At 42.4% G+C, this 288,358-nt stretch overlaps 1 protein-coding gene across 1 annotated transcript; it reads left to right on the top strand.

The window, feature by feature from the left end:
* The first annotated feature begins 110,682 nt into the window (after positions 1-110,682).
* LOC124556596 (melanocyte-stimulating hormone receptor-like) lies at positions 110,683-267,606 on the top strand. The gene is made up of 4 exons (XM_047130562.1): positions 110,683-110,760; positions 244,103-244,533; positions 257,790-257,990; positions 265,688-267,606. The coding sequence occupies exons 2-4, from the start codon at positions 244,109-244,111 to the stop codon at positions 266,127-266,129; spliced, it is 1,068 nt and encodes a 355-aa protein (XP_046986518.1). The 5' UTR covers positions 110,683-110,760; positions 244,103-244,108; the 3' UTR covers positions 266,130-267,606.
* Positions 267,607-288,358: the final 20,752 nt, after the last annotated feature.

Raw genomic sequence — 288,358 nt, 5'->3', positions numbered from 1 at the left:
GGGGCACACTAGCCCAACCTGGGTGTTATGAGTAGATGACTCCCAGTGGCTCATTAGCAAAACATAGGCTCACAGCCATGCACAAATAGGTGCCGATTTTCTAACGAGGGGGATTCAAGTGTGGCAGCTCTCCTGGACGGTAGGGCGCGTCACACCACTGGCTACACGCAGCAGCAGATGGTGTGCCAACGTTCCAGTCCACGGCGGGTCGCTGGTTCAACCCTCTGAGGCCAAAACAGGTTCCATAGCCAGCCAACGGCGGGCCACTCGATGGCTCGCCACCGTGGGCAGTCTTGTTGGCTCCCAACACGCACCGGAGACATTCCGAGGCGAGGGTCGGAGGTTTGACTGTCGGCTCGCAAGTGCTTGTTGTCCCCATGGTCTTAACCACAACGGTGAAGAAGCACCCGGCGGGCCACCATGCGGCTCCCAACGGGCGGCGCTGTGGCAACGTGGACCAAGACTACTGAGTCAGTTGCTGGCGCATCCTGACATCTTCTAAACACTGCAGCTGTACATTGCCGGCGTGCCACAGTACATTGCACGAGTCACTGAGGTAGTCCTCCCGCGCCAAGATGTTTTGCAGACATTGAAGTGGCGTCCTCAGCATCACAGGATCTAGTGACGCAGACAGAGAGGGATGCAGCACTGTAGCTGGGAGTAATAAAACACTTGAAGATAACGGCTAAGTTTTAATACGGCGCATCCTGACAGTTTCCATCCACATCCAACATTGCTCCAGCGCACGCCAACATCTATATTTGGTAGTCACGGCTACAGTATGAAAGATTTTAAATGATGTTACACGTAGTAGCAACACTGTAATCGCGTTCCTACTTCTGTTGCTAGAAGTTCCAATCGTGGCAGGGTTGGCATCTTAATAGCAGCATGTCCAGTCTTACTGCACGGTATATGAGTTAGGACGTCATTTCCTAAGTTTGTGTGAACAGAAAGAGCTGCTCCATATACGTTTTCAGACGCATCGCAGAATATAAGCACCCGACTGTCACTTCCATGAACTATGGCTGGGTTCAAGTGGCTCTGAGCACAATGGGACTTAACATTTGAGGTCATCGGTCCCCCTAGAACTTAGAACTACTTAAACCTAACTAATTTAACGAAATCACAAACACCCACGAAGTGACCATCGTGCTCCTACGTGCCAAGGCATGAGATCGCCCCACCAATCCCCGCTGCACCATGTGTCCTAGAATGACGATTTTCTAACAACAAAGAGGAGGTAAAAAAGGCCAAGCGGATCATAGATCCTAGCCGTACATTGCAAGAGCTGTTGTTTGGTGGTTGGCTCCTCTGATGACTTCCTGTCGCTAGGGTCTATACAGTCGTAATCATTCTTGGTAATCCAGCTCTTCAGGCTTCCAAACAATTTGAAGTTGTTCAGCATTGGTAGCCCATTTCGATAAGGGGGGGTTGATCGGTTTCATTAGGGCTCCAACTTCATGGCATATGGTGATCGCCAAATTGCCACTTAATACTGCGATCGCGAAATCCTACAAGTATGTGTTCCTGTTTATGAGAGGTGCCACGGTGGCAAATGAAGTCATACATTTCTCGTCGTGTTCGCTCAAATTTGAAGAGAGTAAAAATGAACTGCAAGTCAGGCCGAATGAGAACCTTGTGATGCAATATCCCACACTACTGGTCATTAAAATTGCTACACCACGAAGGTGACGTGCTACAGACGCGAAATTTAACCGTCAGGAAGAAGATGCTGTGATTTGCCAATGATTAGTTTTTCAGACCATTCACACATGGTTGGCGCCGGTCGCGACACCTGCATCGTGCTGACATAAGGAGAGTTTCCAACTGATTTATCATACACAAACAGCAGTTCACCGCAGTTGCCTGGTGAAACGTTGTTGTGATGCCTCGTGTAACGAGGAGAAATGCGTAACACCACGTTTCCGACTTTGATAAAGGTCGGATTGTAACCTATCGCGATTGCTGTTTATCGTATCGCGACATTGCTGTTCGTGTTGGTCGAGATCCAATGACTGTTAGCAGAATATGGAATCGGTGGGTTCAGGAGGGTAATACGGAACGCCATGCTGGATCCCAACGGCCTCGTGTCACTAGCAGTCGAGATGACAGACATCTTATCCGCATGGCTGCAACGGATCGTGCAGCCACGTCTCGATTCCTGAGTCAACAGATGGGGATGTTTGCAAGATAACAACCATCTGCATGAACAGTTCGACGACGTTTGCAGCAGTATGGACTATCAGCTCCGAGACCATGTCTGCGGTTACCCTTGATGCTGCATCACAGACAGGAGCACCTGCGAAAGTGTACTCAATGTCGAACCTGGGTGCAAGAATAACAAAACGTAATTTTTTCGGATGAATCCAGGTTCTGTTTACAGCATCATGATGGTCGCATCCGTGTATGGCGACATCGCGGTGAACGCACATTGTAAGCGTGTATTCGTCATCCCCATACTGGCGTATCACCCAGCGTGATGGTATGGGTTGCAATTGGTTACACGTCTCGGTCACCTCTTGTTCGCATTGACGGCATTTTGAACAGTGGACGTTTTATTTCAGATGTGTTTCGACCCGTGGCTCAACCCTTAATTCAATCCCTGCGAAACCCTACATTTCAGCAGGATAATGCACGACCGCATGTTTCAGCTCCTGTACGGGCCTTTCTCGACGCAGAAAGTGTTCGACTGCTGCCCTGTCCAACGCATTCTCCAGATCTCTCACCAACTGAAAAAGTCTGGTCAGTGGTGGCCCAGCATTTGGCTCGTCACAATACGCCAGTCACTACTCTTGATGAACTGTGGTATCGTGTTTCAGCTGCATAGGCAGCTATACCTGTATACGTCATCAAGCTCTGTTTGACTCAATGCCCAGGGGTATCAAGGCCGTTATTACGGCCAGAGGTGGTTGTTCTGGGTACTGATTTGTAGGGATCTATGCACCCAAATTGTGTGAATATGTAATCACATGTCATTTCTAGTATAATATATTTGTCCAATGAATACAAGTTTGACATCAGCATTTCTTCTTGATGTAGCAATTTTAATGGCCAGTAGTATATTATGTCGTCCTTCATCTGAAGATCAGCGTTTTGTTCCGGATAGTTCAACTAGGAGAGACAGCTCCATATTTTGCCTTATGTGTGGAATGTATGACGCAACCACCTATACATGAGAGAGTCACATGGTTCGATCAGTTCACTTAATTTATGATACATTTTATTTACTACTGCTCTCACAGCAGTAAAATAATCTTGTACTACAGTAACATACGTTCAGCCCAGCTTTGCGGTCGTGATGAGAAGTCAGAAAATAATTCTCACGCCTGATTAGCATCTGTAGTACCAGTTAAAGGCTGGCAGCAACATGACACGTATGATTTCAATATTTTTCTCACAGACTGCCGTCGGATTAAGACCCTGCCCGTGTGACACAAAGATTTCTTCCTGTTTTAACAAACTAAAAGACTTAAATAACACAGTATCCAAAATCGTCATGAAGAAACAGCAGTTTCAGAAACATTCATTGGAGAGTTAATTACAGATTCCCTTTTCCATTTTAATTTGAGATATGTTGGTAAAGTAATGAATATGAAACTGCTGAAACTCTCCACTCAAGAGGAAGAAGGTCAAATTGTTTCTCATTACACACAGTTATCAGTATAATTATCTTTATAATGTTCAAATGGTTCAAATGGCTCTGAGCACTATGGGACTCAACTGCTGTGGTCATCAGTCCCCTAGAACTTAGAACTACTTAAACCTAACAAACCTAAAGACATCACACACATCCATGCCCGAGGCAGGATTCGAACCTGCGACCGTAGCAGTCGCACGGTTCCGGACTGGGCGCCTAGAACCGCGAGACCACCGCGGCCGGCTCTTTTTAATGTACATCAAGTTAGTCTATAAGAGCCTCATTGTACATATTGTGTGGTAAATAAGTTATAGAGTATTTTGATTTTGAAATACAATAACTGAAGCAATATCGTCACAATAATGTTATAAAAATTTAAAGAAACACAAGAAGATCTACGGATGATAGACGCTTGCTGAAAGAAATGGTAGTTGACCCTCAACATAAACAAGTGCAACGTGTTGAGGTTAAATAGGATTAAAGACATAATATACGAATACAGAACAATCAGTGAAAGCATCCACATCAATAAAACATGTAGGGGTATGGGTACGGGGTGATTTTGAAGTTGAACGACCACATAAAAATAATCGCGGGGGAGGCAGAAGTCAGAGTGAAATTCATTAGAAAGATACTCAGGAAGTGTAATCCACCCCCAACTAAACCGTCATTTGACCGATTCTTGAATTTTGCTTGTTAGTCTGCAATCTGTGCAAGACAGGATTAATAGGGGAAATAGAAAAGATCCAAAGAAAAGCAGCGCCTTTCGATACAGATTCATTTAGTAAGAGTGAAACGGTGACGGAACGCTGCAGCAGAGGCGCTCAGCTTGAAAGAGTTGAAGTTGTGTGAGCGTAGGTTCTAGTATATTGCTTACTCTGGAAGAAGTGGAAATGGTATTCAAATTACCCTCTGTCACACACCGCCAGGTGTGTTACGTCTTATAGGTGTTGGTTATTTAGATGGTGTAAGAGCAAACGTTTTAGAGGCTTATGTCATTCATGATGTCATTCTCTGCACCTACATCTACATCTACATCTACATCTACATTTATACTCCGAAAGCCACCCAACGGTGTGTGGCGGAGGGCACTTTACATGCCACTGTCATTACCTCCATTTCCTGTTCCAGTCGCGTATGGTTCGCGGGAAGAACGACTGCCGGAAATCCTCCGTGCGCGCTCGAATCTCTCTAATTTTACATTCATGATCTCCCCGGGAGGTATAAGTAGGGGGAAGCAATATATTCGATACCTCATCCAGAAACGCACCCTCTCGAAACCTGGACAGCAAGCTAGCTAAACATCTCCGTAGCGCTATCACGCTTACCAAATAACCCCGTGACGAAACGCGCCGCTCTTCTCTGTCTCCTCCTTCAACCCGACCTGCTATGGATCCGACACTGACGAGCAATACTCAAGTATAGGTCGAACAAGTGTTTTGTAAGCCACCTCCTTTGTGGGTGGACTACATTTTCTAAGGACTCTCCCAATGAATCTCAACCTGGTACCCGCCTTACCAACAATTAATTTTGTATGATCATTCCACTTCAAATCGTTCCGCACGCATACTCCCAGATATTTTACAGAAGTAACTGCTACCAGTGTTTGTTCTACTATCATATAATCATACAATAAAGGATCCTTCTTTCTATGTATTCGCAATACATTATATTTGTCTATGTTAAGGGTCAGTTGCCACTCCCTGCACCCAGTGCCTATCCGCTGCAGATCTTCTTGCATTTCGCTGCAATTTTCTAATGCTGCAACATCTCTGTATACTACAGCATCATCCGCGAAAAGCCGCATGGAACTTCCGACACTATCTACTAGGTCATTTATATATATTGTGAAAAGCAATGGTCCCATAACACTCCCCTGTGGCACGCCAGAGGTTACCTTAACGTCTGTAGACGTCTCTCCATTGAGAACAACATGCTGTGTTCTGTTTGCTAATAACTCTTTAATCCAGCCACACAGCTGGTCTGATATTCCGTAGGCTCTTACTTTGTTTATCAGGCGACAGTGCGGAACTGTATCGAACGCCTTCCGGAAGTCAAGTAAAATAACATCTACCTGGGAAACCTGTATCTAATATTTTCTGGGCCTCATGAACAAATAAAGCGAGTTGGGTCTCACACGATCGCTGTTACCGGAATCCATGTTGATTCCTACAGAGTAGATTCTGGGTTTCCAGAAACGAGCAAAAAACATGTTCTAAAATTCTACAACAGATCGACGTCAGAGATATAGGTCTATAGTTTTGGGCTTCTGCTCGAAGACCCTTCTTGAAGACTGGGACTACCTGTGCTCTTTTCCAATCATTTGGAACCTTCCATTCCTCTAGAGACTTGCGGTACACGGCTGTTAGAAGGGGGGGCAAGCTCTTTCGCGTACTCTGTGTAGAAACGAATGGGTATCCCGTCGGGTCCAGTGGACTTCCTCTATTGAGTGATTCCAGATGCTTTTCTATTCCTTGGACACTTATTTCGATGTCAGCCATTTTTTCGTTAGTGCGAGGATTTAGAGAAGGAACTGCAGTGCGATCTTCCTCTGTGAAACAGATTTGTAAAAAGGTGTTTAGTATTTCAGCTTTACGCGTGTCATCTTCTGTTCCAATGCCATCATCATCCCGGAGTGTCTGGATATGCTGTTTCGAGTCACTTACTGATTTAACGTAAGACCATAACTTCCTAGGATTTTCTGTCAAGTCGGAACATAGAATTTTACTTTCGGATTCATTGAACGCTTCACGCATAGCCTTCCTTACGCAACTTTGACATCGTTTGCTTCTGTTTGTCTGAGAGGTTCTGGCTGCGTTTAAACTTGCAGTGAAGCTCTCTTTGATTTCGCAGTAGTTTCCTAACTTTGTTGTTGAGCCACGGTGGGTTTTTCCCGTTCCTCACAGTTTTACTCGGCACGTATCTGTCTAAAACGCATTTTACGATTGCCTGGAACTTTTCCCATAAACACTCAACATTGTCAGTGTCGGAACAGAAATTTTCGTTTTGATCTGTTAGGTAGTCTGAAATCTGCCTTCTATTACTCTTGCTAAACAGATAAATCATCCTCCCTTTTTTTTATATTCCTATTAACTTGCATATTTAGGGATGCCGCAACGGCCTTATGATCACTGATTCCCTGTTCTGCGCTTATAGAGTCGAAAAGTTCGGGTCTGTTTGTTATCAGTAGGTCCAAGATGTTATCTCCACGAGTCGGTTCTCTGTTTAATTGCTCGAGGTAATTTTCGGATAGTGCACTCAGTATAATATCACTCGATGCTCTGTCCCCACCACCCGTCGTAAAGATCTGAGTGTCCCAGTCTATATCTGGTAAATTGAAATCTCCACCTAAGACCATAACATGCCGAGAAAATGTATGTGAAATGTATTCCAGATTTTCTCTTAGTTGTTCAGCCACTAATGCTGCTGAGTCGGGAGGTCGGTAAAAGGAGCCAATTATTAACCTAGCTCGGTTGTTGAGTCTAACCTCCACCCATCATAATTCACAGGAAATATCCACTTGTATTTCACTACAGAATATACTACTACTAACAGCGACAAACACGCCACCACCGGTTGCATGCAATCTATCCTTTCTAAACACCGTCTGTGCCTTTGTAAATATTTCGGCTATAGCCACATAGGGCTGGGGTCCTCATTGCCAGCAACCTGGTTTCCTGGAGGACAATGCAGAAAGCACGTGTAAAGCGTAACAGTTGTTGTAGCTCAGCCAGGTGGTGGAAAAAATCGCCGCAATTCCATTGGAGGATGGTGTTGTCTTAAGTCTGGGAAGGCATGAAGCGATCAAGGAGGCAGTTTACGCCTCAGGATCACCTGCTGCCAGTGACTGAGTACCTGAGCATTCTACATCCATAGTGTCTCAAGGTCTGGAGAGATTTAGGTCCTCAGGGGATCCCAGAATCTCCACCTCATCCTCAGACAGAGAGCTTGTAGGTAACGGTGGTGTGGTTGCCAGTCAGATTCCTTTTTTGTTTGGGGTCTTTCTCTTCTTAGACTTCTCTCGGTGCTCCTTGGGTTTCTCTAGCTGGGAGGGCTTCACTGATACAGTCTCAGGGCCTGAGAGCATTCTTGAAGACATATGGCAAGCTGCGTGTGGATCCTTCAGACACTGGTGGACTTCCTGTTTCCCACTGGTAAGAATCTTGGAAGGAATTGAGCCAAGAGATCCCTTCCTAGCGAGAGGATCCGAAGAAGACTAATGCTTTTCTAGCTGAAAAGTGGAGACTAAGGTCCCCAATAGTTGGACAGCGTTGCTACCAAGGTAGGTGTTGTAGGAACAATAGAGATAGGACTACCCCACACCATCAAGTGGGTAGTCTTTTTCCACTGAGGGCCAACTATAAATGGTGGAAATGATGGGGCCATAACAGTTGTTGTAGTTGTGGCATATGATGATGTCATGCAAATAGGGTTGTGACTTTCAAATTTCCTCTTAGCCTCTGTGTAGGTCAGTTAGTCCAGGGTTTTCTATTCCATGATTTTCCTTTCTTTCTGGAGAATCCTGCTGTCCGGTGAGCAAGGGGAATGGTGTTCTCCACAATTGACATGGATAGGAGGCGGGGCACATGGTGCATTGGGATGTGATGGACATCCACAATCCCGACATATGACACTGAAAGTACAGCCGGAAGACATTTGCCGAACCTCCAGCACTTAAAGCACCACATCGGGGTAGGGATATATGGTTTGACATCACATGAGTATACCATCACCTTGACCATCTTATGTAATGTGTCACTATCAAAGTCCTAGATGAAGGCACTCGTGGAAATATGATTATCTTTTGGATCCTTATAGATTCACAGGTCGAAAAGAACACCTGATCGCTCTAAGTTGGCGGGCTGCTCGTCATCAGACTGCAAAAAAGGTCCCTGTGAAATGTAATACCCTGGACCATATTGAAGCTCTAGTGGGATGTGATGGAATCAGAAATATCCCTCAGCGTGTCACAGTCGAGTAATGCCTGCGACTGTACAGAAGATGCCGTTTGTATATGGACTGGCCCAGAGTGCATTTCGGACAGTCCCTCCATCACCCCAAACTTGTCCTCTAGATGCTCCACAAAAAGCTGTGGCTTTGTCGATAGGAAGGATTCCTGATCAGCTCTCGTACAAACTAGGTACTGGGGCGAATAAGGCTTGCTTCTATCTTTAGCCTGGCGATCCTCCCGTGGTCTGGCGAGGGTGGGGGTTGGAGGGGGGGACGATTTGGGGTCATATGGCCTTACACGGAATTGAGACCTTGAGCGATTATAAACTGCTGGTGTTTGACGCCAGCAAGAGATGACATAGTCCACTTCATGGTGGGTAGTCTGTCCTGATGCCACCCACTCTGACCAGGGGCCCTCCCCATGGGCACCAAACAGTCATAGCAAAGGCCACTTGGCAGGCTGGCCATTTCTGGAGTCCTAATTCCCCAACTAGAATGGCATATACTCCATGGCATTCATGAGGTGTTAATGGCGCAGGTATCAGCAGAGCGATCCCTGTGTAGTTAGGTGCTATACCCAACAGGGTACATGGCGACCCCACCACAATGGACTGGCTATCATGCTGGATATCAAGTGCAAACAAGTCCATTATCAAAGGCGGCGCAGAAAACGACACCGCACAGTGGATGGAGGAAAACGCACACAGGGAGGTGTCCTCGTCCAACGGTTGGAGAATAAGTTGAAGTGCAGATCCGCTACTATAAAGTACTCTAAAGGTATTGGCGCACGATGGACACGGTGCACCATGTAAGGCGACCTTACCCATCTGGCTCGCTGTTCCGAACAATTTTGAAAAATGGAGGTCAAACCATACAGGGGCCATCATAGAAAGGTTGAAAGGTTTCAGCCCCCTTTTAGTCACCTCTTACGACTAGCAGGAATACATCGAGCCTATTCTAACCTCCAGACCCACACGGGGGTGGGGGGACTAGTTTTTTGTCGGGGCTAACTACGTGTTGATGACAGAGGTTTCGGTAGACTATTCTAACACGTGACAGAAGGGCCACAGCCGAAAAATCACTTTCAGGTTTGGTGCTAGATAATAATAACCAAGCATCAGCCACACTACCCAGAAACACCTTTCCGTTATAGGTTACATGAGTCTCTCCCAATTCCAAGTCACATGGCTCAGAGATTATCATGGTTGCAGGAACTTCGCCTCAGGATTCTCGAAGCGTCGAAGAAGGCCACCTGAACTGGTGAACCGCAGTAGAAATTAGTACATTTTAGATGCAAGGAAACAACATGACGCATTCAACAGACCACCATTCTGGCAAATTATGGTGTAGGGGATGTTTACATGACATGAACTGGATAGCCAATAGAGCTACCGTCATCTCTTACGGGAACGTGCTGTCTAGTCAACTGTACCCGTTTGTTCGCCTAAAGCTTTGGACAGACGACCGACAATGTCAACAATATTTTACATTACCTCGTCGCTCACTAATTACGTCACAGTGATCTGAGGAGATTTTAACGGAAATAGGGTTTACTGAGCAAGTCTGTGACATCGACGAGCGAGCTGTACGCACCTTGCACACAACCCATATCTGTCTCCACAAGCTGTGAGAAGTCATCCATCGGGATAACTCCGCAAATCTTTCGGCGTTCCGTGGAATCTGTTCCACTGGGTGTTGCCGACATTATCTGAGCGAAATGGAAGTCTACACATCATTAAGTATTTATCTCCGATTTAGTTGGTAATGAGAGTATTTTGGCATCGTAAATCTTTAACACCATCAGCTGCTTAGTGACGTGTTCCAGAACACTTGAAAAATATGACACATCACTGTGTCGAAATATTGTGCTACGACAACGGTGAAATAAAAACGAAACGTTGTAGAGAATTATGAGAGAAAGCACTTTATAACCCACACAACACGGCTTTCAAGCAAGTTCATTAATAACGTGGACTTGGTACCTAGAAGACGACACAGTTACGTTTGCTACCTGTGAAGGCGATTTTTAATCTTCTATATTTTCTCTTCTTTAACTGATCTACGGTGATACATCCGCGAATAATTGTAAAGAATTTCGCTAACTCCTACATGGTGCCAAAGGTTCATTGTTTCTCCATGTGTACTACGCTCTGACCACACCAAACGTGTCGGTACTTCTACAACACACTTTATTTTTGATGCCGCACCATCCTTTGGGACTAGAGGTGATGCAGATTATGTATTCAATTATACGTAATAATTGTTTGTATCCAATAGACACGTTCTGATGTATGCTAATATGACCAGTTATATGTAGATTTCATATGACAGTGTTGGGCGGGATGTCTATTACCAGGGATGCTTGTGATGTCCCGTAATGATTCAGCTGCCTAAATCGAAAAGATTATCTTTATCCTCATCAATAACGCCGATTGTGAATGCTGTATGAAAAGTCTAGCAAGTGACCGCGATGAATGTAAATGTGTCGATGATGATTCGAGAGGAGTTCGTTGCAGTATAGCTTACTTATGGAGAGAACACTATCACTGGCATCATTTGCGAGTAGTTTGGTACAGAAATTAGTGTATAGTGCATGCAATGACTATGAGCTTTATGTCAGCACCTGCTGTAAATCGCCAGCACTGTGTGTATTTCAACCGACAAGCTGGAGCGAAGTGAGGCAGTTGCTGAGCCACTGGACGTGCATTCGGGAGGACCGGAGTTTTAATCCCAGCCGGTCTTCCAGATTCAACTTTTTGTGGTTTCCCTAAACCACTTAAGACAAATACTGGGCTGTTTCCTTCATTACCTCTTAACCAAGCCATTGGTCCGTCTCTAATGAAACCTTATGTTAATTCCTAATCTCGCATCTTTTTATGTGAACCGACAATCTAACCATAATTTTGTTTACGGTATCAGGTAGTAATAAACGGCTGAATTACTAACGTCTCCTTTTAGTTCTTCTAATATTACACGTATTTAAGCCAGCGATTTGGACGCCTGGAGGTGGTATGATGGGAAGTGAGTTGATTTAGAGATTTAGAGATCTGCTGAGGCCATCGGTCCCTAAGCTTACACACTACTTAATCTAACTTAAACTAACTGATACTAAGGACAACACACACACCCATGCCATAGGGAGGACTCTAATCTCCGACGGGGACAGCCACGCTGACCGTGACAAGGCGTCTCGGACCACTCGGCTACCCCGCGCAGCGTGAAATTGTTATACAACTTAACACTATCAGGCCCAGCGTTCGAGTCGCGCTGCACTAGGTCTATACGGGTGACGGATACGGGCGAGTCCAGGAACAAAGACGAGCAGCGTTGCCAGAAATGGGTATATCCCAAAGCTGGGAATTATGAGGACTGTTACTCGCACGACCTTTGTGTTGTTGTTGTTGCTGTTGTGGTCTTCAGTCCAGATGCTGGTTTGATGCAGATCTCCATGTTGCTCTATCCTGCGCAAGCCTCTTCATCTCCGAATAATTCCCGCAACCTACTTCCTTCTGATTCTGCTTAGTGTATTCATCTGTTACTCTCCCTCTACGATTTTTACCCTCAACACTTCCCTCCAATACTAAATTGGTGATCCTTTGATGGGTCAGAACGTCTTCTACCAAACAATCCCCTCTTCTAGTCAAGTTGTGCCACAAATTTCTCTTCTCCCCAATTCTGCTCAGTACCTCCTCATAAGCTACGTGATCTACCCATCTAATCTTCAGTATTCCTCTGTAGCACCACATTTCGAAAGCTTATATTCTCTTCTTGTCTAAACTATTAGTCGTCAATGTTTCACTTCCATACATGGCTACACTTCATAGAAATACTGTCAGAAACCACTTCATAACATTTGAATCTATATTCGATGTTAACAAGTCTCTTTTATTCAGAAACACTTTACTTGTCATAGCCAGTCTACATTTATATCCTCTCTACTTCGACCATCATCAGTTATTTATCTCATCAAACAGTAAAACTCATCTATTACTTTAAGTGACTCATTTCCTAACTTAAATCCCTCAGCGACACCTGATTTAATTTGACTACATGCCACTATTCTCGTTTTCCTCTTGTTAATCTTCAACTTATAACCTCATTTCAAGACACTGTCGATTCCGCTCAGCTGCACGCCCAGGTTTTTTGCCATGTCTGGCAGAATAACAATGTCGTTGACTAACCTCAAAGCTGTCTCCCTGAATTTTAATCCGTACTCCAAATTTTTCTTTTGTATCCGTTACTGTTTGCTCAGTGTACAGATCGAATAATATCGAGGATAGGCTACAGCTCTGTCTTACTCCCTTCTCAACCACTGCTTCACTTTCGTGCCCCTCAATTCTTATATCTGACACCTGGTTTCTGAAGATATTATCAATAGTCTTTCGCTTTCTGTATTTTACCCATGCCACCTGAAGAATATGAAAGAGTGTATTCCAGGCAACATTTTCAAAAGCTTTCTCTAAGCCTACAAATGCTAGAATCGTAGGTTTGTCTTTCCTTAACCTATCTTCTAAGAGAAGTCGTAGGGTCAGTATAGCCTCGCGTGTTCCAACATTTCTACGGAATCGAAACTGATCCTCACCGAGGTCGGCTTCTACCAGCTTTTCCATTCGTCAGTAAAGAATTCATGTTAGTATTTAGCAACTGTGACTTATTAAACTGGCAGTTTGGTAATTTTCACACCTGTCAACACCTGCTTTCTTCGGGATTGAAATTATTATATTGTTGTTTAAGTCTGAGGTTATTTCGCCTGTTTCATACATCTTGCTCACCAGATGGAAGAGTTTCGTCATGGCTGGCTCTGCCAAGGTTATCAGTAATTCAAATGGAATGTTGTCTACTCCCGGGGCCTTGTTTCGACATAGATATTTCAGTGCTCTATCAAATTCTTCACTCAGTATCGTATCTCCCATTTGATCTTCCTCTACGTTCTCTTCCATTTCCATTACATTGCCCTGAAGTACATCGCCCTTGTATAGACTCTATATATACACCTTCCACCTCACTGCTTTGCCTTCTTTGCTAAGAACCGATTTTCCACTGAGCTCTTGATATTCATACAGGTGGTTCTCTTTTCTCCAAAGGTCTCTTTAATTTTCTTGTAGGCAGTTTCTATCCTACCCCTAGTGAGATATGCTTCTACATCCTTACATTTGTCCTCTAGCCATTCCTGCTTCGCCATTTTGTACTTCCTGTCGATCTCATTTTTGAGACGTTTGTATTCCTTTTTGCCGGCTTCGTTTACTGCATTATTATATTTTCTCTTATCAGCAATTCGATTCAATATCTCTTCTTTTATCCAAGGATTTGTACTAGCCGTCGTCGTTTTACCTACACGATCTTCGGCTGCCTTCACTATTTCGTCTCTCAAAGCTACCCAGTCTTCTTCTACTGTATTTCTTTCACTTGATTTGTCAATCGTTCCCTAATGTTCTCTCTGAAATTCTCTACAACCTCTGGATCTTTCAGTTTATGCAGATCATATCTCCTTAAATTCCTGCCATTTTGCAGTTTCTTCAATTTTAATCTAGAGTTCATAACGAATACATTGTGGTCAGGGTCCACATCTGCCCCTGGAAATGTCTTACAATTTAAAACCTGGCTCCTAATTCTCTGTCTTAGCATCATACAGTCAATCTGAAACCTTCCATTGTCTCCAGATCTCTTCCACGTATACAAATTTCCTTCATGATTTTTGAACCAAGAGCTAGCTATGATTAAGTTATGACCTGAACAAAATTGTACCAGGCGGCTTCCTCATTCATTTCTTATCCCCAGTCCATTTTCACAAACGACTTTTCCTTTTCTTCCTCGTCCTATTATCGAGTTCCAGTCCCCCATTTCTATTAAATTTTGGTCTCCCTTAACTATCTGAATAATTTCTTTCATCACTTCATAAATTTTTTCAGCCTCTTCATCACCTGCGGAGCTACTTGGTATATAAACTTGTACTGTTGTGGTAGGCATGGGCTTCGTGCCTATCTTGGCTGCAATAATGCGTTCATTATGCTGTTCGTAGTAACCTACCTGCGTTCCTTTTTTTAAAATCATTATTAAACCATTCCTGAGTTACCCTTACTTCATTTTGTATTTATAACCCTGTATTCACCTGACCAGAAGTCTTGTACCTCCTGCTACCGATATTATCTATCTCTATCTAATTTTAACCCATCTAACTTTAACCTCTCCAAAGTCAGTGAAATCCTTCTGAGTTTGTGACAGAATCGTCAATATATAAGAATACCGACTGTTCGGTCACTATTGCAAGTGGCCTTCGTCAGGGTGTTTTTGTTTATAAATACTTGCAACAGTGACCGAAACGTCGGTAGTTTTGTATATTGACAATGCGCTCACAAACCCAAAAGAATTTTATTGACTGAGACAATGGCCGTGGAAGCTTACATATATATTTAACTTATCAATTTCCCTTTTAAAATTTTCTAACCTACCTGCCCGATTAAGGAATCTGACTTTCAACGCTCCGATCAGGAAAACGCCATTTTTATTTATCCTGATAACGACGTCCGCCTGAGTAGTTCCCGTCCGGAGATCCGAATGGGAGACTATTTTACCTCCGGAACATTTTACCCAAGAGGATGCGATCGCCATTTAACCGTACAGTAAACCTGCACGCCTTCGGCGAAAATTAGGACTGTAATTTCCCCTTACTTTCAGCCGTTCGCAGTACCAACACAGCTAAGCCGTTTTGGTTGATGTTACAAGGGCAGATGAGTCAGTCATCCGGACTGTTGCCCCTGCAACTACTGAAAAGGCTGCTACCCCTCTTCAAGAACCACACGTTGGTCTGCCTCTCGACAGATATCCCGCCGTTGTGGCTGCACCTACGGTACGGCTATCTGTATCGCTGAAGCCGTCAAACATCCCCACCAAGGGCAAGGTCCATGTTTCAGAAGACAATTCTCTAAGAAATGACGGAGTGTCAGGCAAGCTGAAAGATGGCATCTTACAGCTCTTCAAGACTCTATAAAAACTCACAGTTAAGTATTAAAGCCAATCTGAATACAATTGCGATCTCAGGAAAAAGAGGTCCATCCAGTGTCACAACAGTATTACAAAACCTTTAAAACTACAGGAATTAGAATACCTCACAGCTAATCATAGTTGTGTATTTATTTAATGAACAGATTACCAATAGGCCAGTGACTCTATTTAACTATTAATTACTATTTATAATACAAAATCATGGTATCTTAAGAAGTGGTCAGTTGCATGTGTTAGCTGACATCATCTTTGTGAACGGGTGCCAAAAGGCTCTTCTAACAAGGCATCCTAAATAATTTTTTTTAATCTATATTTAATGACAATCTGTTGTCATGTATCATGAGCACACTTGTGCAAGAATACTGGCTTATTTATTTATGGGCAAATATTTATTTGTAGGATTTGTAGCGAATTGACGCATGGTGCAGGGAATGGCAATTGAATCTCAATGTAGACAAGTTTAATGTGCTGCGAATACATAGAAAGATAGATCCCTTATCATTTAGCTACAAAATAGCAGGTCAGCAACTTGAAGCAGTTAATTACATAAATTAGCTGGGAGTACGCATTAGGAGTGGTTTAAAATGGAATGATCATATAAAGTTAACCGTCGGTAAAGCAGATGCCAGACTGAGATTCATTGGAAGAATCCTAAGGAAATGCAATCCGAAAACAAAGGAAGTAGGTTACAGTACGATTGTTCGCCCACTGCTTGAATACTGCTCAGCAGTGTGGGATCCGTACCAGATAGGTTTGATAGACGAGATAGAGAAGATCCAACTGAGAGCAGCGCGCTTCGTTACAGGATCATTTGGTAATCGCGAAAGCGTTACGGAGATGATAGATAAACTCCAGTGGAAGACGCTGCCAGGAGAGACGCTCAGTAGCTCGATACGGGCTTTTGTTAAAGTTTCGGGAACATACCTTCACCGAAGAGTCAAGCAGTATATTGCTCCCTCCCACGTATATCTCGCGAAGAGACCATGAGGATAAAGTCAGAGAGATTAGAGCCCACACAGAAGCATACCGACAATCCTTCTTTCCACGAACAATACGAGACTGAAATAGAAGGGAGAACCGATAGAAGTACTCAGGGTACCCTCCGCCACACACCGTAAGGTGGCTTGCGGAGTATGGATGTAGATGTAGATGTAATTGTACTGTGTATGGTTTGTGTGTCACCGAATGTTTACAATATTTGTTTATTAAATACTATTTTAATGTATTAGCTGAGTCCGGTAAGTGGTCGAGTTGAGTCAAATCATGTTTGTAGAACTGAAAAAAGATGTATTATGGTGGGGACAGCCTTCAGTCAATAGGAAAGCAGACAGCAGTGGAACACTACGGGGGTAAATTGGAGACTCGGTCTTTTACCAGTGAAGAGCATTAGAGAGCGATTCTGGACACTTTCACGCGAGTTCTGGAAGAATGCAAACTCGTCTGTGATAACAGGTGGTATTCGATCGTGGAAGTGTTTTAGTCTGGTAGTAACGGCATATACTTTGATTCATGTTGTGAGAGGTTTCAGTGTGCTCCGGAATCGGACTCTAACTTTTTCCTCTTGTTTTACTGAACTGAGAATGAACAGAGTATGAGATACCGTTCTTTAATTCTCGCTTGTCGGTTTGTGAATCCTGATGTTGAACTGCGAATTCTTTTGAGCTAATGAATATTTCGTATATTTTGATGACAAAATAGACTTAGTTTCCGCGTATTTTTGACAAAAATGTCGCTTTTTGAATGTTGTTACCAATCTCGAAATGCTCTTAACGTAGCTTCACTGCATTTTAGAAGAGTATTTCCGTATCTATTACACTTGATTATGGTAACACCACTTTCCGTTTGTTTGAGATGTCCTTTCTTGAATAAGCATTATTCCCCATTGTTCTCTGTCGTCTATGGACGTTAGGATAGAACCATTGTAATTACATTACTCACTTATCTTATATATCTGTGTATTGTATTAATCCGAAATTCTTGCCATTTTATAGACGATATGACTGCAGGATCACAGACAGGTTATTATTTACAGCGAATTAGTTGCGGTGCATGAAGCCAGACGTGCGCGGCTCGATCCTGTGACTACCTCGACTGTTCTTTTTAAACAGTGCCCTGCCTAGCCGAACTACCTACAGTGGGAAGGATATCGAGCAAATTCTCCAAAGGTTTCCTCGTATGGGATGCTGTTTGTAAGAGCAACTACAGTAGCAGTAAACGTTGGGTACCGTCGCACTCTCATGATACGTACATTTCAGTTCGATGGAAACTAACGTTTCCGTGGTCAGCTTACGGAGGAAGGAAGGAAAGAAGGAAGATTACATTATACTGTCTCGTTCACATTGCGATCAATAAAGACGGAGCACAAGCTCGGATTACGAAATGATGGGGAAGGAGATCGACAGTGTTGTTTTCAAACGGACCATCCCAGCATTTGCCTTGCCCGATTTAGGGAAATCACGTAAAACCTACATCTGCGAGGCCAGAATGGGATGCGAACCGTTGTCTTCCCGAAAGCGAGTTCATTATGATAATGGTAAGCTGTCATTTTAGATCAGAGAGTTACCTGTTCGACATTGGTACGGCAGATATCGGTACGGTCATATATCGTATACTTTGTGATCCAACCACATACCCGGCTGCGCTAACATGCCGCTTCCGGAACAAGGGGAGTTGAGCCAACAGCGGTTCAAATCCACCTTGCGGGTTATCGGCGAGGAATAGTGAGCCGACAGTGCTGGATGTGGTCGGGTTGGTATCTACTTCTCACCTCACACTTGGACACGGCATCTGCATAAGACGCAGACCAATGGAATACACAGATTCCTTCCCGTTGGGAGTGGTGGCGTCAGATAGGGCATCCAGCCACCGAATGTTGGCAAAACTGCTATAATCAATCCTGACTACGTAGAGCAAATGGAAAAAAAAACAACAGCAAAAGAAGAAGATCTTATTCAATGTACAGTGTAAATACGAATTTTATAAAAAATTACTGTGTAATTTGTTGAACATAGGAGGTTTTTAACGTACTCAGAAACCTTTCGAAGTGTGAAAGCAGAATCAGGATATTTTAACACTCTTTCACTTTCCAGGTTTCTAGCTGGGAATCTACTTAACTCCTGTTTGACTATATTTTCTGCCTAGTATAGGTACTGTCGAAGAACGGAGCGTCGTTCTATTGACGACGCAAAATTACTTAGTTTTCAGCAAAAGAGTTTACTGCTGGCCAGTATGGTCTTCTACATTCACGGTGCGTTCCTTGACGGCAATTAACCTCCTACGATTCACATCATATTCAGTTGCATGTAACATCTGTGCTCATACAATAGCCGCGAAGTTCTCGCAAGACCTGTCGGTATTGCCATCAGAGTAAAGTAGGTCTGAGGAAGCTATAAAGCTATACTTGCTAACGCATTCAGGTGCCATCAAGTTCTTTAATGGCTTTCAAATATATTCGTTTTCCGTTCCGGCGTAATTTGAATTTCATTTGAAAGCCCAGAACACTGTCCTGCCCAGGACTCAGCTACTTCTGAGTTTAAATTAACCACCTCAAGGGTTAAATCGCCTTACAAGTGTGTATTTGAGGTTACGTATTTTCAAAAACTCCCCTTCTCAGAGCATTACCGTAATTCCGAATAATGTAGTTTAAGTTCTTCAGAGATTCTGTGCCAGATGGCAGGCGAGAAGGCAATAAATACTTAGAGCGACATCCAGAACTGTTGCCTGGATTGTTCATGATGAATAAAATCCGCTGTAGTTGTAATTTCAATGTTGCTTTAGTTAGATAAAGACACGTACACTACACTATTTTCATAACACTAGTCCCGTCCTCAGGAGCCATTGTAGCAATTGATAAAGAGTAGGTAGGAGAGTAAACAAACTAAATTAACATATATTTTAACCCACCGTTAAGGTTGTAAACCAACCACAGGCTATACCTTAACTGCGTACGACAAAGCGTAGAAGTCACATGGGAACTTTAACAAATTTATCTACTTATATGAGAGAGCCTGTGCGGTTGAGGCTTGAAAAATGTGGGGTCAGCCGGTGAGACTCGAGGCAAACACGGTATGACCAAGTAAAGAAAATTAAATCCATAAATATCCATTCATTGACGAAAATAATACACTACTGGCCATTAAAATGGCTACACCACGAAGATGACCTGCTACAGACGCGAAATCTAATCGGCAGGAAGAAGATGCTGTGATATGCCAATGATTAGCTTTTCAGACCATTCACACAAGGTTGGCGCCGGTCGCGACACCTACAACATGCTGACATGAGGAAAGTTTCCAACCGATTTCTCATACACAAATAGCAGTTGTCCAGCGTTGCCTGGTGAAACGTTGTTGTGATGCCTCGTGTAAGGAGGAGAAATGCGTACCACAACGTTTCCGACTTTGATAAAGGTCGGATTGTAACCTATCGCGATTGCTATTTATAGTATCGCAACACTGCTGTTCGCGTTGGTCGAGATCCAATGACTGTTAGCAGAATAAAGAATCGGTGGTTCAGGAGGGTAATACGGAACACCTTGCTGAATCCCAACGGCCTCGAATCACTAGCAGTCGAGATGACAGGCATCATATCCGCATGGCTGTAACGGATCGTGCAGCCACGTCTCGATCCCTGAGTCAACAGATGCGGACCTTTGCAAGGCAACAACCATCTCCACGAAGAGTTCGACGACGTTTGCAGCAGCATGGACTATTAGCTCGGAGCCCATGGCTGCGGTTACACTTGACGCTGCATCACAGACAGGAGCGCCTGCGATGGTGTACTCAACGACGAACCGGGGTGCACGAATGGCAAAACGTCATTTTTTTCAGATGAATTCACGTTCTGTTTACATCTTCATGATGGTCGCATCCGTGTTCGGTGACATCGCGGTGAATGCACTTTGGAAGCGTGTATTCGTCATCGCCATACTGGCGTATCACCGAGCCTGATGGTATGGGGTGTCACTGGTTACACATCTCGATCAGCTCTTGTTCGCATTGTCGGCACTTTGAACAGTGGACGTTACTTTTCGGATATGTTACGACCCCTGGCTCTACCCTTCATACGACCCCTGCGGAACCCTACATTTCAGCAGGGTGATGCACGACCGCATGTTGCAGGTCTTGTACGGGCTTTTCTAGATACAGAAAATGTTCGACTGCTGCCCTGGCCAGCACATTCTCCCGATCCCTCACCAACTGAAAACGTCTGGTCAATGGTTGCCGAGCAACTGCATCGTCACAATACGCCAGTCACTCTTGATGAACTGTGGTATCGTGTTGAAGCTGCATGGGCAGCTGTACCTGTACACGCCATCCAAGCTCTGTTTGATTCAATGCCCAGGCGTATCAAGACCGTTATTACGGCCAGAGATAGTTGTCCTGGGTACTGATTTCTCAGGATCTATGCATCCAAATTGCGTTAAAATGTTATCACATGTCAGTTGCTTTATAATATATTTGTCCAATGAATACCCGTTTATCATCTGCATTTCTTCTTGGTGTAACAATTTTAAAGGCCAGTAGTGTATAACCAGACGATCTATTATGAACGAGCAGAGATGTGGCATTACCTAATGAGAGGGAAAATCAAGGCAAAAATGCCGTTACAAATAACCAAAATCTCAGCTGCCCGTATGCTAAAAGGAACTTACCAATATGCGCTCTGGCAGTCGAATACAAACAGCATGACCTGGCGAACTGACAGCCGTGCTGAACGGGATGCACTACAAGTGGACACACACCATTAAGTGGCTGCGGCATGAACTAGCACCGAAAGAAAGCGAACGGCACCGGGGGAATTCAGTTACCAACATCCACGGGTCACTGTCTCGCTGTTTCACAAAGGTACCCAATATCGATAAGCTATAACAATAGTACGAAAAGAAAGGCGTACGATTAAACTAAAACATGTGCAACATAATGTAAGACATGCATCCGGCAGGAAACATGTGCAACACAAAGTCGTAAATGTAGCTGTCAGGAAATAATAACGTAACAATAGTAAGAGATGAAATATTCGCCGGCTGGGATGGTCGAGCGGTTCTAGGCACTACAGTCTGGAACCGCTCGACCGCTACGGTCGCAGGTTCGAATCCTGCCTCGGGCATGGATGTGTGTGATGTTCGTAGGTTAGTTATGTTTAAGTAGTTCTAAGTTCTAGGGGACTGATGTCCTCAGAAGTTGAGTCCCATAGTGCTCAGAGCTATTTGAACGATTTCTTTGAAATAGGCGAAACACTAGTGCCAAATATAAAATAATGATGTAAAATATGTTAAACACACATACAGAATCCCAAAATATCATGAATTAAAAAGGATAAGGATGAAGATGTGGTGACCTGTCATAGTAGAACTGGTACACATAAAACCAAATATTGAGCACAGTTTGCTTGGTCATGGAGTGCACAGTCGTGCCACTCGTAATCCTAAGTCAGCGTTAGCACTGCATTTGGGACATATAAACCAAAGTTTCCATGGCATTAAAGAAGATCTACAAATTTTGCATATACAACCAAAAGGGTTGTTCCCCAACGTTCTGGAGGAGACGCAAATCATGAGATGGAAGTTGAATCATGAAGACAGTAGTCCTTATGAGCAAACTGAACTTAAACATAAAGGGATGCCCAGCAGGTACCCACAGGTTTTACAGTGGGCTCTAGTAAAGTGGTTTGTGGCATATGGTTATTTTCGTGTGTGCGTTACTTGTTGGATCTCGATAGCCAATCTTGCAGATTGTCTGTGTGGTCATTTAGGATTGGCCTCCTCGTTTGTCTGAGTCATTTTTCTTTGTTTTTCTTTATATAAGTTCATTAGTAATATGCAGTTCTTTAGGCATGAATGGGCTTTGTGTGGTGTCTACTAGTTTGCACTGACTTAACCATTAATTTGAATTTCGCATTCCATGATCATGCAAATTGTGCTCAGTCTCGTACATACAGTGCGAAGCGAAATTCGCACACTTGGGCTTCGGAACGCGGCTCCTCACATGCCAGCGATTAAAAAATGTTTGTCACAAAATTTCGTCCGGCCAGCAAATCTGGCAGCCAAAGGACGTTAAAGAGTGGCAATCTGGCAACACTGTAACCACAGGTGTGGTAACTATCTCTGTCAGCACATGTTATTCGTGCTGTGTAGTTGGTGTGGTAAACAGAGTTTCGTGTTAGCATGCAGGAGGCCGAGGGTTCGATCCTGAGTTAGGAGGCGTTGTTTTTATTTGCTACTTTCGTTCTGACATTTCATACTGTAATATATACCGTTTCTTAGGTCACACGTATCCTAAATTTACAACAATTCGTAACGGTGAACATAACAAATACGTGCTTAGACAAATGAGAAAGAGGTCGTTGAAATAAATGACCTGTCATAGGACAGAATAACTACAAAAACAATACCAATTTCGAGATGCTACAGATGATAACACAGTACAATAAGACAACATCTACTTGCCATTTATAGTACATGTAATATGAGCTCTCACATAATGTCTCCGTTCTTTCTAAAACACAGTAAATATTTAACCAATTTCTTCGTGAATAGTATATTTCGGATATAAACAAAGACAAAAACGAATAAACAAATTTAGAAGCATGCTGCTACCGTTTTTTCGTGTAACTGTGGAGAACATATGGCCTGATGCGATCGATAGTAATCGGCCCTTTGACTTCCAATACCTCATGTACTACTCAAGTCACATGCCTGTAATTTATACCAATTTAGGTTTACACTAATAGCTTTTTAAAGACACGTCGATTCACGAAATCGGACGAAGCGTTTGGATTTTGGAATTTGTTGCTGGGTGTTAGTCGTATAATTTACCGCCTGATACTAAACTTTAAACTAATAAGATATTAAAAATCTGATTACACCACCAGTATCGTCATGCAAATAATAGTAAAGTGCATGTTTCTTTTTGCGGTGTCATGATTCATCTGGCTACTATTAATGTCTTTACAAACTGTTAAATGTCTGCAACAATGTTTTCACAATGTCCGCCATTCTTGGCACACCTGGCATAGACATCTCCTTCATCGACACAAAGCACCATCCTCGTCACAGTGTCACCATGGAATTCCCAGCCACACGATCGGGCTGGACCCCTCTTGCCTCGGCCAACGTCCACTTCCAGGCGGTCGGCCTGCCGATCGGGCCACGCCCGGTGAGCGGTCCGTGAGGCCACGCCAACTCCGAACATAGAATATTTTCAGGCCGCCACAATTTGCCCGTCACCTAACACCTCCACTTATTAACATTCTGGCTTGCCAGGATGTTCCGAAGTAACGCCGTTCAGTTCATACAAGTACATAGAAAACAAATTTCAAAGAACAGAATTATGTGATTAAAACGGCAGGCCAATAGTGTTTACAAGATTTTTGTAGTTGTGTGGGGGCAGAATGAACTTCGAAATATGCTTAAACTAACACAAATTATGAACGAAACAGCTTATTAAATAAATGCCTGTATTTCAGTTATGCATAAACAATTTTTTGGGACAAGAAATAAAATTTTTAAAATGCACTTTCGCTTATGTGCGATTTTGTAAGTACTTTTTGTGCCACTCACACAGTGCTAAGGTGCCATCATGCACTAATTTTTTCTGTCGCACTACACACTTTCACATGGATTTTAGAGTGAGGTATTGATGAACTCACATCAGTCTTTTGACCAAGTGTCTCGCAGAAATTGTGTCTGCCTCTGAATTCCGAGCTCCCCCGTATATCGTGACAAATCTGTCTTACAACGAAAACCAAAACTAGAATCCCCTCAACAAACCATTTCCCAAAACCTACTAGGATCCTCGCTAAAGATTCCCTCCAGTGGAAAACGATACTATAGGAACAAAGTCACAAGTCAAATGGCTGAATCACAGTAAGCTCAAATTCGGTAAGTTCTGTGTAATTGACTTTAATCAATCCTTCCTACCTCCTCGCACCAAAAATTGCATGCACATACAAATACAGTTTTAATACGCTTCAAATTGACCACTAAATTCCTTGCCACATTCTTATAAAAAGCATGAATCAATAAATATTTTACTTATATTCACGAGGTCACTGACCTCCACACACCTTCAGTGCCCAAACGTCCCCCTTTTACGCACATACAGTGCCACAATAAACTAACAAATTACTAATGAATCCCCAAGTAAGACATATGAAATATCCCTCGAAAATTACTACCACTAATTATAAATTAGAACAGCTTTTCATTTCTCCCCTTTCTCTATACACTCTTGACTGCATTAATCAATTCCTTAAATCTATTATGCATATCGACTTCCTCACTCCAGCCCTACACAATTAAGCGAAGTATTGTATTTGCACAGGAAGCCAGTTCCTAAAATTACCTCCTTTACTAGATCACTCACTACAAAACATTTTATCTCAAATTTATTTTCTCCACATTTAAATTCTAAAAGTATTTGTTGTCTTATTGGCTCACTGATACCATCAACTGCCGTTTCAACGTGAACGCCAGTGACTGGGAAGATACTAGATTCCTAGTTTTGATTATGTTCATAAAATCTTCCGACACTGCTGACGCATTACTACCTGAATCTAGAAGTGCATCTACCATTTCTTTGCTCACTTTAATTTAAATAATTGGCTGTACATTTACCATTTCCTTTCGTTGTAAATATTTCTCCATTGATAAATCATTTTCTACATCTCGTCCCTTCTCTTCCAATTCTAGTGTACACACATCCTGTTCTATCCATCCCTCAATCTCAGGTTCATCCCAAAATAATTCATTAAATATTTCTTTCCCCCCAAATTCATTCCTTGCCTTTTCTAAACCTCTAGCAATTTTAAACTTCTCTCGTTTCCATATATGCAGTAGTAACGGCCGTAACGTTCTACCGTACCAATTACAATCAGTCGCACTAAAACCACACTCCTCCTTCATATACCAACTCGTACGAACTTCATTACACTAACTATCCCCATCCACACTATTTACTTCAGCCCTGTCTACATTTTCTATTAGTTCTTCCACACATTTCGCCGATTCACTACCCACAGCATGCACAGCTTTACTGTTTTTCCCCTCCAAAACATCAACACTTGCAGCTTCAACAGAACTATACATCAATTCACCGTTAAACATTTTATCTTCCTGAAATAATACATCGATGCCTAACCCATCATCACCAAAATATTCATCCCAATAATCGTATCTGCGGACACACCATTTAAATCACTACAAAAATTCACATCAGAAACCTTACTTTCCTCCGTTGACAAATTAACTTTACGTGAACCATTCACAAGTTTATCCTACGCCGCTACATCACACAAATTGCTGCTACCTTGTCGTACAATTTTGGGACTTCCAAACTTGCTACATTCCGCTGTGATCGGACAAAAATCAGCACACACTGCCATTTCTACACACTTTTCATCCCGATTAACCCCCGATTCTACTTTACATACATTCCCACATTCACTCTCTGAAAAACGTTTTAGATCCACTCATTCATCAGTAAGTTTCGTTTCGCCTTCATTTGTGACTAGAAACGCGTAAATTCCTTCCTCCGAAGTATCAATACCAGTAGCTTTTACATCATTACATAAATTACCATTACCCTTTTCCTTTAAACCGAAATCATCCACCTCCGCCGATACATTTTTAACTTCAACTGCTGGCGAGACCACTGCTAAGCCTCCCTTAGTAACATTGGCGCTCTCCGCCGATACACAAACACTCTCACTTGCAGCTAGCGAGACCAAAATTACGCCACCTTCACTAATATCGCCACTTTTCGCCAGATACTTGTTACTACAACACCTTCCTTACAGCAATTGCTACTATTTTCTAATACCTCTTCGGAACTCTCCACGCAATTTGCTTTCACAAAATTGATCTCCTCTTTAACTCCTTTCCGTTTATCACCATACACACGCTCATTCATTACGCATTCATCACTTACATCATTCCCCGCAAATTTATTCCCGTTACTTTTTCTTAAATCTCTTACAAATTTATGCTTCCGCCATTCGCGCCTGCTTTTATTGAAAGAGCCGCCTATATAGCCTTTCTCTTTAGCATACTCCACATTACACTATCAACATTTCTACCATTACCATTATCTCCAGGCCTTTTCATCGCCTGTTTAGAGCGCCATCCCCGGACCTAAGATGTGGCGAACATCAGTTTCCCGACCGGTTGTTCCGCGACTGCACTTCACGCGTATTTCTCCCGTCAATTCTGCGTTCTTTACTCGGATCCTGTTCACAGAAACTATCACTCCCGTTCTTTCATCGACTATTCTGCTCATTCCATCTACTATCTCCCTGAGAATTCCTTTTCTTCTGTCACGACTATTATTTTGGTGGTGATTATTTTGATTCCCATTTTGATGACTACCACCCGGTTTGCTCCGAGGTTAGAACTTCAAAGCCCTATCTAATTTTTCTACAAATTCTAGAAATTCGACCACGGTATCACATGGACTATGGACAAGATCCCACTGCAAATCTTCGGGTAATCGCCTTTTTAACGTGGTGATTTCCGTTGAAACCCGCAAAGGATTTTTCACATGCATAGGTTAGTCAAGTTCGCGTTAACAAAAATATCTCATTGTTCCGTTACCATGCCTGTAACTCAGCCTGTTTAAGAATTCATTTTGGATCCGCATCTATTCTGCCTCGCTCCAAAAGTTATTCAAAAAACACTTTTTGAACTCTTCGCAGGATTCGCATGAACTACATCTAACATATGCCCAAGACTGTGGGTCCCTCCAAATACCGTTTAACGTATTTTATTTTAGCTTACTCTGACATGCCTTAAACAAAAGCTTCCCTACACGCAGCCAAGATATTGACTGCGTGATATCTTCCATCGTCTGTGTAACATTTCACAGATCCGCTATTTGCCCAAGGGATGTTTATAACCGGTGTGGGCCGTTGGGAGGCTTAAGAATTTAAATCACTTTTTATCTGTTGCATTTGGTTTTTAAATTAATTTTCCCTAGTGATACTGGACTCTATTTTAACTCTAACTCTGTCCACTTTTTTCTCCCTCATCTACACGATTTGCAATGTCATTAATTGCTAAATTTACATCGCTTGCGCTTATATACAGTCGCCTTCCTTGTCCCCAACTTCTGTCTGTATCTTATTCATTTTTTCTCCAATATCGTCTTCCACTGATTCGATTTTATATTTTACTATTACAACTTTGTCTGTAATTTTCCCCATATACACTCGGACACATTTTAATTTATCATCAATTTCTTGTTCAAGGTTACCCAAAATTTTATTCAACTTCTTCTTTCACAGCGGGACCTATTTCTGTTCGCATTGTACCCATATCAGTCCGAATTGTATTCGCGACTGTTTGCAATGTGCCAATATCTGTTACAATTGTACTAATGTTATTTGGCATTCCCTGGATCATTTGCATTAGCTGAGACATCATATCTCCCCCACATTCATTCCCCTTGCCTGTATTCCTACTAGTTACACTTTCGCGCTGTGATTTCGGACTAACCGGCTCACTTCCATTTTCAGAATTACACATACGATGTGACTGTTTTATATTCGTGAAATCTAGAAGTGAAGTTTGAACTTTAGGGGGCGTTATCTCTCTATTTGTGGAGCCACTCATCTGATCTGAGATGGTTCCCTCTGCCATGGTGATGCCGTCGGTTGTAGTGGAAGTCGACATTGAAGACTACCCTGGAGTACTTGAAGAAGCTGCAGTCATACTGCTGCTTGTCTGTGTTCGCCACTCGAGACGTCGCCTGATCTAGTTCTAGCTGCTGCCGATTACCGTGTGTTCCAACATACTCCGATACCGCTTTTCGTTAAACGCGCTAACCGCTACTGTTTATTGCACTCAACATACTTAGACTCTGAGCCCCCACGGAAATTGCCATTAACGTGATAGATTAGGACCTCTATCGATAGCACGTGTTAGTTGTGAAAATTAGTGCGTAATTTTAATATTTCCAGGCACCTATTTGAGGAAAAAACCTATCTCACACTGTGTTTTGTGAGAGGTTCTTTGTACGGAAATCTCTGCCGGTTTTTCAAATGTTTTGTTTTACACTTCGCATAGTACGCTGAATAACAGAGGGCAAATGAATTACCACTTTGCAGGGCACAAATCCCTGATTAGCCCCCAATTGCCAGTTTTCAAATAATAAAATGCGATGGTGGTGATGTTGGGTGGCCCTCAATTACGTACCCTCTGACTCAGAGTTGCAATATTAAATGTTTTGGCTGGTTTCTTGTCAAGGAGCTGGGATACGTAATTGCCGCATTACAGACCAAATACTGCTGAGTCTACAGCATACGATAAGAATACGCACATTAATTGAATGTTTGAACGTTTCTATCACTCGGCAATTGCGAATTATGAATGTAACATATAAATTTATAAATGAAAGATAGCAATTAAATAAAATTTGCAGGTACTATCTTAGTGCCTTTAAATAATGAGTACAATAGTAGAAGTACTTTTGAGAATGTGTTATATTTCTGCAAAACACTTATTGGTGTCAATGATCCAGCAATTAAATAAAATTTAAGTTGAATAACAGGGGAATAATAGATTCCTACTTCACGTAATTAGTTATGAACAACAACATAGCTCGCGAGATATTCACTTGTGAACGCATACTATGGCTTCACTGCACAACCCACGGAAATCACACAAGAGCACACAGGTCGGCATTCCGAAATATTTCTATCTTCCGCGACCACGCGCAAACCGCTCCACACTCTCCAAGTCCCTCTCGCGACTGTCGCGTCCACTACTTACCGTGTCCTGTTCCTTACTCTTCCAAAGTCACTTCCATTCACTTTGGTAGTCGCCTCCTTAGTAACAAGTGCTGTGATTGGCTAGAGCGCTCCCTCCATGTCTCCAAACCAACGTACACTCACAAACTTATTGAAACACATTCGAAATACAGGATTTACATATAAATAACTTGAAACGAAATAAATACTCCTATGGCTGGACCATAAACACGACCTAACATAGATTATTAAATATATAAACAAATTAAATATACGTATATCAAAGGAATAGAACAAAAGGTAGGCTACCAGCCTAACGTCTCTGTGGTTTCTAAAACACAGTAAATATTTAACCAATCTCTTCATGAGTAGTGTATATCGGATATAAACAAAGACTTACACGAATAAACATATTTATAAGCATGCTGCTACCGTTTTTTCGTGTAACTGTGGAGTACCTATGGCCTAACGCGTTCGATAGTAATTGGCCACTTTGACCTCCAATAACTCATGTACTATTCAAGTATATGCCTATAATTTATACCAGTTTAGGTTCACACTAGTAGCTTTCTATAGACATGTCAATCGACGAAATCGGATAAAGCGGTGGGATTTTCTAAATTCGTTGCTGGCTGTTAGTTGTATAATTTACCGCCAGATACTAAACTTTAAACTAATAAAGATATTGAAAATCTGATTACACCATCACAATCGTCATGCAAATAATAGTAATGTACATGTTTCTTTTTGAGGTTACATGATTCGTCTGGCTACTATTAATTTCTAAATGAACTTTGAAATGTCTGACATGATGATTTCACGAAGACCGACAAATTTGGCACTCCTGGCATAGATGTCTCCTTCATCGACACAAAGCACCGTCCTCGTCACAGTGCCAACACGGAATTCCCAGCCATGCGATTGGGCTGGACCCCTCTTGCTTTGGCCAACGTCCGGCACCACGAGGTCGGCCTGCCGAGCGGCCCGCGCCCACCCAGCGGCCCGTGCGGCCACGCCAAATCCGAACTTAGAATATCTCCAGGGCGCCACAATTCGCCTGTCACCTCACAAGTTGTAGGAGAAAGAACTGTCTGTGACAGACTACTACCCAAAAAAGGGGAATTTTTTTATTGTGTTTAAGAATATGTGAATCTGAAGATTTTTAGGTAAAATGTTTGTAAAAGTCAAATTTGAAAACTTTTGTAAGGTCATAAAGCTTAGAGTTAAGACTTTTAGGGAATATAAGCATGTCAATGTATACGATTATGCTTGTAAAGTCAGGGATATGGTTGAGTTATAGATTATAAAGATTATTTGTTAGAAATGATCATATCTTCAATTAGGATTAATGTGAAAGATAGAGAACAGTGACGTTTATTATAAAAGGGGAGGATAATACTAAATGAAGTTCTCTTCAACTGCAATACATTCCATCATCATTTAAAATAATTTAGATGAACAAAAAGAAAACCCTATCAGTCTCCAGAAAGGAATATTTGAGATAATACAAATATATATACTCAAATTATTTGAATTTAGAATTAAAATTGAAATTAAAAACGTAGTCACCTATTTTGAAAGAAAAAGTTCCTTAGATAAGTTAAATAGAATTGTATAAAAAAATCAGAAAATTGGAGTCAAGTTTAAATTCTAAAAGAAAATAAAAAGAAAATTTCTCAAGAGGTCTAATCCGTAGACATCAAATCAGGTATAATATAAAATAATGAGACTGAATCGAACCACTGTTTAAGTTATACAAAATATTAAAACAGGAAGTTGGCCAGTAAATATGTCAATTGCTGTAGTCAGCAGTTGCAACTAATTTTGCACTGACTTCAATCAATTTCTCAACCATTGATCGACCCAGCACAAAACTGAATGCAGAAGGAGGGGGAATTGTAAAGTGGCAGAATAAATGAGGGTCAGATTCGCGCCTTATGTGAGAGCTTTATACATCGCAATGGGAAGGTGAATATGACACCTAATTTAAGTCGGCGGTAACGAGGAAATTTGCCTATCAAAATGTAATGCAAAAAGGAATGATACTCAATCGACAGTTCCTATAATGCATGTTTGAGCGGAATGTGAAACAAGTAGCGACAGGCGTTTTAGTTGGAATTCGGAGGGACAAGGGCAGAAGAGAGGCCACGCTACAGGGCGTACCACAGAAACCACTTAAAGGGGTGTCCCAGGTGGAAAGTCAACGACCGACCAGGTGACTCAGATGGGGAGAATGAGTATAACGGCCCATATGAGGGAGGACAGGACAGAAAGCTTTTAGTAGACTGCGTTTCGGAATTACAAATGGATACGAAAAAGACCACTGATGCATTTTCGATCATGTGTCCAACGACTGGTACACAAGTGAGAGCGTCAATGTATGTATTTAGGCATCTGGAACGGGCACAAAGCGTCCGAATGGCGGAAACACCCTAGTAAGGAGAAAAGAGCCAAAGTTTCGACACAGTTTAATGGTAGGGCCCTTGCGATTGGTAGAGAGAGTTGCCACAAAATAAGAGGAACGCTCTTATTGGTCAAAAAGTGCCATGACGCGAAGAACGAAAGAACCCAGGTGGGGAGACAGTTAGGCTCTGAGTAAGACAAGACAAAAATAATTGGTGACTCCCCTCTGAACTGGTGCCAAGTGCAGAATGGAGTGCATAACGCTCTGTACGACGCAGAGGAGTAATTTGTGTGAACACTGCGTTCACAGCGGCTGATATCCAGTTAGAAATTAGCTGTAGCATCGTTTAGCTCCAACTGTGGAGAAACGAACCAGCCAATTAGTTAATTGTTCTTGCAACAACTGAGAGGGCACTATAATATGTACGCTGCTCCAACATGCGCGTGTATGTCGCCATATTCTAAGACTAGGGATGACTACATGTTCGTGTAATCAGTTTTATAGGAATCTCAGTGGAAGAGAGCGGCGCAGCAGACGACAGCTCATCGCAGCTTAAGTAAGGTAAATACAACGTGCAGAGGCGTGAACTTGTTGGTTCACCAGCTTGCGTCCACTGTAAACTCGAGCGAAATTGGGTAATCTTTTCCTCAATTTGTCACATAACTAACCAACCACCATAGACTTGACTGTCAGCCTAAAAGTAGTACCGAACTTCGAACGAGAATCGGACGATTTTCGTACTACTGACCAACATCATAACGTAAGTGTAGGAACAATTTTGTAAAAAAACTTATATGTACACTTTAATATTGTCGTGCTTAGGATAATTTAACCTTTTGAGAGTTAATATTTAATATTATTGTGTTTAGGATTATTTCACTTTTTGATGTTGACGAGATTCATTATCCTGACAACTGTTTTCTGTTGTCACATTGAAAACTGTGTAAAAGCGTGTATTTTTGTGCTAATATTGCGACATTGAACATGTAATTTCAACTACACAGTTGTCTTCAATCCTAGAATAAGTAAACCAAAAAATATTGCATCTTATACAGGAAATAATCGAAAATATGGGGTTTTGTTCGAGTTTGACGTGGCAAACAAACTGATAATTTTTATCCAAATGCACTGTCGCAAACGATCTGGCAGCCATAGGAGGTAGCTCACCATTTATAAGAATACAGATGAATTGTGTGAGACCCATTCCAAACAGGACTAATATGGGGTGCAGATTGCATACAAAAAGGACAGTACGAATAGTCACAGGCTTGTCTCACTCGTGGGAGACCGTTCAGAGAAGCTGAAAAAATTTAAATAGTGAATGCTTGAAGACAGACGCCAAGTGTCCCGTAAAATCATGCTTACAAAGTTTCCAGGGCCAGCTTTAATGAAGTTTCTACAAATACTCTACAACACCCTACTTATCGCTCCAATAGCTTTCGCGAGGACAAGATTAAACCAAATTAAGGGGCACAGGGGTGTTTAGGCAATTATGCTTCCAGCGCTCCGTACGAGGATGGAACGCGAAGACGACCTAATCACTGGTGCAACTGGAGGTAATCTCTGGCATGTATTTCACAGTGGTTTGCAGAATACTGATGTAGCTGTAGGCTCGGAAATAGAGAATCGATAATTAAATAAGTTATTACATGTACTTTTAACGTTCCTAAGCATGCTATACGTGAATTTTGTCTATAGGAACTTAAATCGGAACCTTTGGAATAAAAGTAACGTTATTGTGGGGTATCCTATTCGGTAAATTTAAATAACCGTAATTTGAAAAAAAGACTTCAAAAATTCTGGTTCCACCTTCATACGTTGCGTGTACAGAATAAAAAAGTTTATAGCACCTACTCAGACACACAGACGTTCGTTTCTCCCTCAATATGCAGAAGGAATAGAACAGAAAATCGCTAATACTGGTAGGAAGTACCCTTTGCCACACATTGCACGTTGCCTTGTGGTGTATGCATGTAGAAACAGAAAAATATTAAGCGTATCTGTAAATCCAAGGAACACCAAAAATAGCATGTTGGTTTGATAGGCGGAAAAGTGTAAAATATAGAAATGAAATACCTGAATTAGCAGATGCTCACACAAAAAACATGTTATTTCGGAACTGTCATCATTCAGAGACTTAATAAACAATTATCAGGACCACAGAACGTCCTACATGCCCCTGCATAGCCGTTTCCCCGCAACGTTAGGGATTATAGCTGTTCAGTCATGCTTCACCTCCGCATATGCGATGTCTTAGCGCTTTCTATTTTGTTAACGCAGGGATATGAGAACCAAGGGGAAAGCTAAAAACATTATACGAAATACTGTATTGAACTGAATGTACTTAAATCAAATAAACGATTCCTATAAATTTATATTTAACTGAGAACTATGAATGAAAAAAGTGAACTTAAACGTTTAAATGTAAATGACAGTGCATGATATGAGTTCCTGCAACCGGTCAAATTCATCAAATGCTTCACTCCGTTCAATTATTGGTTTAGTGACCCTACTTAAAGTACATTTTAGTGTAAACTATTTTATTAAATTGCATTTCTCGATTTAGTTTAACAATTTAAGGGTTGATGATAGATTGTATAGTCCTGCTTGTATTCAGTAAGGTGCCACATAAATGAATGTAAATTCGCTTTGCTCTGAAATCGAAAGAGCTGTACCTTTACTTGGCCCAAGAAGGAATCTCCGACTGAAGTAGCCACTGGGTTCTTATCATTGCATCGTTTCCATTCTCAAAAAAGTCGGCTGTATACATGGCAGCCCACTACAGCATTCGTCATTCGGTATCATCTGGTAACAGCGACTCACACGGAATTTTTTGTTTCCGGTTTAGTATAGAAAGACATCAGATGGCTTCGCAGATATATTGGGCCTACTTTTTTAGCTGTTAAGATGTTTTTATCCAGTGTTTAAAGACACGAGATTAGTGACTGCGAGAGACACAGATATCGATATTCATTCAAAATACCACTTGATAAAACAGTTGAGCCACTATCAACATTTCTTAGTGTGGCAAACCTGAGGATGTACTTATCACCCAGCGCAATATATTTCAGCTTTGTCAAGTACTGTCGTCGTTCAGGGCCTTGGGGCGCTTGCAAGTAATTTTCCATATAAAGCAACATATGACACATATTGCTCAGTTCATCCTTCTTTGAGTCTGTATTTCATGCAGGATCATTTTTAGTACCATGCTGATGAAAGGTTGCATCAGACTGAAAAACTTAACTTTTTCCCTGTCATGTTCCTGGGCTCGTTTCAGGCTACCGCTGTCGTTTACAGACTCATTGTCGCAAACTGCAGTCACATGCTTTCCTTACACTCTCTATCGACTTCTACATGGCCCAAAACCGCTTTTAGCCGAGGCATATCCGAAAAGTAAGTGTACAAGATTTTTATATTTTTCTGAAAAAGTGCGTTCGAAAAACAATTATAGCGTTCGAAAAACAATTATAGGACATTGTTGACACACTAGTTGTTACTGTTCAGTGCAGGTGGTGAGCCGTGGCCTCTAATGCCTTCCTTGAGGAATCTCCCGCCAGCTCCTTCCTCCACTTCATAACCTCTTTCTGCACGTTCTCGTCCGCTCATGTGTGCTTTCAGGAAGTTGAACAGCTGATAATCTGAAGGTGCCAAGTCATGGGAAAACGGAGGATGGTTCAAAACACCCTCATCAAATGAGTCCAAGAGCGCCTTGGTGGCTAAGGCGGTGTCAGGACGGGCCTTGTAGTGCATTCCCCTCCTTTCCTTAAATATTCCTTTTGAGTTTTTTTAGGGTCTCACAATATCGTTGTACATTGATGCTCTCCTTCTGAGGTAGAAATTAGACGAAAATGTTGCCTTTAGGTCCCAAAACACTGAGACCATGATCAGTTTCCCCGAAGTTGCTGTTTTGTTCTCTTTTTTGTTGCGGAATTTGGAATTGCTGTTGACTCTATTTTTTTTCAGCTCTGTCGCATACTTTCCGGTATCCCAGCGATTTAGGAGTTCTGGGGAGTTGTGAAAACATCGCAAATATTTCCTCCAGTGTCAATGGGCGATCTTCACGAACAGTTTCATCGATTTTAGCACCAGTTCACTATAAAAACGAAGGTTATTTCATTTCTCTGCTCGTCATAAACGTTTGTTCTACCTCCACTATACTTCCTACATAACTTAAACACACTCGGTTTGTTCATAATAACTACGCAGTACCGAGCGAGGTGGCGCAGTGGTTAGACACTGGACTCGCATTCGGGAGGACGACGGTTCAATCCCGCGTCCGGCCATCCTGATTTAGGTTTTCCGTGATTTCCCTAAATCACTCCAGGCAAATGCCGGGATGGTTCCTCTGAAAGGGCACGGCTGACTTCCTTCCCCATTCTTCCCTAATCCGATGAGACCGATGACCACGCTGTCTGGTCTCCTTCCCCAAACCAACCAACTACGCAGTAAACCGTTTTGGTGCATGAAAAGATTTTGATAGGTGTTATTCCTTCCGCCAGTAGGAAGCCGATCACAGCACGTGGCTCGCATTTGGCGAGATTCCTTACCTACATCTTTCACGCAACTGGATACTACAACATGAGTTTTCGTAGTACCGTGTACTTGAGATTCTCTCTCTGCTCAGGGGATCCCTCATACCGCTTAGTGTTTCCATCCATCAAACAGGAAAAATCCCCACTCTGTTATGGTCACAGTACACCTAGTTTCTGAATATGCCTCGGATATAACTAGGTACTCAGTTCCTGTAGCTGAACATGATAACACTTAAAAATAGTTTATGTAGCAGCGGTTCGGCAACAGCACGAAGTAGAAACAAGAAACACATAACAATTGACAATTAACGTCATCTGCTTATCCACGTTGTATCTCAAAGCTTGCCGTACGTAAGAAATTATACACGACCTCGTTGCAAACACTTACGTATTTACTACGTTGAACGAAATGGTTGAAATGGCTCTAAGCACTACTTAAACGTAACTAACCTAAGTTCATCACACACATCCATGCTCGAGGCAGGATTCGAACCTGCGACCGTAGCAGCAGCGCGGTTCCCGACTGAAGCGCCTCGAACCGCTCAGCCACAGCGGCCGGCTACGATGAGCAGATGGATTATTCTTCCAGAGCGACTCATAAAAATTCTCGTCATACCAGTCTCTGAACCGTAATGAATGCTTAATTCTTGGATCACTGAAAAAGTCCTATGACATTTAGTTTTCTGTGGCTTGCAAAGTATTGATAAAAAGGGACTGAAACTTTGGCGTGGGAGAAATCCGCCATTTCTTGTTGATGGCTTCTCGTAGTGCCTCATGTAGCAGTGTCTGTGAAGGAAGTTCCACAAATACTTTATCGGTGATACATCGGCTGAACGTGAAGTCTGAGTATAGTCTTGATGACCTTGTGTATAATGTGACAGTCCAGGGGCCGTTATCTTTCTGGAATATTGCACCCCGTCAGTAATGCACGGAAGATTTACGTCTTTCGGTTTAATGTTCACAGTGCATAGTTGAATGATGAGAAACAAAGCACTGTGGTTCGTGTTTGGAAGATAATGAAACACACAAATGCTCCAACGATAATACTGCAGCATTTAGCTTGCGTGACGCTTCCGGATGCACTCTTACTGTATAAGGTTATTGTAATATAAATCGTAGAAAAAAACGACATGCCACTGTCACGCCTCTCTCTACATCTGTTGATACTACAATAGTGGGTGAGACGTAGACAAGGATTCTTGCAGGAGAGATATTCAAGTTTGTTTATATATTTGTTCTGAGTTTATTAATGCTGCTGCACCACCTGTTACTACCTACATCTATCTCTTAGGTTTCCTCAAGCTCTCACCAAGCATTGACTGCTGCCAGGATATCCGAAATGAAGTCAATGAACGTGGAGAATTAATATAAGGAAATTATTTATTTCTGAATTTAAAGGATTTTCAGCAACCTCCAAGCGTTAAATTTTTTAGTATACACGCTACTTGTGAAGCACATATTTTCTATCGAACAAATGCTCATAGCTCTTAAGGCATGCATTTTGGAACCCATGCGTAATGGGCATTTTTACTCGTTTTGGTCCACACAAATTCTCCCAAAATATGGAAAGCAGAGATCTTGCAGTAGAATGGATATACAGTATTTGACAGTATTGAAGATGAAGAAGTGCTCATAGCTCTTTAGACATGTATTTTAGAGACGGCATTTACTGACTTTTTTTTTCTTGTTTTGGTGGAAGGAACCTGTAAAGAGAAATTAGTTACATCCTGTATAGTATGAAAGCTTTCACGACCGGATGACATATGTTCTGGTAAACCTTCCGGGATGTAAGGTCGTGGTCCATGAAACTCTTCAGCTCCTAACGTTTCGTCCAGAGCTGCGCTGGACATCTTCAGAGGGGTGTTTCTCTTCCGGTGAGTCTTACATCCCGGAAGGTTTACCAGAAGATACATCCTGTATACTTGTTGTTACGTTCATTCCGAAGTGCTGTTTGATGTAGCTCTCCATATTTACGTATCCTTTACTAGTCCCTTCTTCTCTTCGTTACTGCTATAGCCTCTTAACGCCTTTCGAGGTGTCCTATGAAACGATTCCTTCTTTAAGTTAGTTTATACTTTAAATTTCTTTTCTCTCTGAAAACATTCAGTATCTACTCATTAGTATGTATCTATTTAAACTTCAGGATTTTTCTGGACAGCCACATATCAGAAACTTATATTTTCCTCTTTTGTGTACGGCTTATAGTCCAGGTTTTACAGCCATGTAAGGCTACATCCCAGACAGATATTTTTAAAAAGAATATTTTCTACACATAAATTTATATTCGATGTTAACTCATTTCGGAAGTGATTGTTTACCTAATGCTAGTCTGCTTTTTGTATCCCATTTCCTCTACCGTTACAGTTATTTTGCTGCCCATGCTGTAAAACTCGTCCACTTCTTTCAGTGCCTCGTCACCTAATTTAATTCCCATACCATCACGGGATTTAATTGGACTTCATCTCATTATCACTGTTTTACTTTTGTTGATGTTCATCCTATCTTCGCGACATTATAGATTCCGTTACTGTACTTATATTAATGTAAATGACCGAATTACAATATCATCGGTAAACACTAAAGTTTTTATTTTATCTCCATGAACTTCGCCGGCCGGAGTGGCCGAGCGGTTCTAGACACTACAGTCTGGAACCACGCTACCGTTACGGTCGCAGGTTCGAATCCTGCCTCGGCCATGGATGTGTGTGATGTCCTTAGGTTAGTTAGGTTTAAGTAGTTCTAAGTTCTAGGGGACTGATGACCTCAGCAGTTAAGTCCCATAGTTCTCAGAGCCATTTGAACCATTTTTAGCCATGAAATTCAATTCCTTTTCCAAATTTCTCCTTGATTCCTTTACTATTTGCTCAATGTATGGATTGAATATCATGAGGAATGGGATACTACTCTGTCTCTGTCTCTGTCGTTCTCTACTTATCTAATGCATTTCTCTCATGTTCTTCGACTCTTACAACTGCCGTCTGGTTTCTGTTCAAGTTTTCGGTAACCTTTCACTCACTGTATTTTATTTCTACCCAATTCACAATTTCAGAGAGTTTTAGATCGATTATCAAAACTTTGTCTATAGGGAATTCCAAAATAATGTATATATCCTTGAAAGCGAATATCTCTTTAATTAAAGCAGAAAAAACAAAAAAATTTGTGGTGTCAAATACATTAACGTGTTATACGCCTGAAATGACTACCTTCCACGTCATTGCATCCTCGATAAAGACGTAGAACATAGCGACATGCTAACTATACTGTTTATAATGGAATAGTATCGCAGGCTTGCTCAATTTACTCTCTTAGTTCATCCACTGTTTGTGGTTTTGCGGAGTACACTGTGTTCTTCACACACCTCAATGAAAGACGAATAAATGAGTTAAATCTGCTGATGGAGCTGGATGCTTTACAGTACTTCCTCTTCGTCCTATCCATCTCGAAGACAATATGCCATTGAGAAAAATCCCCCATACCAAAAAAAAAAAAAAAGAAAAATGGTGCAAATGGCTCTGAGCACTATGGGACTTAACTGCTGTGGTCATCAGAACTTAGAACTACTTAAACCTAACTAACCTAAGGACACCACACACATCCATGCCCGAGACAGGATTCGAACCTGCGACCGTAGCGGTCGCGCGGTTCCGGACTGTAGCGCCTAGAACCGCTCAGCCACTTCGGCCGGCTCCCCCATATCAACTTGAAAGTGAGATGACGCTCCATCCAGTTGAAATGATTAATGTTCATTGCCGAAAACCTCGTTAATACAGGGTGATCTCTTTTGCAGCATTTCTAGGACCTCTTCAAAGAAGTACGGTCTCATTAATCCTCTTGGCGCCAAACCAAACTGATGCTCTTGGTCGAGTAGTACGTCTTTCTTCACTTACTTTTTTGTTTTCATGCACGAAATTATGGTGATTAATCTTCCATTAAGTATACAAGTCGCTTTATTCGACTAAATAATAAGACCTTGCAAACGCTCATATTCTTCACGCATGTTTTTGAACCGCTCACAGATTTCCATTAACATATCGGGCTCATGCTCGCGCAGAACACGAAGAAGTGGTGAAACGTAAAACTTGTAACTCTCTGAGTACACAAAACTATGTGAATACTGATTCTGCTGATCCCAGTATCGAGAGCACTGCCTCACAGACTTTTCGGGAAATGAGTATACGCCTGAATCACTGTATCAACACTTCCGTTGTAGATTGAACGCCACTTCCTTCCACTTCGTCCTTTCTTCACATAATGCACCATTCCATCCACTTCAACCTTTTCTTGAAGTCCTTTATTTATCAACCATGAAGGTGGTGGTACTCTAAATGCAACTTTCCGACATCGTCGAAACTCAGTCACATTCTTTGTTTTCCAGAAACCCTTTAGCACCCACTTCGGTTCTTCGAACGATAATGCCGTGTTTAATTCCAGTCATGGAAGTGTTGATAAAATTTTCACTGCCTTCTGAATTATTACTCAGAACAAAAATACTTTCGTCTGTGTCAGTTAAAGAGTGATTCAGCTTCGAAGAGTGTATACGTTATTTTGGGACACCTTGTATGTCTGCAGATGTTTTGAGAATATGTTTGCCTCCTGTCGGTCATCCTTTAAGATAAATTGTAGTATCAGTATTGCTCCGGATTTTAGTACAGTTTTCCAATACGCTAACTAATCGTCGCCGAGTTCGACTTCTACCATTCTCTCCATTCTTCTGTAAATAATTTGTGTAGGTACTTTGCAGTCATATACTTACAATTGCATAGGGAACAGCATTGTTGCCTATTCTGTTACAACATACGTTCGTTTTCCTCAATTTTGTGGAAAAATATTTTGTCCTAACCAATACATTATGAAGTTTGGTTGCTTCTGTTAAAAAAAAAATGTTGCTTCCTAAATAATATCTTACTGTCTTTACAATTCTTGCATTTTTTAACTTTCGTCCAAAGCCACTGTATCGACCGCAACTTCCGAATACTGAATAACTATGCCAAGACGTAATAGTAAGGCTTGAGTGAGATTGTAGACGAACTTTTTTGTCGAAAATGGAAAAGAATGAAAGGTGATCTGGCCCCCTGAGAAGCACCCCGCTCACTTAACAGCGCTGCAAATCTTGCTAAGACTTGACATGCCGGAAACCTGTTTTAAACAGCCAGTAATGAGAATCCCCATCCAACTTATGTGCATACGGCGAGTGAGAGAGCTTACACACGCTGCCCTGATGCCGTTGACGGTTCGTCTCGTGCGGCTCAGGTCAAGTGTCTACTTGTAGTCCTTGGCAAGCGTGACGGATATCCCGAGGCGATACAGCCGAGCGTGTCGTTTCCTCAGTCGGCATGTTTAACGCTCCTCTGTTATGGTCCCAGTCACCAAATACTGTTCCTTGCAGTTTATTATTATGCACATGCTGGTAATCTGAAACAGATTTTGTTTCAATATGGGCGATGGGTTTTTGTTAAACAGTCGATCCACCAATGACCTTCAAGACAACAGACGAGCATTTGGGAGTATTGTCGTGTAAGTAACGAACAAACGTCTGGTATGTCAAGCTGTACACACTTTGATAAAGAGAAGAGGGAATAGACACTTATAAAAACAGATATATCACTTTTATTATTGTGTTGAAAATTCTGATAGTATTGAGATAATTATCAGGTCCCCATTGTAGATGAATGACTGTCATATTCTTTTCTTGATATTACTGTGCTTTTCTGTCAGGAAGGTCTAGTTGACGGAAGGTCATCGAATAAAACAGAAGTAAGATATGGTGTTCCCGAAGGATATTTTATGAGCCCTCCACTGTTCCTAAACAATATAAAGGATTTAGGTGATAATCTGATCAGTGCTCTTAAACTGTTTGCAGATGATGCTATCATCTACAGTCTAGTGAAGACATCAGAAGATCAAGACCAATTGGAAAATGATTTAGACAAGCTATCTGTGCGCTGCGAAAAGTGTGAATTAACCATAAAAAATGAAGAATGTGAGGTGATCCACATGAGGCCTAAAAGGAATCCTTAAAATTTCGGTGTCAGTTCAACTAAATTCTTAGGAATTAAAATTACGAATTAATTAAATTCTAACAATCACAAAGATAATATTGTGCGGAAGGCCAACCAAAGACAGTAATTTGTTGACAGAACATGCGTACTGCCTACACTACTCTTGTCCGTCCTCTGCTAGAGTACTGCTTTGCAGTATGGGATTTTTACCAGATATAACTAACGGAGGACATCGAAAATGTTCAAAGGAGGGCAACTCGATCTGAATTATCAAGAAATAGTGGAGAGCGTGTCACGGATATGATACGCGAGTTGGTATGGCAAGCTTTAAAACGAAGGCGTTTCTCATTGTGTAGAGCAAGGAATTTCAGTTTCCAACGTTCTCCTCCGAATGCGAATATATTTTGTGGACACCCACCTAAACAGAGATAAATGATCACTGTAGTAAAATAGAAATCAGAACTCGCATGGAAAGATTTAAGTTTTCTCACGGGCTGTTAGGAAAAGGAACGGCAGAGAAATAGTGTGAAAGTGTTTCGACGAACCCTCTTCCAGGAATTTACGTATTAACTCCAGAGTGGTTATGTAGATGTAGGTGTAATTGTGTAAACTGCAAATGAAGTGGAATGTGTATTCGGAAAAGCAAATAGCATGCACCAGTGTATGAATGTTTAGGGACATTCGCTCTGTTTAAAGGTCCCCCACTACGTTGTTACTACATTACGTATGATAATACATTTAAGTCTAGTTTACTTGCCACACGTAGCATGACTGACGTTTGGATTAGTCTCAACTAGAGTTTTAGGTTGTTAGAAGCGAATTAAAATTCTTCCATGGTGCGCAAATGTGCAGGCAGATGACACTTCCCCATGTAAATGGAAACGGGAGAATAATGTTACTGAACATGTTTTACATTGATAAAAAGAAAAGTGTACGGTCATATATGTATTAATTCTTAGTTGTTACCAAAACAGTTTCTTTACACCTATAATAAAAATGAATTATATAATCAGCGAAAATACATTGTCCAGTCACATTAATGTGACCACCTGCCTAGAACCTGAATATCCACCTTTACAACGCGGATTGCTGCGAGACGTGCACCAAGAGAGTCAGGGACGTTGTGGACATGGATGTGAAGCCATGCCGACACTAGTACCGCGGCCTGCTGTGCCTGATTTGCCGGTCGAGGATCCATGGCGCGAGAAACCCCATTGAGGTGGGTCTCACTGTTTCTCGACTGCGTTTTAGTCTGAGGAGTTTGGTGGCCAAGAGAGTATGGAGAGAGTATGGAGAGCTCATCCTGGTGCTCTTCGGACCATGCACTTGCACTGCCGACAGTGTGACATGTTACATTGTCCTGATTGTAGATGCCATGGTCTCAAGGAGAAACAAACTGCATGTTGAGAGGACCTGTCCTTCAAGGGGGGAATAAAAATTTTGTCGATCCACTGTGCGTTCTAGAATAAAGAGGTCAACCAGGAAATGCCACGAAAACATTCACCAGTCGATGAAGGTCCTTCCTGTGGTGTGGACTCTTCGGAGGATTGTTTCAGGGTGCTTGCTTTCAAACGTTTTTTTGGCGTACACGCCCAAGGCCAACCACTCGACGAAGAATAATAATGGAATTCATCCGAAAGGAGCACATTTCGTCACTAAGTTGACGTCCGGTTGTTGTACTGCCATGCAAATTTTAGCCTTCCTCGCCTGTGAACAGCAGTCAGCCTGGGTGCAAGAACCAGGTGTCTCCTCTGGAAGTCTATACTCAGCAACGTTGCCTTGAAGCGGAACTGTTACTTCCGCTCCGCCGGCCGGGGTGGCCGAGCGGGTCTAGGTGCTCAGTCTGGAACCACGCGACCGCTACGGTCGCAGGTTCGAATCCTGCCTCGGGCATGGATGTGTGTGATGTCCTTAGGTCAGTTAGGTTTAAGCAGTTCTAAGTTGTAGGTGACTGGTGACCTAAGAAGTTAAGTCCCATAGTGCTCAAAGCCATTTGAACCATTGGAACTTCCGCTCCATTTACTACTTTCATATGATCCTAACCTGATATCGTTAAATAGTATCCTAATGATCATGATCTTTTTATATTAATGCACTAAACCTGTTGCACAGAAAGAAGAATAAGTTTGTGCTTATTTACTACGTCACACTCATTTTCCTTGCATCCAGTTCAATCCCTTTGTGTTTACGTATGTATGAAGGTGTGATGAGAGAATGAGAGAGGAAAACTTACAGGTAACCGTAGACAGTGCGAATATACTAAGGTAGCACGAACCTATTGTAGGTGGGCAAATCCACCAAAAGAATTTAACGGAGTCGTCAGGTTAGGCGATGTCAGGTTGGTCACAACCCATGAGAACCTCTCCCCTCCATCGAGTATGAATGAGGAACCGTTGTCACTGTGGTTCCGCCGATGTCAGGTTGGTCACAACCCATGAGAACCTCCCCCCTCCATCGAGTATGAATGAGGAACCGTTGTCACTGTGGTTCCGCCGTACTGCAGTAGTTGAAAAGTGTGGAGAAGTGTGTGGACGTGCCGTAGAGGATCCTGAGGTAAAGATACAAATAAAGGCATTAGAATGTGCTGGTTAATGACAGAAAACGCTAGTAAGTTATCTTTCAGCTACAGTGAAAACAGGGAAAATGCAGGGGATTTTTTAATAGTTGTTATTTTCGTAGACAGGATGGTGAAAAGTTGCTTTAGTCGCACCCATCCAGATCAAATGGTTCAAATGGCTCTGAGCACAATGGGACCCAACTTCTGAGGTCATCAGTCCCCTAGAACTTAGAACTACTTAAAACTAACTAACCTAAGGACATCACAAACATCCATGCCCGAGGCAGGAGTCGAACCTGCGACCGTAGCGGTCACGTGGCTCCAGACTGTAGCGCCTAGAACCACTCGGCTACTCCGGCCGGCCTCATCCAGATCCAGTGTGAACCATCAGATAGGGACCAAACTGCAGAGGTCATCGGTCCCTAGACTTACACTTACTTAATTCACCTTAACCTAACTTACGCTAAGGACAAAACTCACAGCCATGCCCGAGGGAGGACTTGAAACCTTCGACGGGCGAACGGGGAGGCGGGAGGGGGGGGGGGGGGGGTGGTACGTAGCAAGACGACCCAAACCGTGCAGCTACCCCGCGCGGCGCAGATATCTGTCATTGTAGGTGGTAGTAGTAGTATAATAACCCCCTCTGTTGTGAATGTAATGGCACCGTCTGCGGTAGATGCTGATCTGATGCATATGATGGGTTTCCTGAGGATACTGCCAGTAACACGCCTAAAATAGAAATTTTCGTGGCTGCAGTCATTTACCCCTATGAAGTACTGAATAAGTCTCTGTATTGTCTGCGGTTCAGTTGCGTTTCTCGGTTAAGTGACGTACTTTCCTTTCAGTTTCTTTGCCCGTGGTGTTGAATTAAGAAATTCATATCCTCCACCAGGTTTGTGAAAAGGTGGTGAGGAAGTGTCCCGACAGGTTGTTAAAGTTGTTTCTCAGGTGAAGTCGATGATCCACGGTATTATATACTACTAAGAGCTATATAATTAAATTTTCAGTCATCTGGTGACTTTCAAAGCTGTCCTACTTGTTTCAGTGCTTTTGAAATTAAACTCTCCTCTTATCTGAACCCCGCCTGTCCACTGCTGGTAGCTGAGTTGTCGGCACGACTGAATGTCATTCTTAACGGCCCGGGTTTGATTCCCGGTTGGATCGGAGATTTTCTCCGCTCAGGGACTGGGTGTTGTGTTGTCCGTATCATCATCATTTCATCCCCATCGACACGCAAGTCGCCTAAGTGACGTCAACTCGAAAGACTTGCACCAGGAGAACGGTCTACCCGACGGGAGGCCCTAACCACACGGCATTTCCATTTGAACCCGCATTGCTGTGTTATCACAACTGAGTCTGATTCATACGGTAGCCTGTTAGGGCTGACTATTAAATAAGTTGGCAGGGCATGAAGATAGGGCTGCACCTGTTACAGTCGTTACGGTGTTCTCATAATAGCTATGACCATTCCCTTCCTTCACGTTTAAGAAATACGACTAGTTTTAACACAGCAGTTCATGAGCTACACTTCAGTCTAGAACCGTTTTAAATATTACAAAGTATCAGAATTTTATTTAAGAAAAGAACTGATGATCACCACGTACTAACAGTAACGAAGTAAAGGATTTACTTATCAAATGGGCAACTTTGTGATAGTCCACTTCACGATGATGATGTACTTGGTGAGAGTTATTAAAGTGCACGTTTATCTTTTTCTCTTTCATTCCATTTCAACTGGGAAATTACATTCCTGAATTCGTTTTCAACATATTATAACAGGATACATCATGTCAGCACAAGCGTGTATTTTAGATACGTTTATTTAAAAAAGCACTAGAGATTCACGAAGACATTAATTGTAAATTTTTACTGTTAAATGGCGGGGCAACGAAGTACTTTTATGCAGAGAGTCTTGAAAGAATGGTCAATATTCAGGTATATGACAGAAACGATCATTCGAAGCAAAAAACTCTAGTAACCATGCTTTCTAAAATGAATATTGTGGTATCGACGTTCGATACCACACTTGTTAGGGGTAGCAGTTATCGACGCCGGTCCGTACTAGCATCGCTGGACCCGTTAGCCTGACCAGCGCAGCGCCGCGGCTTACAACAAGTCTCTAGCGTATGCTCGGCCACTCTTGCTCGGGACGTCAAGTAGGAAAGCCTTCAGCTGATAGGAAGCAACCTCCAACAATGCGCTTAGTTAAAATATGGCCTATGTGATGCCTCTATAGCTCTATGTTTGTAATTATACTAGCCGGCCGGAGTGGTTCAAATAGTTCAAATGGCTCTAAGCACTATGGGACTTAACATCTGAGGTCATCAGTCCCCTAGAACTTAGAACTATTTAAACCAAACTAATCTAAGGACATCACACACATCCATGCCAGAGGCAGGATTCGAACCTGCGACCGTAGAGATCGCGCGGTCCCAGACTGAAGCGCCAAGAACCGTTCGGTCACCGCGATCTTCGGCCGGAGTGCCCAAGCGGTTCTAGGCACTACAGTCTGGAACCGCGCGACCGCTACGGTCGTAGGTTCGAATCCTGCCTCGGGCATGGATGTGTGTGATGTCCTTAGGTTAGTTAGGTTTAAATAGTTCTAAGTTCTAGGGAACTGATGGCCTCAGAAGTTAAGTCCCGTAGTGCTCAGAACCATTTTTTTTTTTTTTTTGTAATTATATTCCTCCCAACTATGAAGACCAGTTAAGTACAATATATTGCTATTTACCAACGACTTCTAATTATTTTAGTCTTTGTAGACCCAGACCATGCAACCATCTCCTTATCGACTTCACTGACAAATCTGCTATATATGCAGAGAAGAGATTTGTATGTTTCTATTTAGCACTGGCCACCGGTCATTCACATTGGTGACGATTCGTTCATCGTCATCATAACACATATTTTAAGACATATGAACACTTGTTCAGTAGAAGAGATGTTTGACAACAGCGAAAATAAACAAGTGCTAATAGCTCTTAAGTTATGCACTTTATATCCTATCCTTATTGGACTTTTGTCTTGGTTTTTGTCCATACTACCACATCTCAAAATAAGGAAAGCAATGAGGTTTCAATAGAAATGGTTTGTTTCACGGTATCGAACATGAAGAGCTCATAGCTCCTACCGTTATGTATTGTAGACGCCATGTTTACTTGACATTTTTGCTTCGAATGTTCGTTCCTGTCATATAACTGAATATTCCCAGAATGAGATTTTCACTCTGCAGCGGAGTGTGCGCTGATATGAAACTTCCTGGCAGGTTAAAACTGTGTGCCCGACCGAGACTCGAACTCGGGACCTTTGCCTTTCGCGGGCAAGCGCTCTACCATCTGAGCTACCGAAGCACGACTCACGCCCGGTGCTCACAGCTTTACTTCTGCCTGTATCTCGTCTCCTACCTTCCAAACTTTACAGAAGCTCTCCTGCTCGCAGATACTGTTGCCAATATCTCTGACTACCTCTCCTCATCCCCTCCCTAGTCACTCCACTACGCATTCCCGTTACCTTCGAGAAAAATTCGCAGGAACAACGAGTGTCGGGTAGCCTCCGCATCAGCTACAATTTCTCCGTCTTTCCCCCCAAGGTCGTTTCGCGAGAAGTATGTAGGAGGATGTAATATGTTGTGTCACTCTTCTTGGAACGCACGCTCTCATACTTTTAACAGTAGACTTCTCCGAACTGCACAGCGCCGCTCTTGCAGCGTTGCCACCGAAACTGAATGATTACGTACTTGGCGCCTCGCCATTAGCAGCCGAAGCATTGGCGAAGAGAGTCGATTTACTTGCATCTCCTTTATGTCTTCCATTAATCATAACTTTCGAGGGTCGCAAACTGACGAACAGGACTCAAGAATCAGTCGAAAGAGGGTTCCGTGAGGTACCGCCTTCGTAGGCGAAATACACTTTCTTCCGATTCCCCCACTGTGTCTAGGTGGCTATGTGGGGTTATATTTTATGTTTAAGAAAGTTGTATTACAACAAAGTGCTTCTACACAATGCACAGCCTTAGCTAGTGAAACACTAAAATCTGAGTTGCTGGTACCTTTCGAGGTGAAACATTTTCAATCCTCTGGAAACAACAATATTGCCAGCCCACCTAGAGAGACTCATAATTCCTTTCTTCACAACGAAAACATAACAACGGAAAGTTATTTCATGACCTGGGAGTCAATGCAGATTATCAGCCAATCAATGTAGACTTGATACGTGACAATTTTAATTAAGTTCGACGGTATTATATACAATCAGGCTACTTTCAAACAGATGCAAAACATAGGGTAATAGCCAGCCGCTGTGGCCGAGTGTTTCTGTGCGCTTTAGTCCGGAACAGCGCTGCTGCTACGGTCGCAGGTTCTAATCCTGCGTCGGGCATGGAAGTGTGTGATGTCCTTAGGTTAGTTAGATTTAAGTAGTTCTAAGTCTAGGGGACTGATGATCTCAGATGTTAAATCCTATAGTGCTTAGAGCCATTTTTGAACTTAGGGTAATAAGGTGGGGGATTGGGGAGGGAGCGCTTTTCTCATCCCTGGAATCCGATAAGGCACACGTGTCTTAGTGCGTGGGTACGCGTTTGGCGAAACTGGGATTCCCAACAATGGAGCTCTGTTGTATCTGCCAGCTCTGGACTTCACGTCAACAGCCGCCGTGTGTCACGGTGACGGAACTCTTAATGGCACAGGGAACGTGGATCTTCGAGTAACCACTCATATAACGTAAATGGTACAAACCTATAAATTTATACAGTCGATAGCGGGCTATCTCCGCTGGAACTGCCATGAAATGAGCGTGAGAAACTGCCTAAAACTACACACAGGCTGGTCTGTGCACCAGGCATTGTCGCTAACACGTCGTGCAGATTCGATCCGGGTCTGCCTGCTTTCCTGTCTCACAAGCTAGTGCGCTGAGTGTTATGCTAAACGAGCAGGTATTACTGGTATCCACAACATTCACAATTACAGCAAAGGCATTGTATGAAGTAGCGATTTTATAGATATGAACCCCATGGAACTTCTAGAAAAACTACAAAACGTCGGTGTAAACGAGGTGAAGAACGTACTTCAGCGGGTAACAGTGAATTAGAAAAAATGCTACCCTGATACACACATTTATGAGACCGACAGTACGTGAATATATACACGCTGGCTTCTTCAATCTTAGAATGGGCTAATATGTCCCAAATCCAATGCGTTGACAATGATAAAGATTTGGGAACACAGTCACAGCATGCACGGAAAAGAAAACCTGTGGTAGACGTGGTTTGGACACTCATCATCCAGACTCACCGTAGGCTATACCTCCATGTACGGTAAATTGCTTGGGCTGACGTCTTGTGTTCGTGAAAGGAATGCGTTGTCTATTTACAGTAACGTAAGATTCAGGAACAGCTACCATACATGGAGGCGAAAAACGACTTTCAAGACCACTCAGGCATCAGCGATCGCAACCTCGTTCTCTATCTTCATAAAGTAACCAGTCACCTCATTAAGGGCCTCAACGCAAACGCCCTGTGCAGATGCTTATAACGGTGCCTGTAAAGGCACTGCTTCAGTCGTTACCATGACTTACAAACCAGCGTTGAGTATCAAAGAATACCGGGTGTATTCCACTCAGAAGAAGAACGTCTTGAAATAAGACACTTCCATTTACTATTCCGCCACCCTCCCCTCTGTAGGGGACAACAATGAGCAGAACAAACAGACTTAATAACCAAGATTAAAAATCCTCGAATCGGTAGAGTTACAGTAACGTCTAACGAGAAAGAGCATCCGGCGACATACAGATGTGTTTGGACGCTCCACAAAGTCCATCAGGCCCTAGTCCAAACGTTTTCACCTCCCCTCCAAGGCTTCAGGAATCGTCGAGGGTAAAAATAGCTTCAGTTCTTAATTGTAATGTTAATGGTTAAAACGCACATTTAGAGGATTAAGAAATGCTATTAAGAAAAAAAGGTTTTGCAAGCGTTGGTAGGCCGCTGATAATCCTGTGCCATATGGATTTAGCCCTCACGGGAAGTATGACCTATGCAGTGAACAGGGAAAGAGTAGTGTGACTGTGTGCATCAGACAAAAATACCACTCTTCATCCATCACCCTTCTCTATGAGCTACAAGCGGTTGTAGCAGCAGTACACGCTCCATCTGGACTGATAATATGCTACGTGTATATCCCTGCGCAGGGAACTCTTGTCAGCACAGCACGTTCAGATCTTCTGAGACAACTCACCAGCCCATTTCTTTTTTAGGTATCATCAATACACACAATGTGCTGGGTGGCTCTTCTGCGATCAGCCCCAAGGGTTAAGTAACTGGAGCCTGCTACTGTCAGATCACATGGGAATGACGTAGTTCTCCACAGCAATAGGGTCTTTCTCGGCCATACGTGACACCCTACGCTCTTATACCCTCGTTGATACTGTTTAGTTCTGCATGGAAGTGAGCACTACTCTCATGTGGCTTCACCTGGCAGTGTCTAAAGCAGCCGAAAGAAGGCGGCCTAATTAGAAGATCAGCAGGGTGAATTCGTTGTGCACAGCTAAATGGCTGCATTCAAACACAATGTCAACATTCTAGACTGGGCGTATCACACGGCAAATACCAACCATGATGATTCCTCAATTCCTACATCTTCTAGCCACCGCACAAGAAATGTAATCCCTTGGTGGAACGAGGAATATCAGTTACCAACTAGGGAGTGGTAAGGTGAATAGTATAGAGTACAGAATGGGAAATATTGCAACCATCGATAACATTTTTGAAATGATTTTATTTTACCATTACTAGTTTCGCTCCGAGTCCATCGTCAGATCGTAGCGTTGACTTCTTTGCAAGTTTTACATTTGTGTCCCAAAAAATAATTAAGTTTTTGTGACTCAGAAGTCAATGATACCATCTGACGATCGACTCAGGCCCGAAAGTAGTTATAGTACAATAAAATCGTTTCCAAAACTTGTGGTTAGTTGTAGTATTTCCTACAGTGTATTTTACGAAAACAGCTGATGTGTTCTCTAACCAAAATGGATAAAATAATGAATGATGCAGGCTTGGGAATAGGCCAACAGGAGTGAATCTGACAGCCTTCCGGACTGCCATGGCTAAAACTAGGTAACTCATCAAGCAGAGGGAAAGGAAAGCTTTTATTTAGCTTAACAAGCCTCAGCCGCATCGAAACAGCAACGAATTTATGCGAGTCCATTACAAGGATATTACGGAATAAACGCCATATTAAATATCGGTGTCTTACAGGCAACACGTGTATACTGATATCTATCCAACGTTACGCCAACATAGAGAGGGGGCTATGTGGAGAAACGCCGATTGCACTTCCCATCTAACAAGTCCGAGCAATATAACTGCCCCTTCACAATGCGGAAACTACAGTCTGCGCTAAATGCTGCATATGGCACAGCTCCAGAACTCGATACGTTTCAGTACGAGAGGCTACATCACCTACGCTTGGAGTTATCTGTATGCACTTTTAATATTCACTGCACATTTTTGACATCTGCTGAAATGCAATTTTCGACTTTGTTATGATGATCTGGAAATGGGTCTCGGCCCGGAACTAGTCACCGGATGAACAAAAAGTAAAAATTAGCAACTGGGACCTGTTTTTCCGTTCCACTGAGCTTTGAGGCGAAAAAAGTCCACCTAAGCCTCTAAAGCAAAATGTAGGCGAAAGGCTATTGCCCAGATGTGTGGCGGAAAGTGACCATGACACCGCTTCTCATGCCTGGTAAAGACAGGTTGACTCCAGGTAGCTACAGGAGCGTCACGCTCACTAGCTGCATTTATGAATGACCCTTCAGCAGTTGATGCTACTACGCTTGTACAAGGTTAAAAAATCAGAGAATACATCAGCAGTTTCCAGCCTGGGGTTTGAAAATACCATTCTACGCTTGAAAATCTTTTCCAGTTAAGGAGATCAGTACATGAGTAATTTCGACGAAATAAGTTTAATTGGTATCTTCTTAGATCTGGGAAAAGCACCCAGAGATATAATATGGGCTCAGGCACATATATGAAGAGTTATTGGGTCTCTCCTCATATTGCTGTGGTCCTTCCTCTAAACTTACCAGAACCGGCATTCTGCATGTAATAAGGGCGGTTTTTGGGCCTCACCTTCGATCAGACATTAATATGACTTCCACACCGTCATGATATGATGTGTAGGTCGATGAATACACTAAACACGAACGTATTAATGAGAAAAACTGCGTGGCAGATTGGTTCAGCTCGTTCACGTATTGTGAAACTCCTGTCCACATTCGACTTGATTGTGGTTGAATAGTGTACTTCCTGTTTAAAGATAATGAATGCAATCTGTCATGCGGCAATTTTATTGACCAAAGGTGCCAACAGGACCAGTGACATATTCAGCCTCTGTGAGTACCTCGAGCATGTAGTGGTTTTTAGCGACGGATCGAAGCAGAAGTAAAATGTCTGGTATTCCACTACCTTCCCTCATTGCATCACGAGAACCCACTTACCAGGCCACTTTTCAGTGTAGTTGCAGAGCGGTGGGTTATCAAGAAAGCACTGGAACGGATGAGATTTCTAGATGGAGGGAAATTCCTTGTCTGCTCAGACTCTCTTAATGCTCTGTAGACTATTTAGCAAGTTTACCCAGCAGGTAACATAGTTCAAAAGGTCAGAGACTTTATTCTTCCTCTATAAAGGCCTAAAAAGAAGTGGAAATATCCAGGGTACCTGGAAATATTTCGATCGAACGAATCGTGGTAGCTGACGTAGCAGCGAAAGCATTCTGCCAGGTATACACAACAGTTCACTAAAACGTCCATCTACAGACTGTAGTGTCATGGGTAATAGAGATGGTGATGTCTGAGTGAGAGAGAGACACTGGTAGGACATATAACAAACTGTGGTCTGTCAAACCTACCATGACGCACATCCATCCAGCCTCGAAGGTGAGACAAAGCGATCCACTCTTGCTTTCGTAGCGGACGATATCCAACGATACATGCCACCTTCTGCAGCGCTAAGATTCAAAGGGATGTAGTTTTTGTCGAGTGACAATCATAGTGCATCTTTTTTTAACATCTTTTGTTTTATGTGCTAATAAAAGGAAAACCTTTGGCCTACCTAGGGACTTTTTTTTTTTTTTTTTTTTTTTTACAATGAAACGACGACACGAGAATTGTTGAATTTGGTGTGGTGTCAGAGGTTCTTCCCAGTTCGGTGGGTTTCAGTGTGTTTTTGGATGCTATAAACTGTTTCATAGTTACTTTTATTGAATTACAGTCGTAGCATACTGGCAAACGTATGTGCGACATTACAACATTTGTAGTGTAGCTACGTGGTCTTTCTTTTTAATTTTAACAATACTGCCTAGAGGCACTGTTATACAAGGGTAGGGCACTAATCGCCTCACAGTTCAGCGACTAAAAGGAAAGTAACAAAGTAACTAATGGTAACTGAAACGTGTGTAGAGAACTGAAAAAATAATTTTAATTTATGCTTTGAAAGTTTTCCTATGTGAGCTTTTCATACCGGCATATGAAATCGAAGAGATGGAGACCACTGAAAATCAGTAATCACACACGTAAACCGAGCGAGGTGGCGCAGTGGTTACACACTGGACTCGCATTCGGGAGGACGACGGTTCAATCCTGCGTCCGGCCATCCTGATTTAGGTTTTCCGTGATTTCCCTAAATCGCTCCAGGCAAATGCCGGGATGGTTGCTTTGAAAGGGCACGGCCGACTTCCTTCCCTAATCCGATGAGACCGATGACCTCACTGTCTGGTCTCCTTCCACAAAACAACCCCCCCCCCCCCCCCCCCTTAGCATCACCATCACACGTAAAACGGTCTACTGCCAAAGAGATGGAGACTACTGCTATATGATTGGATTGACGGAGATCCGAAATGTGAAATGATTTGGGTGAAGGTCACGGTTAAAGCAGGCTCAGACATGGTAATTGCATGTCTCTATAGGCCCCCGGGCTCAGCAGCTGTTGTGGCTGAGCACCTGAAGGATAATTTGGAAAACATTTCGAGTAGATTTCCCCACCATATTATAGTTCTGGGTGGAGATTTTAGTTTGCCGGATATAGACTGGGAGACTCAAACGTTAATAACGGGTGGCAGGGACAAAGAATCCAGTGAATTTTTTTTAAGTGCTTTATCTGAAAAGTACCGTGAGCTGTTAAACAGAGAACCGACTCGTGGCGACAACATATTAGACCCTCTCGTGACAAACAGGCCCGAACTATTTGAAACAGTTAATGCAGAACAGGGAATCTGCGATCATAAAGCGGTTACTGCATCGATGATCTCAGCCATAAATAGAAATATTAAGAAAGGTAGGAAGAATTTTCTGTTTAGCAAAAGTGACAAAAAGCAGATTACAGAGTACCTGACGGCTCAACACAAAAGTTTTGTTTCAAGTACAGATGGTGTTGAGGATCAGTGGACAAAGTTGAAAACCATCGTACAATATGCGTTAGATGAGTATGTACCAAGCAAGATCGTAAGAGATGGAAAGAGTCACCGTGGTACAACAACCGAGTTAGGAAACTGCTGCGGAAGCCAAGGGAACTTCACAGCAAACATAAACATAGCCAAAGACTTGCAGACAAACAAAAATTACGCGAAGCGAAATGTAGTGAGAGGAGGGCTATGCGAGAGGCATTCAATGAATTCGAAAGTAAAGTTCTATGTACTGACTTGGCAGAAAATCCTAAGAAATTTTGGTCTTATGTCAAAGCGGTAGGTGGATCAAAACAATATGCCCACACACTCTGTGACCAAAATGGTACTGAAACAGAGGATGACAGACTAAAGGCCGAAATACTAAATGTCTTTTTCCAAAGCTGTATCACAGAGGAAGACTGCACTGTAGTTCCTTCTCTAGATTGTCGCACAGATGACAAAATGATATATATCGAAATAGACGACAGAGGGATAGAGAAACAATAAAAATCGCTCAACAGTGGAAAGGCCGCGGGACCTGATGGGATACCAGTTCGATTTTACACAAAGTACGCGAAGGGACTTGCCCCCCTTCTTGCAGCGGTGTACCGTAGGTCTCTAGAAGAGCGTAGCGTTCCAAAGGATTGGAAAAGGGCACATGTCATCCCCGTTTTCAAGACGGGACGTCGAACAGATGTGCAGAACTATAGACCTATATCTCTAACGTCGATCAGTTGTAGAATTTTGGAATACGTATTATATTCGAGTATAATCACTTTTCTGGAGACTAGAAATCTACTCTGTAGGAATCAGCATGGGTTTCGAAAAAGACGGTCGTGTGAAACCCAGCTCGCGCTATTCGACCACGAGACTCAGAGGGCCATAGACACGGGTTCACAGGTAGTTACCGTGTTTCTTGACTTCCGCAAGGCGTTCGACACAGTTCCCCACAGTCGATTAATGAACAAAGTAAGAGCATATGGACTATCAGACCAATTGTGTGATTGGATTGAGGAGTTCCTAGATAACAGAATGCAGCATGTCATTCTCAATGGTGAGAAGTCTTCCGAAGTAAGAGTGATTTCAGGTGTGCCGCAGGGGAGTGTCATAGGACCGTTGCTATTCACAATATACATAAATGACCTTGTGGATGACATTGGAAGTTCACTAAGGATTTTTGCAGATGATGCTGTGGTGTATCGAGAGGTTGTAACAATGGAAAACTGTACTGAAATGCAGGAGGATCTGCAGCGAATTGACGCATGGTGCAGGGAATCTCAATGTAGACAAGTGTAATGTGCTGCGAATACATAGAAAGGTAGATCCCATATCATTTAGCTACAAAACAGCAGGTCAGCAACTGGAAGCAGTTAATTCCATAAATTATCTGGGAGTACGCATTAGGAGTGATTTAAAATGGAATGATCATATACAGTTGATCGTCCGTAAAGCAGATGCCAGACTGAGATTCATTGGAAGAATCCCGGGGAAATGCAATCCGAAAACAAAGGAAGTAGGTTATAGTACGCTTGTTCGCCCACTGCTTGAATACTGCTCAGTAGTGTGGGATCCGTACCAGACAGGGTTGATAGAAGAGATAGAGAAGATCCTACGGAGAGCTGCGCGCTTCGTTACAGGCTCATTTAGTAATCGCGAAAGCGTTACGGAGATGATAGATAAACTCCAGTTGAAGACTCTGCAGGAGAGACGCTCAGTAGCTCGATACGGGCTTTTGTTAAAGTTTCGAGAACATACCTTCACCGAAGAGTCAAGCATTATATTGCTCCCTCCTACGTATATCTCGCGAAGAGACCTTGAGGATAAAATCAGAGAGATTAGAGCCCACACAGAAGCATACCGACAATCCTTCTTTCCACGAACAATACGAGACTGGAATAGAGGGGAGAACCGATAGAGGTACTCAGGGTACTCTCCTCCACACACCGTCAGGTGGCTTGCGGAGTATGGATGTAGATGTAGATGTAGATGATCAATCAAAAACAATGACAAAGATCACATCTGACATTCTTTAACCCTGTAAAAATGAAGGAACTCACCCAAGCACGAACGTGAAACACGCTGGTAGATCCCATAAAAGATAACACATTTTTTCGTGACCGTTGCTTGTTATAGAATCGAAACCTGACTACTAAAATACCTTCCGTGACTATTTTAATTTGTTCTCGCTAGTAGACTCCCCGGCAATCATTATAACTGCGACACTGGCATCAGCAACTGGTACATGAAATGAAGAGTAGTGCTGTCCTTACATGTTCGTACTGGGACGTCCAATGAACTTCATTTAGACAATGACTCTAAATTAAGTCAATTTTTGACCTAGGCCATTAAAATAAAAGAGACAAGCCATACAGTTATTTAAGACGCTTTAAACGAAATAAACGTTTCAGTTGAATGACAACTGGGATTGTCATAGATACTAATACAGCTAACACTGACAGATCTTACATAATATTTACATATTCAATAGTTCAGCTTTAATGTTTACATGGAGTGATTTGACTTAGTGATTAATGTGAACAAATGCAAACAGTACATGAATGCTTCAACTACAAAATCTTAAAGTCCCCAGAACACGTGGAGGACCATGAGGTATCATTCAGCCACAGGTGGCAAACCACCGAAGTTGCTCAACGATCGATTCACTATTCTTAACTAACACACGTTTTCCTATAAACATTCTCTGTAAGAATGAAGTCCTCTTACGTCTCAAACATGCAAATCAATTATACAAAGACTGAGTGACACAGTACCCATTGATCACAGGACGCATAAAATCCGCTTTCACAAGACCTCTAAATCTGTAAAATATTTAAAACCGGCATTGGATTCAATACACGAATACTCAACTAGAACGAATATGGATTGCAGTACCCCTGGATTCAAGACGAAGACAACGTCAGTCTACACAGACAGCTCGGTAAAAGCTCTAAACCAGAATAACAGTGTCGGTTCTGGCGCAGATAGCAATCTTATGTCAAAGTTTTACCTACCCTCCCAGGGTTTCATTGCATACGGTACTTACACTGCGGGGTGACCTGATACCCTGCCCACCCCTCTGGGCCACTTGTGTCTGGTAACTTAAGGTAAAGGTACAATTTGATACGCCGATTAAGCATCTAGGACAACTGTGAGGCACGAAAATGGCGGGAAATGAAAGTTACCCATCCACTGCGGAGGTTGTGAAATAGAGATCTTAGACGAGGTTACCCTCCCCCACTGGCTTAGCCCAGTAGGATGGTTTGAAAAAGAAGGAAAATCCTGTCCCCATCTACATTGATCTAGATCCACAGGAATACATTGAAAAGGATGGAAACCCGCTTGCCCCTTGTTATTATTATTTCAATTACATGTGTTTCGTCATTCGGGATTGTTGCGCCGTAATGAGAGGACCATGTAGCGCCAGCAGCAGCGGACGTAAGTCACCGACTCTGGCCAGAGCAAAAAGAATATGAGGGTTGTTACATTCGAAAGTAAGTGTTAGTCCAAATATAACTCCAGTTATCAATCAGCTATAAATATTCTATCTGCTTTTTGGAAAGCAAAGACGATTTTTGGTTCGTATGCAAATGAATATTCATATATTAATATTATCTGCGTTTCTGGAAATACTTAACGATTTTTTCCCACAAACGATCACTTATTTATGAATGTACTCTATGATTTTAGCTCGGATTTTTTATTTTTACTTTCCAGCAGCGTAACGCTCCTCCAATGTGGGCCTAGTTGAAATGTTGACCAGCAGGCATATGTCTTGGAGAGCCCATTTTCTCCACTACCAGCACAGCAGCTGATACTTTAATTATGGATCAGAAAAGACAGCTGGCTTATGTACCCAAGCAGCAGCGTCATAGTAACCGGCTGACTGATATACAACAGCTGTTACTGGACACTGAGTTCCCATTACCAGCATCATCAGCACTACTCATCAGACAGCTACGATGACATAGTTCACCTATTCAGGTGATGTTATACACTGTAACATGCCATCTAAACTTGAGCGGCAGTAAACGTTTGGGTATAGGTTTCTCTTCAAATTGTGGGCTCAGCACAGCGTTAACGATCTAAAATCTCCATTTAGTGGTATGACTGTAATGCTTTCACACCATGAATGGCGTGTATTACGTCTGAACGTCTCAGATATATCTGTCTGTCAATGGTCAGACGCCTCCGGTGTTGCTAGATTACCAAACAGGATGTGCTGGCAACAACCTGAGAACAGATTTAACAGTCATAACTACTTGAATACTGAGGAGTGTACTTACATTTGGTTATCAATGTACAGAAAAAAATTATGCGTTCTAGCTCGACCATTCAAAGTGCTGTAATTGAGCGCCTCGTGTCTTGTTTCTTGGAATTTTAGGAAATCTATACCACACACATACACACACACACACACACACACACATACACACACACACACACACACACACACACACGTGCGCACGCGCGCGCGCGAATTGGACTTACCCGTCAGAACAATCTCAGAATCTCAGAGGACGTTTCTGCAATGAATTTCGAAATGTGTTGTGCACATATGCGAAGTACCTATGGCGCATAATTGGTGCCTGTTTATGTTAAAAAATTGCTCACATATTTGTGTATAAATTTATTCCCTACAGTGTTCGTTGCAATCACAAAAATTTTTTTACTAATGTCTCTAATCTGCAGTGTATTAACTTAACTGTCATATGAGGAATTTATTCCTGCATTATTAATGTGTGAACTCATAGCGCTTTTAAAACAATTGCATTCTCTATAAGCACTCCAATAGATGAACATCTCTCATAGCAATTTAGAATTTGTTATGACTTTCGATGATTTTCTCGTATTTTTCAATATGATTAGCCAAAGTCAAACGTAAATACTGGACTAAGCAATTACCACTCCGCAACCAACGAAATACAGCTACACAACAATTCTACGCGTAAATTGTCCCAGGATTATTACACAGCGTCTTAAAAATGTGTTTCATGTAAGCGCTCCAATGTATAACCAAATCGCATTGCCATTTACAATTTTTTACGTTTTTATCTGGCTTCTCTCCACGGTATCCCAAAGACACATGTAAATCTAAACTTAATGTTGAACAATCACCCCACTGAATTACTTAACCACTGCTAGGTATGAAGTCTATTAACAACTCGTTCCAGCATTATTGTTATTGTGCACCATCTTAGTGTGTTAGAAACAATTACATTTTCAGTAAGTACCCCAACATACGACCATCTGCCATGGTTATTTACAAGTTATTAGATTTTTGACTGATTTAGCTCCACAGTATTCCAAAGATGCACATGCAAATGACACTGCACAATTACCACAGTGCCATATTTGAACAAATAAATAAATAGCCCACATCAAGTAATCAGCACTGTGTGGTATTTCAACAAATACACTCATGTCCCATATTAAACAAATAACGCATTTTGACAAATACACACGAAGTCTACTAGAAACAGTATAGTAAGCCTGCCTTACAAGATTAGAACACTATAGGCCTGAGATATACTAATAAATAATGACAGAAAAATCCACGAACTCCCATGGCATCGCTAAATGTACAGTTTAAAGAATAACTACCACTACTGGCATTAATATGAACGGTAGAGGAAACGCACTTCGCTTACAACCAAACTAAGAGTAGACGACCAAATTTCGCTTGGTAATTGCTTTTAACAGAATCATGGCAGCATGAGATGTGGTCCTGTAATATTCTTGTATCTTCCCTATAACCGAAATAACACAGCCATGTATTTCCTTGAAGTGTTGTGCGCTGCGAAGACGCTCAATCCATCTGGTGGATGTGGTTCAGACTCTTGCTTCAGATACCTGTTAATGATTCAAGGACATTGTAGCGTCTGCTCTTTTGGTAGTCAGCACTAAGACAAACGAGGAGAGAAGTTGCCATGGTCGGTGCCAGGAATCCTAAATGATCTGTACATAACACTTCCTGATAACAGAACTCTTTAGTGCCCCCGACATGCAATTACTTTACCCACTATTACCACTCGCAGAACGCAGGCTGAATGTCGTCTTGCTATTACTCAGTACTGATGCTCTCGAAGTCTGCGACCGAACTGGGACCGAACAGCGGTGAGTGGCTGGTTAAATCAACATTGACAAGGGGCGCTGAACTCTGTCTTACTGGGGGTGGGGCGCGGCCCGCTCTTTCCATTAGCGAGCAGGTTACCGCCTTCCTGATGACGTTTCGCGGCTCTGCAGTGGTCGTTGGAAGTTGGGTGGTGTAGTGGGCAGGGAGCCGCAACACAAACCGACGCCCGAGCCCCTTGCCGCGCCCTGATATCCTTCCAGCGCTCCGAGTGGAACGTCGGTCGGAAAACCCCCCAAGAGGCTACGACCCTCTTCTTGAGCCGGTCTGGCAAAAAACGGAGGGGACGGCGAAGACGACACCGACGACGTCGCCGGGTCCACGGCGAGGGCTGTGACGAGCACCGGGAAGTTAAGCTGCTGCGGCGGCGAAGCCAATGGGTTCAGCTCCATCGGTTCGACAGGCGGTGCCGAAGAGGCAGCCGGGGGCGGCAGCGCTGGAAGCAAGATCCTGGTAGGATGAGAATCTGGCGACAGAATATCTGTGGAAGAATCTCGCAATCGACAAGTTCTAATGTGGTTCCGATGGAGGCGCAGCAACCCAGCAGGGCCTTGAATTAAATGCATGCAAGCGCCCCAATTTCGAAGAATCATTCCTCTCTCCCAGCGCCTGGTGCGACCAAAAATTTCGGAAAAAATAGAATCATTAGGCGCAAGGCGATACTTGCGGAGAATGGGATGCGCAGTGCGCTGCAGTGGGCGCAGCAACAGGAGCAGCGTGCAGTGGCGTCGGGCGTGTAGAAGCTTCGCTGGCGACAGGCCGTTGCAGGGCTGGGAGTAGTACGCTGCGATGAAGATCAGCAGCGCTTGCTCCTGTGTGTGGGAGGCAAGTAGTTCGATCATGCGTTGCTTGAACGTACGCACAAATACTTCAGTTTCTCTGTTCACCTGATGATGAAACAGAGCACTGGTAATGTGAGTGATACCATTGGCTGTACAAAACTATTCAAAGTCCTGAGACGTAATCTGTGATCCGTTGTCTGTAACCCACACTTCAGGCAAACCTTCAAAGATATATATATATATATATATATATATATATATATATATATATATATATATATATATATGACATAGTCTCAATGGTACTACCCGACGTAGTCGAGTTCATGGGGACACCGATCTGATGTTTGTTAAAAGAGTCCTCAACAATACGGCAATGAGTGTTCCAAAAGGGACCAGAGAGTCCATGTGCACTCATTGCCAGAACGATTGAGATTTTGGCCAAGCTGTAAACGTTTGCGGCGGGGCCGATAGAGTTCCAGCACAAGCGTGACACTGTGACATCATCTGATCAATGTGGGCGTCCATTCCCGACCAGGTGCTGTGCGGAAAGCTAACTGTTTGGTACTACAGTTCCCCAATGCCCTTGGTGGAGCAATCGAAACACATTTTTTGCAACACTGAAGGAATAATCACACGCGAATATCGAGAGTCATTTTGCAATAAAATTACACTGTGGTGGGCAAATAGCCTGTGCCGACGGGCAAAATATGGGCGCACGAAAGAATTCGGAATGTTTTTCACTGAACGAGGCCACGCTTTACGAATTTAGTGCGACTAAAAGTTCAATTCAGGGTCTGCTTTCGTGGCCTGTGCTATTTTACTATAGTACAAAGGTAAAGTTTGCAGAAGTTCAGTGTCCTGCGCATAGATCTGACAACAAGACGAGGCAGTAGCATCGAATTAAGAATCAAGACCAACAGGAAGGTGAGAAAGTGCATCAGCATTTGGAAGCTTCTACGTCGGCCGGTACAATATTACGTACTGTGACAATAACAAAGTCCATCGCTGCAGCCTCTGAAGTTTGTGGCGAAACAGGTTGGGACAGGTGAAACAAAGACTGAAGTGGCTTATGGTTCGTCGCTAGGTGAAACTCCAGAGCAAACAGATATTGGTGAAACTTCATCACGCCATAGATGATTGCCAGCGCTTCCTTCTCAGTTTGGGAATAGTTACAATGAGTCTTGGTCAAAAACCAGTAAGAAAAAGCAATCGGCCTTTCCTGTGAACCAAATCAGTGCGTGAGCACATTTCCGATTCTGTTCGAAGAAGCGTCTACTTCGAAAACCACATGCTTAGCGAGATCGAAACCAACAAGGCATCTGTAACTCAACAAGGCATTTTTAAGTTTCAGGAAAGCATCCCGACACTCCTTGGTCCAAACTAAAGGCATATTCTTCCGGCGCAAACGATGTAACGGAGCGGCGAATGGGCTTGTTTGGGTATAAACCGGATATAGTATGTTTTCCCGAAAACTGGCTGCTATTCTGTTACGTTACTCGGAGCAGGGAGATCGCGGATGGCCAGCAAATGTCTGAAAAACAGGCGCATTTGTCCAGGCGATTCTTCAAACCTGCAGCTGAAAGTACTTGAAAAAGTGTACGAAGTTTAATGATATGTCCCTCCGGCGTCCGTCCTGACATCACAATATCGTCCAAATAATTTGAAAAGAACGAAACTTTTGCAGTAAGCTGTTCCAAGTAGCGTTGGAATATGGCAGGCGCGGAATCGTTGGAAAAGAATAAGACCACAAAGACTGTCTGAGACTCTTCGCATAGAGGAATTCACAAATAGGAGTCGCGTGTCAATTTTCGAAAAACATCAGCTTGCAGCAAGGCTGTCCAGTAATTCCTCAGGCGAAACAATGGTAAGTGTTTTTGGATTCACAGCGGATTTAGTCAACGTAACGACAAAGTCTTCCAGGAGGCTTTGGTAAGATTACCAAGGGAGAAGTCCATTGACTTACCTGAATAGGAGCAACAACACCATTGTCTTGCCACTCTTTAAGTTCCTTTGCAGCTTTGTCTCTAAGCGCATAAGGGACAGGATGGCCCGGAAGAACTTAGGTTGCACTTTGGCTGTCATTGCCACGTGCGCCACAATATTATTTGGTCTGCCGACTCCTTCAGAAAATGAATCAGCAAAACTCCTCGATCAAATGAGTGACACTATGTTCTGGGTTGAAAACAGAAACAGGAAGTACATTGAAAACAAAGACCAAACAAATCCACTGAATCTAACCCAACAATATTTTCGTACTCTCGCGAAAGCAAACTTGTAAATGTCACTGTTCTGGTGTCACACCGTAATGTTGCAGGAAAACTACATGTAACAAGCAATGGAATGTCATGACGGTTAAACGTAAGAAGTTTCTTGCAAGATTTTGTCAACTGTGGCAAGCCTAACTGTTCAATAATGACACGGTTAAGCAATGTAACGGAATCGCCGGTGGCTAAATGAAGTTACACACAGTGTCCGGCCATTACTAAGTTCACAAAGAGCCAGTTTCACTGTCGTTGCACAGTATTTGGGTGCGGTAAATGCACATCCTGAATTTGGTCATTACTATACCAGTAGCTGCGTTAGAAAAAACTACACTCACTGAATGAGAGCGAATGTGAGTAAAGCTCTTTTTCTGTTGCAAGCATACAGCCTTAATGTGAACTTGCTTTCCACAAGTAAAGCAATTCGCGCCCTGAGAGGGGAAATTTTATCGTTTATGCTTGGAAAGCAGCGGGGCATGATTTCACAGCAAACATACGCGTTGACACTTCTTTATTCTGTCCATGGCGCGGTCGCTAGTTTGCGCCCTGTGGTCAGTCGCAAGGCCATACCTGTTTGTCACTTTGCATTTCACTGCAGCCGGGAGCTACCTCAAAGTTTTCCACAGCACTATCTGAGTCATGATGTTCAACAATTTGTATCACTGGTTACAAAATTGGATCAGAATGTTTCATAATTTGTTCATGAATCCTACTATTTGATACATTGTATGGAATTGCATCACGAATTATTGCGTCTCTATAGTACTGTCCACAGATACACTGAAAAAGGATCTGTTTCGTCAAAGCCTGAAGTTTGACTGACGGCATGTCTGTTCTGGCTTTTTTCGCAGTCGAAACAACTTCTAACGACCTGCAGCAACCTGTACCTGATGCTTGTAGTGCATAGTGAGAGCGGAAACTAAATCTTAAAAAACTAGCAACTCCAGCTTACTAGTTGGGAATAAGTTGTGAGCGAGACGATAAACTCCTGTGCTGACCACTGACAAGAAATAAGAAAGTTTCAGGGTACCTTGTACTTGACGTGTAACACAATGAGCGTTGAGCTGAGCGTACCACTCGTTCCAGCCTTCTTGCAGTTCATTGAAGCCGGCCAGTGTGGCCGAGCGGTTCTAGGTGCTACAGTCTTGAACCGCGCGACCGCTACGGTCGCAGGTTCGAATCCTGCCTCGGGCATGGATGTGTGTGATGTCCTTAGGTTAGTTAGGTTCAAGTAGTTTTAAGTTCTAGGGGAGTGATGACCTCAGAAGTTAAGTCCCATAGTGCTCAGAGCCATTTTTTGAGTTCATTGAAACCTTGGAACGCTGGAATGCACGGAGATGGTGCTGAAGATGTGGCTAGCTTTATATTTATTGTTATTGCAACAGAGGCTTGTGCGTTAATGAGCTGCTGGAGTGCGGTCATCAACTGCGACATTTGGTGGCTTATTTTTTCGTGAAAACTGTTAAAGACATGAAACATTAGTTGCAGATCTTGGTAACTCCCTTGAAATATTATGAGAATGTCATCAACGTAACTAGCATAAAAACAAATCATATTACCGAACACAGGATTATTTTTGAAAAAAATGTTCCTTCTAAAGCATTCACAAAGATGTCAGCTAAGATACCATCTAACGGGCAACCCGTGGCTAAGCCGAATGGTTGCTCATACTTTTGCCATTAAACTGAAAGTAATTATAATCGAGTACAACCAGCAGTAATGACATAAGTTCTGACAGTTGCGACTCACTTAAAGTTTTATGTTGTAGAATAATATTTTCTATAGTTTTAGGGGTGATATCTACCGTAACATTAGTACACAAACTTACAACGTTGAACGCTAGAGAGATGCTCCTTTCCTGTCTTGTTGGAATTTTACGTATTTTGATGATTGTTGTTGGCGGTTTTCAATGTGTATGTGTGGTTGAAATCATTCTGTTATGTTTTTTATTCATGACGACAGATGGTTTCGATTTACTACAATAATTTGTTCGTTTTCGCTATTATGTATCTTAGTGTTTAATTTGTGCGAGATTCTCGCGCATAAAACTAGTGCCCTTTGTCGTTGGATATGTTCCTCAGCACAAGCTTCACCTGCTTGACACTAGGACACAGGCAAATTGGTGTTCATATTTTCTATTGTAGGCAGGTGTTTTAAAGGGTTCTCATATGTTTTATGTACGAGGGCAGTTCAGTAAGTAATGCAACACTTTTTTTTCTGAAACAGGAGTTGTTTTATTCAGCATGGAAATACACCAGGTTATTCCCCAATCTTTTAGCTACACAACACTATTTTTCAACGTAATCTCCATTCAATGCTACGGCCTTACGCCACCTTGAAATGAGGGCCTGTATGCCTGCACGGTACCATTCCACTGGTCGATGTCGAAGCCAACGTCGTACTGCATCAATAACTTCTTCATCATCCGCGTAGTGCCTCCCACGGATTGCGTCCTTTATTGGGCCAAACATATGGAAATCCGACGGTGCGAGATCGGGGCTGTAGGGTGCATGAGGAAGAACAGTCCACTGAAGTTTTGTGAGCTCCTCTCTGGTGCGAAGACTTGTGTGAGGCCTTGCGTTGTCATGAAGAAGGAGAAGTTCGTTCAGATTTTTGTGCCTACGAACACGCTGAAGTCGTTTCTTCAATTTCTGAAGAGTAGCACAATACACTTCTGAGTTGATCGTTTGACAATGGGGAAGGACATCGAACAGAATAACCCCTTCAGCGTCCCAGAAGACTGTAACCATGACTTTACCGGCTGAGGGTATGGCTTTAAACTTTTCCTTGGTAGGGGAGTGGGTGTGGCGCCACTCCATTGATTGCCGTTTTGTTTCAGGTTCGAAGTGATGAACCCATGTTTCATCGCCTGTAACAATCTTTGACAAGAAACTGTCACCCTCAGCCACATGACAAGCAAGCAATTCCGCACAGATGATTCTCCTTTGCTCTTTATGGTGTTCGGTTAGACAACGAGGGACCCAGCGGGAACAAACCTTTGAATATCCCAACTGGTGAACAATTGTGACAGCACTACCAACAGAGATGTCAAGTTGAGCACTGAGTTGTTTGATGGTGATCCGTCGATCATCTCGAACGAGTGTGTTCGCACGCTCCGCCATTGCAGGAGTCACAGCTGTGCACGACCGGCCCGCACGCGGGAGATCAGACAGTCTTGCTTGACCTTGCGGCGATGATGACACACGCTTTGCCCAACGACTCACCGTGCTTTTGTCCACTGCCAGATCACCGTAGACATTCTGCAAGCGCCTATGAATATCTGAGATGCCCTGGTTTTCCGCCAAAAGAAACTCGACCACTGCCCGTTGTTTGCAACGCACATCCGTTACAGACGCCATTTTAACAGCTCCGTACAGCGCTGCCACCTGTCGGAAGTCAATGAAATTATACGAGACGAAGCGGGAATGTTTGAAAATATTCCACAAGATATTTCCGGTTTTTTGAAGCAAAATTGGCCGAGAAAAATAATGTGTTGCATTACTTATTGAACTGCCCTCGTATTAAGACAGAGGGTTTCATTTAGCACAACCTTTAAAATTTTATTTCGCTTGAGCATGTATCCCGGGTTTTATTGTGCGCGAGTGTCTCGCGCATACCGTTGAGTGCCCTCACTCAGTGAAACTGTCTGCCCTAGTGCTTCCACACCATCTTCACGCTAGTCCACAGGCTCAGTACTGATAGTATGCCGTGTTCGCATCGACCATTTCTTCATAATTATGCTGTACGGATGGAGGTGATATTTTAATTTTAACTACTGACGACGCCTTTGGGCACGATTGCTTTATTCATCGCCACTGTAGGATATGGTTTTAGTAAGTGACTAAAAGTTTTTGTGCTTGTAATATTTTGGTAAGTTTCATGGCTACTTATAGCTATAAGTGGTTGTTTTCTTTCTTGTGTCTCAGTGATGGTAAGTTTTCTTGCTAATGATGGTGTCTTCCTGTTCAGGTATATTTTTGCTTCTGATGAAGGTATCTTTATATATACCGAAACCGTCGTAAAGGATTTCAATAAATCTATATCTTGCAACTGTTTGGCTGTTATCGTTTACCGTGAATGTCTTATATCTTTTGTCTTGTTCATCATCATGTGAAGAAGGTAGTTACCATCGATTACATCAGCCATAACGCTTACTATTACAGCTTTCCAAAACGTAAGCGCTGATCACATATATGTTGAAATATTCAAGAACATACTTCCACTTCGAGAACTTTGAGGTTACCAGGGCTCCAACATTTTGACGACTATATTTACCAGAACTTGTCTTGTTAGTGAAAAATGCACACCACTTACAGAAGGTACTCTTTACGAGAGTATACCAACCAAAAATATTTCTCCATCCTTCTTAGGCTGAACTTACGAATTGGTAGTTTTGCACAGTGAGGAGGAATTTGTAATTAGTGTCGGGGGCAAAAATATTTCGAAAATAATATAGCTTCATGTGGTCATCAACGTTTTCGATATTTGGTAGCAAACAATCACTTAACTCTTACAGCTTGGTGTGGGTTGTCAGAGCTTGATGTATCAGTAGAGATGATGATTTCGTTTCAGAACCCGACAAACATGGTTTAGAATTAGCAATAATGCTTCTTTTGCATGAAAGCAGCGGCGGCAACTATGGTGAATCACCCATTTCGCAGACCTGAGATGACGTAGTTCCTTCTAGTCTTGGTGTTTTGTTGAAACAGTCCAAAATTCTTCCACGTTTTGTTGTGTGATGTGTTGACGTAGCTTTAAAAATCAAGATTTCACTATACTAGTAGCTTCCACAACACTTATTTTCGCAACACTGTCGTATCAACACTTTCACAATCAGTGACGTAGAAAATCGTGTACGAAGCGAACTACAACATCTCCAGGTGAGCGTATGCTCCGACGAGTGTCTACCACCTCCATATTTCGCATTGTTTCTGTATTGTGTTATCATGTAATGAAGCACATTCTTTAAATAAATAAGCTATAATGCTTGAAGAATATCTGATTCCCGTTAACCAGTCACAAAGTACAACCACACTAGGTGTCATGAAATTACAATTAAATCAATGCCATTAGCTGCTGACAGGCGTTGATAGACATCAACGGGGACAGTTGAAAATGTGGGCTCCGACCAGGACTCGAGCCTGTGATCCCCTGCTTACAAAGCAGACGCTCTATCCATCTTCTTTTTCTTTAATCTCATTTTGTTCGATATTGTTCGTTGCATTTGTTCGGTGCGGATATCCCATGACACGCGCTCAAGTTCAGTGTTCAGCCGTTGACTCAGTTTTTTATTACAGCTAACCTGACTGAACACGCTGAGCTTCCGTGCCGGCATCCATGTGAGGCACGCGAGGGCACAGAAGATAGTGCGACTGCAGGGAATTATCGCCAGCACGCTCCCCGTGAGACACGCATTCTCAACTTATAGTCCACACACTACATTCGTAGTGCCCCTGCCATTACACCCAATACTCGCGGCAGACAATCCATCGATTCCCGTAAGAGTTCAGGCAATTCGTGTGCATTCGCACTGAAGAAAGTCATCAGCTGGTTAGCCTTAACGAAATGAAAATGGCATCTGTTCTTCCGGACATGCCCGAAAGAACCGATGCCATCTTCATAACGCTAGTTATCAGTGATTGTCCTTTGTGTGGAGATTCATTCCGAATTAGTCTGTCACTGGCACCTTGTAGCATCACACAATCTGCTTCTTCACATAATGAAGCAGAGGTGTTATTAACCCATCTTTTCTATCCATAGTATTACGATATTGTGTGCAGGTGCCTAAGAAAAACATATCTATAATTTCGCATTTTGAGGGGAGCTTAAGCACTGAATACCCCCCACCCCCCACCCCCACCCCTCCTCCTTAAATACGCCACAGGTTTCCACTTAAAACAGATGCTACGCAGTACAAGGATAAACAGAAAGTAAATATGTAAACATGCATACCTTCTTCATCACTATTCAGTAAAATAATAATACGATGTAACATCATCTTCTGACTAGGAATATGAAACTACAGGTAGTGACAGATATTCCTCAGATGAAAACTACAGCGTCTCACCCTCACATTAATGAGCCAAAATCCTATTTATGGCATTTACAATGTCCTCTTCTGTTCTTAGAGGTTTAGACATAATGCATGTGTATATTGCAAGCGACATTTATGCAACTAACAGCGTATTTTGTGGAACAAAGCAGTAACTGCGTGAGATCTGTGTACACATTCAAAAGTGATTCAACTTCATCTCCATCCCCTCCACTGCTGGGGAACTGCAGCGTCATGAGGAAATGACGTAAATGTCAGTAATGGGATTATTGACCAAACACAGTCCAAAAATAAATGTGAAGTTATACGAGATATAAAATTACTATAACTGCTACAGCAGTGGGGTCGTAACTCACCCGTTCATGGTTCAAAGTCAATCTGGATTTTTCCAAAAAAAGTAAAATTAAGCGTGATAGTTAATTAAATTATTTGATAAAAAATCGTAGAAATTCACGAATATAGGCAATAATACAAATTAGTAACAAATGAAAGAATTAAGGGACGGGTCACAAGTGACAATGCAGTGGTTCTAGGGCACACTCAGATATCACACATCAATAATGCCGGTACTAGTTTCTTGTAGACTTGGTACACACCCATGTTTTATTTTTTGCGTTGCATTAATTTTTTAGAGTATTATTTACGAGCATCTTTGGTTAATGATACCGAGAAGTATGAGCAAATAGGTAAAAGGTGCAGCAAATGTAAACTGCCATGGTAGTTGGGGGTACAGTGAGCGTTACAGAAAATGATATTGTCTCCAACACACCATAATGTTAAAAGTTGTTCATGCAGATGTTAGTTTCTCATGTTGCAAGTTTAAATAATACACTGCAGACAGGAAACATTGATTTATTATCTCATTTTGTAATTTCAGCTAACATTGTAGGGAACACATGTATATACAAATACGTGCGTAATTCCTTAGCTACATTCAGTAGCAATGATGCACCATACATACTGCATACATGAGCGCAACGGTCGTTGAAATTCATAACGGAAACGTCCTTTGAGGTACTCTGGCAAGTGTGCTCTTTGGGAGGGGGGGGGGGGGGCATAGATATCCCTTAGTGTCGTCTCGTGGTCACTGTGGGCTTGTACCATGGAAAGCAAGGAGAGGATGTTGTTAGGTGGCCGGTCTCCTTTTTCTATAACGCAACTGCACACATGTATTAACAGAACTCTTTATTAACTAGATCAAGAAGTTACTTATCTTTGATCTAGTTGTTGTGGTACATGTGATATTCCATGTTAGCCTCACTGATGATGAAGTACACATCCCGTTATGCGCACTACTCTGGTCCCTGTATGCTGCCTGAGACCGAGACTCTGATTGTGACTGTAAGTGACTGGGCCGCAGCTGATGTACAACAATGACTCCGCCACACACCGTCAGGTGGCTTGCTGGTTATGGATGTAGATGTAGACTCTGTCACTGAGTGAGCCCTCCGGTCCGAGGGGGCGATCTAAATACTAGAAGTTGAGAGCGCGCTGGCTGCGCGTTTCTTGCGAATTTGTCTTTGGACTCTTTCCTCATAGTCTTGCTCGCTCCAGGGCCTACCATCGATCTTCTCGCAACCTCTTTGCTGGCCTGTGCGCTGGTGACAGCTTAGGCCAGCATACTAAAAATCCACATGCATACTCACAAAACCTGAATTCTCAGTCACAGCACACTGAATGGTTGAGCTAGCACACATTAAATTTAATGATGATGATTCTTGAGTGCATGTGCATTACTCAGTAATCTACTTGTTATATTGTTATAGATTTCAACTGTCATCTGGTTGCTGCCAGCATAACCGGTGTAGTAATCTCATAACAAATAAGGCATTTGATCATTGAACGTAGCATGTATAACACACGCCATTCATAGTGTGAAAGCATTATATTATTGCGGATTTTCAATCATTACCACTATGGTGAATCAACACTCTGAGGAGAAACCTACAGCCAAATATTTACTGCCACTCGAATTTAAATTTATGATATAGTGAATTACATCACCTTAATGGGTGAGATATGTCATGTCAGCGGTCCCACGAGCATTTCTGACGATACTGACAATGGGAACTTTTCAATGTCCAAGAACGATTGTTGTACATCAAACAGCTGCTCAGTGTGATCCGGCTGCTGGGGTACGTACGCCAGCTGTCTTTTCTGATCCCGTAATCAAGGTATCAGCTGCTGCGCCAGTGGTGCAGACAATAGAACCACGAACACATGCATACCCCGACCAACATTGCAGCTGGTGCCGCATCAGTGGAGCGTTGAGCTGTAGGATAAAGAAAATAAATATCCTAAGTAAAACCACATAGTACATCAATAAATAAATTATCATCTGTAGCATGAAAATCGTACTTCCAGAAACATATAGAATATTAATAAATGGATATTCCTTTGTAGAAGGATAAAAAATCGTTATTATATTAAAAAAACACATAGAATATTAATAACTGATTAATAATGAGAGATATGAACTGACTAAAGCTAGGTGTACACGTGAGATTTTATCACTCTCATAGAGCTTTTGCGAGTAACACGCGTCGTGTAAACAGCGCCAAAGGTCAGCTCGCAGCCAGTGTTCGAGAGTGGGGCAAGATCTAGACAATCGCGCCTGTGCATTGAGAGCTCCCGTGCAGGCGTAAACCTTGAACTCTCGAGAACTACTCGACGTAGGTCTCAGATAAGAAAAAATACGCCGGAATTGTCGCCAGAGTTGAGAATACTCGGAGAGTGTTGAGTAGCCATATTGTATCGCTAGAATTGTGCCGTAGTTCACAGTCTGTACACTACCACATCTTGATAATACATTTTGTCGTACTAATGCATATATTAAGAAAAATTTTCCATGAAACTGCGTGTTTGAGGAATAATATGTGACCGCGGCATGTTTCTGAGTGAATAAATCGCCCGTTTTACCTTCTAAACGAACAGTACGAAGAATTAGCCTGTTTATAAAACTGTGGACTCAAACAATGATACGTACCTAGTAACATACATACAATTTCAAAGATATATTATACTCCCTGAAGCACCAAAGAAACTGGTATAGGCATGCGTATTCAGATACAGAGATATGTAAAATGGCGCTACGTTCGGCAACGCCTGTATCAGATACAATGTTTCTGGCGCAGTTGTTCGATCGCTTACTGCTGCTACAATGGCAATGGCAGGTTATCAAGACTTAAGTGAGTTTGAACGTGGTGTTACAGTCGGCGCACGAACGATTGGACACAGTATCTATAAGGTAGCGATGAAGTGGGGATTTTCCCGTACGACCATATCACGAGTGTACCGTGAATGTCAGGAATCTGGAAAAAACATCATATCTCCGAATCGCTGTGGCCGGAAAAAGATCCTGCAAGAACGGGACCAACGACGGCTTAAGAGAATCGTTCAACGTGTCAGAGGTAAAACACTTCCGCAAACTGCTGCAAATTTCAGTGCTGGGCCATCAACAAGTGTCAGCGCGTGAACCATTCAACGAAACGTGATCGATATGGGCCTTCAGAGCCGAAGGCCTACTCGTGTACAATTGATGATTGCACGACACAAAGCCTTACGCCTTGCGTGTGCCCGTCAACATCGACAATGGACTGTTGACGATTTGAAACATTTCGCCAGGTCGGTCGAGTCTCGTTTCAAATTGTATGGAGCGGATGGACGTGGAGACAATTTCATGGATCCGTGGACCCTGCTTGTCAGCAGGGGACTATGAAACTGGTGGAGGCTCTGAAATGGTGTGGGGTGTTTGCAGTTGGAGTGATATGGAATCCCTGATATGTCGAGATACCACTCTGACAGGAGTCACGTACGTAAGCATCCTGTCTGATCATCTGCATCCATTCATGTTATTGTAAATTCCGACGGGCTTGTGTAATTCCAGCAGGACAATGAGATACCCCACACGTCCGGAATTTCCAGACATGAACATGATTGAGCATATCTGTGATGCCTTGCAACGTGCTGTTCACAAGAGACCTTCACCCCCTCGTACTCTTACATCTACATCTACATCCATTCTCCGCAAGCCACCTGACGGTGTGTGGCGGAGGGTACCCTGAGTACCTCTATCGGTTCTCCCTTCTATTCCAGTCTCGTATTGTTCGTGGAAAGAGGGATTGTCGGTATGCTTCTGTGTGGGCTCTAATCTCTCTGATTTTATCCTCATGGTCTCTGCGCGAGGTATACGTAGGAAGGAGCAATATACTGCTTGACTGTTCGGAGAAGGTATGTTCTCGAAACTTTAACAAAAGCCCGTACCGAGCTACTGAGCGTCTCTCCTGCAGAGTCTTCCACTGGAGTTTATCTATCATCTCCGTAACGCTTTCGCGATTACCAAATGATCCTGCAACGAAGCGCGCTGCTCTCCGTTGGATCTTCTCTATCTCTTCTATCAACCCTATCTGGTACGGATCCCATACTGCTGAGCAGTATTCAAGCAGTGGGCGAGCAAGTGTACTGTAACCTACTTCCTTTGTTTTCGGATTGCATTTCCTTAGGATTCTTCCAATGAATCTCAGTAAGGCTTCTGCTTTACCGACGATCAACTTTATATGATCATTCCATTTTAAATCACTCCTATGCGTACTCCCAGATAATTTATGGAATTAACTGCTTCCAGTTGTGACCTGCTATTTTGTAGCTAAATGATAAGGGATCTATCTTTCTATGTATTCGCAGCACATTACACTTGTCCACATTGAGACTGAATTGCCCTGCACCATGCGTCAATTCGCTGCAGATCCTCCTGCATTTCAGTACAATTTTCCATTGTTACAACCTCTCGATACACCACAGCATCATCTGCAAAAAGCCTTAGTGAACTTCCGATGTCATCCACAAGGTCATTTATGTATATTGTGAATAGCAACGGTCCTATGATACTCTCCTGCGGCACACCTGAAATCACTCTTACTTCGGATGACTTCTCTCCATTGAGAATGACATGCTGCGTTCTGTCATCTAGGAACTCTTCAATCCAATCATACAATTGGTCTGATAGTCCATATGCTCTTACTTTGTTCATTAAACGACTGTGCGGAACTGTATCGAACGCCTTGCGGAAGTCAAGAAACACGGCATCTACCTGTGAACCCGTGTCTATGGCCCTTACGGATTTATGGAAGGGCGTGCTGTATTCATGGTGTCAGTTCCCTGCAGCACTACTTCAGACATTAGTCGAGTCCCTGTCACGTCGTGCTGCGGCACTTCTGCATGCTCGCGGGGCAACTACACGATATTAGGCAGGTGTACCAGTTGTTTTGGTTCTTCAGTGTTGAGTTAAGACACGAAAATGAAAAGGCTGATGTCCCGGTAAATATGCACTATAAATTAATGTTAGCGATGTCTCGGCAAAAAAAGTTAATTAGGACAGCTGTCAGGAAGTGGACTCTGTTCGAAGCTGTGCATTCAGTTCCTTTGTACAAGGAAAGGCCTGCGTTACCAGATGTAAAGCCATTAGACTACAAGAAATGTGATAAGAAGAGAAGTTTGTTAGCAGAAATGGCTACAGATTGTAACACCTTCACAGAATCAATTTACCAGAATACTTATAATTCAAGGAATCAGGCAAAGTACACTCCTGGAAATTGAAATAAGAACACCGTGAATTCATTGTCCCAGGAAGGGGAAACTTTATTGACACATTCCTGGGGTCAGATACATCACATGATCACACTGACAGAACCACAGGCACATAGACACAGGCAACAGAGCATGCACAATGTCGGCACTAGTACAGTGTATATCCACCTTTCGCAGCAATGCAGGCTGCTATTCTCCCATGGAGACGATCGTAGAGATGCTGGATGTAGTCCTGTGGAACGGCTTGCCATGCCATTTCCACCTGGCGCCTCAGTTGGACCAGCGTTCGTGCTGGACGTGCAGACCGCGTGAGACGACGCTTCATCCAGTCCCAAACACGCTCAATGGGGGACAGATCCGGAGATCTTGCTGGCCAGGGTAGTTGACTTACACCTTCTAGAGCACGTTGGGTGGCACGGGATACATGCGGACGTGCATTGTCCTGTTGGAATAGCAAGTTCCCTTGCCGGTCTAGGAATGGTAGAACGATGGGTTCGATGACGGTTTGGATGTACCGTGCACTATTCAGTGTCCCCTCGACGATCACCAGTGGTGTACGGCCAGTGTAGGAGATCGCTCCCCACACCATGATGCCGGGTGTTGGCCCTGTGTGCCTCGGTCGTATGCAGTCCTGATTGTGGCGCTCACCTGCACGGCGCCAAACACGCATACGACCATCATTGGCACCAAGGCAGAAGCGACTCTCATCGCTGAAGACGACACGTTTCCATTCGTCCCTCCATTCACGCCTGTCGCGACACCACTGGAGGCGGGCTGCACGATGTTGGGGTGTGAGCGGAAGACGGCCTAACGGTGTGCGGGACCGTTGCCCAGCTTCATGGAGACGGTTGCGAATGGTCCTCGCCGATACCCCAGGAGCAACAGTGTCCCTAATTTGCTGGGAAGTGGCGCTGCGGTCCCCTACGGCACTGCGTAGGATCCTACGGTCTTGGCGTGCATCCGTGCGTCGCTGCGGTCCGGTCCCAGGTCGACGGGCACGTGCACCTTCCGCCGACCACTGGCGACAACATCGATGTACTGTGGAGACCTCACGCCCCACGTGTTGAGCAATTCGGCGGTACGTCCACCCGGCCTCCCGCATGCCCACTATACGCCCTCGCTCAAAGTCCGTCAACTGCACATACGGTTCACGTCCACGCTGTCGCGGCATGCTACCAGTGTTAAAGACTGCGATGGAGCTCCGTATGCCACGGCAAACTGGCTGACACTGACGGCGGCGGTGCACAAATGCTGCGCAGCTAGCGCCATTCGACGGCCAACACCGCGGTTCCTGGTGTGTCCGCTGTGCCGTGCGTGTGATCATTGCTTGTACAGCCCTCTCGCAGTGTCCGGAGCAAGTATGGTGGGTCTGACACACCGGTGTCAATGTGTTCTTTTTTCCATTTCCAGGAGTGTATTTTTGTAACATAGATTAACTCTCACAGAGAGACAAGCGATGTTATGTTTGAAAATAAAGTTTTGGAACTCGGAAAATTGACATTTAGCTTCAATTAATACTGATATATCTATATGTTTATATGATGTGGTATATTTCTTTGTTATATTATTATAATGGGTGTTGAAGAATAGACATGCAGGAATTTAGGGGTTTCCTAAGTCAATACAATTAAAAACATTTAGATAAATGTATTTATGGAAATGCTTCATTTATCAGCCACCTGGTATACTAGGCTTTTAAACGACTATGAGTATAAAGATGAAACTGCTGTAATGTTATTCTACCACAACTATTACTTTACCAAATGTTAAAGAGAACAAATGTAGTTGAGGTTAGAAATATTATTGTCATAAGTTGTTTGTCATTAACAGCCAGCCGCTGTGGTCGAGCGGTTCTAGTCGCTTTAGTCTGGAACCGCGCGACCGCTACGGTCGCAGGTTCGAATCCTGCCTCGGGTATGGATGTGTGTGATGTCCTTAGGTTAGTTAGGTTTAAGTAGTTCTAAGGTCTAGGGGACTGATGACCTCAGATGTTAAGTCCCATAGTGCTCACAGCCATTTGAACCATTTGTCATTAACAGTTCCTAGATTGGCTATTTCGGGTCCACTTATCAAGAGCGTCTCTTTTATCTCCACAGCTGCCATTCTCGTAAAATGTCGATGTTGTTGTGGATTTTCCATCACAAGCACTACAATTAGATTCTTGCAAGCGCCAAAATAATACCGCTACTTGAACCTCTCTCTTATCAAACACGAACACTCTCGTTTACCTTCCTTGCCAACAAAAGTATTACAAGTGCAGCCGCAATCAGCAAACACTTCCTTCACGCACAAAACTGCGACAAAAAAATCTTGCTAAGAGTGATCATGCAGATCTCACAGACACTCTCACCCTACTGTGTGTAAACGCTTTCGATATCTGATCAGCAAATATTTGCCGCTTGTGTTAACAGTACTGCGACTAGCATCTGAAAGTACGAAACAGTTTGAGAACAAAGTAAACTCTAACGTGCATCCCAGCACTAAAACCATTTTTTCGGATGTGACAGTCCTCTTCTTTTTATTCTGGCCATCGGCAGTGGCTGATCTCTGCTGCTGCTGTCGCTTCATAATACTCTCATTAAGGTGACGAAACACATGTAACTACGTAACTGAAATAATAACAAAAGTAGGCGAGGAGGTTTCAGGCCTTTTTAATGTTTTCCTGTAGATTTAAGTCAGTTTAGGTGAGTGGAACGGGATTCACGCCTTTCTTAAGCCATGCTGTTGACTTAAATCAGTTAGGGAACGGGACCTCGTCTAATCTGTCCCAGATCGTGCATAGTGAATGGGCAACCTTCATTTTCCCGTAATTTTATGTCACGTAATTACCCAAGAACCAACTTTTGACTACAGCGCATACAATGGTGTCCAAAATTAAAGCAACAAACCATTGTTTTCCCTTCCTGTGCCTGAGTATAGCCTTGACTCAGAGCTGTTACGACAGCTTGTCTGAAATCTGCTGAATATTCTTTAGACTTAGACTTTGCTGTAAGTAAAAGAAAATATTAGAATTAGATTCGCTTTATCTCCCCGTTCCAAAAATTATTTATGAAACCCTTAGAAACACTGTTTACGACGTCCATGCTTACCTGCACTCAGCAATAAATACAAGTAACCGAGGCGAGGTCAGGTTTTTTTTGGCCCCGTGTATAGGTAAACATGCCTACCAGCCTACTAGTTCAACTACAAAATATTTTTGAGTGATACTGCAGCAGCTATGCAGAGCTGAGGAAGTTGCTCAGGGTCGGCTAGCGTGGAGAGGTGCATTGAGCGAGACTTCGGACTGAAGACCATAACAGCAACAACAGTAACAGTACAATGCAATTGTTATACATTCTTTGTGGCAGGGCGAGTCACAAATCCTGAACGACGCCGTGACTCCTTTGGCATTACTTTCACGCACCTCGTGGGACAACATCTGATGACAGTGTTTAAAAATCACTGATGGGAACATGAGTGAATACGAATGATTGGCAGGATGCTTGCTCAGAGAGTATAAGGTTTACGGCGACTGCTCGTGGAGAACAGGAAATTTTCCTTTTGCTGTAGTCTAGCGTGAATTATCAGTAGTTACAACCTATTCATTACCTTGAGTCGTTCGTTTAACGGGAAACCGCAGACGCCAAAGACAACTTCCGTGAGCACAAACATGTTGATGGCAGTGGTGGCGTCGAATACAACGGATCGTAACAGTAGATAGGTGGACCACATTGTAACAGATTACTAAATGCTGGACAACCAGAACCTGTTGTCCATCTTACTTGCTGCGGGCACGGGAGACGGCGTATCGTAACCGTACCTATGCTTGCAACATGTAAAAGGTCATGGTTACCAAACAGCCGCCACTGAATGCCTGAAGTTTGAAAAATGTCGCGTACACTAGAAAGACAGTGTACTACAGTGCTCAGAAGCATTCGAACTACACGAATTGCGTTTCGCCTGATCTGCGTGCAACATACATCAACATCTACATCTACATCTACATCTATACTCCGAAAGTCACCCAACGGTGTGTGGCGGAGGGCACTTTACGTGCCACGGTCATTACCTCCCTTTTCTGTTCCAGTCGCGTATGGTTCGCGGGAAGAACGATTGTCTGAAAGCCTCCATACGCGCTCGAATCTCTCTAATTTTACATTCGTGATCTCCTCGGGAGGTATAAGTAGGGGGAAGCAATACATTCGATACCTAATCCAAAAACGCACCATCTCGAAACCTGGCGAGCAAGCTACACCGCGGTGCAGAGCGCCTTTCTTGCAGAGTCTGCCATTTCAGTTTGCTTAACATCTACGTAACGCTGTCACGGTTACCAAATAACCCTGTGACGGAACGCGCCGCTCTTCTTTGGATCTTCTCTATCTCCCCCGTCAACCCGATCTGGTACGGATCCCACACTGATGAGCAATACTCAAGTATAGGTCGAATGAGTGTTTTGTAAGCCACCTCCTTTGTTGATGGACTACATTTTCTAAGGACTCTCCCAATGAATCTCAACCTGGTACCCGCCTTACCAACAATTAATTTTATATTATCATTCCACCTCAAATCGTTCCGCACGCATACTCCCAGATATTTTACAGAAGTAACTGCTACCAGTGTTTGTTCCGCTATCATATAATCATACAATAAAGGATGCTTCTTTCTATGTATTCCCAATACATTACATTTGTCTACGTTAAGGGTCAGTTGCCACTCCCTGCACGAAGTGCCTATCCGCTGCAGATATTCCTGCATTTCGCTACAATTTTCTAATGCTGCAACTTCTCTGTGTACTACAGCATCATCCACGAAAAGCCGCATGGAAATTCCGACACTATCTACTAGGTCATTTATATATATTGTGAAAAAAATGGTCCCATAACACTCCCCTGTGGTACGCCAGAGGTTACTTTAACGTCTGTAGACGTCTCCCCATTGATAACCACGTGTTGTGTTCTGTTTGCTACAAACTCTTCAATCCAGGCACACAGCTGGTCTGATATTCCGTAGGCTCTTACTTTGTTTATCAGGCGACAGTGCGGAACTGTATCTAACGCCTTCCGGAAGTCAAGGAAAATAGCATCTACCTGAGAGCCTGTATCTGATATTTTCTGGGTCTCATGAACAAATAAAGCGAGTTGGGTCTCACACGATCGCTGTTTACGGAATCCATGTTGATTCGTACAGAGTAGATTCTGGGTTCCCTAAAACGACATGATACTCGAGCAAAAATCATGTTCTAAAATTCTACAACAGATCGACGTCAGATATATAGGTCTAAAGTTTTGCGCATCTGCTCGACGACCCTTCTTGAAGACTAAGACTACCTGTGCTCTTTCCAATCGTTTGGAACCTTCCGTTCCTCTAGAGACTTGCGGTACACGGCTGTTAGAAGGGGGGCGAGGTCTTTCGCGTACTCCGTGTAGAATCGAATTGGTATCCCGTCAGGTCCAGTGGACTTTCCTCTGTTGAGTGATTCCAGTTGCTTTTCTATACCTTGGACACTTATTTCGATGTCACCCATTTTTTCGTTTGTGCGAGGATTTAGAGAAGGAACTGCAGTGCGGTCTTCCTCTGTGAAACAGCTTTGGAAAAAGGTGTTTAGTATTTCAGCTTTACGCGTCTCATCCTCTGTTTCAATGCCATCATCATCCCAGAGTGTCTGGATATGCTGTTTCGAGCCACTTACTGATTTAACGTAAGACCAGAACTTCCTAGGATTTTCTGTCAAGTCGGTACGTAGAATTTTACTTTCGAATTCACTGAACGCTTCACGCATAGCCCTCCTTACGCTAACTTTGACATCGTTTGCTTCTGTTTGTCTGAGAGGTTTCGGCTGCGTTTACACTTGGAGTGAAGCTCCCTTTGCTTTCGCAGTAGTTTCCTAACTTTGTTGTTGAACCACGGTGAGTTTTCCCGTCCTTCACAGTTTTACTCGGCACGTACCTGTCTAAAACGCATTTTACGATTGCCTTGAACTTTTTCCATAAACACTCAACATTGTCAGTGTCGGAACAGAAATTTTCGTTTTGGTCTGTTAGGTAGTCTGAAATCTGCCTTCTATTACTCTTGCTAAACAGATAAACCTTCCTCCCTTTTTTTATATTCCTATTAACTTCCGTATTTAGGGATGCTGCAGGGGCCTTGTGATCACTGATTCCCTGTTCTGCACTTACAGAGTCGAAAAGTTTGGTTCTGTTTATTACAGTAGGTCCAAGATGTTATCTCCACGAGTCGGTTCTCTGTTTAATTGCTCGAGGTAATTTTCGGATAGTGCACTCAGTATAATGTCACTCGATGGTCTGTCCCTACCACCCGTCCTACACATTTGAGTGTCCAAGTCTATATCTGGTAAATTGAAATCTCCACCTAAGTTTAACGTATTGTTCTAGGAGGTCCTCCGACCCCTTTGCGATAGAGTCGGCTGATAGTACAAAATGCTAACCACAAGCGACCAAAAGAGAAAACTCCACTGTATGGTAATCAGATCAAAAGTAAGTTAACAGCACAATATTACACGTATTAGAAATAACTTTATTAAAGATGAGACAGTATTGACGCTTATAAACTCAGCTTTATTGCAGAAACCTGAATATAAAATGTATTACCAAATTCATTGAATCAGAACTAACTTTACTCCTCTGCTAGGGACTACCGGCCATCAGTGCCATACGATTATTTCATTTCACTAAATTTATCACATAAATCATTCTGTAATCATTAGTAAAAAAGAAACAAGATAAGTTCAGACAGTATCTAGATTCCTAAAGTTCTATGACAGTTCGAAATATTTTTGGTGTCTGAAAGATTTTCCCACCAACTGCTAAATGTCGTTCATGTGGCAGGTGAGTTTACATTAACTGGTTATTGAATTAACAAGTTTAATTAAATTCGATTAATACCTGCAAGAGCTATATGGGAACCTCAACATTAAAAGCGTACCTGCAATTTCAACCTATTCGTGATTCATGATAAGTTACTTGTGGACATTATATGACGTGACGAACTCTTTTTTCAGGTTTTTATTCAAATTCACCACCTACAGTCACTGCTTACTAACAAAGCGTTCGTGTCAGGCCGAGACTCGATCACGATAACAATCGTCATTGATTACAACTCATAAAAAGATGTGAAGTATCCGTTTTTCAGCCTGTGACAGTTAATAAACCTGAACATGAAAATAAATGAACATCTGTGTAGTGAACTGGGAATAACATCAAGACCTTTATCTTCCCGTTAAATAGCCATATATAATTTCATTTACCAGCAACAAAGTGTACACATGTTTATAACTGAAATGCCATGAAATACATTTCTGGGACGATAATTCGAACCGAGCAGCTAAATGGATAGTTAAGTACAATCACATGTTAAGTATCGAAATTTATCAACAGTAGCGACGGAACATGAAATGACGACACAAAGTAGTTTCTGAAAAATGATTCAAATGGCTCTGAGCACTATGGGACTTAACTTCTGAGATCATCAGTCCCCTAGAACTTAGAACTACTTAAACCAGCACCTAACGTTATTGCTGACAACACAAGAAGAGACTTTAAGAATGAAAACAATCTTCCACCAGTAGTTCGGTGTGCCCATGCTAGCCAGATCTTCAGTGGAACGATAAATATTTTTCTGCTGGCATAAGAAATCAGATACTTGCCTTTCGTGGAAAACTAGATCATTTTCCTATCTTGGCGAAAACAACGTAATGATGAAACGTTCCGAGACGGTTAAATATCGTGAGTGAGATCAGAACTGGAATACAATTTTAGCTCAAAAATTTCTCAAAGTCTCTAGTTCAAATAAAATAAGAGCTCTGTGGCCTTAAATGACTATTGGTTCATAAAATAAAATAAAATTTTTAGTGTAAGCGCGCTGATTGGAGACAGAGTTTCTGTTAGTCATGACTTCGATCTCTGTCATGGCCCAACCTAAACTGACTTTCGCCCAGCCGGCAGCAAATGGATGCAACTTTTGATGTGGATTCTGAACTACAATGCAACCTGACCATCTTTACTTGGCATCATCATATGTGAAGAAGTTCCGTTCGTACTTGTTAAGAATGGACGCTTGAAGGGTGAACTGAGCCCGTACCTTGCAGATATCAATCTAGAACCAATCCAATACACCATTGCAACACACATTTATATCCCTCATGAAACTGTTGTAACGGAAGATTCACAACAAAGTATGAAGGATCTGACCTCAAGGAAGTGTATTCCTAACTGTTCAGTTCAAATGGTTCAAATGGCTCTGAGCACTATGGCACTTAACATCCGAGGTCATCAGTCCCATAGACTTAGAACTACTGAAATCTGACTAACCTAAGCACATCACACACATCCATGCCCGAGGCAGGATTCGAACCTGCGACCATAGCAGTCACGCGGTTCCGGGCTGAAGCACGGCCACCGCGGCCGGCTGCATATAGTTCAACCATGCCTAGACGGTCAACACCACAGTTCGATCGCGTCCGTATTGTTACCTTGTGCCAGGACGAGATTTCAACAAGGGAATTGTTCAGGCATCTCGGAGTGCAGCAAAACGATGTTTTTTGGACATGGAGCAGATACAGAGAGAAAGACGCTGTCGATGACATGCCTCGCTTAGGTCGCCCAAGGGCTACTACTGCAATGGATGACCGTTGCCTTCGAATTATGCCTCGGAGGAAACCCGACAGAAACACCACCATGTGGAATAACGCTTTTCGTGCAGCTACAGGACGTCGTGTTACCACTTAAACTGTGCGCAATAAGCTGCATGATGTGCCACTTCTCTCCCGAAGTCCATGGCGAGGTCCATCTTTGCAACCACGACCCCATGCAACGCGGTAGAGATGGGCCCAGTAACATGCCGAATGAACCGCTCAGGATTGGCATCATGTTCTCTTCACCGATAAGTGTCGCACATGCCTTAATCTAGAAAATCGTCGGAGACGTCTTTGGAGGCAACCGGGTCAGGCTGGACGCCTTAGACACACTGTCCAGCGAATGCACCAGGGTGGAGAGTCCCTGCTGTTTCTGGGTGGCATTATGTGGGGCCGACAAACGCCGCTGGTAGTCACTGAAGATGCCGTAACGGCTGTACGATACGTGAATGACATCCTCCGACCGATAGTGCAACCATATCGGCAGCATACTGGCGAGGCATTCGTCTTCACTGACAACAATTCGCGTCCCTATTGTGCACATCTTGTGAAAGACTTCCTTCGGGATAATGACATCGCTCGACTAGAGTGCCCAGCATGTTCTCCAGACATGAACCCTATGGAACATGCCTGGGATAAACTGAAAAGGGCTGTTTAAGGACGACGTGACCCACCAACCACCCTGAGGAATCCACGCCGAATCGCCGTTGAGGAGTGGGACAAGCTGGACCAACAGTGCCTTGATGAACTTGTGGATAGTATGCCACGATGAATACAGGCATGCATCAGTGCAAGAGGACATGCCGTTGGGTATTAGAGGTAGCGGTGCATACAGCAGTCTGGACCACCACCTCTGAAGGTTTCGCTGTATGGTGGTACAACATGCAATGTGTGGTTTTCTTGAGCAATAAAAAGGGCAGAAATCATCTTTATGTTGATCTTTATTCCAATTTTCTGTACAGGTTCCGTAACTCTCGGAACCGAGGTGACGTCAAACTTATTTTGATGTGTGTACATCTAGACCAGGAGTAGTGCCATTGCGCAATAAACGGCGACAACAGCGAGAAACTATCGTATAGATCAGGTGGGGGCAAGTCTTGCATACCGCACGTACACGCGTACGTTACGCCACGTCATACAGACACAGCAACTGGACATTATTGTCTCAGAAATACTGTACCATTTCTTATCTCATGTGCTCGTTGCTCGTTTCTGTAGGTGTTGTCATTAAAATAGTACCGATCGCATTTCTCCATTTTCTACAATAAAGCAATATTTCAAAAAAGGCTTATATAAAAACTAAAAATTTTAACACTAATGCTACGGGTAATTGATATTCGGTTTCTTCGTATGGTTACCAGATAAAAATAAAAAAAACACCTGTTATAACCGAGACGAAAGAAATACAGAAGAATACTGGTTACTCAGAACTAAAGTATCGGTATCGTTTTAACCGGTCGGTTTTTCCCATCCCTAAGCTCCTCTGACTACTCAATGCATATTTTTGATATGCTCAATGCCTCCACAAATAATTCAATGGTATAATGTGTCACAGTGAAACCATCTCCAAAACCTGTATATGTACGGTTTTAACTGCTAATGAGTTACAGTTACTTTTTTACACTATGGTTAAAGAGAGCTTACAAATTAGACATGGTAAAGGGGCACAAGGTCTCTGTTAACTGGTTAATTACCAATAAGCATCCGACATGGAAGTTATTCAAGTCTCATATTAGTGGTATGTAGAGATGCTTCTTGTCATCACAGACACTACTTGTAGCCCTTTGGAAATTTTCACTATTTCAAACAACTTCTTTGTTCGATAAAAGCCACTGCAGTATTCATAGTTAAAAAGTAATTCAATTATGTATTTCATTATTACTGTTTTTTTCATTGAGCTGATATTGTTACAGGTGTGGTTTCGTAAATTATTTAGTGTTTTTTGGCTATTTTTAGAGTCTGTAGCCCGAAAACGGGCAGTTATTTAGTCCTTTATGTATATAGGGAATACTTTTCAGGTGAATATCGGACATCACCAATTATTAACTGACTACACAAAAACTAAAGAAATTGACGAAAACGTTGCTGGATTAGAGAAATCGTGATGTATTACTTTACTTGCTTGCAGTCAGCAATGTTGCTTGTTATACGCTAAAAGTGATGGTAATTGCCAGTTAAAAACCAGATGATGTTAATGTTTTTCGTTAAATGTCATGGTCATTCTCTGCAAATGGTTTGATCAAAGTTACCAATATCAAGTAGTACAAGAAACAAATGCAAAGTATCTACCATTTTGGTTGCAATAAACTCAAAATATAGCTTTCGACATGGTTCACATTTTCTAGGAAATAGTTTAAATTTAGTACCCACTTCAACAACGTAGAAACATATTACACTGTTGTAAACTACACATCTGACACAGCGACCTTATACGTAGTCGTCAGTCAGAAATTCTAGCTCTGTGGAACACCAGTTCCAGTATCTGATTTAACGAAAACTGTTTACAGCGTTTTCTCCAGCCGGGAAACAGGCAGTTCAGATGTATATGATTTTCTGAGGGACCAAACTGCTGAGGTCATCGGTCCCTAGACTTAAACACTACTTAAACTAATTTATGCTAAGGACAACACACACACACATGCCCGAGGGAGGACTCGAACCTCCGGCGGGAGGGGCCGCGCAATCCGTGACATCGCCCCTCTAACCGCCCGGCCACTCACCGGAGCCAGGCAGTTCATACACTGGGTCCATACCTACACTGTAATAGTAATTTAGAGATTTCGGATTGGAGATTAATTAATTTGGGGCTTCCAGCTCTGTATATCCCTGACCTAAACATTCCCTGTGTCGTTTCAGGCAGAGGTCAATGAAATATCATATTAACACCAGCAGTATGTTCGTACTGCCGGCTTCATTGTTCACTCACTTGATTTTGAAGTCACTGAGATAAAACCACATAACCTCTCAACGTGAAAGGTTTGATTTCGTCCTCCTTTCCTTTCAACCAGCGAAATGTGGGAAAATGCGGCCAGTAACCGATTAAAAAATATGGTTCAAATGGCTCTAAGCACTATGGGACGTATCACCTGAGGTCATCAGCCCCCTAGACATAAAACTACTTAAACCTAACTAACCTAAGGACGTCACACACATTCATCCCCGGGACAGGAATCGAACCTGCGACCGCAGCAGCAGTGCGGTTCCGGACTAAAGCGCCTAGAACCGCTCGGTCACAACGGCCTGTCGTAACCGATTCACAAACCGGTGTTCAGTCTTCTTAAGAATATCTGTTTTAACGTTCATTGTAGATGAAGGATATCAGTTTCTTGTAAAATTGGCTCAAGCAACAACTATCACCAATTTCCCGAACAAGGAAACTTTGTTGTGCAAACAGTAATGAGATTTAAAAACAAAGTCTCCACAGTCTGAGCGAGGTCGATCTTTTCATTTGATGGCACTGCCTAAGTATTTTACTAATACGTTTCTGCAGCTGTTTAAGTATTAGTTGAAGCAGTAGCTAAGGTACGGCCAGTTCAAACTGTAAAATACTTTTCAACAGAAAACTGAGTTCATCCTCAAACAAGACGTATTTATATGACGTAAATTTCTCGAGACTTTACGTCCTTGGTTTCCTGGAGCATGTCCCAATCACTAAAATATTCTGAATACTTTGAACACCACGATTGACGTTCTTCCCCTAAAATGATGACACTTACGACGTATTAAAATTTATAGAAGCGATAAGATTTGAATACACTGCCTACAGACTCGAAATTTACCAATGCCATTGAGGCAGTCGATTTCACTGACATTTCTGAATGGAATGATATGGTCTGTGAGGTCATACCTTTGGTTAATCACATCCAATAGCCGGGGAAACATAACATGGATCACTATGTGAATCTCAATTTTCCTTCTAAATATGTCTAAAAATGGTTCAAATGGCTCTGAGCACTATGGGACTCAACTGCTGTGGTCATAAGTCCCCTAGAACTTAGAACTACTTAAACCTAACTAACCTAAGGACATCACACACATCCATGCCCGAGGCAGGATTCGAACCTGCGACCGTCGCGGTCGTGCGGTTCCAGACTGTAGCGCCTTTAACCGCTCGGCCACTTCGGCCGGCTAAATATGTCTCTTCGTTATCATTTGAAACAGTCCACAGCCGATAAGACTGAACCGATTCCGTAAGTGGCCAACATGGCCGCCCCGTAGGATACGAAAATTGGTAGTGGAGATGTTATCATCTCCAAGAGCCATCGACCGTCGCGCCTGCTAGTAGTCAAGTGGTAATCGGGGCCTAAAAGGACAACAAAGTCGACTAACTGTATGGCATTTTGCTTGTATGTTAAAACGGTGTATGTAACGGAAGTCCAATCATAATTCCCCATTCTGACATCTCTAAAATGGCAGTCTACTATAAAAGTACTTTATTGACAGATTTCTGGGCTGAGTGTCAATTTCAGAACATTTTCGTGTTTGAGAGTCCTTCCCCACCACAGCAGGCGTCCGCTTTATACAGAATCAGTCGCAGCCTCCTCCTTATACACCGTAACCTCCAACGACACCTCGACGAGATAACACAGTAGCGTAATCGCTGGAAAATAAAAACCAATCCCACCAACTGCCAGGCGATGTATTTCGCCCCTAAAACCAAGCTCCCTGATCGTCAACTCACCAATGACGGCAGAGAATTAATCTGGAGGAAATCAGTACTTTACCTGAGCCTCGAAATAGTCCGACGCGTAACATTAAAAAGGCACCTCACGACCGCAGCAAACAAAGGCTGCGCACTCTTCTGTAGGTTATATCCCCTGCTGAAAGGGAACGGGTTAACCATTGAGTGCTTCTTCTTTTCTGGCGCCAGTTCATACTTCCGGTCCTCTTGTATGACTCGGAGGTATGGTCTATGGGGTCAGACAGCACTAACCCGACCGCATCGTCTCCAGAACAAAGTTTTCCGTATCATCTCAGGCGCTCGCAGATACGTCCCCAATACACACGTAAGAGACTTTTTAGGCCAACCCTCCATTTACACACTTGTTCAGGATTAATACACAAAATTTTATGAAACACCACAAACTTCGCCCCAATTTCTCATTCAAAATTTAGGACACTAACCACCAGAAGCTTCTCTCAAATGCCCAAAATTAATCCTTACACTACACGCCTCTTTAGGGACCAATAACACACACACATAAAACACTAAACACAAGCTTACACACTGAAGCCACGCACACAACCCCAATCCCTCATCTTCACGAAAACCCCTAGCGCATTCTGAAGTCAGATGGGCATAGACCGGTACCGCTACAAAAACAGCCAAAGCCTCGTCAGCGGACGCGGGTGCTGCCCCTTTTGCCAGCCCCCTAGCCGTCCATGTCTTCCCTCTGTGTTGCAGTGACTGATTCCGACCTCCGCCGTATGCTACTGCTCTCGGTTTGGCTATTATAAGACTCTTCATAGTAGCTGAGTGAGTTTGCTTGGTAAGAGACTGTCGAATACCGAATGAAAGCAACGCAGTGTGTCTTTGATGGAAACACAGACACATGCTCCCTAACTGAATTCTATGAATGAAGTTACGAACAACGCAAGTTTATTGAAACTGACGCAACAGGTATTCTGCTAAATTACATCAGAACTGCTTATTTTGGAGGTAACACATTTGGGGGGATTCAGAACATGGTTACTGCTGATGCAAATGTTCCAACATAGTGGTGAGGAATTTAGTCATGTAATACTAACATATGGCTTGACAATGTTTGCTTCGTGTAACCTGCCACCATGATCACAATGTACCAGAAAAGAAAACTGGACTATACACTTACTATAACTATCTAACAACCAGGATTTGTTATAGCGGAAGGTAAACGTAAACTGTGTGTCCCAGCGATAATTGAAAAATGAGGCAATTTGTCATAATTGTCTTCAGCTGCTAGAGACCATATTCATATTTGTACAGTTTGGCTTCATTCGAATCAGTCACATTTGTCACCTTTATGGCTGCCGTAACATTAAAATAGAAAAGGTCAATACATCTGCCGTTATAAAAAGAAATTAACAGAAAATCCAACTTACCCATACGTCAGGAAGCAATACTGTACTGCGCACTTTTGATGTTAGCGATCAAATGCCATATACAGGTAGCATTTCAAGACACTCGTCATAATGAAATATATGGCGGTGGAAGTAGCAACTTGTGAAACATTTCAATCGACATCGTATAGTAATCAAATTTCGTATTCACAAACAAAATTTATCTCGTCTGGTGCAGAAACGAAAATGAAGATGTGAAGAAGCTTTCAATTCTGCAATTTAATACGTACGTTCTTCATCTCCAGATTTACCATAGTTAAAAGCTATTGAGAGTGTTGTTTGCTACCATAACTATTGTTTGCGGTGGTGATACCCTACATGACGAACGAAACACAAACGACTGTCATTAATGATCCCTTACAGTCTTTACAAAACCTTTCTTGTGGAATAACACGATCTTTTCAAAGGATACACGCTTACAGCTATAAGGTAGTGAAGCGAGGCTGTGCGATGGCTTATTACGTAGAGCTTCTCTTAAGATTTCATTACTGAATTTCGTTCTGCCCATTTGCAAATCGCCAACGGCCTTGCCACAGTGGTTACACCGGTTCCCGTCAGATCATCGAAGTTAGGCGCTGTCGGGGTGGACTAGCACTTGGACGGGTGACCATCCGGTCTGTCGAGTGTTGTTGCAAAGCGGGGTGCACTCAGCCCTTGTGAGGCAAGCTGAGGAGTTACTTGATTCAGAACTAGCTGCTCCGGTCTCGTAAACTGACATACGGCCGGGGGAGAGGTGTGCTGACCACATGGCCCTCCATATCCGCAGCCAGTGACGCCTATGAGGTGAGGATGACACTGCGTCCGGTCGGTACCGTTGTGCCTTCATGGCCTGTTCGGGACGAGAGTTTTTTTTTTCATTTGCAAATCGAGTAAGGAAAACGAAAATACCTTAAATACTGCAACATTTCTGCAGAGAGACACTAGCCGACATCTAAGGTCTCAAAAGTATCAAAGGCCGATTGTGTTTCCGCTAATCCGCCAAGACACAGTTGCAGCATACATTCTCTCATTATTTCCATCGTGATCTTAGCTTCAACCAATGTATTTAATAGTTCAGTGTCGCGTCTTAAATGGGGTCATTCAGAATATTTTATCAGGTTGACATAAAGCATCAAATGAATGTAGACAGATACCTTAGCCCACACCCGGAACTAAGTGGAAGATCAGAGGGTTGGCAAACTTTTCATGCTGAATTGTCAATTCCATTCTTCACTAGTGTTCATATTCTAACTGTACGACTGGCTCTGAGGCTCCCGCATACTGCTCAGCCCTAAATTAAGTTGATAGGTGGTCACGCGCCTGGAGACTGCGAAGTGTCTGCAAGAATTTCCCACGGTGCTTCAATGCCATTTCAGTAGTTAGGCTACAAGACTGAACTACAGACAGCAATATCAATCTCGGTGATTACAGCAGCTGAAAGCTACATCAAAAATGAGGATAAAGAGAATTTTTTAGGCAGGCCTGCCAGGCAGCGGTGGTTACACCTGTTGGATACAGTGTTGATCGTACTATAAATTGACATGCTCATTCAAAAGACGCGTTTCAATTTTGCTACTAATTATCCTCAGCTGTAGCGCCTGAAAGTCACTATCTGAATTTGTCACGGTATTCAGACGGCCATAATTGACGTGAAACTACCATCTGTTTAAGGTAATGGTTGAAAAGTTTTGAAGATCATTACTTACAGTCGTACCGAAATGTGTGTAGACGTCGGTCTCGGGGAAGATCAGTTTTGGTTCCAGAGAAATGTAGGAGCAGCTAACTCTGAGGTGTATCATAAAGAACAGACTGAAGAAAGGCAGTCTACATTTATAGCACTTGTAATTTTAGAGAGTGTTTTTGACAATGTTGAATGCCACCCATTATATGAAACGGCGAAGATAGGAGGGGTAAATTACAGGAAATGAAATATATGTACACCTTGTACAGAAACCAGATTGCAGTTATAAGAAACAAAGGGTATGAAGTAGAAGCAGTAGCTGAGAAAGGACTACGGTAAGGTTTCAGCCTCTCCTCGATGTTATTCAATCTGTACACTGAGCAAGCAGTAAATACAAACAAGGAGAAATTTGCAAAGCGAGTTAAAGTTCAGGGAGAAGCTATAAAAACTTAGTGGTTTACCGCAGACACTGCAATTATGGCTGATACTGCATAGCAGTCGTAACATTCGCTAAACGGAATGAACTGTGTCTTGAAAAGAGATTATAAGACGAACATCAATAAAAATAAAATAATGGTAATGGAATGTAGTCGAATTAAATTAGGTAATAGTACGAGTATCACAGTAGGAAATGAGTCTCTAAATGTTGTAGAACAGTTTTACTATTTGGTAGCCCACATAACTGACGATCGAAGTAGAGAGGATATCAAATACAAATCGGCATTAGCAGAAAGAGTATTTCCGAAAAAGAGAAATTTCTCAATTTCGCATATAAATTTGAGTGTTATGAATTTCTTTTCGGAATGTGTTAGCCCGGAGAACAGCCTTGTGTGGAAGTGAAATATAGACGATACGCAGTTCATACAAAAGTAGAATAGAAGCTTTTGATATATGATGTTACAGAAGGACATTTAAAATTAGATGTGTCAATTTCAGGAAAAAGTAATTTGTGGTTCAACGTGATTAAAAGAAGGAAGCGGTTGACACGACATACTCAGGCATCAAGGAACAGTCAGTTTGGTAATGGAATAAGGCGTGGGAGGTGAAAACTGTAGAAGGGGGCCATGGCTGGAGCAGAGTGAGCTGGTTCAAATGGATGTAGACTAGCCTCGAGATCCTCGTCAAACTATTCTTCAGATTGCAGATCAAGACAACAACAACAGCTCAAGATGAAAGATCTATGTGATCAACGGGGCAGTGAAAGAATCTTAGAGTATAATATTTCTTCGGAAAGGTACAGCTTGTGGGAAATGAATGATTGAATATTGGAAAACAATGAAATTATTAGATTACTGGTTTCTGTTATTGATACCTGCAGAAAAGGTGTTACTTTACGAAGTCCGTCTCAAGATTTGGCTGCGTTGTCAACTCCAACATATTAAGACAAGCTTCTCCACTGCCTACGCAATTTATTCTCGCAGGGATCCTTCACACTGACCAAATGTCTTACATCTACATCTACTTCTAAATCTATGTGTCTACTCTGCTGTTCACATAAGTGCTTTTCAGAGGTTTCATCGAACCATTTGAGACTAAATCCGTACCATTCCACTGTCGAATAGCGTGCAGGAAATGCAACACTTAAATCTTCCCTTGCTAACTCTGATTTTTTTTATTTTTTACGATCGTATTTTCTGCCTATGTAGGATGGCGTCAACAAAATATTTTCTCGTTCGGAGGAGAAAGTTGGTGATTGAAATTTCGTAAAATGTTCTCGCCACAAATAAACATGCCTTTCGTTCTGACGATTGCTACCCCCAACTTCGGTGTAGTACTGAAGGCACCCACTCATATGTTTCGCGATAATACAAAACCAGCTGTACTTCTTTGAACTTCTTCAGTGTCAGTCGTGTCCGGCACGCATCCCACACGGCACGGAAGTACTCTAGAAAATAGTATCTCTAGCAGAACTGTTGCATCTTCTGTTCTGCAAATAAAACGCAGTCTTTTTTCTTCGCCTTCCCGACAAAGTTATATACGTCATAATTCTAGTTTAAGCTGTTCGTAATTGTAATCCATAGGTATTTAGTTGAACTGGCAGCCTTTAGGTCTGTATGATTTATCGTGCACCCGAAATTTAACCGATTTCTTTTAGTATTCATATGGATGATCCTACACTTTTCATTATCTGGAACCAACTACCACTTTTGACACCTTCTTGCCTAAATCATTTCGCAGTTGGTTTTGATCTTCTGATGACTTTACTTGGTGGTTAATGATAACATCATCTACAAACGATCTAAGAGACCTGCTCAAACCGTCTCATAAATCTTTTCTACAAATCAGGAAAAGTATAGGGCCTATAACACATCTTTGGCGAACGCCAAATGTCATTTCTGTTATATTCGACGATTTTTCGTCGATTAATACGTCTTGTGACCATTGTGACACGAAATCCTGAATCCAGTCGTACATCAAGACAATACTCCATAAGCACGCAGTTTCATTACAAGCCGCGTGTGAGAAACGATGTCAAAGACCTTCTGTAAATCTAGAAATATGGTATCAATGATCACCTGTCGATTGTTCAAAGTGCTTCGTGTGAATAGAAACCTAGTTGTGTTTCAAATGAATGATATTACCTGAATTCGTGCTGGCTATATATCAATATATCGTTTCCTTCGAGGTATTCACAATGTTCTCACTCACACCAAACGACGACAGAAACACGTGACAGGTAAAGTCTTAACCAAAATACACTTCCAGAGTACACTAATCACCGCTCTTCCGATAGGCAGTCAGATGAATAGTGCTTAAAGCGTTTCTCCGATGGGGAGCTATACTGCCTTTCGGAACACTTGGTGGTAGTGGTAAGTTCCTATGTGACCAATCAGCTGAGATCATCGGTACCTGTACTTACACACTACTTAATTTAATTTAAACTAACTTACACTAAGGACAACACACATACCCATGCGCGAGGGAGGACTCGAACCTCCAAAGGGGGGGGGGGGGGGGGAGTCGTGAAAACCGTGGCAGGACGCCCCTAGACCCAGCGGCTACCCCGCGCGGCTCGATGCACTTCGCACGTTTCTAGCCCTAAGGGGACTATATACCCAAGCATAGTAACTGAGGAAGAGACTGGCTTGTATATTGTCCATGAGACGAACGAATGCCATGTCTTTCGCAGAACACATGGTGTGGACCATTCACAGAATGATTCTTGGTTATTCAGCTAGCGACTGCTGTAGATGTTAACATTCAGATAAATACAGTTAGTCACGCGGGGTTGCCACGTGGTTTGAGACGTCCTGTCACGGTGCACGTGGCTCCCCCGTCGGAGGTTCGAGTCCTCCCTCGGGCATCGGTGTGTGTGTTGTCCATAGCGTAAGTTAGTTTAAGTTATATTAAATAGCTTGTAAGCCTAGGAACCGATGGCCTAAGCAGTTTGGTCCCGTAAGATCTTACCACAAATATACAAAAATACAGTTAATCCTCACGACTGTAAGAGTGAAGGACTTAGCGCATGTCTGTATAAGGGTTGGGTTGCTTTGGAGAAGGAGACCAGACAGCGAGGTCATCGGGCTCATCGGATTAGGGAAGGAAGGGGAAGGAAGTCTGCCGTGCCCTTTGAAAGGAACCATCCCGGCATTTGACTGGAGTGATTTAGGGCAATCACGGAAAACCTAAATCAGGATGGCCGGACGCGGGATTGAACCGTCGTGCTCCCGAATGCGAGTCCAGTGTTTAACTCTGTATAAGCTTCCGGTTCTCACACGACAAAACAGTTAGTAAATTTGATTGTTGTAGATGAAAGGGAGAACACTTCGTAATTCATTAACTATGCTTTTAGCATGTAAATTAAAATTAGTGTTTACAACAAAACACTTCTTTTCACACCTGCCTCTTAATTACACCCCGATGGAAATTATGATAGCTTTAAACGACGACTTTTAATTATAAAAACTGACGGCATTTAGTCGAAAAGTCGAAAGGCGGCTCTTGAATGAGCATGTCAATTTGTAGTGCGCTTAACCTGGAAGGAAATAGCTGTAGCCACTGCGACGTAACAGGCCTACCTAAATAAAACGCTCCCGCTCTTAATTGTACGTTGGCATTTCCATATTCGTTGAGATAGATATTCCTGTCTAAAATTTAGCCTTGTAGTCTAGTTGCTGAAACGGGATTGACACTGAGTCGGAAAATGGTGCACTGTCCTGGCGCCTGACTATCTATCAAATTAATTTCGGGCTGACCTGCAGCTGCTCTCCAGTAGGCGGGCTTCCCAGAGCCACTCGAGCATTTTGGATACGGAAACTAATATAAAATGGAACTGTAACATTGCCTGAAAAGCTTAGCAACACTGTGAGCTTCCACTTACTTCCCGATATATACAACGCTATCCGTCTACATACACTTCATACCTCCTTGTCATTTTCATGATATATTCTTAATGACTTCTATTTAAGATGTGACACTGACAAGTTAAATTTATTGTCTGAACCAAAGATAGATGATCGCCGCTTAAGCTACGACTGCTCTCTCTCTTCGCGTAGTGAGCCATATGTATTAGGCACAATGGAAGTATGTCAAAAGGAATGCTGCAGCTGTGTCTTGTTGGGTTAGCGGTAACACAGTCTGCTAGTGCTGCTTTGGAGGCTTTGGATGTCGGTTGGTATCTCACTGGAGAAAAGTTTTCATACATTTTTCTTTTCTTTTACTCAATTTTCAAGAAGACAGAACAAAATCTAGAGACAAAATTTTACGTGATTATCTTAAGAGAAGCTCTTCATCATAGGCCATCTCACGGCCTCGATTCAATGCCTTGCACTGCTGGCGCAAGTGTCTTCTTTGAAAATACCGATTTACTTCGTAAGAAAGTTTCTGAAAACACTTCAAGAGACCATTAATGACTGTGATTTGAGCTTTGTTCGTCATTTATGGATTCATCGTCCCAGGGAAAAGTTACAGAAGCAATGAACAGACTGAGTAGCATACCACTGTGGTAAATCTGGCGATGAAAACCGTATGAAACAGGAGTATTGACCATATCTTAGTATCTAAATTTCTCTTTGTGTATCAGGAGAGATAATTTTCTTCGTTACTTCAAAATTTGATTACTGTGTGATTTCGAAGAATTTACCAAATTTCCTTATGAATTTACACTGAAGTGACAGAGAAACTGGAATAGGAATGCGTATTCAAACACAGGCAGGTTATCAAGATTTAAGGGTAGCCGGAACGATCCAGCTCCTCCATGTTAATTTTAGTAAATAGAAGGAACATTTTTTCTAAAACCATTGAACATATAGGTCTGAAATTTGGACTACACGTTCAGTGAATATTTCTCTACAAATTCATAATGCCATGTTAAGAAATATTTATTGGTTTTTGTTTAACAATTTTTTTAATAGATGCTTATTTTTTCTGTAAAATTTTGCAGTTTTTCTTCTATGACTCTTGAATTATGCAGTACTTTTTTTACAATTTGTTACAAAAATGAAGGAAAAGAAGTAAACAATATTGTGTATAAATTTCATTGAGATACTTTTAGAAGTTTTTAAGATAATGTTCCTCAAAGATGAGAATTTTAAACTTACGGGAAATGGCTTGCTAAGTTTTTTTAGCACATTCCTGATCCATATGATGGATTATCAGCATCCTCTTCTTCTTCCAGTGTTAGTTTCATTTCCTCTGGTCTTTTCTTCCCTTTTGCAGCATTTTGTAGCCTTTTGTCTCTTCTTCCCGCAACTCTTAGTCTTTCTTCATCAATTAGGCGCATTGTGAAAATGGTGTTGTGTCCTGGTTGGAAACCTAAGCGTTTCGGTACATCACATTTCATAATGTTTCCTTCATTGTATGTTGCCACTGCATCATACACTCGAAAATGCAATATTTTTATCTGTACAAACACTCTTTTGGGAATCCTAAGTCAAATTAAATTATTTACACTCTCATTTGGATTTTGTGTTTTCCCATGTAAACACTTTTCCCATAAACTTGGCTGTGATAAATCTCTGAATATTGGCTTAATTACATCAATTACAGCATTTGGCAAACTGTTTTTATGGGAATATTCCTTTCCTGATTGGTACTTATGCCATGACCTGTGGGGCACAGTGCATGTTGAGGGTGCTCATTTGTTAATGCAGAATGAGAAAATAATGCCCATACTGCTCTCCTCATATACTCATTGCTTCTTGTATTTTGCCTAATTGCACACCCATAATACGTCTGCAATCTGTCAATTGCTTCATCTGTCAGTCTTCCTCTTCCTCCTAGGGCTTTACCATCACTAAGCTTCTGGGACCCTAATGTCTGCTTTAGTTCGCGAAAGCGAGCTCCCATGCGCTTCTGCACATGTCCAATGCACTCCTGTTTTTTAATGTGAATTTCATTGCCATAAGGTTTGAGTTCCTCTACAGTTTTATAACCCTTAGAATCACCATCTCCTAGATATTTAGTGTATCGTACATTATACCACTCCTGTGATCTGGAAAAAACTGCTTTCACTCCCTCTGCTTCCATCGCTCCACTCGTGCCGTAATAATTTGCTTCACAACTTTGACTATGTTCGTCATTGGTATTGCTCCTACATCTACAATCTTTTGAGAGAATAGCAACTTCAATTACTTTGCAACTGTCTCTATTCGTAGCTGTCACAACTCCATTTAGAGATTTATGATTTCTACGTTGCCATGACCCATTTAAAGCTACAGTTAAATCTCTACAATTCCCATTACCTGTCACAGCTTCTTTAACTGCTTTCTTCATTGTTGCTTGAGGAATATCTTCAGCAGAAGATCCCACCAATTCATTATAAAATCCAAACTTTGTTGGTGGTTTTGGAAAGTTCATAATTCCACATAACATTGTTCCTGCAGCACTGCCTTTGCCAATGCAATGCAAGCCATAGGCTAGCCTAACATTTATGTCATACACCCTCTTTCCACTATTACCACTACGAGGAATACTGTTATAATTAGAAAACGAAACTTCTGCATCACATTTGTTACACTTCAATAACATTTTACAAGCCAAACCAATGTGTGAAGTTATTTTCTATTCCAGTCCTCTTTCTTTGCAAACTTGGCATAATACGTAATGTTTCAAAATATTAGAGAGCAAGGAAATGTTAGTTATTTCATTCACATCATTACTGTCACTTTGCTGTCACAAAGTTTCTTGCTGGAAGAAGTTCTATCACATTCATCTGGAGTACTCAGTGAAGCAGTCTAAGCAGCATCTCCCTTCGAAACAACAAAAGATTTCTTCTTCCACACATTGTGCCTTTTCTTAAACACTCGATTGTTGAAACGGGGCATACTGATATCCACAAACCAAATACGTAAAACAGGTACGAGCAATGTTCGTCAAATCCGCGAAATTGAACAGCTAAACAACACAAAGCGAGCTCCACAAGTCAGCACACACGGTATAGCGTTTATGTGTACCGATATGTACAGTAACTTGTCACAGAGATAAAGCCATACAACGATGGAAAACAAAACACTGTCTAATTCAGCAAAGATACCATGCTTGCAGCCAGCGAGCGGCGCCGTCAGAGGTGACACACCAGGTCGCTACAACCGTTAACGCGGCGCGTCAATTTTGTAACGATAAAAAACACACTTAGAATTCACTTAGAAGGGTGAAACTTGATTTGTTTTATTCAGAAAACTACGAATAATATTACAATGAAGAAACCAAAAATATGTTAATTTTTTCATTTTCATCGTTCCCGTTTCCCTTAAGTGAGTTTGAACGTTGTGTTATAGTCTGCGCACGAGCGATGGGACACAGCATCTCCGAGGTAGCGATGAAGTGGGGATTTTCCCATACGACCATATGACGAGTGTACCGTGAATATCAGGAATCCGGTAAAACATCGCTGCGGCCGGAAAGAGATCCTGCAACAATTGGAGCAACGAAGACTGAAGAGAATCATTCGACGTGACAGAAGAGCAACCCTTTCGCAAGCTGCTGCAAATTTCAATGCTGGGCCATCAGGAACTGTTAGCGTGAGAACCATTCAACGAAACATCATCGATCTGGGCTTTCGGAGCCGAAGGCCTACTCGTATACCCTTGATGAATGCACCACAGGAAGCTTTACGGCTCGCCAGGACTAGTCAACACCAACACTGGACTGTTGATGACTGGAAACATACTGCCTGGTCAGAGAGTCTCATTTCAAATTGTTTCGAGCGGATGGACGTGTACGGGTATGGAAACAACCTCAAGAAACCATGGACCCCGAATTTCAGCAGGGGACTGTTCAAGCTAGTGGAGGCTCTGTAATGGTGTGGGGCGTGTGCAGTTGGAGTGATATGGGACCCCTGATACGTCTAGATTCCATTCTAACAGGTGATACGTAAGCAAGCATCCTGGCTGACCACTTGCACCCATTCGTGCCCATTGTGCATTCCGACGAACTCGGACAATTCCAGTAGGACAATGCGACGTCCGGAATTGCTATCGAGTGGCTCCAAGAACAGTTTTCTGAGTTTAAACACTTCCGCTGGTCACCAAACACACCAGTCATGCACAGAATTGATAATATGTTGAAAACCTTGCAACGTGCTGTACAGATGAAATCTCCACCCCCTCGTACTCTTACGTATTTATGGATAGCTCTGCAGGATTCATGGTATCAATTAACTCCAGCACCACTTCAGACCTTAGTTGAGTCCATGCCACGTCATGTTGCAACACTTCTTCATGGTTGTGGGAGCCCTACACACTATTAGGCAGGTTTATCAGTTTCTTGTGTCACTTCCACCACCATGGTTTCACATTATGACGAGTGTCCTGAAATGCCACCTGTATATGAAATCTGATAGTACGTATCTGACTGCAGAGTATATTATTTCTTCCTGACATTTGAGTCAGTTTTTTTTCAGTTACTTTTTCTTTATGAGGGAATATGTATTGTCCTTTTCTATTTTAGTGATATGGGACCAATCATGGCGATAAATATGACTGATTCTCATGAAGTCAACTAGTATAGACTTCAAGATGACCTCTAGCAGCCGAAAATGGTTATGACCACCTGGATCATTACTTAACTATGACTTTCTTTCTTTGATTTCTTTGGCTTGCGCCTTTTTTTCCCGCGGATACGCAGGGTCGGCATGGTTAATCGGATGTGGCAATGTTAATGTAAGAGGTGGCCGGATGCCCTTCCTGCCACCACCCCGTACTCCCTGGGACGGAATTAGTGTACCCCAACTGTCTGCAACTAGGATAATCCATGGAATAGGGCGGTAGTGTTCAGATGTCTGCGAGTCGTGTAACTGAGGCGGTATGTGGGGACCAGCCCGGTATTCACTTAGGGGGATGTGGAAAACCTCCTGAAAACCACATCCAGGCTGGCCGGCACACCGGCCATCGCCGTTAATCCGCCGGGCGGGTTCGATCCGGGGCCGACGCGCCTAACCGAGTCCAGGAAGCAGCGCGTTAGCGCTCTCGGCTAACCTGGCGGGTCATTACTCAACTATGACTTAAACAAGCAAATTACCTATACCTTTCATTATAAAAAACTTCTGTTGCAAGATATATGTCGTAAGTGCACAATTCAACCATATTTTCTGGTGCATTTTAATGATGGCGCTACATTATACGAATCAAAGATTCTCACGCCTTGCTGCATGAGCAATTGTTCAGTGAGAAAGTTTGCCACTACTGTGTCAAAACTTTATGACATTTGCATTAGCAGCAATTTAGTTCTCAACTGTTCACAAACAAGGCGTCTCCAAAATAAGTAGCTCCGATAACGTTTAGTAGGATTCATATTGCGTCAGTTTCAATAGTCTTGTATTGTTCATAACTGTTTCATGGAATACAGTGAGACAGACTGTTACCATTTTGATCGAAGACAAACTGCATTGCGCCGGCCGCTGTGGGCGAGCGGTTCTAGGCTCTTCAGTCTGGAACCGCACTGCTGCTACGGTCGCAAGTTCGAATCCTGCCTCGCGTACGATTGTGTGTGATGGCCTTAGGTTAGTTAGGTTTAAGTAGTTCTAAGTCTAGGAGACTGGTGGTCTCAGATGTTACGTCCCACAGTGCTTAGAGCCATTTGAACTATTTTTTGAACTGCATTGCATTCACTTTGTATATGGTTAGACTCTTTCCATGGAAACTTACACAGCTACTATGAATGGCCCTATACCAGCCAGAACCTAAACAGCAGCATACGCCGCAGATCTCAAGCAGGGAACATCTGGCCAGCAAGGGGGCGTGTGGCCGCAGACGATCACAAGCAGACATGAGAGTCTATGGGTTTAGCAGATGATAACACCTTCGCTACCAACTTCCGTATCCTATAGGGTGGCCAATTTGTGCTGAATGGCAGACAAAAATTTGTAAATTGTAAATTTGTGGTAAGTTCCTATGGGACCAAACTGCTAGGGTCTTCGGTCCCTAGACTTACACACTACTTAATCTGACTTAAACTAATTTACGCCAACGACAACACACACACACACACACACACACACACACACACACACATGCCCGAGGGAGGACTCGAACCTCCGACGTGCCAGACACAGAGCTATGAGAATTGTTATGTTGGCCACTTAAGGAATCGGTTCAGTCTTAATGGCTGTGGAGGCTGCCGGATGGCTTGGTGTTCTTTTCAGTGACGGTATTATATGCAATGTAAACGAAGAGGCTCACTTTAGAAATTTAGATTTACATAGTGGCTCATTTTCTGTTTCTCCGGTTATTTGACGTGATTAAATTAAGGTATGACCTCACAGACCGTATCATAGCATTCGAAAATAACAGTTGAACCGACTGCTACAATGACGTCGTGGTTAAATTCGTAAATTTCTAGCTTGTAGGTAGTGTGTTCTAATCCTTTCACTTCTACAAATTTTAATACTTTGTTAGTTTTGTGTATACTGCTTCCAATGCTTGCTGGAGGAAGGCAAGATGAAATAGTCCCCATTAATTTACGTGACATAAATAGTTGAGGAGGAACTCAGCCTTCGGTTGATAATTGTTTTGCAGTTTTAACAACCCTGTAGCCTTAGCTGTTGAACACACCGATTCAACTAATGCTTTCGACAGCTACAGAAACGCAAAGTGTGTTGTCTCCTAGGTAAATTACTTGTGCAGTGGTATCAGACGAAAAGATCTACCTGGCTCAGAATTTGCAGACTAGATTTTTAAACCTCTTACTGTTTGGGCAATGACCTTTTCTTCTTCGGAAAATTTACGGTAGTTGTTGCTTAAGATTTTCTTGCAAGAAACTAAACTCTTTCAGCTTCAACGAACGTTAAAACAAATGTTCTTAACAGTGCTAAACAGCAGTTTTTGAATCGGTTACTTGCCGCATTTTCCCACATTTCGCTGGTAGAAAGGAAAAATGTTGACTAACAAAAAAAAAAAAAAAAAAAAAAAAAACGTCTTCGAGAAAGAAAGAAGGATGGTATCAAACTTTTCGCACTGCAAGGTTATGTGATTTTATTTCAGTGATTACCAAATCTAGCGAACGAACAATGTAGATGGCAGTACGATTACACTGCTGGTGATATATGATATTTCACTAATTTGGGCCTAATCTGATGTAGGGCCAGCTTAGACCATACATATACAGAGCAGGAAGCCTCGACATTATTAAATTCGGAAATCTGAAAGCACGAAAGTACTTTAACGGAAGACATTAACATCGTCTGGCTTTTTAATTGGCATTTACCATAATTTATAGGTGTTTAGAGGTAACATCGCTGAGCCCAAGTTAATAAAGTCGTGCAACGTGATTTCTCTTGTCAAGTATGGTCTTCGTCTATTAATTTAGTTTCGTGTAATCAGTGAATAATTGGAGGTGTCAGATATTAACTTCAAAGGTATTCCCTACGTATGAAAAGAACTAAATAATTACCCGCTCTTCGGGAACAGCTTCTAAAAATAACTGAAAAACATTAAATGTTTTCTGCAAGCACACCTGTAACAGCAACAGCTGAATAAAAAAAGGTAACAGTATTATGATGGTAATAATTAAATAATCTGTTAACTACATAATGTACAGTGGAATTTATCGAACTAAGAAATTGTTTGAAATAGCAAAAATTTCAAAATGGTTCCGAATAGGGGCTATGATGGCAAGAAGCGTCTCTACATACCACTGATTTTATACTTGAATAACTTCTATGCGGAACCTTACTGATAATTAATCAGTTAACAGAGAACTTGTGTTTCTTTACTACCTAATCTGTAACTGTTTCCAGTCTTTGTATCAGAAATTAACTGTAACCGACTAGCCGTTGAAACCGCACACATGCAGATTTTGGCGGCTATTTCACTAGGTACAATATACAATTTAATTGTTAGATTTGTGAAGAAACTGACCATTTAGAAAACGTGCATTGAATAGCGAAGGAAAATGGTGAATGTCGACGGAGTCGAATAAATTTACAGCAGAACCAGAAAATGAAGGCACTGAACAGTCGGGAATACACTTCCAGGGAATCAGATCATTCATACATTGTTGTGCATCTTCCGTTATAACACACTAATGTAGGTTACAAATGTGTGTTGCAGTGTTGTGTTGAGTTGGTTCCAGACTGATATCTGCAAGGTATGGTCTCAATTGTCCCTCCAGCCGTTCATTCTTAATAGGCACAAAAGTAGCTCTTACACCTCTGGTAACGCCAGGAAAAGAAAGTCGGCTACATCGTAGTTCAGAATCCGCATTAAATATGATGTCAATTTGCTAAAAACTGGAACAAAGACAGTTTAGGTTGGGCCAACACAGAGGCAGAAGCTGCGACGAATAGAAAGTCTGTCTCCAGTATGTTGTTTTACATAGAAATTTTATTTTATTTTATCTTATTTTATGAGCCACAGGTCATGTTAGGTTACGGATCTCTTATTTTATTTTAACTTGTGACGTTGAACATATTGTTGGTGCTTTGCTTGAGTTTGGGTCTCCCTTTTCACGTTATTTGACCCTCTCAGGGCAGCAGAGTTACATCAATTCGTTATTTTCATCAAGATTTCTAGTTGCTCTAGGTCTTCGGGAGAGGCGCGTATCTTTGTTCGAATCCCGTTCCAGCACAAACATATTCACCACTTAATTTCAAGCACTAACTTGCTCACGCCGAACTACTGATAAAAACCGTTTTCCGTTTTAGCGTCTCTTTTTTTTTTTTTTTGTCACAAGTAACGATAGATGCTGGTTTCAAGTCACAGGCAGAGAATGAACTTCTAATCACAGTATTTCAGGTTCAGACTTTCATCATGTCATTTCAAGTACCAACACTCTACTCGAAGTTCCCGGTGAAAAATAATTATATCGCAAACCTCTCTTTGGTTGTACCCAACAACTACGGAACGAGATGATTTCGATGCCTAGTCAGTCGATAAATTTCCATCAAGTCATTAAAAGTTTAAACATGTTACTCTTAGCTGCTGGAGAAAGAGTAATTTGTTTATTAACATATCTTCGTTACGATGTTTGTAAGGTTGGAGTTACATTTGCACAAACATTTCGTCACGTTCTTTCAAATCGAGCATGCGCACATATGCCTAATAGTGAACAAACAACATCTATTCTTGGGTGTTCAAAAAAATGGCTCTGAGCACTATGGGACTCAACTGCTGAGGTCATTAGTCCCCTAGAACTTAGAACTAGTTAAACCTAACTAAACTAAGGACATCACAAACATCCATGCCCGAGGCAGGATTCGAACCTGCGACCGTAGCGGTCTTGCGGTTCCAGACTGCAACGCCCTTAACCGCACGGCCACTTCGGCCGGCTCTTGGGTGTTCAACGAGGGAGGAAAGTGACGAGCTGGAATCCCGCTCAAGCAAAGGTGGTGGTTACATTCGGTATCTAATATTTGATATTATTCAGTTAACAATCCTATTATGTACTGGGTTCGCATTCCCGTCACAAAATTTTAAATCAAGGAATTTAAAATTTAAACAAGTGGGCAGTTCGTTACTTCATCTACATCTACATCTACATGATTACTCTGCAATTCACATTTAAGATCTTGACAGAGGGTTCATCGAACCACAATCATACTATCTCTCTACCATTCCACTCCCAAACGGCGCGCGGGAAAAACGAACACCTAAACCTTTCTGTTTGAGCTCTGATTTCTCTTATTTTATTTTGATGGTCATTCCTACCTACGTAGGTTGGGCTCAACAAAATATTTTCCCATTCGGAAGAGAAAGTTGGTGACTGAAATTTCGCAAATAGATCTCGCCGCGACGAAAACCGTCTTTGCTTTAATGACTTCCATCCCAATTCGCGTATCATATCTGCCACACTCTCTCCCCTATTACGTGATAATACAAAAGGAGCTGCCCTTTTTTGCACCCTTTCGATGTCCTCCGTCAATCCCACCTGGTAAGGATCCCACACCGCGCAGCAATATTCTAACAGAGGACGAACGAGTGTAGTGTAAACTGTCTCTTTAGTGGACTTGTTGCATCTTCTAGGTGTCGTGCCAATGAAACGCAACCTTTGGCTTGCCTTCCCCACAATATTATCTACGTGGTCTTTCCAACTGAAGTTGATCGTAATTTAACACCCAGGTACTTAGTTGAATTGACAGCCTTGAGAATTGTACTATTTATCGAGTAATCGAATTCCAACGGATTTCTTTTGGAACTCATGTGGATCACCTCACACTGTTCGTTATTTAGCGTCAACTGCCACCTGCCACACCATACAGCAATCTTTTCTCAATCGCTTTGCAACTGATACTGGTCTTCGGATGACTTTACTAGACGGTAAATTACAGCATCATCTGCGAACAACCTAAGAGAACTGCTCAGATTGTCACCTAGGTCATTAATATAGACCAGGAACAGCAGAGGTCCCAGGACGCTTTCCTGGGGAACACCTGATATCACTTTACTTTTAGTCGATGATTTGCCGTCTATTACTACGAACTGCGACCTTCCTGACAAGAAATCAAGAATCCAGTCGCACAACTGAGACGATACCCCATAGGCACGCAGCTTGATTAGAAGTCGCTTGTGAGGAACGGTGTCAAAAGCTTTCCGGAAATCTAGAAATACGGAATCAACTTTAGATCCCCTGTCGATAGCGGCCATTACTTCGTGCGAATAAAGTGCTAGCTGCGTTGCACAAGAACGATGTTTTCTGAAACCATGCTGATTACGTATCAACAGATCGTTCCCTTCGAGGTGATTCATAATGTTTGAATATAGTATGTGCTCCAAAACTCTACTGCAAACCGACGTCAATGATATAGGTCTGTAGTTCGATGGATTACTCCTACTACCCTTCTTAAACACTGGTGCGACCTGCGCAATTTTCCTATCTGTAGGTACAGATCTATCTATGAGCGAGCGGTTGTATATGATTGCTAAGTAGGGAGCTATTGTATCAGCGTAATCTGAAAGGAACCTAATCGATATACAATCTGGACCTGAAGACTTGCCCGTATCAAGCGATTTGAGTTGCTTCGCAACCCCTAAAATATCTGCTTCTAAGAAACTCATGCTAGCAGCTGTTCGTGTTTCAAATTCTGGAATATTCCATTCTTCTTCCCTGGTGAAGGAATTTCGGAAAACTGCGTTCAATAACTCCGCTTAAGCGGCACAGTCGTCGGTAACAGTACCATCTTGATAGCATTCCGGTTTCAGTTAAGTTTTAATTTACTGCGAAGTTCAGATCTGGTAACTGATACTGATTTAATCCTTGATATTCCACGTCTTATTATGCCCAATCAGCAATGAAAATCATTGCCGTGATCGTGGCTTGTTCAGAAATGATAGGTTTTCTTAGCTACCAGTGACTACAGATGTTGTTTATGAATTCATATCCAGAACTAAAAAATGTTCTCATGCCATTTAAAGTTCAAACAGTTGCAAAAATTACATAAAAGGCACCATGAGTAGATGGAAATTATGGTGATACGCTTTTTTCCTGTTTTTACTTCTCATTCCAGTAACCAGATAATGCAAAACCACCCGCCATAGGAACGACGTTCAGCAAGTGGCAGCAAACGTTTCAGACAGCAAAAATTCTTCGTACTGTCATAGACCTTCGGGAGTCCGGATATTCTCTCAAGACTGTTTATTTCATTTTGATTATAGATCACAGAACGATTTCTATGATTAAGTAAATTTCAGATCCAAATGGGTATAGTAACAATTGTGAAGCAATAAAGCTGAGTTTACAAGCGTCAAGGATTGTCTCATCTCTAATAACGTGATTTCTAATGTTTGTAACACTGTGGTATTAATTTACATCTAGACTGAATACGATAAAGAGCAGTTTTCTCTACTGGTCGCCTGTGGAAACCATTTTGTGCAGTCAAAAGACTATACCGACAAGAGATCGGAAGACCTGCAAGAGGGCTACAGTGTGTGGGCTGCATGCAAGTCAGGAGAAACGCAATTCCGGTCGTTTGGATAGCTCTGAACATATGGTGGTGACCGCACACACGCCGTGTGGTGGGGACCCAAATTTCTACTGTCCGATGGCGAGTATCTGTTTGATCGTCCACAGATGGCCACTATTTTCAACCGAACAGTGCAACACCCAGATGTCAGAATTATGTTAGCGGCACTCCACAAACATCGCGGCAATTCCATTAAGAGATTTAGGAAAATAAAATAAATCCTCCGTGTGAACGTACGGAAGAGAATTGGAACCCCCTACGCCCACAATACGAATCCAGTGTCTTAATTAGTGAGCCCTTCCGATCGATACACGAAGCCACTGCTGTCAATCATACGTCTCGCGATATAACTTTACCCAATACTGTTACTTTCCCGATCAACTGTACAAGAAGTACGCGCCCAGTTGGTGGTTACTCTTACGAGAACACGTCAAGTGCCATAAACTTTGCTCAGTGGAAGATATACGACCATTTCTGAGAAAATAACCGGACGCTCAGAGCATCCAGTGAGCTAGTGACTAGCGTCATGTTTTTTTTCACTTTTGCGTCCAGTGTTGGAAACCCGATAATTGTTTTTATTTTATTTTTTCTATTATCTACCCACGTCCGTGGAAGTTTACTACATTACTGTTTCTTATAAAGTTAGGGAATACAAGAGCGCTACATTAACTGCAAAATTACGGCTGGGTGTCACAATGGGTGTTACATATTTTTTATATAAAATATATGTGTATATGGTATTTCTAGGGCTTACAGACTTTCAAAATTCTCCTATTCTCATGGTTATTCTTACGTTTATTGTTCAGGGAGATTTGCTGCGTTCCTTTGGCGGATACCGATCGTAGAAATATTGGAAAGAGAATTTCCGAACACGAACACGGCACGAAGGTAGGTTTGCCACAGATACACTTCTTCATAAGAATCTCACTCGGGGAAGAACCGTTCTCAACATTGCTGAAGATTTCACGCGTTGGAAATAAATTCGTGGCAAACCACGCATAACGGATCGTTTTTCCGAAAACTGGTACCTGCAGTTGATTATGTATCAAGCAAGATACACTAAAGGAATTACACCAAAAACAATTATAACCAATTTTTTCATTCATTTTTTTAAATTCATTCGCCAGACTCACAATTAATTGACGAATATGGACAACGTTATTTTAATATACGTTGGAAAGCATTCTTGTTGTTATCTTCTACGGACATGGATAGATAAATGAAAAACAAATATGAAAATAGTAATCGGGTTTTCAGCACGGGGTGCAGAAGTGTGAAGCCGTGACGCTAGCCCATGCACAAGCGCTTCGGTTGTACTAGTTGTTCGCTTAAAGGCACATACGCTACCTCAAAAGCTTTGATCGTCGTTTTCTCAAAAATCATCAAATAACTATTGGTAAACTGAGACATGTGTTTGCTTATTTTGAGCTCTCTTCCACTGAGCAGAGTTTCTGGGCTATCGGGTTATGGCACTTGCCGTGTTCTCCTCGTTAGTAGTAGGCAACCTCAGAGTACCGATATGCCTCACTGACTTTACGGACAACTTGTCGGAGTAGGCTAAATCGAGGTGAAGAAGGCCGCTCGAAGGTCTCATTAAAATGAAGGTCACGAAATGGGCACAAAACGTGACAGTCGACCCAGAAGTTGGGATGAAGGAATAAATACTGTTATTATGGTTAGTACATCTGTTGAAAGCCAGTGAACTTTCTGTGACAGTACACGTGGTCGGGGACTTCAATGCCCGTAGCTCGTTTGTAGGAGATGAGGACGCATAGTGAGTGCAGCGGCGGCAGCGGCAGCGGCGAGTGCTGACCTTGCGCGGCGGCGGCCCCCCCACCTCCGCAGCCGGCAGGCGCTCGCTGCGGCCTAGGCCAGTGCTCCGCCGCTGGCGCCGACGTTCGCAGCCGCAGCGCGGAGCCACCATGCACCTCCCACCAGCCACTGCACGCTCCCTGAACGTCGGCCGGTACGTATCAGCTGTCACTGCCACACGGCTCAACGCAATGCGCAGTTACCGGCGTTACTAGGCTAGATACCTAACCGTGCGACTAGACGCCAGTATTAATGCGGAAATGTGCCAAAAGAGTAGAGACCAATATGAGGTAAAATGAACGAACGTGTATATTTCTTGAAGAAGCATAGCAGAAGTATTGTGATAAAAGTTTACTGTTATTATGTGGAGAGAGAGAAGAATAAGGAAAATTGGCAATACACTGGAAATGATATAAATATGAGTCATATATTATCTTTCTACTGTAAAATGGGCAGAATTGTATCCTCTGATTTATGGAAAAAGCTGCAGCACAAAATGGGCTCGGAAGTAGCTCGCCAATGTGTCTGACGTGCAGCTGAGCCAGTGAGATAATAAACATTGTCACTGTGGACGTAGCAGCTATCTCGACTTCCAGTAATCTGTTTCTAAACAGTAATCATAATGAAGACTGTGTCAGACAGTCCTATTTTCGTACCATCATCTTGCATTGTCCCAGAAAAGTCGCAGAAAAGCTTGAATATATCTCAAGAGACGCATCTGCGGGAAAACTTCGGGTATCAAATGTTAGTGAATGATACCAAATCTCCGAAAGATATTCGTTCCTGCTCCCAGGAGGTTTAGAACATACTTAATTGTCTGTTCGAGATAGATTTGAAAAGGCCATTTTTCCATTGCACATTTACTGAAATCGCTAGTAGTAAACATTCAGCTCACTTTTCATGAAGCCGGCCGTGGTGGCCGTGCGGTTCTACGCGCTTCACTCCGGAACCGCGTGACTGCTGCGGTCGCAGGTTCGAATCCTGCCTTGGGCATGGATGTGTGTGATGTGCTTAGGTTAGTTAGGTTTAAGTAGTTCTAAGTTCTAGGGGACTGATGACCTAAGATGTTAAGTCCCATAGTGCTCAGAGCCATTTGAACCAATTTTGAACTTTTCATGAAAAACGTGGGAATAAATGCTCAGAATAATGGGTTGGGTTGTTTTGGGGAAGGAGACCAGACAGCGAGGTCATCGGTCTCATCAGATTAGGGAAGGACGGGGAAGGAATTCGGCCTTGTCCTTTGAAAGGAACCATCCCGGCATTTGCCTGGAGTGATTTAGGGAAATCACGGAAAACCTAAATCAGGATGGCCGGACGCGGGATTGAACCGTCGTCCTCCCGAATGCAAGTCCAGTGTCTAACCACTGCGACACCTCGCTCGGTCAGAATACTGAATAAAAATTGGTTACATACGTCACTTTATAATGGTTGTGTAACAAGCAATAAATTTGATCAGTAGTAGGAGAAAAAACATATTTACTAACCTAGCAAATGGGAACACACACCAGTGAATAGTTGAATCAGAAACACCCACTTAGTAGCCTTCATTGTTGACTTGAAGACAAGTTGTGGCACGACTTAACGATATACAGTAGTCGCTGATGAGTCACGGCCTCAAAGATCAATCCATAAAATTTTGGTCAGGTGACTTCGGGGTCCAAACACGGGTCCTCATATCCGTGGAGCGTTCTTCATACTCTTGTAACATAATTCCTCCGTGATGCATCGCTTCGCTGGACATACAGATCACCTATAGGGCGCTGGATGCACAGGATCCTACATCAGATTCGAACATAGTTTGCCGGTGAAAGACGATTGAAGGGCATTGTTTGACCACTCGCTGATGGACCACTCGCTCAAGAGGCATTCGACGTACTCTTTCCGTCCCACAAGGCGACTCCATTCCATGCGCCTTGACGTACGGTAACCACACGTACAAGTGTGGGGCAGTTCTATAGTTCACAAGTGGAGTATAGAGTGGCTTTGTATGCTTCGGCTGCTCACTTATTCTGTCGCCTAGCACTGAACACTTATCTTCCGTGATGTTTCCCCCGGCTATACTTGTCAGCTTCAACACACTGCCTGCCTAAGACACTGCGGCTGTCTTTTAAACAAATATTCGTGATACACACATTCAGTATTGGTGTGTCGAAATCCCGCTGCATGCTTGACCTAGAGACAAGATATTCGATGTGCGGATCTGGCTGTGCTGACATCGCACACCGTGCTTATCCTGTACTTGAATGTCAGGCGGACGGCCAGAAGAAGTTGTGACGACATCAGAGACACGTGGCACACCGAACTATTCCATTAGCTGCGGCAATACGAGCGCTCTCTCTCCACAGCAGTGGTTACGTCTAGTTCTACCGCTCACCAGAGGATTCGTCAGTGCCACATACTTTCATATTCAATATTAACATTACATGAAATGTGAAACCCTAGTTTCGCGCAAAAGTTTGAACTAAGAAAATAATGTTTTGAATGTGATCAAAGACAATTATGAACACTAATTGCTTGTAGTAAATCAGTCGAGACGACAGATCACTGATGTTACCATAATTCAACATACACACCAAATTCAGCAGCACACATGACTATACGTTTGAATAGTGAAAACGTCTCTATCGAACGTCACGCAACTGAACTTGATGCGAATAGACGAATACCAATCCCTTGTTTGATCAGATTACGGGTTGAAATTGAACTGTAACAGAATCCCTGAGGAATTCTGGGGTTGTCAACTGAAGTTTATAACTTTACGTACCATCGACTTGCATAAATAGACTGTGGCAATTCGCAGAAGAAAATAAACCAACTCAATTCATATTCTGGAAAATTTTCCGTAATAAATGGGTTAAAGCAACAATGCAAGAAAAGCGGCGGATCATATAGGAAACCAGTAGCGATTATCAATGAAAGGAACCAAAAACAGAACTCGTACTTATTCCCACACTATTTCTTTCAAAAATCACCCTCATAACTATGTCCTAGTGATCACCGTTCTGTCTCTGCCTACCACAAACACTCCAGTATCCCAGGAAACTCACTCACACACTTAGAGGCTGAATATTGGCAACTCTTTTGGAGTGCTGTTTTCTTAACTCTTGAGACCACTGCAGAGAATACGTTACTGAAGTGCTTTCTTTTGACCAACCTGGTAATAATACATGTTAATGCCATTTGTGATCTCACTCGCTTCTTAACTTTGATTGGCAGGGCAGCTAGTTTGAAAGTACTCTGGTAATGTTTATTTCGGAAAACTGGGAAGACGCTTTGCAAAACTGTATCTCGATTCTTAAGTAACTGGTTATCGTGAATTTCATGTACCACAACATTATATAAACCTTTCTGCACAGAGTAGAAAAGTTTTTTACTATCATTCACTTCCTAATACACTGTAAGCCGTGTACTGAACTTAACACCCCTAGCTTTCTAATGATCGTCGACACTGCTTCGTTCCAAAAGATTTTCCTCCTGTGTTGCGAGGTATAATATCAAAACAGAAATACCGTAAAAATTTTCGGAGGAATTAGCTCTACTTTGCTTTCCTTAGCGCATAGATGTAAATGATAATCCATATTTGTTCGTTTGATGGCTGGCGAGTTCATAATATGTGCTGTTTAGGTGTTGGCAGAAATATAAAATCACGTTCCAGGTTAGCGAACGCGCTCCATGACACATGACAGACATACAGAGCTCCATTTCCTTTCGCATTCGGGAGGACGACGGTTCAATCCCGTCTCTGGCCATCCTGATTTAGGTTTTCCGTGATTTCCCTAAATCGCTTCAGGCAAATGCCGGGATGGTTCCTTTGAAAGGGCACGGCCGATTTCCTTCCCCTTCCTTCCCTCACCCGAGCTTGCGCTCCGTCTCTAATGACCTCGTTGTCGACGGGACGTTAAACACTAATCTCCTCCTCCTCCTCCTCCATTTCCTTGTAGCTATTACCACGCACGAAGAGAGGAATTAAAAACTATCGTATCGGATGTTATTAATGAGGAATAAAAGTCAATTGTCGACTAAGAACCAAGACACGGTAACAAGGAATATTTTCATAATGATTTGATTAGCACGACAGAAGTTCTGAGCGAATCTATTATGCTACACTGGAAGGCGAGTGTACAACGGAATCGAAATTAATGTGCCTCAACGAAGCGTTACGGGATCTCTATTGTTTTCATATACGAAACGACTTATCAGATGGGGTCATGATTATCCTCAAATTGTTCAAAAATGTTCAAATGTGTGTGAAATCCTATGGTACTTAACTGCTAAGGTTATCAGTCCCTAAGCTAACACACTACTTAACCTAAATTACCCTAAGGACAAACACACACACCCATGCCCGACGGAGGACTCGAACCTCCACCGGGACCAGCCGGACAGTCCATGACTGCAGCGCCTGAGACCGCTCGGCTAATCCCGCGTGGCCTAAAATTGTTCGTTGACGAAACTATTTTCTATGAAGCAGTTTCCTCTCAAGATGTTTGTAAGTAAGTGCATAACGACTTTGAAAAAATTATCAGTTGGCACAACGAATGTCGACCCCCTTTAAATGTTGATAAACACAAGATAGTGCCCGCAACAAAGGGAGAAAACATGGCTGAATTCGATTACGGGCTCAGTAGTAAGCACCCGAATTTACAGAAAGGCGCTGCTAGAGTCGTGCATGTCAGTACAGCCTAAACGGAAGTGCAACGGGGGACAAGCTCAGGAAAGTTAAATAGATATCTTTGAGGTAAAAGCTGCGCTGTTTCAACAAAACCCACCTGTATGTCCGTAGTAACCTGGTATCCAAGGAACACACAGCAACAATTCTGTAGTAATTAGTGTGCGTACCGAGGGATATAGGATGCTATTTTTCTCTCGCATCGTACGCAAATGGAACAGAATGAAAAGTTGCTAGAATCGATTCTAAGTACCAGCCACCATGCTCAGTACACTGATTGCCAAGTACATATGTGAATTCAGTTGTAGATGAGGATACTCTCTGCGAAATTAAAATTAATAAGTACTGATGAGCCTTAACTGTATGAACAGCCTTTTTTCTTAGGAAAGAGATCGCCTGGTTCACGTTGAGGGGTGTGTATCCCAGTGCGAAATGTTTTCGGAATGCGGTAGGGTAAAACAGTATCGTCAGTGGACCCAATTTCGAAGGACTTTGAAAAGCTGCTGAATTAAGCGACTTTGAGGCACAGCAGGTCAGGATGTCTGGGCTCTGGCAACAAGCGTTATGGAAACGGCGAAGCTCTTCGGCTGTTTACGTCCTGCTAGCATTAGTATCTAGTGGAAGTGTACAAACGACAGTTCAAGCTGCAAGTTTGACCATGGTCGGCGATGGCTTGTTAGCACGGCAAAACAATTTCGACGACAAACTTCAAGAAAACTTTCAAATGTGTAAAGCTAGGTGATCTTCAGTGATTCTACCGGTATGTGTACTTTTATGTCCAAACGATGTCGTAAGTTACCATTGCAGTGGACACTAGAATGTTGTGAGGATCCAGCGGGAAAATGAAACACAGTGGACCTATCAGGTAAATCACGTTCCTGGGTACTTCACACTCGGTCTTGATCGTAATTTTTTTTTTTTTATGTATTGGAGTGAGTGACCGGTTTCGACTCTTTCATAGAGTCATCTTCAGACTCTGTAAAGATATATTGCGAAAGTAGTGTAGCTGTTATAATAAGCATATAAAAGACACATAAAAATAAGATAAATAATAATAAACTATACCCACAGCAGAGGATGGACACTGCCAGACGAGTTTTGTCGACCCTCGACGATTGTGTAACTGCTGACTGTATTTTTTCCCCTTTATTGTATTTCGATTCCCCCCGAAGGGGGCGGGCTGGCAGCAGCTTATTACGCTGCTCTGCAGCCTACAGGCTTTTTAAAACGATAGAAGAAGTTAAGAAACAATAAAAACAGGCGATAAAACGGTGACTTAAAGTGTAAAATGGCGGAAAATTGTGGAACATTAAAACATAAAGCAAAGGGTTGGCAAATCGAATAAAAGTCACAGGATGCAGACAGGTAACATAGTAGACAGACAATTAAAAAACATGGCGACAGTCTGGTTTCTGTTCGCAAGAGATATAAAATCACACCCAGCGACAGTATGATGGCCGTTTGCAACACTTCGGAAAAGACACAACACTGGACACTCACTGTAAACACTCCACTAAAATGTCGGCACAAAGGACACACCATAGAGTAGGGCTGATAGGGGGGGGGGGGGGAGGACCTGGACAGATGAGGGGGAAAACAAGGAGGGAGGAGAGGTAAAACGAAAGGGGGGGGGCAAAGGAGGGAGAGGACTCATAAGGGGGGGGGGGGGGCAGGTCATACGTGAGAGGGAATGTTAAAAGGCAGAGGAGGGAAATGCAAAAGGACTGAGGGGAGAGAAAGGGGGCTGAGAGAGGGTAGGTGGGGAAAAAAGTGGACGGAAGGGGGGGAGAGGGAGACCAAGAAAAGGATGGAGGAAAGGAGGGGGCTGAGGATCATAGTTGATAGGAGGGATAAATGGAGGGAGAGAGGGCATCATCCGGGAGAGGGAGTTGATGGAAGCTACCTAGCAAAAGGAAATGAAGGGTGTAGAGATGGAGGGTTGGGGGGACACAACAGTGAAGACGTGGCAGGGGGCGGGGATGGGAGAGGAGAGGAGCAACCAGGGGGTGAGGGGGATCAAGGCGGAGGGAGATGTGGAGTATGCGGATATGGTCGAGGAATAGGAGCAGATGGGGGAAAGGAATGAGGTCATAGATATTCCGCGTGGGGGACGGGAGGCGTATACGGAAGGCGAGACGGAGTGCATGACGCTCAAGGATCTGGAGGGACTTATAGAATGGGGGGGGGGGCAGATATCCAGGTGGGACTGGCATAACAGAGGATGGGACGGAGTAAGGATTTGTAGGTGTGGAGGTTGGTAGAGGAGTGCAACCCCCATGTCCGGCCAGAGAGGTGTTTGAGGAGTCGGAGGCGGTTGTGGGCATAGGATTGGATGGAGCAGAGATGAGGGATCCAGGTGAGGTGACGGTCAATGGTGAGGCCAAGGTAGGTTAGGTGGTTAGGGATGGGGTGAAGCGGACAGGACGGGCGCAGATGGTAAGGGGGATATCCAGGAGCCAGAAGGAGCGAATGGTACGACCTACAATGATTACCTGGGTCTTGGAAGGAAAGATTTTCAGGAGCCACTAGTTACACCATGCGGCAAACAGGGTGATTCTGGAGAAGGCATTGGGATCGCTGGAGGCTTGGAGTGAGGGCGAGGAATGCGGTGTCATCGGTAGATTGCAAGAGGTGTACTGGGGGGGGGGGGGCATATCTGCCGTGTACAGGAGGTAGAGCTGACTGCATTTTTTTTTCTTTATTGTTATTTTAACACCTGAACAATCAGGTAGGCAGGCAGCGGCATGCTACGCCGCTCTTCAGCCATAGTGCTGACAATAACAGTACAATAATGGAGAATTAAAATGAACAGAGTGATGGGCAAAAAATAGTGGTCACAGATACACAAAAAACACGGAGCCGTTCACACTCGACGATAACGACACTGAAAACACGTTGACACGGCGCACATAACACTGAGGAATCAGACGGCACAAGTGAACGTAGAAGCGTGACGGCGGACACTAAAAACACAAAACGACGGCACACACGCGAGACACTGATGGCGATGATCTCCAGCGCGTGAAAGTCCACGTAGCATGTGCGAGTCCGGGGACCTGCCAGGAGGGGAAGAAGGCTGTGGGGGGGGGGGGTGGAGAGGGGATAACAAAGATGCCAATGGCTGAGGAGATGGGAGGAGGAGTAGAGGGACAGGGGAGGGGAGGCCCAGGGGAGGAGTGGGGAGAAAGGGAGGAGGGAGGGAGGGTGCCCAAAGGAACAGACACAGGAAGAGGGAGGGAGGATCAAAGTTGGTAGGAGGGGTAGATGGAGGGGACGAGGACATCATCAGGGAGGGGAACTGACGGAAGCCACCTTGGGAGAGGGTAAGGAGGGTGGAGAGATGGAGACCAGGTGGGACATGGGAATACAGGCACGGCAGCGGGCGGGGATGGGAGAGGATGGGTGATACAAGCGGATGAACAGGATCGAGTATGCAGGAGGTGTACAGGATCCATATCCTTTCAAGGAAAAGGAGGAGGTGGGGGAAGGGGATGAGATCATAGAGGATCCGCGTGGGGGAGGGGAGACGGATGCCATAGGGGAGGCGTAGAGCATGGCGTTCAAGGATTTGGAGGGATTTATAAAAGGTAGGGGGTGGCAGAGATCCAGGCCGGATGGGCGTAACAAAGGATAGGGCGGATGAGGGATTTATAGGTTGGAGGATGGTGGAGGGGTCCAGACCCCACGTACGGCCGGAAAGGAGCTTCAGGAGACGGAGTCGGGAACGTGCCCTGGCTTGGATTGTCCGGAGATGGGGAGTCCAGGAGAGGCGACGGTCGAGGGTGACGCCAAGGTACTTAAGGGTGGGAGTGAGGGCGATAGGACGGCCGTAGATGGTGAGATAGTAATCAAGGAGGCGTAAGGAAGGGGTGGTTTTGCCTACAATGATCGCCTGGGTTTTGGAGGGATCTGACTGCATTGAGGGAACAGATATTAATAGGGCTGGACACACCCACCGTTCTGAGTATGACATCATATGAAGCCCATCAGAAAACACCATCATGATTAGATAACTTAATACATAACTATGAAGGAACAGTTAAAGTTATAATACCTCATAATGTCAATTATGGATCATTATTCGTCAGTGAATTTAATTTATACTATCAAAATGGTTCATTGGTATGAAATAGAGTATGCTGCCCTCTAAACTCAGAACTACAAATCTGCACCAAAGGTTGTCGTTGCCCCAACGCTGACGTGGATATTCGGGGGTTACCATGGAAATGGCGTCCTGTTCTGCTGTGGACATGCTGTCAAAGACTGTACTATGGGGAGTTACGTCGAATGTTACAGTTATGTGCCGTAGAAAAACGGTTAATTTTGCTCTCTTCTGATGTCAGCGCCATGAAAATAACCGTACTATGGCGGAACCATACTAATATTTCTACAACATTAGTGGAACGATGTTACTAAAGTGCATAAATAGTTGCCGTAGAAACGGTGTCCTAGCTCAGTGAGGCAGGCATCAGATGATCAGAGATTATAGTGTACTGCGAAAGGTATCGCAACGGTTGACATTTCGACCACGAAAACAGAGTTTCCATAGATAAATCGGCAGTTGTTATAGAAATAGCGTCTTATTTTCACTGGTGCTGTAATAAAGTTATAATTGGCGGAATTTGACGCCTTTGTCAATATAGCACAGTATTCGTCATTATGGCAAAATTATACGTCATAAAAGGATAACATTAATGGGTTATAATCAGCTTAAAAATCTCTTCGCAAGAAATTCTCTGTATGAGGTTATAGCATTGGCAATAGGATGCTGTAAAAGTGTACGGTGATTGATTGGAACAGGTGCCTGATACCGCTATGGCAAAGTAAAAAGCGTACATCAAAAAATGTTTATGTACGCTTTGTACTTTTCCATAGCGGTATCAGGCATCTGTTCCCACCAATCACCATACACTTTTACAGCATCCTGTTACCGATATTATAACCTGACATAGAGAATTTCTTGTGAAGAGATTACTAAGCTGATTGTAACCCTTTAATTTTATCCTTTTATGACGTATAATTTTGTCATAATGACGAATACTACGCTATATTGACAAAGGCGTCAAATTCCGCCAATAACAATTTTGTTACAGCACTATATATTGTCGCAGTGAAAATAAGACGCTATTTCTATAACAACTGCCGATTTATCTATGCAAACACTGTTTTCATGCTCCAAATGTCAGCCGTTGTGATATCATTCGCAGTACACAATAATCTCGCACGCCCGGTTGGCCGCGCGGTCTAAAGCACGGCTTTCCGGGCGGGAAAGAGCGCCTGGTCCCCGGCACGAATCCGCCCGGCGGATTTGTGTCGAGTTCCGGTGAACTGGCCAGTCTGTGGATGGTTTTTAGGCGGTTTTAGATCTGCCTTGGCGAATGCGTGCTGGTTCCCCTTATTCCGCCTCAGTTACACTATGTCGACGATTGCTGCGCAAACATGTTCTCCACGTACGCGTACACCACCGTTACTCTACCACGCAAACATAGGGGTTACACTCGTCTGGTGTGAGACGTTCCCTGCGGGGTCCACCGGGGACCGAACCGCACCATAACCCTGAGTTCGGTGAGGGGCGGCGGTAGGGTGAAGTGCACAGCGGTAGTCGTCGTGGGGTTGTGGACCAGTGCGGCTGCGGCGGGGACGGAGCCTCTCCGTCGTTTTTAGGTCCCCGGTTAACATACGATACAATACAATACAATACACAATTATCTCTGATCATCTGATGCCTGCCTCACCGAGCTAGGACGCCGTTTCTACGGCAACTATCGATGCACTTTAGTACAACGGTTCCGCTGTTGTTATAGAAATATTAGTGTGGTTCCGCCATAGTACAGTTATTTTCATAACGCTGACATCAGAAGAGAGCCAAATTAACCGGTTTTCTATGGCACATAACCGTAACATACTACGTAACTCCCCATAGCACAGTCTTCGACAGCACGTCCACAGCCGAACAGGACGCCATTTCCATGGTAACCCTTGATTATCCACGTCAACGCTGGGGCAGCGACAATCTTTGGTGCAGAGTTGTAGTTCTGACTTTAGAGGGCAGCATACACTATTTTATACCAATGCACCATTTTAATAGCATAATTTATATTAACTGACGAATAATGATCAATGTTTGACATTATGATGTATTATAACTTTAACTGTTCCTTCATAGTTATGTATTAAGTTATCTAATCATGAACGTGTTTTCTGATGGGCTTCATATGATATCATACTCAGCACGGTGGGTGTGTCCAGCCCTATTAATACCTGTTCGTCCGCAGCTCATAGTCGCGCGGTAGCGTTCTTGCTTCCCGCGCCCGGGTTCCCGGGTTCGATTCCCGGCGGGGTCAGGGATTTCCTCTGCTTCGTGATGACTGGGTGTTGTGTGTTGTCCTTAGGTTAGTTAGGTTTAAGTAGTTCTAAGTTCTAGGGGACTGATGACCATAGATGTTAAGTCCCATAGTGCTCAGAGCCATTTGACCCATTTGAATACCTGTTCCCTCAATATAGTCAGCAGTTACACATGCGTCGAGGGCTGACGAAACTCGTTTGGCAGTGTCCATCCCCCGCTCTGGATATAATTTATTACTATTTATCTAACTTTTATATATTATTATATATCTTTTATATGCTTATGATAACGTCTACACTACTTTGGCAGTATATATTTACAGATTCTGAAGATGACTCTACGAAAGACTCGAAACCGGTCTCTCATTCCGATAAATAAATAAAAAATTGCGATCAAGACTATTATAATTTTAACAAATTTTAAGATCGCTGAGTATGTTTTCAAAAATTCCAAAAACTTAACATCACACTCAGGTTGTTTCCGCACACAGCGTTTTCTACAAGAACGTCTACATGTAAGATGCACAGCCAGACTTAATAAGAGTGTGATGATCGCAATATTACGTTAAGGGTAACAGAAATCTGAAGGTCTCTGGAAACCGTTGTTGTTGCCGAAAACAATCTGAATGGTGTGAAACACATCCATTACTGCTCACAGTTTGCTTAACTATCGAAAATTGTCCTAAAAGGCAGTTATAGCTTTCATCAGATAAAACATATTAATTAAAATAAGTTGAACATAATGAACGGAGATGAAATCAATAAAATGACATCAGAGAAATCCGTCCAGAAACACTGGACCTTCATTGTAATGGTTACGTCGTGACAAATGAAAATGTGTGTCGGATCTCCTGCGTATCAGAAGCAGTCGCTATAACCATTCACTTGACAAGAGTGCCCTTCAGTTATTGCCGAAAATGACAACCAGAGGTCGTTGCACGGTGTCTGTGACAGTAGGACTACTAGCGGAACGTATTTGATGGAGCGACCCGGCTGTATCACGGACCAAGGGATGGGATACTAAATATAATGAAAAACTAATACCAGTAAATGACTACTTGCTCAGGTATAGGTGGCTGTAGCAGTCGAAAATAATAGCTGAGAAAAACCCTTTATATTTAAAATCTGAGTCGATCCTGAAAGATTGATATTGTCAAAGTGACTTTTTGCGACAACCTCTGATTCGAATTTGGTTTTGTAAAAATTTTTCATTTGTTACAATTCATTAATTATGACTGAATCTTTCTACAGTGATTTGAGTAACATAAAGACAAATCCCATTTGATATGAACACTATAGAATATGCCTGGGCTGCCATTTCTAAATTGACAAGCGATATTAATATCATCTGCGTTAATTATTCATGATTATATGGTTCCATCCTCCTCTTGCCACATATCAATGGCTTTGGCAGGGAAGATATTAAACCGTAGCTACTTTTGTGTCGACGAAAATGTCGTCTAGCCAACACTTTTCATTTATTTTTGACAAAAATCAGTAACTTACTTTAGACATATGCTTTATGAACATGACTGTTGCGTGGCCGGGAAAGGTCACGACAGAAAATGGGTTTCTGTGTTAGTGTCTAAAAGAGATAAAAGATAATTGTTTAATAAATACCAGTCACTTTCCTCTACGGACACGCTGATGTTTCCAGCAAGTTAGCAGAAGGAAGGAACTATTTTCGGGCTAATCACCGTATGTCTACATTAATTTTTAAAAATTTCCATTGCGTACGACAGTTTACTGCTGCGAATGCTGGTTGATCATTGTTTAGAAATGAACTCTCTCGAGGTGACTGCTGTCCAGGTAATGCTAATGGCATACGACGCCTACCCCGTCGTTGGCACGCTGTGAGTCTGCATTGGTGGTCTATTTTGAAGCACAGTAGTTAATTCTGATTCATTTTTATTCCATTTGTACTCGCGTACAATAAATTTACACAGATTTCCAATTCATATATTTCATTTCACCCTTTACCGTGGCCTCCTGTACTGTATTTTGTGTTGGCATTGAGATACACGCAGCCGCATCAGTTCAATATACATTGTGGAATTCTTGTGATGTCGCGTTATCGCAAGATACACCGCAATTACCATGACTTATGGAATAATCCTCGTACAACGGAGGGCTAATGGGTAGGTCTGAGAGACAAAATACACATTAATATAAGTCCCAGTAGAAATCCTTGAAAATACACTAGGTACTGAATGTAATTGACGATCGGATAGAATATAAAAATGTAACAAATGAAACTGGCTAAAGGAACACAAATATCTGAGAATGAGATTGACTGGATGTGCAAAACTGCTAGAGTAGCTGGAGCAGTAATGCAAAGTAGTAGAAACATCCATGAATAGCGGAAAGATAGGTGAAACATACTAAATTATTGAACTGACCTTCAGAGAAAGGGGAAGCACCTGTAGGATTATTAGGAACTCAGATAGCAAGCCAGTAGTAGGCAACGAAGGAAAGTTGAAATGCGAAGCGAGTATATAGGAGAGCTGTACAATCTCAACCAATTTTACATCATTGTAGAAGAGGAAGACAAAGTAGCTGAGGATGAAATGGGGGATGCGACATTGCGAGAAGAATTCGGCAAAGCACTAAAAGATCTAAGTGAAAAGAAGCCCTTCAGTGTACATGCCCTTCAGAATTATTGTGGCATTTGGGAGAGTGGGACATGATAAAAAATGCTCGATTTGATGAGCAAGTTATACTATCTGATCAAAACAATCTGGAGACCCATCAGTGGAAGCTAATATAGCATTTGTGGAAACTAATATAGGATTTGTCCATCCTTCACCATTTTGACGGCTTGGCCTTTGCTGCAGGCGCTTTCAACGAGGTTTGCCAATGTCTGTGAAGGCGTGTTAGCCCGTTCTTCCACAACAGCCGAAATCAGAGAAGGTAGCAACGTGGGACTCAAGCGTCTGGAGGGAAGTCGACGTTCTAACTCATCGCATGGGTCTTCTACTGTGCCCAGACCGGAACTCAGGGCAGACCGTTAATTTCAGGAATGTTATTATCCACAAATTACTACCGCACAGATTCTGCATTGGCATGCTGATATAAACAGTAATCGTCTCCGAAATATTCTTCAGTTCTACAGAATACACATTGCTGTACTATGTGTTGGTATCCTAGCGCATTTAGCGTTTTCTTAACCACAATAATGGGACAATACCTAACCACAAATAACATCACATGCCGTGATGTCTATACCTCAACTGCATCGTTGACACTACACATGTTGAAAAGCAAATTTTTCAGGCATTCGCGAATCCCAAAGCCTTCCGTCAGATTGTGACAGGGTAAAACGTGTTTCATCACACCAAATAATTCGTTGCCAAACATCTGTTGTCTAATAGTGTCGCTCTTTATACCCCCTCAAATGTCGCTTAGTATTCACTACAGAAAAGTGTGACTTATGAGGAACTGCTCGACCACTGAAACCCATTCTTTTTAGCTCCCTACCCACAGACCCTGTGATAAGTGAACTGCTGATAGTGCTTTGGAAATCTCTCTCTCTCTCTCTCTCTCTCTCTCTCTCTCTCTTTCTCTCTTCCTCTCTCACACACACACACACATGCACACACACACACGAGAAATGGTTCAAATGGCTCTGAGCACTATGGGACTTAACAGCCGTGGTCATCAGTCCCCTAGAACTTAGAACTACTTAAACCTAACTAACCTAAGGACATCACACACATCCATGCCCGAGGCAGGATTCGAACCTGCGACCGTAGCAGTCGCGCGGTTCCGGACTGCGCGCCTAGAACTGCGAGACCACCGCGGCCGGCACACACGAGAAAAATCACGTAAGATGTCAGACTTAAAACGTACAATAAAAGGAAAATTCAGGCGAAAGGAGTAAAAGAATAGAACTGGTAGCTGTTGGCTGAACGATCGCTGAATCAAGAAGAATTAGCGAGCCACTTCGCAAACACCGAAATTCCTTTCTGGCCTCTCATCTCAGTACAACATGCAATCAGAAAAAGTGTGGCTGCAGTGGTTTACTCAGCACAGACAGCACTGAGTGGGTTATCCTTTCTCCGGAGTAGGAAGAGATTGTCAGAGACGGGCCATTATATGCGTGTAAAAGGCAGGTCGTTGATGATATGGCATGCAGCGGTTATGAATAGGATGGCAGGCAAGTACATGAATGGCTATCTCTAGAGATAGGGAGCGAATCAAGAACTGTGGACGTAATTTTTTCTTAACTTCTTTCACAGCTCATGGAGTTTACTAGTATAAAGCAAAAATGAACATGTAAGAGCATGTGACGTATGAACACTATATCAGGAGCGAGCAGTGATAGACGACAGTAATGGCAATGAATCAAAGATATTTCGCATTCTTGATCACAACTTAATATTGTTGAAGAAGATTATCTGCTTGGCTCTCACACCAATCATTAGATGAAATTGAAAACAAAGCAAAAGTTTTTCGAAATTCTTGAAACAAAAAACAAACTTGCATTGCACATACACAGAAAAAGTGTCATTAAAAAACCTGCGGCTCAGAGGATGCGTAGTCTTAAGGTAAACAGTAGACCAGGATTCGTGATACTTCAGTAATGGATAAAAACTCCAAATATTGGTGCTTGTTTCGCTGGTGGAATGATCTGTAACAGAATGTACCATGCAAATATTTTCTGGGAGCAATTTAATTGCCGGAAAGGGCAATCAAACAAAAAATTCCTTTGTTTGTCAGGAACACAAAAACGTCAGTTTAGCAAACAGATACAAAATGTCGCTGCAGACTGTACAAATAAACACAAGCCGCTGTCCTTGCAACAACAGCAGGAGGCCCCAGTACGGCATACTTTCCGATCACCGTAATACAGGGATCAGTGGTGTATTCGTGAATGTTAATTTTCAGAAACTGAGGAGTACATCCAGCATTGCGCTAAGTGGCGTGATTTATTTCATAAAAAAGTTAAAATTTGTATCAGTAATGTAAAATGTGCCGGAATGCACAAAACGTAAGAAATAAAATGTCGGAAAAAGAAATACAAGTAGTATGAAGGGGAATGCTGTGCAAGGTGACGTCAGAAGTTGTCTCATTACACAGGGGGTCCATCAGCATGACTGTGCAGACAGCACAGTAGCCGTTGAAGTGGCAGAGGCGCAAACATGCCCCACAGAGTACCGGTGACAGCCGTCCAGTTTGATATCAGTAGGCGGTATGGATGTCATCGTGACCGCCAGCGACCATTCCAATTTATGGTTCACGAAGAGGACCGATAGGCCTTCGACTATTTGAAGGGGCAATTGTCTGGATTATTGACCTCACAACATCAGGCAACAAAGTCTTGGTGTGCCGCTGCTGTGAACAACTGAAAGCAATCATAAATAACGCCATTTCTTTTAACGAGGGCCTGCAGTTCTATTACACACTGATCAACCATAACATTATAACCACCGGCCTATTATTGATATAAACCCGTCCAGAAGATAGCAGCGTCACGTGTCGAGGAATAAGTCCTAGTCAGACACAAGCACGGTACATGCAGTATCAGTGGGTGTGCTGCCCGTATGTAGAATGCGGAAGGTGCGAAATCTATCTGAGTTTGATCGAGTGCAAATTGTGACCGCCCAGATGGCTCTGCACGTGCATTACGGAAACCTCACGACTTGTCGAGTGTTTGGGGTGTGCTTTGTGTCTTCAACACATGGCGAAACTAATGTGAAACCACGTCCAGACGTCGTAGGGTTGGGCAGCCATCCCTCATTACAGATGTCGGACCTCATAGGCTGAACAGACAGGCGGCGAATTGAGGCGGAACTAACATCAGACTTTAATGCTGGGCAGAGTACAAGTGTGTCTGAACACACAGTGCTGAGAACACTTCAAACGTTGGGCCTCTGTGGCCAACATCCCATGAATATGCCAATATTAACACCACGACATAGGCAACCACAACTGAAACTGGCGGCACGTAACCAAAAGCACTGGACGTTGGCGCAGTGGCAGAGCATCGCATGGTCTGATGGAGTCCGTTACCTTTTCCATCATGCCGATGGGAGGGCACGAATCAGTCGCCTTCCAGGAGAACAGCTTCTTAACACCTGTAACGGGATGGAGACAAGCTGGCTGCGGCTCCATTATGCTCACGAGGGCATCCCTGGGTCCCGTGGAGCTGAAGCAAGGAACCATGTCGCCGCAATGGTTTCGTACACTGGTTGCAGAAGACGTACACCCCTTCATCACTATCATGGTTCCCAAGGGCAGTGGCATTCTCCAGAAAGATGATGCCCCATTTCACAAGATCAGGAGTATGATGGAATGGTTCGAGCAACACAGTGACGAGTTTCGATTGATGTGCTGGCTCCCCCAACTCGCCAGATCTGAACCCGATCGATCACATCTGGGATGTGATTGAACATGGCGTCAGAGCTCATTGCCCTCCCCTCATTTCCCCCCCCCCCCTCGGAATTTACGGTATTTAGGTGACTCGTGTGTGCACATATGGTGCCAACTCCCTCCAGCGACCTACCAAGGCCTCATTGCTTCCATGTCACGAAGCGTCGCCCCTTTTAACCGTACCAAAGGTATACCTACCGGCTATTATATAGGTGGTCATAACGTTCTGACTGTTTAGTATATGGTTAAAAGATGATGCCATCCTATGTGTAAAATAATCAGTGGGATTAAGAAGTCCCACACTGGTCCATTTGGATCTCCTAGTGGAGCCTATTGAGGAGAATGTTCTCACCAGGGAAAACGAAACTGACATTCTACGGGTCGAAATGTGGACTGTTTCCTCCCTTAAACGTATAGGTATACTAGCGAATTAAAAAAAAGGAACTGAATAGGTTGAAAGTAGTTTTAGTGGGAAACACTGCAGTACGGTGGCAGGAAGAAAAGGCCATCTGGCAAGGTAAGTAAGAAGTTGTTAATACAAAACTGAAGAGCAGTAATGCAAGGAAAGGTCATAAAGAGCGTACTGAATGTATTATCGTAGCCAAGGTAGAGACGAAAGGAAATCCTACCACGGTGATAAAGTTTTATACGTCAGCTAGCTCCGCTGACGATGAAGAGAATAAAAAATATGAGATGTTGCTATGAAATAACGGGACATTTGCTGTAAAACATTTTAGTTCAAAAACGTACTTGTTTAGTTACCGTCACTCTCTACATACTCCCCTCCTGTTGGTCATTCATTTTTGGCGCATGCGTAGTTACTCTGTGACAGCTTCAGTCGCGTGATTTTCTAGCCACCCCTCGTATATATTGAGATAAAGAAACCTTACACATTGTTAATGACGACGAAAATTTACTTATGCTGTGGATCTTAAATTGGACATTAGGAAAACTAAAAGAATGAAAAATAGAGGGAGAATGGGAGAGCATTGACTGGGGGAAAGAAATGAGAGAGGGAAGAAAGCTGATAGAATTTAGCGCGTAGCATGACTAGTTTCAGAATCATGTAAAAAGGATGAATACGTAGAAGAGACTTAGAAACACTGAAAAGTGTCAGATTGAGTGTATAATGGTTTGACAGAGATTTCGAAGCAAGATTTTAAACTGTGAGACATTCCCGGGAGCATATGTTGTTTCTGACCATAATTTACTAACAGCAGTTAAGGGTATGGAAATTCGGAAAGGCAGAAAATTAAGGATGTCGGACGTGTATAAATTTAAAGAGCTGGACGTTGTAGGGAGTTTTAGAGGGAACGCACGGCAACGATTGGTTGAAACAGGAGGAAGGAATACAATAGAAATATGACGGGGAATTTATTGAGATGAAATAGACAATGCAACCGAGAATGAAAGGTATTAAGACAAGACCTGTGTGGAGACCTTGGATAATACCGGAAATATGGAACTTAACTGACGACTGAATAAAATGCAGAAATTTAGCCAACGAAGCTGACGAAAGGGAATGAAGGCGTCTAAAATTAGATTAGTAAAAGGGCAAAATGGATAAACAGGAATTACTAGACGACAAATGCAGCGCTGTAGATGGATGAAATTGTAGATATGCTACTGCAAGAAGAAACTGACACAGAACTGAAAGATCTGTGATTGACGTCACTGACTCAGATTTATTGAGACCCCTGGAACAGTCAGTCATGATGCAAATATTCAGTGTTATGTAAGAGGTACAATCGTAAGCAACAAGCAAAGTAAACTTTAGAATTGGCCAAGAGTGTAATGATTCCAGTTCCAAACAAAGCAGGTGGTGACAGGTGGGTGATATTACAGACTATCAGTTCATTAAGTTATAATTGCAAAATAGAGACAGAAATTATTCAGAGAACAATGGGGAAACTTCTTGATGGCGCCCTCGGGGAAGTGAGCTTGGGTTCCGCAAAATGTAGCAACACATTAGGAAATACTGACCCTATGACCTATCTTAGAACATAAGTCAAAGAAAGGCAAAAATTTGTAGATTCAGAGAAAACTTTCTACAATATTGTCTAGAATACACCACTTGAAAATTGAAGCTAGCAGAGATAAAATACATGGAGCGAAATTTGTATACAACTTGTTCAGACATAGAACTACAATTGTAACAGTCAAAGGACATGAAAGATAAGTAGCTGTCGAGAATGGCGTCACACAGGGCTCTAGCCTATCCCCGATGTTATGTAACCTTTACAATGAGCAAACAATAAAGGAAACGGAAGATAAACTTGGAGAGAGATTCAAAGTTAAGGGAGAAGAAATGAAAACTTTGAGGTAAACTGATTACATCGTAATTGTTTCAGAGACGGCAAAGGAGGAAATTGAAATAAGAACACCGTGAATTCATTGTCCCAGGAAGGGGAAACTTTATTGACACATTCCTGGGGTCAGATACATCACATGATCACACTGACAGAACAACAGGCACATAGACACAGGCAACAGAGCATGCACAATGTCGGCACTAGTACAGCGTATATCCACCTTTCGCAGCAATGCAGGCTGCTATTCTCCCATGGAGACGATCGTAGAGATGCTGGATGTAGTCCTGTGGAACGGCTTGCCATGCCATTTCCACCTGGCACCTCAGTTGGACTACCGTTCGTGCTGGACGTGCAGACCGCGTGAGACGACGCTTCATCCAGTCCCAAACATGCTCAATGGGGGACAGATTCCGAGATCTTGCTGGCCAGGGTAGTTGACTTACACCTTCTAGAGCACGTTGGGTGGCACGGGATACATGCGGACGTGCATTGTCCTGTTGGAACAGCAAGTTCCCTTGCCGGTCTAGGAATGGTAGAACGATGGGTTCGATGACGGTTTGGATGTACCGTGCACTATTCAGTGTCCCCTCGACGATCACCAGTGGTGTACGGCCAGTGTAGGAGATCGCTCCCCACACCATGATGCCGGGTGTTGGCCCTGTGTGCCTCGGTCGTATCCAGTCCTGATTGTGGCGCTCACCTGCACGGCGCCAAACACTCATACGACCATCATTGGCACCAAGGCAGAAGCGACTCTCATCGCTGAAGACGACACGTCTCCATTCGTCCCTCCATTCACGCCTGTCGCGACACCACTGGAGGCGGGCTGCACGATGTTGGGGCGTGAGCGGAAGACGGCCTAACGATGTGCGGGACCGTAGCCCAGCTTCATGGAGACGGTTGCGAATGGTCCTCGCCGATACCCCAGGAGCAACAGTGTCCCTAATTTGCTGGGAAGTGGCGGTGCGGTCCCCTACGGCACTGCGTAGGATCCTACGGTCTTGGCGTGCATCCGTGCGTCGCTGCGGTCCGGTACCAGGTCGACGGGCACGTGCACCTTCCGCCGACCACTGGCGACAACATCGATGTACTGTGGAGACCTCACGCCCCACGTGTTGAGCAATTCGGCGGTACGTCCACCCGGCCTCCCGCATTCCCACTATACGCCCTCGCTCAAAGTCCGTCAACTGCACATACGGTTCACGTCCACGCTGTCGCGGCATGCTACCAGTGTTAAAAACTGCGATGGAGCTCCGTATGCCACGGCAAACTGGCTGACACTGACGGCGGCGGTGCACAAATGCTGCGCAGCTAGCGCCATTCGACGGCCAACACCGCGGTTCCTGGTGTGTCCGCTGTGCCGTGCGTGTGATCATTGCTTGTACAGCCCTCTCGCAGTGTCCGGAGCAAGTGTGGTGGGTCTGACACACCGGTGTCAATGTGTTCTTTTTTCAATTTCCAGGAGTGTATTAGTCCTACAAAAAATAAAAAATAAAATAAACTTAACATTTTTGTAGGGAATTTAATGTAGCTAAATTCTGTACTGGAATACGTTTTCGCTAGAGGCCGTAGTTTTTAATTATTCAATAAATACATACAAAACGTGATGCACAAACGCATATTTCTTGAATAACTTGAAAACTTAGCCTCCAGCGAAATCATATCCCAGTAAGCCATTTAACTACGTTAAACTTCCTACAAAAGTCCTGTTCATTTTTTTCTGGGAAATATAGTTTGCACATAGTGAGCGAAAGAATATAAAATTATGATGCGTGATTTTGTAAGGTGTTGCGAGTTGCATGAAACCTAGCGGTAGGGGTCGCTGAATCATGCTGTGTGTGTAAACGAAAACTGAAAGAAAATAAGTAAAGAAACTGTGACATTCATTCACTAATAACTATAAGCTGAATGTAGGACAGTTTAGACGCTACACGTTGCAGTGGTTCACATTATTATCTTCAGATGTTTTTTAATTAAATAGCTCGTGCAAGTGAAGGCTACAGATGCCTTTCGACAACAGCAGACTTAGAGCAAGGCAAGTTATGTTGCGACTTTTGCTGATGATAAAATTGTGTTTTTAGAAAAGGCACTGTTAAAATCAGCAAAGCATGAATTCGTAAGAGTAAAATGTACTTATAACGGAAGTAGAGTCTAAGAAAGGCTGTGTACTGCTACTTGCGCCACGGGATCTCCACTGTGCGTTAATTTTACACTCTCACTTCGAAGACGTTATACATGTTAGAGATATTCTTGCTTACATTAAGTAAGTACAAAGATAATTGAAAAGTGCAATTGCTGGACCTTGGCTATTAGTTACCATAAATCACAGTTCAGTTGTTATATTAGACGGTTATGTAAGCTCCTCATACCTTGTGAATCTGACCAACTATGGGCCACATAGAATTTAAGGTTTCATGACATTTCCTTTCTTCTCTTCTCAGAACCTCTTAATTCTTTCTCTTCGGAAATGTAATGTATGGACCTCCTAGTTAATGGTTTCTCTTCAAATTATTTTAAAATGCTGTTGATTTTGCTTCTGAATTTTTTTCTGTTTTGGATAATCTCTAGTGTAATACCAGTTTCTTGTGCATTTCTTTCGACTTCTTCTGGCGTCCTAGAAGTGGACTGTGATGATGTGATACAATTGAAGAGCGTTTACCTCAGTCACTGTTCGTCTTTTCGTGCTAGGTTCCATAAAATCTCAACCGTAGTTTCTTCATTGTGTACGTTAACTTTCCGGTGGTCTTGTACAGCTTCCCATTTTTGTGATTCTTCCAAGTCCCATCGTGGCCTTCTGAGGTCCCATAGTTTTCCTGAGAATTTTCCTTCCCTTCATTTTAAGTTCTTCCAAAGGTCCCTTTTTATTTATAATAACACTGTAAATCATATACTCCATCTGGTTTTGTAGCTAAATTATAATGCCTCATTTTGGCCTTCTAGGACCTCGTTCGATTGTTGCCCCTGCCTGTGTCAGTTCGTAGGCAACCTCTAATTTTCTATCTCTTGCACTTTTCAACTACTTTTGTACTTAATATAAGCAAGAACATCTCTGACATGATTAACATCTTTCAAGTGACAGTGTAGATACAATGTACACTGGAGAGCATATGAAGCTCGTAGCAGTATGCAGCCTTTTCTCTATTCTACTTACCTTTAAGTACATTTTACTTTCACAAAATCATGTTTTTATCACTTTAACAGCTCCTTTTCTAAAAACATATTTTATTATCAGCAAAAGAAACATAAAATGCTTGCACTTAAGCGTCTGTGCTCTTCACTAGCACCAACTATGTAACTAAAAAATCTTAACCTGAAGATGACGGTGTGAACCATCGAAAATGACTGACGTAGAAACCTGTTTTGTTTTTATCTTTCAACATTCTCACCCTCATAATGCCGTCCTTTATCGACGAAATATTCAGTGACAATGAAAGAGTTTATGCCGATGCAATAATCGCGTTGCTTAGCTATCTCAAATGTGAAAGATTACACTAATCTATGCATATGTTCGAACGTGTAAAATATCTCTATAAGTTATGCACTCTACTGCAACATGACGAGTCAGTGCAAGCAATGAAAGCAATAAAGCTGTCGGAAGAAATCTGAAAATGTGGCCCGAACTCAGGACTTAAAGCATTGCTATTTACACTTTTAAGTCTACAATTGTGATCTGTTGAGCCAGTGTGAAGTTATATCTGGCAGATTTTGTTAGATGCTACAAGGTCCATTAATAATTTATGCTTATATGAGGTGGATGGAGCATCCCTATGGTAATCGTTATTTGTATCCAATTTTTGTGGTCTTATGCTTAAGAGCTGTCTGCCTTTGGTGCATATTTTATACTTATTTCAGCTGTATATATGTGTGCAGTTATTATTGATGGTTAGATAATAAGCAGTGGTCCAAAGACTTCTGTCTATGTCTCCGAGTTATCATCATATATTCGTCAATCTATTTAACAGGAAATGAACACGTATGAAAAATATCAGAACGTCAATATTTTGAAATGAATCTGAATTATACTAATAAATTCATCGGATAGTACTTTGATGCTATGACGTAATGATGTTTTCCTGCCACTGTGATAGAAAGTAGCAAATTGCATTTAAGTCACACTGCTGAAGAATTTAATCTCTGTGCAACTTCTAAGATGTCGTTTACTATATATTTAGCAGCCTGAGAGGAGGTTATATTCAAGAAAGGGAACCACTTGACGTTTGTTTTTGCTTGTTTGTACGACAGATAGCACGACCCATCAGCAATTAGGACAGACTATGAACTGCCATTATCATACACATAGCACCACTTAGCAAGGCATAGGCAAACAATCCTTAAAGCGTGTGCCACTCAGCTCACTCTGTCTTCATTCTAGTTAAAATACTAGTTTCAACTGTTATCTGCGCAACGTGTCACAGGAAGCAATGTGGCACTGCGTTAACATCAGTTGTGGCAAAGACATAAATATGAATACGGGCATTTATTAAAGTCATAAACTGCCAGTATCAGATACGAATCTTACCTTTTACCTCTAATTACTTTATGATCTTATTTATGAGTAGAAATTCCGGTAAAATCCGAGATACTTTGAACGAACTCTCTGGTTATGAAACAGGACTGTGATGTTAGATCAAAGAACTAACGAAAACTATTATTAAGTTCAGTATTGGGAGTTATTATACATGCTGATTTTATGTTATGGAAAATTTAACTGCTCCTACTCTATCAAATACACCCTTTTCCTGAATTAAATGGGGATGCTGCCGTCAGCTTCATGTTTTACAGGATATGACCAGTCAGTAACTAAGTAAGCTCACTACAGTCTCCGAAGATGAAATAAATGTGAATTCTAGAAGAAAACGAACAAGAAGCTTACGTACCTTGTATAACGACGATGCCATTAGACGAGGAAAAAGGTTAACTACAAGAAGGAAGTCGTACGTTACGATCAGTGTATCGTTTCTGATTAAGGATACAGAGCTGAATCTTTGGCAACATTTTATACTATTTAAATGTTACGTCCGTTTACTCACATAGTACGTGTATATCATCCGTTAAATTACAGACACCTTCATAGTAATGTATGAGATAGTCTGTCAATCTGAAAACAGTAGCTGCGCATGTTGACATCCACGTTACGAACGTATGAGGTACTGGTACCGTTGGGTAGCCACGTTGATACACGTCATCTCAACCGCTGCACACAACTAGCGGAGATTGTAAGTGAAATGATGGTTGTATGTAAATAGGGTAATAGTGTTGTTCGAACTGGAGAGACGACAGAATGACAGAAAGGAGCTATCACGTTCGGACGTTCCCAGTACCACTCCGTAAATCAAGTTGCGTATTTGTTAGTGAGCAACATATAAAGCTGCACGACTTGAGTGAGCCAAAAAATTCGTAAACAGGACAGCAGAAAATTGAAAAAATGTTGTGTGGTCCGATGAGTCACTACATTTCCTCTTTTCAAATCTTCGAAGAATCAGAGTGCACAGTCGGACGAATGAAGCCCTTTTCGCGCAAAGTGTGAATGGTTTCGTTCTTGCCGGAATGTTCTGTGATGTTTTTGGATGTTTTTCACACGATGACTTTGGCCCACTGATTAAATTTGCCGTGCATGTTTATTTCAATTTTGTCGGTTAGTTAATTAGTTAGTTTCATGTTTCATGAATAATTTTGAGCGGCAAATCGTAATGATGTGGAAAGAGATTTTGCGTTCGCATCGCAAATTAATTTGTACATGTGGAAACATTTTTGACACTCCTCAGTTTTTTCCTTACAGAAAGAAAAAAAAATACAGATATGATTTAGAAATTCATACGCACCACATAAACATTACAATAATAGAATATCTTCTCGGGATTAGAACGAGTTGTCAAGGAGAAACCTTCTAAGTTTGTTAGCAAATTTTACTTTACTGTCTGTCAGAAATTTTATGCATCTGAAAAAGTGGTCAATCATGTTAGCTACAGCGTTGTACACCCTTTTATGTGTTAAAGCCAAACTTTACGTTGAGTAATGAATGTAATATCCCCCTTTAGTATTTTAACTGTGAGTATCATTGTTCATTTTGAATTTGTAGCGCATTATTTATGTCAAACTTCATCAGAGGATAAACAGTAGTCGAAATGCCCAACTCAGTAAACATATATATACAAGATGATTGTGGATGAGCACCACATATTATACTTAAAGCACGTTTTTGAGTAACGACGACTTTCTCTCTTAAAGATGAGTTACCCCCGAACGTTATTCCATACGTCATTATGGAATTAAAATATGCAAAATATGTCAGTTTACTGATCTATCTCGCCCCAAGATCTTCAATGAATACAAGAGCCAATGTAGCTCAGCTACATTGCTTTGGGGCTTCCAAAGTGTGCTTTTTCCGGTTTAAATTCTCATCGATACGGACACCTAACAATTTTGAAGTTTCCATCCTATTTACTATTTCCCCACCAAGTGTTACTCTTATCAGTGGTGCAGTACATCTAGATGTGATATTTTCTTGTGGTTATAGATCTTTTCGCCCTCGTGCATTCTTAATGTGCCCGGATAGTTGTGGTAATCTTGCAGAATTGTGTAGGGCTGCAGACGAAGAATGGAACAGGCGCCCCCATAATGTATGTGTGTTTCTTTTCTGGGCGTGGGGCGGGTTAGGGGGGGGGGGGGGGGATAGAGGAAGGAGCAAGAAGGGTCTCGACCCTTCCCGTCTACTTATCCGTTGAACTGCAAGTTTTAGTGAAGGTAAAAGACTAAACCCATGTGAAAATATCACTGAAGGTCAGTCAGTACACAACGGATCAAAGTATATTGGTGTATCATCCATCTCACCGCAAGAATATCACATAAATCCATGTTAGCACAAAACAACGAGATGCCTTTTAATGTTGTTTTAGTCCACTCCAATTTTATGAAAATTACGAGTGAAAATAGCCTTTGACGTCAAAACTGCGCTGGAACCTTCTGTATTTTGCGACGTGGGAAATCTTGAAACGGAAAGCAAAATGCTTTGAGAAGATGCAAGGAAAATGACGGAAGATTTAAATGACCTCGTTTCGGAAAGTACATTTTTTCCCTCGATTAAGAAGAACTTTCTGAATTATATAAGAATTCCACCAACAACGTGTGCCGTTGAAAGGTCAGTTAGCGCCGTCAGGCGAGTGAGGTCCTAGCTGCGGGGCACAATTAATCAAGAGCATCTATCGAGCATGTTTTTCTGAAGTTGTAATAAAGAGAGAATAGAAAGAGATGAATTTGGAAGACTCGGCCATAGATAAGATTTGTAAGCACACGCAAAATCTTCAGTTTATGAGCTTACGTTCTGTGAAAAGTACAGATACACGAGTGTCATTTTAGTCTCCCATGACAGTGTTCTCCACAAATTGATTAAATACTAATGTTACAGCCCAGCTATAGCTTTCGCATACCGAAGAAAATTGGCACAAAGTTGTAATTAGGTCCAAATGTAGTTGTTACGTACTTTGTGACACGTAATACTACATTTCAATGTCACTGTGCGTTATCATCTACAATATTTGATATTTATTATGTTTTTTGTGAATGACTGTGTTGAATGAGTTAAAAAGTTACGTTAGTCCCCGCCTCATCCCCCTATTTCACCTGAAAGTAAAAATATGGATGCACATCAATATGAGTTAACATTGGCTTCCTTTATCTTTCGCCATTTCGAGACGTACCAGAGACCTCATTCATCCCATGTAATTATTACGATTTTGCAGCGCCTGGGTTATTGTGAATTTCTATGTAAGTTCCTTTGACCATGCAGGTAGACCCAAAGGTACAGGCACTGCGGCGGCTACAGTGGTTTTTAAAATACATGAAATGTATTCGCAAATTGTGAAAATGGCCAACAATCGGCTGTAGAATGTAATGATGAAACCGAAAATTTGTGCCACACCGGGACTCGAACCTAGATTTCCTGCTCATCGTGAGCGGTCCCGTTACCATTTTTTTTGTTTGCACTTCTTGTTTTTCTTTAAATTATTTTGTTTCAATAAAATATATAGACTTCTTACTCTTCAGACATTGACCCCTATCACCCATACTATCCCCAAAAACCTATCTCAACTAAAAACAAAAACAAAGCTAACTAGGACGGTCGTGCGCCACCACTTCAGGCTCCGCCAACGAACAAAGATTAAATATGCCTCTGAACATTTTAATAAAAAAAAGAAAAGGATAAAGGAAAGGATACAATACTTTATTACATTTTATTTGTTGTTCATTTTGTTCTTATGTTTTTGTTTGTAATTCTTTTTTTGTTCAATCATTTTTCCGGGGGTGTCTACAGCAGCCAGACGGTGGGATGTCCAGGTCGTTTTCTCGTTCAGCGAGGTTGAAACACGCTATAATTACCGTTGATGTCACTCATCAGTCCATCATGTGCAATATCTCAGTCTCTTCTCAGGCTCGGTACACCCCAATGGTCTGGTGAGCGCATAAACAACGACCCCATGTAATTCGCAAAGAGCGTACCATACGACGCTTGGCGCCGTAAAATCGTGTAGTTGCACGTTAAATAATGCCTTAAATCTAACAACCCTGCAACACTCTCATTAAAAAAGTATGACAATGCCATACCCTTAACCCACACCTAGGCGTTATGACGAGTAGCAGGGAAGTAAGTGACGTCGGGATGGATCAGTTCGGTGTGCTCTACGGACTGAGGCGTCCGTCTCAGCAACAATGCCAACATGCGCCGTGTGAGGAGCCAGGTCGGTAGCCGTACCACAAATGAAACGGTGCATGTCGGTGTCGACAGTGGTGCATCTGAGGCAGAGAGTATCCTCGGCAAGATGTATCATGTGTAAACGTGGTTGGGGGATTCTTCGGGTGGGGAATTCTTCAGTCGTTATCACATACCACAGCGCCCTGACTGAGGTGGGCAGGAAAGGCGAGTGTATGTTATTCCACACCAGCCTCCAGCCAACTGCCGGATGTTGGCGTTCAACCATATTAGCAGGCAGCATCCGTTGAAAGTAGCGGTACAAGTCCTTGGTTCTAGGATCCCGCGGGGTCGGCAAGGCATCCAACAATTAACGCATGTCGACCAGATAGGTGCGAATCAGACACAGTTGTGGCGTCGTAAGTCCAACAGGATTCGGCGGAAGGAGGGACTGAGGCAGCACCTCCTGAATCAGTGTACCAGGGAGGGTGTCCTTGTCCGACGTACGTAGGCGATGCATCGTCCGCAGGAAGAGAGCGCGGGCCGTGTTGTGCACGTTTATCATTCCAATACCGCCTGCATGTGCGGGCAACGTTAGCGTCTTGTAACAGTTCTTAACACTCTACCCTCGCTGACGAAATGACCGAAGGCCGCCTGGAACTTGGCAGCTACCGTAGCTGCCATCGGGAGAACGTGTGTGTAATGATTAAGTTTCGGAGCGAGGTAGACGTTGACAAAATGTACGCGCATGATCAAGTCAAGTGTTCGAAAGTTATGGAGACGAACTTCCGTGCAGATCACATTAAGTAGCGTGCGATACGTGTACGCTGCTGTGTGCTGCACGTTCCCATGGGAGGTCACTCCCAAACACTTCATCACCAGGACTTTGGTAATGGGCAGTGGCGCACTCTTATGCAGTCCTCTGCCTACATCCATATAATGCGACTTTCACAGGTTAGTACGGCTCCCGGCCACTTCTCCGTATTGCTGAAGCCACGCGATCGCCGAGCATATATCTTCTGCCGACCTCGCCAAGAATACTACATCGTCCGCATAGGCACAACATTTAAAATGCACATCGCGGAGGCGAATGCCTTCCAAAAGCTATCATATATCATGAAGTGCAGGCTAGAGGACGACGGCGAAGAGAAAGGCTGACAGGGGACATCCTTGTCACACTGAGTGCTCAATAATGAACGGCGGCGAGAAGTAGCCATTGATCAGAACTGTGGAAGGGGTCCCTTGGATGAGACGGAGAACCACACCTGCCGATAGTGGGGCAGTCCCATCTTCTCTAAGACAGCCTGCAAGAAATGGTGCTCAACTCGGTGCAATACATGGTCTAGGTCAACTGCCAAGAGGGCGCCTTGTAAGCAGCATGCCGACATGAGCGCCACCACATCTCTATAAGAGCTTACCGCCGTATGTACATTACTGCCATCGCCCAGACATGTATGCTTGGCATGAATGGTATCTTTGACAAAATGAGGAGGCGAGCACGAAGATTGTCGAATCATTTCCTGCAGACAGCCTCCTCATCTTTAGTCACTTGGGCGACTTCTGCTTGCGGGAACGCGTGTCCGCGTCCTGTGGATCACGGAAACAGTAGGCACCTCCCGCATCTCCGTGCCGGAGCTCGAATCGATTTGCTGATGCTCTCCTTCCTGACACGACTGGTGTGCAGACGTGGTCGCTGCTGTCGAGCTCAGCGACAGTTTCGATGAAGGCTGCGTCGTCGTGACCGTGGAAACCGGCCCGCGGGGGTCGCCAGCTGGAACGGAACCTCGTCCGCGTCCGACATGTTCATCGCTGCCTCGACGTATATAATAGGCAGCGTTGTCGGTTGCGATTTAGGCGTCGTGTCTGCACGTGGTATCTGAACGAAGCGTCAGTGCAGGCATTCAGAGCGTACATGCCCTTCCTGACCGCACCCTGAACAAGTTGGCGGTTGACTGTCATAAATGACGATCGCTCGACAGCCATCAATGGTCACGTACGCTGGGATGTGTTTACGCAGTTCGATTCGCACCTGACGCACTCCATTCTATACAGGATAAATCTCTAACGTATGCCACTGTTCTTCCACGTCACTTAGTACTTCCCCTTAAGGCCGCAGCACGTTCACGACAACCGTTGCCGAAACTTTAAAAGACAGCTCGAAGATTCGGATGTTCTGAACGCCGAGTCCTGCATGGTCGACAGTCACTACACCCACGTTCCCGTCTGAGTGGTGGAAACGGTATCCATCCGTGGAACGGTGAAGAAGTCGTTCGCACGCTGCTTCATCGACAAGTTTCAGGTAAGCTGTGCTGGAGACGATCGAAAGATATATAGCGATAAATTTGTGTGGATCGACGTGTATTACTTCACGCAGGAAACGCACTACTTGGTATGCCTTAGGTCGTGCGTACAGGGCATCGAACGTTACTTTAATCCTGGCTTTTCTATAAGAAAGCGCCATCGTCGTTCGAGGCGATCTGTTTACACTGCAATATCATTACCGGCGCAAGTAAACAATGGTCCGCTTGCGGAACGCCGCACAGAGCTTCGCGCACGTCCGCTTCACAACACGGCCGAGAGCTGCATGTCCATTTGGCTATCCGTACACGACTCACGGCCAGACCCGCACTTCCAGATGTCGTACATCCATTATGTATATTCCCGTACAGGTGAGACACTTTATTTGAAAGTCGCCTGCCCGATATAAGAGGATAAATACGATATTGCAGTGCTTGTGTTATTCTAAATTACAATTCTGGTTCCTCTGGAAACGCTCGCAATAAGCGAGAAAACCGGGTTCGAGTGTCGGTCTGGCACAAATTTTCATTGTATTCATTCCATTCTACAGCTGATGGTTGTCCACATTCGCAGTTGTGAATACATTTAAAGTATTTCATAAATGGCTGTAGTCGCCACAGTGCCTGTTCCTTTGGACATGCATGCATGTGTAAAGGAACTTGCATCGTAAATTCGTAATTCAGAATAACACAGGCACTGGAATATCGTATTTATCCGCTGTCACCGGGCAAAGACACTTTCAAATAAAAGTCTCATCTGTTCGGTAATATTCGTAATGTATGTACGAGTACATAATGTAGACTCATTGTTGAGTACATACGAAAGTTTGGGTCTGGCTGTAAGTGATGTACGGATAGCCAAATGGTAAGGCAACCACTCGTGATAAATGGGAAATCCACATTCATTACGGGGTGATTAACATACCAGGTATAGATTGGAGAGTCATGCTCCCAAAACTAGTACCACAGACGGGCATTCATGTGACATTATTCTGAATGTGTTGTCCAAGTATTACTTCGAACAGGTAATTAAAGACCGAAATCGTGGATGTAACGTCTTATACATCCTAACAACAAAGAGACATGTACTTATCAAGTCAGTTAGCGTGGAGAAAGTTATCAGAGACCAAAAATCTGTGCCGGCCGAAGTGGCCGTGCGGTTAAAGGCGCTGCAGTCTGGAACCGCAAGATCGCTACGGTCGCAGGTTCGAATCCTGCCTCGGGCATGGATGTTCGTGATGTCCTTAGGTTAGTTAGGTTTAACTAGTTCTAAGTTCTAGGGGACTAATGACCTCAGCAGTTGAGTCCCATAGTGCTCAGAGCCAAAAATCTGTGACGCTATGTCGATGGGTATTAATAGGAATATTAAAAAAGGTAAGAAAATGCTTTTATTTAGCAAAAGCGACAGGATACGTACTTTAGAGTATCTAAGTAGTCTGCCGGCCGGAGTGGCCGAGCGGTTCTAGGCGCTACAGGTTGGAACCGCGCGACAGCTGCGGTCGCAGGTTCGAATCCTGCCTCGGGCATGGATGTGTGTGATGTCCTTAGGTTAGTTAGGTTTAAGTAGTTCTAAGTTCTAGGGGACTGATGACCTCTGCAGTTAAGTCCCATAGTGCTCAGAACCATTTGAACTATTTGAATATCTAAGTAGTCAACATCAAATAGTCTGTGTTTCAGACGAAGATGTGGTGTACAAATGGAAAAAAATTCAAAAGCATCATTAAATATGCCTTAGACAAGTACTTTCCGAGCAAGGTCATAAGGGTTGGGGGTCGCGCGATCTTAGGTGCCTTGCAACGGTTCACACGGCTGCCCCTGTCGGGCATGGGTGTGTGTGTGTGTGTTGTTCTTAGCGTAAGTTAATTTAAGTTAGATTGAGTAGTGTGTAAGCCTAGGGACCAGTGAATTAAAGAAAAAAAAACAAAAAAAAAGGATGCGTAAGGCCCACTATAGTTTGATTCCCGTGTTAGTACACTGATAATTAAACAAAAATAGCTTCATTTCAGATTCAGAATGATAAGACAGCTGACAAGCAAAAGATGAACTAAGCGAAAATTAGTATAAGGGCAGCAACGAGACAGTCGTTCATTGACTTTGAAAGTAAAATATTGTCAGTCGACCTGATTCAGAGCCCTAAGAGGTTTTGGTCTCACGTAAAATCACTAAGTGGTTCAAAATCATCCGGTCAGTCACTCAAAGACCCTGCTGGTAACGGTACGGAAAATAACAGACGCAAGGCCGAAATACTGGATTCGGTCCGTAATACGGCCCTTCCTTCCAGTCATCGTAACGTCGGAATGGCAGATATTGAAATAACTTATAGCGGAACAGAAAATCTACAACAATCGCTTAGTAGTAAGATTCTAGAAAGATTATGCAAATGAACTTACTTCTCCTCTAGTAGTAGTTTATCGTATTTCGCTGGAGCGACGAAGGGTACCTAGCGCCCTGGAAAAAAGCTCAGTTCATTCCCGTTTTCATGAAAGCTGGTTAGTGAAAACAATACGACCTTACCGAGTATCGGATACTATTTGCGACTGCAGTCAAGAATTCCTTGCAGAAAAGACTCAACACGGATCTCTTAAAGGAACGAAATTAACAGACGTAACGGTAAATTTCGGAGTACTAAGAGGAAGTGTGATAGGACAGTTACCGTTCAATTGTATATAAATGATCAGGTAGAAAGTTTCGAAATCTCATTAAGACTGTTCACAGATGATTCAGTTGTCTCCAGGATAAGATAATATCGATTGGCAGGATGTCCAACAAAGAATTTATTAATGATGCAGGCTCTGACTGTTGTCCCTGAAATACTGCACGTACGTAGGAAACGAAATCAACTACTGTAGCCACGCGTGGTAGCCGCGAGGTCAAAGGCGCTTTGCCACGCTCCGGGCGGCTCCTCCCCGTCGGAGGTTCGAGTCCTCCCTCTTGTATGGGTGTGTGTTGTCCTTAGCATAAGTTAGTTTAAGTTAGAGTAAGTAGTGGGTAAACTTAGGGACCGATGACCTTGACAGTTTGGTCCCGTAAGACCTTACCACAAATTTCCAACTACTGTACAAATATACTACCGATGACAAATTGCTGGGAACAGTGTCTATGGTGCAGTAAAATATCTAGGAGTAAGTATCCAGAGCGACCTTAAGGACAATGTCAGCTTAAACACCTTTCAGCCGTCTAGTTTAGAAACTTATTTTATTTGGCTACCAGTTTCAGTGTTTCACTACGTCATCTTCAGGTCCCTGAGCGACGTGTCGGAAGATTTACCTCAGTTGTGATCAAAACAGTGGCCAGCAGTACTGGTATTTGTAGATTTTTGCTATAGCAATCACAATCACTTCGACCAACACGATGATTGTGATAGTCATTATGTGAACACTTGGTCACAGGGTCGTCTTAGCTTTTGAGGAGTTAAACTGCAAAGTCTCCTAGTACGGAGAATCGCACCGAGAACTGCCAATTAATGCTTGGGAGCGATTTGAGGACAACGACGTACACGCTATTCCAGCGAAATAGCCAGTTAATATAGCTGGGGAACAACTAGGAGTCTCGGTTTCACCGAAGGCGTATTAAATGTATCAGACTGAGATTTAACAGTCGAGAGAGATTGAGAATATATTCTCAGCCGCCACTGTCACTGCCGATGAGATGTAAACACGTGCGTTCGCGCTACGCCAGCAAGTAATATTCAATTGACACTCAGAACTGCGGTCTCTCCAATTTTTTTGTACATTCAACCATGACCTGTAGTGAAACATATTCACGTTTGCTGAGATTCATTGAAAGGAAAATATGCGACATATCCGATCTAACGAAAACGATTGATCAGCCACTGTAAAGCGCTTTATAATCTAAAGTTACTGAATTGTTTTGATTGTGTACTTCTTTTTGAGTGCTATTTACCGTCCCTATTCCATTTTGGGTATTTTCATTGTGCATTTTAGCTTAACTGATAACTCTGGACCCAATTGTATTTCGTTTGATTTTACAATATCGACTCTCAGACAAGGTCATCAACCATCTTACTATTAAAGAAACTTAATAGAGTTAGGAATTTCGCTTCACAGCTGTGAACACCCAATATCAATATTTTACCATCCTGTACGTATTTTTGCTAACATTGCTATGCCATAAAGTCAGGCTTCAAGTGAAAATAAACCTTAATAACGGAAATTTAAGGTTTTCATTTTTTGTTAACATGTAGTTACGTCTGAACCAGTACACTAATTTCTGGAAATTGGAAATTTGTGGTAAGACCTTATGGGACCAAACTGCTGAGGTCATCAGTCCCTAAGCCTACACACCACTTAATCTAACTCAAACTAACTTACGCTATGGACATCACACGCACACAAGCACACACACATGCCCAAGGGAGGACTCGAACCTTCGACGGGGTGAGCCGCACGGACAGTGACAATGCGCCCTAAACCCCGTGGCCACCCCGCGCTGCACTAATTTCTGTTAGCGATAAACTTTCCTGTACAGGGACTGTAGTGGAACTGATTTAGATGTCAGTGTCTGATTACATCACTGTCCGTACTGCTACACTCTCCTGAACTCTGCATGCGTGAGATGGTATCTTCCTACCTTGCGGGCTGTAGGTTCGACACCAAATTCCTAAAACATTCACCGACCCCCCTTGCGATAACTGAGGCAGGAAGATAGATCAGGACCAATCTCACACATGTTAGAATACATGACTGAAATAATCACCTCATAAATTATTTGCCAATTTCTGTTACGGAATTAGAATATGGAAATGTATTTAAACAGTGACATGAAATATTCAGTCACTCTGATTTTCACATTATAACAATATACCAATTTCTATAATGTTCATTTCTTTGATAGGCAGTCATCACCAACACAGTCTTGGCGAGCCTTCTGCAGTACATTCGAAGCAGAACAACCAACTCACCTGTACATCTGCAGCATTCATTGTCTTTACCTATGTCTCCATATTTGCAACGTAATTCATTAAGTTTGCTACTATGAGTCGGTAAAGAACCAGTAAACTGCTTATCGTAATATCGTAATCATCGTCGTCGTCGTCGTCAGCATCACAAATGCTAGAAACGTCCGATGACACTGGCGTTACCTCCGTAGTTCCGGTTTCTTTTCTTCTTTTTTTTTCTGGATGCTCAGATATCCACATGCTTGTTGTTCAGTCCAGCCTTTTTTTGTCTTTTCATCCCCTACTTTCATCTTCATTCAGCTTCTCTCACCTTTTTCGTGGGGATGCGTACCATTACCCCAGGTCCGCCCCGTAGCTCAAGTCTTCAGCGTGTAATTGCTATCGGGAGAACCCGAGTTCGGTTCCTGGGTCGGTTTCGGGCTGCGCAGAAGCTGAATGGCCGCTGGAGCAAATGGACTTCGATGGACGATAGAGGACAGAGTCTCGCAGCGCTGCACTCACCTAGTGAGTGCGCCACAATGTCGCCAAGTGAGTACACCGACCAGTAATGCCCTTCGGAGCCGGCGTAAATACCGCTGCACCTCGACTGCTCTGTCAGTCGTGTACTTCGTTTAATAGCGTTCGTTACCATATCCACCGTAGTACCAACTACTCGTCGACGACTTCGCTTAGGTATCAGTTTTCCTCTTTGATCTCGATTTGGATTGTGGCTCGTTCTTGACATGTTGACGGCGTTTGTCCAGTCTTCATTGCACTTTGTCGTTGCATATGTTGCTACTGACTTACTGTTGTTGTGTCGGGTCTGCCGTTCGATGAGCCCTGTTGCTCGACTCCGGCGTTGGTTTGAGTACCGTCCGCAGGCTCTCTTCCGTCCTTGCGTCGTCATCGTTTCTCTCCGGTTTTTCTGGTGAGTGTACCGGTCTCAGGCCACCCGCGGATACACCGCGGTGACGAGGGAAAAGGAAGTTGAAAATCTTAAATATGGCTGCGAAACAGCTACTGTGTGAACCACAAGAGGTTGAAAAAAATCAGACAAATAGTGGCAAAACAAAGGTTTATTAGCCAGTGAACTACGTTTCGATATTTCTGAACATATCTACATCAGAATGAGTGGGCCTCGGTACAACACATGATGTAACGAGTGGCTCTTGTCGTATATAAAACTGGTTCAAAATGGTTCACATGGCTCCAAACACTACGAGACTTAACCTCTGCGGTCATCAGTCCCCTAGACTTAGAACTAATTAAATCTAACTAACCTAAGGACATCACATACATCCATGCCCGAGGCAGGATTCGAACCTGCGACCCTAGCAGAAGCACGGTTCCGAACTGAAGCTCCTAGAACCACTCGGTCACAGCGGCCGGCCTATAAAACTAGTAAAACAAGAATTATCCCAAGCCATGACTTTAGATAACAGCCACATTACGTTTAGCGTACTTCATAATGAATGCCCACTAGTAACTGCCCACAGGTAGAGGCTCTTGTCAACATAAAATTGTAACAGGAGTCATAAATAACCACCGGTGTGTCGTCCGCGGGTAAGGTCTACATTCCAGTCTGGACCAAGATCTTCGTGTTGTTACCAACGGCCCCATCCGTTGCGTAAAACATATAAATTCATCTATAATGAGAGCCAAAAACCGGTGTAAACACTAAATACTGTCGAAAAGATGGTACGCCCTATGCAAGAGCCGCGATTGGAAGCCATTGCCTGCTTTACGTGGTATATGGGCGACTTTAAAGTTTCCGTTGACAGACTAACATCGTCACTAGGAAAACTTTCTGTTGGAATGTGGTATGATAAAATTGTCGAGTAGTGCACCAACCGAACATCAGCCAGAATGAGTACTCAGGATCATAACGAAACATTATATAGCCGGAGTATACTATGCTGAGCGAAAACCTTACGACCACCTACTTAAAAGCTAATTGCTCCTCATTTGGAACGCTATGCGGCATTGGACTACAAAAAAATTAAGTAGATTTCTGAAGGGGTAGAGCATCAGGTGTCTACGCACAGGTCACGTAATTCCTCCAAATTAAGGGCTTGTGTTTTGTGGTCTATGTGTTGGCGTCCGTTAGTGTCCAAGACGTGGTCCTCCGCGTTCATGTCAGGCGAATCTGATAGCTAATACACGAATTTGATTTCATTATCATGCCCTTCAAACGAATATTGCACTATTATCGCCTTGTGCCATGAGCATTTACGCTGAAGGAAGATGTCATCGCTGTCGGAGAAGACGTCAAGCATGAAGGGATGAAGGTGGTGCGCATTAATGTTCATGTAATACACAGCTGTCATGGTGCCTATTATTACTACCACAGATACCATGGATGTCCGGTGAATGTCTCCCATAGCATAAACTGTGCCCAATGGCCAGCGTTCGTGGCGTTGTCCATGTTTCGGGCAACCGTTGGCCTTTATGACAGTGTACCGGGACACGACCTTCCTCCTGTTGTAGCGAGAAACCTGATCTGTTCGACAAGGCGATATGTTCCCGTTGATCAGGTGTCCAATGCCGATAATTAAGTACGCACTGCAATCATGCTTAACAACGTGCGGCCAACGGAGTGGCCCAAAACTCTTGTGATTCCGACAGCATTGTACGCTGTCGTCACGCCAGCGAATGCTCGCCGCCTATTCTATTTTACAGATCGGACAGGCCTCCGACCTCCATGTCATGTATGAGGCGTGAACCCCCATAACCTTTTCGCGTACTCGTGGTTTCACTATCTTCCAGTCCCTTCCATAGATGCTCGCGACAGCAGTAGAAGTCAGCGGATTTTTCTGTTAGTGGGTTATGTGGTCGCTAGAAGGATCCCCGATTCGATTCTACTCCTCTTGCACACTTTCCTTACGCGTCAAATGCTCGCGACGCCACGAGGCTGCAGTCAGTCGCGCGTTGGGCAGTGGTCGTATTGCTGTGGCTCATCAGTAAGTATGCTCTCTTTGCCCTATGGCCTTACTCTTCGTGCACTGCTTTCATGTTCCAGTCTGCGTCATTATTTATCTCTGCACCTACAGCACTACTCCACAGGACAGTTACTGCGTTTTCGATGGTGCCCCAGTAGTTTAGTCCCTGTCCTCTTCCGTTCGCGGTTAGTCTCCGGGTCTACAGCCATTGCTAAACCGACCTATTGGTTAGAATTTGTCGAAGTATTTTCGCAGAATACATGTGAGAGGGGTAATAGGTTGATTGAGTCCCAATAGAGAATACGCCGCTGGAATTTTAGCAGCAAAATTGCCACTGATGCACATCATTCTTACAGCGTCTGACATTTGAATTTAATGGGCATCACCGTATCGCTGTTGCCGTTACTAATGGAAACGATGACGAAACGTTCCTCTCTTCTCTTTTATCTTTTCCGTCTACACTTCGAAAAATGGCTCTAAGCACTACGGGACGTAACATCTGAGGCCATCAGTCCCTTAGACTTAGAACTACTTAAACCTAACTAACATAAGGACATGACACACATCCACGCCCGAGGCAGGATTCGAACCTGCGAACGTAGCAGCAGCGAGATTCTAGACTGAAGCGCCTAGAACCGCTCGGTCACAGCGGCCGGCTCTGTCTCCACTATTTACTCTACCTGATACTGGTTTCCAAATTGCGGAGCGAGCTGTACTCCAAATATCTGTTGAACGAGGGATTCCTAATGTGCTTTCTTTGTTGGCAAATGCGTAGAATCAACTACACCTAAATGTCACTGGGCAGTTTGATGGAAGAGTATCTATTACTTCACCACATCTTACTATTGCACACTACAGCGGACAGCCTTCCCCATCTCTTCAGTTTTCTTGTTAATAGGTATACGTACACTGTCGTTTTCTCAACCTCCTTACGCATCCTTTTTAACGTATGTTACTTCCGATAGCACTATATGGCTGTGCAAGAATGATCCAAAAATCGACTGTTTAGTGTTATTGCTAAGTGATCTGTCTGAACAGCATAAACTCTCATTCACCGTGCTACTCAATTTTTTTGGAATGAAGTCCTTTAAAAAAACCGTAGAATTGACGAATTTTTCAGAATTCAAATGAGACACTAGAATATCTGTTATCAGTCACACACAACACAGTGAGTTAATATTTAGCATATTTTACTACGTGAAATAGTTTTCGCTGATTTCATCACCTATGTCACGTTTCTTTTAAGACATATTCTGTACAACTTACAATATTAGAATATTAAAATATTGTTATTTGAGGAAATCAACGTGTCTTTTAAAGGTGCAATTGAAATGCATTTTTTCTGAGAGAGTTGTATGTGTTACGTATTTGGCTTTGAGGTTTAGTGTAGAGGACTGTTACGAGTGCATGTCAGTGGTCGTGTCCTCACTTTGATATTTTAAATAACCATTTTACACTATAGTTTTTTGGAAACAAGGATTACAAAATTTATGAATACTTTATACGGTTCTCTTATTAAGTCCTTCTTTCCTGTCGCAGGATGAGTGTTTTGGGAAGACTTGGTAAACTACATTTATTTCTCTTAATTAGAAGTTCAAACTATGACACTATGTTAATAGTCACTTTGTTACTCGTTAAAAGAACTTACCATATACCAGAGAAAACAATATTTATAAAAATGGAAAGTCAGGAGGAAAGGACCTGGGAGTAGAAAAAGAACAAAAGAATAAAGACGCCCAGTCGTCGTTAGAGATGAAGCACAATTTGGGATTGGGGCAGAAAGAGGGAAGGAAATCAGCAGTTCCTTTCCAGAACAACCGTACTGACCTTTCTTTTAACTGATCTAGAGAATCCCTGATAAAGTCAGCTCAGGATTGTCGGACAGGTATCTGAACCACTGGGCCTCGTACCTACAGGGCTTTTCAGAAAGGTCGAGATTTATGTCTCAGGATGTATTCTCAATGGAATCAAATAACTGTGTACAAAAATTATTGGGTACATCCATCACAATGGACTTAGGATTTAGCGGTATCACTCAAACAGTAGCGTAGTGTTACGTTTGTGTTGTTAGTGGCTGAGGTTGTTGGTGAAACTCAATGGTTGCCAATTGCCTACAGACTTCAAATAACATCACACGGCCGACAAGCTTAATGTCATTACTGGACGAATAGGTAGCTGTTAACACTGTCATCTGCCGTCACACTGTAACACCCATGGGGGTAGGATGGTTCGGTTAACCGGTTTCTTACCAGTTAACCCTAAACTGTACCACATCATGTCTCAAACCAAATACCACTTCTCTTTCCCCGTATATATCACCCCACCTGTCGTAGGATTTTAAACTGCCAGATATTCATCCTCTAGAAGAGCTCATTGCGTACATGAGTCATCGTCAATGAAGGTAAAGTCCAGGTCAGGAGTGACCATGCATATTATTGAGTTTGGTGCAACTCATCGAATGACCAGCGTCTGCACAGAACTCAGTAAGCTGGTTCATTATAATTACTCCCTTCGTCGGGATTTCAGGTTCGCCAAACTGGTCATATTGTAGGACGTTCCTGCGTCTGTAGTGGCTACCACTTCCCCTCCAGGAGAGTGAGTTACTAGACTGATTGTGAAAACAGAAGCGTGCTTCATCCACGGAAAGCACCTCCATTCCTCCATAGTCGAATGTCGGTGTTGCCAACTGCTCATTAAAACAGATATGTTTTAATATAGTCCCAAAAGGAACAGAAACTGTCCTAAATGTGCTATACAGTCCACCTGCTGTGAGTCTCCGAAGCATTGTTAAATGTGAAATTTTCAATAACCTGTAACCTATATACGTAATTATCTAGAGTCACTCGTTCATTACTTGTTATGGGTAAGGCCAGACATTAGTCCGGTTGTGGAATGGCGGACCTAGTAAAGGCGATGAACATTTAGTGTATTGGAACCGTGGCGCTAAGGCCGTGAAGTGATGCCTTCTTTACGTGGTCTGCTTCAAGGCGTCTGAGCACTCTTCTTCACGAAACAGGTTTCAACTGGAATTTCTTTGAACGAATATAAGAAGCGAATTGCTGTCCCTTCCTCTCCATGTGACATTTTTACACTCTTCGTCTGTGCTTTACCTCGGCCCGAGAATAATATATTAATTAATATTATTCAGTATTAAATTATTATGGCGACTGTCATGCCATAGTATGATGAGAGTCCAGATATTGTAGATAGTTCATTACGATTATTAACTCCCGTGCCGGCCGCGGTGGTCTCGCGGTTCTAGGCGCGCAGTCCGGAACCGTGCGACTGCTACGGTCGCAGGTTCGAATCCTGCCTCAGGCATGGATGTGTGTGATGTCCTTAGGTTAGTTAAGTTTAAGTAGTTCTAAGTTCTAGGGGACTAATGACCACAGCAGTTGAGTCCCATAGTGCTCAGAGCCATTTGAACCATTAACTCCCGTTTGAACACAACCAGCAAAGGTTACACTTCGAAGGCATCTGAGGAGATGCTGCAAAATAACAGTCTCCACATCACTAAGGTCTCTTTGATGATAAAGAACATCTGTAGAAGAAGCACTACGAATGCCTTTCGCTTCAAATCGTAATTAATTATATATGTGGCATAAGATGTGGGAACATACGTAAAACATCAGACGCAGCGGAATTGTTATCACTGTGTGTTGATTTTCTGGTTGTACTTACGGTGCCTACACTTTACAGCAAGTTAAAAGCATGATAATCTGGCCAAATCTCTAGGGGAAACATATACAGTTTTTTGATATGCTGCAACAGAAAAGCGTCAAAAGTTTAGGTTGTATTGTGTGCATCATCATAATAACCATCAACAGCATCATTACTATCAACTATCGGACATCTACTGCAGGATAAAGCTTCTTATAGACATTTCCATGCGTTACAGTCTTATTCTACACACATCAACGGAAATTCTGAATATTTTCTAATGTCATCTACTCCCTTTACATTAGTTTGTCGTCTCAGTATTACGTACGAGGTCGAATCAAGAAGTAAGTTACACTTCCAAGTTATGGCCATTCATTAAACCACATAACATAGGCAACACAGTTATAACGACATACAATGTAAGTTCACTTTTCACATAGTCTCCAAGCGACTGTAAACATTTCCCGGAAGAGGTAATCAGTTTTTCGATTACGGATGTGTAGAAATTACCTCCAGCGCTATGTAACCACCTGTACACAGCTGCTTTCACCTACCATCGTTTTGGAATCGTCGTCCACCGAGATCCTCTTCCATCTTACCTAACACATGACAATCGCATGGCGCAAGATCTGGACTGTGTGGAGGATGTTGCCGTACCTCCTACTTCAATCGCTGCAGCTGTTCTGACGTTTCGAGTGCCAAGTGCTTTGTTGCGTCATCGTGCAATAAAATCACACCGGTGCTCAGTTTTCCCCGCCGCTTTCTTCAATTGCTTTACGCAACCGGTGCAATGTTTGACAATACGTAGCAGAGTTGACTGTCGTGCCTTTTTGCATAAATTCCATGTGAACCCCACCCCTCCCCACATGTCAACGTTGCCGCCGTCATCTTTTTTGCTGAACATTAGACCTTGGCCTTCTTTCGTCGTGCTGATGTGTTGTGCACCCATCACATCGATGTTCTCTTTGTTTCCGGAATAACGTGGTGGAGTCGCATTTTATCCCTTGGGATGATTAGTTGCAGAAACTCGCTCCGCTCCACAGAACACCGTTCCAAAACTACGAGTGATTATTGGAAACGCTGTCCTTGGTGAACATCGGTGAGCGGCTGTGGAACCCACATGGCACACAGTGTACGATATCAAAGGTGCTGGTGAACAGTGGAGAACACACTGCCATCCGAAATGTTCAGGGCACTGGCGATTTCCTGCAATGCTGTGCGTCGATCCTCTCTAATGATCACGTTCACACTGTCAACATTTGCAACGGAACTGGGCGTTACTGGCCTGTTTTCGCTGTATTCGTCAGTGAGATACGTGGGTCCGGCATCAAATTGCTTACACAACATTACAATACCTGGGTGAGAGAGTGCACGCTCAACATATACAGCAGTGATTTCACGATTAACGTCCGCGCAATTGAGCCGTTCAGCCCACAGAAATCTTATCGTTTGATGGTAGCACGCACCTTGAACTAGGAGTGCACATTATTTGACGTGCTATTGAGCCTAGCCTGCTCTGCACACACAACAAAACGGGATACCACACCACACGTCCTGTCGGACGTGTGAGCGATTATTGTCTCCTGTCACGTACTAGCCACATTCACGACACACAGCGTGCTCTCGTGGCGAGCTAGTGTGACTTACTTCTTGATTCGCCCTAGTATATCGTGAAGTCCAGCAAATACTTCCTTTGTCCATTTACCACCTATTCATCTAGCTGCATGACCCGCCTCCTTTCGTTTCGTTTTCATTAGTCATATTTACGTCATCCTCTTCAACTGCTTCCTAAATCTATTTCTTTCCTTATTCCTTACGTTGTTTTGAAGTAGGATTTTGGAACATATACTGGATTTTGAAACATATACTGTATTCGATCATTACCATTTACCTCGAAGTTAATTGTCACATAGTCAGCCTATTGACACAGAATCGACACTGATTCAGAAAATATCGTCATTTTGAAACGCAACTAGCTCTTTACACACACGAAGTAATGAGTGCAACCGACAGGGACTCTCAACTTGATTAAGCACTTCTAAATTTCCAGAAGGTTTTTGACACCATGCCTCGCAAGAGGCTTCTGATCAAATTGCATGTCTATGGAGAACTCCTTCAGATGTGCTGCTGGATTCAAGATTTCCTGTCAGGAAGGTCACACACAATACGTAGTAATCGACGGAAAATTACCGAGTGAAACAGAAGTGATGTCTAGCGTACACCAAAGATGTGTCATAGCTCCTTTTCTGTTCCAAATCCTTACATACGATTTAGGAGACAAGTAGAGCATCTCTCTCAAATTGTTTGCAGATGATCGTGTCATTTACCATCTGCCAAAGTCATTAGAAGATCAAAAAAAAAAAAAAATTCAAAAAGCCCTAGACACGATATCTGTATGGCCAGAGAAATGGTAATTGTCTCTGAATAAGGAAAGGATAATTTAGATCTGTCCGCAGCTCATAGGCTTGCGGTAGCGTTCTCGCTTACCGTGCCCGTAGTCCCGAGTTCAATTCCTGGCGGGGTCAGGGATTTTCCCTGCCTCGAGATGACTGGGTGTTGTCTTTATTCATCCCCATTAAGGTCGGAGGAAGGCAATGGCAAACCACCTCCGCTAGGATCTTCCCTAGTAGGCGGTGCGGGTCTCCCGCATCGTCCCCTACGCTCTTCGGAGTATGGGACCTTATCGTCAATTTAGATCACAGCTTGCAAAGCTTGGAAATAGACCGTTGCACTACCTTCATTCCTAAAGCTACCTTTTTCATTTGTTTATTTAAATTCAAAAATGGTTCAAATGGCTCTGAGCACAATGGGACTTAACTTCTGAGGTCATGAGTCCCTTAGAACTTAGAACTACTTAAACCTAACTATCCTGAGGACATCACACACATCCATGCCCGAGGCAGGATTCGAAACTGCGACTATGGTGGTCGCGCCGTTCTAGACTGTAGCGCCTAGAACCGCTCGGCCACCCCGGCCAGAGGTTATTTAAATCCAATGATTAATCGTGGTCTACAAAATTACACTGAATGAGAAAAACCATTTTTTAAAGAAACAACATATCCGCTGCATTATAAAAGAATCTCGTCAACAATATAATACTCTTTATCCTAAGTACCAACTTTTTGGAAACAGAATAACGTGGATTATTTAATGTCTTGCCGACTTTACACTTATACAGGAGCGTAATTTGTTTGATGCTATATCTTCTCAAGTAAACGCTGTAACTTTTTTCAGGTTGTTAATAAAAGTGGCACTAGAACTTCACCTCAGTCGTTTAGGATTCACATCTCGTCAGTTGCTACATTTTATAACAAATGGTGTTTGAAGGGGCTTTTACCTTTCTCTATAAAAGCTTTAATACTGTTACTCTGTGCACTGAAAGATACTGAAATTCATAAAATTTGGCAGGAGCCGTAATAGCAAACACTAGTGCCTTCTGTATTCTTCAGTCGCACGTGTGCAGTGAGCCCTGCGCGGGAGTTGGCGAAATTGCCGGATATTACGACACGGCCAACTTGGCTGGAACTCTCTCCGCAGCAGTGCTCGCAGAATAAACACCAGCGTGGCAATTAAAACAAGAATTCCCTGGCGTGCTTCTCAGTCAAGTTTAATAGATGCCTTGCGGTAATTACAACACAGAACCAGAGAGTTCCTGTACATGAAAACATATATGAAGCCAATACGGAAGTGCAGCGCACACTCGGAATTCATACTGATAATTGACTAGATCTCAGTTAACATATTCGTTATCTGTAGTCACATTTCTGTCATTTGAAGTCCGCACAGTCGATGGGTATGTCAAATCTTGTTTTGAAACGTATTACTTTTGGATTTTCCGTCAGAGTGGAAGAACAGGAAATTATACAATTAAAAGAACTAAAGCAATTCTAATGCAGTACGTCTTAGCCTGTGATTAAGCAACTATTCATGAACCCAATTGCAGAAACACAGTTAAGTTCAACAGTAAAGTACATTAATGGGAGTATTTCCCGAGACTCGTTACATATCATTCCAAATTGTCACGAAGACTCTAACAGGCGTGCCTCTTATCCATTACTGATGTTATAGAAACCATGACTGTATTTTGAATACTAATACAGAAAACTGCAGCCATTCACTTTTTGGAAATATTCTTTTATTCCAGTAACTAGTTTTGGAACGCTTTAGGCTCATCTTCAGACGCGGACATCAAAGTTCCATGTTTATTTCCACACCATGATGCTTATACAGGCTCTGTGACAAGAAGCCAGATGAAGGTTTAATGTACCATCGTGAGTAATAGTTGCACGGCGAGATGTATTACTTACACTGACAGTATGGGAAACTCTGTTGCTGGTAAGCAGATTGCAGCTGCCATTGTGATGATTGCATAGTTCCTTGCTATGATTTTATGTACATTATATACTCATACTTTGTTCTAAACTGATGTTTGACGCTAACACATGGTAATCCAGTGTCACTCAACCCACAGGCATTATCGTCCATGAATACGAAGTCTGGGCCCACAGCACCTCGCAACAAGCCGACATGAGGTTACTATATTTCGCCACGATACCTGATAGCAGTTAAACCTTGCCGATTCAACCGTACAAGTTCATGAAAAGGTGTTCTAATGGTCAATATAATCCCTGCTCGCACCATTAGGTCCCTCCACGATATCTATCTCTTTCCACAATGTTTGGGCCCCAAAATCGTGTTCCACGTTCTCTCCAGAAGCGAATCCGTCGAGAGTCACTTTCCAGACCAAATCATGATTCATCTGCGAAAAGAACATTGGTCAACTGTTCGACCGTCCAGATGACATGTTGACGGTTTCACTCTGCACCCTGCCCTTCTGTGAAGACGCGTCAGAGGTACGCATACAGCATGTCTCCGGCAATAAAGGCCATTCTGCCGAAGTCTTCTATATACAGTTTGCTTCAATACAACACGTCCTGTGGATGCTGCGAAGTCAGATATCAGTTGGCGTGGTGTAATAAGGGAGTAGTGTCGTCCCCTTACAGCCAAATAGTGGTCCTCTCTTTCTGATGTCACACATGGTCGGCCGTCCTTCGCTCTTCGGGCTACTGTTCCGGTCTCTATGATATGTCGCCACGTTCGAAAAACAACAGCATGAATCGCAATAAGCCATCGGGCCACAACAGTTTGCGACTGTGCTGCTTCCGTTCTTCCTATGTCTTTCCACCGCAGAGAGCCTGGTGGGTGTCTTCACTGTGTCATACAGCACGGCGTGGACAACATACACAGCGATTGTGAATTTGGATTACACGTCAAACATTACAGCAACTGACATGTTCTAACAACCCCACCACAACAAAGGTCAAAATTTTAATAACGATTGTGGTATTGCTCACGCTACTAAATGCTGCATTTTCGGGCAAAATCAGTCATATTATGTGGCAGGTGTCATTAGAGCACAGTTAACAGTCATTTCATGTAATAATGATAAAACTAGGCACTCGTCTTTTTGTGTTTCCCACGCTGGTCTCGTATTCTCATGGCTCAGTCGTTGAAAATCTAGGTGATTATGATTCCAAGCTCGGATGCAAAGAGGCCTAGGTTTTAATTCTGCTATATTCAAAAGTTTTGTAGATGCGCTTCACAAATCATTCTTGAAGATTTCACTTTTGCAGGACAATGGTGACGTAAAAAAAGCAATCAGCACTCCGAATTTAAGTTACACTTCCTTTTAATTGCTTTTGTTGCAATATCACGTGACACACTAACAATACTTCACAATACAAAACATACTTGAAAACATCTTCCTCATAGTCACTGTTAAAGTTCACATTTTATAAGCTGACTACGTTAAGCGTCTTTCCAACATGACGTCCAAGACTTGACCTTCCCAAGGTCCGACTCTTCAACAAGTTAACAACTAACTAACTAACAATCGCTTACGCGCCCAAAAATCAGAGTTACAAGTACGTCAAAGATCATAGTGACAAAAGAAAGAATACACATAAGAATAAAATCATTGCAATATAAACATATCGATCTATCAAAAGTGAAATCAAATCTGAATGTTGTCTCAGAAATATGTTAAGTAGTTAACAGAAACACAGTGGAATATTACTGGTATCGAGGTGCCGTAATGGTTGCGTAATTCAAGTACCATTACAATGTGCACTGACGTCATCTTTGGCGTGGTGTTCGTTGACCGGAATGCTGTCTTCCATGCAGAACACGATCGTGCGGACATTTTTGGCAGTGTGTATGATTATATCGTGAATTAGATACAGGACGGGGAAACAGTGGTTTGTTGATTTAAGTTTGGACACCAGTGTAATAGTCTTTTCCGTCGCAGTGCCGTCAGCTTTCCTCTTCTTTGTGGCCTTCGGACGTGATCGACTAATCCAGCTTCCGATTCATGACATGCTGCGAATTATGGTGAGAAAATTTATTTTAGTAAATAAAAGTCACATTTCAATTGGCACCGTAAACTTATATCGAGAGATACTTGCAGGCATGTAACGTATCGCAGTTTAAGTAATACCACTTCGTAGGCGCAACTTAACTTTCTCAGGTTCGTCCCCGTATCTAATGCCCGTGCTGTCGACGGGACGTTATGCTTTAATGTTCCCTCCCTACTATAGGCCGGGCCAGCGATATGCTCTGGCATATGCGGCATTTCGGGATCAGAAGATTAGTATAAAACTATTGTATTTATATGGCGATACCACAATTGGCGATGTACATTCAGTGAAAGAAATTATTGAACACAAACAAGTTGTATATATGCCATTTTGTTCGTGCACACACACACACACACGCACACACACACACACACATGAACCGCATTCCAAGCAGATGATAAAATATTTACGTTGGTTGTAAAAAAAATGTTATAATTCTTCTTCTAAAGAAGTGATACGTACGAGTATATTTATGTTGTGACACATCATTCGTTATAAGTAGTGTCTCTATTCTGTTGGTAATTAGTTGTCCACGAAGCCCTAAGCACAGTAGTAAATTGATTGTCGCCTGTCAGGGAAGCGCGTAGTCTAAAATGATGTGGTCAATGTCTTCCTCCATGCTACAACCGTATCAGCTTTAGTCTGCAGAGATGCTGTCCGAACCGTGCTTGGTTAAAGCAGAAGCGGAATATCGTTGTCAGAAATTTTCTGTAGTATGTACCAAGGGAGTACCACTGTAGTGCAAGGATGTTTGGCAGCGCAGCTGCATAATGTCTTCCCCCATGTTGTTACGGTAAGACGCCAGTTACCGTTGCACAGAATACCGAACTGCCACCGCACGGCTTGCAGAGGGCCTATGTGATGAACATGAACTTATATATTTGTCCCATCGCGGATGGTACCCTCAGCGAGAGCGCGAACAATTTCATTTGGCAATGTAGCATGGTATCTGTTTATTCATAGCACGGTGATTTTCATGTTGCGGCACTGTAAGTACCAATACAGTCAATAACCTGGTACACCAGGCAATTATTTTCTTGTTCACGCCCCCTCCCGGCCGGCAACTAGCCACTATCACTCCACGGTATTATATTCGTCTCTCTTGTATGTGAAGGAAAGGAGTAATGCTGCTAACAAGCCGTTCCTCCATAACTTTATATGTAATGCGGTTAGCGGACCTCCATTCGATTTCTGTTTAAATATACTGAAAGAAAAGGTACCATTCTTACAATGGAGATATGACAACGTCCTTATCTTTGGGCCACTGTGACACGTCGTATATGTTGACAACCGGAAATATTTCCAGTGAAAACCATGATTGGTAGCTTCAGGTACGAAAACTTTTTGAACGTCTAGCTAATAAATTTTGTTACTCCCCAGTCTGATAAGGCAGAAACAATCAGTCTTCCCGTCACTATCGTGAGCAGACAGATTATAAAATCGATGGAGTACACGTAGAATTTACTGTAGGTTTTTCCATGACGTATGACTGTCTCTTTCTTTTTTCATCCACTGTAGTGCTTGTGTCAGGACCACGTAGTTATGTCTGACAAGCACTATCCCACAAGATGACTGAAGCTCTTGAAATGAAAGGAGTGTGAAGGTGTGATCTCATGGGAAGGACGTGACAAGGCAAAACTGGAAGGCCTTGAGCGCACACCTCTTGTTCCGTGATACCTGGAGGCGTACGTGTACTCCCCTGCTTTACTGTCACGCGGTACCGCCACACAAAAAGTGCAGTTCACATACCGGAAAGTGTTAAGTGAGAAACAGTTGGCGCAAAGCTCTTGAAACAGCAAAACCTGCTTGCTGTACGGGACAAAATAGCTTGCATAAAACGGCTTGAACACTAAATCGAAATCTGTATATGGACTCGACTCTTTCAAAAACATACTGGTTTAAAATAGAGACAGAGACCTAAGATCTTCGAACAAGATAGTTTTCGTAAGATGTTTCCCTCAGTAACTGTACATTTTCTGAAGAGCCAATCAAATTATGATCACCTGCTTAATAGCGAGTACCATTTGGGACGCCATACAGTAGCGATCCTGCCTGGCACGGACGACGATATGGGGACGAAAGTAGGGAAATCCACTGACATAAGCAACTCTGACGAAGTGCCGAGTGTTATGGACGGGTGCCTGAGATCGGACATCTTAGAAACGGCGGAATTGGTCAGCTGTTCACGGTCCCTGCCGTGAGCAGTTGAGCATCCATGGAAGTGTTTGAAGGACGGTGAAACGAGGGTAAGCCGCTGTACGTCGACACCTCGTCACACAGCATGGAAGTAGGAGTTCTGCCAGCTCCGTAAAGGAGGACAGGAGGCGCTCTATGGCAGATCTGACGACAGAATATGATGGCGGTGCAGGCACGAGTGTTTTGGAGCTCAGTATTCACCGCATATTGTTGAACATGAGACTGCGCAACGGACGACCCAACGTGTTTCCTTCATGACACAGTGACATCGTCAGTTACGATTCAATTGGGTCGATATCATCGAGGTTGGACCTTCGGCCAAAGCAAACGTGTAGTCTAGTCAGATGATTCATTTTTATTATTACATCAAATTGGTGGCTGTCTGCAGATACCGCATCATCCGGGCGGACGATTGCTCACTGTCACAGGCCGGTGGAGGCAGTATCACACTATGGAGCTGCAACACAGGCTGAGATTTCAAAGTTCAGCACCGGCTCTAAAGCAAAGACATCTCCCTCTGCAGTACCACAGCGTCCTCTGTGTGCAATCACAAGTCGAAGTCTTCACCCAGTAGAGATCCGAGGTGAAGTATCTTTCTCCTTTTCTCTACAACCTCTAGCTGGTCTACCCAGCGCCAGAATCTCAGTAGCCAATAGCAGTATACGTGCCTTTCCAGTTCCTGTCGGTGTATATTTCCCGCGTATACAGTTCCACAGTTTTCCTTCTGGTAACGATACTGCCGTGGTTAACCATTAACGCTCCGTCCTCTCTTAGAGTGGGGTAAAAGACTGAAATATCTCTCGCACTGTATGTGTGTTTTCACGTTTCATCCAACAGACATGGCTTCACGTCCGTTCTCGCAAGTCTCCGGCACTTCCACAAAATTAATTGTCATAAGCCAATAACAGGTCTCGTTACAAAATTTAAACATCTATACTTGATGCCCCCTCTATCCCCCAATGGTTACGTCCCATGCTAGGTGCGTTGTGTTTTTCTCATTCTTCCACAGATCGTATCTTTTTTAAATAGCATTATTTAGGTTCCTTGCACACTGAAAATTTACAATATGACGGGTACTCTCGGTCTGCAACCTCCATGGCAACCACCTGAGGAATTTACATCTGCGGAAAACAGCGCTCAGTTCTCACTACAGGGAGCCCTTATCGTACAGAAATAAAGGAAACAATTGTTGTGTATCTGGAATCTCTGGTATTACATTTAATTGTGTGCACGCTTTCATGTAGTGTTAAGAACTTAAATGCATTGAGTATCCTTATCTGGCTAATGGTATATTTATAAGGTTACAGAAATTGCATCCATTCCATATTTGCTTGACAGTCGTAGGATCCTGGTCAAAGCGAGCAACAATACTGCAGAACAATAAACCACAGTCTCAGTATGCTAAGATCCTGCTCCTGTCGAATTACGACCTGTTCTGTTAAATGTTTCTTCTTTCTAAACGAGACATAAAATAATCTTTTCACAAAGAAACGAAAATTCCAATGTCATTTCTGAATGAGAACCCCATTGCAGATGACTTTACTCCTATCTACAGTTGCGCCCACGGCTTTGGGCGATGAACCGTCCCTGCACCAATCAGCGGAACGACGTCATAGAAGGAGAAATTCCAGTCAGCCTGAGAGCCAGACGCTTTTGAGTGAGAAAGCATATTCAGGTCGAAAGATCTCTCATTCAGTAAGCTGACACTGCAGAAAACGCTAGCCAGCGTGTCTGAGAACCAAAGTTGAGACATTCTGCAGCTCTGGCATAGCTTCTGGAGAAGCTGAGTAGACAGGAAAACCAGTGCAAATGAAGTCATCGCTGCCCAATGGCAATGTCCGCAAGTAATGCCTCCTAATCTTTTATGTGACAACTCTTACAGTTCTTTTCTTTTAAATAAGACAAACGTTATTAACATTCTGTATCTTTATTCTTCATGTCTACATATCTAGTTCTCAACATATTCACCCTGGCAGCGAAAACATTTCTCCAAGCGAGAGACGAGTTTGTTGATACCCTCACTACAGAACGTTTCACTTCGTTGACGGAGCCACATCATCACCACTGCTTGTGCCGCTTGGTCACTGTCAAAGTGGAGTCTTCGAAGGTGTTCTCTAAGCTTTGGAAACATAAAAACCTGATGGGGCAAAGCCGGGACTGTATACAAGATGATCGATGGCAGTGAACCAAAGGCGTCGGATTGTAGCAGATATCGTAGCGCTCTTGAGTGGTCTGACACTGTCGTGTTGAAGGAGGGGGTGCTCCATGTGAGGTCGAATGTTCAAATTCTAATCTTGATTACAGCACGCTCTTTCTCACCCACCGACATATTTACATTTCACACCATCATGTTACACGCTACAAAGCAGAGGTGTCAAGCGCCACAGGGCTGCAAATATGTAGACCTGAAGAATAAGAATATAGAATGTTAATAACGTTTGTTTCATTTAAACAGCTTCAAGCGCTTACACATAAAAATTCGGAGGCGTTATTTTTCAGTTCGCCCTCGTATATAGCCCCCTGCCGCCCATATGAGACCCTCATTCTCATATGTTCATTGTACATATCAACATACAACAGACTGTATTTTTTAAGAATAAATAAATAATGCATGTTACGACAGGTAAGTCTGTGTCTGTGATTCTTTTATTTCCACGACACATCATGCCCTCCTCTTTGTCGACGGAGCAGTGACCCCACGTGCAATTAAATTAGACAGAGCTTCTGTGTGGACTAGCGATCTTCCCTGTCAGTACGGAAAACGGTAGGCATACTGACAGGCAGTCGACTGTATTAGCCATCAGTGTGACAGTCGAGCTCGGACAGATACTGGGTGACCATCATTCCATCAGTAAGGAGCTATCAAAAAGTTCCCGTCTGAAGGCCGCACAGTCCAGAACTAGCTGGCCAGTCAGGCAAAATTACCCTGACAAATGAAGCAATCATCCCACCGATGCACCAGGTTGAAGATACCCGTTTGGTAAAACACTGTGTCCTGCTCTGTGAAGAAGTCCTCATCCGACTGAAAACGTCGATCCTTAAAGGCCTTTTTAACAAACCCAATTCGTTATAATCGCTTGGGGCGAGATCGGGACTATAGAGTGTGTGCTCGAGTATCTCCTACTTGAGTTGACGTAACTTCTTTGTTACGGCATTTACGACATGGGGGACGTTCGTCTTGTGTCGAATCATCAGTAGCACTGAACTTGGAGCACCGTTCCACATCGATGGCTTTCGACAGACATCCTGCCCCATACACATTCTTCATTCAGCGATGAATGTCTACCGATGTTTGTCCTTCTGCAGCCAATAAAAGAATAACAGTACATTGATTCTCTTTGGATTCATTTTGTAATAACGCCGCCATAGTTCACGTTTCTGCAATTACCGCAGACGAGTCGGAAAGTTACGAATGCCACAATAATCCCTTGCCTACATGTCGGTGCCCATATACCCGTATCGGAGTTGCGTATACGATGCAGCAATACCCTCAAACAGAAACTTTCTTGATCGTCCCTAATACGTACTCATGGTTTTTAACTTACCACTGTGTTGGCTGTACTTCTGTTCGAGAAAAGCTAACGCCACCACGGCCAAATGTCGTTGCTAAAGGATATTGGTCACCGTCGACTGTCGTGGAATGGTTGGTGAGTATGGGGTCAACAGTGCGAAAACGACTCACCAGATCATTGCTAGACGTCAGCAATCAGTGAGGAGCCATAACATCCAGAAATACATGTTAACTCTGTTGCACGAAGGCCACCGTTCTAAACATGTACCTCTACTCACCGCTTGTCACTGTATGCATAGATTCGCATGCTCAAAGATACGCTGCCATTGGATACTCGCAACATTTGAAAACGCTGCCTAAATTAATGGGTCACAGTACACATAGGTACCCAATGTAGCTTAGAAATACAAAAATAATATGACGCTTTACAATAAAATGTCTTATTGAAAAAATACTAAGTTTGTTAGTTTACCTTACTATGAAAAATCAGCATCAGAATAGCAACTGTCTTTATAAACTAAAACCTGACAGTGTCTTTTGGAACCAAAAATAACTTAGGATGTATTTTGCGACACACTGTAAAGCGCCTCTTTCATGCTTCTGGAATTTATAAAACTTTTTGTCCGGACTGTGGGGCCTGTTACGTTGGCCAAACAGGAAGGAGGTTGGAAATTAGTGTTGGGGAACACGTCGCTTTGGGCAGTCAAGGAACCACGGACAAATCGAGGATGTCTGCTCATTTACTTACAGTGAAACATAAGCCGATACAGAAGTGTGAAAATATCCTAGAAGAGCTGGAGGTCTTTTGCCATCACAAAAATGCCAACTGTAACCACATTAATAATCAGATCTGCATGAAATATGTGCAGTTCTGGGAATTTTTTGAAGTCTTGTTGCTGAGAATCAGTGAACGGTTTTACCCAGTGGGAACGAAGTAACAGTCTTTTTTTCTTTTTTTCCCTTTATTGTATTGCAGAGTCTCAGGGGTGGGAGGAGGAAAAACTGCTCAGTTGGAAGGGGGGGATGCGAAAGGTGGGCCCTGGGGTGAGGGGGGGGGGGCACAAGGTGGGTCTACAGTATGTAATAAGGGTAAATTTCACAACGAATTTCATCATCCGGGAGGGGGAGGTGATGGAAATAGCCCTGATGAAAGAAATGGTGGGAGTGGAGGTGGAGAGAGGGTGGGAGACAGTGATAGAGGCGTGGCAATGGGTGGGGGTGGAGAGGAAGGAGGTCATCAGTCCCCTAGAACTTCGAACTACTTAAACCTAGCTAACCTAAGGACATCACACGCATCCATTCCCGAGGCAGGATTCGAACCTGCGACCGTAGCAGTCGCGCGCGGTTCCGGACTGAAGCGCCTAGAACAACGTACCTGTCATGAGGATTAAATAAAGGGAAAAATAGTACAAAGGATAAAAACATTTAAATGAAATCAATTCTAATAGTTGCAGCATATAGCATGTATCTCCTTGTGTCTTGTAAATATTTCTTAAAAATGTTTTACGAATCTGACGTTACATATGTGATTTAAGGAATGTGAAAAAAATTGAGTTACAAGGAGCGAATTTGGATTTTTTTTTTTTTTTGTATTTTCTGTGTTTACGGTTAAACGTGGAAATAAGTCGGACTGCAACACAAATAATTTTACTTGTATTTTATTTTATGTTATTCTGATGCAAATTTGAAGTTATTACTAGAGACCATAACTCGTTTCCTTTGAGTGTTGTATATCACGTAGTTCATGTAGTGTCGGCAGACTTGCCAACACTACGTACACTAATAGAAAGAGGCGGCCAAGATGCACGCGCTAACTCACGCAGGGTGGCGTGAGGTCTGAAACAGGATACGTAATGAATGCTATAAAGAAAGTACGTAGCTGCAGGAATACTTAACTTTACTCCATCATTTGTATACAGCGTTCTTGATGATACAAGTGAGACTCTCTCTAGATAAATGCAATGTAATGCTAATGGCGCCTTGCTAGGTCGTAGCCATGGACTTAGCTGAAGGCTGTTCTAACTAGCTGCTCTGGAAATGAGCGAGTCTTCGTCCGTGTAGTCGCTAGCAAAATCCTCCGTAACTGGGGCGAGTGCTAGTCCGTATCTCGAGACCTGCCTTGTGGTGGCGCTCGGTCTGTGATCACTGACAGTGGCGACACGCGGGTCCGACATGTACTAATGGACCGCGGCCGATTTAAAGCTACCACCTAGCAAGTGTGGTGTCTGGCGGTGACACCACAGTTCATATAGAGGGCGCCTTACAGCCAATCGATGTCTTCTCCACAAAACCTATCTTCATTATACAGTAGTTCAAGTTGTTCGAATGGCTCTGAGCACTATGCGACTTAAGTTCTGAGGTCATCAGTCGCCTAGAACTTAGAACTAATTAAACCTAACTAACCTAAGGACATCACACACATCCATGCCCGAGGCAGGATTCGAACCTGCGACCGTAGCGGTCGCTCGGCTCCTGACTGTAGCGCCTAGAACCGCACGGCCACTCCGGCCGGCTATACAGTAGTCTTGAAAGAACTGTGACAGACGGTTGAACAACAAGGAACTGACATGAATTGATACTATGAAGCAGTGGTATGAAATCAAATTTTAAGCCATATAGGTTATGCCATGAATTGTAACTTTTTACAGCATCGCCTGACCACATACTTCTTGTATTTCTTAGCTTTGTTAATGGCTAGACACTAGCCGGAATCTATATTTGCCAAATAAAACCGGCAAAAAAGGACAACTGATTGCTGTGCTCTATCATTTGTAAAGTTTACAAAGGATGTAATTGAGATCCTGGTGCGTTTGACTTCACCTCTCGCCAGCGAAAGTTATAAAAAACTACTGTCCTGTTATCTGGATCCCTTTGTATCGTTCTCAGAACACCCCACCCACCTTTCCCAGAGAAGGCTAGTACGTTTCGTAGGACACCGACTTGTTAAATGTGTCTCATTTAGGTAGAAACACTCCACCGTCGTCAGTCTGTTTGTGTGGCAGCCGTATCGCCTTACCTCGATCGTACTGAGAACCTGTGGGAGGACATCTAACCAGTTATGCATCCTTTGTACCCTTACCCGACCGTTATCCGTGAGTAGGGTCCGGTGGTCGGAACAGTATGGCTCCCAATCGGGTCACTAGAGCGGAGGTCGTGCTACGCAGTACTATGCAGATGTGTCTAATTAAATTTCCCTGGAGTTTGAACAAAGCTGGATGTTTGAGAGTGCCGGTGGTGTTCGAGTGTAAAACTCATCACATATAGAACTAATATTTCATTTACATGTTATTGCCAATTCGTGGTCTAGTGGCCAGCTTTGAAACCTCGAGACCAAATGGCCCTGGGCTCAATTCCTTGCTGGGTCCGTGATTTTCTCGGCTCGGAACAATGTGTGTGTGTAATCCTTATGAATCAACTGATCTTCATCGAACGGGCAAGTCGTCGGAGTGCCGTCTAACAGGAACAATTGTATTTAGTCTGGCTCCTGTTCCCTTTCTTCTTTCTTAACACTTGTATTTCGTCTGGCTCCTGTTCCCTTTCTTCTTTCTTATAGAGGACCTTCTAAACACGTAGCTTCACTGGCGTATCTGTGAAAACGGGATCACGGAGATAATGGGTGAATAACAGCAGAGTGAGCGTTTTGAGGAGATACTTACTGTATTATGGTGATGTATTCACGGTAAACAAGAAAATAATTGGAATTAAGCTACTGTAATCGCTAAGCACTTTTCAAGACGTTATTCCGCAAGAACGTGAAAAACATGTTATTTGTTCAACTGGTCAGGAAAAACACTGAGAACATAAACTGGAATGTATTATTTGCCTTAATCTACTTATTGCAGCTGTAGACAATTTAAATCAGGACAGTAAACGAAGTAGGGCAATAATATGAAACTGTACAGACGTACAGCCGTCCATATTTAGGATTTCCTAAGTTTTCTTAAATCTCTGAATTCAAGCGCCGGAACGATTCCTTTGAGAATGACATGGTCGATTTCCTTACGTACACTTCCTTATTCCGAGTTTGTGCTCCACCTGTAAACTCTAATATTCACCCCATGATTTAATCTGCTTGTCTGGACTGGGACGGTAAAGCTAATATTTTTAGATGTTTGCTCTGTGATAAGAAAAACAGAACAGCCTTCTAGTTTTTCGTCACCACAGCTCTAACTCACCATCATCGCTTGACTACTTGTCCCTAAATTAATGTTCATATTAGTCTGAAACCTGTTAATCCTAGTTCCTCCAATTTATATAATTAATACTTGTTCTTGAATATGGAGTGATTTAACTAAAAAGTTCATCTCATGTTCTTCCTGACCCGTTTAAGACTTCGTAATTCTGTTTTCACCCATATGAATTCCTAAAATGTCCTCACTAAATGACGTACAGTCTTTCTTCAAAGCTATTTTATTTACAGTGACATCGGTATCAACTGTACTTTTTGAAATAGAACTACAGAAATTTTTGCTTGTAGTCCTCAAAGAGATGGGCGCAACGCCGTTTCATTCTTTGAAGTCCGATCTGTAGTTTCGTATAAATTACAATGTTTAGAGCTTTTTAGATTTATCTATTTCGAAAATGAAACCGATTGCTGTCCTGTTCTGAAGCTAGTGTTGTTGTACCAAACGGTCGCGTCAGGGTGATGGTGCGTTTCAGCTTGACGTAGCTAAGAGAGACTACTTACAAAAGTGAAATAATAAAGAAAAGTTTCAGTTAAAAGTAATATTAATCACAAATGACTACATGAGGTTGCACCGATACACCAACCTGAAGGGAAACGTCGAGGCATCTGAGGATGATTCACCACGTACCTACGGTAACAGCCCTGCTCTTGTTTCTTGCCAAATCGTTGAAGGAAATCAGCACGCCAGAAACTGAAGAGATGTGTGAAATAGGGAATTTACATCAAAAATTACACAGAGCTAGCAACAGAAAGGAGATCATAAGGGCTTATGTTCATATACTCTTCCTTAAAATTCCATTTATACCGTGAAGTGTTGGAAATGCCCACCGTTCACTGCAATAGCGTTTGCAGCCGCTTGTGCAAGGACTCCTGGACAAACCGAAGAGATTCCTTCGACATCGTTACACATGCTTCAGTAGTGTGATGCTGAATCTTCTTAGTTCGTCAGAAGTTGTGCGTAGACTTCATACGTGAGTTTATTCCGGAGAAGAAAGTCCAGTGGCAACAAATCTGGTGAACGTGCAGGCCAACTGCTAACACCTTCACCTCATAGCTAGCGACCAGGGAGGAGCTGCTCGAGCACATCCTCAGCCAAAACCGAGGAATAAACCTGGCACTCATCGTACTCGTACGACATTACATCTACATATCTTTAGCGTTACTTCCTTTAGGAGAGCTGATAGAACTTCGGTAAGAAATTGTGCTTATGTTCTACTAACTAAGGAGCAATCACTTTATCTCCAACAATCCAGCTCTAAATGTTTACACTCCACTGTTTCTGAAGTTCAGCCTGCCTCAACCAGTGTGGACTGTCAGTGTACCAAAATGCATACTTCTTACGTTCAACTTTCCATGATTTGTAAAGGGAGCTGAATCGATAAATGAGAATTTTCTGAAGAAGAAATCTGTTTTCCTGAGGTCGCATCAGAACCGAGAGACAGAATTACATGCGTGTTCTGCAGTCCCGCTGGTTGATCTGGACGCCGACTGTCGGGATACTTCTGTGAATATACACTCCTGGAAATGGAAAAAAGAACACATTGACACCGGTGTGTCAGACCCACCATACTTGCTCCGGACACTGCGAGAGGGCTGTACAAGCAATGATCACACGCACGGCACAGCGGACACACCAGGAACCGCGGTGTTGGCCGTCGAATGGCGCTAGCTGCGCAGCATTTGTGCACCGCCGCCGTCAGTGTCAGCCAGTTTGCCGTGGCATACGGAGCTCCATCGCAGTCTTTAACACTGGTAGCATGCCGCGACAGCGTGGACGTGAACCGTATGTGCAGTTGACGGACTTTGAGCGAGGGCGTATAGTGGGCATGCGGGAGGCCGGGTGGACGTACCGCCGAATTGCTCAACACGTGGGGCGTGAGGTCTCCACAGTACATCGATGTTGTCGCCAGTGGTCGGCGGAAGGTGCACGTGCCCGTCGACCTGGGACCGGACCGCAGCGACGCACGGATGCACGCCAAGACCGTAGGATCCTACGCAGCGCCGTAGGGGACCGCACCGCCACTTCCCAGCAAATTAGGGACACTGTTGCTCCTGGGGTATCGGCGAGGACCATTCGCAACCATCTCCATGAAGCTGGGCTACGGTCCCGCACACCGTTAGGCCGTATTCCGCTCACGCCCCAACATCGTGCAGCCCGCTTCCAGTGGTGTCGCGACAGGCGTGAATGGAGGGACGAATGGAGACGTGTCGTCTTCAGCGATGAGAGTCGCTTCTGCCTTGGTGCCAATGATGGTCGTATGCGTGTTTGGCGCCGTGCAGGTGAGCGCCACAATCAGGACTGCATACGACCGAGGCACACAGGGCCAACACCCGGCATCATGGTGTGGGGAGCGATCTCCTACACTGGCCGTACACCACTGGTGATCGTCGAGGGGACACTGAATAGTGCACGGTACATCCAAACCGTCATCGAACCCATCGTTCTACCGTTCCTAGACCGGCAAGGGAACTTGCTGTTCCAACAGGACAACGCACGTCCGCATGTATCCCGTGCCACCCAACGTGCTCTAGAAGGTGTAAGTCAACTACCCTGGCCAGCAAGATCTCCGGATCTGTCCCCCATTGAGCATGTTTGGGACTGGATGAAGCGTCGTCTCACGCGGTCTGCACGTCCAGCACGAACGCTGGTCCTACTGAGGCGCCAGGTGGAAATGGCATGGCAAGCCGTTCCACAGGACTACATCCAGCATCTCTACGATCGTCTCCATGGGAGAATAGCAGCCTGCATTGCTGCGAAAGGTGGATATACACTGTACTAGTGCCGACATTGTGCATGCTCTGTTGCCTGTGTCTATGTGCCTGTGGTTCTGTCAGTGTGATCATGTGATGTATCTGACCCCAGGAATGTGTCAATAAAGTTTCCCCTTCCTGGGACAATGAATTCACGGTGTTCTTATTTCAATTTCCAGGAGTGTAACTCAACTGTTCTCTTTGTGTTCTTCCTGCATTCCCCTTCAAAGTAGCATAACTTGTTTATCGTTGTTTGTGACATGCAACATAATTGTTCAAACTAACAAGCATCGCCACACTTGAACGACACAAATGAAACGAAAGCCTCTTTTCCTCTGCGTTTCTTTCACACCTATATCGCGGCAATGCAAAACTGTTTCTGCTTATCGAAAATGAGGTATTTTCTTATTTGGGTATGAAATCGGAAACTTGCGGTTGAGACAACAATCCGTTTCAAGTGCAGAAAAGATATGTCCTCGGTCCTGATTATTGTGATTACTGCGAAACTAGTAATCGGACACTGTAAACTGAAACGTCGTTGAATCCTTCTCTTTTATAACCACGATACGAGCAGCAGAAATAAATGTAGTTTCACAAGAAGAAGCAAAGTTGATACCGATATTTCCGTAGTTATTATAACTAAGAAAAGAGGCTATACGTCGAGGTATGAGAATTTTCTCACAGTTCATGTGGTTGAAAACAGAATTACGGTAATGTGAACGAATGTGGAAAAATTTAAGGTGGACAGTTTAACGGGAATACTCTGTGTTGGTCCATCCTTTGTAGTGATGGTTACGTTACTGGTTTGTAACAGACAGTAAATAAAATTGCAGGATTGCGTTAGGTCCGTCAAATATTTTCGAAATTTACCGAATTGTTTTAACTCATATTTTCGTTATACATAATATGGAAACCATCATTTTCATGTTCTGCAAAAGTAATTGACTATCACCAAGGTTTTCACCTGCCCCCGTGGCCGAGAGCGATATCTCACGGCTGTGCGGCGGCCTTCTGCTCGGAGGTAAGGTGGTATGAATCCCGGTGGTGGGTGAAATTTTCACTGCCGTTGTTTGGCCGGCAAGTGGAGGAAAAGTGGTGTCCTAAGGTTTCTTATCGCCAGTCTTTGAGCAAATGTCGTTGGTTAAATTCCAAACCCCTCCGCAATGTCTTATAAACTGACGGCATGTGACACTATTGAGAGTGATCTGTCCGTAGTTTGTGAATGCTACCCCATTGGTGCTTTTTGAGAGGAGCAAACCATGCGCCGACACCTGGTTTCACGCTCTCTTTTCTCTTTAATCTCCAACACGACGATGGCACTATACATCCCACGCTCGCGAGTACATACAGACACACACACACACACACACACACACACACACACACACACACATGCACACATACACACACTTTACTGCAACCTACACTTAACCTATGCACTTTCTCGCACAACTCTCATACTTCGCAATGGAAAGATGCCTGCCAGGAAGGAAAAACCTTTCCAGTTATGCGGCTGACCCTTTCTCTGCGGTCCCACAGCCATTAATGCTATACGACTTTACTTACTGACATTTACTAGTTATTATTTCTCATTCGTCATGTGAAGAAGAAACAAAATTATGTCATTAATGACGCGGACCCAATTTATAAATCACTGATATGTGGCTATGAAAAAAAAGTGAGAACAATTATAACTACTGAATATGACTTTAATATTGTATTAATCCCCAAAGTTCATATGAGTCCACCATTTCGTTTACTCTGGCTGCCATCCCCACATGGCTGACTATATAGCACTAGAGCTACTGATCAAGTGTTCTTAAATAGCCTGAAACGCTCGGAGAAAGGTGACAATGGATGGCAATGAGGTTGCGTTCTGGAGGAACACTTTGGACACCAGAAAGCGGCTCGGCTGTCTGTCCTTCACACGCGTGACCGCAGAGGCTGCTGAGTGCGGCCGCGGAGGGCGGATCACATGACGAAGTGCAACTTCCCCAGCAGCTGCTGTCTGTACACGAGGAATGCTTCTGCCTCTTTATGAATGTTTATGGACTTATTATTCCGCATTTCTAATAACGTGTCATGAAGTTAAGAAATGTTGTTCAACAGAAACGAGCAGTCATCTTACGAGCAAGATTTTAACTGGGCTCATGGCAGTGAGAAAAGCATTTTAGAACATTACAGCTCAATTTACACGAATATTTGCTTAGCTATAGAGATGGTGAAGGACGATTCTTCCTTGATGTGCTGCTCAAGAGGAAATATGACGGTGCATTAAGACATGCCATTAACGTTAAGCCAGCTCACACTATTTGTACGTTCAGGCTGATAAACGTCAACATCCACTCAGCATTAAGTGATGTTGATAGAGCAATGTAACCTCACAAGGAGACCACATGGTCACCAGATGCTTTTAATTTCTCATATTTATGGTACGCGAAGTTCAGAACTTTAATACCAATATCCCAAAGCAAGTGGACGCTCCTCTAAAAATTTTTCGAGATAATCTACTTTGAAGTTTCCCGAAAGTCTTCAATATCCAAAAGTAAGGTCCACTTCTTGACAGGCGGTGTAGACTTTAGATAGAATACTCAATTGCCACAGTGTGGGGTCTGGGTTCCATTTCAGCCAGATTTAAATTTTTAAAGAAAGGTGTATGTGCTATAAGCTCGTTCCTAAAGCTTAAAATATATAATGATGGAGAAACAGTCAATATTACTCGTGACTGGTATTCGCCGGATCGCTTGTTCCAATCACGTTTCGGTTATGTTTGTTTGTTTTTGTTTTTCGGTGAGATCGAGTACCGACACCACTTAAATATAAAATTCATCAAATATATTCCAGTTGCTATACATGTAATTGTTGTTTTTATGAAAAATAAACCTCTGCTTATTTATAATTACATAGCACATACAAAAATCCAGTTTTCATTTCAAATACTTTCTTAGTAAATACTTTTTGTCTTGATCCAATGGAAACCCTCGTAGATCCTGCGTCTTATTTTAAAAATCTAACATAGCTATGGATCCAACCCTGGCACCAGTGTATTTTTCGACCACTATCAAATATTAGGTCGATCTTGGTTTACGTAAGGTGAGTATCTTACAATACATTGGTAAAATCATCGGGATTGCGGAGAATGTATATTCAGACCATTAACGTTACACACACTTTCAATACCCGAGCAAATGTGCAACGCTAGATTACTGCCTTGGTACCGGTCATGCGGTGAAATGCTGGCCGCGATGGCCGATCAGTTCAAGGCAGTCAGTCCGGCACCGCGCGACTGCTACGGTCGCAGGTTCCAATCCTACCTCGGGCATGGACGTGTGTGATGTCCTTAGGTTAGTTAGGTTTAAGTAGTTCTAAGTTCTAGGGGACTGATAACCACAGATGGTAAGTCCCATAGTGCTCAGAGCCAATTACTGCGGTGAAATATAAAAACCACAGACATCGAGGGGTGCAGTTCTTGTTACTGCTATATTATTGTGAAGGAAGCTGTTGAGATTAAACTAGCAAGTGACGTTACTTACATTCTTCCAGAAAAACTGCTCTGTCCCTGGCCGAGCATCAGAGACACAGAGCTGACGCCAATAATTCACCTGTTTTTAATTAATATTTGACTACGTCTAACGTTGGATATCTTTGGTTTTGTCGTAGCACTAGTTATTTAACGTGTGTGTTGTCTTCTTGCATACACTGTCTTCTGTTTCGCGGTTGACGTTACCCCGCCCTTCGAGGGTCATGCTGTCAATCACAGAGACCTCTCGTTTCGTTTGTGCTTGGAATGTGACCAGATGCTGACATGTAGAAATATCTATGGTTGTCGTGGAGTCACTAGAACATTGTATACTCCGGTGGAAGCTCAAACTGCTTGGTACTGATCCTTACGCTACTGTAAAATGGAACGTAAATATCCTAATGCAGAATTTCTGATGAGTGTGAAGTGTGAGTGAGGAGGCTCGATGTCTGTACTGTGGCATTGTTCTGATGATAAAAATCACCTGTCCGACATATTACAAACGGCAACAGAATAAAATACTCAATGTACCGAGTAATAACCTGCACTTTACGGTGTTTCAGCAACAAAAACAAGACATTTACTGTCATTGTATGCTATGTCTACCCACTCTATGAGGCCTAGTACCGGCTTTAAATGTCGCTTCTTTATAAACATTGGCCGTTGTCGTTCAATAAGTTCTCTTCGATTCGCAGACGAATATTGCTAACTCTGAGGCAGAATCTTCTCTGAACAGTAACAAAAGCTCTGCGCTGTTCATCCTTCCCTTTGCGCGCTGCCCTAGACTATAGGAGAAGAGTTACACCTCGATTATGTGTGCTGAAATTCAGTTACTTTCTCCATTTTACTGACCCATTATGTCACCAGATACAAATATTTAATATTTCATAAAGCAAAAGTTAGTTTTTATGGTCTCAGTCTTTTCAAGCTCACCTCGTAGTCGTATATAATATTTCCCATTTTTAAAATAAGTTATTAAATCAAAGTTTCTCTTGTATTGCAAGACGCATGGAAATAAATCGTGCTGCAAATTGTAGAGTACAAATGCGGGACAGCACACAGTTGATAGCATCATCATGGTAATGGAAGTAACAGCAAATGATGAAACCCAGTCGATGATATGGTCCGTCAAAGAATGACTATGTTGACTCAATGATTTCACTGCAGTGAACATGGAATCACCATCACAGTGTCATTTTATTACGTGAATGAAATGTCAGTTAGAGTCAAACGTACCATGTCACCTAATAAACTGCGGTAGTAAGAGTTACCATTAGTCGTGTCTCGACTATCAAAAGAACGCAATGAGACATAAGGTCTATGTGATACTGATAAGTTTCTCTGAACTCTGAAGATTTTGCAAATTTTAGTAGAAGATACTTTCTGTATAACCATTAATTGAACTTATTCCAAGGGGTCTTTGTTATTGTGTACAGCAAAAGGAAACGCTGTTAGGTTACGTTACCGGAAGGTGGGCACTATGCCTGCATGACCTTCTGTGAGATTTAACGTCTTGCTGACCTCGAATTCGTAACCGAAGGGCCATTTTCTCACACCCACCAGCGACCTTGTAAGATGCTGGCCTTGGCTTTGTGTATGGAACCATAGCCTAATGCGGCTGCAGTGTTTCACGTAAATAATAGGACTTGTAATACAAGATGACGAGAGAGGAAGTAAAACTACAGTCAGATCAGTAACGAATGCAAGATACTTCAGTTGGCTTCGTGTCTGCGCGTACGAAAAGAGCCATTAATCTGTCCATCGGTTAGTAACATTATGCCTGGCCGCTGTACTGATGCTGTAAGAGAGAAAACGGACGGAGATAAGCTTGAGGATTTACTTTGCTTAATCATTTCCCCGAAAATTCAGTTTTTGGCATCTCATAATATCGGACTCATATTCGTAGCATCATCTGCCTGGTGGTTATAATTAAGCTGCAGCTACTCAGAGAGGTCCAATGTGAGCTATAATTTCGCATGGCAGCGAAACTGTGTAAATAATGTAATGTGTCAAAGCGGAACTGATTTACGCTGGAAAAATATGCTTCCAATTTTGTCCAGTGAAATTCTGGCGCTGTGAATGCAAGAAAGAAATATAGAAATGTTTCCATAAGTAACAGATTAGGAACATGACGTGGGCAGAAAAGGTCAAACAAATGAAAACGGAATAAAATTTATTTTATTATTAACTGTCATTTACACAATTTGTTCAGTATGACCACCTTGAACTTCGACAAGGGGGGCTGTAAAGCACTAGATTCGCACCTGGTGGCAAAAACTGGAACTAATTTTCTTGCACCCTAAATCGGTTCCACAATAACGCATAAGTGTATCTGCAAAGTTCCACTGCCATACGATATTATAGCCCACTCTGGATCTTTCACAGTAGTTGCACTTTAATTACAACCGCTTGGTATAATAGCACTAAATCAAGTAGTTCCACAGCAGAAAGCTCCGTTCATGCCGAGGAAGTGCAGGCAAATGTTATAAATGAAAAAAAAAAATTAATTTTCGTATTATTAATAAGGCATGGGAGTGCAACCACAACCACAAGAGAAAATATGTTCATCACATTATACATACATCAAAAAAAAGTTTTGCATCACCTCGGTTCAGAGAGTTCCGGAACCTGTACAGAAAATTGGAGTAGAGATCAACATAGACATCATATCCGCCCTTTTTATTGCTCATGAAAACCACACATTGCATGTTGTAGCGCCATACAGCGAGACCTTCAGAAGTGGTAAGGAAGTCATTCACAAGATGTATACGTGACGCAGTCTAACAGCCACTTACACTCATGTGTATTTCATCATTCACCAAGAAATATTTACATACTGGTATAAGAAGTTTTGGTTATACTCTTAAAGATCTCATTAGCTTACATTGATGGGAGAAAAAGGAATCGACGTTAAATTTTCCCATTGTGTATCGTATCAGAATAGGCCTGGCCCAGAAGCCACCACCCTCCCTCACCGCCCGTGACCAGGGCAACGTGTTACATGGTCCTCGCATAGCGTCCCTCTGCTTCCCACAGGGAGGAATACTGAGTTCCTTACGATACACTCTTTACGTCGCCGACTGGGAAACTATTTTTGCCCCAACGTCGAAGTTCTTCAGTACGCAAACGACGTTTGTACATACAGCTATCCACAGCGCTTTTGGGTGATAATATTACAGCCGGCCGGGGTGGCCGAACGGTTTTAGGCGCTACAGTCTGTAACCGTGAGACCGCTACGGTTGCAGGTTCGAATTCGGCCTCGGGCATGGATGTGTGTGATGTCCTTAGATTAGTTAGGTTTAAGTAGTTCTAAGTTCTAGGGGACTAATGACCTCAGAAGTTAAGTCCCATAGTACTCAGAGCCATTTGAGCCTTTTTTGATAAGATTACAGCTTCAATACGCATGTGATAAGCTGGCCGCATGGGAACTAGAATATGAACACACTTTATTGCCCACAATGTCTGCTGTGGTGGTATTCACGAGAAATCGACGCAATTTACTTCTCATCAATGCTTTAGCTTGGCTCCTGCAGCCTTCTTGCTCAGTCACATGTTAAGCTACTTGGCATGTACTTTGACTGCATACTGACGTGGACACGTTATGTTGCGTCCTTCGTAGACAAGGTGCAACACACTGCGGCTGCTTGCTAGAGTTTGGTGGGGAGCGAAACCGACAGTACTCTTAACTATATACAAGATCTTGATCCACTCTGTCTTCGATTATAGCAGGATCGTCTATGTGTACCTCAACGGCCTCCAGTAAAGTGTGTTTCCTCTTGTTCTTGGGGCCATGAAATCAACGCACACCAAGGTACTGTTAGTGGAAGCGTCAACAATGCTCCTCACCGAACGATGACATATGTTGTCCTATAATTTTTTAATTATTCGGTCTTCCATATGTTATTGTGCCTCCCACAAGACGGTGGTTCAATTCTGGGGGCTCGTGCAGGCACCTCACAGACGAAGGCGATCAGGGCTCTCATACTTATCCGCATATATGAGAAATGGAGACATATTTGGCGCTAATCCTACAACACTCGAAACTTCCTTGCGTTCGTTTTCCGTTTAGTACTTCCTTCACCCTACCGCCAATGTCGTATTTGCCATCCGATTTGGGAACAGGGATGAACATTGGCTCTTCCTAACACGACACTGATAACAGTATGCTTTCATCTATACGGATGGCTCCAAAACAGGAGAGTGTGAGATACGCCATCTTCAGCCTCTCTAGCGTCAAATTTCATCACGAGCTCTCAAAGAGGTTCCAAGACTGTGTACGTTGAAAAGTGATTTAGATTTGTTTATCAGACCGCTCTCGCTTTCGGTTGCTGACCTCCTCATTACCTCCAACATAAGCTGATATATGTGCAATGTTGCAGCCTGGTCAATGACCTGCTTGTCGAATCCGCGAACTTAAAAGACTCATATAAAATGTTACCCGAAGAGCATTATCCCCAGTTTCTCAGACTAGTCGTGAAATTTATTTCAATGTTTGTTTCAACATACGTTTACAAATGGTTTTTGTATCATGAACCATTGTTTCTAAATTGAAATGTGTATAAATTAATAAACGTCACAAATTATTGTTAAATTCCTGTATGTAAAGTTTTTTGCTGTTCTGCTAACGGTATTAACACTGAATATTATACTTATTGACTTCAGTAGTAAAATAATTACTTTGGCAGAAAAATAAAAAGCTAAAGATAATGAATAGTGATCAAATCCTCCTTACAAAAGTATGCTACAATATTCGCCTCTTAGAAGTAGTCGTACTGTCTTGTCGACACGTCTTCCGGTTTCCAAGTGCGCAGCCCTCCGCATATAGTCGTCGTACCTGCTCGGAATAGCGCAGTGGTAGGGGAAACCGGAGCGCTGACCATACTCCGCTGTGCTAGCGGCGTGCGAGCGCACTCTGGGAGCGCGAATCGTGGCCAGGCATGTGTTACAATAATGAAAAAAAATCGTCTGGACCGCTCACTACATTTATTATTTTAAATATTAGTATTTACCTGAAGAGGAGATCATATTCCGATTAAAAACTGGTACTTAATATTGCTGTTTCTCGTGAAGGATGGAGACGTGGGACTTGCTGCTACATTTTCACACTTTTAGACAAATTATGCTTTTCAGCACCATTGGAAAAGAAGATTTTAGTAAAGGATTAGCTACTTTTGGACGATCTATATCTACTACATCTACATGGATACTCTGCAAATTGTTTTATCTTGGAGATCGTTCCTCCCTATGTAGGTGGGTGTCAACAAAATATTTTCGCATTCGGAGGAGAAAGTTGGTGATTGGAATTTCGTGAGAAGATTCCGTCGCAACGAAAAACGCCTTTCTTTTAATGATGTCCGGCCCAAATCCTGTATAATTTCTGTGACACTCTCTCCCACATTTCGCTATAATACAATTCAATACAGTACAGATACGACATATTCCCTCTCGTTATGTTGCTCAACAGCAATACAATCAATCATGATCAGTGATGCTTGTGAAATCCAAGTTGTTATATTCGTTTCTTATTCAGTACTTCATCATCTAAATATATTACGCGACAAACTTGCTTTGTTTAAAATGTTCGGAATGAACATTTTGTGTGAAAGAGATATTAGGCTCCAAGCTTTAGATAATATGTTCCAGTGTTTTCATCATAGTAGAAACTGACTGTCAAAGAGACAAGGGCAATTCACAGACGACGTAGTGATTCGTATCTGCACGAAATAAGAACTGAGTCAATAACGCCACTATCCGTAGTGATTTGGTTAACATTCGAGTTAAGAGGCATAAGTGAACTTGTGCAAGGAATATGACTCAATGCTGTGTTTCCAGATTTTCATGAACAGTCGACTTACGCGTTCAGTTTTCCAAGCACGGCTTCTGTGTCAGCTGATTCCTTCCTCCCAGTTCAATACAGACTCTTACTCGCAAAATTCCTCTACCATGTGGTAGCAACGTTGCTACGAACGCTGAAACTAGCTTAGTACTCTCTGTGAAACCAGACACATTCCGCTAATTCAGCACAACATCATATCACAGTATTCTTTCATTTCTAAGGAGCAAGAGTCACTGAACTAAGACAAATTTTAAACAGAAAAGGACAAAAATCGTTTACCGGCTACCTAATAAAATCGAACAGTTATCTTGTAGAGCATTTTACTGTCCTCCGTCCATTTTCTCTCTTAAAGCACCAATACAACAGTGGTGCTTAATGTTATAATATGATGGGAAGATCATCATCAAAAGGCCCTTACGACGTATAATCTGTTGTTGTTAGAGCAGACATCAGGCCAGCTCAGCTGAAGTGTCCTGCATTCGCTATTATGTTGACAGTAATTTTAGTTCCTCTTCGAGTTCTTGGTGTGTTCAAGGTTCAATGTGAATAATATGTGTCACGAAATCGTCATATTTTCTCTTGAGAGAAGCTGCCACACGACGGTTCTAATGTCGTCCTTGATATCGTTGATACCGGAGCGAGACGGAGTTGGTCCCACACATATTATACTGAGGACATGTCTGGGGTATCACTGGTCACGACAGCACCTCGGCGTCATGCAGAGGCAAGCACTATCTGCGGGCGAGCATTGTCCTGCTGGAAATGCCACCATGATACCTTCACATGAGAGGAAACACATGAGAACACAGAATGTCGGTGACGTGTCATTGTGGCATCCGAGTTCCTCAATTAGTACCAGTTGTGACTTGAAGTCGAAACAGATTGCTCCCCACTCCAAGACGCCAGGGATAATACCGCTTTTCCCCTCCGAAACTGTTGGAGGGTAATACCTCTCCTCAGGTTCCCGACATGTTCAGCGACGTTTGTCGTCCGGGATAATGCAGAACAGAGATTCATTGCAGAACAGAATGGTTCAAATGGCTCTAAGCACTATGGAACTTAACATCTGAGACCATCAGTCCCCTAGACTTAGAACTACTTAAACCTAACTAACCTAAGGACATCACACACATCCATGCCTGAGGCGGGATTCGAACCTGCGACTATAGCTGCAGCGCGGTTCCGCACTGAAGCGTCTAGAACCGCTCGGCCACAGCGGCTGGCCATCGCAGAACACAATACGATGCTAATCATCAGCAGTCGATGGTTACCGGTCAAGACACCACTCCAAACGCAGTCGTCTGTGTTGTGGTGTTAACGGCTGCTTACTCAAGGGACGGTAATTTCCTAGTCTGGCTGCTGATAGTCTCCTACCAATGGTGCAGGATGACGCAGAAGCTTGCAAGAAGTCACTATCTTACACCATCGTATAGAAAACCTTGAATCCCAATTACTGTAGTCTGCATATTTGTATATACAGGATAAAACTGTCAGTGATGATAAATTTAGTCAATTAAAATTACCAAATAAAAATATTTTTCCTGAATTCATTTGGTTACAGTAGTAAGAGAAAATTCGTCCAAAATGATGAAGTACTTTTTTGGTCTGCAGCGGTCATCATACAACAGCGATCAGGACTCAGGATATGCCGCAAGAGAGGCTATATCACAATGACAGCCCGTACACTTTTAGAAAACGTTACATTTCTTTCCGTCTCTTTCATAACTAAAGTTAGCAGCTGACTATTAATGTATCAGTATGAATCGGTGCCATAATTCATCCATCTTAAATCGGCAATGCGAACGAAACTGCACTGTATAACAAGAATAGTGTAGCACAAGTAAGGGAAAGAGGAAGCGAAATGTAACTTCAAGCGTTGAGAGGATATTTCATTTTATTTCAGTTTTACCTAATCGACTGCAATGTACAATGATTTGACGGTGTGGCGTTGCACCCTCTCTCACGTTGATTTATGCTCTGATTCGGTTAGGAAGGGTGTCATAAAGCCATCATATTCTCTCTTGAGACAGCTGTTGTAACTGGTCCTTGATATCCTCAATACTGACAACGGGACGGAGTTGACCTCTGAACTTGTCGCACGCATGTCCTACCGGGGGCTGATCTGCGTTCTTGCTAACCACGGGAGAACCTGAACATAACGCAGATATTTCATAGAGACACATTTTAGGTGTGGACGAGCATTCTTCAGTTTACGGTCGCATGAGAGAGAACACATGAGGATGCTGGATGAGAGTTCCCTCAATCACTACCAGCCATTACCTTGAGCAAAACATTGAAAGAATGGGACCTGCTTACGCATCGTGGCCATACTCCCTGACGATGGGGTGTTGCAGAACCATGATTCGTCGCTGAACACAGTGCGACGCCATTCGTCAGCAGTCCATGCTTCCTATGCACAGCAGCACTTCACACGCAGCCGTTAATGTTGTAATTATAATGGCTGCCTACGCAAAGGACTGTAATATCCTAGTTGGGTGCAGCTAATCTCCGACCAGCGCTGCAGGATGATACAAAAGTGTGCGAAGTATTCATTACTAGTTCTCGGTTGGCAGGCGCAGATGTGAAGGAGTTGCAATGAACATGGTACACAGTACGGCGATCCTCCCTTGTTTTGGTCAGACGTCGTCAAACGGTATCTTGACGATTGGAAGAGGTGTAAAAATTCTCCCTCCAGGCTTTCTGCCCCTGTCTCCACCGCAACCATTAAGGCAGCTCAACTTATCCACAAGGAAACGCAAGAGTACATATATATTGAAATACGGCCATTAAAGCAGGCCAAATTGGATTTATGCAATAGCGGCAGGTTTCATTTGACAACAGGTTGCGCTATCAGCCCAGTGTGACTACAGAATAACCAGTTATATCTAGAATGTTCCAAAAAAAGTGTCCAATACTTTAAGTAGTGTTGGTACTTATTGAAACAAGAAAAATAAGCCCAATAAACGTGAGTCCGGCAACTCATACTTTCCGAGATGAGCACGTGTTTACAGGAAGGGCTGTGCGACGCTTGGTTGCGGATATTAGCACAGTCGTTGCATCAGCACTCCGTCAAATGTGTCGGCAGGTTATTATGAAGTCTTACTCACCATATTCTACCTATCATTAAGTGGCCTGAAGTCAACTGAGTGGTTCGAGTTGTGTTGTAGGTTACGTTCGTTTTCATCGTGTTTTATGCCTTATTGTACAATACTGTCAAACCTCAATTTGTATCATGATGTTTCGCCTTCTCCTAAAAGTGGATTCACTTATGTTTTTACCGTTATTGATCTGTTTCTTCGTACAAATGTTGTAGTACATTTACATTTTCTCTCTTCCACCACTTGTTAGCAATGTTAGCAATGGAAGCGTAATACTCGAAAAGTGAAATGGCGTATAAGATATTCTGCTATGGTTTAGCAAGTGGATGTAGCCTGCGATCCCGAGCCCCATAGGCGGAAAAATATCCACAGGGCAGAGTGCCCTCTGATAAACAGTTCGGCAGACTTCTCCAACGTCTGAGGGACACAGATACCCTTGCACCTCGAAAGACTCTCAGTGGAGGGCCCTCCGAAGTCCTCACACATCAAAGAGAGTGTGCTACGTTTGGTGGAAAAAACGACTGGGACCAGTGTCCGACGATTATCAGCAGCCAGATCGGGGTGTCTCACTCTCTTATCCGGGAGGGGCTTCATGAAAAATTGCTGCGTCCGTATCATCTACAGCTCGTTGAAGCCCTAAGGCCACAGGATTTTCATGGCAGACGGCGGTCCTGTCAGTGCCGGTTTTGGTTATGCGGACACTTGAGGGAATTGGTCTACGCCAAGCCAATCACTTGACCCTACATGGTCGTGTCTTCAGTACGTGTCAGCGGATGAAAGAACAACTGGGTGTACTTCAAGGAATGTGTAATTCCTTACACCGAAGGGAGAGAGGTGCATTGTCATCAATCGACGCCACGTTGAACACCTTCAGTAAACACCTGTTTATCACAGAAAGTGAGCATGTCTGTACCCATGTTTATTGCAATTTTCCCAGTAAACATGCATTCCCGGACCCATATTTACTGGACTTATTTTTCTTGCTTCGATGAGAACTACCACCTCTCAAAGTACTCGACACTGTTTTTGGACACCCTGTGTCTACGCAGGTACTTCGGCTGCAGCTCAGTTATCATAACGGAGGGAGCAGCAAAATGAACAAACCAAACTTAACAGAGATTGAGGAGAAATTAAGAATTGAAGACTATGTAGTAGTCACGAAATAGAGCCTAAGTTCAGAATGTGAGAACAATACCTGTGTTTATGAAGCAGCTTCAAATAATTCGGTAAATGTCTCGCAATGGAAGTTGTGTAAACAGTTAGTAAGCTCTCATTCGAGAATCTCTATTATGTTAGGAATTGTTTTCCAATTTGACCAGCGGCATGCTAACGTCATAAATATTTTTTAAAAGGACAAAGCCTACAAAATGTTTCTTTGGTGGTCAGATATGTGGACACCTCTAATTAACATCTTCTTCTCAGTATCTCTTAGGCACAGAACTATCCCTTCAGTGACACTACGGTGTAAACAATACGCATCGGACTTTAAATGAGAATGACAAGAAATGTATTCCTTTGTTGTGAAACTGAATATAGCAAACTGTTCTTTTCATTCCAAGAATATTAATATTATGCCCACGTAGGTAACTATATTGATAAAGGTGATCAAGGGATCTTTTCTACTTGAACAACAGATAGAATTCAATATCATAACACATTAATTTCTTAACTCATGTATTAAATGGAACGTAGGTCAGCATAACACATCGATTATATTCTTCCTTGTCTTCATAGAGTGACTAGTTTTGTGAAACGGTTAACAAAGTTGAAGAAAATGTGGTGACTTGACGTTAACTCTGACTTCAAAAATATGGATAACGCAATCTGACTGTGATGAATAATAATGGCAGTGATTGTGAACTGTACCCTGAAACAAACTACCACACTGCCCTTTAATCGGCCAGCGACTAGTGCTGCTGTGAGCACCCAGTGCATTAAAAGAAATTCACTCTTAAAGATTGCTAGTGCTGATGCTGTGAAATTCTCACCATGCCGGTGTAGAAATCTCCAGATGTAGTGGCCAGTGCGCCTCTGCAACAGGTCAACTGAAGGACCTCCGTCTCCTCTTCAGGTTCTGATTCAGCTTTGCGCCCACTATACGGGTCCAGAAACAAATCTCTTCTCCAATACCAAATCGACTACTCTTCACCAAGGTCCGAAGTTGAGATTAAGATACCACACAGTACATCGAAGTCCACCAAAATCTCTATGTGGAGTTTGCCCCAAAAAGCTAAAGCCACCAACAGAAAGCTGGTAAAAAGGCCTGCACCAGTCACATATTACTCTGTGATACAACCTCCCTCCATAAGACGTGTAAACTGTCACTCCATTCCAAACGTATCTCGAACCATTGAACAGGCGTCCTCTGTTACATTTTCTGGCGTCACGGTCCACATCCCAGTCAACACACTGTTACTTTACGCGCTGTGGAAGTAGCATGGTTCATGCATCTACACGACCTCAAAAAAAGCCCGCACCTTTCTCGGCCACCTAGTGTCTAACTCCTGCAGTGTCACTCTATGTCACCCGTTATGGAGAAATGCTTTACCCGCCTAGCAGATAGTGAACTTACACGAAGTTTCCCAGAAAACCACGTGAGTGCGCCTCTCGAAACGGCAGAATTAGTGTTGCCTCGCCTGCAAACAATTGCCACTCCCTCAGTCCATGGCAACTCAGCGAAAACAGTCATAAAAAGTTTGGCCACTGGCCTCAGGGACAATAACTGTGGCCTCGTCCCATGTTCTCCACCTCTAACGACCAGTGCCCCCCTATGGCTTAGGCCGAGTCTTCTGCAGTAGCTTCCTCTGTGCGAAAGCGCCCGTCTAGGTCTCGCTTCGCTCTCTCCATACCTGCGACTAGCCGCGTTTTGCTACCATGAAATTCAGCATTACGACGACTATCAACTCTGTCTAATGCTCTCACTGACTCTGGAGCCTGTAAGTGTCCGTTCCACTGAATAAGTTCAAATGGTTCAAATGGCTCTGAGTACTATGGGACTCAATGGCTGAGGTCATTAGTCCCCTAGAACTTAGAACTAGTTAAACCTAACTAACCTAAGGACATCACAAACATCCATGCCCGAGGCAGGATTCGAACCTGCGACCGTAGCGGTCTTGCGGTTCCAGACTGCAGCGCCTTTATCCGCACGGCCACTTCGGCCGGCGATTGAATAAGTAAACTCAAAGAAAGGTGGGTCGAAAAGACCTACCATCTTTCAAGATTTAGATAAAACAGTTAGAGATTTGAAATACTTTCTAATACTTAAAGAAAAACTTCAAAAGGGACCCATGGAGGAGAGTATTTTCGCCTCGTCTTCGTAAAGGGAGAATGACGCTTTGTAGGGGCCTTACAATATCTCGCTGCTTATTGCAAATCTGGAAATCAGCGTACTATAGGAAAACAATTAACTATGTCGGCCATTGGAAAGATTTTGAAAATTGTTCTACATTAACCTGCTAATGATATACTCAATAGAATTCCTGTGAGCAACAACACAGCTCTAAAATATATTGATGAAATGCATCTGAAAGCACGTTGTGTTATAAACTGAAAGCGGCTCGTTTCTGCATACAGCTGGACGAGTCATCTTTACCTTGCAGTGAAGCATTATTATTCACGTATAATCATTTTCTTATGGACCAAGTAAGCCATAATAACTACCCTGTTTTGAAAGATTATTTCGTGGACAAAGCGATGTCCTTATCAAATATAGTATCAGGGGTAGCAGATGGAGCATGTACCACGTTTTTGGCCGTATCGCGGATTTGTAGGCCATGTTTGGGGGTTATCATGTATTTAAATGCCAATTAAAACGAAACTGTACCTGCAGTGTTTGCAGTACAGAGCGTAATTCTCGACAACATTTATTTGTTAAATATCTGAGAGGTAGAGTGCAACAGTCTCCTCAATTTGTCTTTAACGCGGTAAACAAAATTCAAAACAACGCGTTCAGATATAGGTTAACTGCGCAGCTATGCGAAGAAAAACTACGTAACTTCACAGTGACGTACGCTAACTGTCAGAAGGCTTATGAATAACACGAATTCTCTCTAATTTTGAGACCTTTTTAGAGTTTTGGATACTAAAGATCCAGTTTTAAAGGAAAATTTAATGAAGTGAAATCCATACATTGTTTATTTAACAGAACTGTTTATTTAATTTAATGAAAGATAGACAGACTGAAAATCACAAACCGATTGGATTTAAGGCCAAACGCAATTACACTTAAGCAATATATTGAAAATTTGCTAACAAATCGTATGGCTCATTCCCCACATTGAAAGGATTTATATATTATTTTTACTGGAGTTGCATTCCGTATCATTTAAATTAACAGATGTATGAAACTCAGCTGATACAGTGGCACTTACTTTGTCAGGTTTGATTGTAGAGGTACAGAATAAAAAGCATGCTGTCAACAAAACATTTAATGTTGATGAATTTCTGAAAGTTCAATATATGGAAAGCAGATGGACTAAAGAAATTGGAAAAATACGTACTAAACCTACGACACAAGAAACCTCTGTCTTAAGAATCCGTAATTGATCTAGAAAGTGACGAGAAACCAACCTTTCATTTAGTTCTACCATGGATTTACGTCTTAAAAGAATTTTGTACTCTACAGGATAGCGACCAAGGGGTATGCAATTTTATTTAATCTGAATGTTGTAGCAACTCTTGTGAAGTTTAAGTGTTGATATAAATGTATTTTCAGTAGCCAAACCCTTTGAAGCAAGCTGCCAGTCCCTTTATTGAGCAGAAAATGGCCGTCAGTATGAAGCATAAAATTTCAACGTTTGTGGTGGACTAAATACCGCGCAGTAAGAAAGCTAGCCGACGATGAGAAAACGTGTGCCTACCAAAGCTGCTCGACAGATGTTTGCTGAATTTAAGTTTATAAGGTTATGTGTACATTATTTTAATGAGAGTTAACTAAAGGTAGGATCCCAAAATTGCACTGGAAATATTAATTTGAGCATATATATTTTCAGTGCAACTGCAGATGCCCAATGTGCGCGGTATCCGTTTCTCAAAGTAGGAACTATTAAAACCCATGGAAAATAAATTAAAATCCGGAATCCCTGTTATTTCACTAGCCACGACGTGTAATATAGTTCATTATTCGCAGAAATACAAGTGAACCACGCTTAAGAATTATCGTAAACTGCAGAAAAATATTTCTAATTCACTGCTGAGTTGATTCTCACAGTTGCAAGATTTGTAAGGAATGCTGCTATCTTTGGATCTGTGACGTACTGATACTGCACTCCTTACTTATCGCTGGCTTCTGGAACTCTCGAAGCTGCGAGCGCCTTTTCTGTGGATGGAGCACTGTATTGCTGTATAATGGCAAAAATGCCCTAGCGCTAGTGATCACGCGCCGTCTTGGTGTGTTCAAGGAGTCGTTGTTGAGCACGTTATAGAGCATCACAAGGAGCGGTCACGCACAGCCGCGTCGCAGATAAACGATACAAGAAATTGGTAGAATGTACAGTTAAGATTTGGAAGTGTTACGTCCGTTCGTAGGAGAAAAGTACTTAAGTAATTCATTTACTTCTCGGAAAGGCGCACGGGATAAATTACGAGATTTAGGCTTCATATAGTGTCATGTCTGTAAATGAGTACTTTTCTTGAAGGATCAAATTGACAGTAAATGCAAATGAAAAGGCATCCATGATCAGTGATTACCTATTCAATTAATGTGGGAAAAAACTTAGCAATGGTTATTTAAGATTGAGTGTGGAACGAGCTTAACTGCAAACACTGGATGAGTTTAAGCGTTGTTAGGGAAGTGTGTTACGTGCTAGCGGAAGAATAAAACAAAGTAATTTCTTTTGTACTGCCATTATTTCAGAGTGATATTTTCCAATTTTCAACTGAAGAACTTTAATATTTGTATAGTATAAGAGATACTTACCCATGTCAGGCACCTGGTCAGGTTTAATTCATAACATGGAGTGTTCTTTGCGTAAACCTCCCAAACTCTAGTACGACACTCCGATAACTCCAAAAAAATGGTCAGAATAATCGATATGACATTTGAGGTTTCACATATGGCAAAAAGGAAAAGGAAACTTGCTCTTTGGAGAAAAATAGTAATTCGGTACACAGATTTGCAACTGGCGTACGTGCGCGGACAGGTGATTTTTGGTGAAGAATAGCAAGTCGAGACACAATAATTGGGAATGAACAATAGAGCTACAAGTCTGTGTACGGACACAGTAAATAAAAATGCGTCATCGCGAACAGAACTGTGTGTTAAACGAAAGTCTACAGCAACTTGGACTGCAGTAATTCGAGACCATCTCAGCAACACAGAAAGAAACAATCTGCAGCATTACCCACATCACAGCAACCAACAGTCCCAAAAACAAACGCTGGTGTTGCAATAAAGCCAGTTTCGCGTAATTTGAAATTGCTAATGTAGACAAAACCTTTGAGTTATTTGGCATGTGGGGAATTTCAAGTGGAGGACGTTAGTTGGGCTTGTGTTTTGTATTTTTGACTTTTAAGTGTAAATATGTAGTCAGGAAAGGTGAATCACCCCCTTCAGAAATTAATGAATGACTGTGCTGGTTAACCTCTTACGTTATTTCATTTTCTAACAGCTGAGCAGAACTGAACGTACTCAGACATTTCTCTCTTTACTTATTCTGATCAACACTAAACTGACACATAATATTTTTAGCGCAACGCAATCTGACTTTCAATAATCCCTACAAAAGAATGGCCCTGACTAACAATAACCTATACCTTTCATGAATCGCTTACCTCACAAAAATCTCCTTTACTCGAACTACTGCAATACAGCGAGCTTCAATACTGCCAGCTAAATAAAAGATTTTATCTACTGAAGGCACCAACTACTGATAGGCATAGTTAGCAAATGAAAGATTTTGATAGAGAACAAACAATATATTTACCTTAATAATATTCAAAAGCCATCATATATATATCAGTCATGATATACAGTATTACAAATTTACTCTTTCTGATGGACACACGTCCAAATGGTCCGCTCTCAAAATTCTGCCATCTCTCTCCCCACATCCACCACTGCTCTCGGCTCACCTCCAACTGCACAACGCTACGTGCTGTTCACATCCAACTGCCCAACACTACAATAGCAAAAATTCCAACAATGCAAACCAACCACAGACTGCACACAGCACATTCAGTGATTTTCATACAGAGCGCTACGTGGCGTTACCAACATAAAAACCTAAACAGCCTACTTACGTACTTACAAAGGAATCAGTAGTCAGTAATAAGATGTGTCAGCTCGATAAAGAGAAAGAATCCGATAATGCAGGGCTCAAAGAATCCGACTAAGAGAGAATCTACAGACATAGAATTGACGGCGGAATTAAGTGCAACTGAAACCTCGGCGCCAATGACCCATAAACGGGAAGAACTGGAGGCGACACCACTTGGCAGTAAAACCGAATATCAGTCGCCTACGAGTAGCAATCAATACGATATGATCTCACTACTCAACACGATGAGCGAAGGTCAAAAGAAAATTGGAAAAAAAGTTAAAAAGAATTCACAAAGGAAGTGAAAGGAATGGTGAAGAAGAGAAGTCTTCTAGGTGATCTAGATTGTTTTTTGAAGTACAATTAGGAAAATCGATCCCTTTTTTCCCAAAATGTTTTCTAAAGTATGGGAACTAATAAAGGGCTTTAAGGAAGAATATTTAAATCGTCTAAAAAAGGTCAAGTGAGATTAAATACAGACTTTGAAGAGAAGGGAGAAAAGGTAGTCGATAAGGTCTAACAGAAGCACAATAAGGCGATGGCGAAGATATTTGAAGAAGACAAGAAGAGAAACATGAAGATATATGTGAAGATACGCAAAATGCGACTAATATTACAGTCTGTGCATTACCTGGGGAATCAGGATTTTAAAACAACTTTAGACACCGACTTATTAATTTAAACATATAGTTCTGAACTTAAGCGTGTGAAGCAGAGCGCCAACTACAGTGATCTTAGATGACAAAACAACTATCAAATGCACAGATGTCGATAGTACTGAAATGGATGCTAATATTTTTGGTACGGATTTATAAGTATTGCCAGTGGATGAAGAAGGCACTCTTAAACGGAATATTCAAGGACACGGAAAAGAAGATTATTTTTTAGAGGAGTTGAATCATACTGTCATGGAACAAAAATAAGATTTAGAAGAGGAATATCAGATATCATTAGACAGAGAGGAGAAACTTGAGGATATGTTGTCTTTGGCGCAGGGAGTACAAAACCTGCCGTTTTCGGAATTTTAGAAGATGTTCCTGAAGAAATACTAATTTAAAACACGAATGATGGGAGCTTAAATTTCCTTGTCAGCCATCCATATTACCAGAAACGCGATGAACAGCATTTATAATTAGGAAGCAATCAGTATTCACAAGTGCTGTGTAAGGAAAATTACATTGTATGCAGGACGATCCAATAGCTACCACGCAAATTTGGTAGTTTTCTGCCTAGCGCAATAATTGGGATGGTGAAGCGGGGATGGCAAAGATTCGAGCTAAATGGAACAGGGAACCAACAGCGGGAGTCAAGAGGAAACACAAAAAAAGTATGATTACCACCGCAAACACACTCATGTTGAGAAAAAACTCCGGAACAACTAGACATAGGATCACGGACAGCATTTTCAGCAAGGCAATGCACTTCTATATGGGACTGAATGAACAAGTGCCTTCTTGGTGTCTCAGGATATCAGCCTTTTGCCCTGGCCGCCAACCGAAAACATGAGGGATATGGTGAAACGACGGGTGCAGTGCTTTTACCCAATGCCAGCCACCGTAGGTAACCTTTGGAACCAGGTGAATGCAGCATAGACGGGTAAATCGCAGGACTCCAATCGCGCACTATAGGCCTATGCGTCGATACCATTACGCGTGGAACAAGTTACCATGTCCCATGACGGACCCTGTGCCTACAAGGCAACAGGGCACATTTTGAACCGAAGTGACGGAAATGCTAATCATTTCTGTAGAACATACTAATGTACATTTCCTGTGAATGCGAGCGTCCTATCTCTAGTCGTTCAAGGAGTGCTGTTTCTGAAAGTGAGTGTATATGCAAGAAGGTTGTGGCCGGCCGACTTACGAACAGAAACACAGCAAGAAGTGGAATGAGAAAGGAGCGAACGGCCAAGGTCAAACATCGGTGTGCGGTCTGACACGAAGGAGGATAGGTAGAGATGAAGTGACTTACTGTTGTTTCAACGTTCACAAGGTTCTAAATATTATGCAGTGGAAGATAGATGCAACGAGTTGGCAAGGACGTTGAGACGATGCGTTTATGCATGTTGTACGGCCTCAAGAAAACGAGGTTGCTCTAACGAATAAGAGAACTGTCAAATGTTTACGAAGAGTGACTTTCTTTTAGTAATTTCGTGTTGGTATGCGTCAGTATACTATATACGTGGTAAGCCAGCAGCAACGTAGGCTGTCGTTATAGTGAACAGAGAAATGTTCTTTTTTTTGCAGTCCGTAGTTGCAACATTTACAAATGCAGGAATTTTAGGCTTTGCGCGTGCTTTGATTCCTTTTCCGGCATGCTCATTACGTTTACATGTAGCACACCTTTCAAAAGATGAAAACCGAATGTCGGAAATAATTTTTCACTGTCGTGTTTACATGTTAAGGGCTGAAGCGGATTTTCTGTCTTTGTTGAATTTAATTCTAATTGAATCAGAACAATCGCTATTTCTGTTCACTTACGTAATAGAAGTAGACAGTTTCATGCTCAGTCTAATATTTCTGCATCTCATTCACGACGCAGTTGCATATTTTGAAAACAAGACGTAACCCAAAGATCCAAGCACGTTTCAAAACCGTTTGTGCGTTTATATGGGAACTAAAATCGATTGTGTAAGTTGAAAACCAGCAGCTAGAAACGCTCTTCCAGAATCGACTTTGACATTTTTACATGCCCAAACAGAAACCGTATTGTGGAATCTGCTTCCTAGATCCGGTTTTTGGTGGCCCACGCAAATATAGTGACTGTCAGTGGTCCATGATATTTGCAACTACGTTCGCTGTGTTACCCGCCGTAGCGATCTCGCTTTCACAGCACGGTGTCCCGGGTTCGATTCCCGGCGGGGTCAGGGATTTTCACCTGCCTCGAGATGACTGAGTGTTGTTGTGTCGTCTCCATCATCGTCATTCATCCTCATTTCGGTCAGAGGAAGGCAGCGGGAAATCACCTCCATTAGGACCTTGGCTAGTACGGCGGTGCGGGTCTCCCGCATCGTTCCCCTGCGCTCTGTCAAGAAGCATGGGACTTCATTTCTATCCCAATCATAAACTTGTATTTGTTTGCGGTAAAATAATTCTTTTCGTCTTTAGAGACATGATTCTTAGCCTGTCTTGCATTTCACACACGCATAAACAACGTTGGATCTGTTTCCTTATGTTATTGTAGTTAACGTACACTGACGGAAAAAAATCGCAATTCCAAAAATTAATTGATGTGGGTACATTTGTCTATGTAACAAAAAATAAATGATGTGGGTACATTTGTTTATGCAACATAATAAAGTGATTAGCAAAGGGACATCACAAGTCAATTTCACCGCGAGGTAAGTCACCGCAAATGTGAAATATTGGTACACTAATAATCGATATAACCACCAGAATATTGAAAGCAATTCTGCATTAGTGCGTGTGTTGCCAAGTTTCAGTTTGTGAGAATGATTTCCATGCCTGTTGCACGTGGCTGTCAATACAGGGACGCTTACTGCTGTTTGTGGGTGATGCTGAGAAGTTGTCCGATGACCTCCCATACGACCTCGATTGGGGACAGGGGGACAGATCTAATGATACAGCAGGCCAGGGCAGCATGCCGACTCTCTGTAGAACATGTTGAGTTACAGCAACAGCATGTGGGCGAACTTTATGCTGATCGAAAACACCCCCTGGAATGCTTTTCATGAATGTCAGCACAACGGGTCGAATTACCAGACTGACGCAAAAATTTACACTCAGAGTGCACGGAATAACCACTGGATCGCGCCAGTTGTGGAACGCAGTCGCACCTTCACCGATAATTCCAGATGTAGGTTGTATGAAATGGCGTTACGAACCCTCTTACGCACGCCATGTGCAGTGACGGGCACGTGGGCGACCGCGCAAGGCCGAAAAAAAAGGATGAGTCGAGAAGTAATTAATGAATATCTATCTCTATCCATAATTTGCACATAAATTTTATTGCAAAGTATCTAAGATCCAACTTCGAATTAAAGCAGCTAAATAATTAGAGAAACGAAAAACCTTTTACTAATAGTTCCCTACATACAAAAGAACAGAAACATGTAAACAGATTTCGGCATCATTTTGAGAGGAATTAATAAATTATTCAAAATGGCCGCGACCGCTACAAATATTCAGGTTTAAATGGATTATCTTCTTCGTCCTGAGTCCTCAGGGGCTCAGCGTTCACTTTTTGGATACGGGCTTGGCGAGCTCAGGGTTCCTGAGCTGGGGACTGGTAAGCGCCACCAATCCCCTGTCACCATAAGCTCTGGGCATGCTTCAGAGACCACTGTGTGGCGCGGTGGTGGAAAGTTGTGTCTCATAGGGGGTGGGGATCTTGGCTTGACTGCCCGGATCTTGAGGATGGTACAAACCTCTATAGAAAAAATCTCAATATGGAGGTTTGCTGCGTGCCGATGAAATGCATAACTGTTGAGGTGGAACGTTTGTTAGCGGACTACCTCTGAGAAACCTCCCACACCTCACTTGTAGAAGGCTTACCCAGGCATGTGACGTTCTGTATGAGTGGGCTTTCTTCCGTAGCTGCTCGTTGGAACACCATGAAGGTTATATCTCATTTTTCTACTCCCAGCAATTTGGGTGTTCCACTGGGCTGCATTACCAACCAAAACCCTATGCGGCTAGTCCACCTAGGTCATCTCTGAGAGTCAACAACAGTAATCAAAGTAGCAGACCACATCATGAAGTGGGTAATGTTTTTGTCGTTATGAAACGTGGAGACGGTTCTTTTGAAAAACTGTCGACGTTTTATATCCCTAAAGCGCTGAAGGTACTGTTTTGGTGGAGACTACGAGGGCTCCCCAAGTACAGAAGCTGTTGAATGCCAAGCTACTTGGGGAAAATCCCATCGCCAGTGTGCTGCACACTGGCCAGAACATAATGGATATGGATATAGAAGAACTACAGTGGGAATGTGAAAGTGGATGGGTGGCTGACCTCCAAGATATTTCAAAGTTGCGTGGCTATATTGCTGCAGGATTTCTCTGCCTTAAGGTAAGACTGTATGTACCAAATCCAATTTCGGTCACACCGCTATGGGTTGTAATGGTTGGGCTACATGTGGCCAATGTGGTAGCACGGTGAGCACCACACACACATCGTCGTCTTGAGGCATGAAGGACCACAGAACGTCCCGCCGTCTCAGCGGCCGAGGCTGCCCCCGGTTAGGAAACTTCTGGGTCAGACAGAAAGCGGCCAGTTGTATGGCCCAGCATGCGACAGCTAACCGCTTGACCACCCAGTATGTTGGCAATAGAATTATTTTTTCAGTTCCAGGCGCAGTAATGTTAGCTGCCGACCAGCTAACAGAACCCTTAAGCATCACCACTCCAGCCCACTGGAATATTTTCTTGGGAGGTCTACTAACAGCCGTCCCGCGTATGACGGCCTATTCTCCATACGTACGCCAGACAATGCGACGGAAAAGCTTGGCGGTTCGTCAATACGAGCACAGTCTAATGATGATCGGATTAGATCGCCATTTCGGTCGTTTGGTAATAGCAAGTATTTAGCGACATTGAGGGAGAGGAGCCGCTCCAGCCATGCGTTACAGCTCATCGAATTCTGCCAGCAGCTCTTTTGCTCACGACACGTAGTGCTCAGGGTTCAGTATGCTCTCTCCGAAGTGTTCTCAATTAAACTTGTGTAGCATCAGGTAAATTCTATTTCCATATGTCATTTAGTGGATGTGCCTATAGCAGTGGAAGCTGGCTTCGGTTAGGATTGCGTTTTTCTGTCCTGATTTAAGAATATATCTCTCAGTGTTAATTTCAAAATGTTTTATTTGTGTTACAATTTCTACCACCTCCACGTAATATCCATTCAGTGGCTCCCTGCATGCAGGGTCGTAGTCCATGCCTTCCCATGGTCTGACACTGAGTAGAATAATGAGATGCCGATGGCCAGTCAATGTTTGTCTCAAATGCTAAATGAGGCAAGCGCTTTCCATTCAGGCTGCCTAGGATACGAAAGCTGTGGCAGTCAGTGTAGGTGAAGTAGAGCAAGGTTCACTGTGGGTAACATGCAGACAGTTTGATTGAAGGCACTCAACTGGCCTCCTCGTAACCAACACATGGTCATAACTGTCACTACGTCAGAACCAGCTTTCATCAGAAAACACAACATACCTCCGCCCTGTATTTCAGTGAACTCTCGCTTGACATCACTGAGGTCACAAGTGGTGATGATATGGGGTCGGTGGAATGCACACGACAGGGCGCATGGCAGGGAGCTGTCCTTGAAGTAACCGATGTGTAACATTTGGTTGTGTCACTGTGGTGTCTCCTGCTGCTCAAATTGCTGCTGCAGATTTTTGACTAACATCAACACACCACGTCCAATCTCAAAGGTAACGAACGCTCACGACCATCACAGAGTGTATTTAAAAAGCAGACAGTACGAGGCGGCAGAACCATACGCCGTACACGATGATCTTGCCTCTCAGTAGTGCCACAAGCCCGTCCTGAGCCTGGTCTCCTTGCGATCGTACATTCTTGTGACCACCGCTGCCAGCAGTCATGTACGGTGACTACGTCCCTACCAAGTTTGCCTGCAATATCGGAGACGGGACATCCAGCTTCTAGTAGCCCTATAACAAGACCTCGTTCGAACTCTGTGAGATGTTGGTTCATAGTGGCGTCTTTGCCGTTTTAAACGTATTTTTGACTAACATCAACACACCACGTCCAATCTCAAAGGTAACGAACGCTCACGACCATCACAGAGTGTATTTAAAAAGCAGACATGATTTGGATCCTCGTAGCAGCGTGACTAGCACCACTCCTATGCGACAAGTACGAAATTTGGGTAGATATCATCTTTCAGATGTATAAACGCGCCTACCAAGTTTTATGTCGCACAACTCTTTCTTCGTGTTGCGATTTTTTCCCGTTAGTGTACTTTAAATTTGATGGCAAGTGTTTCCAGGTAATTTTATTATCACATGAGTTACAATGTACAATTTGATGTACAGGTGTAAGAGGTCACCATATTAGATAACCAGCTGGTAAGTTATTAGGTTCTAGTTTAATAGAGGTCTATAGTTTTTTTATTTCTTATACAGGGTGGTCAATCTGAAGTTTAGGATGAGATTATCTCGAAAACTATACATCGGGTAAAATAGAGGGTAAGGCAAGTTCGTAAGCTCAAAGTGGGTGGGGCAAATTTTAAATCTTAAAAGGAAACACCCATTTTTAATGCAGATGTGGTTTCTCCATAAAAAATTAATCAAGTTTTGTCAGAAACATTTTTTATACCATTGACAGATAACCCTGAAATCGAGAAAAATTAAAATTGGGGAACAATCACGATCTATTTAGAACGGTCCGAGAAGGACGCATCAAATCGATACAAAATGTTCACCAATTCTTTCATTACGCTAAATTAAGCCATTTTTTTTTTACAAAATGTATCCTACCCGCCACAGTTTTTGATGAAGGGAGGCGGAATGGTATCAAAATCTCGTTAGGGAACTGTTCACAATTGCATTACTCATCCGACTGTGGCGCTACCGAAGCCAAACTGCGAACTATGGGTCAGTTTAAAGGTCGGTGCAATTCGATCAGGCGTCACTTCACTTTCAGATTGTAAACCGTATACATCAACTGACGAAAGTAAATTATTCTTTAGCGAAACATGGCTCACTATCCTCCTACAGAGATTGTTGATATGATGTTAATTGCAGGTGAATGCCATGACAATTACGCTGCAGCTGCGCAATTGTATGCGGATCGTTTCCCAAACAGACGACCTCCAAGGGATAACATTAGTCGAAATTGCACTCAACGAGCTCGAAATATATACATGCACCGTCCTCCTCGTCATCTTGAATACAATGAAAATGACGCTCTTACCCTTACCGTTCGCGCCGGTGTTCAATTGGATCCCGAAATTAGTAGTCGTGCGACTCAGAGACAAACTGGAATACCGGAATCAACTGTTTTGAGGATTTTGAAGGCACATAAATATAATGCGTATAATGTCACCCTGACCCAGGCATTTACGCCGAAAGATATCCAAATACGCGTGCATTTCTGTTAATAGGCCTTGGAAACGATAGGAGGTGACAATGACTTTTTTAGATACGTTATGTTCACTGATGAAGCCACAGTCCAAAGCAATGGCGAATTAAATCGTTATTATTGTCATTATTGGTCACCTGTCAATCCACACTGGCACAGACCCGTTGACAATTAACACAAATGGTCTTTAATGGTCTGGTGTGGAATTTTAAAAGGTTACTTGATAGGACCGTATTTTTTTGTCCGAAATGTTGCTGGGGAATCCTATTTACAACGTCTCCACGATGATTCGTTGGAGCTAATGGAAGAGGTTGATTTAGAAACCGGGAAACGAATGGGGTTCCAACAGGACGGAGGAGCTCCCCATTATGCGAAAAATGTGCGGAATGTTTTAAATTTACGGTACCCTGGTCGGTGGACAGGATGTAGCGGACCAATTCAATGGCCTCCACGTACACCAGCCCTAACATTAACTGATGTTTTCTTGTGAGGTTATTTAAAAAATATTGCTTATGACAGACAGCCCACAGCCCGAAACGATATGAAGCAACGCATTCGAAGAGCGTGTGCAGCCACGTCACGGGATGTGCTGCTCAAAACTGTGGACAACTTTCGCAGACGAATGACTTATGCATTGAAGCAAATGGGGATAATTTTGAACAATTTTTTCGTGGCTAATCTCATTAATTAAGCATCCCAAATTGTGAGAGGCAAGGGTACTCACACCAATGAAGCACCCCAACATGTGAGTAGCAAGGGTTCTGACACTAATGAAGCTCCCCATGGAACATCATTCTACTACGTCCATGTCGTTGTTCCCGGGTAACGCTAAAAGTAGGATACAGTACATTTTGTACAAAAATAGCATAATTTGGCGTAACGAAAGAATTGGTGCTCATTTTTTATCGATTTGATGCGTCTTTCTCGGATAATTCTAAATAAATCAGAGATCTTCCCCAATGTTACTTTTTTCTCGAATTCAGTGCCATCTGTCAATGGTTTAAAAAAATGTTTCAGGCAGAACTTGATTACTATGTTATGGAGAATCCGAATCTGCAATAAAAATGGATGTTTCGATTTAAGATTTTAAATTTGCGGGGGCTGGAGTTCACGTGTAGTATCATTTGATGTCCCCCTTTGAGTTTACGAACTTGCCTTACCCACTATTTTTACCCGGTGTATAGTTTTCGAGATAATCTCATCCGAAACTTCAGATGGACCACCCTGTATGTACTGAGCTGCCGTTGTACATATATTTACATTTCCCTTGTGTAGGCTGATCAATGTTTGTAAACAAAGGAGAGTTCAGATATCATAACGTCTGAGTTTATGGAAATATGACTGAGGGAGATGAAAACTCATTCATGATTACAGTCAAAAGGTATTTTCAGTGATTTTGAGCTAAAGAGAAAGAAATGTATGCGGTTTAATAAGAAACATTAACGACTGGGATACGTTGCATGCCATAGAGATTTCATTGATGCAGAGGGGATTTTGATTTTCTTTTTTGTTCTGTCAATTTCATTTCTATATGTGTTGATTGCCCACTTGTCACGTATATTAACTAAAATGTAATCGGCTGTAAATTTTCTGTGTAGGAACAAGAGAACGTGAAGTGTGGCTGTTACTTTTATTCTATTGTTGGTATAATAACTCATGAGGGAACAATTAGTTGGTGATATGTTGGTATGCGATTATTTGTTTGATGTTATGACATATCGATACCTTACTTATTGCTGGCTTCTGGAAATTTCTAAACTAAGAGCGCCTTTTCTATAGAGACATTAATATCTTTTTGTGTAATGGCTTCAGTGACCCAGCGATAGTCGTCACGCGCCGTCTTGGTGTGGGGAAGAGAGTCATTGTTGACCTCCTGCACTGTCAGCGGTCGTTCGCAGACGCTTCCAGGTTTAAAAGTGTGATGAAATTGGTAGAAAGTATAATAAAGAGTTGAAAGTATTACGTCGGTTCGTAGGAGAAACGTGCTCGTGTAATTCAGTTATTTCGTGGGAAGTTGCGCTTGATCAATTACAAGATTTATGGTTCAAATAGTGTCGTGTTTTAGCTGTTAATACTGGATGAGTTTAGACATTGTTAGGGAAGTGTGCTAGTGCTAAAGGCAGAATAAGGCAAAGTAATTTGACTTGTACTGTTAACATTTTAAACTTACTTTTCAACAGACTAACTTTAATATTTGTAAAGTGTAAGAGAAATTTGACACATGGTCAAGTCTATTTCGTAGCGATTCCGAATTTTACAACTTAGAGCACACATAAACATTCCACAATCAGTCTCTGAAACAGCGTTCAGAATATTCTGTGTTCTTCAGAACGTTAAAGTAAGAGCCTGAGCTCCGTCTAACTACGCTAAGTTCAAGGTTATGCACTCTTCAAAAGATAAAATGTTAAGTGGCGCAGCCTTCTCACCGCTCGTGTACAATACAGATTCGCCAGCGTGACTGCAACTAAAGAGAGACCACTGCCAAAAGAAGATACCTGCACCCTTATATTTTCTATTTAACGTCAAATACCATTAATCCAAGTTTAATAATGATCATCTTTCAAAATTAAAGATATTTTCAGATGTACGCATTATATTAAAATAGCCTTAGATTTATCGCGATGATTTGGCCATCTCTCAAGAGATTAATAATATAATATTAGAGAAGATATTAGTGGACTACAAATCACAGTCACAAGTGCGTTTCGTAACGCAAGAGAACTACGTTAAATAAACTTTCAACGTTAAAAGTGAAAATAGCTTTCTTCCGCCCTCTATTCATTTGTGACTTAAGATGTTTCATAGTGTAACCTTTTATTAATTAAATAGAATTCCACTGATAGAGATATGTATGGTTAATAAACAAACTAATAAATAAGCTTCAACCTCAGATACTTACCATCGGGAATGATTAATAAAAGAGGAGTGTATCCCACGCTGCCTTCAAATTCTGTGTAGCTGTGTAGAACTCAGGGCTAAGGTGCGTTTGCGTCCTGACAGCGTTATACAACTTGATGTAACTTTTGACAAAAGTAAAGTTTTTAAGATGAGACTTTTGTGGTGCTTAGCGATTTCTTCAACATTCTTTTGATACTTCATGTGCTGTGATAGTTCTGTGTTTTTTGGTTTACATTTTCATTTTCCGTAATCATAGACATTGTTAACTTTCGTAATAAAATAAATTACGATCTATGTTGTAATGAGTCTGTCTCATTGCCGCCATCTCTATGATGTGTTCAGTGTTATTGTAATGTTTTCGTAAGACGTGGAAGTTGTTTTTCTTGAAACTGTAACAGGCGTGCACTATTGGATCAGCGCTTAGTCGCCACCATCGCATGCCTTCCAAGTCACCTAAAGCCATCCTTTCTCCCTTCACACCATGGGAGCTACTCCCAGGCCTACCTTCCTGAGCGTCGCCTTGTAACTGCTACTGATATGTTTTCCAAAATGTCATCATCTCAGTCAGATGCACATATAAGAATATTTACTTAAGGAGTAATGCTCTCTGCGAAAAAATATCCCCTTTCTTGTGCATAGATGAACCTTACATGTTTGCTGCCATATGTCTTAATAACAACAGAATCCCCATTACATTGTCATTCCGATTAGCGAACGTAAGTGTGCAGCAGTGCTTCATTGTCTACAGCTTTTAGTTCATCCATTTTGCTGTACCCACCGGCTTTCAGTGTTCAGTGGTTTGCGAAGTATATACGTACATGTAAATTTAGTTTATATATTCTATGTTCAACAAAAGCTCTTCTTGTGATAGAAAGGCCATCTCGTCACTGTATATGGAAATTGAGTCATTGCACAAAGTAAGTGAATTTATAAACGTATTGAGTATATAGTGTCTTGCAGCTCTCAGATATTCATATTTTTATGTGTTTAACACCAAAACTGCTATTTATTTATAGGTGAACTAGTTTCGGAATTTGTCCATTTTCCCAAGCCACATATTGAGGAGAACAAAATTTGCTATCTACATCTACGTGATTACTCTGCTATTCACAATTAAGTGCCTGGCAGAGGGTTCATTGAACCACCTTCAAGCTGTCTCTCTACCCTTCAACTCTAAAACGGCGCGCGAGAAAAACGAGCACTTAAATTTTTCTGTGCAAGCCCTGGTTTCTCTTATTTTATAGTGATGATCATTTATCCCTATGTAGGTGGGTGCCAACAGAAAGTTTTCGCAGTCAGAGGAGAAAACTGGTGATTGAAATTTCATGAGAAGATTCCGTCGCAACGAAAAACGTCTTTGTTTTAATGATTGCCACTCCAATTCACGTATCATGTCTGTGGCACTATCTCCAATATTTCACGATAATACAAAACGAGTGGTCGTGTCGAATGTGGATAATAAATACACTCCTGGAAAAGGAAAAAAGAACACATTGACACCGGTGTGTCAGACCCACCATACTTGCTCCGGACACTGCGAGAGGGCTGTACAAGCAATGATCACACGCACGGCACAGCGGACACACCAGGAACCACGGTGTTGGCCGTCGAATGGCGCTAGCTGCGCAGCATTTGTGCACCGCCGCCGTCAGTGTCAGCCAGTTTGCCGTGGCATACGGAGCTCCATCGCAGTCTTTAACACTGGTAGCATGCCGCGACAGCGTGGACGTGAACCGTATGTGCAGTTGACGGACTTTGAGCGAGGGCGTATAGTGGGCATGCGGGAGGCCGGGTGGACGTACCGCCGAATTGCTCAACACGTGGGGCGTGAGGTCTCCACAGTACATCGATGTTGTCGCCAGTGGTCGGCGGAAGGTGCACGTGCCCGTCGACCTGGGACCGGACCGCAGCGACGCACGGATGCACGCCAAGACCGTAGGATCCTACGCAGTGCCGTAGGGGACCGCACCGCCACTTCCCAGCAAATTAGGGACACTGTTGCTCCTGGGGTATCGGCGAGGACCATTCGCAACCGTCTCCATGAAGCTGGGCTACGGTCGCGCACACCGTTAGGCCGTCTTCCGCTCACGCCCCAACATCGTGCAGCCCGCCTCCAGTGGTGTCGCGACAGGCGTGAATGGAGGGACGAATGGAGACGTGTCGTCTTCAGCGATGAGAGTCGCTTCTGCCTTGGTGCCAATGATGGTCGTATGCGTGTTTGGCGCCGTGCAGGTGAGCGCCACAATCAGGACTGCATACGACCGAGGCACACAGGGCCAACACCCGGCATCATGGTGTGGGGAGCGATCTCCTACACTGGCCGTACACCACTGGTGATCGTCGAGGGGACACTGAATAGTGCACGGTACATCCAAACCGTCATCGAACCCATCGTTCTACCGTTCCTAGACCGGCAAGGGAACTTGCTGTTCCAACAGGACAATGCACGTCCGCATGTATCCCGTGCCACCCAACGTGCTCTAGAAGGTGTAAGTCAACTACCTTGGCCAGCAAGATCTCCGGATCTGTCCCCCATTGAGCATGTTTGGGACTGGATGAAGCGTCGTCTCACGCGGTCTGCACGTCCAGCACGAACGCTGGTCCAACTGAGGCGCCAGGTGGAAATGGCATGGCAAGCCGTTCCACAGGACTACATCCAGCATCTCTACGATCGTCTCCATGGGAGAATAGCAGCCTGCATTGCTGCGAAAGGTGGATATACACTGTACTAGTGCCGACATTGTGCATGCTCTGTTGCCTGTGTCTATGTGCCTGTGGTTCTGTCAGTGTGATCATGTGATGTACCTGACCCCAGGAATGTATCAATAAAGTTTCCCCTTCCTGGGAGAATGAATTCACGGTGTTCTTATTTCAATTTCCAGGAGTGTATATCTCGTATGTGTGTTAAATGATGTCACTGCGTCCGTTATCTCTACAGAGTGTTCAATCTTCGCTGCCATACAAGAATAGAGTGTAGTGCAGCTTGACTCTCGTGTGATGATGGACAACAGATTGGCTGAAGATGCTGTTTATTAGTCCTGTAACTTTTGCGAAATTTGTGATTTTGTACTGCATTTCGTTTTCTTGAATGTAGATAATGTTGTACCCTAGGTAATTGTATGTTGATAATTTGCTCGAGGATTTTGTTGTCTATCGAAATTTTGGTTCTAGTGTGGTCTTTTCCAATGATGGGCATATCTTTGTTTCTATTATTCACTGATCTCTATAGATCGTCCACGGATTCTGCAAAACGTAGCTGGTCGTCTGCAAGCAGTAGTATGTCTACGTCAGTTTCTCTCTCTATCCTGATTCTGCTACGCATGTTTTATCTCCAGTCACTGTCGATTTTGTTTATATACATGGTGAATAAAATTGGTTAGAGGTGACTTCCTTATCGAATTCCATTGCCAATGTTTTTCCGTTCAGACAGCTGTTGTCCGGTTCTGACTGCGAACTTGAACGTGCTTATCTCAACTTTTCATAACAATTAAAAAATGATGGACTTCATTTTGGTATGAGGAGAAAGCTACGAAAGACTATAAATTTGTATCTGAAACACCCGGAGGAAGATATCAAAGCTAAATGAACAGTTTTATAGTTTAATTCCTGCTTTCCATTTTTGAGGAGATCAACAGCACTTTATGACCAGTTATGGTCATTGAGTTACTTGAGGATTTTCTCTGATATTCTTTTTTTTCTATATTTAATTTTCTTTTCCATTGTCTACTTAATAAATGAATGTAAATGGACATTTCCTAGCTTTATTGCCTAATTTGTTGATCATTTTATTTTAGACCAGCTGATTTTAATCCTTCTGCACCAAAAGAAAAGTCTGGAATCAATGGCGCAATTAACATTACATAAAAACTGTACGTTATACATCATAACAAAATCATTTGTCCTTTTTACATACCATAGTGATCCGCTTACAGATAATATTGGATCAGTTAATATCAGTGTTTTGAGACGTAATAATTTTTGTGCTTATAATATTAAGTACTTGAGAACGCCCACGCGCATGAGCAGTGTAAACTGTAGGACATTCTGCACTGCAGTATTGATCTACGAATATGAACTCTGCGCTCAAATTCATTTAGTAGCATTGCTTACACATGTTGTTTGTGACACCGATGTAATAGCTGCACCAACAGTATTTTCCACACTGTATTCTCCAAAGTGTACATTTCACGGGCAGCTGGTCGGGCTATTACTGTTTAATCTTCACCCACACGATATATCACCATGTTCTCTAATTTTGCTGTGCGAACAGTCTTTTTCTAGAACCAACGATCTGATACTTGAACGACGCTAATTCTTGTGCTTCTCAGTTAACAGCGTTAAGATTTTTTTTCACATTAAGGCTCCGTCTATTGCGAAACTCCTGCCTCCACTTGATATTGGCTTTCCGGGCGCATCTTGCTGGTGTTTATAAGTTCATGTAACGAATAATGCTCTGTCTTTGACAACAGTGATCAACAGTACAAATATCCACAGCAGCGACAATTGTACTTGTTTTCCAAGGTATCGCACGCGCACCGATACGGATGATAGTTGTTCGTTAAGCAGTTTTCAGACGCATACCTTACTCCTTTTGCTCATTAAAATCCTAATGTCATCTATAATACGAGATTGCACCCTAAGTGTTTGAATGTTGATACCTGCTCGAGAGTAGTGTTGTCTAGTGAAATTTTTGTTCTGCTGTGGTCTTTTCCGATGAAGGCCATTGGTTCCACGTCTAAAACGACTCAGTTTATAACCTGCATCCACCTGTATAATTTCTATACTAAAAGTAGGCGACACGTTTTTGAAGAGATAAAGGCTTCTCAGATGAATCGTTTAAGAGCTTGGTTTAGGCTTCATGCAGCACACCCCTGTAGGGTTACAGATATACTGATTTTATCTACTTTTTCCCAAAAAATTTTTGATTTCGTTTCTGTGAAGTACAGACGCGGCAGTCGCATAAACAGATTGTTTATAGAGTGAATCAGATGATGCCCTGTATCGGCACGTCCTTCAATTTGTGGGTTAAAAGTAAATCGTTCGGTTTCTAACGCAGAAGCAATTATTTTAATGTGTTAGTATTACTTCTTCTGATATGATAAAACGAATCACAACGTGCTTGAAAATCCCTGATGATCATCGACATAACACTCTAAAATCTGAGACGCTCGGTGTTATCTAATCCACGTAATACTCGGTCCGTCATTCCAAAGAATTGCAGAGAAATAGTGGTGCATCACATCAATTACCACCTTGATCGTCGAGGATGACGGTCGGCCGCATGGAATCGGAATGGCGTTGCAGCATAAATGGGAATCTATAATTTAAATTATACGAAGATTGGAGTCAATGATATGACCACATAGCACCAAACTGGCATATTCGTCTGTCATGTGTGTTGTTTACTGGGGATTCACGCCAAGGCTCTTCTTTTACCTTCACTTAATCTACTAAGATGCAGCAGTTGTTACTGGCGAATTTCTGACTGTATTATTCCCACAGATTCTGTTAGTCATTAACCAATAACACTACGTTATGCTCCCTGCAGGAGATAACGTTCCTGTAGACCACGTAATTGAAAAAAATCAAATTTTAGTCAACCACGCAAACCGATGAATATGAAATGTGTATGTGTCTGTAAGGAGAGGAGTGAGTATATATTAAGTTCCTATGTTTCTGGTCACTCTGAATTATGCAATAATTTGGGGAATCGTGAACATTTCAGTGGTAGCTTTATCTGTGACCCGGTGATAGTGAGAATCAACAGATAGTTTCATTATCTGATGGGCGTATCGCAAGACTAACAGACCAGACCATTTTGGAAGAGAGTCGGTGTCCTGATGGCCGCAAATGGATTAGGTAAGTAATACATGACAGTTACACTCTGTACGGCTGTCAGCCACCTCTGCCATTGACTTAGCAGAGTAACGGATGCTGAAGTTGATAAATGAAATGTAAGTCGCTGTTCGAGAAAATTAAATTTTAGTCAACCACGCAAACCGATGAATATTAAGTTGTTAGTCTGTCTCAAGAAAGAGGAAAAAAATGCTTTGTTGTATATTCCAAACAGATTTTTACCTGAGGTCGAATGTTAGGATGTCCATGACAACATGAAATACGCCATACGTTCAATTTGAAAATTCATGTCTGTGTATGAATTCCTTATTAATTAGCTACTTCGTGTTTGAGATCACTCACAGATGTGTCATTCCCTTTCTTACATTAAAGTTGAAACCACCTTACGTGCTGAATGTTTACCTTACCTTTCCTCTAACATTTCTCCGTTGTGCCGAATGTGTTTTTACTTTTCAACAGTCACAGCGCGATACGACGTACGTAATTTTCAGCGAACGGTCTTAAGTAATGTTTGTGAATGAGTAGCTTCTACGTTCCTCGAGTTATTACTATATACACACAAGCAATGAAAGTGATTAATGGGTCGGTGGGAAATTTCGTCATAATACTTCATAATTTTTCTTTTTCTTTCATAACTATTACCTCGAGACAGGCAATCAATATTTTTTTCTTTCCGAGATAGTTCTTCAGCATACATACTTTATTATTCCAAAAAAAAATTTAACATGTACTTAAACTCTTTAAAATTAGTTATAAAACGCACAATTTAGAAAAAATGAAGAGATATATATGAGTATTTCTATAACACTGTCCATAGCTCAGAAAGACGAGGCAGAAATCATTGTCCATTTGGCAAGCCTTGGTCCGCAAATTGAAATACTTACAGTATTGTGCTTTCACGCTTAAGCCTGCAGCAGGAGAAATAATCTGAAGGAAAGTTAATTCACAAAAAAGATGTCTGTCTGGAAGCGGTTTTCTGCATTTCGTCACAGGTGCATCCATTTTGAATATGATAATACAATTAATAGGATTAAACAATAAATTTCGTACATTTCGGTGAGATGGTGGCACTTTGAGCTTGCTGTAAAATGCAGTCATTACTATTTTGTTATTAGGAACAAGCGTCAATAACTTGTACCGATTTCCAAACGCTATTTTAGAACACAAATTAGGAGTCAGTAACGTGTTTATAAGGAAAACCTGACAGCACGTGTCTGAATGTATTAGCCGACGCGAGGCTGATGACTGTTACCAATGTCATCTATACAAATGACAAGACAGCTACCTGTAGACTCAACATTGCTGAAGGACTGATTTCAAGGCCTGAGCTGGAATGAAAATTTTCACTCACTGGTTCACCTTGGTGAAGGCAAACGAGAACTCAGTCCCTAGGCACTGCACCTGTGTTTTAGTTTACAGTCGATAAATTAAATAACTTGCAAGAAATCCCTAACTCAGTTTCCTTCTACTGTAGATACGATGAGCAAATATTCCGATTGTCAATAAGCCATGGGACGGTGCCTACCTGGATTATCCATTAAGACTTCGGAGTCTCGATGACCCAAGTCTTGTGGAGTATATGTACGAGTAAATTGATTTCTAGGAATTGTGAAAATGATGTACTCCACCCAGAATCACAAGTAACGTGGTTTTCATCCCGATTTATTTCCACCTCAAACATAACAATGGCCAAAATCACTTACGCATTACATATTTTTATGCAAGCAGTTACCTCCATATATTCACTACACTATATCCAGTCGTAGCAATAACAACATAATCGCTGCAGAAAGTCGCATGTCTCTGTACACACAATGATAGCAGAACAAAGTGTCTGTACAAAGTGGCGCGCTCGAAAGGAGGTATGCGGGAAGGAAGACTTGGATTTATCATCCCGTTCGAATGAGTATTCGGCTGTGTGTGAATTCCTGATGGACCAAACTGCTCAGGTCATCAGTCCCTAGACTTACACACTACATAAATTAACTTATGCTAAGAATAGCACACACACTCATGCCCGAGGGAGGACTCGAACCTCTGGCGGGACGGCAGATCCGTATGTGACTTGGCGCCTCAAACAGCGCTGCCACTGCGCGTGGCCATCCCGCCGATATACAGGTCATTAAAGATGGAGCACAAGCTTATTCAATGGTGGTGAAGGAAATTCGCCATGCCCTTGCAAGGGAACCAACTCGGAATTCGCATGGAGTGATTAAGGGAGATCACGGAAAAACTAAATCTTGATGACCAGACTCCGATTTGAACCGTCCTCCTCTTGAAGGCGAGTTCAGGACTCTAACCACTGCGCCACCTTGCTCGGTCAGGCACTGTAGTTATTGAGAGTCACCGAGTTTATTAAACATCATGTGAATAACACGACACCCTACCGAGGCAAATGACGTTTACCACTTCAGAGGAATTAACACAGTCACAGCTTTATAAAGTTACATCGGATAAACGGCACATGATTGCTGCTCATTTATCCATAGTCAAAATATTTATATAGAAATGCTGGATATGATTTTCATGAACATGTTATATTTGTATGTATGACAACACGATAATCGTCAGCATTGTAGATGTAACCCGCGATGTATTAATACAACTCAGAGTGGCCGCGGCTTGTCGAGATCCCACATAGATGTTGAGCGAATGCGAGTTGGTCCATGACTACATAACATTGTTACAGATATCGACAGATATGTTTCTCGTTTGATAGCTCCCCTGAGACTGATTGTTTTGAGGGTGAGGTGAGCTGTATAACGTCTGGCATATGAACATATTGCGATTTCGGAAACTACACTACTGGCCATTAAAATGGCTACACCATGAAGATGACGTGCTACAGACGCGAAATTTAACCGATAGGAAGAAGGTGCTGCGATATGCAAATGATTAGCTTTTCAGAGCATTCACACGAGGTTTGCGCCGGTGGCGACACCTACAACGTACTGACATGAGGAAAGTTTCCAATCGATTTCTCATACACAAACAGTAGTTTACCGCAGTTGTCTGGTGAAACGTTGTAGTGGTGCCTCGTGTAAGGAGGTGAAATGCGTACCATCATGATTCCGACTTTGATAAAGGTCGGATGGTAGCCTATCGCGATTGTGGGTCATCGTATCGCGACATTGCTACTCGCGTTGGTCGAGGTCCAATGACTGTTAGCAGAATATGGAATCGGTGGTTTCAGGAGGGTAATACGGAAAACCGTGCTGGATCCCAACGGCCTCGTAGACTGTCACTAGCAGTCGAGATGAAAGGCACCTTATCCACATGGCTGTAACGGATCGTGCAGCCACGTCTCGATCCTTGAGTCAACAGATGGGGAATTTTGCAAGACAACAACCATCTTCACCAACAGTTCAAAGACGTTTGCAGCAGCGTGGACTATCAGCTCGGAGACCATGGCTGCGGTTACCCTTGACGCTGCATCACAGACAGGAGCGCCTGCGATGGTGTACTCAACGATGAACCTGGGTGCACGAATGGCAAAACGTCTTTTTTTTCGGATGAATCCAGGTTCTGTTTACCGCATCATGATGGTCGCATCCGTGTTTGGCGACATCGCGGTGAACGTACATTGGAAGCGTGTATTCGTCATCGCCATACTGGCGTATCACCCGGCGTGATGGTATGGGGTGCCTCTGGATACACGTCTCGGTCACCTCTTGTTCTCATTGACGGCACTTTGAACAGTGGACGTTTCATTTCAGATGTGTGACGACTCGTGGCTCTACCCTTCATTCGATCCCTGCGAAACCCTGCATTTCAGCAGGATAATCCACGACCGCATGTTGCAGGTCCTGTACGGGCCTTTTTGGATACAGAAAATGTTCGACTGCTGCCCTGGCCAGCACATTCTCCAGATCTCTCACCAATTGAATGCGTCTGGTCAACGGTGACCGAGCAACTGGCTCGTCACAATACGCCAGTCACTACTCTTGATGAACTGTGGTATCGTGTTGAAGCTGCATGGACAGCTGTACCTGTACACGCCATCCAAGCTCTGTTTGACTCAGTGCCCAGGCGCATCAAGGCCGTTATTACGGCCAGAGGTGTTTGTTCTGTGTACTGATTTCTCAGTATCTATGCACCAAAATTGCGTGAAAATGTAATGACATGTCAGTTCTAGTATAATATAGTTGTCCAATGAATACCTGCTTATCATCTGCACATCTAGGTGTAGCAATTTTAATGGCCAGTAGTGTACATATTCGTTTTAAAGAGGGCTAGGTTACATTTTGCTACTCGCGATAAACTATTAATATATTACCAGTAATTTGGTTTATGAAATATGTTGTAGATTAGCAGAACAGGAAAGTTTAGGAAACCACCTTACGCCTCCACTTGCCGAATACCCCGTTTTCGAGTTCAAACGCAAAAATGAAAATTATGATGAATAAACTAAAAACTTTAATTAATAGTCTAATTAATTAGTGAAGTATGTCACCTTCTGCAATGAAATCGGGTCGACAGAAGAATAATGGCAAAGGTCAGAAAGCAACAAGCACAAAGGCGAAAGCTGCAATGCAAAATGTAAATGGGCCCGAACTTGAATGGTATTTATCTCGTAAGCTGATAGATTTTAGGCAAATCAAAATACTTTGTTGGAAAGTCGGGATGTCGGTCTTTCTAATGGGTGATGTCATTATGACCAGAGCTGCCGATTAGCTCAGCTCTAATTTACGATTGCGTATTGCACTGAGAAGTTCAATTATGCACCTTTTTTAATTAGCGAAGTTGTCATGACAATTATCTACATTAAGAGAATCAGCACATTAAGAATAAGAATCTGAACAATACATCCAACTGAAAATTGTCGTTGTTAATGTATTGAAATATTGAAACTTCCTGGCAGATTAAAACTTTGAGCCCGACCGAGACTCAAACTCGGGACCTTTGCCTTTCGCGGGCAAGTGCTCTACCATCTGAGCTACCGAAGCACGACTCACGCCAGGTACTCACAGCTTTACTTCTGCCAGTATCTCATCTCCTACCTTCCAAACTTTACAGAAGCTCTCCTGCGAAATATTCATGCGCAAGCTACATCTAAATTACGTAGACAATTTGGAAATGTGTGGCAAGTTTCCATGGGACATAATTGCTGAGGTCACCGGTCCCTAGGCTTACACACTACTTAATCTAACTTAAACTAGCGACAACACACACACCCATGCCCGAGGGAGAACTCGAACCTCCGACGGGGGGAGCCTTAGACCGCACGGCTACCCCGCGCGACAGATACGTAGGTAACTGTATGAAAAATGCAGTAACGAACACGTAAACAGATAAAAATTATTAGCAGCGGTGCATTAAGAGGAGATGGCTAGTTCCAGCTTGACTTGCTTCGGGCGCTTGAAATTCCATTGTCAGTCTGTGGTTTCAATATTTTCATTCTGATTTATTCAGAACTATGCGTTCCATTAAATATTGCAACTACGATCTAATTGTGAAAACTGAATTACATACCTCTTGTTACAGTATCTGTAACAGACAAGCGACCTCAGAAATTGATCAACTTAACTACTGAAATTTTCACAAAACGTATCTGACGGTCGTTAGCAAAGCAAAACAAAGCTCCCCCGTTCTGGCCTCAGACTGAAAAACCGGGATCTATCGATTACCGAATCATTCTCAGCCAAAGGCGTCATCTGGATGCGGTATTGTGGTGCATGGTGTCAGTGAACCCCTCTCGCGAACGTTTTCTGCTTCTCAGACCTTGGGGCCACTGATTCTGATTCTAGTTGCTTCTGAACTGGAATCACCAGGCTGACTGAACGCCGTATCCAAGGAAGAATTCCTGGCAGTGCGGGGAACTGAACGCAGGTCATCCGCATGACGGTCTATGATGTTGATTACACAGCTGCGGATGCGTACATTTGATATTTACTTTAGAGAGAAATCAAAATTGATGATGTAATCAAAAAGTTACATTCTATGTTTTCGTAAATATATGTAGGGTAACACGCCCCAGTAATAAAGTGCCAGAAAAAAATATACATCTGGAAAGCTGACGTCGAATTCGATCCGATAATTGCATATGCCACCTGGGATATGGTAGATGTACTGATAATGATTTCAACCTCGTCCACGGCAGATAGCATAGTCGCATAGCTACTAGAGCGCCATCTGAGTCTACCCGTTGATAGGGAACGCACACCGCCAGAAGGCTCAGTATGGTGCGAACGTGTGACGCACGCAGGCAACCATGCCACGGAGACGCACTCGTGCATCCTAAGCCAACTGAACAGGTTTGAAAAGGGTCGAATTGTGGCCTTCTGAGTGGTGGGATGGTCCTTTCGGGGTACTGCTACACAAGCTGGACGTGCTGCGGGAGTTATGCAACGATGTTGGTACCAATGGTCATTTAAATATTCTCGCACACGTGGACGACGTTCTGGACGTCCATGCAACACAGACGCCCGCCAGGATCGTCGTATTGTAAGGACAGCAGTGGCAGATCGTACAGCTACCACAGCAGAGATAAGAGGGCTTGTAAGCCCAGATGTGCCAATGTGAACTGTTCAGAGACACTTGTTAGCAGTATTACTACGGGCACGAGCACCTCTAGCCCGTCTAGCACTCGCGCCACATCATCGACGTGCCCAGCTCGACTGGTGCCGTCAGAGAACCACTTGAAAGATTGAATGGTGGGCTGTGGGTTCCAACGATGAAAGCAGATTCTGCCCTCACACAAGTGATGGTCGTTGGTGCAAACGTCGTAGACCTGGGGAGCGATGTCTTGCAGAGTGTATTCGTCCGAGACTCACTGATCCCATCCCACGCCTTATGGTCTGTGGTGCAATAAGCTACAACTCTCGTTCTGGAGGGGACGCTAACCAGCGCCTAGTACGTGCAGAATTTTATTACACCAGTTCTTCTGTCGTTCTTGGAACAGGAAGGCGATGTGTTGTTCCAACAAGGTAATGTCCACCAATACACTGGCCGTGAAATTTAACGTGCTCTGCAAGACGTGCAGAAACTTCCCTGGCCAGCAGGATCTCCGGACTTGTCTCTAATGGAGCACGTCTAGGATATGATGGGACGAGAAGTGACTCGTGCGACTCGTCAACCACAACTCTTATAGAACTACATGAACATGTCGAGCAGGCGTGGTAGAACGCATCCCAGGACAGTATTCGCCATCTGTACGGTCGACTGGCTGCCAGAGTCAGCGTCTGCACTGCCTCCCGTGGAGGCTAGGAAACCACACCACGTACTAGTATGGGTATTTCAGCATGGGTAGACGTCTGGTACCTCACAATCTCTGCTGCTACTGATCTGTAAATGTAATCATTTCATGTACTCCGTATGCGCTGTTGCAACATTAAGTATTGAGTGAATTGGAAACTTGGAAACTTCTGAAAGAGTGCACTCATTATTTTCCGGTGGCGTTTATGAACATAGAGGGAGGGAAGGACCTGTATGCTTCTTCCTTACAACAGATCTGTGTAGGCATTCATGGTAAACCTTAAGAACGCCTGCAGTATAAGTGATAACATTTGCTCAATGCTGTTGACAAGGGAAATAACATAACGATGGTAATAGTATACGCTGCTAACAAGTTAATTAACCAGATGATATGGTCAGATGCAGTGCTGCTTCGTACATGTATTCTGTGTTGGAGAGTTTGTAAATGATAATAGTTATAAATCTCTGTCATCGATAAGCCACCGATATCCAGCGTCTCACCTGATGCCTCTCATGAGACCGTACCGTGGTGCCATTTTTAGACGTGACATCGCTCATCCACTCATGGCAGGTGTCTCAATGAACTGTCTACGTGATATCCAGGTACTTCCGTGACCAGGAAGAGCTAAGATATGCCACCGGCAATACATTTGTGATACCAGCTCGAACGTAAACTCCGTCCCAGTGTTAGTATCGAGGATGTCAAGGACTATCTACAACAGGTGTGGGCCAGCTTATATCAGGAGAGGGTACAACGGCTTTGTGACACCCTTCCCAACCAATTCAGTCTATGCCTCCCTGTCAGAAGAGGTACAACCTCACACTGATAAACAGTTTCATACTGCCATGTTCATTGTAAATTTGACTCGGCTTTGTAGTCACTAAAATAACATTTCATACCCTTCCAACCCGTGAAATTTCATTTTGTTTCCCCCTTCCCATCACGGCGCTTCGCTTTTTGTGCTAGGCAGTGTATAATCCAGGTAGTTCCTGCATTTTCGTTTTCGTTATTTATTTAAGACGGATGACAAAGAATGCCGATTTATACTGGTTTATTAATAATCAGTTTCAAATTTAATTTTGAAAGAAATTAAAAACACGTTACGTTTTGTAGCAGTGCACGATCTCTCATTGTGGTAGGGCCTTCTTGACGTTATATCCTGAGTCCTGATCGCAGTTGTATGATGATTGCTTCAGAAAAAAATGTACTGAAGCATCTTGAACGACTTTTCTGCTGCTACTGTTACCAAATGGATTAAGGACGCCTATTTTCATTTGTTAATTTTAGTTACCTAATTTTGCCATCCCACTTAGCCGTGAGGTCTAACGCACTGCTTTCTGGACGGGAGGCGTGCTGGTCCCCGGCACGAATCCCTCCGGCGGATTAGTGTCGAGGTCCGGTGTGCCGACCAGGCTGTGAATGGTTTTTAAGGCGGTTTTCCATCTTCCACGGCCAATGCGGTCTGGTTACCCTTATTCTGCCTCAGTTACACTATGTCGGCGATTGCTGCGCAAACACTTTCTCCACGTACGCGTACACCATCATTACTCTACCACGCCAACATTAGGGTTACACCCGTCTGGGGGCCGAAACGCGCAATAGCCTTGGGTCCGGTGTAGGGCGGTGGTGAGGTGAGTGGACTGCTGTAGCCTTTTGTGGGGTTGTGAACCACTGAGGCCTACGGCGGGGACGAAGCCTCTCCGTCATTTCTAGGTCCCCAATTGCATACAATACAACACAATACAGTAGCTAATCTTTATTGTCAGTGACAGTTTTATTCCATATGTAGAAATATGCAGTTTACTGCAGGGATTCAATGTATTCTATACGATACAGTCAACTATAAATTGAATCCTGAAGGCAACGGATCTATTGCGACGTCTTAAAATGGCACCTACTTTCGAATCACTTCGAGGCAGCGCACCCCATTTCAGCTCACGATAACATCGACACTGAGGTCAAAAAACACTAATGTCGAGTGTAATGTAATCTTTTTAGTCCACACTACGACTGTTGCACAGCGTGTCCAGAGGCTTACAACGCCAGCAAACATGGAAACCGTAATCAGATATTTCAGTGGCACGGTGGACACTGATGCGCTGCTGACACTATCGGGGTTGGCGAATGTTAATACTCGTAAGGTATTACGATAACACACATTCATTTTATTTTTATTTATGTATTTATTTCACTTGGCCAAACCGGTGTGCAGTGAAGCATCGTGTAGCAGACAATCTGTGTGCAGAGCTATTGAAAGACTGGTAACATGTCAAACACACAGGGAGGTGTTCAGGTGGTTAATGTTCAGCTTTCGTTTGTTATTAGATTGTGCCAAGAATTTCTGGCCATTCATTATTTTATTGCAAGGTCGGTTCTTTTAAGCCGTTTAGGCAACAAACGATATTGCAGTGCCTGAAATTATTCTAAACTACGATGCGCATCGTAATTTGGAACAACAAAGGCATTGCAACATTGTATTTATCCGCCGACACCGGACAAGCAACTTTCAAGTAAAATGTCTCCCCTGTGCATAACGGATCTGAGAGTACAGGTTGTGGACACGTGGTTGACGACATGTGGAAGTTTGGGTGTGGCCGTGAGTCGCGCTCGGATAGCCTAAAGATAAGGCGACCGCCCACGATAAGAAGGAAATCCGGATTCGAGTCCAGTCCGACACTAGTTTTTATTGCCTCCGTTCAATCACAGTGCTGATGGTTGTTTATAATCACAAAGGGGAATAAATTTCATACATTTTAGGTAACAAGTTTCCAAGATCTGCGGTAAAATCAGAACTACCCTCTTTATTGACTGTAGCTCCTCAATTTGCGCCGATGAAAAGAAGAAGATTATGGTTTAATGTCATGAAGGTATGGGTGACAAAACCGGTGGTCGGACTGAACAAATACTGGGAAGAAATTCTGGCGTTGCATATGCAAAATAGTTCAAATGGCTCTAAGCGCTATTGGACTTAACATCTGAGGTCATCAGTCTCCTACACTTAGAACTACTTAAACCTAACTAACATAAGGACATCACACTCATCCATGCCCAAGGCAGGATTCGAACCTGCGACCGTAGCAGCAGCGCGGTTCTGGACTGAAGCGCCTAGAACCGCTCGGCCACAGTGACCGGCGGCATATGCAAAGAAACCCATCTGACAACGATTTAGGGAAATATTACTTGTTCTATGGAAATGAAAAATCTAATTCTCGATCATCTGAATCGGAGTCCGGTATCTTAAACACTTCGGTATCTCATTTTAGCCCGAATAAATATATTACAGATTTCTGTTTGACGAAGCCTCCATGAATATTGTGTCTCTTCATGTCTGCAAACTATGGGGAGTGATGATGTCGAAGATAATCCATGGTCCTTGGTGCCATGACAACAAAACTATAAGAAAACTTTCGGTGGGTTGCTACTGAGCTTATAGTTTTAATCTTGTCAGCATCTTATATGTTATATTTTGTTCTTAGAGTACTGACGACACTTAAACATGCTGTAACTGAAAGATCCACTCATTTTGTTAATATCATGTTCCAATGTAGGTCGTAAATTCTTTGCCTTAAAGTATTGTGTTATGTTTCAGTTCCACCATATTTAATGACCTACATTCCTAGAACGTTCAATTACAACTGACAGAATTTTTTAACTATCTTTATTGTTGTAATTATCCTCGATGTTTGGAAAAAGATGTTTGTATGAAGACTCTAAGGAGAAAATAATAATAAATAAATCGATCTTCTATGATTCTAAGATGCGGCTAGTGCGAGCGCGTAGTGAAACGAAAATCTGCTAAAATACTTCATGTCAATAAAAATTCAAGGAGGAGTCACACATTGCAGTTCCCTACGCTTAATACTTCTGGCTGACAACACTCTGCAGGAATCCTCTGAACGAATAGTCTGAAAGCACGGATGTTTTCCCGGTTGGTGACAGTAAAACTCTCCGTATATTGGGTTGCTACATAAGTTCGTAGCGTTTGTCCCTAAGTCACTACAGATAAACGTAAAAGAGACCTTGATCATCAATAACACATTCCCCTTCATTGTCTACAAAAGTGTGACAACGCATGGGTAACTTTTCGAGTCCATGACTGTAGAAATCACGTGGTTTAGAGGCCAAGAGCTCGTCGAGCCATGTTCGGAGTGCATTTTTATCCGGAAGGTGAGTTCCTTGAAGGTCATTCAACAGAGAGCAGAAAAGGTGAAAATTTGAGGCCGCAAGATCAGGTGAATAAGGTGCGTGTGGAACGACTTCCCAGCCCAACTCCTGTATATTGCTTTTTGTCAGTCTAGCAGAATGCTATTGGGCGTTATCGTGGAGTATCATCACTCCACGAAGTCTTCCTGATCGTTGTTCTTGGACTGCGTCTGCAACACATGTCAGTTGTTGACAATAAACGTCAGCAGTTATGGTTACATCTCGGGAAAGATATTCATAGTACACAACACCGTCGCTATTCCACCAGGTGCACAACATTATCTTTTGTGGAAGTGCGTAGGTCTTTGTACTGGAGTTTGGTACTTTTGTTTGGACTCAACCAATCCTGTCTTTTCCTTGTATTAGCATAAATACACAATTTCTCGTCACGAATAACGCTATGCAATAGGAACGGACGCTGTTATTCACTAGCCAATTGATAACGAGCAAGGAGAGATGCACATCTGGCCACCAGATGATTTTGAGTTTGGCTTAGGGCATGCGGTACACTGATACATGAGTTTTGAATGTTCGCCATTGCTTGCAAATGCCGCACTGTGGTGGAATGATCACATTTCAACACATCTACCACTTCTCGAATACAGTGACGTGGATCATGGCGGGTTAATGGGTTTAAACGATCTTCATCGAACCCCGAATGTCTTCCTGAACGTGGAGAGTCACTAATGTCAAAATTATTCTCTCTAAAACGAAAAAATCATTTTCTTAACGTGCTCTGTCCAGTGACGTTATCCCCATGGCGCAAAAGTTTCTGGCTGACTCCGCTCCTGTACCCTCTCTATTGATCTCAAACAGAAAAATATGTGGGTTTGCTCCGATTTATCGCCATGGCACTCCATTTTCTAGCCTACAGAGCTCCACTCGTGTGTAGTAACGGTGCACTACAAGTAAAAAATGACATTCTATAAAAAAATAGCAGTCGGAATACCAACATGCTAAATAAAAACGCTATGAACCTTTCCACCAACATAATAAATTATCGTTATGGTCCTCAAAGAAAGACTATTCATCGATTAATTAGCAAATGTAAGAGAGGCATCAGCTATGACACTAGTCGTCGTGAGGTGTGCCTTTGGCGCAGGGTGTTCCATCATCTTCCCAGCTAAAGTGTGCAGGAAGAAACACAATAATGGGAATAAAATTATTGGATTAGTTAAAAAGCAGTTTCTTCTGTTCATGGCCTTTAACTAGTATCCAAGTCTCGGACAGACTATGACTGCAGCTGACAGATGACAGTTTTCTTCAATAGCTAAATGCCTGAGTAACGAACAAGAAGGAAGTTTCGGTTGTTCAATGGCGATAGACATCCGCTCAACAGGGGAAGTCAGGGCGCTACCATGACTCATCCCGTGTGCACTGTGTGACATGTAGTAAGGAGATATTTGCTGTGGTTTTCAGTCCGATGTCTGGTCTGGTGCAGCTCTCCATGCTACTCTATCCAGTGCGAGTCTCTTCTTCTCCTAATAACTATTTCAACCGACAACCTTCTGAATCTACGGACTGTATTCATCTCTTGGCCTTCCTCCACGATTTTTACAACCCACTTTTCCCTCCAATATTAAATTGGTGATCCTTTGATGTCTCATAATGTGCCCTATTAACCGATCCCTTATTTGGTCAAGTTGTTCCACAAATTTCGTGTCGAACCAGTTCTATTCAGAATTTCCTCATTAGTTATATGATCTACCCATTTAATCTTCAACATTCTGTTGTAGCATCTCATTGCGAAACCATTTATTCTCTTTTTGTCTAAACTGTTTATTGTAGGTGTTTCACTTCCACACGTTGCTATAGTCCGCACAAATACTTTCAGAAAAGATTGGCCCACACTCAAACCTATATTCGATGTAAACGAATTTCTCTTCCTCAGAAATGCTTTTCTTGCCATTGCCATTCTACATCTTATATCCTCTCTACTTCACCCATCGTCAATTATTTTGCTGCCCAAACAGCAAAACCCATCTACTACTTTAAGTGTTTCGTTTCCTAATGTAATTCAGTTAGCTTTGCGCGATTTAATTAGCCTACATTCCATTACTCTTGTTTCCCTTTTGCTGATGTTGATCTGATATCCTCCTTTCAAGGAGAACATATCTAGTGTCCATTCCGTTCAGCTGCTCTTCCAAGTCTTTTGCTGTCTCTGGCAGAACTACAGTGTCATCGGAAGGCCTCAAAGTTTATTTCTTCTCCACAGATTTTAATTCCGACTCGAAATTTTTCTTTTGTTTCCTTTACTGCTTCTTGAATATACTGGTCTAATTACAGCATGGATAGGCTACAAACTTGTCTCGCCCCCTTCTCAACCCCTGCTTCCCTTTCATGCCACTCGAGTCTTATTGCTGGTTTTTGTAAAAATTGTAAATAGCATTTCGCTCCCTGTATTTTATCCATACTACTTTCAGAATTTCAAAGAAAGTATTCCAGTAAACACAATCAAAAGATTTCTATAAGTCTACAAATTCCATGAACATAGGTTTGCCTTTCCCTAACATGTCTTCTCTAAGATGAGTTGTGGGATCAGAATTGTCACATATATTCCTGCTTCTGCCTGTTTTTCCAAACTTCAGTAAAGAATTCGTGTTAGTATTGTCCAGTCATGCCTTATTAAACTGATAGTTCCGTAATTTTCACACCCTCAGAATCACTTTCTTTGGAATTGGAGTTCTTACATTGCACATGAATTCTGAGGGTATTTCACCTGTCTCATACATCTTGCACACCAGATGAAAGTTTTGTCATGGCTTACTATCTCAAGGCTACCAGTACTTCTGACGGAATATCGCCTACTCTCGGGGACAGATTTCGCTTTAGATTTTTCAGTGCTCTGTCAAATTCTCCTCGCAGTATTATGTTTATAACCTCATCTCTATCTACGTCCACTTCCCTTTCTATAATACTGCCTTGAAGCTTATCTCTCTTGTTTATACATTCTATAAACTACCTTCAGCTTTCAGCTTTCCCTTCTTTGCTTAAGACTGGATTCCGATCGAAGCCCTTGATATTTATACAGCTGCTTTTTTTTTCCGAAGGCCACTTTTATTTTCCTGTAAGCGGTATATATCTGTCCCTTGATGAAATATGCTTCTTAAACCTTGCTCTTGTCCTCTAGTCACTCCTGCTTAGCCATTTGCTTCTTCCTGTCAACTTAATTTTTTAAACGTTTTTATTCCCTTTCGACTGCTTCATTTGCTGCATTTTTATATTTTCTGCTTCCATTAATTGAATTGAGTATGTTATCAATGGATTTCCTTTAGGCCGTGCCTATTTAGCTATTTGACCTTCTGCTGCATTCACTGTTTCATTTCTTAAAACTACCCATTCTTTTTCTACTGTATTCCTTTCCCCTGCGTTAGTCAACCGTTGGCTAATGCTGCCTCTGAAACTCTCAGTAACCTTTGGTTCTTCCAAATTACACAGGTCCCATCTCCTTAATGTCCTACCTTTCTGCAATTTCTTCAGTTTTAATCTACCAATGAACTGTCGTCAGAGACCACATCTGCCCCTGAGAACGTTTTACAGTTTAAAACCTGGTTCCTAAATCTCTGTCCTACCATTATATAATTAATCTGAAACCTTCTGGTGTCTGCAGGTCTCTTCCACCTGTAAAACCTTCTTTTATGATCCTTATATCAAGTGTCACCAATAATTATTTTATAATTATGCCCTGTGCAAAACTCTACCGAGTGGTTTCCTGTTTGATTCCTTTCCCCCTGTCCATGTTCACCTACTATGTTTCTTCTGCTCCCTTCTCCTACTACGGAATTTCAGTCCACTACCATTATTAAATTTTCGTCTCCCTTAACTATCTAAATAATTTCTTTCGTCTCATCATACATTTCTTCAATCTCTTCACCATCTTTGGAGCTAGCTGGCATATAAACTTGTACTACTGCCGTGGCTTGGGCTTCGTATCTATCTTGGCTACAAAAACGCGTTCATAATGCTGTTTATAGTAGTTTACCCAGACTCCGATTTTCTTATTCATCATTAAACGTACTCCTGCGTTACCCCTATTTGATTTTGTGCTTATCATCCTGTATTCAGCTGACCAGAAGTCCTGTTCCTCCTGCCACCGAACTTCACTAATACTCCGTGTATCTAACTTCAAGGGACCAATTTCCTTTTTTAAAGTTTTATAATATAACAGCCCGATTAAGGGATCTAACATTACATGCACCGATCCGTAGAATGCGAGTTGTGTTTCTCAAGGTGACAACATCCTCGTACGTAGTCCCCGCCCGGAGACCCGAATAGGGGACTATTTTACCTCCGGAATATTTTCCTTAAGAGAATGCCATCATCATTTAACCATACAGGAGAGTTGCTTGCTCTCGGGCGGTAGTTTGCCTTGGCTTCAGCCGTTCGCAGTACCATCACAGGAAGGCCATTTTCGTTGAACTTACATGGATGTATCACTCAGTCCTCCAGACTGTTGCCCTGCACCTACTGCAAAGGCTGCTGTCCCCTCTTCAGGAACCTAAGGAGTTTCTGATGATTTTAAATCCTACATTCATGACAGACGACAAGTTTTCCATCTCATAGAAATGCTGTTACTATGTAGTAGATTAATACAAATGCCGTAATTCAGACAAAATATCGATATTATTGCCGATCATTATAGTAAGTAGATGACTTCATCTAAATATGAAACTGGAGTACATGAAGGAAACGAACCGAGGTTTTAACTATCAGTTCGTAACATATACGATGTCCGAAAAGGAATGGTCAGTTTTCCGGAATATGACATGCACGAAACAAAAAAAAAAAAAAAGTCTAGTGAACATGAGTTCAAAAATGCATTCCCGAAGAGCAATGACCACTTTTGCAGTAGGAGGAGTGTGTTCGACAGGACTGAAGACCAACAAGTGCTCATAGCTCTTAACATATGCCCCTTAGAGTCCATGTTTACTACAGTTTTTTCACAAAAGATGGAAAGCAGAGAGCTTACTGTAGGAGAGTTTTTTTCTCAGTCTAGAAGATGAACAAGTGGTCATAGCTCTTGAGATACGAGTTTTAGAGCCCATCTTTATCGGATTTTTTTGCTTCGAATGATCGTTCTGCTTATATTCCTGAATATTGACCACATCTCCCGGGACACCCTGTATACAATCTGTCGCAAATCACTTAGTTCTTTATGAGTGCACTATCTTTGTTTTCCCGTTCTAATGTGCCTGTCTGGGAGTGATTTGTGTGTGGGAAAGAAGAAAGTTGTAAAGTGGACTCCTCTTTGAAAAATCTGCAAGAGTTTGTAAGTTCTCTCAGCGTATTTGTCTGCGTATCGTGTGTGCCCCCATTTGATTTGAGATATACAGAACGAAGACCCGATGACTTACGATGGCTGTGAGCCTACATGAATCTTAAAAAGGTTTGTACTTTTCTTTCGAAACGTTTGTACTTTTCTTTCTTTAAGTTGCGTTTGTTTTCCAGATGCTTTGATTCTGCGGAAATCTCCTTAACTGAGTTGCCTCTGTTGTTGTTCAGTAAAGTAAAAATACCTTTTTACTGGGAGACATTTGAATTTATCACCTCATAGCCTATCCACTACCCAGCTTGTACACTGCAACACATGTGCTAGCATTGGGCAGTACTGTTACAGAGCAAATTTCACAAACGTCTGATCTCAAGTACGTCCACGTTACAAGTGCATTTTGCTTCAGAAATGCTTGGGGTCTTTGCAATGAGTCCTACGTCAACTGATTGCTTACAACATTAGTTTCGGGTACAAATGTTAAGTAGGATTTACAGTAGGCGTGAAGTTTAGTATGCGTACTAACTTGTTTTGTACATAAGTCGAAATTAGAGTATTGGTGCTTAAACACGCAGATATGGCTTTACAAACTCTTCGGTAAGCAGTGCACTTATTTTGACTAGAGCATTGTGTTCTGGGTGTTGTTGTCAACATAAATATTTTATTACATGTTCCTGACTCAAAAATGGCTTAAATGGCTCTGAGTACTACGGGACTCAACTGCTGTGGTCATCAGTCCCCTAGAACTTAGAACTACTTAAACCTAACTAACCTAAGGACAGCACACACACCCATGCCCGAGGCAGGATTCGAACCTGCGACCGTAGCAGCAGCGCGGCTCCGGACTGGAGCGCCTAGAACCGCACGGCCACCGCGGCCGGCACATGTTCCTGAAATCGCTGCTGAATTAAGTGTTATCTAATTAATTTGACAGTATAAAAGCATACGTGAAATTCCGAATACCTCAAAAGTGTTAATCAGTTATTTACGAGGCAATAAAATTCGTAGTTATATCGAATAATCATCAGTTTAGCTAATTTGAAGAAAATGAGACTTTTAACCGGTTCTCCGTCGCCTGAGCTTTATAATGGGATACAAACTGCAGGAAAAGTAATTAGTTTATGATTTATGAGTTGTATTAAGTTTTTATCACTTTAAATTAAATGTTGCTCATATGTTTTGGTGGCTGTGAAGGTTTCTTACAAGTTTGGTATAACAAAGACCAGGTTGGACTTCATTACATTTTGCTATCAATTTGTATTGTTTTATTACGTAATTTCAATCATGGCAGGAATTTTGGCTTATCACTAAAATAATTCCATTATACCAAAAGTATTACCTCATGTAACCATTTACGAACAATACTGAGAATATTATTATTGAAGTTACGTAAGTTTCTTTCTTAAATAGTGCAAACTTGGTGATACTACTTCTAACAAGATTAGTTGTTCAGTTACCGGGTTGAGTATAAAGTGCAGGGATTTATACCACATAAAATGCGTTAAAAGATCCGGCTAGTAGTTTCTCAGGCCAGAGGTAAGTTCACACCACTTCCAGTAAGACCGTTCATTGTGGATGCTCGATTTACATGTGCTTACCATATTAGTCTTAGAAAAGCAGAGTTTCTTTATAGTGTGAACACATTACTTAGATACAAAGAATCATGATGACTTTGACAATTTAGTTTCTCATTACCAGAAGGAAAAAGTGCCTCTTCGTGGTGTAACCCGATATTATGCTATAATTTGATCGTTTCAGACTTCCCTTCCTCAAAGCTGTTAGTTTCGAAGGTAATAGCAACAACGGTCGTAAATTATAGATGATTACCCGCTATCGATATTACGATAAGCAACGCAGCAACAGCTTTCGATTAGCCAAGTTCTCCCACAATCTCGACCGTCAGGCTGTTTATGGTGACACAAAAATTTCATATTTTCCCGTCATATTTCATTGACAGCTCATTACCCAACTGCATACCTTCAGCGTGTAACTAAACTTACTCATAACTGTATGGCAATAATCTATGTTATAAAATACGTAGTGAGCTTTAGGGCACTATGTTCTATAAAAAGATTTGTAACATAGGAACATGGAGACTACTTGAACATTGCTTCATGATATTTCAAATTTACTTACGTTTGATGTCACCAAATACCTCGATCAAACAATAGTAGTAACTCGAAAAAATTATTGCATTACGCCAGAAAATATGTAGAGTTCCACGCACTGCAGACATGGCGGACATTACAGATGGCGTATTACCACTATTGGATACAGTCGTGGAAGTTATCATCACGTTTATGTGTAAGAGCAGCTAAGGTTCACAGTTTCATAGCTGATTGTGTTGATAGTAAAACAGAATTTTTCAAATGAAGTTTTAAAATTACAAAATCATTCCAGAAGCAGTCATGATCTCTGACCATAGTTTGTTCGCTGTGAACTGAAGAACTAAAACTGAAACACCTAAATCTAAACAAGGCAACTACAGCAGACGATATCCCCCCGAAATTATTAAAATCTGCAGGGGTATAGATACCGTGAGAAAACAATTCCATCTGGTATGAAAAATACATGAGAGAGGTGAAATACACTCAGGCAGAGTTCAGGGAGAATGTAATAACTTGAATTCTTAAGAAAGCAATAGCTGATATTGTGACTATAGGGGAACCAACACCTTCATAAGTTATGGTTGCAAAATACTGGCACAGAACGTTTATAGAAGAATGGAGAAACATCGCGAAAGTTTGGTTTGTATTCAAGATAAACCTAGGAAAACGAAAGGCGACACTGACTCTATGATTTAGCCTAAAGAAAGGAAGACCTATTGTTACACTACTGATATATTTAAATATAATTTTAACAATGTTGACTGCAATACACTCTCTATAAATCTTAAGGCTCCTGGACCTAAACATTGGAAGCGAAAGATTTTCTAGTACTTTACAGCAATCACATCGTAGTTAGAAAAGTCGAAGGTCATGAAAAAGACATGACAGTAGAGAAGTAAGTGAACAAGTATTTTCACCTATTCCTGTTCTGCTATCGATACGCTACACAAGCAGTAAGGGAAATTTAGAATTTAGAAATATAATTAAAGCTCAGCGAAAATAAACAAAATCTTTTAGGTTCATCGATGACACTGCAGTTTGAACGGAGACGGCTAAAGTCTTGTAATATTAGTCGAACCCATTCGACAGTGTCCTGAAAAGATAATATTATTTGAATACCAGTAACAGTAAAGAGAAGGATAATTTAATTTAGTCGAATCAAATCAGACGATACTGAGGAAATTAGATTAGAACTTGAGACTGAGAATTTGAGGAACTAGTAGATGCGTTTTTTATTTTTTGAGCAAAAGAGCTGATGATGGAAGATGTGGAGAGCGATTAAAATGCACCTAGCAATAGCAAGAAAAGTAACTCTGAAGATGAGAAAATTGTCAACACTGAATATAAATTTAAATGACAGATATTTTAGAGGGGATGATCGGGAGCATAGCTTTGTACGGATGTAAAACGTCTACATGAAACAGATCAGACAAGACACTTTTGAAATGAGATGCTACAGCAGGGTAATGAAGGTTAGATGAGGAGACGGAATAAATATGCGAATGAGGAGATACAAACTCGAACTGAGGAATAACCAAATTAATGACACAACAGGACAAAAAGAAGGTGATTGTGTGATAGGACACATAATAATGCTTCAAGGACTCGACTATTTTGTAATGGTGGGAAGTTGGTTGGTTTGTTGATTTGGGCGAGGGTATCAAGCAGCAAGGTCATCGGTCTCGTCGGATTAGGGAATGATGGAGAAGGAAGTCGGCCGTGCTCTTCCAAAGGAATCATTGACTGAAGCGATTTAAGGAAATCACGGAAAACCTAAGTCAGGATGGCCTTAAACTGGAGAAGGAGACCAACGCTTGATCACAGTAAGTAGGTCAAAATGGAATTACACTTTGTGATGAAAAGTATCCGGATCTAAGTCAGCATGGCTTAAAACGCGAGGAGACCAACGCTTGATCACAGTAAGTAGGTCAAAATGGATATACATTATGTGATCAAAAGTATCCGGACATAGTCAGCTCCAAGCATTCACCGCAGGACACAAAGATATTGAGCATCTTTGGTCGGAATTGAAACGTATTGTCCACCACATGCTAGAGAAATATGTGCCTAACAAAAATATAGGGGAGGGAAAGGATCCACCTTGGTTCAACAAACATATTATCAAGTTGTGGAGAAAGCAGAGAATTTTGCACAGTCGTTTTAAACGTAGTTACTGCCCCACTGACAAACACAAATTATCCTGCCTTGGGCATGGATGTGTGTCCTGTCCTTAGGTTAGTTAGGTTTAAGTAGATCTAAGTTCTAGGGGACTGCCGACCTCAGATGTTAAGTCACATGGTGCCCAGAGCCTTTTGCACCATATTGTGGAAGAGAGAATAACGAAGACACAGTCGATTTTGAAATTACTGATACTTGATTGATTGTATATATGAAAATGTCAGTTTCTGTTCAAAAAGTGCCACACAGTGGAAATACTTAATGTTAGATCCCTGAAAGAAGACCCTTGTGTCATTCGCAATAGTACTTACGGTAGCTGTCACACAGAAAGTCATTGTTGATGTGCAAGCACTTACAGAAGTCAGTGATCGAATAACACATTCGCTTCAGAGAGAGTGCTACACCTTTTACGAACGCTATGATGTTCTTGAAGAGTACGGTAGGTATGAGTGTATTTATTCCACGGTTTCTCTTCCATTATAAAAAGTTGGTAGATAGCTATGTTATTCGTAACGTACACAGTTTGCTGGCAAATGCTATTAAGTGCCGTTTCGAGTTCAATAATGAAGATACAGCACTAAAGTCTTGGTTGTCTAATGACGTTTTTCCTAATATCTACTCAAATCTCAAGAAATTATTGTTGGAATAGTTGATGATGTATAAAGTGTAGATGACAATGTAGAATGTGCTCTAAACTCTTATATTTGCACAGTATAAATTTTGAAAGTGCCCCTTGAAATTATTTTTATTGTTTGGTTAGCCTTTCTTTCCTCAGTAATACATTAAAATAATAAGTTAATTTTGATACAGTTATGAGTGAGACATGAACTAATTACTGGACAACGCAGATTTGTACCATATTGTTTGTGTAAGAAATACAGAGGTATGTGTTTATGTAAATGATGCGTAATATTTCGACCTTGGAATCATTTTTAATGTTATCCACACGTATGCTTACGTACACAAACGCTTTTGACTTTCACAAAAATAATTTAGCTTGACGACTTTTTTACGCATCATAAATTATCATAGCGATACTTAATTATACTTGCACTGATGTTCAATGATCAGTGATGGTTAGTGATGAATGATGGTCAATGGTCAATGCTAGTGATCAATTACAGTCAGTGATGAATGATGGTCGGTGATCAGAGATGACCAGTAATCAGTAATGGTCAGTGATCAACATTCGTTATGTGTGAGGCATCAGACGTTTACAGTTTACCATAAAGCTTCTATCGTTAGGCGTTTAGTGTTTACGATTTAGCGCTAAGCGTTTACGGCTTGGTATTTGTTGTTTAGCGTTTACCGTTTACCGTTACGTGAAGCACCTGACACTAATGGTTTAGCATTCAGCGTCTACCATTTTACATTTATTGTTTGCGTTAAGCGTTTAGCTTCTACCGTTTAGCATTTACTTTTTACTCGTTTACTATTTAGCGTTTGCCATCAGGCACTTATCGTCTACCCTTTAGCGTTTAGCATTAGTGTTTACCGTTTCAGAATTTAGCATATAACGTCTGCCATTTACCGTTTAGCGTCCAGCATTTACCATTATGCATATAGTGCTTATAGTTTACTGGGGAGGGAAAGCGGTACAAAACACACAATTGGCCTATTTCCATCAACTTGCATTGTGTAGAACTGCTTTGGAAAGAGGAGGGGAACTGCAAAAAATACTGCACACAGTTGGTCGGTACACAAATAATGTAACTATCTTACACACAATTTTTGTACCAGAAATAATGAAGATACTTGAGATTCAAGGAAGTAATGAATATCTTTAACTTTCAATTGGTGGTTACGTAATATGTTACTATATACCAGGAACATCATTTAAATTCTACACTCTGATGGTGAGAAAGTGGACGTCGGGGGTGTATAAAGCACTCAGTTTGTCTTTTTACATACGAAGAAGAGAGGGATTTCTATTATCACAATTTTGCTGTTTCCACCATGTTCGATATTAAATAACACGCTATCATTTGGCTGAGACAAGAGGGGGGAGGGGACATAACTTGGTGAGTACATCAAAAATAACGTAATTTGACTTATTAGTACTACGATCTGATTGGCTGTAAAGAGGAGGGAGTATAAAGCACACAATTAGTTTCTGTTTCCATGTAAAAAGGGGAAGAGTATTTTAAATTCTTCATTAACTCAAATGTGTTGTTTTCTCTATCTTCGATTTTTAATACTGTACTGTAAGTTGCTGGAGATAAGGAGGGGAAGGGGATGGGGAAAGTGTCCTAGCTACAAACAGGTACGGATGATGATGTCACTGATGACAGCGATGACGTCACCAATGTGGATGATGCCATCACTAGGTCAATTACCTAGGTCACATGACGCAACAGAGCGTCGAGTTCATAGGAGACAAGGCCTTTCTAGACAACGGCTAGCTTTCCCACTGGTGATCAAGGCAATCAGTCACTATCAATGAATAACGAGAAACACTGCCCACGTTCTGCCTACGGTCCGTCAGCGTACAGAATTATGTTGGCTGTCAGAGGGTTTGGCCTAGTATTACGTGCCAGCGTCTATAACTTCGACGCCATATGGCGTCGTCGGATAACACTTTTGGACACGGCTTCCTATCCTTGATTTGTTCCTCAAGACACCCTCTACAAATCCTCGAAGCTTGTCACAACATTTCTGGGACACCCTGTGTATAATGACCTAGTAGGTAAGGTCTGAAGTTCCATGAGGTTTTTGCCGGATGATTCTATTGTGTACAGAGATGCCTCGATGCTAGAAAACTATAGTGAAATGCAAGTATACCTACAGAGGATCGATGCGTAATACAGGGAGTGGCAATTGACCCTCAACATTAACAAATATGAAGTACTGCAAATATATAAACGGAAAAAACCTTTAATGTATGGTTACAAAATAGCAGAAACATCACTGAAAGCAGTTATTTTGACAAAATATCTTAAAGAGTTGTACGGACCGATTTGAAGTGGAAAGATTATATAAAACTAAATGTGAATGAAGCACGTACGATACTGAGATTCGTATACCTTGCTATAAGACCACGAAGATAAAATTATGAGCGATTAAAGCCCACACGTAGGCTTACCTGCAATCGGTTTCCCCGCGAATCATACCCGACTGGAACAGGAAAATGGGGGAGTGATACTGGTAAATAAAGTACCCTCCACCACACACCGTAAGGTTGTTTGCAGAGTATAGATGTTGGACTTGGCAACGCAGATCGATCACCATCCTATGGCGTATGATGTCATTCGGATGCTTTGTTACGGACATAGCTACACCGCTCTCTGACCGTTGTCAAGTTCCCAGACATTGGAGCAGCTACTTCTCATTCAAGTAGCTCCTCAGATGGCATCTCCAGTCCTCGCACGAAGGAAATGAACCCGGGTTTTCCGCATGAGCATCATTCGCGCTAACCACTCCGCTACGAAGGCGGACTATCAATAACTGTAGCGTGTCACAAAATATTGTATTTAAAATGAAGGAGACGCATTAAATTATGTATGGGATTCGGGGAAGAGATGCTAACATGAAAGCCTGTTGTTTCGAATTACCTGAGTGTATATTCAACAGGAGGACGTTAGAGATTTGGAATGAGATTTTGCGAAACCTCCGTCTTCTGCAAAACCACACCGCGTCCAACGTGAATCCGCAGTGCAGTTCGCATACGCAGAACTTGAAATACAAGCAAGACACTTAACATTTTTTAATTAGATACTATATTTTACGTTCAGTGTTATTTTCGCCGTTAGAAAAATGAAGTGCATTTCTTTGACTTTTCGTTTATTAGTGTCAGCGCGTTGATCTTCCCTGCCACATTTCGCTAAAGATCTCTGTTATTGCCGTATTCACTGGTGATACGTCCGCTCAACAGCACGAAATATGATGATGAGGTCACACGACTGTGTCGTCTTGGCGGGCAGATAGGTTCCTGTGTGATCCACTTTACTCCGTCAAGTGTTGGTACTGTAGTCTTTTCAAAATCAGCAAGATCTGAGCAGAAATCTTTTATGATGCAGTGGAGAACGAAGGGAAGCACGAAATGAAGAAACAGATTTCGGTTGACTGAAACGAATGTAGTTAACATCTTACGATTCCTGGACTTACAGATACGTCACGTATAATAAATGCAATTACGTTTTTGCATTTTCATTGGAGCCTTCTCATATTCTCTTTACATTAAGCGTCTATTCACACTCATGCTTCTCAATATAGACTGATGCCGATGATATTCTCCATTAATTACAGATTAAGTGCTAAGCTCTTGCAGGTCTAGACGAATAAAATGAAAAGAAATTGAAAAAAAAATTATGTACGTGCAACCCAAAGCATTATGTGTAATTTGAGATATGTTTTGAGACATTTTTGAAACAAAAATACGTAATCATTTTAGTGTGCATATTTGACGGTGTCATGTTCACCGCTTCCGCACGCACGAACGTGAACGCCTAAACACACAAATACGCATACACTTACACACACACGCATACACACACACACACACACACACACACACACACACACACAAATACGAAACATACATATAAACAAACTTTTACGTATTAGTGTTCATGTGTTTTGATTGGATTGTGATAAATCGTGTACAGGTAATGTTCATTTGCACAGTAAGTTTGGTTTCTTACGAAACTTCCTGGCAGATTAAAACTGTGTGCCGGACCGAGACTCGAACTCGGGACCTTTGCCTTTCGCGGGCAAGTGCTCTGTCAACTGAGCTACCCATGCTCAGTTGGTAGAGCACTTGCCCGCGAAGGGCAAAGGTCCCGAGTTCGAGTCTCGGTCCGGCACACAGTTTTAATCTGCCAGGAAGCTTCATATCAGCGCACACTACGATGCAGAGTGAAAATCTCATTTTGGTTTCTTACGGTTATGAATTGAACTGTTTTCATTAACTTTTCTTTAGTTTATCTGGTCTGTTAATGATAGTGTCAGTGGCATATCTCTTTAATGATGAAAGACAAGCGTGTGTAATCCACATCTATATCGTAATTGTTCAGATTAAGAACACTATTCTCATGTATGAAATGTTTTACATTCGTTGCGTTGCTATAGTGTTTTAACTTCATTACGTTGTGTATGCATGACTGAAGCAGGAAACTGTAACAAGCAGGGTATTCATATAGTAGTTAAGGAGTTAAAGTGCATGCAACTTCGCAGAAACTTCAAGTAAAATTTGTTTTATTTGCCACTGGTGCAATTAAAATATTATTGGATCAGATAAAAACAGAGGATATGTTTTGGAAACCGCTTCAAAAAATTAACTCTTTTACGTCATGCGTGATAAACAAGAGTCACTCTTTGTCCAAGAATCATTGGAAATGAATGAATATAATGTTTTCGTACCTTGGTCATTTTCTTACTAGGCATGTAGCAACAAAAATTATTGATACTGCATGTTCGACAGTTGGTTGTCAACATAAGCTGCTCACCAAAAGAGATGATGATTTTTGCACAACAGCAGTGTGGCAGTACAGTGGGTTCAGACCCTAAAAAGAAATAGTCGTAGTTAGGGCAAATGGTTGAAAAAAGAATTAGAGCGACACCATTCTTTATTTGTAGCCCGGGAGAGGATAGAAGGCCGCTAGATTGCATCAGTACGGACATCTTAAGAGTCACTGGCAGGAGAGAGCGCCAAAGAGAAAGAAATCGCACAGACTTTAAACAACCTTCTGTCCAACGTAACAAATTACTGTACAGTGCAGAATGTAGTGCAGTGTAGGGTAGTGGACCAACTGTAACTACGTATAAGGTAAGGAAATAATGACTGTATGCTTTTGTATGCGTTCTAGTATATCTTATTTTGTTCCCATGATCCCTTCAGAGAATAGTTGCTCATCCTGTCTCGAACACCTGTTCTTTAAATTTACCAAACGGAATTTCGAGAAAAAAATGTATATTTTTCCATAGATCACCATTTCAACGCCTTGATCGTGTGACTATCAATGTTTTTCTGCAGTGGTTGGACGAAATCATGGAAACACCGCGAGAAACGCATGCCTGAACCTAAATTAAGATGACAGCCAACCTGCACGTTGAGCTGTTGTATTTGACCACTAAACGCACTTGTGTAATGCTCTTAATACCTTGTAACTGTCACTCGTGATCAGAACAGTGTTCTGTGTCGTTTGAGTACATTATGTCGCAGCTAAGTAAGTCCGGTCGTGGGTAAATTGCTGGTGCTCGTCGACATCAGTGCTTCTGTTCACACAGCGTGCATCGTTCAGGATTGGTTTTCTCAGCACAAGGATCTATTGTCGCATCTTCCCTGTCCGCTACAATCACCAGATCTCACTGGTACTGAGACTTTGTGGTGTACTTAGGAGAGAAGTGCGTGACTAGCATCAGCTTCATCGTTATGTGAAGTTTCCACTACTTTGCATGCAGAATGGTATAAGATTCCCTTGAAAACGATTCAGGACATATAGTGATCCCCTCCGGGACCCCTGGAACCTGTTTTGAATGCCAAAGGGTTCCCTACAATGTGTTAAGTATGATACTGTGCTGTGTGTTTCGTGTTTCTATATTTTTGGCCAACCCTTATACGTTTACTGCCTGGGCAGCCTGACAAGGATTACAAACAGTGGGGCAGTGTCCCAGAACACTGAGCTGGTGTAGTGGATAACAAGCCTTCAGGAAGAGCAACCATGCTATTCCCGTCCTGCCACCCAGATTTAGGCTGATCTCTAAGTTATTTAAAACAAATGCTGTGAATGTTCCTTTGAGATAGACACGGCCGATATCGTAACACATCCCTGTGAAATCTCTGGTTAAGTTACGTCTCTTATGACTTGGTTGTAGACGGAAAGTTAAAACATAATGAGGTGGCACTAGCGTCTTGCTGCTGTCTCATTAACTGTTGCAATGCACTTCCCGACCCAAAAAATATAAGTCATCCATTTGTATTCCCGCCAGACTTCAGATGTAAGCTTTTAGTGTTTTATTTTGGCATAATTCTGCGTTTGTACACATTTGAAGATGGAAGAAAGGAAGGCAAATTAGGGTTTAACGTAGCGTTGAAGACATTTAGAAAGAGCTGTCATACTGAGAAGAAAATATTAGGTTGATGCATAAGTTCGTAGCGTTTTTCCATTCCCTTAACAAACACATCTCATACATATAAGAGAGAATTTAGTCATCAATATTACATTCTCCTTCACTATTTACAACATTCTGTCAATGCTGGGGTAACTTTTCCATTCCGCGACTGTAGAAATCAAGTGGTTTCGAGGTGAAGAACTCGTCGAGCCATGTTCAGAGCTCATGTTCAGCCGAAAAGCAAGTTCCTGGAAGGCTGTTCGACAGATAGTGGAAACGGTGAATATCTGAAGGGCTAGATCAGGTGAATAAAGTGGGTGCGGAATGAGCAGCATCATTTCACACAGTCTTCCTGGTTGTTGCTGTTGTCGCGTTGCAAGTGCAATACGTCTCTGTTGTAGGCCTCCAATGTCAGCAATGGTGGTTACACCACAGGAAGCAGTTCATAGTACAGCACATGGTGGCTGTTCCAGAAGACTCATCTTTGTGGATGCGCGCAAGTCTTTGTACGGGGAACTGCTGCTCTGTCTGCGCTCACCCATTCCTTTCTCTCCCCTGTGTTAGCATAAAGACACCATTTATCGCCACCAGTAACGGTACAGGATAGGAATGGTCGGCGCTGTTCACGAGGCAATTGATGACGCGCAAGCAGAGATGCAGATATGGCCACCCACAGATTTTGACTCAAAACGTGCGCTCTACATGCACCCGATTTTTGAACCTTTCCCATTGCATGCAAATGTCGTATAATGATGGAATGATCACAAGTAATGACATCTGCCAGTTCTGGAGTACACTGTTGTCGACCATTGTGGATTAAAGCGTTCAAACGATCTTCATCAAATCCCGAAGTTCTTCCAGAACGTGGAGAGTCACTAATGTCAAAACGATTCTCCTTAAAACGAGAAAACCAATTTCTTGTCGTGCTCTGTCGAGTGGCCCACAGCTCTCCTCACTATCTCCAAGTCCCAAAATGACAAGTTGTTAACTCAAATAGCAACAGTGAACTACAAATAAAAAATGACAATCGATAAATGAAACCACAGCAACCGGGATAACAACATGCAAAACAAAACCTCTATAAACATATGCACCAACCTAATAAATATACACTGTTGGTCGTTCTTCATTTGCTTCCCAACACTGACCGATTTATGATATATTCCTGCAGACAACACCAACATCAGTGAACATTCTGGAAATACTGTTGCCCATACACGATAACTGCTTATCTACAGTCTCAATATATCGGAACTGGATTAATAAAAAGTAGAGAACTGTCTAGACTGTGGTTTTAAAACTTCAAGTGTTCTACAAGTCTCCTCCCCCCCCCCCCGGCCCCTGCCCCCACTTGAGTTCATACTGAACGTCTTCAAAACAATATTAAAATGTCAGGAAAGTCAATTTTTGGGATGTTGTTCAACTAGTGCCTCACATTCGCACCTTCTTCTGTCTTGGAGAATTCAACTTGCGCCTCACATTCCCACCTTCTCCTGTCCTTGAGAACTGTGAGAGATCCACTCCACACGTTACAGTTTTGTGATAGTTTCGTATTGGCAACGCGAAGTCTTCTCACCAGTGACAATGTTTTTTTCAGGAAAGAATTTTCGGCGTTTTTCACTGTAGTCAAGCCGCGGCATTCGTCCACGCGTCGTTGTTCCTGTTCGGGAGTCAAGGTGTGTGGACAGATTTTCCATAAATTTTTCTCTTCTTCAAAACGTTCTGGAGAATATCTGGAATACTTGATGTAGAGGTGTTCACTTTGTCGCACCCTTGTGATGTGTTAATCAACAACGTTTACACACTATGGCCGCACGTCCATGCCTAAGGCTGCCTGCTCGGAACTGATAGGTCAAACGCATGTCTGTTGTTTACGGTTTTAGTTCAAGCTGCCACCGTAGTTGCTACGCTGGCGTCGTCATAAATCAGAATAAAACCGGTCTTGTATCTTTTTGCACGGAAGGTGTGTCTTGAGAAAATTAGCGGTCCTATTACGCTGACTTTTCAACGCCAGTTTTTCCTTTCGTTTCTGTTGAGAGCTCAGCCCTAGAGCAACCTACTGGGTTCTTGAAACTATCTAATATTTGTGAAGGTACTCTGTGTGATCGTATTCAGGTTATCAAACCGGCAATGTAGCTCTGTGTCTAACGCCTTCCAGTACTCTCGTCACACACGATAATACGACAATCTTTGATGAGAACGTTACCGATCTAACTACACTGCCTGTGGGCACACCCTATGTTCCTTTCGAATCTGCTGACGATTCATCGTCTAGTGAAGCCTAGTACACATTTCCTTAAACAATCGTATCACTGTGAACATTCTCCGTATGACCGTATACTGGTCGCCAGTTGTCCATATGATTTTGTGACGAACGAAATACGTGATTCTACGATCACTGAATTTAATGAACGCAAGTGAGCATGTGTATGCCTGTTCACTTACGTCTATTTGACTGAATGGCCAAAGGTCACAGGAACGATTGTCCCTAATGTAACCTACAGGAATAAATAAATACATTTATATTTACAGTATACACTGGCCATCAGATATTATCAAAACTTTACCCGCCGAATTCTTGCATCCGAAGAGAACAGTCCACAAGTAGATATACGAGGCAGAAGAAACAGGTACTTGAAGTTCCATATGTTCAGCGTCTGTCAGAGTGTGCAATCAGTTGCATTTGATAATAATGTGATCAAATTCAGATCGCTCCACTCAACGTAGGTCACTTTTATATGAATCCAGAGGACATGTTTCCAAGAGCATCAACAGTAGTCAAACACAGCTGACAGAGGCAAATTCCTGTGGCAGAACAGCAGAGTGAGATGATAACAACAGCTCAGTCCAGCGAAGTGGGGCGACGTCGTACCCATAATTCAGAGACAGTGGTGGTGAGAAGACTGTGGCCTAGCGTAGTTGATGATGATCAGCATGAAATAGCTGCGACAAGAGAACCCACTTCCACTTATATTGCCATCTTCATTGCTTCTCAGGCGCATGACCTGCTTGGGCGAATGTCATGTGGATGTAGCTACCACGGCTCATGGCTGTCCCAATAAACTTATATGTCAACAATCTCTGCCATCGATGCGTATTATTCCGTTGGTGCTCAAGATGGTCGTGTGTGACACCCTAATGCTGCTGCTAGTGGCGTTGTAATGTGGGCTGTAGACAATATATCTGAGCAGTTTGTTACGGAAAGGTGAGCACTGAACATGGCATCACGTCTAGAGTTAACCGATACGAAAGTGAGATTATAATCGGTGGAAGACGCATAGGTCACACAATATCGTAGTATGTAAATTGGTGGTGGAGGGGGGGGGGGGAAGACAAAGGAGAAGATATGATTATATCACCTGCACCGATACATTACGCAGAATTGGCGGTGACGAGTGAAAATGTGCGCCAGCCCGGGACTCGAAACTGGGATCTACTGCTTACTAGACAGTTGCGTTAAACACTGCAACATCAGGACACAGTGTTTACCGCAAATGCTCGGACTGTGTCGTCACGCTCCCCTGCCGACCCACACTTCCACCTAGCGCCACCCATTTGCAGGCCCCGTCCGTGACCTCCATGCTCGCTAATTTTACATTTCCGCCGGAGGTCAAAACATATTGTGCATCCTCACTGAAGACTGTGAATTCATTGCTTATTCACGCGAATCAGTTTTATGAATGTGTGGTGTCTGTTCTTTCGGACATCCACAACCTTCGGCGCGGACGTACAATATCATTCGACCTCCAGCGGGAATCTGAAACTAGCGATGATGTTGATGAAGTTTTGTTTGTGGGGCGTTCAACTGCACGGTCATCAGCGCCCGTACGAGGTTCCAATTTTTACGCAGTCCAGTCTTTCCACTTTCACGAATGATGATGATGAAATTATGAGGACAACACAAACACTCAGTTTCCGGGCAGAGAAAATCCCCAACCCGGCCGGGAATCGAACTCGGGACCCCGTGATACAGAGGCAGCAACGCTGCCCACTAGACCACGAGCTGCGGAATAAAAGTAGCGAGCATGGAGGACACGAACGAGGATTGCTGATAGGTAGTGCTAGAGGGGAATGCAGGTCGGCCGGGGAGCGTGCCAAGACAATCCGAGCATTTGCGATGAACTCTGTATCCGAATGGCGCAGTGGTTAACACAACTGCCTAGTAGGCAGGAGATCCCAGGTGCAAGCCTCGGTCCGGTACACATTTTCAAAAAAAAAATGGTTCAAATGGCTCTGAGCACTATGGGACTTAACCTCTGAGGCCATCAGTCCCCAAGAACTTAGAACTACTTAAACCTAACTAACCTAAGGACATCACACACACCCATGCCCGAGGCAGGATTCGAACCTGCGACCGTAGCGGTCGCGCGGTTCCGGACTGAAGCGCCTAGAACCGCTCGGCCACACTGACCGGCACACATTTTCACTTGTCGCCGGCGATTCCACATTAAGTCCCTCTGCTGCTGATGTCATCAGAAGCTTTCCTTTCCTTTCTCCTCCCTCCACTTTCAGTTTGTATAATGCGTAGTACAGCTGCGGATTCCGTGTGGTGTCTTCTTTCGGACATGGCCAGAAGTGCTCATTCATACAATATTTCAGTACTTCCTACAGCCGATCTCCATTATCACGACACAATGTTTCACATGCATAAACCACCGCAGAGGACAAGCATAAGTGTTTGAAAAACGGATGTCACGTCATGTGTGTAGAGATTGGCAGCTGTGAATTAGCACAGCGTTGCAGAACTGTTTCCATCGGTGTTGTACCCTGTTCTTGAGCGTATTGAGGTCTTGCAGTAAGGGATAAAAAGCCTTATAGTGCCGAGTTCGGTGTGTGGCGTGAATTGACTCTTGTCGGAATGATCGTTTGATTTTCACTGTTAAATCTGAGACGGCCTCATCAATTCTCTCAGTGCTGGAAACGTCCACTGTTGGGTTGACAGTGTTGTTGAGCCATGTAGTGTACTGATCGCAGTATGTGACCATAGTTGTGGGCAGCAGCATGTGGTCCATGTTGTACCAATGACTGGGTTGTGGATTGAGATGAGGTCCACTATGGTGGTGAGTTGGAGTTCGAGAAGGAGATTCTTTAGCATCGCCACATCGAGATCATCAGAGCAATGGGTCCTGTTGTGCTGAACGTGCGTCGGATCATCAGGGCCGACGGTAATTGCCCAGGTGTTTTTCAAGGAGATGGAAATGTTCTCCCCTTGGGTTGCAGCAGTCAGACTTCCACCTGTAGCGCTTCGCATTTAGATCTCCACATAAGAGGATCCGATGGAAATGGGGACTGTGGACATAAATTCAGAGATGCTGGACAACATCTGAGACAGTTCACAAAAGGTAAAAGTAGGTTGGACTGAAGCCGCTGCCGTTGGCGGTTGTGAGTTCCAGCGGTTAGGTGGACTTCCTGTGGAAGTCAATGGCACCGCCTTTGTTTGCAGTGACAGGAACTGTTTTGGGGTGTGCATCGGTGGTGCTGGTGGGTTTGAGGCTTGTTACTGCTGGCAAACTGATGCTACTTGGCGCTGTGTCGTGTAGATTTTCAGTGCCTACTGAAATCTAGGAGTCTCCCCCCCCCCCCCCCCCCCCCCCATGTAATAGGATGCTCACCTTGGCAGCTGACACACTTCGGTTTCTGAGTGGCAGTCGTGGTGCATTCCATGGATGGGTCATTTACAATACACTTGACGCAGCGGAGTGATAGAGAGCAGGAGTATGCCATGTGCAAGAACCGCTGACAGCGTTTGAACTGTGGGGATCTTTCCTTTGGCCGATAACTCTCAATTTTATCTTAGTACCCAGAATGTGTCGCACATCTTAGATAGACTAACGGGTTGAACCTGCAGGGAGCTTAACACAGTAGATTAATTGAGACACAAGTTTATTGGTCTGTTCATCGGTAGATTTGAGCTGATGAATCGACGAGTGTGAAAATCCTAGGGATCGAAGTTCATTTTCAACTGCTTCTGCAGTGATCTCCGCTGGCATGTACTTAACCTCAACTTTCAGTGACTTATCAGCTGGTGGTTGATCCGTAAAGAACAGAATTTTTGCATTCAGAAAGAAGCGAAGACACAGTCTCTAGTCTGTGATCGATTCCAAATGATATTTGTTGGTGTCATCTTTGTAGACGGCATTGATTGGTCCATGGACGTGTTTCTTCAGTTCTGCGTTTAGAGAGAGTTACCGTCCTGTGTACTGAATTGTGATTGGTGGAATTTTGGTCATTGGCATCGGAGCTTTCGCAGATGGTCCCGGAGTAGGTTGAGTAGTTGCTCCCGTAGTCGTCAGTTGTGCTGTGATGTCCATGTGTTTCGCCAGTCTGGAGAGGGACGAATGTATTGGATGTCGGATAGGTAACTGAAGTTTGCTGATGTCTATGATTTGTGAGTTATTCCTCTTGCGTCCAGTCTCATTCCACCGTACAAATTGGAAATCTCGGTCAGCATCGACGTCAGTCGCGAGTGGTGGTCGATGTCGGAGTCGGAGGCGGGCTCATGTGTGTAGGTCCTCGTCCGATTCTGTATTCGTGTCATTGTTTGATATAACTGAGCGTGCCTGGCGGCGCGGTTCCTGGTTTGTTGCTCGTTCATTTCCTGTCATCTTTAGTAATCGACTAGCTTGTGTCTTCAGCTTGCGAACCGATGGGGTCCCATTTCCCAGAGCAACAATCCCGATCGTGGAGGTGTTTCTAATGCCAGAACGCGAACGTTGTCGAGGACAGTGGCTGACCGGCCGTGACCGGGGCATGGGTCCACCGTTGTTGTCATCCGTGGTGCTGCCACAGTGTACCGTTTCTGAAGCCGATGTCGGCATAAGCTGTTTCCCGTCCGCCGTAGCCTGTGTCGTAGTAAGCAGGGTGGCGCCAGGGTGGCGGCGCAAGCACCGCCGGACGGCAATCGGCAGGCTCCTGCGATGCCCACCCAGGCTGCTGCTTCGGCTGCTCGCTCGCATCGATCTGCTCGCTTTTGCATCACGTACTCGACTGAACTGGAAGAAAATGAACCACAAACTTGATGTGAGAGCAAGATGGTGCGCTGCCTCATGGGCATAACTCAGTATGCGATTGGTTAAATAACGTCGTACCCGACAGCTGGAATAACTGCAAGGAGCCGGATGACAGAACCTGTTTTGTATGGCAGTTCACACACGCTCCGACGCCATTCGAGTTTTACCTTTGGGTATTCATAAAGGATAATGTGTATGTGCCTCTGCTAACTGGTGATCAAACCGACTTCAGAAAGAGCATTGTTACAACAATTACTCCAGACACACACATAAAGGTTTTTGGAGAACTCACCTATCGACTCGATGTATGACGAGTGATGCTCACATTGAACTCCTGTAAGATAAACTGAGTTGCTCTTTCATTTCATGGGCTATTTGTAATTGTAAGTTGGATGCAATATATGCTACAGAGCCTTAAAACCAGTGTATTCATTTTGATACGCTCTGTATAGACAATTCGTTTCGGATACCCACCCAATTTTATAGACATGTTGACTACGATGTACTGGTGTTTCAGTACTATGAAAGGCTTCTTTTTCTAACTTCTGTGTAGTACTATTTGACAATGATATTTGCTCACTTTTAAAGACACGACATTCCTTCCTTAAAATGGCCACATTATGCTACAACTAGTGAATTAGGGTGGTAATCATGTCCTCACCGAGCCCGGGTATAAACATTAAAAACATGAATGTGAACTTGTTGTCACTTCGTGCTGTCGGCCTACAGCTGGTGATGTCGTCTTGCCTGGACCGTGGCGTCAGCGATGGGGTGGGTGGCGTACCCCTGTTGGCGGGCCAGGCAGCCATCGACTACACGGTGCTGGCTCTGATGGTGTTGGGAAACTCGTTCATTGTGGCGTCCGTGTGCCGCTACCGGCGCCACTACCCGGTCCACGGGACGGCCGCTTCGGCGCGCTTCGCTGCCAACCTCGCGCTGGCCGACACGTACGTCGGCGTCGCAACCGGCTACTTCCTCGTCTTCCGCTACTTCTGCTGGGCGCAGGACGTGCTCGGCTCCCGGAGGTTCAGCTGCGTGCTGCGCTTCTTCCTCGTGAGCAGCGCCCACATGACCTCAGCGTACAGTTTGGGAGCCATCGCCCTGGATCGCTATGTGGCTGTCATGCATGCCCTGCAGTACAGGAAGATAATGAACCTCAGGTACGCCTCTGCAACGCTTCACAGTTGATTCATTCTAAAGAACTGCGAGAAAAAGATAGTGCATTTTCTTTCATAACGAAGCTATGACCATTCCAAAACAAATAACTCGTGGAAAAATAAATTGTTATTTACCAAGTAGCCAACATACAAAACACAGGAAATAGTTTAAATATCTGCACTGAATACGTCACCATAGTAAATGAGGAGAGGAACAAGTTATTTAAATAACGCTCAAAAATGTGTACACCACTATATATCAGGGATCGTGAGTGAGCTTAGAATTAGGATGAGCAGGGAATTACTGCATGAGTCCTATGATATTTAAAAATAGCTTTACTGTGAGTTAAAAAGAAACAATAACCACAGTTAAGGCAGTCGATTCAATATTGTATATCTGCGTGCATACATGATATCAAAATTTGTTGCTGGGTATCATTTGATACTGTTTTGCTTGATCCCGTGCATTGTAAAATGCTCGAGTCTTCCTTCGCATATTAGCCAGAAGATGATCGACACTTTGCTGCTCTAGCCTCTTTCAGTCTTCCATAGCGGCCGTCCCATAAACATACGGGGTGTGGTAAGGACTGCACCAACGACGACACTATTCCATTTTCAACAGGTCGCAAACACTTTCAGATCGGTTGGTGTCAGCTGATAGCGGGGGTCATTCCATTCAGATGATTCTGCCTCCTGGAGATAGGTGTTAACGAGGTGGGCTTGCAGTGTCCGCTTGAAAGGCGAATCCATCGCCGAAATGTTGACTGTAGGGCTGGACAATATGTTAGAGAATACTGAAATGATATTGTACAACCTTCAAATTATCCTCAATAGCAATTAGATGCGTCAGATGTATTATATCGACCAAATCGAGAGTGACACACCTCCCCGACCATCCGTGGGACCGATTGCCGGAGACGCGCATTAATAGCTGACAACCTCTACATTCTTCTGCGACGACCATCAGAAATAAGCTGAATCCTTGTACTCGTTGGTGAAGAGAACTCGACGCCAATGATCAAGATTCCGTTCTCAGAGTTCCCTTCCGTAACAAAGAGATGAGGAGTTGTACTGTTGTTCGTAATAGACAAATGGAGCACAAATTGCCAGTATGGAGACTGTAGCATACAACTTGGGTTCGTGCAGTCCTCCAAGGTGACTCAAAAGTGGTAGTGCTCAGTGCTGTAGCATTTTACCCGCTAGTACCTACGATCCTTAATTAATGTAGCGGTTATCAGCTGCTATTGTTGACCGATGACGACCACTACGTGATCAGTTTCAAATATACATTTATTTATTTATTTATCTCATTAACTGTAACCCACCGCCATCAAATGTAAGGTGGGTCGGATACTTCTGAATCCTACAGCAAACACTTCTCAGTATTGCAACGTTAGTGGTATACAGTTTTAATGCTTTTTTTATAATGTAAGGAACATAACATAAAAATTTCTCTAAGGTTACAGCGAATTGAGTGTTCAACGTTTGTCAAAATGGTTCTATACAATTTGTTTCTGCCTAGCTGATGGGAATATAATTTATACATGCAAATGTCAAAGAAAAAAAAAGAAATATGTAATACAATGAGTTCAAAATGGTTCAAATGGCTCTGAGCACTATGGGACTTAACATCTGTGGTCATCAGTCCCCTAGAACTTAGAACTACTTAAACCTAATTAACCTAAGGACATCACACATATCCACGCCCGAGGCAGGATTCGAACCTGCGACCGTAGCGGTCACGCGGTTCCAGACTGAAGCGCCCAGAACCGCACGGCCACACCGGCCGGCTAAATACAATAAGTGTGGTGGAAATAATTTGCTATATATAGAGGGAAGTAATATACTGTATCTGGATGTGTAATATAGCCTATTTGGCATGCTGGTTGGTAATGGCCTATTTGTACCTTCTACATTTCAAATCTTCAGTAAATTATCCTTCGAGAAATGAAAAATGTACACTGGTCACATTGTTCCTTTCACAAACAGAGACACAGAACGCTCTACTGAAACGCTGTGAAAAGGCAGGCTTATTCTTACCTGAAGTACCCAAGTGGCTGCACATAGCCATGTCCCGTGATCAAATGAGCATTGGGAACGAGAGGTAAACTAATGCATGTGACGATAATGGTGCGAAATATATTTGAAAAGTTTACAATACGCTTGGAACGACCTCTGCTGCTGTAGATGCAGTGATGTGCTCAATTTATGAATCTGTGAGACACGCGTAGCAACTCCGCAAGGGATGTCAGTAACAGTTGATTCAATGTTCAGATGAGGCGCTTCGAATGTATAAGAATTGTCTGAGTACGTCTAAGGCTTCAACTTACCGCCGAGGTGCAAATCACAAGGAATGACATCACCTGATCTTCGACTGCAGGAAATTTTACTGCCTTCGCTGACTGTCCTCTATGCACCGAACGGCTCATAAACTCCTGTCGAAGTTGCACGTGTGGTGGGTGCGGTAACTGCACTTTTCTGATAATGTAGATATCGACTTTTATCTTACTTCAGGACGCATAAATCTCTAGGGTCGTTTAGATTACGGTCTTACTAATTTAAGGAAACAGTTTTAGGGACAGTTTTATTTTGACCACCCTGCACAAACAATAGAAGCCGTTTTTCGGCCTCAATGGATACGATCACAGCATCCTCAAGGGTGGCGCTCTTGTTTTCATGAAACGGAAATCAAAACAGACTCATTTCATTGAAGGTACATTGGGCAGTTGTGTCATAGGTACACTCAAGAACTTGCCGAGCAAATTACCAGCTTTAGTTCCCTTATTTTAAAGAAAAGGAAATAGGTCTACGTAGCCTCGCTGCAGATTACATTTATTTGCCTAGCAAAGTACTTTCCTGGCAAGAAAATTAAATATGGTGTAGCCTGAGATTTTGAACAAGGTTTCTGGAAGAGTTGTAATCGGTGTAAGGCAAATTCCGGGATCATAACTGTTCTCCTCAAGATTATATTTGGAGAAATACCCAGCGTTTAGCTGAACAGAACCGAAAGTGAGAGTAAATGCGAACAACCAAACGGAAAATTGAAGTAAGAACCTAATCCTCAGTCATTTCGTTCACAAGCCAAGCACTTTACCCACTATTCTAAACTTACAATTCTTTGCATGTTCATGCTTACTTTGAATGATTCCTCTCAGATATCATTGATGTTTTCTCCGTGTACATTTGATGAAGTTCAACTAATTTGTTCTTTTACCTCAGCGAAAATGAAAACGCCATTTCTTTCTGGTTACTTGCATCATGAACATGTATTCATCTCTTGCGACCCGGACACCAATCAGCATCGTGGAGCCTACCAGTTTGAGTATTCTCCAACGAATACGTTTTGTACTAGACGATGAATTATAAATTAGCGAAAGGAAACGACTTATTCGAGAGAGTTGTTGTTGTTATAATTGTTATTGGTGTTGTCATCAGTGTGGAGGCTAGTTGGAAGAATCTCTACATCCATGTCCACCCAGTTCAAGTATCGTCACCTCTCGATAACTTTCATAACCTACATCCGTTAGTAATTGCTTACTATACTCAAATCTTGTTCTCTCTCTAAAATTTTAACTCCCAACGCCTTCCTCCATCACAAAACTAAAGGATTCCTTGAATCTTCACTATGTATTCTGTTTGCCGAACCCTTCTTTTAATGAGGTTGTGGTATTAATTCCCTTTCCCTTCGAATTCGATTCAGTATAAAATCTTCAGTATACTTCAGTAGATCCAGATTTAAACTGCGTCTAGTCTCTTCTTCTCTGAACTTCTTATCTTCCACATTTCAGTGCCATACAGGGCTCCACTCCAGACAAATACCTTCGGAAAGAGTTTACTAACAATTAAAATTATAAACTAGGTCTGTGGGTATCTATTTTGCCTCTTATAAATTGCACGAAAGGTTGATTAATTTGTCTTGAGTGGTTCTCTCATGGGTCCCAATAAGTCAGTGTAAATTTCGTCATCTCTAGAGGCCTCTAATCTACTTAGTTCTTTCAGTGCCCTGTCAAATTTTTCTAGCAGTATCATATCTTTCATCACATCTTCAAATATCTTAACATAATATTATCTGCAAGTTTATTTCCCTTGTAAAGACCATCTTTATAATTCTCTGTTGGTCCATCATGGCTAGTGAACATCGTCTGGTATATGCTCTTTAATTCAATAAACTTTACCAACAGCCATACAATTGAAGGAATTTTATTTTATTTTGAAAGCAATTAGTTTCGGCAATTCATTTTTCCATCTTCAGGCCCCATACGCTTTTTTCAAATCAACGAGCTTATAGCATAGCGCCATAAAACTGGGTATCGTGAATCCCAATCCTTGTGCAGCTGATCAATTTCTGTCACACTTTCGTCTGAATTAGTTGCACAACGACTGGGAGTCACGATATCCAGTTCTGTGACGCTATAAGCTAATCTCGTTTATTAAAAAAAAAGCGTATGGCGCCTGAAGATGGCAAAATGTATTGTCGAAACAGGTTGCTTTTTTAAAAAAATCTTAAAGTGTACAGCTGTTGGTACAGTTTATTGAATTGAAATCTTTATAATTGTTTCCACCTTTCAGCTGTCGCTTCTTTTCTTTATCTGTTTCGAAGAGGGAGATAAAAACAACAGCAGAGCTATCCCTCTCTTTCTGGCACCAAAACCGGGTTAATAGTGCAGTTTCACTCCCTGTGGTTCTATTAAAGCCAACCACTACCCTTAAGTAATAGTAGGAGGCCCTTCACTGGTCCTTCATTAGACATACTTCCTTCAGGGCTTGATGACCCGAATATTCTCTGTCCTTTATTCTCCAACTCCCCGCACTAGAAGACTAACCTACAGACAACAAATAGGGGCTTCTTTCTCTACAGCCATCGTGTGTAGGTGCTCCTTAAAATTTCCATGGCTTGTTATTGATCCTACAAAGTGTTTGGTCTGTCTCCTGTTCAACCCCAGGATTACAGAACTTCTCTTAATGCATAGCTTCGGTTAGGACCGTTTCTGGTCTGACAAATCGAGGCGTCCCACATATCCCGGCCAGCTAATCAGCTTGTTTATTATCACTAATTTCTGAATGACAAGGGATCTTCAACATGTTTACTCTGTCGCTTTCCCCTAATCTAACAAAGTCTTTGTGGCATCCTTTAACGATCTTTGATCTCGTTGGAGGGACTGATAGCGATTTCAGAGCTGCTTAGCTGTATGAATGAGTGGAGATCCTGCGGCCTTTGTACCAACTACGCAAATTCTCCTTTGCGGGTACCTTCATGCCAAATATTTTCGCCTGGAAACCGTGGCCGGTTTCCCTAGAGGCATTGCGACCCCTCGTGTACTTTGTCTTCCGCATACCACGTCCTGAGCGTCTTGGTCTACTTTCGACCCGTCAGTAAAGCAGACTATGTCTCCTTCACCATATTGTGCTTCATTCTTCCACTGATCCCTACTTCCGATTGTTACATGAAAAGGTTTATTAAAGTTGCGGAATGTTATTGTATAGTCAGCCCGAATTTCCCCGACCATTCTATCTACTTCTACATCTACATAGATTCTCAGTACGCCGCCGTACGGTGGATGGCGGAGGTACCCTGTACCACTACTAGTCATTTGCTTTCCTGTGACACTCGCAAATACAGCGAGGGAAAAGTGACTGCCTATATGCCTCCGATTGAGCTCTGATTATTCGTATCTTATCTTCGTAGTCCTTAGGCACAATATATGTTGGCGCCAGTAGAATCCTCCTGCAGTCTGCTTCAAATGACGGTTCTCTAAATTTTCAGAATAGTGTTTTTCGAAAATCACGTTACCTTACCTCCACGGAGTCCCATCGGAGTTCCCGGAGCATCTCCGTAACACTTATGTGTTTTTCGAACCTACCAGTAACAAATCTAGCAGCTCGCTTCTAAATTGCTTGGACGTCTTCCTTCAATCAGACCTGCTACGGATCCCAAACACTCGAGCAGTACACAAGAATACGTCGCATCACAGTCGTACATGCGTTCTCCTTTACAGATGAACAACACTTTATTAAAATTCTCCCAATAAACCGAAGCCCTCCACACACCTTCCCTACGACATTTCGCACATGATAGTTCCATTTCATAGCGCTTTTCAACGTTACGCCTAGATATTTAAACGACTTGACTGTGTCAAGCAAGACACTACTAATACTGTATCCGTACATCACAGGTTTGTTCTTTCTACTCATCCGCGTTAACTTACACTTTTCCACTTGTAGAGCTAGCTGCCATTCGTTACACTAACTAGAAAATGTTCTCTAAGTCATCTTGTACTTTCCTACAGTCACTCAACTTCGACACTTTAGCTTACACCACTGCATTATCAGCAAACAACGGGATATTGCTGCCCATCCCGTCCGCTAAATCAAGCATGTACATACAGAGAACAACAGGGGCCCTATCACAGTTCCCTGGGGCACTCCTGACGATACCTTTATCTCTAGTGAACTCTCGCCATCGAGGATAACATGCTGGGTTACATTACTTAAGAAATATTCGAGCCATGCACATATTTGTGAACTTATTCCATATACTGCTACCTTCGTTAACGGCCTGCAGTGTGACACCTCGCCCAATGATTTCCGGAAATCTAGAAATATGGAATTTATTATACTCTAACTCAGAATATGCTCTATAATTCTGCAGCAAACCGAAGTTGGGGATATTGGTCTGTAATTTTGCGGGTCTGTCCTTTTATGGTTCTTATATACTGTAGGGACTTGCGCTTTTCTCCAGTCGCTTGGAACTTTGTGCTGGCCGAGAGATTCACGATAAATGCAAGCTGGGTAAGGGGCCAATGTTTCAGAGAAACCGAATGAGGATTCCATCCGAACCTTGTGATTTATTTTCTTTCAAATCTTTCAGCAGTTTCTCTACACCAGAGAAGCTTCTTACTATATTGTCCCTACGGGACTCTGTTCCACGGTCAAATTGTGGTATGTTTGTACTTTTCTCTTGTCTGAGCGATTTTTTGAACGCAAAATTTTAAATTTCCGCTTTCGTTTTGCTATCTTCACCTGCCATACCAGACTGGGCAACGTGGGACTGAATGGAAGTCTTAGACCAGCTTAGCGATTTTACATAGGACCAAATTCCTTATTTTGGTGTGGGATTCAGAATATCCTAAGGGTGTCCCGTTACTTCCAGTTTTTAGCCCGTATGCTCCTGCCGCTGCCTCCATTTTAGCCCACAGGTGTACGGGTGGCACGCCCAGCATGTTCCCGATTCTAGCAGTGGGTGTGCTGTTAATGTCCAGTCTTATTGTTAAGCAGGTGAGCCCCTACACATTGCCAACCTCTATAGCAGCGACCTTCTTTTCTGCTTTCTTGCACCACAGTGTCGCCCCATAATTGTCATTCGTTTTACTACGATGATGTATACCGAGTACATACTCTTGGGGTTTCGACACTAGTTTCTTCCTCATATTTATATAAAGCTCAGAAGAGCATTTTTTGCCTTGAAGCGTGTATTCTTTATGTGAGGGGTCCATAATGGTTTCGCATCCAGGGTTACTCGTAGATACTTCACTAGCCCCTCTACAGATGCAGTTCCATCGTGAATCGTAAGACTCCAGTACCTGTGCTGGATATGGTTGCTCGGAAATGGTACTGCAACAGTTTGTTTGGGGCTGAATCTTAGATGCTGTTTCCTGCACCAGTTTCACACAATATTCAGTGCACAGTTCTAAAGTATTACCAAACTTGCAAAATTTCATTTTGACTAATTTGTCTGCGTATATTTGACATAAGTAGCCTCCTATATTTAACGCTTCAGTGAGTTCAGTCATAACTAGGTTCCACAGTATTGGGGACAAAACCCATCCTTGTAGACACCCCCTGATAGTGTTGGTCACCATTTTATGATTCATCATGTTCGATCCCACCTTTCTTCTGTTTAACGCTGTCTTAATCCTCCTACGTATGATGTTCTTCTATAGCCCTGACCACTGATTCGAAGGTCGTATTCCTAAAAGCTTCCTCGATATCCAAAAAGATGCATAGAGCAGTTTCCTGAAAGTGAAGTGTGTTCTCCACCTTCCCAATAAGCTGGAGAAAACTATTTCAAGTGATTTACCTGTTGATATGTCTGTTGGTTTGCCTGTAGAGGAACCTTAGTTACCTCCTTTCCATAACGTGCCCAATAACCAACTTATTATAATGTCTTTTTAAAAAAGATGGACAGAATAATTGGTGTTGTAACGTTGGCCTTGGTATGATCAGTTCTCTCTGGCTCGCAATGAAAGCTACCCTCACTCTCCTCCAAGCATTAGGAATGATTCCATCTGCTAGGCTGACACTAAACACCCTGGATACAAATCTCCTAAAACTCAGCCCTGCTTGTTGCAGTAGAGAGAGAATGATTCCATCTTGTTGAGGTGACTTAAGTGGTTCAAATGTTCCCTACGTCCACTGGATTTTTTTTTTTTTGATCAACACATTCTCTGGCAGATTTACAGTTATTCCCTTCATTATCTGTATACAAGGGCCTGGTAGGGATTCAGCCTTAATCTATGTTGTCTTCTAGAGTGTTTTGAGGGGAATGAGTCTTGGGGTGCACATCCAGCGTCTCATTCACTGTCCTAGTATATTAACTATCCTCCTTTCTTATAGAATCTCCTGAATTATATGGTTTTCTGGCGGGAATTTTGTGAAGTCTGACGAAAGTAGCTGTACCTTCTACTTCCTTATACAGTACCTTCCAGGACGATAGTTTCGCTTGCTTATTGGCTAGATTTTATTTGGTGATGCCTCTCAGTATTTTACTAATTGTTCTTTTCGTCATGCAAGGTGGATCAGTCTTCCTTTACAATCCCATGTAGAAGTTCCACCAAGGTACATTCCTGTCTGTATATTTCTTCGTGACGGGGCAGATTTATAAGTACTTGGTCATAATGGCAGATGTTATTGCGTCTGACATTTTCTCAAAATATGTTGGATTCCTTGTAGAAGTTCTGACGTCAGATAAGAGTAAGTTGAAGTGTTTTCTGTAAGATTCTAATTGCCGGCCGATGTGGCCGTGCGGTTAAAGGCGCTTCAGTCTGGAACCGCGTGACCGCTACGGTCGCAGGTTCGAATCCTGCCTCGGGCATGGATGTGTGTGATGTCCTTAGGTTAGTTAGGTTTAATTAGTTCTAAGTTCTAGGCGACTGATGACCTCAGAAGTTAAGTCGCATAGTGCTCAGAGCCATTTGAACCATTTGAAGATTCTAATTCTGTTTCCCTATTACTCCTGTAGACCATGATCCGTGTAACACCCTGATCAGCCTAAAACTTAATACACGTGTGATCAGATAATGATGGCTCCAACGCCACATGCCATTGTTCGACATAGATACCCAGTAGAATGGACCCAAAAGTTATGTCCATTTACTTCTTCCCTTTCGTTCCTGAAAGTAGGTTTCCTGCCCCTATTCAGGATATGCAGGTTACTCCAGAGTAAAAGTGCGAGATAGTACTCACCTCTGCTGTTGTTGTCGCTGCTTCCCCACACAACCAACCATCAGTTGTTCATTCTGCCGAGAGCAGCTGTCTACCAGTCTCTTCACCTCCTGGAAAAGAGCAGTAATCTGAGACCAATACCATTTCCTTCGTGCTGCCTTGCTCACGCTGCTTAATCTTGAAGGTAGCTAAGTCCCTGAAACAAGAGTCCGTCATCAACATGAATCAAATTCTGTTCTTATCATAAATGCATGTCCAGCAGTTCTTTAGATTCATAGTACAAATCAACTTACCTCCATTTCCTCCGCGCCTTGAAACACCCCCTTTGTGCAGACAGGCTTCCAGGATCAGGACCACGTCCACCTCCTGTCTTCCTAGCCAACGAATCAGGGTGACAGTTGCCCCTTTAGTGTGTTGCAGGCGTAACTGCAACACTTGCAGCCTCCAACTTCTAGCCGTGGTCGCATGCGATGTGTTTGATTATCCCGACGACAACCTACGAGAACCCTAAGTAAAGTTTCAAGTAGGATTCTCGCATTACCGTCAGGGATTTATTGTGCACCACTTGCAGCACAAGCGTTTGGCTGTCCGATCAACCATTCGGTTGCTTACACTCAAGTCTTCGGTCCTCTAGTTCTGTGCCTGAAATTTACCGACCAGTCTTAGAACAATCGGTATCATATCTTCCATCACATCTTCACACACTTCCTCTTGCCTTTCTATAATATTTATTTTTATTAACTTATTTGCAACTTGGTCCACTACTACATTCATATATTTGTGTGTGTGTGTGTGTGTGTGTGTGTGTGTGTGTGTGTGTGTGTGTGTGTGTGTCTGTGTAGTAATGTTTGTATGATGATGATGATGATGATGATGATGAAAGAAGGGAGACAGAGGAGGCCGCCAAGCTTAACGTTCCCATCCGACGGACGAATCGTCGTCAACTGTGTCACATGCGCTCACTTCATGAGACATTGTGGGGAGGTTTGGTATTTAAACCAGGACACTGCACAAAATCTGCTGGTCAGAAACCTTACGCAACAACCTCTCCTCCCCTGGCCGGCCAAATACTGACGGTGCAAATTTTTTCCACTACCAGGATTCGAACCGGCTTAACCCCGGGTGGAATGCCACCGCAGAAGCGCCCGTCAGCGATCTGTTTTGTTATATTTTTAGGATTTCTAGTATTTAATTTTTTTCTTTCTACCTAGCGAATGAAAAAAAAACAAACAGTACTAACTGTACGGGGCACCGCCGCTTGTGACGCTACCAAAAACAGATAAACAGATCTCTCTTCAGGTGTTGCCATCCCAACGACACCTAAAACTTCCCCCTTAACCTCCCCCCCCCCCCCTTCCTCCTAAGAAAACTAAACTGAGATAACTAAAAGGAACCATCGTTAGAGAGACAACCCTTAAGGGCGATCGGAATGAGGGATAGGGGATCCCAGTAAGAAGGAAACAAGTTCTTTATGTATTTATTTACTTTTGTTCTTTTATTTATTTTTAATATTTTGTTTTTTCGTATTTTATCCGTTCGTTGTTCTGTACGCGCTGGTGCACCGTACCGTGAAAGATGATCACGGATTCATCATGAAATGGGGTGACGAGGCACACCCCAAACTTTTGGGGTAGGAGGGCAAGGCGAGGGTCAAGAAGGAAGCATCTCAGCCACATAGGTCTTTCTATAATATTGTCTTAAAGTTGATTTCCCTTGTATAGGTCATTTTTAAATTTCTTCCAGCTTTCAGCTTTCTCTTCTCTGATTAGTAATGGCCTGCCATCTGAACTCTTGATACTCATACCATTGCTTATCTTTCTTCTAAGGGTTTCTTTGATTTTCCTATTGGCATAATCTATTTTCCTCCTAGTCATCCATGATTCTACAGTATTCATTTGTGCTCTGTCAATACCTGCTCAGGTATTAAGCAGTTCCTGCCAATCAGGAACCCGCGAACCATACGCGACTGGAACAGGAAAGGGAGGTAATGACAGTGGCACGTAAAGTGCCCTCCGCCACACACCATTGGGTGGCTTGCGGAGTATAAATGTAGATGTAGATGTAGAATCTCATTTTTTAGAATTTGTATTCAATTTTGCCTACATAATTTACTGCATTTTTCTATTTTCTTCTTTCTTCAGTTACACTCACTACCTTATGTGTTATCCAATGATTTCTACTAGCTCTTTTCTTCTTGCATGTATCGTTCTCTGCTCTCCTTATTTTTTTTCTGAAACCTAACTATTCGTCTTCTACTGTATTCCTTTCCTTCGTCTGAGTAAGTCGTTGCCTAATGGTTTCTTTCAAGTTCTCAGTAGCCTCTTGTTCTTCACTTTATCTAGTTCTAATCTCCTCATTATCCTACCTCTGTACAGTTTCTTCACTTTAATCTGTAGGTCGTAACCATTTACTCCTGGAAGTATTCTGCAGTTTAAAATGTGGTTTTGACCTTCCATGTCTTCAGATCTCTTCATCGTATTTTACCTTCTTTCCTGATCCTTAAACCAAGTCTTTGCAATGATTAACATTGATGTTCTTTCCGTCTCTTCTCTTTCCTACTATCGAATTCCAGTCCCCGCCAAACGTAATTCTTTGTCTTCCTTAAAAATCTGAATAATTTCCTTTATCTCACCATACATTCTTTTCATCTTTTTGTCATGTGCGGGGCTAAGAGGCAAATGAACTTGTACCTCTATGGTTGTTTGCTTCATGTCTGTTTTGGCTACGACAATGTGTTCAGGTTTCTGTTGATAATAACTTACACATCCCTATTTTCATATTGTTTACTTGTCCTAATAGCGCAAAACCTCTATTTCATCTTATATTTACAAGCCTCTGCCGACCTGATCAGATGTCTATTTCTTTCTACGAGAGCACATGTGTAATACCTTAAGTTCAATCTATCCAGTCCCCCTTATAAATCTCTAAAACACATACAAAATTAAGATCCGTAACATTCCAAATTCAGTCTCGTAGAGCGTCAGTATTGTGTTTCCTTGTTGATAACACGCCCGAAGATCCAAATGGCGGCTGTTAAATCACACACACACGCACACACACACACACACACACACACACACACACACACGCACACACACACATACACACATACGCCCTCGCGCGGTTAGAGGCGCCATGTCACGGACTGCGCAGACCCTCCTGCCGGAGGTTCGAGTCCTCCCTCGGGCATGGGTTTGTGTTTTGTTCTAATCATAAGGTAGTTTACTCAGTGTGTAAGGCTAGGGACCGATGACCTCAGCAGTTTGCACACACACACACACACACACACACACACTGTCTAATTAAGTAACTAATGGCAAGGAACACGTTTCACCTTGCCGAACGGTCAATCTCCTCGATGTTTAAGTTAGAAGCTGATTGTAGTTAATCTGCGGAACAAAGGAACTCCCACAGCGTTGAGGACTAGGTAAGCAGTATAGATAGGACGATTGAGTTTTGCAACATCTGGACATGTGTCCGGTTGTGTAAGATTTATTTTGCACACCTAGTCAGCAAACTTTTCTTATACCAAACAGTGTGTTAATAGTAGTGTACTGAAAGCGATATTACGACACAGCAGTTTCATCTGTTCATTACACTGACTGGGAAATCACTTCAAGTTTTTAAAAAAGCAAATGTGTTTCGAAATGACGATGTACGACTCTCTTAAAGATACAGAGCAACTGTATTGTAATAAAGAACAACAATAAGGGGCTCATAATTATATTCGTAATCTAATGTGGAACTTTTGCTTGATAGTGACTCTGACGTCCTTTGGTAAAGTTAAAATTAATGTGCGATGGTTTGCTTGATTCCAGGCGGTCTGCGACGCTGCTTATTACCGTGTGGGTGTGCCCATTGGCTACTTGTTCCCCACTTTTGTATTGGAACAACTGGACTGATGGTATCATCTGCGAGGTGGAGGCTGTTGTTCCTGTAGAGTTTGTGACGGTTATAGGCATGTTGACGCATGCCAGTATCATTATAACCGTCACCGTTATTCATTACCGTGTTCACAGGTTCGTCCCACACTTTTCATAATGGTCGTAATAAAGTGTCGGTTTAAGTGACAATAGTATCACTTCATACGTATATTCACTATTTAGTTGGGTATTTTCGTGTAAGTTGCCCTTTTATTTAGCTAAATACAAAGTGAAGAGAGAAAATGTTCGATGATGTTTGTTTCATACTGTAAATATTGTGGTTTTATGTACAAATTCATCTGCTGTAGTGTGGAAAGGTGACGCGATGTGTTATCATCGATTAAGTCTCCCTGGTTTCAGTCATAGTTCTAACATCCGACCTCGATGTCCTCGACTCTGTTTCGCCTCTCCGGGTATCTTCGTTTTGGAGACGTTGTGTACAACCAAGTATGCTTACCTCATTACCCGAAACTGTTTCCTTAATCACCTTACGTTAGATTTTCGCTACCGATTTTAGAAGGTCTGTGGAAACGTTAGTAGCCGTCTGTGCGTTTACGAACAACATGATGTTACGTTCCTCTTGCGGTATGTGAACCTGTCAGATTTCCAGCAATGGAAAGTTCACATGACTTGGCGACCATTTAGCTTTTCTGGGTTATGACTGGTCGGCAGCTTGTTCATTATGGCACCGTTGTCGATGCTTTGTGAATTTGGGTGGCAACTGAATGGCGCTCTATTCATCTGAAGCATATACAGATTCTCTTTGATTACCTACCATTTCATTTAGAGACACTGATTACAGCACATCGGAATTCGTAGCTTATTGAATTCTCATAGATCATTTATTGTTTCGGCATCTCATTCATTTGGCTGTTGTTATACACCTAAACTATGCTATACAGTTCATTTCAGTTACAAGATTAATTCTTGCTGTTGGTAGGTTCACACAGGTTAGTATAATTTTTTAAATCAGTAAGGCTTCGAGGTCCACATATTCGAGAGATTTATTCAGAAGCAAAACGCCTGTTAATTTTTTCCTCTCCCTGAATAAATTTCTCCATGAACTGCGACGCAGATCAGATCCTTTGTTTCGCACTCGTGTTATCTGGTGCTATAGCTGAAACATTTGTCAACATATGTTTGCTCTCAGTTCAGCGAGGCATGTTGTGAGTAGCTGTGTGGAGTTTGGAAAATATGTGAGAGTTAGTGACTCGTCGAAATTCGTGTGGGTACTTTAGTAAGTTCATCTCCTGTGAAAGGCGGTAGTGGCAGCTCGAGTCTTGCTCCAACAGTATTTTCCATTTACAGAATTCTTTTTTTAAGCTGTCCGCAGATCATGCTTTGTGCTGTTTGTATACGTTCTCATTTTGTGTCTTATATGAAGAGACGGAAATTTCAAATTATCATTAACGGTTAACGAAAGTCAAAATCTTCACACAAGTTAGTGGTTTGTAGCATACTAGTGGTCGCCAATCCGGAACTTCAGTCATACATTACTTTGTGTTTGTCTGCAGTAGAGAACTGTACTTTTAACCCCCAAGGAGTTATCACTGCGTAACCGGTTGGCTGATGATCCTCGCTTCTGACGGGTGAAACAAGCATCTGAGTTTGCTGAGTTATTAATAATAATACAACTGTAAACACGAACGTCATAAAGTCAGTGGATTATTGTTCTTTCTCATTAGATTAAACTTAATTATTTACGCACGGCCTCGCGAACCTACTAAATTTCAAATATATTGTTATTATATAGTTATAAGCAATTAACTTATGTTTTGTTGATGTATTTAACCTGGCAATATTAGAGCCAACAGGCCCTGCCTTACATCTAAATTCTGCTCATTTAACGTGACATTCATTAAGAAAAGCATATAATGAGTTACATCTAATACATAAGGGATATTCAAATGAAAATGAGTCAGATGGAGAAAAAGTAAGCAAACTGTTTATCATATCACAAGTGAGCGCCGTAACTGTCAATTAAGTTATCCCTAGTCGATGTCTTAACGGAAAAATATTTGTAGTTGTCTATGGGACCATGATCGTACCGAGGAATCTTACAATGCTACAAAATTATCGCTGGGAAGCCCTTACACATCCTACATACAGTCCCGATCTCTCCCCATGCGATTTCAATTTTTTGGAGCCCTGAAGAAAGACATTCGTGGCTGTCGATTTTCTTCGGAAGAAGAGGTGCACGCCTGGCTGCAATCATGGTTCCGTTGGCAACCGCAAACATTTATCCACGGAGACAATGACGGTCTTGCCTCACAGTGGTACACTGGTATTAGCAGTTATGCCACTAACTTTTGAAGTGACAAACAGTAACTGATTTTTCCAATCTGTTCCATTTCCATTTGATGGCCCCTTATAATTATAACATTTAGAAATTCCTGTAGTGCAGAAATAAAACGCTGTTTAAATTAGTTCTCCAACGGCGTCGGCTTTCCCATCAGATCAGCGAAGTTGTCGGGCTGGGCTAGCAGTTGGATGGGTAACCATCCGATCCGCCGAGCGCTGTTGGCAAGCGGGGTGCACTCCGCCCTTGTTAGGCAAACGGAGGAACTACTTGACTGAGAAGTAGCGGCTCCGGTCTCGGAATTTGACATACGGCAGGGAGAGCGGGGTGCTGACCACATGCCCCTCCATATCTGCACCCGGTGACGCCCGAGGGTCGAGGATGACACGGCGGCCGGTAGTTACCTTTGGGCCTTCATGGCCTCTTCGGGCGGAGTTTAGTTTTTTAGTTTTAGATTAGTTCAGCAACAATAAAGACATATAACTGGAAAGTCGATTTAAACTTCTGGTGGTAGCAGCACTGTACATGTGAGAGGGAGTGAAAGACGAAAACAGCATTAACGAAGTTGAAGGAGAAGAAAGTTGTGTGGCTGACGAAAAATGACAGATAAATGAGCGTAACTGGAAGAAGATGGGATCATTTGCTTTACTGTTTGTCAGAGGTAAACACCACCCACATACGTTAATTTTTTAAGGAAAAGATATTAGGGTGAGATAGTGAAATTCTTCGGCTTATTCTTAAGAGTAACTGTGCAGAGTGCAGGGTAGCTTCTTCCAAAGGCGGACGGCTGCTATAAAGAAGGAGTCTGCAGCTTTTACGGGTGGACACATCTAGGGTACTAAATATGTGAGACCTTGTGTCTCGATTATAATGAGATGACAGGTGCTTCCCCTCTGATGCTAAGTACTGGGATGCATAAACACTGAGATGCCGCAGAAGCGTACGTAGCGTATGGTAGTCACGACCAAGTCTGACCGCAACCAACGTAAATGGGCGTATGAAGCAAGGACATGGTCAAATAGATGGACGTTCCAAGTATAATGAGCAGAAGCATTCCTGTTTAGTTACTAAAGTCCAGTGTTCTCACTTCTCATGCAATGTTCATGGCTTTAGCGGAGGTTCCGTAAGACGAGCGACAACACAGTATCACATTTCACATCCTCTGGATAGATATTCCTAAACCTTTTGAGATTATAGAGGAAAGCGTAAGTTCTGCAGGTGTGGCGATAATACCTCTTTATGAACAGTAAAATATCTTTCCTGGTTCCAAGATATTTGAAAAAGGTTAGCCATGACGACCACTTTTGAGCGACATCAGTTCTATAACATGATCAAACATATGGTTTCGTTACTGAGGGGATTTTATCGTGAGAAATTTCGAGCAAAATGTCGACTTGCCATGAGCAGTCTCCTCTGCCTCAAGGTAGCAAGGCTATTTATGGAAGGTTCAAATGGTTCAAATGGCTCTGAGCACTATGGGACTTAACATCTGTGGTCATCAGTCCCCTAGAACTTAGAACTACTTAAACCTAACCAACCTAAGGACATCACACACGTCCATGCCCGAGGCAGGATTCGAACCTGCGACCGTAGCAGTCCCGCGGTACCGGACTGCAGCGCCTAGAACCGCAGCTGGCTATTAATGGAAGGATCTGAGGGGATAAGAACTCTAGATGAAAGGCCCTAAACTAAGGTACTTAGCATAGAGTGTACGTCAATGAAAATTTTGAAGTATGACAATATTAATCTTTATATACAATAACCTTTATTATTTCATTTTTGGGGTGCCGTACCTCAATCGGTAAAAACAGAACCCTTACAGTATCTCTTTGTTGTACGTCAGCCTGTCAATCTGTTAAGACTCCTTTTCCTTGGTAATGGTTAGAGGTATTGAGTCGAAATTAACGTCAAATACCAAGGTATACGAGACAACTTGGCGATGTAAAAATTTAAGCTTCTAAGTCAATACAGTGAAAGATACCGTTATTTATCGCATATATTTCTATACTCGGAAATTCACTCTTCAAAGCCTACAGGAAACTATCTGTTGACTAACAATCATAAAAATTGAAAAGAAGCCTGGTAACACAGTGTAAGTAAAGCAAAAATGAAAACTGTTAAATTTCAATTATATCACTTTTTTTCCATAAGTTGTCCATCTGTCTCTCTGTCCGACTGTTAAGACCCCTTTCTCTCAGGAGTGGATAAAGGTATCAAGTTGAAATTTACTTCAAATATATAATCCCACGGTGTAAAACATTTAAGATCCCAAGACAATGGATCCAAAAGATACGGGCATTTACGACGCTTATCTGATACTCGCATACTCACTATTAAAGCATACAGATGGACTATCTGTATAAATAATTAATTTCCTATGGAATCCTCAGAGCGCGATTCCTACTCGCATTTGTCTGTTTTTTACGTCTCAAGTTCAATCCACAGGTTTATCCAATTCATCATCAAAGAAGAGAAATATGACTTTAACCGTTTTCTGATATCGCCGTAAGTCGCAAAGTGGATGAATCTTTATGACAGTAAACCTATGCATATTGATTTGTATCTGCAGACTTCCAGCACCCTCCAGACTTTCCAGACAATGGCCAGCCGTTAAACGCTTGTGTCTGATGGGAACAGCTTTTCAAAGGATCTGCGATATCTAGAATATGTGTAAATTTGTAGCGGATGTTCATCACCTGTGTTGTAGACGAGGTTATGGAGCTCTTCGACGGCAAAACGTAAATTTTGTTGTACCAAAATTATTTTTTCTTATACTTAATTTTACCTTTCTCACAACTGCTTGTGACGTAAGGGCTTCCATATCTGAGGCATAAGGAAGCATATTTTTTAACGTGGGTGTACAAAAGTAGTCCGAGAAATGCAAAATTCGGAACTGTGCCGCTGAGTCAGAAGTATAAATTGCAGCCACTCCGCTGCATCACGGACGAGGACGTATTAGCCGTGATATGCATCGATAGGGCTGAAAATTCGGGACACGGAAAACAGCTTTCATGAAGTATATAATTCACCTTCCTGCACTGACACTCGTCGTCGAGACACACCAGAGAAGTAACATGTTGGAAGGTTAGTTTCATCTGATATTTATCATGCGATCAGATGTGGTTAGTGGGTACACACATGCCAAGTCGTAGTATTCCTGCGCAGTAAACGTTAAATATCTTGACTATGAATGACACGAGACTTAATTATTTTTTGAGACTTATATGGATGGTGACACAATGTAATCTAAAACTCAGACTTCACCTTCCCGAGAATTTAAGATGTTGCTCTGCACATGTAATTTTTTTTATTTTTTTCTGGAGACCATATACGAGTTGCATTTTGCTCATGTTCAATGATAACTCCTTTCTGTAGCAGCTTTGACACTGAGTAATATACAACCATACCATTTATAATAAACAAGATATCAGTATCTTCGTTATGTTGTACGATTCGGATAGTATAGAACGATAGATCGCGAAATGGAAACCACAGTCAAAATCAAAACTGTTTCATTAGCAACGGTTAGATACACCTTCCAGCTACTTCTCTACACTGCCGCTCAGACTTAGACATCTGTCACAGCGTTGTACCAACTTTTCAATTCCCTCGTTGTAGAAGACAGCCGCCAGTGCATTTCGACAATTTTCTGCTCTGGACTGCATCTCGCTGTCTATGTCAAAATATTGTCTTCATAGCCAGCGGTTCATTTGTGCAGAGATGAACCTCAGGGTAGCCGGTTACGGGCTGTAGTTGTGAGTGATCAAACACGTCCCACTGAAAACGCTGCAGGAGCATCTTCATTGCCCCTGCAAGAGTGCTGCTGAGAATTGTCGTGTAGAACAAACCGCATGACATTTATGTTACGTGGATATCATAGCTTCAGGCGAAATCTTTCGCCAGGACCTCATACTTAGCGAAGAGACACTAATTACTAGCCATCTTTACGTGAACTCAGAACTGAAAAAAGTGACATGATGCGATCGACGGGCATACTAGACACAGTGCCCAACGCATCTGTGCAGAGCTTCATCAGATTTTCACTGTATTTTCCATTTCGCGACCGATCCTTCCTTACTTTCCGAATAACCTTCGTATTTCAAGGGACATCAGTGTAAGGCGGTAAATTTTTAACTGCGTGTGAATGACTCGACTCAAAACTATAAAAGCTATTTTTGCAAAGTAAATGTGTAAACTCGAATACCCTTGACATCACTCGAGTAGTTAGTTAATACCATGTCACTTGAACGTATATTAACAAAGGTCATCAGGCACACTTATATGTGGGAGAAGTAGCATATTATGACGCTTCTGTGGTGTAAATCGTCTTTTAGAAAACAGATCACTTTTGATCAGCCTTAACGGCACAAGATATATTCCTTTATTTTGTATCAATCATTGAAGCTCGAGTATCTGGTGACCCTCATATTGAATCATTAGTAGAATCAAACAACAGCAACAGCTAACTTACATCCTCCTCACGTAATAACAGATAGGTATGTTATAGATAACACTACCAGGGAGTTAACTTTTCCCATTGCGGTATACAAAAACTTCAAACGTTTTAGTAGTATGAAAGACAAGAGCAACTAAAGTATCGAAAAGATTAATATAGTGTTAACTGGAATTCATCGCCCTAACTTCCGATACACGGAGATTAGTGAGACCCATATGCAATCCATGCGGCAGATTAAATGCCATTTGTCTGATCACGGGGAAGTCCTAGGTTGTTTTTCACGGTAGTTGAGACAAATGATGAGCTGGTCCCCAGTCTGCGGCTCAGACTTGTTGAATCTATGACTCTCTTCCATTTAAATGAATCATTCTATTTTTTTGAAATTGGAATAATTTCTTTGTCTCACACAGGCATCATATGTAACGATTTCTGTTTCGTCCGAGTCATTCCTTTGTGGAGAGTCTTTTTTCTTGTCTTACAGTGTATTTTCATTAGCACCAAACGAAAGTTTCTGTGGATATTCATGTAAAACTTGTCAATATCCAGTGATTTACGAAAGATAGTGGCGTGAGTATTTGAATCATAATTACTGATCTTAACTAAATAATGATTTTTCTGGAAAAATAAAGCTTTTATACGTATACAAACTTGATATTATTCCAAAGTTGATCGAATTGTTTCATGCTGGTCGTTTGCAGGTGGATTTCACTGTGTGTTGCTTTCCTTGTAGACAAACTGTATGCTTCATTTTACATCAAATCTTCCCAGTTATTTAATGTTAGTCGTTACTTCTGTTGGATTCGGACCACTTTCTCCATAGTCTCTAATGGTATCTCCCCACAAAGTCACGAAATGTTAGGTCCAAGACGATGACCTAGAACTAACAAACCAAATGTCAGTGAACATAATTAAAATAAATTCAGAGCAAAATTTAGGTCTATTTCGGAAGTTAAACTTTTGGAGAAGCTACAGCTTTGCTGCCCAAATTTAGAGTACTCTGCTAGATCATTCTTCGTAAGGCAATTTTAACTGTTTCAGGGAGGCAGTGGCTGTGAAAAAGAGGCGGCGCTGCGACGAATCGCAGCAGGTGATCTTCACATTCCGCTGCCCGGATGGCAACCACCTTTCTGCTCCGAGAGCCATAAATACCAAGTCGGCTCGAATTGTTCTATACGTGACGGGGGTGTACTTCTTCTCCTGGGCTCCTTATACGGTCCTATATATAATTAAGTCATGTGGCTATTCTTCTCCAGAAATTAATGTCATTTATCGTCTCTGCTTCTCGTTTGCTAACATAAATTACCTTATCAACCCATTTTTGTATTCGTGGAATAATTCTGCCGTCAGAAAATCAATCATTAGTTCTCTTAAATGTTTAGGTGTGCTGAATAAACAGAAACATGGCGTAGGTAGTAGAAGTTCTTCATCACGAATCAGCAGTGCCGTCCCAAGCGGTCCTTCAGTACACGGCATAAGATGAGTGCTTTCTGATTTAGGCTATATGTCACCACAGTTAGAAACAAAAAGTATTTATTATTCCTGAGTTAACTAAATGTGATTTTTCAGCGAGAATTATTTCTGATGCGTGTATGACACAATGAATATCACAAAACTGTGGCCGAATAAGAAAACTGAAAGAGTGCCGAAATCAAGTTTCCCGAAAAAACGGTGCTTTCTCGAAGACCTTCTGTGTATATCGCGTATATTGCGGGAGGAGTTTGTCCTTTTAATTAAATGTTTCTCATAACTATAGAACAATAAATGTTATGCAGCATTTAAAACGTAGACCGAACTTTCTTTTCTGGTATGAGACATTGCTGATACGTTTAATATCAAGACGTATTTCACGGAATTGCTGTCATAGAATGAGTCTGGCGGAATTGTCGAACTCTATGTGATCTATGAACATCTAAGGATAGCAAATAACTTCTATAGCGGTGAATATCTTGGGAACAGTGAAAGGTTATTGGTTGAAGATGATTAAATCATTTGCGTTTCACTGTATAATTTCCTTTTAATGAGCAGAAAACAGGAAGTCAACTCGCCCCAATAATAGTACTTCTTGAAACAGTATTTTAACAGTATTATGATTTTGTTACAATTTGAACGCCATAATAAAGAAATATTTTTATATTACGTTTCTAAAGTACTCTTTCTTTCACGATATATATATCCAGATAGGGCATCTAAAAGCTCAATCAAATAAGTGTTTTCTCCCCAGTTCACATTGACGAATTCTTTCACGTTATCCTCTCCCTAAAATGGCTGTGATAATATGGTGGTTTACAAGAACACAAATAACGCATTTATTCCGATGTATAAAATTTGATCCCAAGCGAAAATGCACTACAGAGAATGATAAATTTCCTCACATTTACATAAAAACAAAGACATAATTTAAAATTAGTATTGAGCTTTTACGACATTCAGACGAAAAGAAGAACGATAATCAGTAAGTTTTAGGTTAGAAAAGTCAATCAAATTACAAATGTTAAGGTTACCAGTAAACGAGTACTGTAATGATACTTTCCTGAGGCACTTAACTACTATATACGCAAATCGTCTATGTTTACTTACAGATAACCCGATGTATTTCCTTCGTTGTACGTGATACATCAGCTTTATATGACGGGGAAAATTAGTCCAAATTCGGTGTATCCAAGTTAGAACAACGTGGGCTCTAAACACTGACAATTTAAGTGCAGGGAATCTGGTCTATGGTCGCTTCCATGATGTACAATATTGTACAATAACATTTTTGTACAAAGTAATTAACTGACTTATATTGCAGAAGGACTACTGAAAGCTATCTCAACGACGCTATGAGAAAAGCTAATGTGATCAAGTATAAACAAAAAGTTACAACAAAGATTTTCCAAAGTGATTAAAGTGCTGGAAATGAAACTTAAATTAACTGATGCAACAAATTTTATTCCAAAATCATCTGATTAATTATTCTTAAGAAGAGAATAAACTGCTTTTATATTTGCTTTGTTGAAATATTTTGAATATTGCGTAATTATTCGATCTGGTATTTTCTGATTATTATTAACGTTATTAAAATTAATATGATATGTAGCACTGATAGGGGAACAATTTAGTGTCCTGGTCCAGACAAGAACGATTTTGATCAAACAAGGTGAGTATTACAATAGAAGGTCAACCGAGTGGTTATTATTATGACATTAAAACTGGAAGACTAGTGTGCCTTCTGCAAAACAAAATTTTCTTGAGTTGTCTCACACTTAAAAGGGGAGATTTAAAAATGGTATCTGACGCCAGTGACAAAAAAACATCAGCGCCCACTTAATGAAGTTTTATAGCTGAACATAGGTTGTTTCTGGACTTGGATTGTTCTAAGGACCTGCTACAACACTGCCCATTTCACATTGCAGCAACATACCTTCTCACAGTACACGAATGTTATATTATTTGTTGACTGGATGTGTGTCTTATAGGCACATTGAAGCATTCAAACCCTCTCACAAAGACAAACGCTTAGGAGACTGAGATGGTACATTTTTTTCACTTTATATATCTTCTAACAGTATTAGAAAGACAGTATACTGTGGCGATTTACAGAGATAATTACATATCTTATCTTGAGAGCCAGATGTTGTGGATGTTACACAAGGATAACAGACATGGCAGAACATATAATTTATACTGTGAAATAATTATTAAATGTTATTTTAAATTTGAATAGCAATAAAGACAAAAGAATAATAAGTTTACTCAGAGATATATTTTACAGAAATAGTTGTACACTGTTTTCTACATATCTGTCTTGCTTTTTTACAAGTGCCTAGTCTTTCATTTTTTCTCATTTACTGTCTTACATTCAAGGAAATATTTCAAAAAAGTGAAACAAGTGTTACCCAAACCCGGAAATCTTCATATTGCTTCAGTATGAAATTTTATACCTTCATACTACATCCGAAAACAAACCTATTTTGTTGTATGTACAGAAGTGAAATTTATGATCTTAAATGTAGTAAAATTAATTCTTACATGGTTACTAGTAATTCATATACTTCGTTTAGCCTCAGATCCTAGAAACATGAGAAATTAAAACAGAGGTCAGCAATGTCTGCATTACTCAGTGGCCGTATCGTCAAACGCAATGTCCATCGGATATGCATGCATGTACAGTGCTATTCAAAAAGAAGGAACAGACTTCAAACATTTCTTGCTTCCAAACTTCAAAGGTTAGAAACGCAACTCCAATGTTCCTGGTAAGAGAAAAGTTCAAATCTTTACGTATTCAATGTGAGCACCATGTGTTACACGACAAATATCAAAACGGTGGATTGTTTCCTCCCACACATGAAGCAGCTGGTCTCTCGTTATCGAATTCAAAACTTCACAATGCGATGTCGCAGACTTTCAAGAGTGCAAGATATAGTGGGGATAAAAACGCTGTCCTTTACGTAATCCGACAGATAAAAGTCACAAGGAGTGAAATCTGGAGACCTGGGAGACCAACGGCGACGGTGTTCCTCTTCTGCTCTTCCTCTTCCATGCAACCTCCTGTTTTCGTGTCATTCTCTAAGCACGTCCGATATTACCTCAATGACACCACTCTAGGAGGCTGGATTGGAGTAGGAGCTGCAGAAGATGATCTACATCGCCGGTGGCTTCCCAGGTCTCCAAATCTCTCATATCGTGACTTTTACATGTGGGGTTACTCAAAAGATCGCGATTTTATCCCCCCTATGCCTGACAACCTTGGAAGTCTACGACATAGCATTGTGAAGCTTTGAATTCGATAACGAGGGATCAGCTGCTTCGTGTGTGGGAGAAAATAAGCCACCATTTTGATATTTGTCGTGTAACACATGGCGCTCACATTGAATACATAAATATTTGAAATTTTTCTTTCCAGGAGCGTTGGAATTGGGTTTCTATTTCTTGTAGTCTGGAATGAATAAATGTTTGAAATTTGTTCCTTCGTTTTTAATAGCCCTGTATGAATGAACAGACACTGCCAATGATCTACAGGAGTATTAAATTAACCAAGTGTATTAACCGATTGAATGAAAAATTTTGCTGGATTTCCTCGTTTTGGATATAAGTGCACGTGATAGTATTTTTTACTAATTTCAGCAGTCATCCTCATTTAGATCATGTCACAATATTTATAAACACTTCTTACTATTATTTGGTCCTCACAACATTTCAGATATAGAGCTACCTATACAATTTTCTCTGAGAGAATTAACAGTATGATCACATTCGATAATAATAAACAACAAATTTTTCAGCTTCTTTCACACAACACATGTCAAACTGTAGCATGAGTAACAACCATATAGTTGACATTTCATGAAACAAACAACACATGAAATATTCTAGAGCATTGTGGTCAACGTTACTTCAACATTCAGTCTCCAGAAATTTCACCTAAATTCCCTGATGCTACATTAGAAAATCGAAGTTTCGATTTCTTACAGGGTGAATCTGTATTTGTACTCAGAGCGAATTCCTACTCGAAAATATGACAGTCTCTCCTATTGTATATAAAATGTCAGGCTGATACAGAACCGCTATGCATACAACAGTATGTGTACCTAATATCTTAAGAAACGGAAGGCTTAAAAACGGGATTTTCCGGTGCTCATAGCTCGGGCTCTGTTGGTGATAAAAAAGATAGGGTCGGGGGTTAGGATAGCCCTTGATCTAGGGACAATTTGCATACCCAGCCCAAGGATCATCTTAGTGTCACTATCCTACAGTGCAGGGTCAAAGTATGAATATTAAACACTTCCTCTGCTTAAGCAAATGGAGCAAATGCTTTGGTTCTTTTTGTATTTGATGTAGAGCACGGTGTAATTGATGGGACTTACAGAGGCACCATTAGTTCATAGACGGTTCCGTAAGAAACTCCCACAAAAAGAGTTTTATTACTACATTTTCGCCGTCAGCAGCGGACGGAAACCCAGTCGAGGATTCCTAGACTGCTATGCACAAAAATGGTCAAAGTTCTGACGATATATTCGTAAGCTCCCGATCTTGAAGAATATATCATTACACGTTTACCAGATACAGAGGTTCAATATTGCCCTACTTCTACACGTAAAACCCGGCATAAGGCGAAATCTAAATAACAAATAACAGCAGAAAATTCCTCAGATTTTAACGCTATACTCTGTAGGTGTTTATCTAAATGAAACATCTTCCCGTTTTCAAAAAAATTTATCCCTCATCGAGAAACACACTTTTCATGTACGAAAACCAAGCCATGGAGTCCGAGAGGGCTACGAAAAGCAAACAACTGTAAATTTACGATGTATCCCTAAGATCGCGATCTGGAAGAACCTTGAAAATATTCTTCATAACTTTATCCTACTCCGAGGCACGGAGGATCGAAGTTACCGTATTTGTACACGTAAAATCCAGTGTGAAGTGAAAACGCCGTTTAGAAAGTGACGTATCACTGAAAAATACGTTGAAAAGTGTCTTCGTTACCATTTGCGAACCGCACGTTGTAATACTTAAGGACGTGCAAATTTTTTGTACGTAAGATGTTGTCTGATGTGTAAAATTAGTCAATTTTGCATAAGAAAACTATTTAATTTTTGCTGACGAATACACTTCTTTTCATATGAGCCAGCGGGGAAATGCTCTTATCGGAGAACAAAAAATGCAAATACATTCCGGGTTATTTAGGAGACTCTCCCTGAAAAGTGGGGTACCAGCTACCGCATTCTACCTTCATCAGCACCTCTAAAAACTTTCCTTGAAATATTGGAGTGCGAACAAACTCACACCTTTTTATGCTGACAGGAATTCTGTGGCAGTGGCAACGAGACGGAAAAGTAAAAAATACTGAGATAGTAGGCTGCGGTTGGGTTATAGAAAGAAAGTTAATGTCAGTGTGAGTGAAAGAGAGGAACAGTGGCAGTGGAACATGTTTGATAGTGACAGAACAGTATTAGGAAATGGGTGAAGGAGACAGTGCCAGGGGGGAAGGAATAAAAAGAAAGAGGAAGTGGAGGTGGGTGAAAGCCAGTGGTAATGAAAAACACAGTATACGACAGGGACAACGAGGAAGAGAGAGACAGCGACGGTGAGAAGACACAGTAGCAGTAGGAAGGAAGGATTAAGGCATTAGTAGAAGAGGAGACTGTAGTACTAAGACAGAACGAAGGAAACAATGGCTGTAACACAGAAGACAATGACAGAGAGACACAAAGAGGTAAACGTAGGTGGATATAAGCTTCCAGCACATGTAAGAAGGCACACTATGGAAGAGGAGGAGTTGCCGTATATGTTAAAACCTGCCATAGTGTGAAAAATTTAGAAACTAAAAAAAATTGTGTAGAGGAACATACAGAAGCATGTGCGTGTGAGCTTAAACTGAACAATGGTTCTTTTATTATTGTTCCCGTGTATAGCTCTCCTCTGGGAAATTTTCAGCTATTTTTGAAAAACCTGGGATTCTTTGGTGTGCTGCCAGTCAGACAGAGGAAAGAACATTATTGTTTGTGGGAATTTCAATGCAGATTTTCTAGAAAGCTTGACTTCGAAGTATTATTTGGATCTTTCAATTTGATGTCAGCTATTGATTCTCCTACTCGGGTGGTACAGGAAAGCAGGACACTGATAGATGATGTTTCTATAGACCAAGATAAATTTAATCAAATAGAAACTTTTCCTGTTAAGAATGGTCTGTCTGATCATGATGTACAGCTAGTTGTAATATACACATAGCTCCATACAATAGCACAAAACAGTCCTCCAAAACACTGCATTAAATTAACGATTTAACAATAGAAAATTTTAGGGAAACCTTGCAACAGTTAGACTGAATGAGGTGAACAGGAAACCTGATGCTAATTTAAAATTTAACCTTTGCCATGATACCTTTGTGAGTATATTTGAAAACGCTTTCCCTAAGGAAACAGTGTAATATAATTTTATGAAACTACCCAAAAGCTATGGCTTACTAAAGGGTTAAAAATATCCTGTAAACAGAAAAGCGTAGTATTTCTTAAAAGTAGGAGTATTGATCACTGAAATTTTATAAAAAAGTAGCACTGTCTTAAGAAAAGTTATAAACAAGTTTTGATGTGTGTGTATTATGTCTGAATTAGAACATCTCATAATAAAATTAAAACAATTTGGAATATTATGGAAAGGGAAACAGGGCAATCAAGAGCTCAGGAAGACTATATTTCTCTCAAACTCAATGAATAGTTTGGTAACAGAAGACAGAGGTAGAAAATATTTTTAATAATCATTTTTAAGTGTTGTAGAGAAAATAGTATCGAGCTATTCATTAACAAATGCAACGCAGTGTGCGGAAGAGGCAATACAACTGCAGTTTATAAAACTGAAATTCAACCCACTTCTCCTACTGATATTAGGAAAGTAAGAAATTCACTCAAAATTAAAAGCTTAAATATAACTGATGGCACTTCCAATGGAGTACTAAAAGCTAAGTAAGATTCTCAGTCACGTATGCAGTAGCTCACTGATACAGTGCATTTTTACAGAAAGACTGAAATATGGTATTATTAAATCATTCCATTAAACAGAGGACAGTTGTGATACTAACACCTTCTTCCCAATCTCACTTCTCACAGCTTTATCCAAAGTTCTTGAGAAAGGTAAGTATTCATCAGTACCATCACATCTTGTAAAAATGAAACAGTAACAAAATGTCACTTTGGTTTTCAGAAAGGCTTTTCAACAGTTGAAGCTATATATGCTCTCACTGATCAAATATTAATTGCTTTGAATAAGTGAACATAACCTATTGAGATCTTTATTGATCTCTCAAAAGCTTTTTACTTAAATCATGAAATGCTTCCAGATAAGCTGAAGTATTGTGGTATGAGTCGGACAGTGCACAACTGGTTTAATTCATACTTAAATGGAAGAATGCAGAAGGTTGAAATTAACTGTACAGAGACCTCTAACAGGGGAGGTATCAAGAATGGTGTGCCACGGGGTACACTCTCGGGGCCCTTGTTGTTCTTAATATGTATTAATGACTTGCCATTCTGTATTCATGAAGATACAAAGCTAGTCCTTTTTGCTGATAATGCAAGTATAGTAATCGCACCCAACAAACAAGAATCAGCTGAGGAAATTGTAAATAATGTCTTTCAGAGAATTATTACATGGTTCTCAGCAAATGAACTCTCACTGAGTTTTGAGAAAACATAGTACATATGATACTGTACAGTAAATAGCATAACACCATTGATAAATACAGACCTTGAACAGGAGTCTGTTAATAAGACAGAATATTCTAAATATCTGGGTGTGTGTACTGATGCGACATTAAAATTGGAAACACATTGATGATCGGCTGAAATGGTTATGTTCAGCTACTTATGCTATTAGGGTTATTGCAAATTCTGACGATCAACATATCAATAAATTAGCCTACCTTGCCTATTTTCATTCACTGCTTTCAGAAAGCATGATATCTTGCCATAGTTCATAATTAAGAGAACAAGTATTCATTGCACAAAACTGTATAATCAGAATAATAGCCGGAGCCTACCTAAGATCACCTTTCAGACATTTATTTAAGGAATTTGGGATATTCACGGTACCTTCGCAATACATATATTGACATGTGAATTTGGTTATTAACAACCCATCCCGATTCATAACTAATAGCAATGTGCATAACTACAGCACTAGAAGAAATGGTCTTCTTCAGTATTGTGGGTTAAATCTGACTCTGACACAGAAAGGGGTGAATTACGCTGCCACAACAATCTTTAGTCTTTTCCAAATAGCATTAAAATTTTCACAGATAGCCAACCGACATTTAAATACAAATTAATAGAATTTCTGAATGAAAACTCTTTCTACTCAATAGATGAAATTTTAAATATGGATTAGCAACTGTCTAAAATTGAAAATATTCGCTGTATTGTGTAAAGAGAACTTGTGTTAAACTGCCACGTTCCACATCATCACGAAATGTCACGTTCATGATGTATGGAACAAGTGCTAAAGTAAGGTAATGTAATGACAATTAGTTGGGATGAAGGAGTGATGGACAAAGACCAACTGGGAGTAAATGTCTGTGTGTGACTTACAGCAATGGACTAGTGGGTGTGAGTTAGTTACAGTTACTGGAGCTTGTGGGAGTTTGAGGTGAGGTGCGTTCTAAGAAAAGCGCGAAAATTTTCGCATGCCAAAATTCCTGGGAAAACTTTTACAGGTTCTGAGGAAAGTACAATGAGGCAGCTGGTACCCAACTCCTCTGACAGAGTCTTTTAAATAAACAGGAATCTATTCTCATTTCTTCACGGCTATTGTTATCTTTTCATATCTTTAAAAGTGGTCTGAATTTACCCACAATATCAAAAGCATATCTTCTTTTATCTAAAGGACCTTGTTTGAGTTCTCAAGTATGGTGATATCATGATCCTAGGAACACCTAGATTTATTTGATAGTTGTAAATGGAGAGCAGGTCTCAGCACCTTCTAGTCTCTGAGGTTCTTTGATACATTTAGTCATAACTACATAGCAGAATTATTGCAACCCTCTTTCAGATCTTCAAAATTTCTTAAGTTTTAGAGAAAACAAAGCATCTTTCAAAATTACGAATAATTTACTTATTATTTATCAATCTCTTTTGAATTATGACTCTGCAGTGAATGGCGTGGTGGAGACGTTACGACACTAGACTGAAACTGGGAATAGTTGTGACTTGGCAAAAGTTTTTGCTTTTCTGCATCATGATATCCAAATGTAAGACATCACCTGCTATGGAATGGTAGGCACAGCAGATTCATGATCTTTATCTTATTTGAATGACAGAAAGCAAGGTGTATGAGTTCTAATCAATCAGGTTTTGGAGCAGTCACACATGGTGTACAGCAAGGTTTACTTTCGGATCCTCTGTTCTTTCAGATATGCATAGACTATCTTCCATTTACACTATCTGAAAGTCCAATATTTTTCGTTTTCCAGATGATACAATTGTAGGAACAAAAACATAGAAGTAGGTCGATACCAAAACTGCAGCTAATGATATATTTGTAAATGTGAAGAGTTGATTCATGACAATTAATTTATCATTGAATTCTGACACAGCTCAGCACATACAGTTCAGTGATTCTCGCAGACTTCCTCAGCTGCAAGAATAAATTTTTCAGACAGTGAAATACAATAAGTTCTAAGATGTAAGTTTTTACAGCTCTCTAGATCATAGCCTTAATTGTTGGAAAACACACTGCCTAGCGGTAATGAAGCACCTTAGTTCCTCTATATTTCAGTATTAGTAATCTATGATTTGGCAGTCTAAAAATGAAGAAAATAGTTTATTCTGCATATTTACATGCCATTACATTATATGTAGTATGGAGTCACCAGGTGCCATGAAACTGGTTTAGTTCGGCCAGCGGATGGCCTCCAGCTGGAAGGTATTTCACCTGATGGCGGTGTTAGGACCAGCAGCAGCCCATATTCAAGCAGCTAAAACAGAACCATCTTAATATACAAGGTAGTACTGAAATATAGTGCGACCGAAGTTTTTATCCGAAAACTTTTGAAGTTCACTTCTGACGACGAACACGTTTTTCCCAGCGAGAGACCAGTTTCTTGATACGTCACTGCAAATTTTTTTGCCTCGCTGATGGAGCCACAGCCTTACCTCTGCTTGCACCGCTTCATCACTATGAAAGTGAAGCCCTCAAAGATGTTCTTTAAGTTATGTGAACATAGGGAAATCGGATGGGGCCAACCTGGGGCTGTATGGGAGAAGATCAATAAACGTGAAAACAAGGCATGGATTACGGCAGAGGTTGTATCTCTCGTGTGTGGTCTGGCATCGTCATGCGTGGACGTCCATGTATGGACGATGTTTTAGAATTCGAAACACGAGTGCGGCACGCTATGTAGTTACATCCCACACCGCCATGTTTAACACCCCAATCCGGATCCCTCTAGTGGTATAGTGCTGCAATTTGTAGACATGATAAATTAAGATGTAGAATCTTAATAATGTTTGTTGTATTTAAAGTGTTTTAAGAGGTTTCACAAAAAAATAATTGTTCAGCATGCCCTAGTGGTATTATTTATTTCGTGATCTTATCACATCTGGTAAAAGAGTGTGTGACATACATGGGTGGGTCTGTTTTCTCCCCATTCCTCTTAACCTCCCCCCTGTTGAAAGATTGATGCTGTTATTGGTGACAACGAATCTGGTGAACTAAAAGAACAGGTAGGACTGACGTGTATGGCAGTCTTATCTATTGGTAACGCCACTTCGACATTCACTGGAGAGATCATCTCAATAACCTGATATGGCTCTTGTCACACATTGATGGCTTTAAACTGAATGTTATGTACGTGGAACACAACTTTTAGCCCACTGCTCTACATTTCGAGTATGTATCCTGTGGCATTCATATTTTTTCTATTCTTCTACCTGTGGTTCTACATCCTCCACCGAACGAGATGGTGCAGTGGTTAGCATTCGGGAGGGCGACGGTTCAATCCTGCCTCCGGCCATTATGATTTCGGTTTTCCGTGATTTCCCTAAATCGCTTCAGGCAAATGCCAGGATGGTTCAATTGGCTCTGAGCACTATGGGACTTAACTTCTGAGATCATCAGTCCCCTAGAACCTAGAACTGCTTAAACCTAACTAACCTAAGGACATCACACACATCCATGCCAGAGGCAGGTTTCGAACCTGCGACCGTAGCGGTCGCGCGGTTCCAGACTGTAGCACCTAGAACCGCTAGGCCACTCCGGCCGGCAAATGCCAGGATGGTTCCGTTGAAAGGGTACCGCTGATTTCCTTCCCCATCCTTCCCTGTTCCAATGAGACCGATAACCTCGCTGTTTGGTCTTCTCCCCCAAATCAACCCAACATCCTCAATGTCAGATAACATGTGATCGTATGATTACATCAGTGCTTCTTCTCACAGCGCAAAAGCGAGCCCTACGTCAGGCCCAAGCTTCGTTGTCTTACACAATGCACCATCACTAATAGTAAGCTTCAGTTGCACTGAAAATAGTTTCCAGCCCCCATCAGCAGCTTGTGTCCTTCTTTTTCTGATTACTCCCTCCGCATTACTGTGTACCTCGCAAGATTTGTGAACTATCAAAATCGAACTCGCTCAGTTTAAAAATCCATCATGGAGGTCTACTTGAGGGATCCTTTAATGCGAATAACCACATCAATGCTGTACAGTAAATCAATAAATTAATTTTTCTCCATAACGTAGCAGCAGGAAAACGTCACTCCGTTTATCACGTTTAAATCTCCTTTTTGATGCTTTGCTCAACTGTCATGATGCATAAGCATCAGTGTACTCTGTACCCTGCATTTACTGTCTTACAACACAACCTGCCATATCACTGCTAGCAGCACATGATAAAATGAATTTTTTTCATTCATCTAAAAGAAGCAGTAAAGGACGAGTTGTCAATAATTCCGCTAAATTCCTCAAAAAACATTTTGCCCCTCTGGTGTCGTTGCAACTTCCCGCCTTTCAGTAAGTGTGAGACTGGTAAAGTTATAACTGCAAATTATTGAACAAATGTATCTATAGAGTGTAGAGTTCAGGGGTGACTTGACCTTCAAGGTTGTTGGAAGATGCATTTTTCAAATAGTCGGGATGGTATTTGGTTCTCCACCCTAAGTTTAATGATTATGAGGTTAAGTCAGTTCTTCAGGGTACATTTGTGCACTGTTGCTGGTGGTGACCAGAGTCAGACCTTGCCCCTATGAGCAGCAGGATTTTCCCAGTCATAGAAGGCACAGTTGGCTATCAGTAAAAGCAGGCTGTGGTAAGGTGGCATTCTCCCATTAACAGTACAGCGGTGAGGAAGTATACACTTTCTGGCACTGGATCATGCCACAGTTTGGGGTGCGCCAGAGCATGCAGTCAAACTGTGAACCAGAGCGTAGGTGGCAGTGACAGCAGCTGGCTGTGTTAAAGAGTGCCTGCTCGGGGCAGCTAGGCAGTTGCAGAGTATGGCTGCATAATTCAGCTAGGCTGACTCAGCCATGAACCAAGGACCCCCAGGTGGACGACCTGCAGTCTGCTGAAGTTGGCTGGTTGGTTGCTCTCTGGTTGTATGGTACTAGTTCAAGTTCCAGTTGCATTAAGGCTTGGGTAAGAGAGGAACAGTCTTTCAACTTGATGAAGCCACCGTTCAACAGTGAGGTTGATGACGTACCTAGATTTTCTTTCGTAGCAGCATATAGGTGGTGACTGATACTGGCCAACTGTTAAGGGCTATATGTATACAGGGTTCACTCTTCACTATTTTGTCAAGGCATGGTTTCCCATCGCTTAAGCCATACAGAGCTGGGATGGAAGGCCGTGGCTTCTGTCATTCCGCTGTGTCAATGGCATTACACCTCTGGCTTCGTCATTGGGGTCTAAATCTGTGGGAATCACATCAAGGCCTGGATGGCAGCACTTGCAGTATAAGTATATTCTGTTTGTCTATGACTGCTTCCCCAGCCCCCATCTGAGATGCTTCCATGGTGCTTCTGTTGTTGGCCACCGGTGACATCTTTAATTTAGACATGCCGTGTAAAGCAGCTGCAGCACAAATGCCTTAACCGTTCAGAAGATCTGGTCCAACAGATCGCAGGCTCTCAACAATTCAGGAAAAGTCTTGCCAACATATCTTGCAGTTTAAAATATATGTACATCACACTCAGGTCGCCTTATATCAATTCAACTCAAACCAGTATATTCATTGGCTGTTTATCTAACTCATTCCTACTTTCTGATTTTGGATCAATCTACTGGCAACTGATGTAAAAGGAGCTCAGATGGGCCAGTAGGCTTTCGCCTGAAATAGATAGTGTGTGCACAAAGAATCAAGAATTCAGTGGTACCTGAACCTGCAACCTTCATTACCAAGTCTCTGGGGCGTTGGCTGCTGTGATATTGCTGCACATGCTAGAGCATCTTCTCCGCCATAGAGCATCGTTCCTGAGATGCTATTAGCTATTCCAGTGGGTGGAGAAACCTGGGTTCCAATAGGTCATTACGATAGGTTACATTCTGGGCCGGTGGCACTTCTACACATTTATTCAGTCAATACAACAAAGGAGGTGTCACGTTCATTTTCTGTTTCAGTAGCTAGGAGGTGAAATATTGTTCCTAACATCTCACAAGTTATACTGATTGACAGACCACTGAATTTTGGCTGTAGTTGTAATACGTCCTTAGGTTGACCTTCCTCGTAACAGCTTGCGATAACCACAATGGAATTGCACATGAGAAAACTCCAGTGTATCCCTTCTCTCTACGCTGTTAGCATCCTACCACTCTTGCTCTTCCTCGGTATAATTGCAACTTGCATGCTCCTGCATAAGCTGGAATCACTTGTGTCAGGCATTACACAGTACGTTCATTCCAACTACACTCATCCTGATGCTATGATTACGATATGCCCATCCAAGAAAACTATTCACAACCAGTTAAGAATCTTCTCAGCATACTGCCCACAAACAAATCACCAACCACATACACTAACGTGACGAATAAAATGTATTCGATGCAAAAATACACAAATGCTAAATAAAACTTTATTATTCCAAATTATTTGTTGAATCCAAATTTCACGACGTCAGCTGCAAGTGGTATATATATACACGTAAAAAAATTTACATCACCACGGTTCCCAGAACTACTAAAGATAGCAGTATTATGATGCAAAGAAAGAAAGATTTTGCTGTAGCTATCATTATCTGCATATTGCAGAAACTCCTGATAACTTGGGACACTGTAAACGTTTCTGCACTGTAGACGTAAGTAGTTGGTATCAACAGTTGGAAGTAGCACCAGAGCACTGACCAAAAACTGTGTTTACTGTTCCTTGGGGTCATTCAGAATACTGGCAAATGCTGCTTCGTTTGAAAATTGAATGAGTCACATTTTAACGATTGTTGCATGGATTTTTGATAACGATGAACCTAGGTCTTTGTACGGTGTACACTAATGATATTACTTTATTTGCAAAAGATGTGGATGAGCATATGTGATGGCTGAAGGAAGTTTTTAAGATATTACATTGTGCACATATGACCCTAAACATCAAAGTGTACCGTTTTGCAGGGAAAGGAGTGAGTTACTAAGGACTTGTAATTAGCCAGGACAGAGAGAAAACAGATCCAAGATTAGTGCAGTTGGAAAATTTTTCAAACGCTACAGACGAATAAAGAGCTACGGCCAGTTTTGGAACTCACAAATTATTATATGTAACGTTATGTGTACGTAGGCGAGCTAATCGGCCGCCTGCATCTGCTAAGAGGGAAGATGACTTTGATTTGCAGCTGAACGCTAGTGCGTCCAGGACTCAGCGCTGGCTGCAGCAGACGCCCCAGGCCTGCCGGGGATGAGGAGAGGAGGACGCGGTTGCAAAACGAAAAATCCCGGTATGGGGAATTTGAACGTCGTGTTGATTGCTTAAGAGGGCCGGCTATGCTCCCAGCAGTGGCAGGCTTTGAGACAAATTGAAAGACGGCTTCTTACAGCTCTCTGAGCGTCTATAACAATTTTCAATAAAATATTAACGCAAATATGAATACGTGGACGGTCCCAGAGAAATGAAGTGCATTAAATGGCGCAATAGTATCTCAGTATTTTTAAAACAACAAATGTTTGTATTCTGCAGTGGATAAACATTTTCGCAATGAACCTCTGAATTAACAACCTTTAATCACTTCATACGATTTCAACACACGATATCTCAAATGATAAAATTCCTCTATAGCTATCATCACTGGGAGTTAAGTATTTTTATCTATATTATTATTTGATTTATGACTTCTTTTATACCCTTTTCGTAATGCAAATGTTTGTCAGTACATTGTGTTCTCAACATTTACGCAGCAAATGGATACAGCATGAACACCTCATATTTAGTCATACTTTTGTATTTATTTTATGAACAGTTTACTGTTTTGCAAGTAACTTTAATTAAATGTTGAATGCAAGTGCTATTAAAAACTGTCATATCTTAAAAGTGGCCAGTCGCATGTGCTCGCAGACACCACATTTGAACAGAGTCTTTTGACGCTTCTGTCAATCAGACATAATGAATAGTTTAAACACGTATATAAGGATAATCTGTTTCCATTTACTGTGAGAATACTTGCACAAGAATACTGGCTTATTTATTTATAGACAAATCTTTTTTTTTATATTTCTCGTATCGTGATTACGAAATGGACTTAGTTTTCACATATCTGCGATAGCTATTTACTTTGGGGATTTTGCTCCCATTCTCGTAACGCTCTCAACGTAACTTTTCTGCATTTGATAAGGGTATTTTCTGTCCGTATTTTAAATGAATATCGTAGGACCACTTCCTGTTTATGTTAGATGTCCTTTCTTGAATAAACATTATTTAAAAAAATGGTTCAAATGGCTCTGAGCACTATGGGACTTAACTACTAAGGTCATCAGTCCCCTAGAACTTAGAACTACTTAAACCTAACTAACCTAAGGACATCACACACATCCATGCCCGAGGCAAGATTCGAACCTGCGACCGTAGCGGTCGCGCGGTTCCAGACTGTAGCGCCTTTAACCGCTTGGCCACCCCGGCCAGCCGACATTATTCAACACAGTGCTATGTCGTCTATATCATTTAAGACGTTAGAATTGAAAACTTGTTCTTAAATGATTCATTTAACTTCTGTTTATTATTTCAGTGTATTTTATTAACTCTCAATTCTCGCCGATGCCTAGACTGTTGGACTGTAGGATCACAGCTACAGGTTATTATTTGTAGCGAATTAGATGTGGGGCATGAAAGCAGATGTGCGGAGCTGTTATTTTTAAACGAAGCTGTGCGTAGCCAAAGTATCTAAAGTATGAGTAGCCACAGGAAAAAAGTAACTGGTCTGCTTGTATGAGATGCTATTGGAAGAATAACTACTAGGAGTAAACATTAGATACCATCATATACAGGTAGTCTGTTACAGGATTTGTGAATACAGCACAACCACTCATGTGTTTACTTTGAAAAAGGCTTCAGTGGAAACCGGAGTGTGAAACTCCATTTCAAAAACTAATAGGATCATCAACAAATAATTCCATGTTGATCTTCCCAGATTACAAAAACAATTTATTTTATTATGTGAGACTAGCAGCCTTATGGTAGGTTGTGTTCTAAGTCGGAAAGTGCAGTGTAATGACCGTCCAGTTGCTTATAAAGCATGACAATTGAAAGAGACTGAGAGAAACTACTCTACCACTGAGAAAGAGGTGTGAGGATTCGTTTGTTGTATGACATACTTCTGTTCCTATTTGTGTGGGAAGAAATGTAAGGTGTTGAAAGGTCATAATGTGTTGGATTTGGAAGATCCAGCAAGCAGCCTTATAGAGTGGTCATTAAAATTAAGAATGTTTTGAAGCTATTCACAAAGTTGTTACGAAATGTGGTAACGCAGATGGGCTCAACATCAAGTTTGGTATGGTTTAAGCACTTGGTGCTTCTCTGGGTGGAAGCGCGTACAAGATGCTGATGAAAATTGTAAACTATTTACCATACAGCCTCAGTTCACCATTCATGTTGGTGCAGTGTGTAGAGCCACGAAGCTGGAGGCATGCGGTTTAGTCCCTGCCACACTATAGGAAGAAGTATTAAGGGAAGTCCATGATCGTATATTATGTGGGTACAGAGGTCTTAGAACCATGGACTGGAGAGTACCTGACGATTACTGGCCGACAACATGGAAGGAAGAAATAGAAAAACGTGTCAGAAACCGTGCAATATGTGTAATATGCAGATTCAAGTCATAAAAATTTCCATCTATAGAGGTTGCCAAAGGCCATTAAACCATTCACAATTATTGGAATGGTTATTTTAGGACATTTCAGCCAGACATCAGCAGAAAATATATACATTCTGAATCTTATAGAATAGTTCTCTCTACATATTTTGATAATTGGTATTCCAAACCAACCAGCACACGTAGTAGCATAAAATGGTAAATAGTTGGCTGCTTAAGCTTGGTGCTCAGAGATGATGATCACAGATCGGGCCAAACTTTATATAAGAGCTAATGAAGCTGTTATGTCATCTTTTCCTGCATTTGAAAACCAAGAATGAGGCCATGACATCTACATGCCAATTGAAGGACAGAACATGTACATCAAACCATTGCTATACATTTGATATATTACATTAACAGCCATCATAATGAGTGTGATATTTTCACACTATGGATGGCAGCAGCGTATAATTCAAGTATTTATGATAATATGGAGCTGTCGCAATATAAGGTGGTGTATGGTACGTTCACCGTTTGATGCAGTCACACCAAAAATGGGAAGGAACTGGGAACGTGTATGAAATTTCGATAGAACGTTGAAGGATGTGTGCAAATGGGTACAAAATCCTAATACCAGGCCTCCGAATGTCAGAAAAGAATGGTGTGAAGTTTTAGTTATTTTGCTCGCGTATCATATACAAGTCACTGGGTATTAATGAAAAGCCCTTATACCCCAAAGGGTGAGACAAAGAGAGTCATCTCTAGTTGCCAATGTCAGTGCCAGATTTCAGAAGTGACGTTTCCTTTAAAAGTCAAATAACAGTTATCTCGGCATACATCTGTTGTGCTTATAAATTGCCTTCGCTCTTTTAAAGAAGCACCAAATCTGTTGCCACCATCGGTGACACCAGTCCCTAAGAAGGAGGGAGGAAGTAAAGTGAGGAATAGGAAACCAGAAGCAGGTTACAAAATAGTTTTTAATGAACTGTGACAAGAGTCTGAAAACAGGTTTTGATGTACTAGTACATTTATGATGTACTAGTACATCATCAGTGTATTAGGACATTGATGATGATTAGTTATTAGGCGAAATCTTGATCTGCTCTAATGAAGCTAGAACGGAACCGACGACTGATTGCTGCTCTTTACCATTCTGAAAGTTATATCGCTGCTGTGGAGGGCATTCCACTTTCATAATGGAAGGTTATTTGATGAACCCAGAAGCATTCGCATTAACTTCACACTAAATTCCATACAAACTATTCACGAATGTAGTGGAGTATGCTATGAAGTTTTGTTGTTAAGTGTGCTTCTGGTATGACCATAGTCAATTATTCTGGATGACCTAACTTGCGTTTTGTTAACATTTTGTAGATTATATATTCATGCAGATTTTGGGTGATGGGTTTAGATCAAGAGAGTAATCTAGTGCATTCTCTGTGAGAGGTTTTTACATCTTATTTTCGCATTTATTAATTTTGAATGAGTTCTTAATTTAGGGTGTTCATGTTTCTTGGTTACATGTACAGGAGAGTGGGGAATAAATGAAATCAGTGCTGTCAGTTTTATATTGTTTACATACGATATGGCAATCAGAAGCTATATGAAACATTATTCTAGGTTATGTACTGAATACAAATTTCATAACATCTGCTGCAGCGGGACGTATGAAAATTTGCCGTGGACCTGGACTCGAACCGAGATTCCCCAGTTATAGCAAGCTGTAGCCTTAACCCTTATGGCAACCCATCCACAAATCCCAACCTGATCCAAACCTTCGCATGTTACTATCCACTTCCTCGTACTGTAGTCTTAATTGTATCTTCCTTTAAGCATGCATCTTTGCTTGAGTCCACTCAGGAGAATGACACCACAAGAAACTGAGACAATTTTTATCGTCGTATGTCATGCTCCTGAGCAGGAATCAAGTAATGTTTCAAGCTTCAAGGGAAACATACCCAAGACTAGAATATAAGGAAAGGGACAGTGACGTCTGAAGGCTTTGTAAAGCTGAGGGGAATTCATGGACAGCAAAAATGGTTAAGGTGGCTGCTGACGATAAGTGGGAAACCAGGTTCAAGTCTTGGACCGGCAAAAATATTCACATGTCACAGGTGGACAATATACACACATCAAAAAAAGTTTTGCATCACCTCGGCTCCGAGAGTTCCGGAACCTGTACAGAAAATTGGAATAGAGATCAACATAAACATCATTTCCACTCTTTTTATTGCTCATGGAAACCACACATTTCATGTTGTACCACCATACAGCGAGACCTTCAGAGATGGTAGTCCAGATAGCTGTACACACCAGTACCTCTAATACCCAGTAGCTCGTCCTCTTCCAATGATGCATACCTGTATTCGTCGTGGCACAGTTCCACGAGTTTATCAAGTCATTGTTCATCCAGTGTGTCCCACTTCTCAACGGCAATCCGGCGTAGATCACTCAGAGTAGCTGATGGGTCACGTCGTCCATAAACAGCCCTTTCCAAGATATCCCAGGCATGTTCGATAGGGTTCATGTCTGGAGAATATGCTGGCTGCTCTAGTCGAGCGATGTTGCTATCCTGAAGTAAGTCATTAACAAGATGTGCACGATGGGGGTGCGAATTGTCCTCCATGAAGACGAATACCTCGCCTATATTCTGCCGATATGGTTGCACTATCGGTCGGAGGATGGCATTCACATATCATACAGCCGTTACGGCGCCTTCCATGACCACCAGTGGCGTTCGTCGGCCCCACATAATGCCATCCTAAAACATCAGGGAACCTCAACCTTGCTGTATTCGCTGGACCGTGTGTCTAAGGCGTTAAATCTGACCGGGTTGCCTCCAAACACGACTCCGACGATTGTCTCGTTGAAGGCATATGCGACACTCATCGGTGACGTGAACGTGATGCCAATCCTGAGCGGTCCAATCGGCATGTTGTTGGGCCCATATGCACCGCGCTGCACGCTGTCGTGGTTGTAAAGATGGACTTCGCCATGGACGTCGGGAGTGAATTTACGCATCATGCAGCCTATTGCACACAGTTTGAGTCATAACACGACGTCCTGTGGCTACACGGAAAGCATAGCTCAACACGATGTCGTTGCTGTCAGGGTGCCTCCGAGCCATAATCCATAGGCAGCGATCATCCACTGCAGTAGTAGCCCTTGGGTGGCGTGAGCAAGGCATGTCATCGACAGTTCCTGTATCTCTGTATCTCCTCCATGTCCGAACAACATCGCTTTGGTTCACTCTGAGTCGCCTGGACACTTCCCTTGTTGAGAGCCCTTTCTGGCACAAAATAACAATGCGGACGCGATCGAACCGCGGTATTGTAGTCTAGGCATGGTTGAACTACAAGCAACACGAGCCGTATACCTCCTTCCTGTGGAATGACTGGAACTGATCGGCTGTCGGACACCCGCCGTCTAATAGGCGCTGCTCATTCTGGTTGTTTACATCTTTGAGAGGGTTTAGTGACATCTCTGAACAAAGAAATGGACGGTGTCTGTGTTACAATATCCACAGCACTATGGGAACAGGCATCGTTCATGTATAAGTACTTTCCTGTATGATACCATCTTTCAACTGTTGGTTAATGAATCCTTCCATTGTTCGTTCTAAGTGGTGGTGTACAGTATGTGACTTACAATACACAGGAGATTTATCTTATTCCGGAATCTTTTGCTGTGTCATGGGGGTTGCTGGCAGTGGCCGTGAATATTTAATAGGACTTCAAATTCCTACAATAATTTTCCCATCATCACCCCCAAGGTATATAACTGAGCTCTGTAGATCATACTTATATAGAACGTCTAAACTGTTATCAACAGTCCTTTCGACAAAATTAGATCATAGTGCCAAAGAAATCATTACTGATGCGTACGGTGCACTGACTTGTACAGATACAACAGTCCTGTCTATAAAACGTCATCATGTGTCTAGCTCATCATTCTTTTCCAGTGATTCTACCACGCACAGTACGTTGACAGGTAGTTCCCACGTATACCCAAGGCAATTTTCCTTTTCCTTGCAGCATATTAACTCTCGAATTGATCTTTAATGATTTTTCCCACAGTTCCATTGGTTTGTCTTCCATGGTAGACGAACACTATGATAGTAGCTCATTCCCAACAGATTCCAACAGCTGAAACAGTGTCCCCCGAGTTCCACCGTGCATTGCCAAAGGCAAGATGTTTATACAGGAAATCCAAACCTAGATTCGTTCAGCATAGTTCACCTACGTGGGGCAAAACTTTCAAACTTTCTTGGAACAATTTTGTTCCAACCCGGGAACTTAACATCGTTGCGCCTAGCGACCATAGATCATTATCCTCAAGCACACATAACTTACAACATGGAGGGCTTAACTGACTCTCCATACTCACAGCGAAGATGTGAGCCTCTCTGTGTGATGAAAAAGATTATGCTATCTATCGTCTATTACGCCAATTAAGCAACACTCCACCTCTGCATAAGCTTTGAAAGCATCAAAACTTCTTACGAATGCCGCTCGGTGATTTAAATTTCCCACTGATGTTAAACACTTGAATGACACAGCTTGTGACACACCTAAAATGGCTTAAGGAATTCATTTTGAACTCACATTAAATACTATTATATTCGACTTATAGAAGTTATAAGAGCAATTACTTTAATTTGGGAAATAATTATTTCAACAAAAATATCTTCCTGATTTACCATCGTTCAGTCTAACAAGTTCTCTAAACTGTAGTCTTCCATCCGTTAACTATTTGTACAATCCTATAAATGCATTTAGTATATACGGTTCATATTATACGCACGCGTGTTCTACACACGGCTTTGTTGTACTCTTTACTTAAGTCAAGGGACCTCCTAGACGCACTTAGCGTAAGTGGTTTCTGTTTTCCGGCTCACAGCTTTGTGTCTCTCTATACAGTCGACTCTAGACATACTGCTCTTGCAGAGGCTGATTTAACACTTGTTCCTCTTTTTGGAA

The sequence above is a fragment of the Schistocerca americana genome, chromosome X (genome assembly GCF_021461395.2).
Source record: "Schistocerca americana isolate TAMUIC-IGC-003095 chromosome X, iqSchAmer2.1, whole genome shotgun sequence".
Lineage (NCBI taxonomy): Eukaryota > Metazoa > Arthropoda > Insecta > Orthoptera > Acrididae > Schistocerca > Schistocerca americana.
This window is presented reverse-complemented; position numbering and strand designations above follow the sequence as displayed.

Bases quoted from the DNA above. Each gene is read 5' to 3' on its own strand.
- LOC124556596 (XM_047130562.1), top strand. From the start codon at position 244,109: ATGTCGTCTTGCCTGGACCGTGGCGTCAGCGATGGGGTGGGTGGCGTA. The intron at 244,534-257,789 runs GTACGCCTCTGC...GCTTGATTCCAG, and splicing joins AGGAAGATAATGAACCTCAG to GCGGTCTGCGACGCTGCTTA. The intron at 257,991-265,687 runs GTTCGTCCCACA...TAACTGTTTCAG, and splicing joins ATTCATTACCGTGTTCACAG to GGAGGCAGTGGCTGTGAAAA.